Genomic DNA, 287,577 nt, shown 5'->3' with positions numbered 1-287,577 from the left:
ATTCAGATTTTTTTAGAGATATTTAACAGAACAGGGTAAAGATTTAACAAACACAATAAACACACACACATGAGGAATAAAATGGCCCAAAAATAATATCTGTACATATACTGTACATGTGTAATGGTGTATGCAACATTACAACAAAAAAACGAATAAATAAGTTAAAGAAAATACAGTGTGTGTCATGTTTCAAATTTCACATGTTATTACACGATTCCCCTTACACTTCAGATATGAAAGCAGAAGTTGAGTTCAGTGCATTGTGGTGCACCAATTTAAATGTGAACGTTTAGCACACAAGAACAATTCATATTGCATTCTTTCTTTCTGGTTATTTGATACATTACACCAATCTATTTCAATTCAATACAACAGCTCTGCCATGAGTTAAACTTTTGTTCCGTTTTTATGTTTAATGTCGTAAACGTTAACCTGCCTCCCCTCCTCCTTCAAGGCACCCTTTCACAGCCTTCAGCATCATTACCACTCTGGATATAGTTCTCCAAGTCACCTGCATGAAAACCTCAACCTCCATCCTGGATCCCATGTCCTCCACTCTTGTCAAGGCCTGCCTCCGCAAACTCACTCCTCTGATCACGTGTCACGTATCATTCAGAATTTACAGAAATGAATTCAACCACAGCGGATTTGAAAAACCACATAGGCTATGACACAAAAAGGAATTGAAACTAGAGAACAATTAACTCAATCTTTATTTAGTTTTGAATGAAGTGAAATAATGGTAAAATCAGTGTCACATGTATCGCTTATCTTCTCTGGGGATCAACATCCCGGGATCCGTGTCGAAAATACATATACAGTACAGAATACAAATACAAAGTATAGTATGTCAAACATGTAATAAAACACGACATCTTTTAGTATGTCGAAAATATTTTTTGAAAAATCGACAGTATAGTATTTAGAAAATATTGAAAAAAAACTAAATAGTATAGTATGTCGAAAATATCGGAAAAAGGGACGTTGTATTGTATCTCGAAAATATTGGGAAATTGCATACTATTGTATGTCGAAAATCTCAGAACAAATAGTATAGTATGTCGAAGATATTGGAAAAACTACATGTCGAAAAAGTTCTTTAAAAAAAATCTTATAATATGTTAAAAATATTGAAAAAAAGACTCAGGATAAAAGGACAAGTATAGTATGTGGGAAAGATTGAAGAGAAGTTGTACTATTATGCTATCTTTAGGCATAATATATTATGGGTCTCAGATATACAAATATATAAAAAACATGTCTATGATGTGTTTTGCTCAAAATACCAAACAGATCATGCATTTTAGACATCCCTCATATCCCTCTATTTCAGGCCTTTTAGAGAACTGCAGGTTCGGGGTCCTTAGCTTAAAAAAAAAAAGAGGAGGGGGAGCTAATGCCTGCTCAGAATTATACGAGAAACAGCTAAATGTTCCAAACCACATCAAGGATTATTTCTAAAACAGTATGGCGCTCAAATGCTTTTTCTCTTGCCGGTTTACCACGGGTTTATTTCCTTCCTTTTTACACATACTCTCTCCAGTACAGGTTAGCGATGGTTGCTAATGTAAACAAAGACCATATTACGTCCAAAACACGGCGGGCATTGTTTCTGATAGCAACGTTTCTGATAGTGCCGTGGGTCCACATTTCCGATATTCCGTCATATCGGACGCAAATCTAGTATAATATTACGTCTAAAATATATTTTTAAGCGACCTGGTATAGTATGTCAAAAATATTGGAAAAAACGACATAGTATTGGAACAATTGAAGAGAAATTGTACATTAAAACGTCATGTCTTTATTATCCTTATAAATATGCATAAATTGTTGCTGAAACAGAGAGCAGAAAAATATCTCCCATATGGTCTAGCGCAGTGGTTCTCAACTGGTTAGGCCTCGGGACCCACTTTTTACTTTGTCAATAAATCGCGACCCAATATTTCGAACCACAACCTATTCAACTAAAAATCGTGCTGTAGTAGGCTATATACGCTTTTCAGCATACATTATTAATTAAAGTGAAGTACAGTGCATATATCCCTTCACAGAACTAAAGTATGCTTTAAATAAAAGGTTTAATGAGATGATGGAATCAAAGCTGAACTGTGTAACATAAAAAGGCACATGTTGAAAACCCAACCCCAGAAGGGGGTCTGGGGGGATTCTCCCCCAGGAGATTTTTAGAAATACTAACATATAAACTACGCATTCTGGTACACTCTGAGAAGAAAATAAATAAATCTATTACTACCCGACATATTAATAATATGTTATGCCATTGTTTGTTTTTCACTTTGTTCTGACAGCTTGCTGCTCCTCACAGAGAGAAGAGTAAAGAGGAGAGAGTCTGTGTGAATTACTTTAAATTGTGGGTAAGGGTCGACATCAGCAAAGATGTTTTTTTGAGAGGATGATCACTACAACAGAAGTTTTCAAAACCGTTTAGGTCTCCGGTACTTCCAGTCCAACGCCTACTGCATGTACAGCGTTAGAAAATTGGGCCTTCAAAAATAAAAGTTTGACTTTTTCCCCAAAAAAGAAAAACATTTGTTTTCAATTTTCAATTTTTTTTTTATTCACTCACACATCCGCGACTTTTGGGTCGCGACCCACCAGTCGAGAACCACTGGTCTAGCGGTTAGGATTCCTGGTTTTCACCCAGGCGGCCTGGGTTCAACTCCCGGTATGGGAACAGATCTTGTATGGGCAATTACTGAGAGGGGTCTGCCTGCAGACCTCCACTCTCAGGACAGTTCCGGTGCAGACCTCCACTCTCAGGACACCTCTGTCCACTGTCCACTGTCAGGAAGTGCACGCTAAGAATTCCAAAAATAAAATCACCACTATCAGTACAGTGCCACTTTCCAAACAGGAAATGCACGCAAATACAAAATAAAATCGTACTGACACTTATTATATACATAATGTATATAGATATAAAAATAGGGACACCTTGTATTGTTTACTCTCAGTACAGCACCACTTTCCGAACAGGAAATGCACGCTAATACAACATAAAATCGCACTGACACTTATTATCTATATATATAGATATATATAGATATATTTATTTATATATAGATATATATTTATTTATATATAAATACGACATCTTGTATTTTAGTTACACCCGCTAGACCAGGGGTGGGGAACCTCCGATCTCCGGGCCGTATACGGCCCGCGAGACCATTTGGTACGGCCCTCGAGGTAATTTATAAACACACGCAAAAAAGAAAAGAAATCTAGACCGCAGAATAATTAAACAAGCGAGTACCTGTTTTTCCTGGCCAAGGTCAGGGTCCTTGAACACAACACGAGCCTAACGTGTCATCACGTGGTATATGTCTCGTCTGACAGGTGCAGTTCTGACGGAGAGCACCAGAACGCGGCTCCGGGCCGGGACTTCACAAATTACAATACCCATAAGGAGCTGTACACATGCCGCAGTTTTACGTGGCTGTGTCTTTAGTTGAAAGCCCGGTGCGATCTGCTCATCTGTCACACTGATCATACAGTCAATAACTTTGTTGTTATTAGCATCTGGTTAGCTAGCTATGCTAACGAATATAAGAAGCTTTTTCTCCAACCAGTGAGGTAAAGGCACATCTTTATATGATCATTATAGTTATAAAACAATAAGAGAATAAAGTAAACAGGTATAAAATACTATATGACAGTAAAAAAAAGTTATTATTAAACAAGAATACAGTTTAAAAGGGGAGTGATTTGTAAAATATCCATAAAGAAAAAAAATCTGCTTACAGTTCTGTGTCATCTGGGTGTTGAGAGATGTATCCATAGATCTATTAATTTTACTCTCAAAGTGCACCAGATTGATGCTTTTAACTTCAACATTTAAAAAAAATCTTCCTGGTGGTGCATGCCCCCAAACCCCACTAGATGAAGTTAGATCCCCCCCACTTAAATCATGTCCACATGGATATGAAACTAAATACATTTGCACACATCTTGTGTCCATATATTTCTGTTTTGGTGGTCATGCCACGGTGCATGCTCAAATATCTGGATTAAGAGGTTGCTTTTTCTTTGCACAGCATGAAAGAAAGGCGAAATCAATGGGCTGTGATTTTAGTTTTTTAAGCAGACGTTGAGTTCAATAATTTGTACGGCCCTCGAAGGATGTTGTAAAAATTTAAATGGCCCTTGAGAGGAAAAAGGTTCCCCACCCCTGGTTTAGATGTTATCAATAATAAGTGACAGCATGTATGTGTGGCCCGGTTATCTTGCAAATCACTAATTATATATGGTGTATACAGCACTATAGATACAGATTGGAGCTTAAAATATGCTCCTATTCTCACCACCAACATCCAGTGATGGTTCTCGTTCACAATTCCCACGATGACTGTGTGTGCCATTGGATCAACCTGAGAGTAGTTGCAAAAGCAGTGCTGGAATTGGGCCGGTACTCACCGGTACGCAGTACCGGCACTTCTGGTTCTGACCCATGGAGTACCGGCACTTCTTGCTCAGTACCGGCATGCTGGCGGTACTCCGGTACTCATGCACCGTGCCAGTACTCAACACTCTCCCGCCGTTCTTATTATACATCCATATATATATATACAGCCGCCCGGTACTCAGTAGATGCGTCATGAGGTGCCGAACGGACATTCTCATCGCTCTAACCGCTGGAGTTTCACAGCGGCTGTCAGCTGTTTACTCCTGTCATTCAAACAGAACGTGCTGGAGAGGGGGCGGGGCTTATCTTCTCCATGTAAATACTGTGGTGGAAACGACTATGTCAAAATTAACCTATTTGACCGTGATTTAATAGTAATACACGTTTCAAAATAATAATAATAATAATAATAATAATGCCGAAGTAACAACATACTGAAAACTGTTAGTAAAACCATGTTTTAATGCTTTACAATTTACATACCTAGATGCACGTGTGTTGTGTTTATGCAGTGCAACTCCCACCCAGTGGGTGGCTATGTAGAGTGATAGAACAGAGCAGGCACGCCCCCGAGAGAAGGAAAGCAAGTCACGTCACAAATGAGCATTTCTAAAATGTTAGCGTGGATTAATAAAAGTGCAAAAAGACAGCGGTTGTCGCCGGAAGAAACTTCAAATACAGAGAATGCTGTGCCTGTGTTGGAAATTGTGTCTGATGGGGAGCTTTCTTTGGTTGATCCTCCTGCTCCAAGTTCTAGTGCATTAGCATTAGCACTAGCTCCGCCGCCTCCTCCAGAGCCTCTAACGTTAGCTGCTGCTGGCTCACCTGCCACCACCAACACCGGGCAAAGCGATGCACCTGACTGCTGGACAACGGACCAGGTGCAATATTTTTGCAAGACCAATGCATGGCTCCTTCTTAAAGATAAGAAGCTAGGATGTCGGATATGCAGAGATGTCAAATCTTTGGGAATACACACTGGACAAGGACTGAAACTGTCAACTGAATGGGGTGAGTGTGCAGTGTCTCATTTCGGTGTTGACAAGGGCAAACAACAAGCTAGCCTGAGAAAAAAAAATCAATATAAAATTGGCAAACATAGCCGGCCATTCACAGACATGCCAATTGATTTGAATGTACAGAAACTGAATGGGCTGAACGTGGGCAGGGTTTTGCACTCCAATAAAACCTGTGGCGAAATCATCGACCACATAGCTCATGAGCTGAAGAAAAAAATGGCAAAAGACATTACAGAAAACCAAAGAAAACTCTGTGTTTTGGTCGATGAATCTACCACTATTAGTGGTAAAACGGTGCTTGTTGTGTGTCTACGCTCAGCATTAGCTGATGCTGAGCCCGAAACGTTTTTTTGGGAGCTGATCGAGTTGGATGGAACAACGGCTGATGACATCACAAAGGCGTTAATGGAGTGTCTTGGAAGAGATTTTAACGAGGACTTTTTAGGTCAGTGTTTTGTTTCTTTTGCATGTGATGGGGCTTCAGTCATGCTAGGGAAGAGAACAGGCGTTGCTACCCAGTTGTGTAGTAAATTCCCAAGCCTGTTTGTGTGGCACTGCTCCAATCATCGTCTAGAGCTGGCAGTTGGGGATGTGGTCAAGGAGGTCTCAGGGCTCAATCATTTCCAGATCTTTTTTGACAAACTCTATTCCTTGTTCCATGCCTCCCCCAAAAATCAGAGGCAGTTAGCGCAGTGTGCGCAAGCAGTCGGACAGCGTCTCCTGGTGATAGGGCGTGTTTTGTCCATCCGCTGGGTGGCTTCAAGTGAAAGGAGCGTCAGAGCAGTCTGGGAAAACTACCGAGTGCTTCATGATCACTTCATAAATGCTGCAAACGACACGAGCAGGGATTCCAGAGACAGAGCAAAGTACAAGGGCCTGGATGATGTGCTCACATCTGCAACGTTTGTCAGCAATCTGGGACTGATGTACGATGCGCTCACAGAGCTCAGCGACCTCTCTCGGCAACTCCAAAAAAGAGAGATGACACTGCCTACAGCAGATAGGCTCTTAACTCGAGAAATACGAGTTTTTGAATCCATGGTCACCATGCCTGGCCCACACATGACTACAGTTCATACAGCTCTAGCTGAGAAGTCCTTCAAGGGTGTTGCCCTGCGTGAGAATAGCAGGCTTGTACAGATTCATGCAGGTCAGTTTTTCCGCAGTATGGTAGAGAATCTGAGACACAGAATGACTTCCACAACCTCCTCTCATGTCAGCACAAGAGAAATCCCATTACATGGCCGGGAGGCCCGGGACAATCAGCTAATCCAGGACATGAAAGTTATCCATCCTGGAAGTTGGCCTGAAGAGGATTTAGACGTACAGTATGGGGACGTAGAGGTGCTACGTTTGTGCGAAGTGCTGAAAGTGGACAGAAGAGAGACTGTTCAGGGCTTTCGCAAATACAAGGAAACCAGGGCATCCCGTACACCTGCTGCCATGGAGCCTCTACTGAAAGCAGTCCGAACCATCGCTGTCTCCACTAGTGAGTGTGAGCGGGCATTCAGCTGCATGAACGATATCCTTACTGCAAAAAGGAATGCTCTCTCTGTCAGCCGACTGTCCAGCCTGGTTTTCATTAAATGTAATGGACCATCACTAGGACAGTTCAATCCGGAACAGTATGTGAGGTCCTGGCTGGCAAAGGGAAGGAGAAGTGCTGATGAAAGAGCCTGTCCAGCTCCAGCCCCTGATACTGATGTCCCCAAGGCCTTCTGGAGCCTTTTCTAACAATGTGAAGTATATTGCAAAGCAGCTCACCCAGTGAGAAGACTTTTGGCATAATGTGCCGATTTGTACAGATCCTGGAGATAGAAGGACTTCAGACCAACCAGGGAGTTATCTGATCAGCTTGGTGTTCAATGTAACTCTTTACCATGGCTCAGACTTTGTTACTTGCAGTTACAGTTTCTCATTTTAGATTGTGCAAATTTTGCATTTGTTTTTACATGTTCTTTGTTCATGCTCTTTATCATTTTTCTGAGTTGGAAAGTTAGATTGCATCATAGTTTACTTTATACATATTTGTATTCTTCAGTGGTGAAGTATATTGCAAAGCAGCTCAGCCATGTGAGAAGACTTTTGGCACTTTTTCGTTTTTCGTTTTCTGAGTTGGAAAGTTAGATTGCATTCAAAATGTACAGAAATACTTAATTTTGTTAAAGCTTTTTATAAAAAATGCTTCTGACCAGAGCTTTGTTTCCTTGTCATTAATGTTGAACACCACCAGAGGGGCTCTCACCTGAAAGGTCTCTGCTTCATGTGTCTTCAGCAGAAGATCTAGACTTTGATTGCTATATTTTCAGTTAATATTGACCTTACTGAGCTTTAGCCATATCCGCTGCCTATCATAAAAAATGTTAAGTACAGTGAACCTTTCTAAAATATACAGTAGTAAAGAGACAAACCCACCAGCATTATAGTAGCCAAATTCTTGTTTGTGGGCTGTATATATAAAATTGACTTGAAAAAGTTGCTGATTTTAGAGTACTGGCACCTTTTTCATTCCAATTCAAGCACTGTGCAAAAGTATTACATTCCTGTTGAAAAATGCACATTTGCAACATTTACAAATGCAAAGTCATTCCAATCATGTACATGTACGGATTCTTCCAAATTTGTGTTTCCAGATGGCGGTCATAGCGTAGCTGTCAATAACAACTGCTTGACCGTCATTGCGCTGATCACCTTTGAGAAAAATGATCACAATGTATTAAAAAGAGGCATGTTTACTGTAATACTATCAACTACATTGTTGTAACATCACTGCATTAATAAATGGAGCAAGTTTCATGAATGTCACACTTTTATTTTGTAAGATAGCAAGTGGGGGCATATTGTGATGGACAGGCCTGTCATAACATGCCCCCCCCCCCCCCCCAAAAGAGGTTTCTATGAATCCCACCCTCAAGCATTTTTCAGGGTATGGTTCTGGTACCAATAACTGGAGCAAGTTTCATGAATGTCACACTTTTATTTTGTACGCATAGCGTATATAATAATATGCTGACAAAGACTATGTAACATTTGTAAACATATATTTTGATTATTAGATGACAACTATGTAAAATTAAACAATACATGGACAGGACGTAACAATAATGATAAAAAAATGATTTAAAAAAACAAAAACTGAAAAGGAAGTGACGAATGAATTTCGACACCTCAAATACGGAGCGAAAAGTTAAACCAGAAGAATCAAGACTATGAGCAACCACTAAACAACTCACAGTCTGAAAATTAATAAAAACCCTGAACGTTTACTTTTCGTTTTAAACATCGTTTTAAGGTGTAAACCTATGGTGTAAACGTGTAATTTAGAAGTGTAAACGTGTCATTTAGAAATGCGCGTTCCCGTGACAAGAGGGGCATTTCATGACGGGGAGGCATAATGTGACACAACACCGGTGCTCTGGCGGTCGGTTTCTCCGAACTGCGGGTGATGGCCGGGAGGGTGTGCTGCGTTGGGGTGGGGGACTTCCCCCACTCTGCGTGTCTCTTCCTTCCCGGGCCGGCCGATATGAGGGGTGGAGGTTCCCAGCTGGAACCTCCCCACCTCCGCCGCGGTGCACCCGGCAAAAACGGTTGTTTCTCGAACCTTCCACTGTCTAGCGCAGGGGTGGGGACAGACCCGGTGGCAGACATACGTCTCTGGGCGGGCATTTGATTTACCAGGGCGGGCCCACCACGAAACTTACATTTCCCGGGAAATCTCGAGAAATGAAAAAAATAATCTTTCAATATAGTTTAAAACAAAAATAAATATTAGGACAAAGCCCTACAAATAACAACAATAAACATAATCAGTGGCGGCTCCAGAGTATTTTTGTTGGTTAATCTATGGTAGGGCTAACCCATACAGTGGTGGGGCTCAAGTCAGTATTTGCAATGTAATTACATACACGCTCCCCTTGACAGTGAAACGCCACGCGTGAGGTTTAGATTATTTCCCTGTCTCAACTCTCAATCCAAATTGAACTGTTTGAAATAAAAAGGCACATTTGTGTTGTAGTAAATAAAAAGGGCGACCTGGAGCCAATCCTGCAATTTCCCCACAGGTGAAAGAGTTGACATGCTGTATTTTTGAAATACTAACATAAAATACACATTCTGGTACTCTCTTGAGAAGAAAAATAAACAAATCTATTACTACACGACATATTTAAAAAAAATGAATGCCATTTTAGTTTTGTGTTACTTTGTTCTGAAAGCTGAACCTGCTGCTCCTCACAGAGAGAAGAGGCTGTGTGAATTACTTTACATTGTGGATAAGGGTGGATAGCCCCCATTGTTCTGTGTGTCCAAATGAAAGACAGCCCACACACCTATCAATCATCAAAGCGTGGGGTCTCATTTCATTATGTGTTGATTCTATCAACACGTAATGTTGTATCGATGTAGGCTAGAGATGTACTACAGCAAAAGTATTCTCCGTCGGGACTTCCTGCAACAACACCACGTCGTTATCGTGATTCTGATTGGCCAGAAGACATTATCAAAGATGTTCTATTGAGAAGATGATCACTACGTGACAAAAGTTTTCCAACCGTTTCTAGTCTTCGGTATTTACTGCTGTCTGTGCAATTTACTCCGCGCGAGTTGGCGGACTTTATTTTGATTACTTTAAAATCATTTTTCATGGTGGGGCTAAGCCATTTCTTGGTATGGCTGTAGCCTACCCCAGTATACCCTGGCGCCGCCACTGAACATAATAATAAAACAATTAAAATGTTGTATTCAGCCCTGATTAAAACAGCGGGCCCAAATCCTGGGCCCGCCCCATGGGGCCCGCCCATGACGCCGGGTCTGGGTGGGGAACCTTTTTCCTCTCAAGGGCCATTTCAATTTTTACAACATCCTTCGAGGGCCGTACAAATTATTGAACTCAACGTCTGCTTAAAAAACTAAAATCACAGCCCATTGATTTCGCCTTTCTTTCATGCTGTGCAAAGAAAAAGCAACCTCTTAATCCAGATATTTGAGCATGACCCGCGCATGCATGCACCGTGGCATGACCACCAAAACAGAAATATATGGACACAAGATGTGTGCAAATGTATTTAGTTTCATATCCATGTGGACATGATTTAAGTGGGGGGGGGATCTAACCTCATCTAGGGGGGTTTGGGGGCATGCACCACCAGGAAGATTTTTTTTAAATGTTGAAGTTAAAAGCATCAATCTGGTGCACTTTGAGAGTAAAATTAATAGATCTATGGATACATCTCTCAACACCCAGATGAAACAGAACTGTAAGCAGATTTTTTTTCTTTATGGATATTTTACAAATCACTCCCCTTTTAAACTGTATTCTTGTTTAATAATAACTTTTTTTTACTGTCATAGTATTTTATACCTGTTTACTTTATTCTCTTATTGTTTTATAACTATAATGATCATATAAAGATGTGCCTTTACCTCACTGGTTGGAGAAAAAGCTTCTTATATTCGTTAGCATAGCTAGCTAACCAGATGCTAATAACAACAAAGTTATTGACTGTATGATCAGTGTGACAGATGAGCAGATCGCCACCGGGCTTTCAACTAAAGACACAGCCACGTAAAACTGCGGCATGTGTACAGCTCCTTATGGGTATTGTAATTTGTGAAGTCCCGGCCCGGAGCCGCGTTCTGGTGCTCTCTGTCAGAACTGCACCTGTCAGACGAGACATATACCACGTGATGACACGTTAGGCTCGTGTTGTGTTCAAGGACCCTGACCTTGGCCAGGAAAAACAGGTACTCGCTTGTTTAATTATTCTGCGGTCTAGATTTCTTTTCTTTTTTGCGTGTGTTTATAAATTACCTCGAGGGCCGTACCAAATGGTCTCGCGGGCCGCATACGGCCCGGAGGCCGGAGGTTCCCCACCCCTGATCTAAACAATACCCTACATCGTACCTGCGTAATGTAGGCCTATGGTTCCTGCCTAATGCATGTTGTATTTCCATGTGAATAATAAAAGGTAATGTACCCCCATGAGAAGAAAACCCTCTTCTTGGATCCTTGGAGAAGGGAAAGGCAAAATGAGGGTGTGCCTATCTACAAGGTACATTTGATACAGTGTACTAGTTCCGGTGTTGTATGAGTTTTTTAACAATGATGTGCTGTATCTTGACACATGTACTATCTACATACTGTAGAGCCTTTATGAGGATGAAAGGCTGCAAGGTGTCAAGGTGGACATGCAGCACCCTCCCCCATAATCAACAAGACAGCACATCCTGTGGTGTCCTGGCCTTAAAAGTGAGTGTGAAATGCATTTAGCCAAACATTACTCTCAAACTCAAATTCAGTAGCAATTAGACTGAATATCTTGACTTGCTTTTATACATCTTGATCAAAGATGTATTGAATTGTGTCAAACACATATACAACATGTCATTCTTTAAATCTGTTGGGTCATTTGTCTGTATTCCATTTGAGGGTAAAATCATAGACCATGCAGTCCATATACTAATCAAGGTTCTCTTCAGTTTGCAGAGAAGATTTTACTGGGGGAGGCAATTGAGTTTGAAACATCACAGAAGACATCACATCACAAAACATTACATTGCTACTTCTCTCCTCAGAGAATCTGGTTTGTTACCTTTTCTCAACATTGTCAATGACTTCATGTAGTTACTTTTATTAATTGTATCTCATAAGTATGCATCAATAACCTAGTATATTAATAATGTGCCATGCAAATTGTTGTATTGTATCACTGCTTGGACCATTGGTACTGTTGACCAGGGACATTATCAGGGTTTTAAAAGCAACACAGTGGCTTAAGTATAGATTAGGGTAAATAGTCACTACATACAGTATATTGTGTATCTCAACTCCAAACAGATAACATATGAAGCATCGCAGGCAGGCATCTTCAACTGCAATTTCATATAGACTACACACGTCACACTCTAACACACCCTTTCAATTCTGTGGTTTATTTAAGATGTGAGATTTCCCCATCTTCCTCCTTTCAATGTGCTCATTGGTGTGTATTACTTTTAACTGATATCCTCAGTTAATTTTTACCTTGAACTTATTATAATCAAAGCTGTAAAGCTAATACATGTGATGAACAACAAAAGAACCATGAGAACCAAACTTAAATTGATGCGTACAGTGCGAAATAAGTTTTTGGATGTTTTGTAATGACATTGTGCAGGTTCCCATTCTACAGAGGGTAAGGAGAGAGTGAAAGAAGGAGCAGATGGCTCCTCTGTGCTCAGATTTAATCATTTAGAAAATCCATGTGTTTGTGTGTGTTTTGCCTTTTCTTCACACAAAATAATAAAAGACCACAACAAATGTGTCCTTATATTGACCTTTTAGTCAAAAATTGGAATGGGTCACCTTGACCCCAAATCTGCAATGTGGTTTATCTGAAGATATTGATTACGTTTTGTCTCAACAGATGATCTAAGCAGGCTTTGCTTTTACTGCAGGATGGAGGAGCAGGATGAAGAACATTGGGTAATTTCCTATTGCACATTACAAATAAAGAAAATTAGCAGAAATATGTTTCCAGACTTTATCAACATGACATTTGCGTTGGTAATTGCTACTATATTTGGCATCTTCAGCATTAACTGATAAAGGATGAATGTTTTGCTTGTTTTTCCATACATTTTTGTTGAAAATTTCTTTCTTTCTCATAACACAACATCTATGTTTTTGAAAGATTTCGATAATTGAAGGAATGGTTAGAATGTTAGTGGGAAATACATTAGAGATATTCTATTATCATTAAAAAAAATCCCATAATGCATACCTTACATAACAAGTATTTATTGTTTTCTCAGATTTGCAGTGGTACCACAATGTGTACAAAGGCCTCCAGTGGATCAACCGTACTTGTGCCCTGAATGCACATAATGCCCCGAAGGAACCATCATTAACTGTCCACTGTCATTTCAACCAATGCAACTATTGTTTGGCCTGTCATAAAATGCACCCCACCCCAAAAGATGTTTCTATGAATCCCACCGTCAAGCATTTTTCAGGGTATGGTTCTAGGACTGGTACCAATAAATGGAGCAAGTTTCATGAATGTCACACTTTTATTTTGTACGCATAGCTTATATAATAATATGCTGACAAAGACTATGTAACATTTGTAAACATATATCTGGACACAGGCCGTGGGGGGGACACCCGAGACCGGGCATTGCCCCCCGAAAAATAAAAAATAATAAAACCGGGGAAAAGTGAAAATAGGCACTCATGAGGCGGGCAGAGTCCCCTGTCAACTTCCGTTACATTCCTCCATGGTGTCATTTGAGCGAAAAACTTTTACGAGAACCAGGCTGGGGGGGTCAAAAGGGCTTGACGAAGGCCGACCCAAAGTGCACGGTGATGAGCCTCCATTGTGATTTGAAAACTTCCATCAAACGGGTCCTTCGGTGGGCGGGAAAAAAAACGTGTTCGTCAGAATCGTCACTTCCTGTACTGACAGTGGAGGTGTCCTGAGAGTGCAGCCTGCACCGGAACTGTCCTGAGAGTGGAGGTCTGCAGGCAGGCTCCCATGCAATTACTTGAGCTAATGAAGAAAACCAGATTGTTGTCAGATCATGTGGCCAAACAAAACTATGGGGGGGGGGGGGGGGAAGCATCACTACATCAATAATTAATATATATGAAAAACGTTCTGAAATGACATGGTATTATATTTTCAAACAACATAGTAAAGAAAAAACAACTATTGTGACTTGAAAATAACATTAAAAAAGGACATAGTATATTATGTCGAAAATTTTTTTGCAACGTTTATGTTGAAAACATCAGAAAACATTTGATTGTACATCATGTCATAAAATGTATCTTCATATAGTACGTCACAATATATGTCATTAAATAAAATGTCATAGAAAACGGTCGGAAAATACTCATAAAATGTTTTTGTAGTAAAGTATGTTGTAAATAACGTAATTATAAAGTGTGTAAAATAAGAGAATGGGAAATAAAAACAAACACATTTTAGAATAGGATTGAGTTTATTTCCTAAGAAACTTGATTATTGAAAGTGTTAAATGTAATGGAGTCTCGATGCACCAAAACAAACTGGCAGCATTCCCAAAAACTAAAATAAAGTTCTATACAAATGTAATCTTTACAGAAAGAGGAATTGCTTTAAATGTATACCTCTCAATAACTCTTGTAGTAACAGTGTTATTGTACCTGAAAACTGATTACCTAAAAACTACATCCTCAAATTATAATATATCTAAGCAGTCATATATTAATACACACTTCTTCAACCAGAAAAATCTCTCAATCAGTACAAAGTAACGATTATCCTTTTACATTCAGTCTCTTGATACCATACACATGAACTTATTACAACAAAATAAAAGGAAACGGCTGAAAAATATTTACTCAGAATCACAAAGATGTCTCCTGGAATATGGCAATGGTGATAACAATGAATGAATCAAATAAACATTGAATAAAATGGACAAAAAATAAACAGAAATGGTGGAAATGTAACAGAGCCGACTCCTAAATAACCCTGCTGATGCTTACATGGCAGAAGTTTATTTTAACAGTGCTCATATGTGTGTTGAGCATATTCTATTCGAGTATAATAATACTAAAATGAGCACAACCTTAAAATCTAAAGCAATACAATGCAACATACACATAATGCAGCACCGATATTGATCCAAAAGAACCTCTTTAGAACTAAAACCTTGAATATGAACATTTTACTGCATGATGAATACTTTTAATTTCAGGAATTTTAACTTGTATACGAGTATTTCTATAGTGTGGAACGTTACTTAAGTAAAGGATCTGATTATTTATTCTACCACTGCACTCATTTCCATTAATTAAAAATAATTATCGCCTTCGTGTGCGACCGTGTTCGAACAATACAAATTTAAATACAAAGTGGGTATTTTTGAGCACACATCTGAGTGTATTTCTGCCGTGAGTATTAATTGTTTCCCCAATTTTTTTACAGTGTTGTTGCAGAACAAAGGAGCCACTTTATGGCCAGTATAGACTTCCTCAACAAGGTTTGCATGTGAGTACTGCATTCAAAATATCCTTTAAAACACACATTTGAATACAGCCTACAGAGAGATTCCTCTTTACGGTAAATACATGAATGTACAAACTGGAAACACAAAGGGTTAGGTTTTTTAGAAGCCATTTCTGACATATTCTATAATTATGTTTACACTCATGCAACAATGACTGACAGAAGCTTACCATGCATGTTAGGCAAATCATCAGGATGGGTAAGGTGAAGACTGGATGCTTGCTTGCTTATGTGTACTAGTGAAATATTGTATGTCACTCACACACACAGACACACATTGATAGACAGACGGATAAAACAAACAGATGTGAACATGTACTGGAATGGTAAAGTGACCAAAACATATGATAACAAAGACAGAAGATTTAGAGAGATTAATTTAATCTCCTGCAAAGCCTGATAACTCTTCCTCTTTGTGCCATAGAGCTCCATTGTTGTCCGAAAACTATTTAAAACACACAAATAGGCCACACTGCCACACCGAGGGACATGTTTCATCATTAGCATGAACACACATTGTAGTTTATTTTTGCCTCAATCCCACATACACTGTCCTGCTGCTCCTAAAACTCACTACAGCACCGAATGTAAGAAAAAATGGCCGAAGATATTAATTTGATCGTTAAGATTATTGTTTAATTGTATGTCAATCAATTTACTGATTGGAATTCAATTCAAAATGTTTCAAACTGATACAATCAGTTGAAGACAACGACATCACTGTTGTACAATATGTAATTTGGAAAATCTACTACGTATGTAAATTGTAATTTGTAATTACCTTTTACTTATATATTTTTTGTGCATGCCCTTTATCTTATCTCTCTATCTTCACTTTGCTGTAACGATGTACATTTCCCCGAGGAATAAAGATATTCTGATTCTGAATACCTGAGTTTTGGTACAGATACCAACTGCATACTTTTATCAATACCTTACTTGAAGAAATACTTGTAAATTAACTTGCTGATTAATAATCTTTCAAATAAACTAATCGAATCACATCTTTCTACAAAACGTTGTATCCTCCCTTCACCTAAAAAGCAAACGTTTAATGTTTGACCACATGCAACTGAACACAATATGAATCCAGTGTTAACAAATGTTAATGTGGGAACTATATGCTGCCCAGACATTGGATACTGTACCAAAGAAAACACTGATGTTGGACGATTTCTTGCTTTTGCCGAGTTTGTTCGATCTATGAAATGTCTGCCCAATTTAAGACCAAAGTGACATCTTCCAATGCCTTGTGTCTTTCAAAACACAACATATTCAGCTTGTATACATAAGACAAAGAATAGCAGCATATGATATGATTGTCATATGATGACAAAGACAATTAGTTGATTAATAAAATAGTTGCCGATTCTTTTCTGAGAATGTATTCATTGTTTCAGCTCTTTTTACAACCAACATCTTCACCTGGAGGCCCTTTAGTTTCTGTTCAATTTCAGCATCGATAAAAAAATATTAGTCTTCTTTTTACTTTGGTTACATCCGTGGCCACAGTCCTTTACCCTTCACTTGACTTAATGAATATTTAAATGATAAACTAATCACTGGAAGCTGAACACACACACCTTTGTGTCTGACAGCAATGTTGTGTGAGGGTAGAAAAATGTGGACGTACCTTACAGCTTGAAAAATAGCTTAAGACTATCTACAGTGCACAACCTCAATGTGCAAATCTGCTTTGAACCAACCTGTGTTATTTCTTTTGAATGTCTCAAACGGACGGATGCACACACGGGTACAGACAACACACACACACACACACACACACACACACACACGTAGCTTTGGCACCCAGACAGTCACAAGTGAGGAATCATGGCAATGCAGAGTTTAGTACAAACCTGGAAGAAATATAGTTCAAAGTGTATGAAACAGCATCAAATAATATTGCAATGAAAATCACAAAAAAGGAATGAGATATGTGAGCAGTGGATCTACAAAACAAATAAAATCACTCTCACTCCAGTCTTGTCCAATAACTACGTTCCAGCCATAGATGAGTCATTAATAAAACAAACTAAAATCTCTACTGGGTTGGGGCAGGTCAGAACCGCATTACCCATGAGCCTCTTCTTCTGTGGAGCTCTCCTGGGCGCTACTGCCACCTGTGGAACCCGACCAATGAGAAGGAGAGTTGGGGTGAGTGAGGGATGATATCAAATGGAGAAAACACACACACAGGCGCAGACACACACATTTAAAGGTGACGGAGGACATAGAAAAGTGGGAAACATGCAAGATGGCACAAGAGAGACGAAGAAGGGCCAGAGTTAAAGATTAGTAAAAGAAGAAGTCAAAGTGAAACAAGACTTCTATTTGTTGCTCCAAATGGAAAGAAAACGAATTAAAAACCTAATTGCCCCTTTTAACAATTCCAACAAACAAAAATACATATTTTTTTAGATTGACTTTACATGTTTTTTCTTTAATTGAATTGCTGCTTATATTTTATCACCGTTATATTCTGTTACCAATTATATGTATATATTTTTTTGCATCCAACCAAAAGTATTTCATACAATTGTACTTGTATAATCGTAAACAAAGTGACAATAAACATCATGAATCTGTGAGAGGCAAACTCAAATTAAACATCTGTGTTTTCAAAGAAATTCCGTAAATATGATAGTTAATTTAAATGTTCATATCAGTCAGCTTATCATGCTTCTCTCAGAGGCTTCTTCTTCTTTTGTGCCATCTTGTCTTTTTTACTACACTTGGTGATCCAACACACCCTCAGACAGACATATTGGAGTCCTTCTGCTCCAATATCAAACTCACTTTCTGCTCAGTGGTTTGGACGGTTATTTTCTGATCCGTTTCCAACTGAGAAGTGATACTACATCAACCTGCTGACTGATTACTTCCCTCACAAAAACTCATCAATGAGTCACATTGTTGCACTGGGTGACATGTTCCTCCTTTACCATCAACACACTAGAGGTTTCTCAATATTCAAATTTCCCCTCCTCGACTCCTCGGTCCTCCGGTAGTGACCCGGAAATGAATTTTAGCGCGCCAGTTGAAGGACATCTCATTTCTCTAAATGCACTTCGAGGACCGAGGACCGAGGACCGAGCATCGAGCGTCGAGGAGGCTCTCTGGAGGAACTCTAACCGAGGAGACACTGATGCATCCTCCACGGCTCCTCCACGGATGCATTTCCGGGAACGGTGGAGGCGGACTTATGTCAGCCAATGACAGCTCTGCATGCATCCCTTGGATATTATATTAGTAACTGCTTTCATCACAACGCAATGTTTACAGTGAGAACAGCTGTGAGGTCCGTGCAGAAAGCAGAGCAGTGTGTAAAATATATATCACTCAGTATAACAGGCCTACATTACTTTCTGTATTTGTTTGCTGTAGTTTAGTAGATATCTACAAACAAAGAGTCGATATTTTTCTGAGACCATTTAGTGCTTCACATAATAAAATACACAACGGCTGTAGCCTGATTATGCTTTAGGAGCAGTAGGTGTGTGTGGTACAGTGTAGTGTGTAGGTGTGTGTGTGGTACAGTGTGTAGGTGTGTGTGGTACAGTGTGTAGGTGTGTGTGGTACAGTGCGTAGATGTGGCGGACAGACGGGTCTCAGTTGGTTTGGTGACCTATGCTTACTTTTAATACTTGTACAACTTTTGGCCCGTAATTTCAATTCCCCATTTCAGCGACCAGAGAGAGGGGGGGGGGGGGGGGGGGGGGGGGATATATCCAGTCTCTGATTGTGTTACGTTATTATGAGAGTGCTCTCATACTTGTTTGATTCTGAAATTGTATATATTTATATACATATATGTGTGTGTATATATGTCCGCATCTGTAGCCTGTTATTGTCTCATTATACCGCACTGTCAATGAATCAAAGTAAATATATAAGTCATCATGAACACATCTGTCTATCAGACAGAGGGCTGCTGTGCCTCCTGTCATCATTAATGGACGTCTCTTTAAAATTACCACTCAGAGGAGAGGAGTTCTCATTTCTCTAACCGCCTACTGCTTCCCCTCCTCTCTCCTCCGCTCGCATCTCCTGTGGGCGGCACCAAGTCTCGAGGAGGGGAGTCGAGGATAGGAGTCGAGGAGGGGAAATTTGAGTATTGAGAAACCTCTACTGTGTGTTGTGTTATTTTAAAGCAATCACACAGTCCTGCTGCATCAAATACTCAGTAGAGAACCAAATGTGGATCAATCCGCCGCTGAAAATAGTCCCAAACTAATGCACTACTTTCACCTGTTCGAGTAACATTTTGATTACAACTTTTTTCGATGATTTTAAGAGAATAGTTAATGTATTGAAATATATTAGGGTTTATAAGTGTATTGTTTTGAATAGGTTTAAAATAAATTGTTGCCAAATAGCATTACCCCTTCATTTCTTTAATATCTTAGGAGTTTAAACTTTCTTTTTTTATTAGGGTAAAAATGAACCACTTAAGATGAAAGGATCATCGATTTACTTTAAATTGAAAATAGGCTTGGTTGTACTTTTATAATGAAGAAAACTTAAAAATAAGAGCTTTCTTAAGCAAGTTCTGCAGTTATTCAGACCTGTATTTACATCTATGCACTTGTCCCTTTCACCTCAGGTAGTTTCTTTGGCTTCCTGTCGCTGAGCCTCCATTATGGATGCCAGTATACACATTTGATCCCTTTAAAGTCATTATAATATTATCTTTATTGATAGAAAATCCTGACATTTCTGTGTTAACCAGATATGACACAACATTTACATACCCAACAGAGAGAAGTGAGATGATTTCAGGGAAAAGCAGAAACTAGGAAGAAGACAGGATGGAGAAATAAAGGTTATAGAGCCTCACAAACACTTACACACACACACACGAATAAGTCTTATGAAAATAAACTGCACCCACTGGGACGGCAAATTTGAAAGGTTAAAAAGAGTCCCGTTACACTTTCAAGAGGAGTGTGCTGTATGTACAGTCTGTCTGCATTTCATTTACCTCATGCACAAATCAAACTAACAGTAGTTCTCAATGGTGTCAAAGATTGAAAAGTTTACAGGGAACGCTGCACAGCCAGAGAAGAGAGAAGAAGACATGGAGGCACGCAAGGAAGGAAAAGAAAAGAGAGAGAAAGTATTATCATCAGCTGAAAGCAAACAGGAAAAGGCAGCAAGAGTACTACAAAGACGTTTCCATTCAAATAGAACTGGGCAATATAACGATATTATATCAACATCGTGATATGAGACTATATTGTCTGAAATTTGCATATCATATATGGCGTTTTTTTATTCCTCTTCTTTTATTTGCCTTTACCGACTTAGTCCCTTTATCAATGATACTGAATATTAATAATTATAAATCGTATAGTGTAAATGTTTTGTGAAAGCTCAAATAATGACCCCCACAATATTGCCGTAATATTGATATTGAGGTATTCAGTCAAAAGTTGTGCAATATTTGATTTAGTTTGCCCAGCCCTAAATTCAAGAGTTTTAGCGATTTATCAGTAATAAAATGTTAGTTTTGAGACCAAACTGCAGCAGAGATCAGACGTGGTTCAGACGGACTCACCTTGCTGTGTGGTGTTCTTCTCGTTGAGCAGCTTGGTCTGACTGTTGGGCAGGATCTTGATCTCTGGAGGATCAGGACTCTGACCGACCCGGGACGCCATGAGAGCGTTCAGATACTGCAGACGTGTCACCTAGAAAAACAAAATTGAGCAGGTTGACTCAACATCACACTTTAATTAAAGACTGTCAGGCTGTTTAATATCGATTTGGAATGTGAATAGAAGTGTATAGAAATATATGCAGGCAGAAAATGCCTTAACCACAAACAAATTGTTTTTTTAATATATGTAATTTTGACGTCTCTATTCAACAGGTGCCATTGACAAGCAGCTAATAATGAAACACATTAAGGAGGCAAACAATATTTTAAGAGACGTGTTGCCCAAATCTTGTCTGTAAGTCTCAAACCAAGAAAGTTAAACAGGCCTAAGATTGTCATGGCAACACTTGGGTAGGGGGATAATCTTGACTGTTGGGGGGGTAATGTGAAAAAGCTACGCTATGGGTGTAAGAATGAGTATTTCACTCTTTATTGACTGCTGTTTACAATCTGTATTCCTCCCTGTGGATTTGGATGCATGTTGCTCTGGGAATTCAATATGTACAGGTATATTCATTTGTTAAACAAAGTGATACATTTATAATTATATCCATAATTATAGTCAAATAAAATAAATATGTTTGATCCCTAATCGGGTCCTTTTGCATAACAGTTCATGTTGATGGGTATTTTTGGGCTCGATCTTGGAGTCGGACATCCAGTTCATCTTGGACATCCCAAAAATGTGTGTCTTCATTTCATTTCATACCTTTATTTATGCAGGTGAATCCCATTGAGATCATTGCTCTCTTTTTCAAGGGTGACCTGCTGAGTGTGAGGGTGTCTGACTTTTTAAGTGACTGAAAACACACACACTTACGCGTATGAGCTGCAGGTCAGTGAGAGCTCGGACGGTGTAGTCGGGACAATAACTGGACGGGCTGGTGGCGTCTGCTGACTCGAACGGATCTCTGGGAGACTGACACTGGGTCGACACAGGAGACTGATGCACTACACACAACACACACACACACACAGTCAGCACAATTTCTGCAATCCTGCAACCTCATTTTTATAGTCAGGTGTCGACTCAAATAAACCTCAGTTACATAAACCATGACAACAAGTGGAAACTGCTGCATGCTTAATGTTTCAACTGCATGATAAATGCTCAAACTTGACAGAACATGTTAGAGGTGAATCTAACCTCAAATAAACTTCACCAGTACTATTTGTCATTATTGTACAAATAGGCTGCTGTGATCCCTCCCAAAAAATTGATTATAAAGTGAGTCATCTATCAGAGAAATATACAAGACGTTCTCTAGTTTCGAATGTTGTAGTTGAGGGAATTTGTTGCTATTTTAAATTTGTGTGATTGTAAATTTAATATGTTTGGGTTATAATTATTTTGGTTTTTAATTAATATACGACTATTGAATCAGGTGAATAAGTAGTTTTCCTTGGTATTTTAATAAAAGGTCACAATAAACAATGTAAAAGATAAATGAAAAGAAGCTAGTACTGAAAGTCAAAAGTTGTATGTATAAAAATTGTAACATCTGTTTTTAAAATGAAAAGAGCTGTACAGTCTAAAAGGTAGATATCCAAATAAAACTCATGGCTCTAACATCTCTGATAAATGGGTTTAATGTCAGCAAACTTTTTTCAACCGTCTCCTGATTCTCTATTCAATTAAAATACTGATGATCAAATCTTATGAACCACCTTCTGCGTTTGTAAGAAGTTTCTTCCATATAAAAAAATCGTCCAGTTGTTTTTAATCTCACCTGAAGATGGCAGCGTGAGCGCAGACACGCCGTAGTATGTAAACGCTCCGTTCTCAAACTTCAGGCCCTCTTTCCCGATCTCCACCTCCACACGACCCTGAACACAGACAGCAAGCATGTTTATGTTGAAAGATTTTCGGGTTAAATAAAGAAAAAGTATACTATAAACTCCAAAAGATGTAAAACTGTCTGCTCTTTACAAGCCGGTAATTTTTTTCTTGTGAATCTGATTTAATAGCAGTTTCTCCCCATCCTTAAGTTTACTCATAACGTTTTAAAAAAGAGATAATTCTTCTAGCTGATAATACAATGTTTCCTCATAGGTATCTATAAACACTGTTTTAAAGTATGCTGTTAAACACATTAACCTGTGTTATTTCTTACATTTTAATTTTATTTGATAGATTTATTCAATATGTATTGATCTTATCATGATTTGTTATTCTATACCACAATATTGTAGAAGCTTATATTGAAGTATCCTGATATTTAAAACTGAGATCTGCTTGAAAAACTATTTTAAAAGTCTCAAACTCATTTTAAAGGCAAGGCAAGGCAAGTTTATTTATATAGCACCTTTCAACACAAGGCAATTCAAGGTGCTTTACAAAAATGAAAGACATTCAGACAAAGGCATTTAAAAACAGTAAAAGATAATAAAAGAAACATTAAAAGAAAAAATACATGAATAAAAAGTACATGAATAAAAAGTTACAGTGCATTAAGATATGAATAGTTCACACAGAAGTTCCACTTTACTGATGAACACAACGGCTCAGTTTCAATTAAAAGCAGCGGCAAAAAGAAAAGTCTTCAGCCTGGATTTAAAAGTAGTCAGAGTTGTAGCAGACCTGCAGGTTTCTGGGAGTTTGTTCCAGATATTTGGAGCATAATAACTGAACGCTGCTTTACCATGTTTAGACTCTGGGGACAGAAGGCTGACCAGTCCCTGAAGATCTGAGAGATCTGGATGGTTCATAATTTAGCAGGAGGTCAGAAATGTATTTTGGGCCTAAACCATTCAGTGCTTTATAAACCAGCAGCAGTATTTTAAAATATATTCTTTGACACACAGGAAGCCAGTGTAAAGACTTCAGAACAGGAGTGATGTGATCCACTTTCTTAGTGTTAGTGCGGACTCGAGCAGCAGCGTTCTGAATCAGCTGCAGCTTCCTAATAGATTTTTTAGTGAGACCTGTGAAGACACCATTGCAGTAGTCGAGTCTACTGAAGATAAAAGCATGGACAAGTTTTTCCAAATCCTGCTGTGACAGTCTTTTAATCCTAGATATGTTCTTTAGGTGATAGTAGGCTGATTTAGTAACAGTTTTAATGTGACTGTTGAAACTCAGGTCAGAGTCCATGACTATACCTAGATTTCTGGCTTTATCTGTTGTTTTGAACATTGCAGGCTGAAGCTCAGCGCTAACTTTTAAACGTTCTGCCTTGGCTCCAAAAACCATTACCTCAGTTTTGTCTTTGTTTAATTGGAGAAAGTTCTGACACATCCAGTCATTGATTTGTTCAATGCACTTACTCAACCATTTCACCAGGAGACTATTCTCCAGTTAAAATACTATGTAAATGTGTGTGTCATCCGCATAGCTATGGTAACTTATTTTGTTGTTTTTCATTATCTGAGCTAGTGGTAGCATGTAGATGTTAAAGAGAAGAGGCCCCAAGATGGAGCCTTGAGGAACCCCACATGTCATATTTGTCAACTCAGATGTGTATTTACCTATAGAAACAAAGTTGTTTCTGTCCTTTAAGTAGGATTCAAACCAATTCAGAACTGTTTCCGAAAGTCCCACCCAGTTTTCCAGTCGGTCTAGTAATATGCTGTGGTCAACAGTGTCAAACGCAGCACTGAGATCTAATAGTACTAACACTGAAGTTCTGCCACTGTCTGTGTTTAAGTGGATGTCATTGAAGACCTTTACAAGAGCAGTCTCAGTGCTGTGGTTTGGACGAAAGCCTGACTGGAACACATCAAAACAGTTATTTAAATGCAAGAAATTACTCAACTGTTGAAAGACTACTTTTTCAATGATTTTACCTAGAAATGGGAGGTTTGATATGGGCCTGTAATTGTTCATTACTGAAGCGTCTAGATTATTCTTTTTTAAGAGCGGTTTAATGACTGCAGTTTTGAAGATGAAAGTAAATCAACCAATAAGTCAAAATGTCACTTTTATATCTACCTACATGTACCTCTTTTCTACAGTGACAGTTCATATATTGTGGCTTCAAAGTATTCCTATAAAGTGAGTAAAGTACATTTGACTGAAATAAATGTGTGAATACAATGTGTGTGTGTCCACCTGCAGCAGCAGGATGAAGTAGTCCACCGGGTGGTTGCGTGTGTACAGGTAGTGAGCCGCGCTCAGACGGTTGGTCGGGTCAAAGTGCACTTCCTGATTGACACTGGGGTGACGGAGCAGGTGAAACAAGATCTTCTCAGAAACACGTCCGGGGCTGAAGTGTGACACCTCTGCAGGGGTCAAAGGTAAGAGACACACGATATGGTGAACTGTCAAATATATCTATACAATTAGACGTCATATAACTTCTTTGCAGTTTCGTTGTCCTATTATCCTGAGCCTTCGGCTGAATTATAATAAGTGACAGGAGCATAATAATGACATGTGTGGGGTTAAACTGTGACTCATTTAATCAGTGTGAGGAGCGTGAGCAAACACAGCCTCACTCAGTCCGTCCCATCACACACACCACTGTGAAACCTTTGGAATCAGCTGTTATATTCATTCTTTTCTGATTTCCTTTCATATTGGCTTTTGTAAAAAAGATTTCAAAAAAACATTTTGTTGATGTTGCCACATAATTGGCAGGTGAGAAAAGTGTTGGAAAGTTGGATTTATTTCAGAGAAGTCTCGATGTTAAACTATATTTTGTCAGACTAAAGCACTATTAGCTGATATTTCTTGTTAACCCAAAATATATATTTCTTATGTGAAGTTTGCATGTTTATAAAAGCATCATTGTGCACTTGACACTGAAACCTGTTCCTATTCAAATCTCCACACATCTAAATGCTAAGCTTCCCGTTTCTTTGACCAAATACTAGGGATTTATTCTCCCCGTTTGTCTCTTTCTGCCATTTCATTTGCAAAACAAACCCCTTTTTTTTTTTTACCAAATACCATCCATTTGTAAAAAGGGCTTTCTACAATCTAAAGGCATAAAAGACCATTCAAAAATATAGACTATCCTTGAGCCTTTTGAATGTATCCATTCAAGCTTTGGTTGCAGGAGATAACTTCATACAGTAGTGTACATACTGTATACGTATGAGCGTAAGTTAAGATGGACAGACCTCTGGACAAGAAGCGGTGTGTGGCCAGCAGGAGCTGTGGGGATGTTCGGATCTTGGGTTCTCCCTCAGGAGGCTTGAAGAGAGAAAACTCCTCGTGAACGGTTCGAGGCTCCAGAGAAATCTCCAGCGGGGCGAGGGGCCGCTTCACCTTCCTGTCCACTACAGGAGGAGGAAATCTTAATGACATACATAGGATGCTAAATGAACAATCACATTTACAATCGACAAACTTACAGTAGCCGTCAGATTCATCCAGGATCTCTGATTTGATGATCTCCTCGATGACGTCCTCCAGCGTGACCAATCCCAGCACCTCGTAGAAAGGATCCCCCTCCCCCTCGTTGTTTACCTTCTGCACGATGGCCATGTGAGAGTTACCTGATAGTAGAGGAAAGATCAGAAAGGAGTTTATAAAGAGATTATTAAAAGGGTCAGTTCAACCAATTTACAAAAAATATACAATTTTCCAACAATTTGAAATTATTAACAACATTAAGATCCTGCTTTAACATTAAGAAATAACCTTTTTATATTATCTGTAACCGCATAACAGTCACAGTAGACATGTTTTTATTTTAAATGCTTAGTACATTTAGTAAAAGTATTTCATGAACAACATCTCTTCAATGTACAAAAACATTTCATAATAAACATTACAGCACATCAAAGACTTTTAATACCTGCTTAGAACTTATTTTGAAGGAACCTTGATTATAGACTTTTCAAGCTGTAAAGATATTTAGTAAATAAATCTAAATAAAAGGATGAAAAACGTTACATCAAAGACACCTCTGCTATGACACTTTGAATGTGAGCACACCTTTCTTGAATTCCTCCAGCATGGCGTCCAGTTTTGTGTCGTTGAAGACGTAGTGCAGTGGGTGATTGTAAAACTTGGTGATAGTCGTCATGGGGGTGCAGTCGTCCGGGTCCACCAGAGCCAAGTCCTTCACGTACAGGATCTCCACGATGTTGGACCTGGAAAGTCAAACACAAGTTAATGAGTGGACATGAGAATTGCCATGTGAAGAAACCAAATACCAAATCTATTGTTTGTTGGCACTGAAAGTTGTCTTTGTGTGTGTTTGCCTATGTGTACTTTTGTAATGAGTCACTAATAGGTCACTAAACCAACATTACCAAGAGAAATCAAGTGTGCTCCAGAGAAGGCTTAAAAAATAACTCTTTCATTTGGAAAAGTTTAAACCTTGAACTGATCCACATTGTTCTGCCTTATGGCTGAAGGTATCTAAATCCACAACTATATAAAAAGGAATAATCTAACATAACGTAGGGCTGTGCAATTCATCGTATTTTAATCGCAATTACGATTTTGGCCTGCCACAATTACGAAAACATAATAAAAAAACGATTATTTTGCTTTGCTAGGTTGTGACAGTGAAACATATTTGATCTAATTTATTTTAGTCTAATTTATTTTTATTTATCATATTAATATATGTTTAGTAGCTTGTGGAAGTGCGCTCCAAAATATTTGTTGATCTTGTTTATTGGTATTTATTATGTTGATATTATTTATTTAAATTGAAATATATCATTTATTTTAGTATTGGTTTTTCAGTTGAATTATAGGTTCAGGGTAATCAACAGTTAAAAAGATACTGTTCAAATTATTATTTGCATTTTGTTTTAAAGTTCAATAAATGGATGTTTTCAAAGTCAATAAATAATCGTATTTAATTATCGTGATATCAATTATTGACCAAAATAATCGTGATTATGATTTTTGCCATAATCGAGCAGCCCTAACATAACGTAAATAAATGCACCAGTAGGACATACCAGTGCACATACATTTAGAGAGTTGAGTGATAAGAGACAGAGATTTATTTTCAAATGAAGGAGCTAAGTAAAATTACTTAAATGTCTGTTCTTGCATAAAATATATATTTTGTGCAAGAATTTAAACTTTTAAGGATTTCAAGGACCTGTGGGAACTCTCTAATATTTGTAGGGATAACATTAAACTTTACATTTTTAAATATATATTCCTAGCAATATGTTTTGTATAATACTTTGAGTGCTTTAACCAAATCCATTTCTAATCCTTCCTGGTCTAGCATTTCAAAATTGTAGTTTGTAAGTACAATATTCTGGTTATTTATTATTTTCACCATCAAACTACAACTTTTGTTTCAAAGTTTTGGAGAAACCGTGTTCCTGAGCCCACCTCTCCTCCTCGTAGATGGGCACCCTGTTGTACCCGCTCTGCATGATCTCCGACATGGTGGAGAAGTCCAGGATGACGGAGCTGGGCAGCATGAAGCAGTCCTTCAGCGGGGTCAGGATGTCCTCCACCGTCTTACTGCGCAGCATCCCGCGGCTGAACTCCTCCTTCACAAACTCACTGGGACAGAACACAGAGTAGATGAGACGTGGAAAACATAAAAAGGTTTTGAATCAGAATCAGAATTCCTTTATTAGTCCCGCAGCGGGGCTATTTACAGTGATACAGCAAAAGTGGCATAGCAGGTAAAAAAATGCATGCAATAATAAAGAGTACATATATTTAATATGTGTATGTATATATATATATATATATATATATATATATATATATATATATATATATATATATACACACGACCCAAATATGTATATATGTTCATTTTAATTCATTTCTTATTTTAAAGTTACTGTACTGTAAATAACTGTATAACATTTTATTTGTATTTTTGATTTTATCTTTAAATTGTATTCATCTCTAATCTGTGTGAATCTGTGCTCATTCTTACCCTGTTGCTGTTAAACTACTGAATTTTCCCACAGGGATTAATAAAGGTCCATCTTATCTTAATCAATTGTAATCATCATACAACCTAGCCCCAATAAACTAAAATACATAGATCAAAGCATACAACAAACAAATAAAGTAATAAACATTATAATAAAACAACCACGTTTAGGGCCTGTCTAAATGTTATAGTACCCTATAATAAAGTAAACAAAGGTTTACCATCTTGACTTTAATATTTTAACTAGCTTATTTAACATTTAAAGGAAGGCAATTACAGAGATAAGGGCTCCAGAGACGCGGATTGTGATATGCGTGTCTTTATTTACCTGTAAGGGTCGTTGACACTTGTGCGGATCATCTCCATGGCCCTCTCCCTGATCCCACAGGTGGTGATGTCCCTCCTCAGCGCCAGGTCCAGGATCAGTCCCAGGGGGCAGGACAGGGGGAAGGTGAGCACCAGACAGACCTGGGCCAGCCAGGTGAGACCCGGCGCCAGCTGGAAGCCGTACCCGGAGCACAGGATGTGAGGAGCCAGCTCAGCCAGGAGGAAGATGAGGAAGCCGCTGGTGAAGACGGCGGAGAGGATGGAGCCCAGCGCCCGGTACAGGAGGACCCCGAGGACTGAGTGGCCCAGGACCGACAGGAAGAGCAGAGAGCATGCCTGGGGAGAGAGGATACAGAGAAATACATTTAGGGTGAGAAACTCAAACTCAGCTGTTATATTCTTAATCCACAATATGTTTTCATCCTTACAAAACGTTTCTTTCCATCATGCATACTGTTTTTACAGACTCAACCCTTTATAGGGCACTATTAGGTTAACCCTAACGCGTTTTAGGCCTCTGCTGATTGGTCAAATTCCCCAATGGCGTGCTCTGTGGCGTAGAGTGATCTTCGCTGATTGGCTGGGAGAAAACCACATGCTTCTCGACCTCACTGAGGGACGCCATGTTTGGTGTGTGCGGTTATGGTTCCTCGCCCGATAAAGGGTTAACTGTCTTATTTAAGTGTAGGAGAGTATTTTATTTAATGCCTAGCCACTTGCAGAGTTATGTTTTGTTGTCCTTTATTGATAAAGGTGAGACACTACAGGCAAAAACATTGTACAATTTTGAGTTTGGACAATTTTTGTTCCATAACATGTCTTTCTTTCAGTATTGTCATACTGTTATTCTGTACAAACTGTGAAGTCCACTGAGACAAATGTAACATTTGTGATATTGGGCTATATAAATAAACATTGATTGATTGACTAGCGAAAATAAAACATCCAAAACACATTTTGTTGTTTTTTTCCTCTGTCTAGTAATTCCCTCAAAATTAAACATTCTGAAATGTGTTATACAAAAAGTCTCTGTATGTATGAAATACACTAGAAAACTTCGAAAAAGGAGGAGAAGAATTTTACAAAACTATTTATAAAAAAGGTAGTATTCTCAAAATAATGTCTTTCTCATACTCTGAGCCAGAATTCTTCACATCAGTAGCACTGACAAACTTTCCAGTTTCACTCCCATCTATTTTGTCAAGGTTTTTACAAAAGGGGTTGGTAATATGTTATTAATAGCCTGAATAATGACACATTGTATCCTTAAAAAACATGGCACAAAGTATATATTGTTACGTGGCTGTTAATAGTATCTTTGATTTGGGGAATGATACAAAAAGATACCCAGGATCCCCTCTCTAAAAACCTTGATTTGTCATTTAAAAATGTCAACAAAACCAAAAACGTTTAACATTTAAAGTTTTGGATCTGGCTTGTTCAGATTATCTCTGTGTATGCAAATTATGACACATACATTTCCAATATTATTCATTATTATAACAAGATTAGTTGTATTAATGTAGGCAATAACCTTGGGAAGAGACATAGTAATACCCTAACAGCTGTCCCGACTCTGCCTGCTGATATGTGACTTTCCCACCTTGTTTTCAGAAACTTACCAGGAAGTTCCCTCTCCTCCTGATGGGCTCCAGGCGCTTGGCGGCCCGCTTCTCCTCCTCGGACCCGCAGCTGTGGAGCACATACAGCTCCACGGGGTCCAGCCACAGCAGGCTGAGGTTCACTGTCCTCAGCAGTCCGCACACCAGCAGCAACAACACCACCAGCACCGCCAGCCCCCAGGGCGGGATGTAGTCTGCGGGCAGCCCGGTGTCGGTGTTGATCCGCAGCCTGTCCGGGCCCGAAGAAGCCCATTTCCCCCCGCTCTGCACGCACAGGTGGTAGTAGGACTTCCCGCTGCCGACCCCCGCAGAGATGCTCCTTTTTCGGACCTCCACCGTTATGAGCCCGCTGTATTTCTCATCCGGGGTGAACTCCCCCGTCACCTGGAAGGCAGACTGCCCATGGCTGGACTCCTGTCCGCAGGGGTCAGGCGCATCCCCAACCGCCCCTGCCGCTCCGCCAGCTGCCCCAGCGAACGCCACCCACGGCCAGCTTCCATTCAGCTCAGTCCCGTAGAGACGGAGCTTGAACGTGGCTCCTTCTGGCGCCGAGATGATGCGGTCCTTCATGCACACCAGGCCCGCCGGGTTCTCCAGTCGCAGCCCCAGCACCAGTGGAGCCTCTTGGCTGCAGGCGCCGTACCTGATCCCGCAGAACAACAATATCTTCAACAGGAACCATAGACCTGCCAAGCTGGCCACCATATTGGAATTGGTCAGCCTGGCTCTGTGCGGATCATGTGACTCCTGCCCCACAACGGCCCCGCCCACCCGGGCTGAGCCAGCCAAACAAAACGAACACTGCAACTGATCTCCGTGGCGGCCATTTTGGCTCTACGTATACAGGCGGAGCTCTGGGAAATATGTTCATTTTGGGGCTTGGTTCTGAATGGTTTTGTTTTACAGCACCGCCTCCTCTGAAAGTCAGCTAATTGGAGTAAGTAGGCTTGTTTGAGACAAGCGAGACCGACGCAGACCTGCGCAATTGCGATCAACGTCTTGCTAGTGCGTTGCATGATGGTTAGTCATTTTGTCCGACTTGCTCTGGAGGCTCGCCTACATGAGACGTTGAAATCTCGCGGGAGAGCGAGGCTCGGCGAGGCGGCGCAGTTCCTCTCCACGGGCTGCGGAAGCGAAATGCTTGATGGGAAACGACTCGCTGGTATCTCGAGCTGAGCGCTCATTGGTGGTTTTTACCCCGTGCTGCTGATGAAACTCTCCAATTGGCTTAGCAAAAGTTTATTGTTGTTTTGTGTCAGTTTTACGTCGCCACTTCCATTCCCATTTTTCATCATTGTTCCACAATGTTTATCATCATGAAATTAATATCTGTTATACTATACTATACTTGCACTGCTTACCGTTTTCATACTTTATATATCTTAGCATATTCATACACTGTTCACACTGCTCACAGGCTGATGTGTACAGTGTATTCAGGGGTCGGCAACAGGCGGACCGCGGTCCGGATCCGGACCCAGACGCCGACCTATACGGAGCTATAATCAAGACATTAATAGGGGATTTTTCGGCACCTCCCGCTTTTTTAACGCCGATTTGGGTGACTTGTGTAATTCGAGGAGAACTGAAGAGTTTTCGTTTTGGGGGTGGGGGAGTCCGTCCGTCCGTCAGTCGGACTGACGGACGGACGGACAACTTCTCACTTCAAAAAAGAAGAAGAAATCTAAACCCCAAAAAATTAAACAAGCGAGTAGCTGTTTTTCCTGGCCATGGACAGGTTCCTTGAACACAACACGAGCGTAACGTGTCTTAACGTAACGTAACGTATGTCTCGTCTGAAAGGAGTTCTGACAGAGAGCACCGGAACGCCGCTCCAGCCCTTCAAATATTGCAGTACCCATAAGGAGCCGGACACATGCCGCAGTGTTTGCGTGGCTGTGTCTTTAGTTGTAAGCACAGTGGCGATCTGTTGTTATTAGCATCTGGTTAGCTAGCTATGCTAACAAATTTAAAGAGCTTTTCTACAATCAGGTGGAAGAGAGCTCTCTCCTGAGAGGCTCAAATAACCTCAGCTCAGTGAGGTGAAGGCACACCTTGATATGATCATTTATTAATGAGACTAAATGAAAAACAGGTATAAAATACTATATGACAGTAACAAAAAAGTTGTTAAAAACAACAAGAATAGAGTTTAACACTAGAACCGCCAGAGGTAGCTGTATACCTAAAACCGCCAACGGGTAAAATGTACCCGCTATTTATTTTCAAGGTACAATTGTGGTGACACGTTATTGGACATAATTCACCTTGCTTATTGTGTTGCCACACGGACCCTTTAGTGGGGAACACCTGTAGCTTTAGCTGCCATTCCTGCTAGCTCATCAGGCAGAGCAGTGCATGTGTTAACCTCTCTGAAAGTAATGGATAATAAAGATTGGAACTCCATTCTTAATACACCGCCTCCGACTCTCTTTTCACGGCACTACACAATGTTCTTTTATTTATCATACAGAACAGTGAGTTTTGATCGCACAGTTTTGATCGCACATATGATATAGTTTGTGCATGAAGTATACAATATCGCTACCAGTGCTGATTTAAACGCTTAGTGTTAGACTTATGTTTTGTTTAGGTACAAATCTCTCTATCTCTCTATCTATCTATAACTATCTATCGATCTATCTGTAATGTTCTGTTCTATGTACATATAATTGTCTACATAAACAGACCGACGCCGACTACTTCTCTCATTCACGAGTTCGCATCTTTAATTCACTGGCATGGCGTAACCTGCAGCATGCATTACGTCTGCAACGTGAGTTCATCATCCAAGATCTTGTATTCTCCAAGAGGTAAACATGTATCAAAGAGGCAGAACTATCGTAGAGAAAGAGAGCAGAGTGAGGAGTAGCGAGATAGAGAGGGGAGGAGATCGAGAGAGAGTCATAGATAGCTCAGCGCGATACCATGACTGCTCGAGTCGTCGCTCGCCTCATCTCATCCTCTCTCTCTCTCGCTCTCTCTCTAGCTCTCTCTCTCTCTCTCTCTCTCTCTCTCTCTCTCTCTCTCTCTCTCTCTCTCTCTCTCTCTCTCTCTCTCTCAAAATCTATAAGGAACCGCAGTAGACAAAAGGCATTGCTATAGAAACACGTCATGTTTACGCTGCATTTTTCTATGAGGTAAATATTACCCGCTGGCGGATATAGGTATAAATGGCATTTTCTTTGGCGATTTTTTCAATCTGACTTCATATTGACAATTGTTAACAACAGAGGGTGCTACATAACACACTTTCAGGAAAAGTCACGGACTGGGAGACTTTAATATGTTATTGAAAAAAAGTTACATACAATCAAAAAACAGCTGCGGGTAAAATGTACCCGTTGGCGGTTCTAGTGTTAAAAGGGGAGTGATTTGTAAAATATCCAAAAAGAAAAATCTGCTTACAGTTCTGTTTCATATGGGTGTTGAAAGATGTATCCATAGATCTCTTCACGTTGCTCTCAAAGTGCACCAGATTGATGCTTTTAACTTCAATATTTAACAATAAATCTTCCCGGGGGAGCATGCCCCCGGACCCCCCTAGAGGAGGTTAGGTTCCCCCCCCCCCCCCCCACACTTAAATCATGTTCACATGGATAGGATACTAAATACATTTGCACACATCTTGTGTCCATATCTTTCTGTTTTGGTGGTCACGCCACACCGTGCATGCATGCATGCGCGAGTCATGGTGAGATATCTGGATTGGTTTCTTTTTCTTTGCACAGCATGAAGGAAAGGCCAAATGAATGGGCTGTGATTTTAGTTTTTTTAAGCAGAGGTTGAGTTCAATAATTTGTACGACCCTCGGAGGATGTTGTAAAAATTGAAAGGAAAAAGGTTCCCCACCCCTGCTGTAAATAATAATAAAACCCCTTGATTTATAACTTAACATCTCTGTCTCCTATTGATCTGAGTATATTATTTAAAAAAAATAGCCAGTTAATTGAAGCATTATAGCACAGGCCTTTGTCAGATGGTATATTACGCTGTTTTTTTTCTGCTTCGAATAGTTCTCTCTTTTTTCACCATACCTGTGTTTGCATCACTGTAACCAATGAGCACCTGCATGTGTGTGAGAATGGCCCTGACTCCATTTCAGCCCAGATTTACAAACTCCTGGCAGGACAATAAGCTCCAGCTCAATTCTCGCACTGAATAAAACAAAGTGAGTGAGGGTCTGCAATATAAGAGGGAAAGAAAGAGAAACTTTAAAACTGTCCAATTGTTATGATGTAAAGACTGATATTGTTCTATAATCGGCTGAAACTGTTAAGTCATGATGTGAAACGGTTAACAAAGAAAAAGGGAAACTCAAGCTGCTGCTACACTTTATTTTATTTATCTAAAATTAAGCACTTTAAGATGCACATATTTTCAAAAGCTATTTTATTTATTTTATCTATTTCATTTTTAAATGCAGCCAGAGAGGAACATTACACATATCCACAGTATTTACTGTATATTTGTATAGTTCAATGTTCATTGACTATAAATATTGTTGTTTTTGAATTGTACTTTCTTTATTTGGCAGTCAGTTGTTGATTACATGCAGACGTTGATAAAGCTACAGGTCACTTCAATATATATCACATTAATTCATGAAGCAAGTTAGACATTTTTGATGTTCCTTGACCTTTGCATGGGGAGATTTTCTCTAACTGGACCTCGTTGAATTTTAGTTGAATACCCCTGGTGTATATCTAGTGTATTCATACCCCTCACTGTTTATGCATCATTCAATTAATTATATATTTTATTCTGTCTATTACGTTACTTTTCACTTTACTGCTTTGTGCACTCCTGGTTAGAAGCTAAACTGCATTTCGTTGTCTCAGTACTTGTAATATGTGCAATAACAATAAAGTTGAATCTAATCTTGAGCAGGAACAAATGTATTTACTTAGCCTACATATCTGACATTAACGATAAAACACATTTGTACATTCTTTATAAATGTAAACCGAGTCAAGCCAACTCCGGAGGTGGCGGTATGCAACTTAAAGATGTTTGCAATCCGCCAAAAAACCGAGAGAAGAAGATGAAGATGAAGAAGCCGACTCCGAGCTGTCCGACTTCAGGCGAGCTTTTTGAGACCTCCCCCGGCTGCGATCGGCTATTCTCGTCTACTTTCGAGGCGAGCCAAGGCTCGTCTCAAACAAGCCTAGTGTGAGCTCACAGCCAATTCAAGACACCGAAGCAAGAAGGAGCTAACGCCCATCTTTGTTGGATTTCATGAAAACAAGTCATTCATCACCCTGGGCCTTAGACACAGTTCACATTCATTGAATCAATGCACATGTAATCACATTAGATTTGAAGAAAAGATTGGTTTATCCCTTTCTCAAGTCTGTTTTTTATTTTCTCTCACTTGAAATGAAAAAATAGTATTATTTTAAAACAAAACATTTGAACTATCCTGTAAAGTGAGTTGCATTTAACACAATACATTTTTTGATTTGTTTAAAGTCATAAAAAACGTATTCCCTGTTGTGTAGGCTATGCATGTTCGCAGTCAGTATGAGAAGTGCAGGATTGTGAATGAGAGAAATATAATAACCAGCTTCCTTTTGATAACAAAATGTGATTATCCAGCCAAATGTCCTGTAAATATTTCTCACATCAGATAACGTTAAGTGAAAAAATCCTGCAGACCAGAACACTTAATTCCAGTAATCCATAGAAAACTTTGTATATGAATCAAACAAAGACAGATTTTCTGTAGAGAAATATATCTCAGGTTTATTAACCTCATGGTTTTCTTCAAATGCCTTACATTACTTATAAAACAGTATGTACACATTGCTTTAAAGTTACACAACCAATGTTTGGAAGTGTACCTCCATCTTTGTTCAGCCATTGCAATAACAGAAACAAACATGTAGCCATTTCTGAATATTCAAACCTGCCAAACAAGTATCGACTTTATATACCCTTGGGATATTAAAAAGGAAAATAAGTTTACCTACATATTTAAATCCATAATTCCAACACCTGGATTTATTTAAAGTTTTGTTGCAACGCTTACCTATAAATATGTGTGTCCTTTATGTGCTTGAATTATCTCAATACTGCAACTCTGAAAAAGTTGATAAATACGGCCTAGTATCTGTTTGGTACAAAGTAAGCTCCACAGAAGAATGATAATAGATGCAAAAACATGTTTTGGGGCACTTCACTCTCCTCTCCTTTGTTTCTGCATCGCTCCACATGCATGAAACCCTAAACTATTTCAACAATCCATTTGTGAATGATACACAGTGTGGAAAACTCACTGGCCTGAGAACCCTGCTCCAGAAAATATTTAACCTTCGTACAGGTCTAATCATCACACCGCTGCAGGGCTAAAAACAACACGACAGGAGTTGCTGATAAGCCCTGCTCCCCCGCTTCAATCCCATGATAGAAAAAAGGTCTGAGCAATAAAAAGCTTAGCAAATTAGACCGGTAGTGAAAGCCGCAGGAATTTCAATACTTTTGAGCGGCGGGAGACAAGTCAAGATAAGGGCCGGGAAAAATGAGAGGAGGGAAAGTCAGATGGAAGCGTGGGAGGAGAGACGAATAGACGGAGACAAAGGATGGCGAAGGATGGGAAAGCATTTTTTGCAGATAAAAAAAACCTTTGGTTATCATGGCTAATAATGAGAAAGGCTACAGAAGATAGGAGTTGTACATTAATATTTGAGGTTAACTCTGTGCAATGTTTATTGCTATTTAATGCCTTCCTAGCAAAACAATGGGGAATAAAACTTGAAATAACATCTCATCTCTCATTATAAATAGAGCTATTTTAAAAATTTCTTCCAGCATCACACAAATGCCGCTCTCTTCATGTACAGAGTATTTACAGTCATATCACACAAACAGCAATCAGGGAACTGAACACAGTGTTTCTGGGTAAATCAACCCAACAAAAGCTGCTTCTCACAGCTGGAAGCCCGTTTAAAAGAACCACACCCTCAGGTGCCTATAACAAAACAAAAAAAACCAATAAATACAATGTTTACAATAAATACAACATGAATAAGTAGAACCATTGTTTGCACATTTCCCAGTACACAAACTGGCAGTCACACAGCCAACCAGTGGCTTTACTGGAAACCAGTATAAGACCAATTGCTACATGAGACCTATATGAACCAGCAGGCAGGTCTACATTTTCATCCAATAAGGCTAAGTCCACTATATATTTTAATTTAACTAGCAGGTTTTCCCTTCAGGTAAGTACTCTATAAGGTCCTGCTGAATTAAATCTAAGGTTTTCAGAGTGCCGATTTTCTTCAGGGCCGGAGCCACCTGATAGGGGGCCCCTGGGGTAAAAATGAGCTGCTGGGACCCCATTCCTCCCCCCAATCTCTGTGCATTGCTTGAACTCAGGTTTGCTGTATGGTCATTTGGTAAAGCACAATTAAATGTATCAACATGCGAGCACATAACTGAAATAATGAGGTCTTAAGAGTCGATTTTTGACATCTTTAAGACCTCAAGGTGAGAAAATAAACTTGATTTAGGGCTTCAGAGTTGCATTTACCCATTCATTTAAAAAATAAATCAAAATACCACAGTGAATCTGGGAATATTTTGGGCGACCCCAGCGTAACTTGTAAATCCAAATTTGGAAAATCTTCCCACAAAGGAAGAAATGCTTTGGATTATCACTTTTTTCAGACTCATGTGTAAAACTGACATGTTTAAAGTGTTTTTCAAATCAGTGCTTGCTTATACAATAGTTGTTCATTGTCTTGTATTTTCTAATAAATTACTATATCAACAAAATAATTTATCTCCAGTTACTTTAAATCTTTTCAGTGTCACTGCATACATAGGAAAAAAATAGGTAGATTACATGCTAGCAGCTTTAACATCTGAGCTCAGTCTGTGAGGAGTGAGCTGCTACAGTCGTCTTCATGTTAATCTCTTATCTCCACTGGAACACAACCCAACTTCCTCCAACTCCTTGTCTGCTGCAAACACGGGTTGAATAGGTTCAGTATCATTTACACACGCAGTACAATGTACCTCACTGTACATTGTTTCAAGTGGCAAACAGAAATGAGAGTTTATCACACCACATTTAGTCCTGACAGGGTTAACATCAGTAGTGTGAAGACATGCAGTGGAATGTTTGTTGTCCATTAAATCTCATTGAGTTATTGTGCTGTGAGTGTTTTCAATATTCAAGTGTCAATCCTTAACTCAGAGCTAACGGCAAGCTCAAAGGTTAACAAACACACGTGTGAAACACAAGTCACTTATTTTCTTGCTGAGAGTTAGATGAGCACATCAATTCCACTCTCATATCTGTCCATTAAATGTGAAGAGAAAGCTTGTGTGTAGTGGGGCAGAATGTTTATGCCATGCCAAGCTAACTGTGTCTGGAAAGTAGCTTCATATTTGATGTAAAGAGTGGTATTGTTTTTCTCATCCAACTGTTGGTAAGGAAGCTAAAAAGGGTATTTCTTAAAATGTAAAACCATAAACGTAAAACAGTTTGCAGGTTGTGACTGAATCAGGGCCGGGGCTACTGTACCGTTCTGCATTTTCTTTCTATTAATTTTTTGGGTACTAGCAATATTGGGAAGAAGAAGGAATACATTAACCCAACACATTTAGTTTGCTTTGTTGGTTTTCTTGCAAAGAGTAAGACAAAAAGGTTGATTCCTCTCATATGAAGGAATCAATCCTCTCATCTAAAACCTCTCAGGCCTCTCCATTATATAGGACTAGCAGAAAACATAATTGCCGATTAATGCTTTAAAGATGAAAATACATTCTTTTTTGGGGGGTATTCAGTATTGCTAATATCCTGGCTTAAAATCCTCTGCTTACAACCATAATCTTCCAGAATATCTTATCAGACTCAAAAAAACATGTAGACATATCCTCATTAAACATGAACAGCACATACTTGCTTCTGAAAACAGATAGCATTACATTTCTCTTTGCTCTTATTTGGTCTTCATGTCACTCTGTCAGAGTTACCCAACATGTGCATGCTTACACATACAATAACAAATGAAACATTCCAGTGTAACTCCCATCCAAATGTCAGTGAACGCACAGTGTTACAACCTCTAAAGATCCAGTTTGGTCAGCGCTTGGTGTCATGGTGATTTGAGAAGCAGCTGGTTTCACTCCGAGCTCCATCACAGTGAAGAATCCATTCACAAGAAACAGTGTCTGAAGAATGCAGCTTGTCCTTCAACTGCTTTCAAGAACCAAAGAAAGCTAAAAAATAAATAAAATCTCTAAAATATAAAACAAATTAAATGTCAATATATATATGTATATATAAATATACTTTACATAAATAAATATCACTCTTGGAAATTAAATAATTTTAAACATATTGCCTTGGTCAAGAGGTAGGCCATAAACATCCACCTCACGTCACCAGATTTAGTGACTTTAAGGACCATACCGATGTTTTTGCAAGTTCTACAAGTATTTCCATGTCTAATGTATATTATATTACTATTTTATATTGCATGCATAACATCCTTTGTACTCTCTTGTTGACTCTGGGGTGTTCAGACTGCCATTGGTTTCAATACATGTTTTGTAGTGTATACAAATACATTAGCATTCATAAACTATAACAAAAGTAATAAAACATTACATTTGCCAATTCATATTTTGCTTTTTTAAACACTGTATTAATTTAACAGTGTATTATTCTAATGCAGAGTATTCAGTTTGTATTAATGGGTGAAAACATGCAAAATCACTGGTATGGCTTCCACTCAGTACTCTGACTCTGGTCTGCTGGTGCTGACATCAGTACAGACAGAAGCAGCAGACAAACTAATGTATTGGTTCTCATCCATCTTAATAAAAGCCACCCCATGGAACAAAATCAAAACTAAAGTTATACTTATCGTAAATAAAACCATAAACTTAAACCAAAAGTTTTACTCTTTGGAAAAACCAAGTCAACCAACTAAACTGCCCCCAGCCCTGATCTGGCAACACCAACCTATAATGTGAGTTTTTTGTTGATGTCTTACCAGTGATGATGTTGAGGTTCAGTTCACATTAATTACAAAAAACCCTAAAAAGTTTTAGTTTCATGTGAAGAGGTTTTGAGATATCTTCGCTTCAATACAAAGGACTTTAATGTTTGATCATTATTCTACAGGATAAAACCTTTTGTGAAAACACATCTGCTATATTTTGGTTTAAAACATTGAACAATGGTCTTTGGCTGATGTTAGGCGTCCATGTTTGTTTGGTTTCAGGCTCAAAATCGGACTTTACAAGTCATTATTTCAACTTGGCAGTTGATGTGAAGATACAAGTCAGATATGTTACTCTGACATGACATGAAAGCAGGATAAGAGGTTAGCAATTTCATTTTTTCTGATAGGCAGATAAGTATACGGGTCTATACAAGTAACATGGATATATTTTGTAGTTTATAAGCAAAAATGCATTTTAATTTATTTGAACAGCAACGTGGCTTTTCAGAATTGATGTCTACAGACCCCAGTGTGGTCATACAGATGATTCCCTCACTGTAATGCATCTCTTGTGAAAACGGTTCACAGTGGGGTCAGTAGATGATCCACAGACACTGGAACAATTGGTTTTGTAGAGGCACGTTGCTTCGGAGTTAATTTTTCACTAAAAAAGGTGGAGGCAGAAATCTCAAAACCTGGACTAAAAATAAAAACATTTGCAAGCCTTTTTGTAATCCTGGTGAACTGACCCTTTAAAAAAAAAAAACACACACAAGACCCATTCTTCATTTCCAATCGTAATCACTAGTGTTCCCTCTGCCTTCTTTGTGTCTATGCCGCATCTTTTTTTAGTGTCGGGAGGGGATCATGCAGGAAGGGATAAAAGAGGATCTCCGTTTATAAAATACACGTAAAGTGCTGATCCTCAGCATAGCCAAGAACTCTACAGAAAAGTTCAGGAGACAACGAGCAAACAGGAAACAGGAAGTAGTGCGAGAGTGTGTTGTTTGAGTGAGTGAGTGTGCAGGTAGTGTAGTTCCTACTTTAGTTAGATGGTGCTTTCAGTGTGTGTGTGACTGATGGTGTGGACGTGAGGGTTTGCCTGGGCACGTTCACAGTTCTGCTGCTCACTGAGCAGAGTGGTGGTCTCCCCCGGCCCGTTGTCCGGGCTACCAGGGGGGGGCGACGGCTGGGACTTGGAGGAGGGCAAAGTGGAGTGGGGGGTGATGGTGCACGGCGCTAAACTCATGGAGGACGGAGGGGGCAGGGAGAGCGGGATGTGGTTGCTCGGAGGGGGGGTGACTTGGGGCAGAGACTGGCTGGGTCTGCGGCGGGAGGAGGAGGGGGGGTGCTGGGGCAGAGCGGCTCGGGCGCCCGGCTGGATGTTAGACGGCGGGTGCTTTGCAGGAGGCGTGGCCAGCGGCAGCGGAGAGCGGCTCCCCGGGGGGGTGATGGGGGGCAGAGACACAGACGTGTCCAGGCGGGTGCGGCTGCCCTCTGGGGACTGAGGCATGCTGTCCAGCTTGGACGCCAGGAGGCCGTTCTGGTACTGAGCCCGAGTGACCTGAGGAATACAAGACACCAACGATAGGAGGATACAAAAATTAGGGGTGTTTCACAATATGATTTACATTCTTTGGACAATGATATTTGCTGTTTTCATGGATGATTCCATTCATCTCGAATACTGCAGAGTCATGGAATAGTTTTTTATTTCATACCAATGAGCCACACATCAAAAAAGGTAAATGATAAAGGATTGTGACCTGGTGCGGTGACCCAAACCCTAAGTTGGGACCCCTGGACTAAATCAGCTCACTCTATAGAAAGTAGTTAAAACTAGTTTGATGTGGAGCAACAAAGCACACGTGTTGCATCCTGACATCAATTAGGAAATAAAATGCTGTGGCAGGACAGTAATCATCTAATATAATCATTGTATTTGACCTGAAGCTGTGAGAATTAACAATAGCCATGTTTGATATTTATCTTCAATATAATATGTTTACGTACAGAAGAGAGAGAAGTGGCATAGGAGGGAGGACTGAAAGGACAGGTTGTCAATGTTTACAACTTAGCAACTTGTATGCAAGATGTTAGCATTTGAAGCTTGTTCTTCTAGCCCCTTTCATGTAATGGACAACACTTGGCTGGGTTTTTCAGTTTGGGAACTTAATCCTTACTGTACTCCAGCAAGCATCTCAAGACAACCAACCCTAGTTTAAAGTAGGATTGTGACTTCTTGTTATTTGCAGTATTACATTAATGAATTTGTACTTTTACACAAGTAAAGGATCTGTTACTCTCCCCCCCTGTTTACAGTCGAGTTGCCTGACCGGTACCCACCTTAACAAACTGCAGGTGTGTGAGAGCACGTACACTAAAGTCTGGTGTGTACTGGAAGGGGGTCCCCGGGATCTGAGTGACGCTCCCCCCGACGGAGCCGTTATCTGGAGCGCGCTCAGTGCAACTCAGAGACGCCGAGCGGTTCAGGTTCCCGCTGTGTGACGGAGAACGGAACTCTGGGGATTAACACAGAAGAGAGTGAGCTAGAGGACGAGGAAGGAAATACAAAAAAAACGCAGACATGTACACTTAAACATCAACAAATGCGGAAAACATTGAGTACAAACACAAGATGAGCCAAGTAACATATCACACACATGTACAGTAATGTCAACATCACATATGTGCTTGATGGTTTAATGGAGGAGATGAGTTTGTTATGCAAAGAATGCGACAAACATGCAGACTGCGATTAGTGCATCGTTTGAGCATTTTATGGCTAAAACAGGACTGTCCGAGTTCAGATGAAGCTCTGCCATTGGCTTGTTTTAGTGATGTCATGGAGGGTGGCGTTATTCTCTTATTAATGAAAGTTAAAGGAGAGCGTTGGCGATGATCAGAGGACTTGATTTCAGCGTTGTATAGATCAAGTGGGAGGCACAGGAGTGTGAGCTTAAGGAATAGTTTAACATTTTGGTATATACTCTTTAGAGTTTTGAGATGATAGGGTCAATTCTAAAAATGCCAAACTATTTCTTAAACAGAGGTCTACAGTCATGGGAGTTATTTCATATCTCAGTGGGTTAAAGGGAGGTAGTGAAAACAGAGGGCCTTGAGCCGCATCCAGTAAGTTCCTCCTAACTGATAAGACAGCTGTACTGATATTTTCTGTATACATTTCAGTATTTTAGGTCTGAAATAACAGGCAATAATTGATCAATCAACATAAAGTGAATAGAAACATATTTTAATAATTGATTAATTGTTATTTAACAGAAACAGCAGAAACTTGACTCATCCTAGTTTTAAATGTAAGAAATGCCATTATTTGTAATGTTAAGCTATGTTAAAGGTGGGGTATGTAATTCACTGCAGAAACACTTTTTGTTATATTCCATGGAATGCTCTTAACATCCCGATAGCAATGAATATCTGAAGTGCTTTGACAAAAAATCCATAAAGAAATGTCATCTGTGGAAGCTGTAGTACTGTAAAAAGCACGACCAATCATCTGAGCCGGCCCGGCTAAAATAACTGGATGGCCTACCTGCCTGTCAGCCTTCCATCTGTGCACAAAATTATCTCGTGCCCTCATTGGTCATGTGCGCGTTCGTGCGTGCTGGAGGAGGGGCTCTGTAAGGAAGTGGCAGATTTTTTCCGGTTGTGTATTTTCAAATTCTAGCGCACTCGAGCCGGTTTCTCCAAAATTACCTACCCCACCTTTAAGTTAAATATCTATAGGTATATGACTGTTGGTCGTAGGAAGCAACCAATTTGAAGACTCTGTGAACACTTATTTTCCATTGTTTATTAATTATTGGTACAGGACAAATAATTTAATTGTAACGTTTTTATTCCAAAATATAATTTACAATTTCGCAGAACTTAAATCTTACGTATGTTGTTTTTTTTAACTGGCAGTACAAAATCTAAAAATTCCGAGTCAATGCTTTAAAAGAGCTAACTTGACAATAGAATAAGGGATTTGTAAATACAGTGTAAAGGCACTTTTGTAAAGAGGCAACATTCTTGCATATGCTTGTTTAGACAACATTTAACATTTGAGAACTTTTTCCTTTTCGTCTACTTTTGAAATAAAGTTTTCACTCTTATAAACATTAGTATAGAACAGTTTCAAATAATAACCAATCAAAAAGCTCTTCCTATCATCCAGGACTTTGTTTTAAAGCGCCCCCTGCTGTTAGTGTGGGGGAACTCAAAGGAGCAACAACAAAAGGAAAATGACTTGATTATTAGTATTATGATTGTACTTGCTGGATCAGGGCTCCGAAGATGATTTAAAAAGAGGAAAAATGATGAAGAGAATAAAAAAGGACCCCCCCCCTCCCGGCCCATGCAAGTGTTTACCTGGGAAACGAGAGAACAGAGAAAACCTCTTTACTGAAAGGCGTCGTGGAGGGGGAGACGCCACTGATGGGGAGAGAGGAGGGGTGACGGCTGAGAGAGGAGGAAGAGGAGGAGGAGGACAGGAAGAAAGAGGAAGACAGAGGAGCTGGTTTATTGGTTTGGTGTATATCACATCTGCCGCTCTCTGTATTCTTTCACTTTGGGGGTTTACTCTTTTTACTTACAAGACATTTTCTTGGTTTTAGTCTTCTTCAACCAAGGAGGATAAACTGAGTCAAAGAACTTTCCAGCACCTCTGCGCCTGCCTGGTCTGCATCAAAACTATCCTGAATTCAAATGTAATTATTGTCCTTGTCTTTAAAAATAGATCCTAATTTCTAATACTATGAAAACATATTTTAAAGACCTAATTTTGCGAGATATATTAATCAATTTAATTTAAATATAAAGAAAATGAACCACATGACATAAGGCAAAACCCGAGATTCAAAAAAGTCAGCGTTTCAGTGTTTCCAGCTTGAAAGCGTGGCATCTTTCTACTAATAATTTAATAAATAAAAAAGGGAAAAGTAACCAATAACAAGTGAATAATTCGTTAATATTGATTTAAATGGAGAATTGATTCAGTAACGTTTTTAGCTTTTATGTTTATTTTCTTTGAATTTAAATCAAATTCCTTGTTTGTTGTGCACATACTCGGCCTATAATGCCAACACAACTAAGTTAACAACTGTGTAAGGAATATTTGACCTAAAATAGATCCTAAATCTCAGTTCTTTCTAGTAAAATGCAAACATGTGTAACATTTATATTTACACAACTATACACGGAACATTTTAGGATGAGAAATGGTCAAGTGTTTGACATGCTGCACACACACTGACTGGCATAATGTGCACATGAAGTACAGACAGCAGTTTATCCAGCAGACAGACACAGACCAACAGGAAGGGAAACAGAAGAAGAGGAGCAGAACATTTGATCAGCAGTAACGTCGCTGAACCACTAGGAGTCACCAGTGACACACAGAGAGAGCCAGAGTCACCTCAGGGCAGCGAGGTAGTTTATGGGATGCCAGCCTGCTGCACTGTTGATAGGCCAACATCATCCACATCCACCTCTAAAGCCAACAACCTGCATCCAGTCTGCGTCTGCATCATTCTGTCATTTCAGCTATCCTCATCACATGTCTTACTTTGACTCAATGCTGACAGACTGTACAGGACTTTCACAGAGATTCCTGCTCTGAAGCAGAAAGTCTAATACATGTTTTGAAACACTTAATAATAAAACAGTGCAAAGTTGTAAATGAACGCTGTATTGACAGTGGCAGATGTTCATTTCTAAGTGTGAAAATGTTGAAGGGGATTCTTTTTTTCTTCTTACACTTTAGAAACAAACTAAAATATCCTTTAAAGTTAAAAGAGGTGTATCTTTGACTTGACTTGCTGGGTTATATTGAATTGTCTTTACAGTACATAAAGCCACACATTGCAGAAAGACAAGGGGAACACATTGTAATCTTCTCTGCTTTCTGCCTTTTTAGTTATCATACAGGTTCTTCAACTCCAATTTCAAAGACGTCTGCACCTGCAAAGTAAAGCTCATGGTGGTTTCCTCAGCTTATTTCCTAATCTATTTCTTAATGAACGCGATTACCATTTAGATCCAACTAAATTAAATCAACTCAAGGTAACCTACAAAGTTGCAGTGAGCTGAGAAAGGCAACAGAATAAATGCAGACCTCTAAAAAAATACGAGTTCAGGTTCATGTTTAACGAATGGGCGTTTCCTGTTTGGTCCTTCACAAGCTCTCATTAATAAATTAAAAGGATACAAATATTTGATATTTGTATCCTTTTAATTTATTAATGAAATCGACCACAGAGACTAAAGTAGATATTATCTACTTTAGTCTCTGTGGTCGATTTCTCAGGCGTCACCTGCCGGCTCGGAAGAGAGAAGGGTTTTCCTATTTGGATTAAGCTTATTGACTTTTCCACTGCTCTCTTCAAACACACCGCATCATTAGCAAGTCTCTGACACAGCACTTTGTGAAGGAGCTTCAGCAAGTCGAGGAGAACAGAGGCTCAGATTACTAAGAACAATAACAGTTGTTATTTCAGTCTTTATGTGAACGGACAGCTGCCACCAATGCAGGACTTTGACTTGTAACAGAGTATTTATAGTGTGGTATTAATACTTTTCCCTGTAGTAAAGAATCTGAAAACTTCCTCCACCTCCTGTGTGTAGTTATAACAGGAAAATCAAGTCACTACAACATCCAAAATGTCTTGTTATAATGTGGAAATGACCTCATTAGGCAATATAAAACACTTCCAATCATTATGGGACACTGAACTGACACAATACTTCACATTGCACCTATCTGGGCGGATAGAGGACACCTACATCTAGAAGAGCTTCAGCAGGAGTTGTTTTACTCTGCAATATGGGCCTCGAACAATATGCCTCGCTGACACTGGGGGCTAGGATAATATTGATGTATATATGAAGTTTTTGTATTCCTTGTTCTTCTGTACTCCATGTTGCTTTCTGTACTGTATGTCTATTTGAGATGCGTTGTATCCATGTGTCTATGCGTACCAGCTGTGAAAACAAACTTTTCTCTAGTTCAATAAAACTACATCTAAAAATGTATCCTTTGTCATGTTGCAGAAAAAGCATGCTGTACAGTGCCTATTCAATCATCTTGTGTGCACAGGTGTGTACATTGTGTCTAATGTGCTGTCTCACCAAGTGACGCTGAGCTCAGAGCCATGACTCCGTAGTAAGAGAACGGGCCGGTTTCAAACTTCATGTTTTCGTGTCCGGCTTCCACCTCCACTCGCCCCTGAAACACATGTCACATTTTGATTAATAAGCACAGTATATGACAGTGTGTATTATTCGTATGTATGTGTATGTATGTGTGTGTGTGTGTGTGTGTGTGTGTGTGTGTAGGTGAATCAGTCAGGATGCTCTGTTTGTGCAAAATCCTGTGGCAGGTAACAGAAACACGTTAAGGTCCTATAAATATTACATCCTGCCAGGTTCTGCTGTGGACCAGTGTCTCTTTACCTACCACACACACACACACACACACACACACACACACACACACACACACACACACACACACCACACACATCACACACACACACACACACACACACACACCCACACACACACACACACACACACACACACACACACACACACACACACACACCACACACACACACACACACACACACCACACACACACACACACACACACACACACACACACACACACACACACACACACACACACACACACACACACACACACACACACCACACACACACACACACACACACACACACACACACCACACACACACACACACACACACACACACACACACACACACACACACACACACACACACACACACACACACACACACACACACACACACACACAGAGGTGAATGGTGAAACAGGAGCAGCTGTGCTCAGGTTGCATACTGTGTGTCTGCAGTCACTTCATCCACACCTCAGGTGTCGACAACAAAGCCTCCACGTACACACACACACACTTTCAAACACAACAACAACACACAAAGAGCATGCAAGTTAAAATGAATGATAACAATGAGCAAAAATACATTTTATATTTACATAAATATTTTAAATGTATCTTCTTGTAAAACTGAGCAACTGTTGACAAATCTAAATTCCCTCCTTTCTGATTCTAATTCTGTATTATAGACAAGATGAGAGCCTTTAAGTACAGATAAAGTCCAAAATATGACTCTGGGAGTCGGACATTGAAACTATGAATCAAGCTTGGGTTGGGGGTTTGTCACAAATAAACAATTCTATAATAAATGCAAGAACCAACAATCTGAATAACTAAATGTATCAAATAAAAGTGACTTGCCTCTAAAATAGATGAGGAATAGTTTAATTATAAAGTTGCATAACATTGAAATACACAAGTAAAGTACAATACCTTGAAATTGTACTTAAAGAGGCCCTATTATGCTTTTTGGGGATTTCCTTTTCCTGTAGCTTTGTTTACTTCCGTAACATAGTGACATCACTACAGTATGTAACACTCACTTCTATTGGCTAGCGCTGCAACACATTGAACATGATAAGCTAAGGGGTGTGACATATCTAAGCGGTTGACCAATCACAACAGAGCCGGCCAGCTAACCAATCAGAGCAGACTGGGCTCTGGTTTCAGACAGAGGGTGAAAAGAGAAAAAGGGGGGGAAATATGATTTTGATCATTAAATCATGTAAACATGTCACAGTAGAGGCAATTCATACAAACATGAACCTGAAGTGGGCATTATAGGGCCCCTTTAAGTATGCTACTTATTTTCCTTCCACCACAGGAGAAAGCTTTGAAACCGTGAAAGGATTTGCTTCTTAGTTTCTGCCCCCCCCCCTCTCTCCTCTTCATCTGTAACTCCTCTCTGCTGTTTGTCTCTCTCTCCATATGCTCTGCTGTGTCTCTTCTCAACTGCTCTTCTTATTTTCCACCATCCTTAACCCTTCAATCCCCTCTCCCTCCTCCATTTGTCTCCGTCAAACGTAAGAGGATCAATTAGTGAGGACGTGCAAAGACCAGCCCCTCTCACACACAGGAACTATTCATATGGTATTTAAATTACAAAGCATGTTAATAACAACTATAACCACCTACACATTTCATTTATTACTTAAAACACATGTTCTGCCGATAACGCTGAATATATAGGTGTCAATATTTGAAATTAAGGGAATGGTGTGGCAATACAAACATTTCAAAAATATCTTGATATACAATTACTTGAGAGGCTCTAAACAGAACATGTATTTAAAGCTCTTTAGATTTTTCATTAATCATTTTTGTGACTAAAACAACATATTGTGGGGGTTTGGATTCTGAGTTGGATATTAATATGTTGGAAAAATGTAAAAAGGATTTAACTGGCACTTTTCTACAATTTCCTGATATTGTTTACACCAAATAATTCATCAATTAATTTAGAGAATAACTGGTAGATTACTTTATAATAAAACTAATAACAAGTTCTGAATAGTAATAAAAACGATCAAATTATTATTATTTTTTTTAATATTTCTACTTTGAAACGTGTTGTTTGTTTTGACCTCATCTGAAAATGGATGTTCTACTTTGAAGAAGTTAACATAAATGTATGGACAGTTTTGTACCAAAATGTTGAGTCTCTAAACTAGTTGCTGAATGGACTTTTTGCCCATGAATTTACGTACATTTTACAGTGAATTTAGTCATCTAACAAATAAAAATACTAAATATTTGCTGCTTTTATATGTTTTCCATCACTACAAACAGGAATGAATAAAAACTACAAAAAATAAGTGTTGTTTTTCAACTGCTCCACACTTAATCTGCTTTATCCATTATTATAAAAACCTGCCATTGTAAGATTTATAAAGCATCATCAGTATTTGAATTTTCTGACGGTAAAAGCATCAAGGTTGTTTTTTTAGTGTAAACAACAAAAATCCACTTAATTAAAGGGGACCTATCATGCAAAATGCACCTTTGTACGTCTTTTATACATGAATATGTGTCCCTGGTGTTCCAGGGAACTCACCAAGTGTCAGAAGACACAACCCTCTCTCTTTTCCTCCATACCCACATCTCTAAAAACGGGGCTGCAGCGGATCTGATACAGACTGATACAGATTTGAAAATAATCTGACGCCAGTGACGAGGAGCTCCGCCTATATGGCCAACTCTCCACCAATCAGGGGAATGAGAGGTTGCAGTGGCATGGTAACAGCATGGTAACAGCATGGTAACAGCATGGTAACAGCATGGTAACATGAGGCTCGTAACTCGGCCCCCTCCTTTGCAGGGGGGCATGGTCAGCTGCAGCTCATGCAGAGACGGGGTGGAGGAGAGCAAAATAGAGCGAAATGAGGCATGGCTAAAATGCATGATCTGTTTGGTATTTTGAAAAGAAAACCTATAAATATACCTTATATAGGTATGGCCCTACAATATATTGTTCAAATATAGCATGATAGGTCTCCTTTAACTTAAGTCAGGCCTGTCTTAAGGAGTTGATGAGTTTAGCGACTGCATCGGTGCTAATACCTGCTGCAGACTGACGCAGTGACCTGGAATTACCCTCTCACTCGTCTCAAACCTGTTGTATAACCTCACTTTAACCCAGTCTTTAAGAAATCACATGTTGAATAACCATAACATCCACATATACCAGCACTCCTTGAACTGATAGATATTTACTTTCTCATGTATTTGTTAGTATTGTTTAACACTTTTAATTATACAACTTTAGTTACTTTCAGATTATTACTAATATATTAAATATAATATAATATTTTATTATTGATTAAATAACCCAGCAGTAATTGCAATGAGCTGTATATTGAGTACTTGTAATGTTGTACTAAATATATTTCATGCAAACATGATCTAGTATGAGTGTTTTTAAGTATTTCTACACTATTGTATTGATACTTTCATTTAGCCAAAGATCTGAGCACTTCTTCTAGACCCTCCAGAAAAACGCGATTCTGCGATTGCAGAATTTACCGCATAATCAGCAAAATGGCGCAGATTTTTAAAAGGCCGCATATTTATCAAAAGGCCGCATAATCCCCGCATTTTTACACACAAAGTTGAGAGAAAACACCAAGATGAACAAATCTAATCCATCTCATTTACCGACGAACATTTCTGCTAAAGACCGGGCAAAGCAGTACCCCGATGTCTTGCACGAAAGTGCGGGGAAACTATTCTGCACCCCGTGCAACTGTGTTGGAGCATAAGAGAACATCGACGGTGACGACCCACTTCGATACATTCAAAGATTCGAAAATGCTTTCCGGTGCTGCGGACAAGAAAGCCAAACAACTCACGTTCACCGAGGCATCAACCTCCAAAACCCTTTCGAGGGCTACAAGAAACGAGGTGAGTAAGCCTACAAGATTGAAGCTGGTCAGATAACGAACGAGTAAATGAAAACAGAATGAGGCGGAGAAGTAAGTAAGTGTGTGTGTGTGTGTGTGTGTGTGTGTGTGTGTGTGTGTGTGTGTGTGTGTGTGAGAGTGTGATTAAAATAGCCCAATTGCTTTTACAATAAATAAACATTGAATGTGTTTAATTGACTAGTAAAGGGGTTTAACGTTAGTGGCAGGTTGTGTGTGTGAGAGAGAATAAATAAATAAGACAGCCCAATATTTATTTGTTCCGCATATTTAGCATATTTCGCAACTTCCCGCAATTTCACCGCATAAAATCACATCCAACCCCGCATGTTTGATCGCATAATCAAGGATTTTAGCCCGCATTTTTCTGGAGGGTCTATTCTTCAACCGGTTTGCTCATTATCTCACAGACATTGCTACTTTATTTAAATATGAATGTAGTTTGAATCCTCTGATTGCAGGTGTGGCAGTGTACCAGCAGAATGAGGATGAAGAAGTGGCAGTGTACCTGCAGAATGAGGATGAAGAAGTCCACAGGTTTCCCTCTCTGGTAAAGGAAGTGCTGCGTTGAGCGTTTGTCGTTTTCGTTGAACTTGAGTTCCAGGATGACGTCGGGGTGGCTGAGGATCCTCAGTAACACTTTGTCTTTGATCTGGAACGGGCTGAACAGGCTGACCTCTGGAGGGAATCAGAACAAAGCAAAGATATCAACGCTTTGTATGAGTTCTGTGTTACAGAAAGCAGAATGTTTTTACTTCTATAAGCACAAAGACTGACTGAATGAAGGGTAAAAAAAAAACTTTCATTCTGTGGGCTCAAAATCTATTATTACTATCCAAATTTCAACATTGGTTGAAAATATCCTTATAACATTTAAAACAATAACCATAAAACAAAAAAGTTTTAAAAACAGCTTTTCCCTTTTTTTCAACAGGTCTTATCTGTTTTAACATTTCTATTATGACATCCTTCATGGAGGGTTACAGAATGTAGGAAAAGACCCGTTACATTTAGGAGCAGAGGCAGACCATGGGGTGAATATACAAATTATTTTCCACCTTGGTGTATCATAGATATCTTTCATTTGTGTTTTATTTTAGGTGTACTTTTTCAATTACAGTCCGAAAATGACTTAACCATGTAAAGCACTTTGCTTTGTATAAATGAAGAGAATTATTATTATAAAAAGGTGTCAGCTGTTACTCTCCTTTATTTATTTTCTGAACTTTTTTAGTAACTGTTCAGTTACTAAATATTGTGCTTATATATTATTAACACAGTGTATGCTGTTCAGACAGACTTGACCTCAAGGTCACTGGGTCTCTGAGTCCCTTAGAGAGCAGGTGTTAATCTCTGTGAAGAATCAGTCAGCTGAACGACAGTAAAACAAATCAGTGGCTCAGAGATTAGCGGCGCTCACCTGTAGCCAGGAAACGATGAGCCGCCAGCATGAGCTGAGGAGAGATCTTCACTTTGCTGTCGCCCTCCTGCTTGAAGGCCGAGAAGTCGGGCTTGTTTTTATTGGGGTCCACCTTTTTCCTGTTTCTGTTGTCAGCTGCAGAACGGAGTGCAGGTTAGCATCAAACCAGAAGGGGAACAATCTTAAAAGTAATATTAGACCGTATAAATACAGAATGTAGACTATGAAGTCAAGAATATGAGCGCTAGCAAGAGTCCGTATGAATACGCTTGAATATATACAATTTCCTTAGTCATGTAATTACAATACAAAGTGGACAACAAAGATATTAAATATCAATTTCACATCTGAAGGTAACATAACAAGTCTCAACTGGTGTTTTTGCAACGTTGTGATATGAATACCACTGAAATAAATAACTAGTCAATAACTAGTCCTTCACTACTTTCTTTTTCCCCGATATGATTTTTTAATAAGGCAAACCAAGAGATATAACATGTTCATTGCGTAAGCTTAAGAGATGCATGGTAGGTGCCGTGGATTATATAACGCTTGACTTGTCCCATGTCAGCACAGCCCTCCACTTTAAAATATAATACACTGTAGTTTGCCATAATACACTCATGTTTTAGTTTTTAGCTGTTAAGGTTATTTGTATAGGTTACATTGAAATCTGGTGTAAATACTTGTCTTTGGCATCCTTATTTAATGCTACATTTTTTCTTTAAAATACTCATTTTGTCTTATCCTTATATATATATATTTTTTTTTTTACCTACTTTGCAACTTATTTTTTTAGATTGTTTATGTTCGCACCACCAGATACCAAAAGAAAATTCCTTGTATGTGTAAACGTATCTGGCAGTATACTTGATTCTGATTCTTTGACTGATCCACGGCAGCCATCTCCACTGTTTCTAGTCTTTATGCTAAGCTTAAGCTAAGCATTTAGTTACCTTTGAACTGAACCAGGCTAGTGGTATCATCGATTAGTATGCTAAGCTAAGCTAAAGGCAACTTATCAAGAATCTTCTTCGTACCTTAAAGACATTTATAAATAAAACATGAATGAATGTCTCATGAAAGTTGTTTTTTTTAAATCACCTGTAAGAGCCACTTAAGAACGAATGACTTCCTTCGAGTGTTTCTTTTGCATGATGTCGACAACATATCAGTGTCTTTCAATGGTGTGTGTGTGTGTGTGTGTGTGTGTGTGTGTGTGTGTGTGTGTGTGTGTGTGTGTGTGTGTGTGTGTGTGTGTGTGTGTGTGTGTGTGTGTGTGTGTGTGTGTGAAGTGTGAAGTGTGTATCTGTGTCACAGGCAGCATACGCTGACTCACTGTAAAGGTCAGACTCATCCAGGATCTCTGACTTGATGATCTCTTCGATGACGTCCTCCAGCGTGACCAATCCCAGCACCTCGTAGAACGGATCTCCCTCTCCCTCGTTGTTCACTTTCTGGACAATGGCCAGGTGGGATTTACCTGGAGATAGAGATCACATAAAGGTTACAACTAGGATGTACGAGTGCACCTCGAAAGTGAATATAAAACATTTTGCATTCCCACAAACTGGCCTGTTAACAGCATCAAACAGGAAGTTGAAATTCTCACTGCTGCAGCTGTCTCCTAAACTTCAGCTAGAGGCCTTCAAACACATTCAGCTACATACAAATATCCTTTCTTGTTTTCTATTTTAGATCCTGCCGACTGCTGCTGGGAGGACAGATTGATGCCTTAATATAGCCCAGACTGGACTAAGAGCTTTGCAGAAAAAAAGAGCTGGAAGAACTGCCAAAACAAAGATAAAGAGGAGGGAAGATGGAAAAAAAACGGATTAATACTCTCCTCATTAAAAAAAACCTTATAGACCATTTTGCCTGCTCATGTTGGCTAACTGCATGCAGGTCTGCAGTGTGGCAACAAACAAACTGACATCACTGGGTGGCTGCCAATGACAGCTGAGTAAAGGGACTTTATCTGGAGAGAGGCTGCCAGGTCAGAAAGCTGCCACAGTCGCTCTGCATCAAGACAGAGCAGCATCTATTCCCCTCACTGCTGCGCCTGCATACATGTGAAATGTGAAAGACACCAAAAATGTATCTGTCAAAGGTTTTCAGGCTTAAAGAGTTAGTTAATTGATGACTGAACATTGTATTTATCACATATATAAAAAGGCAGTGAGATATTTTTTAAGCTTCTTTTTTGTCTCTTTTTTTTTTCAATAGGAAAGACATTAGTAGATAGAAGGGGCCGCAGCTTGGATTCAAACGGGGGCCACTGCAGTAAGGACTCATACTTTACCACATGGGGAGGGCTGCTACACCCAGCTAAGACATCACATTAGTAATCAATATTCATGGGAGAAATATCTAGAACCACCTTGACTACACACACACACAAATAATAAAAGCAGTAAGAACACTAGCGTATTTGATGCAGAACTATGCTTTGAATGGCATTGTTTAATAGTAACTAAGACATAACTTCCTGAGACACAGCAACAACCAAGGTTCGTTCAAAATACTAACATATTATTTATACTTAATATTACATCCAATTAAGTATTTAGCTGTTCCTCCAACTGCATAGCATGAGGACTTTCTGTACACAAAAAATGCCTGGTGTAAACTACTGGCTAATTAGCAAGAGCATGAGACATACTGATCGAACGCCCTCAAATGCATCACAGCTCTTACTATACGTCTAATTGTTGTCTCTCACATTCTTTCTAAATGCTGCTGCATATGAGATGTTCTCTTTGTCTGTGTTTTCATGATGTGCTTCTGATGTGCTGAGCTCTCAGGGACACCGTACGACTCAGCACAAAGCAATAGCCTCTGACATCTTCATCATCATGAGCACACTGACCTGATGCAAACTGTGTGTCCCCCTCCCCCCACAGGAAGGTCAGAGGCCACTGCAGCAGGCTCACATAGTGACTTCAGCAGGACTAATATTAGCTGGCATGTGTCCTTCAACCTTGAAGTTAAAGTACTTGTTTTGTGACGGATATGTTTTCTGTTTTCAGCCAATTATCCAGCTTATAATACTACAAGTGAGGATTTCATGTGTTTCCTTATAGGCAATGAAAATGTTTTGAAGGACACTGTTCCCTCTTCTCTTTTATTCATGGTACAGTTAATTGGAATATCAACCAGAAAATACTGTAATTGGCAAAAAATCCTATTAAAAAAAGGATAAATGTTACAGATCACATGACTTTCAAAAGAGAGTTTCTTTAAGAGCTATTTTGATGATTTATATCCCACCATCTTTCATCAAATCATGTATTTTCTAAGAATTTAAAACAAGAGGGAAACAATCATATTACTTTGGGTATACTATCTTTGCAGTCATTATTAACAAAACATATTTGAGATGTGGAAACAGAAGCTGTCAACACCTGAGGCAAGATGTATAAATGATACTCCTGCACAAAAAACCAAAGTGCTAAAAAATAGCCACTATTCATGCTGGTTTCATTCTGACAGCTGATCATGCAGTTCCTCTTTTCAAATGAAAGGCTGGAAAGATGGCAGAAGTACTGTAAAGCAAATGAGTGCACTACGGGTGTGTCTACATTCTGTCTAAAAATGAGGCTTGTGCATGTACGCAGATCAACAATGACTTCTTACACAGAATACAAGCAAATGCACAGCTTTATGAATGATGACTGATTCCAAAACGAATAATCAAGTGTGTATTTGCAGTGTTGGCTGCTTAACGAATGTGAAGGAAAGCATTTGATATCTTGAAATATAAACATTACTATCATCATCATCACACAAGCTTCAGTTCTCTGCTGGTGCTTCATTGTCACAATACCAGCTTTCAAGGTTTAAATATCAGCGCTGATATTTCCAGCACTAATCCATTGCGCCTGAACATGCACACTTTTGATCCCATCATACACATTAGCTGCACTCCCTGATTAGTTCCTGCTCTCTGGTGGCAGATGATCATTAGTGATATCCGCTGCTGCAGTGTTTACAGGAGATAAAAACCCGCTGCCAGATTAAATAAAACACTGATGCCAATTTGAGAAAAAAACACATGGTATAACATACAGAGTTTGCAGACTTCAAACGCTCCTGCAGTGCCTCTTCATCATACATGATTTGTGTTGTTTATGCATTTTGTCAACAGTTTTCCCCTTCTTGTTTACTACCTAAGACTGAGACTAAAATGATTCAGCAGTTTTTCCTGGCTGTAAAAAGTTTTCCATTTTTAAGAACAGGCACAGGTTTTAGCTTCTCGAATATGAATATTTTCTGGTTTTCTTCTTGCTTTTTTATATATTAATAAGTCAACATGTTTAGGATTTGAATAGCTTCTCTCAATTGACTTTCTTTTTGGGTTATAATTATTGATAATAAAAGAACAGAGAGGCTTGACTTGACTGATAGGCTACTGAAGTTTAGTAAAAATACACAAGGGCACAATACACTTTGATGTAGTGAAGAAAATCATGATATACACTGACGAGGAAGAAGGTGAGGATGAAGAAGAGGAATGTGTGTATCATCAGGACCACAGCTGGATGACAGGGTCTGATATGTGGATCTGTGTTGCACTTTGCATAACATTTGTTTTGTTGCATGCCAGTGCTTAAAAGTAGGCTGTGATGTTCCAGCTGTCAATAGTGCTGATCAATACAGACAGAGCATTTTGAGGGAGGGGGGGGAGGGGGGTGACACACAAAGGGTTTATGCGGATGCAGTAATGGCCGGAAACAAACCCTACAGCAGGTGATTCATCTGCAGGTTCCTCAGAGGAATCACCTGCTCCAGTGTTAAAAGAAGACACACACACACATGTTTACACACCTTTCTTGAACTCCTCCAGCATGGCGTCCAGCTTCGTGTCATGAAACACAAAGTGCACAGGGTGGTTGTAGAACTTGGTGATGGTCTTCAGGGTGGTGCAGTCATCGGGGTCCACGAACGCCAGGTCCTTCACGTACAGGATGTCCATGATGTTGCTCTTCTCGTCGTCGTACACAGGGATACGAGTGTACCCGCTCTCCATGATCTCAGACATGGTGTTGAAATCCAGCACAGCATCCGCCTGGATCATGAAGCAGTCTCCTATGGGCGTCATGACATCCTCTACAGTTTTGTTCCTGAGCTCCAGAGCGCCCTGGATCATGTTGAGCTCCTCCTTCACCAGGTCGTTGTAGGGCTCCGTCACCCTCAGCATCCCCACCAGCTTCTCCCGGTTGTACACGGTGCCGATCTCCTGACCCAGCAGGACGTCCAGCAGCTTGCTGACGGGGAAGGACACAGGGAAGGTGAGCAGCATGAAGAACTTGGTCACCATGATGGTGTTGGCTCCTACAGCCAGTCCGTGGCGGGAACACAGCGCCTGGGGGACGATCTCACCAAAGATGACAATCCCAACCGTGGAGGCCACCACAGCGCCCAAACCTGATCCGATCAGGTCATCGAGGAGGATGGTGAGGGTGGTGTTCACCAAGACGTTGCCCAGGAGCAGAGAGCAAAGAAGATAGTTCCCTTTGCTACGGATTGGCTCTATTTTTCTTGCGTATTTCTTCTCCTTCTCGGTACCACAGCTCTGGACGATGCGCAGCTCCATGGGGTCCAGAGCCATCAGCCCCAAGTTCAAGCCGCTGAACATCCCAGAGAGCACCAGCAGGAAGGAGATGAGGATGCACTGCAGCCATAAGGGCAGCAGGGACCTCTTCTCCTCCACCACAAGCAGCTTGCCATCAGTGTCCCCCAGCAGCACCCACCTGCTAGCCTCCACGCGGCTCCGGATGCACACGCCGTACTCCTTCTGCGGCTCGGTCTTGCGGAGCGGCTTAATGTTAACGGTAAGCAGCCCCGACGAGCCTCGACTGCTGACGTTCAAGAAGGTCCCGACGCTTATGTCCTTCGTGAAATCTACACAAGTCCTGTCCGGCGGCTCCATCATGCCACTGCCTCCTCCTCTCGCCGCCGCCTTTACCGCTTCATCCTCCTCCTCCTCACCTTCATCCGCGCCACCGCTTGCGACATCCGTGAGGTCCGTGAAGCGGATCTGCGTCCAAGCGCCCGAGTGGAGCTGCACCCCGTAAAACCGGAGCTGCACGGAGCTCTCCTCAGTCACCTGGATGACACCGTCGTCATTGGTGCTGGACGGCTTGTCGCTCCTCTCCAGCCGCATGCCGAGCACTTGGCTGCCGCTGACACCGGACGCTGCAGCCGCCGTCTCCGTGCGGCCACCGACTGCGCTCCACAGGAATATAATGAGAGTGAGAATATAACCCTGCTGCCCGCTCCATTCTGTCGCCATGTTTGTTTCACTGCTCGGCGACCCAGGGCCTGACGTCATTTACTCATGTCCGAGCGGCTCCGCCCCCCGCCGCCCATCACACACACCCCCGTTATCACCGCCTACCGGGCAGCGACAGGTATAGAGCTAATAAACAAACTCCCCCTTCCTCCCCTCACTAGTCATCACACACAAACACACACACATAGGCCTACACATATACACAACTCCTTTATTTTGATACTCTGTCATGAGTGAGTGATGCATTCACCCTACGTCCCCCTCTTTATTTTAACAATCTATGGTCATCCTCAACTCACCACCACCCCCCACCTCCCCACCTCTGCACGGCCTTGTTTTTGTCTCGGGGCAATGCGGCACACAGCGCATGGATGCTGCTGCTGCTGCTGCTGCTGCTGCTGCCAGCGGTTTCACATCCTCCAATTGTATCCGGAGCCAGCTGATGTTATGTAAGGCACATGGCATCTGTGCACCCCCATCACCCCCTCCTTCTCACCCCTTCCCCACCTCTCCTCATTCTCATCCTCATTCTCATCCTCATCCTCATCCTGCACCATCCTGCATCCCTCTGGCACAGAGCCCAGTCTGCTGGGTGCGGAGATGAACTATCTGCTGCTGGGATTTTGTCTGTCTAATAGTAATAGTAAACATAAAACGTATAATAATAATCTAGTGTGTTGTAATAGCTGATAGATATTGTAATCTACATTTTATTTTTATAAATATAAGGCACAAATTATTATTTGTACAAGGCACAAATTATTATTTGTATTCCTTGTTATTATTATTATTATTATTTGTATGTGGCTTTTTTCTCCCCCTTACTAATAACTCCTTAGCACTTTATTTGAGTTCCTCCTATAGGCAAGACATTAACTATTTGGCCAAATAATCCCTGAATGGAACTAATTGTTCTTATTATTGGAATATTTCTTACCCATCTTTGTTATAAGGGTCCAATATTTAGTGACAAAGTGCTACAGCCTAAAGCAGTAACCCATCTTACTGCCACCTGGTGGTCAGGCCAGTTCAAATGATTCTGGTGTAACATGCTAAACACTTGATAACATAGGACTTATCCGGATTGATTAGTGAATATTGTATTTTCAAAACATCTGCCATAAATGAGTCATAATTGACAGAAACTATATATTGCTTTGTGTTTAATATGTATTTATTATCAGGTTGTAGAAATGGTGTTATAGACTTCATTATATCGTTCACATGAATTTACAAATGATATCATACTAATGACTTCATGTTGATTATAAGGGTAGACTGAGATTTAGCAAGATCATTATCAACATCATTTATTTAAACAGATATTGACTCATGATTAATGCAATATGAGCAGCATAACGCACAATTATTGAAACATAATCATCTGAAACAGAATTTGATGAATGATGTCATTCAGTAACTTTATCTCCTTTGGTCTTCTTAGTCTGTGTGTGACGTTTGGCTTCTTCGTACACAAGGATACGGTTGATGTCACAAAGTTTTTCTGGGATGTGAAACCATTAGTAAAGAACCATCTAACGTAACCACCGCCAACCAATCTCCTCCTAGAGCACCATTGTGTTTCAACCAAACATGGTTAAAAAAAAAAACAAGTGGCATTTGGAATGGCAGCTCATTTGCATTTAAAGCTACACAGAATCAGCACTTTTGAAACAGGGCTGAAACAGAGGGGTTTATGGGATGCTACAATGCATGATCTGTTTCGGATTACAAGCTAAACACTTCAGAGACATGTTTTATATCTGAGACATACAATATATTGTTGAAAAATAGTATAATAGGGGACCTTTAAATTATGAGTTTATAATGTTAGGGATTCTGTTTTCAAATTCTGGTGAGACATGTTCTTATAAAAAAACTAATTAAACAAAGGACAATCTGTCCTGTACATATATCCCTATTAAAACTTCTACAACTGTGAAATATGTTGTCGGTAAAGTTTAAAACTTTGTTCTGAGTGATATATTTTCTAATTGGAAGATCATGGTATATTTTAGTTGTGTATGTTAAAAGTAAAGAAATGTGTGTAACCATATCTAAATGAACAGTAAACCCACACCTTAATGGATATACTGTATGACAGCAACCTAAACGTCTGGCTCTTCTGTTCTGAGGTCAAATTCTACATTCTTGTACTTTATTGTTTACATTGCAGAAATTATTTTTAAAAATGTGCTTAAAGAGTAACTTATCCTTTTGCTGCAGTAATGTAGACCTGAACTCTACAGTGTTAGAGTTCATTCGTGTTTACATCAACTGGGTAACAGCCAGTAAACTGATTTCTTAAACGTCACAGAAACTGGTGTCCGTAAATGGAAAAGATGGTATGAGAAGAAGCTCACTGTCCCTTGGTAGATTTCTTGAGTCAGTTTCTTGTCCGTAAAGACACATTTGGAAATGACTTGTACTTGAAGCAGCTATAATCAATACTGTTACAATAATCTTCCAACTTCTGAGGTAAGTCTGCTCAACTGATAAATGCTCCTCTATCTTTACCAGCTATTCTCTAACCGAGACTGTCCTCAGTTTGCTGATCATGTTTTCACAGGCTAATTACCGCCTGTGACCTTATACATACACAGTGCACAGAGGGATACATGTAATCAGTGGCCATGGCTAATGTTTTGCCCTAGGGCCCTGAAGAGGGCTAATGCTGCCCTGATGCTAAAGCATTGATTTGGCTGTGGATGAACACTCAGTGAACTCTGTCGCACGGGGATCTGAGCTCTCGATCACCGCAGCCTCCTGCCTCGTCTGCTGCAAGAACGCTGCATCCGTCCGCAGGAGGAAGCACCTCCACTTTGTAGCTCACCTTCTTGGACTGCAGGATGCTGTAGCTGTTATCAAAGCACAGCACGTCTGCACAAACAAAAGGACAAAACACTAAGTTACAACAGCGACCATTATTCAGGTTATTATATATGCATGTCTGCAAAGTAATAATCAGACTAGTTAACATGGAATATGTTGTTTGTTTATTACAGAGAAAAAAAACGACATTGTTGTTTTATGGAGGTTAAGTGCAATATTTCTTCTGTATACCATACAGTCACTGTGTCCAGCCAAGAAAAGTCTGGTATATCAGCCATAAACCCCTAGTTTTTACACTTTTGTGCAGGTTCATCAAATGAGACATAACTTGCTAATTAGGTGGGGTTTATTCAATTTGACAGAGGCAAGTTTACTGTTTCCCCATGTAGTTAGTCTTATGCCAAGTGCCTTCTGGCTGTTGCTTCATATATTCACTGTACAAGCACATTTCCCTAAATGTAAAACAGCTCGTTCAGGATTTTCATGGAAAGCATTTTTTATGATATTCAAATAATATATCAGAGACTCACAGACTCCGGCCTCGGGGCAGGTGAGGCAGCTGTCTTCAGGCACCAGGTGAGCGTTGTAGCGCTCGCTGGGCAGAACCTGCAGCATCTCAGACACTTTCTGAGCCCCGCCCTCTTTAGTCCGTCTGTACACTCCAAACCCGATGTCTGCTCCGTCACTGGTGAACTGCCACCTGGAAGAAAAACAGGGGCCAGACAGAGTGTGTAATTTATGTATGAAAACGTAATCAAAGATCAAAAAGGATCTACATTATGCAAAGCACCAAACAGAAAAATATTTGTAACTGTGTTCATTAATAGTTTAATAGTCATTTGTATTATGCATGTGCTTTTGTTTGCACATTAAATTGTTGTTGACATTTCTTTTATATTGATCCAGGTGTTACTTGGTAAGAGCCAACTTATTAATTATCCAAATTATTAATTAAATATATTTAAAAAACGGTTTCTTAGACAAAGAACTGTTAAATCCTAGAGAGTGATGTTCTTGGAAATTAAACCGAGAGGAATTAGGATTCATAATGATGAATTTTAATGAGTTTATTAATAGTTTTATTTTATTTTTTAAGTCCAAATACTAAATTCTTTCGAGGAGGGTAGTGTTGAATGAAATAATATGTCAACACAAATCTATATGTGTTTAAAAATCAGGTTTCTAATCATTTCCCGTAAAGTTAGTATCAAGTTGACCATTTTTTGAGCTGTTAAAGATCAATAAATAAAGCTTAAATGTGTCTTCTAACAGCTGCTGGTTGTCTGGTACCTCAGCAGGCTGCTGGCGGCTGTCACATCGTACTCCAGCTGGAAGGCGGAGCCCCGGCTGACGGTCACACTGCTGTCGTACTGAACATTCACCGAGTCAAGCACATAGTACGACCTGGGAACTGTGCCACCATAATTTATCTGCAAAACAACATCCACAATTTAAATTACAATCATTTAAGAGACTCACTTACTGGTCCATCGATGTTTTGAGTTTGCTTTCACCATGGTTCTGCAGCGAGGGTCTCCATCAGGGTCCGTCATGTTTCCACCGTACGCCACAGGAAGCTGGTCTGGGTCGACATGTTTACGTAACTCTTCCTGCCAGTTACCTTTACTCAGAGAAATGTGGTTAGTTAGTAGGCCTACTCAGTTTAATTAGTACTTTTAATGCAGCAAATAATCTGTATACCACCTTCACCACTGCTGAACACAGATTTAAACAATGCTTGATTTAGAATACTTAAAAGCGTGGCTTTGCATTGGCAAAGGTTTATGAGGAAGGAAATGCATACAACACATTGGTTAAGGTTCAAGGATATGGGACTCCATTATGTAGTTTACATGTAAACTATTGTTCTGTGCCATCATCAGGTCAAACATTTCAAAGTTTAGTTTATGACCCAGACCCAATTCCTGCAAAGCTAATGACATTCCCTTCAGCTGCTAACTGTTAGCATGCTGATGTTAGCCGCTTAGCCTTGTTTGTACACTTTCAGATTGAATAAAAGTGGTCTTACTTCCTAAAATGTAGATCTTGCGCCGCGTTTCCTCACACATAAAGTGTTTGATTAGATTGTAGGCCACGGGAAACATTTTGGGAGCTGCAGACAAAGACACAAACTGACAATCATGAACACTAACTAGAAGTCTGGAAAATGTAAAGTCTTCAGATCTGCCGAAGCACCTTTGATTAGAAAAAGCCTTTTCAGGCCCTCTGGGTAATTCTCTTCAAACATGGTGAGGACCTGCACACGAGAATGTTGATCATTATAATGAAATACATCAATTCAATGTGATGACATGTTGTGTTACAGTGTGGTCAAACCTCTCCATAAGTCTCTACAGCAGGTTTCCAGATGTGTTTCAGTCCGAGTCCTTCACAGTCGTAGATCAGAGAGACAGATTCAATGTGCCGCCCCAACTGAGACAGAGAGGGACGAGGGTTAGGAGAGTGGAGGGGAAACAAGGAGGAGAACAAGGAGAAGAGAGGAAACAAGAGAAGACAGAGGAAGAGAGGAGGAGAGTAGCAGAGAAGAGGAAACAAGAGAGGAAAGACAAAAGGAAACTACAGAAGGAATTGAGGAGAGGAAACCTGGCTAAGAAAAGATGATAGGAGAGGCAACAAGACAAGTGGAGGCAAGACGAAACAAGGAAAGAGAGCAGAGGAAAGGAAACAAGAGAGGAGAGGATGCAAAGAGGACACATAGAGAGGGTCGGAGAGGAGAGGTAACAATTGTAAGATGTAAGAAAAAAGTAGGAGAGAATGGGGGGCGGAAACATGTATAAGAGGAGAGGAAATTAAAGGAAACAAGAAGAGAAGAAAGGAGAAGGAGAAAAGAGGAGGGGATGAGGTAATAGGACAAATTAGAAGAGGAGAGGAGACAAAACTAAACAAGAGGACAGAAAGTAGGAAAGGAAACGAGATGAGACGAGAGGAAACAGGAGAGGAGAGGAGAGGAGAGTGTCCCCTCACCTTCTCAGACTGCCTCCTGCACTCCCTCCTCAGGATCTCTGTGTGTCTGATCTTGGTCTTCAGGAAGTCCTGCTTGGTGGCCGACATCAGGAGACCTTTAGGATCCATAGGACCAATCACATCGTACCAGATGGGACTCCCCTCCCTGTCGTACCCACACATCCCTCCAGACACATACTTCTCAATCACCTGATTAAAACAGGAAAACACACACAGTCTATATTTATTTTCATTTGTATTGCCAGCGGTGGAATTTTATTGGATGTAAGTACTTAATGCAACTCCATTTTAATCTGTCTTAGAAAGACATCTTTTTACTTTATTTGACTCAGAGCTTTGGTTATTAGTTTATTCCTGTCTAAGAAAACATGTAATTCCAGATTTGTTGATTTTGAATGTTTGTGTTAAACTAAAGGAGGAATATTCTTCTACTTCCTAATCTAGATAACCTTTTAAAAACCCTCTTGGATCAGTTAGATTGCATATTGAGCTATAATGTAAAGATATCTACTGTAAGTTGTATGAATGTATTCAAACATTCCAGACAAAGTGTATGTTAACATGCCCTGCATACCTCTGGAGGTTTCCAGTCAGAGATGATGGTGTCTACGTTCATCTTCCTCCTGAACTCCACATGCTGCAGACAGAGAGGACAGGTTTCAAACATGCTCACTAACCACATGCTGCATCCTTACAAGGTAAAACACACCACTGATCTGTGTTTAAAGTTAGAGCTCACCTTTCTGATCATGGCTTCAGATTTCTGAACATTGAAGCTACGAGCTGCAAAACAAATAAAACCATCTTCATTAGTAAAGCAGAGATATGATGCCGCAGTGGAAGTACATCCTCATATAAGTATACCTCAGGACAAATATGAGGTTCATTGGTACTGGAATATTCCACCAGCACCCTGTTTGGAATTGTAAATGAACACATCTGGATCATAAAGAAATACTTCATACAAAATGTGAACCATGGCATACCTGTTTTCTAATCATTACTCATTCCTACTGTAAGTCCTGCAACATTTCAACACCAACAATGTCTGACAATCACACAATAGAAAGCATGACACAGTTCAGTATAAATTGCCTGTTTTTTTATGCCAAGTGAAGAGAAAAGTCCAAGGTTAACAGCCAATGCAAATATTGATCAGAGTCCCTCCAATGATCTGAACCTCTCTGTACTCTGTTGAAAGCACAGAGTCCTGCATGTCCTGTCCCACAAACTACCAGCTCAATATCCGTCGAGATAACATCAGAAATGACAAGAATTCCTGGTAAGAAGACCGAGGACCTGACTTCATTTGTAAAAAGTACGTCATAGGAACCTCTTTAAGTTGTATTAAGGAAGTAAGGCTTATTTTTCAAGGAGGAGAAAGTTCATCCAGTGACATCACTGCAGTTCAACTAAGGTCGAATTTAGTTCAAACATTTACTGTAAGATAAGACGGTTGAGCTGAGGTACTTCAATGTCTCTTTGCTCAGTCAATACTACACAGTATGTTTCAGGGCCACAGGGTCAGGGGGGAGGGCGGTGTTTTAGGAAATAAATGAATGATTAAACAAAGTGAACATTTTGTAACTTTTGAAAGACAGCAATGGAAACTGTTTTGAGGGGAACCTTAAGAGGTGCTGCACATGGATTGGACACACTTATGGTTCCACTGAGAAACACACAATGTAGTTCATTTCCCAACACAACTGACGGATCGCTGACTTTTATAACTTCATAACAAACACTAAACTCTGATTAATTATGTTAATTACTTTCTGTGTGTTGAGCTCTGAGGGCCGTTATCGAACCTGGGAGGGTTGAATTGTGGTCAATGTTAGATGTAAACCAACGAAAGATATTTGTTATGCTTTAACTTATCGTGACTAAGTAAACAGTACAACGTGATGGTTATACAAAATTGACACCATCAGTGTTTAGATTTATAAGATATTAAGTACGAGATACTTTACTTAAATATGTATTTCTTGCTTGGTCCCTGTTGGTCTGGATACTACATTTTTCACTCAAAGTACGCTCTAAGTCAAATGGAAAACGCTCTTGTCTTTGCAAAGCAGCGGCTAACTATAATACCACTTGGAAACAGGATAGTTGAAACTTGTCTAACTCCTTTTTTCTAACTCCACTGAAGAGGCTACTTTATAACCCCACTGTGAACAAATAGGACTGGTTTTAGAGAACACCTGTTCCCCTTTAATACTGCTAATTATTTCATGTCTCAGTATGGTATGACCTCTAGTGATTCAATGCAGAACAATGACGTTGTTATACTGTTACTTCAAGTAACTGGAAACCCCCCCATGCCTGGGTTTAACCTCACATGATAACCCTGATCACTGACTGAGAGAACTTTCCTCTGGTGTTGTATTGGCTGCCATTCATTCTAAATGTTTCAGCTGCCTGTGGTAGTTAATGCCAGAAACTACCCTCACTCTGGTTCATCACAAACAACAGTCCCCATGTTTTCACATGTCTGCAGGGCCGGATTCAGAGCAGGACTGTGAGGGGAATAGGGCTGCAGGCTTTAGTGGCTGTCAGAGAACTGATTTGATCCTCTTCAACTCACCAATCTCTTCTATGTTGCTTTCTTTAAAACAAGACCCCCTCATTACTGCATGCCTACATTAAATGTCTAATATTTTCTACCTTTTAAATCCAATATTTTTGAACAATTTAAAAAGTATGCCAGTTGTCCTGCGTGCCAAACAGTTAAAGAATTAAAAGTAATACAAATGTGTTGATATGTCCTGTTACGGATACCTGAATACAATACAAGTGCTGTAGCCTACTCAGGGTTTCTCATACGGATTCAAGGAGTCACCTTGTATTTGGTGGCTGGTTGTGTGAAGGTTGTTTTGCCAGCATGGTACCACAGAGAAAAGGCTGATTGCTAAATGCTGCCTTTGCAGGTGTCTTACCTCGGAGGAAGCGGAGCAGGTAGTGGTCGTGCTGCGCGGGGAGGCTGGGGAGGACGTCCTGGATCCTGCCCCGAAACTACACACAGGAAACCACAAGAAACAGAACATTATCACAATATATATATAATTATATATATATATATATATATATATATATATATATATATTCATTAAGAAATAGTGAGACATTTTGGGAAATACAATTGTTCAAGAAACAAGATTAAAACAACTCTCATGTTTGTATGTACATATTAAACTATCAGTTTGCTTAGCTTAGCAGAAGACAGGTGAACACAGCTAGTCTGCGAAAAGGATGTATGTTATTGGATTATCACTACTTACACATTGAAAGGCAATTACACTTTAGATTTGGAGATAGTTTTCACTACAGTGTCAAAGTTAGATTTATTCATATGAATACAATTTCATAATATCCCATTTTTCATATGAAGATGTTCATCTGAATATTAACCAGTCATAAAAGATATAGAAACACACATGTAAAAAGCCTTTTTAACTTTTTCTTCTGCAACTTTTCTCTTTTCTTTCCCTTCTTTCATTTAATAATGCAGTTATTCATAATCTTATTATGGGTTTTTTGTGCAAAGTTTTAATCTTGAGGAAAAAAAGCTGAATAAAAACTGCAGCATTCCCTAAATGTGGTAAAGTACACCTTGGAATAAAATCTCAATACTAAAGTAAAGTACAAGCACCTCAAAAGTGTGTTTAAGTACAGTGTATGTACCACAGAGGTAAGAAAGTCACGTACAAATAAAAACAACGTCTCTAATAATAAACAGACTGTGGAGAGTTGTAGTTACCATAGAATCCCTGTGAAACCACAACAAAAGCAACCATAGAGACACAAAGCACGAAACACTCGTTCAGTATCAATGCATTAGTGAAATCATAGAAATCCTTGAATATAAATATGTTTACCTCAGTTAATATCTCAGCCTGCTTTGGGCTCAAGTCTCCAACTCGTCCACTCATGCCTGCTGTTGTTGTGTCTGTCCCAAACTGTGAATGAAATGCAGGCGAGGGAAACTGACAGGGAGAGGACAAAACACCCCACACACACACACACACACACACACACACACACACACACACACACACACACACACACACACACACACACACACACACACACACACACACACACACACACACACACACACACACACACACACACACACACACACAACACACACACACACACACACACACACACACACACACACACACACACACACACACACACACACACACACACACACACACACACACACACACAGTCCAGTTGAGAAAGTGAGGCATTAAAGAAAACTTTTTTTTAAAATTGTTGGTAGATTATTATTTAATGTCAAACCTGTTTTATCTGATTTGTATTACTGATAACTAATATATACATTAAAAGTGATGTCATGCAAAATGAGACATTGAAGTTATACATAGCTAGAACAATGTGTATTATATTAATGGATAGCAATTATTATAAGTATTATAATTATTGATTTCATTGTTGCAGTTTGTAAAAGGTGATTTAATCAATCATCATTTATTTGTTGATTACATTTTGTAAAAAAAAAAGATATTGAATAAATAATTGAATACAAAAGTAGAATAAGGAAAATCAAGATACTCAAGTAAAGTAAAAGTACCTTAACCGTTTACCTAAGTGCAGTACTTAGTACAATTAGGTTGGGTTTTGATGGCTCTATTAAGATTATCATAGACATTTTTGAAATGGAAACTTAGAAATTTGGTTTGAATTAAATTAGAGGTGCCAAAGATTCTGGGATTGAAAGATTACAAACAAATATGTTTTTTTTTAAATATAAAAGTCATTTTATTCTTTAAATACAGGAGCTATTCAGAAACTGATGATTAGGACCCAGATACCAGGTTCCCCAAATAAAAGCTGGTGTTTAGGAATAAATAGATGATTTACACAAAGCAACACAATCATAAATCACAAAGTACTACTCAAGAAGAAAGTTGTTTTGATCACCCTAAACAAGAAATAATACTAATTTAACTTGCTAAAAAATGATGTATCTGTTTGTAATGCTCAAACGTTTATATAATAATAATATCCTTTGTCAAAATCCATCAGCCGTCAGATAACATCAGGCTTGTTTTGAGGTTATTTGCACAGCAGGTGAAACACGTTGACCTTCCCACCGTTTGCTCAATGTAAAGCATCAAGACGCAGATCTCCACTCAAACCGATTTGTGTTTACTTCAAAGACTGATCAGGAAACTACCAAAATACATCTGATGGTGGGAAGGTGAGGATAGTGAAGATGGAGCTTAAGGACCCGGAAAACATATTTTAAATCAGCTTGCTATATGTGGTTTGAAAGTGGACGGGGCTAAGAGATGATGTCACAGATACATGCACCAATCAGAACTAAGCATAACATCTATCTGGTAACCACTGGTGGTGTGTTTGGTCCACTGTCAAGTTGGATTTGTACACTTATTTACATATCTCCTAATGTTGATACTAAACCTGAAATTTGGGGACCTTTTAAATATATATTTAAAAAATGATGGGGGCTTTAAGACAAATGCTTGCTGTAGGTGGAAATATACTAACCTGCATAACTACACTTGCCACTAACACTTTTTTCCGACATTGGTAACAAACAGATTGTTAAGAACCAGTTCCACATTAGAAATAAACGCCATCCAATGCATTTAAAGTGTTACTGATGCCTGTCATTTGGTGCCATTCCATTTAGGAGATGTTGACATCTTTCACCTTCGACCTGCGGGTGGCGCTAGACAAACTTCAGTAAGAATCATCCTCAGTATATATGAGTCATGGCCATTCAATGAAAAGAAGACTAATCTCTGATCATCAAGTCATTTTGAAATCAACATATATATAATAAACAAAATAAAAAGTTGTAGAAAGCTTACGGCTGGTGTAAAGCTGCTTTTATTTAGATGTGTACACCTTTACTGTACATTCTTTATGCATTGCATTTAGGGATTACACATTTTCCACCTTATAATAAAATTATATATATTTTTTCTTTATTTCTGTGATTAACTGTCTAGTGTTTTTTTTTAAATTTCTCTCAGTGCTTCAAGGATGCTACACAAACTTCAAAATGAATGTAGCCTATTGTCCTATCAAAAATATAAACTCTTTCTGTTTTATTTTTACTTTTGTACCAATGATTCCAAAAATAACTCTTCATTGTTTTAACAAGAAAACACCAAAAGAAATCTCTACGCTTACAGTTTTTCTTTTATACATTTAGACAAAAAGTGAAAAGGGGGCTTCTGGGACGAGATGAAAAAACTGAGACTTGAATTCTGCAAAGCTCCTTTAAACAGTGCGTGCTAACCAGGATGCATTTCACAGGAATAAAACCTGTGTGCGCTCTTTCATTCTGAATTTAAAGATAATACTTTTATCATAAGCCCTGCCTTTAAGCACATCACTCGTACGAGGATACTGGCATTTGAAACAAGCTTTACATTTGGCGATAAAGACAAGCTGGTGAAGCAAAAAGGGCGACGTTATCCCTGTTGTTATTGACTGATTAAAAACCTACATGTGACAGTGTTTTAACGGTTAGCCTTAAAGCTAATGGGAAATACATGAAATAAATACAAAATATATATAGCCTGCTTTGGATATTTTGATAAAACACTTTGAGTTCCTGCTCCATACAAAACACGAGAGAACTTCTACTGCCCTCAGGACACACACAAGAGATCTCTGAGCATTTGTTAAATAATTTCCGGAAATCAACGTACTTATTCTTTGCCGAGTTAAAAGATATCACTCAGGTGCTCTAGATAAGAAGCTACAGACCGAGTTTCTTTATATTTCACTAACAGATCGACTAATCTCCTCTCTTAGCAAGAAAGCCAATAACGATATTTCTAGGTGATCTTTTCATTTAAAAGTGTTCACAAAAGCCTGTACATGTAGAATTGCTTAATTTAAAAAATGCAAAAAAGTGTGAGATGACTTCAAAATGCTTACAGAGCCATATAATGTGGTGTAAAGTTCTCATCAGGTGTGCAAAATCTGATCATTTAACTCAAACCCTGAAGGAGACATCATCAAATATCTTGAAGTAAAGAAATCATTGGTATTTCAGCCGTGAAAGAGGACGCTATGCTGCTCATAAAGTAACACATGCTCCATCAGAAGTAAACATGTCTAGAAATTGTTAGCTGAAGCAGAAAATAAGAAAAGCAAAACGTAATGCTAATGTTTTAAATGAACTTGAGTTTGATCCATGACAGGATGCTCCAACACACCGGCCACATTCACTCTTAGCATGGAGAGGCAGTTCTAGATGGCTGATCACCTCTTGGATTATAAAGCCACATGTATCCTCCTGTGGAGATGAGCTGATCCGGACACACAACCTGTTACTGACACACAGCCGGCCTCGTGGAAGGATCCGGAAATCCACTTAATTTCTTCAGATCAATAACTCATTTTATAGTCAGGATCTGTTGAACAATACATGTTTAGCAGGAGAAAACATTTGTTTTGACTTAAAAATCGCGATTATGGAGGAATTTAAATACGTTACCTAAACACAAAATAAGCTCCTTTGTAAGTTAATATTCTTATCAACATATCACCATCATGTATGGCTGCAAATTTACGATGACTATTTTTCATTCCTGTTACAGCACCTGAACATGTTACAACACTGTCAAATGTTCTCGTCCACCTCCATGTCCTTCAGTCGATTTTGGTGGCCTTGATTATGCTTATCACCACATTTTGTTTCATTTATCACTTTTAAATGAGTTTGGTAATAGTTAACTGAAACAATGGTGGAAGGAAAACTTTACTAATAAAATGTCAGAAGTTTAGGACCCAAATATTTCCTGCATGAGGCCCGGAGTGTTCCTGTGCAGTCATCTTACCCCAGCATATGAGATGAGAGCATAGTACCTTGAGAGGAAATGAGATGCGATTTATTTCTATCCCTGCGGTTTTTAAGAGCGGGGCGAGCACCTGATCACACGTATCGCCTCCGAAGTACTGAAAACTACAGTCAGTAATATCCCTTGCTTTAATACCATCATTTCATTCAATAAGCCCATAAAATATAATAAATACATCCAAATGAGAGACATGTCGATAGAGCGCCTGTGGGAAACATTCACTGAGGAGCTCCGAGCTGACGGAGGCAGCAGGGAGCCTGGAAGGCAGAGCAGAAGAAACGGGCTGAAGAGCTTGGTTGTATTTGGTCATGTTGCGTAATCCTTGTTTAGTGTTAGGGTCTTGTTTTAAAGCAGCTTTGGTGAGCACGGAAAACACTTCGATAACAGAACATCAGTTTACAGCCCTCCGAAAGTACACTCCCAACCTCAGGGGGGGGGAGGGAGAGTTTTGTGCCGCTGCGACTGGCTGCATGTCCAAACTGTGCAAACATGTTGCATGGCATGTCCCGCCAACATCTACAGCTTCTCTCTGTGCTCAGCCATCTCCAATACTTGTTTTCGTGTGTCTGCATGTGCATTAGATGGTGTGTGTGATGTAGAAGATGAACTCCATGTCCATGGCAGTCTGGGGGACACTGGCGCTCCCGCCATGGATGACGGGGATCAGAGCGCTGTCCAGCTCGTTCATGTAGCGCTGAGGGAGGAGCCGGCCCCCGCAGCCCGCCTGGTACTCCACCTGAGAGGAGCACAGGGGGACATTTAACACAGCTCTCCTTAATTAGGCAGAGGACTAAATAAATTTGGATTAAATAACTAATGGCGATTATTTTGACTGATATTGTAATTTGTATATAACAGGGAATGACCATTTTTTAAAGCATTATTTTCATCATCACTGAAAAAAATATGTATACATGTTAATAGTACTTTTTTTAAGAGTTTGGAGTGTTTGGCTCCAAACTCCAAACAGATCATTGCAGCATCCCATAATCCCCTCTGTTTCAGCCCTGTTCCAAAAGTGCTGATTCTCTGTCAGTTACTTTAGATGAAAATAAGGAGCCCCTCCCCACGCCCCTCTGAGAGAGATTTGGGGGTTACCTTGGTTTGTGATTGGCTAATGGTTACACAAGCCAAACAAACTTTATGACATCACAACGTGGCCAAAATCTCTTTTTCAGACAGGTTTATAGAAACGGATCAGGACAAAAAGAGAGCAAATCTTTGTTCCTGAAACTTCCAGAATCTCTTTACACAGAGGGGACACATGTTGATGTATAACAGACATGAAAAAGTGCATTTTGCATAATAGGTGACCTTTAAAATACCATTTGTTGGCCAGGACACTTCATATACTTATTTTGCCTTTACCAAATAGTGCAGTTACAATGATTTGGATATTACAGTAGGTCATGTTGCGATCATATTTAGATTAATGGTGTAGCCCTTGTACCAAGTATTGATGTTTACCATATCAGCCTGTGTAGAGATGCGCAGAGTGAGTGAGTTGATGCCGCTGGAGGAGAGCACCGCGAGGTGAGGCGTCAGAGCGCTGCAGGCGGCCAGAGCCATCTCCTTCTGGAACACGCTGCAGGACGACAGCACCGACGAGAAGCTGCTGTCCGGGGTCTTGAGCTGGAAGAACACCTGGAGGGACATTCAGAGATTCTCACACCTGGACTGTCGGTGCATCAAATGGGTGTAAAGGATGACAGTATACAAGTTCACCTCTGTGCAACTGATGGTGCGTCCGTCAGACTCAAACTCAGTGTCCTGCTGCACCCTCACACTGCGGACCCCATCCAGAGGTCTGCCATCCACCCCGCTGGTAATGCTGCAGAGGAGCAAGAGGAAAGAAAAGAAAAGATTTCAAATACATTTAAGTCACTATAATTAGTCCCGGTCAGCTATTGCACCAACGGAGTTATGTATAAGACAAGAACGGTGCTATGGAGTTTACATGGTTATGAGTGTTTAACATTTCACCGTTTTACAACCATGCAATAATACATTTATAATTGTGTGCTTTGAATGTTTAGACATAGCTTAGGTGTATGTGACACATTCCTCCTAATGCACAAGAGTTATTTCTTGTAATTTAATTTGATATATTTCACAGCCTAAGAGATCCTTTCGGTTTATACCCTATTTTGACCAGTTACATTTTGGGAAGAAATCCTTATGTACGTCTCCTTAGCGTGTCTTCTGTGTATCGTTACACCTGTACTGTAAAGTCAAGAGAACTTTAGAAAAGGAGCAAAAACATCTAATGCTTCTACCAAAATCCGTGACACACACGGAGCCCCTCACATATGACCAGCTGAAACAGAGAGTGAGGTTTGTTCGTAATGCGGTGCAGGACAGATTGCACAACAGTGTGTAAACACTTGTGTGTGTTTGTGCCGTTACCCTCTGTTGACGGGTGAACTCAGGTCGACCCAGCGGACAGTGACGATTTCTCGGACCTCTCCTCCATCGTTCCTGCCGCAGGGAATCTGGAAGTCTGTCTGGTCCCTCAGGGCGGTGCGCAGGGACTCCATGGTCTCTGGGGGGATTTGCACCATCAACCCATCTGACGTGTAGAGAAAATTAATTCCATTTAGTGTTGGTCGCAAACACAATAGGCAAGGCAAGTTTATTTATACAGCACCTTTCAACAAAAGGCCATTCAAAGTGCTTTACAAACATGAAAAACATTAAGCAAATATTGCAGCGCAAACACATTATACAAAGGCATTTAAAAAGAGTCATTCAAAAGCAGAAAATAATAAAATGAACATTGAAGAAGCCAATATAGGATAACACAAGTATACAATACAAGTAACACTGCATTGTACGATATGAATATTTCAATTAAAAGCAGCGTCTTCAGCCAGGATTAAAAGAGTTGCAGCGGACCTGCAGGTTTCTGGGAGTTTGTTCCAGATATTTGGAGCATAATAACTGCTTCTCCATGTTTAGTTTCAACTCAAAGCATTGTAGAATAAGCGCCCAGCAATAAGTAAACCGAACGCCATAAAACATATCACTTTTGTCTTTAACTGGAAAGATTTGAATGTGCCTTAATTCCCGGGACAAATGAGTGCAGTGGTTACTGATCGTATCGGTCTCTGATAGGTGGAAACCTGACACCCAGGCTAACAGGATCCCTTTCTTTTAAAGCCCAGTGCTATGTGAGGTGAGTTGAAGTGAATATATAATAAATCAAATGAACAGGGATATGGACAAACATGTTTTATTACCAGCAGATTGTTTTCATTGCATTTGAAAGCTAAAAGATGGGTTTAACTTTACCTTCAACTATGCTGGACTTGGCAATAAATCCAGAGGAGGCTTTCAGTGCTCCGTTAAACACAACAAAACTGGCTCCAGTCACTGCAACGAAACACAGACCATCAGACGGTTAACACTTTACATAAAACAGAAACTTTATCAACACATAACTTGATTTGTTGATGTTGTTTTGCTCACTGGTCTTCTTCAGTTTGATTGGATGCAGTAGCAGGCAGGATTACTGAGCGCTCTCACCTGTGCGGGTCTTGCCAGGCTTGCTGTTGGCCTGCGTCTGATAGTTCCCTTCCTCGTTCTGGAAACACACCAGGTGAGAGTCGGCCTCCGAGCTGAACCTGGCTCCGATACTGATCACGTGCTCGTTGGATGCATTCACCACCTTCTGCATCTGGAGACACATTCACAGTGTCTCAGAGCTGCGTGTTTCCCAGTGCACATGTTTTATGTTTTGTGGAAAGGCTCTTTCAATTTCAATCTAATCTTGGACTTCACCAGACAAAGAGGAACTTTGTTATTTGGCTGAGTTGGAAGGAGTATTCAAATCCTTTACTTAAGTACGATTTTCTAAACCACACTCTGAAAAAACCATACACGTACTACTACGAGCAAAGTATTGCATTAAAAACCTTACAAATTATTATTATTATTATTATACTGTTACAAAGTGCTTTACATACAATTAAAATACAAGTAAAACATTAATTGTGCAGCTAAATGTTCTCTGTCAATGTTTTACTATTATACTATTGTGTTTGGATTCATATGTATTAATTGCCCAAGATGTCATGGTATTCCTTTACAGCTCTCTTACCTCATTGAAGCTGTTTTTGGGGATCTCGATGTAGCTGTGGCCCATCTCCATGTGGATCCTCAGGCCCTCCACCACCGACAGACTGTACTGGTAGTTCCTCAGGTCCTGTGGAGTATTTACAGTTTAGGAATACTGAACCAAAGGATGTACTAAGTATTATTGGACTGATTATTCACACAATTAAATGGTGGCTTAGAAAGTGCCATTTGTAATTGATGATGTGTAAAACTTGTCACGTAGAACAAAACACACAGAGTATATCTGATAAATGCCAAGCCGAAGGGACTATTCGGTGGACATTTACATTTCCCAGCATCTGTAATAAACATGAACAGCTAGAACATCTCCTCCTTGAGTCCAATATTGACTGTTTGGGAATATCGGAATCTTGGCTAAAACAGTCGTCACCATCCACTCTTGTATCTATGTCAGGATATAATGTGTTTAGGAAGGACAGACTGAAGGGAAAATTAGGGGGGGGGGGTGTTGCTTTATGTGAGGGATACCATTACCTGTAGGGAGATTGCACTCCCAGCTAATATTGAGTTTGATTGTGTTGGTGTGGAAATCACACTTTGAGGAAATGTCCCTCACCATGATTTGCCTATATCGACAACCCACCGCTAAGGTGGGTGTCTATGATCAGGTAAAACTCATGTGACTCCAACAAAGAGCTAATCATTTTAGTAGACTTTAACATAAACTGGAATGACAAACAAAATAGAAAGAACTTCAAACGGATCACGGATAAACACAACTTAATACAACTAATGGATCAACCGACTAGAATAACCAAAACCTCCAAGACTATGATAGCTTTGTTAGTAAATAATAAACCTGACAGAATAGTTAAAACCTACAACTTCCTGACTGGTCTTTCTGACCATAATCTTGATCTTTTTGCCAGGAAACTCACAAAAAAAAGGTTCATGGCCACACCTAGAACCCCTGCCTTGGGTTCTCGCTTCATCCCCAAAAATCTGCAACAACGTTTTATGAATGCAGTGAAAATGATTGATTGGGGAGACACTCTGTCCTCTGAAGACATTGGTGAAAACAGTCATCTGTTCATATCTAAAATGAATGATACAATGTCTTCCTTCTCAAGAAGAGGGTGCCTTAGGGACAGGAAGGAACATCATCTTCCCTGGCTGAATCTACAATGCAGGAATCTAATGCAATCTAGAGACCAACTATTAAGGCAGAGCTTGAAATCCGGACTATCCACTGATAGACAGAAATGCACTCATGCTCGTAACAAGGTAACACAAACAATAAGACAGGCCAAAGCTAACTTTTTCATCAATATCATTGAAGGTGCGAAAGGTAACGGTAAAAACGTTTGGCACATTTTAAATAAACTATTAGGTAAACAAACCAAACAGGAAAATAATGTTCTAGAATAAAAAATCAATGATGCCCTGATAAAAGACCCTGCAGTCTTGGCCAGCTCTCTCAATGAGTATTTCATAAATAGTGCTCTGGACATTACAAAGCTCTTCCCGCCATCTGAGGTCTCACCCAGCCCCGACTGTGGATACACACCCCGTTTTTGACCTGCAGGAAATCACAGAGGTTGAGGTAAAACATATAATCTCAGGGTTAAGAGGTTCTAAGGCCAGGGATGCAGATGATTTAGACACCAACTTGATAAAGAAAAATATCGACGGTCTAATAAAACTAATTACTATGCTAGTGAATCAATCTATCAGCACGAGGGAAGTTCCATCATCCTGGAAGGTGGCCACGGTGACACCGATCTTTAAATCTGGGGATAAGGCAATGATGTCCAATTATAGACCAATAAGCATCCTCCCCTGTGTCTCTAAGGTAGCTGAGAAAAGGGTGTCAAAACTAATCACCTAACATTTAGACAAAGGTTTCGCTCCACTCCACCCAATGCAGTTTGGGTTTCGTGCTCACCACTCCACTGAGACAGCTAACTGTGTCTTTGTGGAAAAGGTTAAATGTATGTTGGACACATATGTAGGTGCTGTCTTCCTTGATCTCAGGAAGGCTTTTGACACTGTTGACCACCAAGTGCTCCTTACAAAGCTGACTCATTTACATTTTTCGGCAGTTTCAATACATTGGTTTAAGTCTTACTTATCGAACAGAAAACAGTGTGTTTTGGTCAACAGTGCCAAATCCCCCTACCTTGTCAACCCTGTTGGGGTTCCACAAGGTTCCATTCTTGGACCGTTACTTTTTTCACTGTACATTAATGACTTGCCTAATGTCAATCAATTAATCAATGTTTATTTATATAGCTTAATATCACAAATGTTACATTTGTCTCAGTGGACTTCACAGTTTGTACAGAATATTATTATGACAATACGACACCCTCTGTCCTTAGACCCTCGCATCGTACAAGGAAAAACTTCCACAGAAACCCCACAGTTTAAAGGGGAACATGAGAGAAACCTCAGGGAGAGCAACAGAGGAGGGATCCCTCTCCCAGGACGGACAGACGTGCAATAGATGCCGTGTGTAAATCGAAAAGATAATACATTTACAACATAATGTATGTCCTGAGTTGAATGTATGCCGATGATTCGGTCATCTTTATACACGGGAAAAACACTGAAATGATCTCATCTTGTCTCTAATGCTTTGGGCAAGGTTCAACACTGGCTGAACAACATTTGCTTACAGTTAAACGTACAAAAAAACAGTATGCATGATGTTCAGTAAATGACCAGTCAAAATCGAAGGATCCAACGTGTTTTTAAACGGAGCAGAAATAGAACTAGTCTCCCACTTCAAGTATCTTGGAGTCATACTGGACTCGAACTTGAATTTTAAAAAACATATCAAGAAAGTATCCAATACTATTAAATTCAACTTGCAACATTTTAAACAAATTAGACCTTTCTTAACTGTCAATGCTGCAGAGTCATACCTCCACTGTATGATTCTCCCACATTGAATACTGTTTCACAGACTGGTCGTTTGCTTGTGCCACAAACCTGAAACCGATAGAACAGCTGTACAAGAGCTATCAAGGTGTTTGACAGAAAGCCATATTCATACCACCATCCTAGACAAACACAATTTCTTGAGCTTTGACAATTTTAAGTCTTTTAAAAGTATGTGCTTTATTTATAAATGTTTACATGGACTGCCCCTCCCTCCCCCCCTCCCTAAGGGGAATTCATCCACAAAAAACACACTGGACGCTGCACTAGGTCAGAAACCAGAGGAGACTGTGAAGTCCACCGCAGACGGATCACTTTTGGACAAAATGTCCTCTCCATTAAAGGCAGCTCATCGTGGAATAGCCTCCCAACTGAGATACGGGATTGTCCCACTCTCAATAGCTTCAAAGGTCAACTCAAAGAATGGTTGAGAAACAAACATCCGTGCAATCACCGCTAAATGCACTTTAATACAGCTGGTATCTCCTCTTGCACTTTATGTAGCTCTTGTATCTTCTCTTGCACTTTATATGTCGTTGCTGCTATATTGTATTACCATGTCATAAATACTTGTATATGCTGCTCTTGCTCTTTTGCACCTTTTGCATATCATGTATTTTGTTTTTGCTATGTATGTAAAATGTAAACTTCTTAAATGTTTTATGTGAGGGACTGCAGATGGAAATCAGCTCAAAGCTAAATCTGGCACTGTTACGCTTGACACATTTGAATGTTTTAAGTGTTCATTACTGTGCATTGTCCCTGCCAAATAAACGATTAAATAAAATAAAATAAAAGGTCTTTCTGTCAGACTTTGCAGTCATGCCTCCAAATGAAATCAATAAGGCCGTGCATTCTAGGAACTCAAAAACTGACCCTCGAGGCAAACGTAGAAAATGTCAAACTCCTTTCATCTGAGAGCAAAGACAGAGTGTTTCCCTGATACTGAAGACATGGAGCCTGCTGATACAGCTGACACGTCTTTAGCTCTTTCCAAGAATCCTGTGATCAACTGCGTCAAATGTTCTCAGGTCACAAGAGAAGATGTTTTTATAGCATTGGGGTTCACTGCTGTCTTATTAAACACTGCAACGGCATCTGTATTAAAGCTGTTTTTTTGTTGTAGTAGTAGATTAAAGCTACAAAACTGTAGTAACTACACAGTAAAGATAGTCTAAATTCCTTTTCTTTTAACTCTCTAAACATCAACACTTTTACAGTGTGATTTGGGAATTGTAGGGAATGATTAACAGCAGACAGGAGTTCCTCTGCTACTTAATTAAAAGTAGTCTATAATCAGGGGTGCACATAACTTGTTTGCCCTGGTTCTCAAAGGAGCACCTGGAGATGTTGCTTGGTGCTCATCCTTAAAATGAAATAAATAAACCGGTCTTTATTTGCCAGACACACGGCACAGAACACACAGAGGTGAACACAGAACACACATGCAGAGGTGAACACAGAACAACATTAGCACGACCAGTAATCCTACAAGCTGTCATCACTACCCTCCTGACTGTTCTCCTCACTGTCTTCCTCTCTGTCAGACATGGTAGCTGATGATGTAGGCCTACTACTTCCTCTCTGGTTGAGTCTGTGATTAGCTGCTTGCATCCACAAGTCAACAGCTGGGTTTGGGTCGAAAGTCCAGTTTTAAAAGGATATGTTTGTTTACTGTCCTATAGTATACATTGGAATGATTTCAAACCTGTTTATCCCAATCATTATAAAGGAGTGCCTTGGAAATATGTGTTTACATAAATTGTGACCAAACCGTTTGAACTTAGTCTAAAGTGAACTATCTAAACACTCAAGAGTCCTTTACCTCACTGAGCTGTAGTTATCAGCCTCTCAGTCTGACTGGAGAGGACTCTCCCTCCACATTATTGTAGAAACATCTTCTTCTTCCGTTAGAGCAGCTAGCACCAGATTCTAATAACAACAGCGCTGGTACCGGTGCACCCTCCCTATCTCTCTCGCTCACTCGCACTTTGGCTGTGAGCTGCGGGCGCCAGATAAGCCAACATCCCCCATTTTCATCACTTACAGCGCCCATCGTACAGGGCAAATGAAACGTGTAACCGGGGTGAAAAGGGTGTTACATTTACTTAATTATGAATGTTGTTACATCAAGACCGAAAATTAGGATGAGCCCCAACGGTCAAAAATGTTTTTTTCCCTCCCAGAACTGCCAGCGCAGCACCTCCCCAGATCTGGCGCCCTAGGCGAACATCTATAACCATGAGTTCATATGCAACTCGCAAATATATTTATCTCTCTCTCTCTCTCTCAATGTTGGTACGCAAATGCGCCTTTTTTCAAATGACCCGGTGCTCTTTTTTTGGCCGAGGTGCGCATGCGCACCTGCGCACCAGTTATGTGCAGCCCTGCCTATAATCATAGTTTCAATGGGATTAAGTTTTAAAGTACTTGGCTTTAATTCTGACAACACTTTGTAAGACTGAAGACAAGTAAGGCATCATTTAGCTTGTGTTAGTACTTACAGCCAGTAAATTCATTATGGTGTGTCCCGTCTCTCGATACACAGAGTCCCGAAAACGGACACTTGTCAATGTAGTGGGATACACTGAAAACAAAAGCAAGATGTAGTTGTTATCACTAAATACAGTAAAAGCATAAAAGTACTGGTTGTGACACTATCATTAATCATCCTAAAATGTACCTGTATGGAATATATATGAAAAAGTATATTTCATTAGGGGATAAGAATTCTGCTCAAATATATTTGGATTAAATCACATTTTCAGTTTCAACCAAAAATACTTTTTTCTTAGTCATTTGTTCAACAAATGTGAGAGAAAAAAATAAAATGTCAATGTTTTACATCTAAATTTGACTTATTTAAATGTCTTATTTTGTCCGACCGTCCAAATAAATAAATGAAAATCAGTAACTACCACATGAGATGGAGGAAAACAGTACTTTTTTACGAATTAGAAGATGGAATCAGATCATTCTGAGCATATCAAATATTTTCAGTTTAATAAAATATTGTCTTATCTCTAATAATAAAGAAACAATTCATAGCAAAACTGTAATACATGACTTTTTGAAATGATTTGAGCTCAAAACAGTATTAAACTAACCCGGTAACACAACAGTAACGTTCAGAAAACCACACACCATTGTATTCAGCTCCAAGCCGCAGTAGCAGCCTGAGAGGAAAGACTTTGGCCCAGGGAACCTCCAGCTTCTGCACCAGCAGGCCGAACAGGAAGGGCTGCAGCGGGAGAGTGAGGTCATCGAGAGGCTGACAGGTGGGGGCGAAGAACAGCATCCCAGCGTGGTCCTTGCTGCCCAGGAAACTGCTGGTGAACGTCACATTATCCAGCTCCTCCAAGAACTTCCCTGTAGCAGCAGATAATAAAGATTCTCTGGTGATCGTGTTGCTAAACACAAAGGCAAACAGATGGCCTGTGTGTGATGTATCTACCTTTTTGGGCTTCTTGGTAAATGTTGAGATAGAGTGTGAAAAGGTCTTTTGGAAGGGATTTTTCCTCGGGCAAACACTCCAACAAAAACACCAACTCCCTCTGTCCCAGAGCCTGCATCCCGTTAGAGCCGAAACACCAGCACTGCCGCCCGGAGTCTGAGAGAGGAAACCAAAACACAGAATTACAGGTAGTCCATCTTTGGGAGAAACATCCATGATAGTCATTTGCCAGCATATGCAGTATGTATGTTTGAGATGTGTTCTACTCACAGGTAACCAGTTTGACATTGACCAGCAGGTTGGCGTTCAGAACAAAGGTCAGAGGTCGGGGTCCTCCCTCCTCTAATAAGTGCCGAATCTGGCAGGGGGCAGGACTTTCCTCAACCAAAGCATCTGAAAGGAAAACACAGCAGAGCACATGTCAAGCTACATGAATGGTATGTAGCAAAAGTGTGATTGCATTTGTCAGTGAGATATAGATGACTTTTACAGCTTTTCTTAAAGACAGGACAGCATCGTTTTGTTTGCATCTGGTTCATGAAGGAGCGATAATACTACTAAGTAAGATCATTGTTTTCATTTGTCTTAAAACATGTATATCCTGCTCCCTAAAATGTGTCTTTAATTAAAAATTCCATTTATTTAATATTATAATTCTGCTGCTTACTTTTTTACATTTGACAAAATGACAGGATGAAGATGTGGAGTTGGCAAATAACATTTTTTTTATTAGATATTCAAAGAAAATACTATAAGAGTATTCATACTCATATACTGTATACAGTTTATTCATCACTGTATGGAAACACCTGGACTAAATACTGCTGTTTTTAACCTATTTTTCCACACCTTGATTTTTATGTTTCTGTTCCGACATGAACAACAATAGGCTCACAATGTTTCATTATGTGGTATTTCCTTTAGGCAGAGGAAGTGCTACTGATTTGAGACGTGTTTTACGGCGACTCTAATCAGAAAAACAATGGGCATTTAATCCCTCTGTGTATTTAACCTTGTGCTGCTGCAGCCTCTACATTCATCTAAGAGGTATTTAGATCAGATCGTGCAGCGTTGAAAGTTTTATGGCAGAATTAAAGGTCATTGCTATATGACTTTTACGTAAAAGCAACCTGGCATAGATCCAAATAGTAAAGCTGCCAACACATTTACATAAATTGGTCTGAAGAGCGCTATAAAACTGTCAGAACCATTCAAATATACTAAAATAAACACCTACCTCCCGCTTCATCCTCTCCGGTGGAGATGAGCAGAGGAGGGAGCTCATCCTCATTATCCGGCAGCAGACTGGGAACCCTCTGCACGCAGGAACCAATTCCAGAGAGCAGGGCGTAGTCCCAGGGCCCGGACACCGGGGGTCGGAACACCTCCACAGCACCGGAGGCTTCGGGGGAGCAGGGTCCACCGACTCCGACCTCTGACCCGGGCTGAAAATATGAGAGGGTCAGTCACTGAGGTACCAATAAACAATACATTTGGTCTGAACGTAAATGTCTCTTTCCAGAAATCGTGATCACTCAAGATAACACCTTGTTTTGAGCAGTTTTATGTAGAAACTATTTTCATTCTACTGATCAACAACCCCCAATGAGTAAGCACCACACTCTCGTCCATGAGTAGATGCATTCTTCTGTGCAGTTACATGGTAGAAAGAAAGTAGTTCCCTCGTTAAAAACTGCTCACAACGAGGTCTGAGGATTATCTTGAGCAACCAGGTCATGTTTTCTGGAAAGAGACATGGCTGTTGGGTTTTTCAAATACATGTTTTTGGAACTTTTTCTTTTAGCACTACAAGCCGAGGGCCATCTAGTTCACTATATTCAAGACAAGGCATACATCTCTACAGCAAAAATCCCCAAGAAACTACAGCCCAACAGATAAGAAGGAAGAAATTGTATTTTCAATTTTGTTGTGAACCATTCCATTAAATATGTATAATCTATTTGTACAGCAGCCGTATTTCTTAGAAAAAGTGTGAAAATGTGCTGAAAACAAAAAATCATGAATCATAAAACAGTCGTAAAAATGAAGGATTGAGTGTTTCCCTGTAGCTAGACTGCGATGATGTATCTTACTGTAGTTTGGTCCGGAGAGGACGGACTGAACTCCTGCGAGCTCCTGCGGCTCGTCACCGACAGCTTTGTGGTGTCTGCCACCTCTCCGTTGGGCAAGATGCCATCAGCGAACCACACACGCTTCTGTTCACGAGGACAACCTGGTAACACACAGGAAACACACGTCTTTTAAATGGGTACAGTTCAGGAAAACAACACCCACAGTTAAACACAGAGAGTGCACAGTAGTTAAGAGTGAGCGTACTGTCGTTGTTTGGGTTTTTGAGAACGGACACAGGCACCATGACGGTCGGTGGAGGGGAGTTCAGAGTGCCGGCGGCTCGAGCCTGCTGCAGGGGGGGGGATGGTGCTGCAGTACTCAGATGGGACGTTGGGGTTCGGACTGGGACCAGCAGGACTCATCATCCGCTCCAGCGCCTGGGCTACAAGGGGAAAGACGTCATCACCGCGGGTTCATTTGAGCACAAATGACAAGGTAATTAACTAATTTTGATCTCCTGTCAACTCTGAAACGGTTATTGGATGGATTGTCACGATTGTTTACAGACATTCTTGGTCCCCTCAGGATGAACCATACAGACTTTGGTCAACCCGAGGGAAACCGTTGTGCCGCATCTGCAGTACAAAATAGGAAAGAGTGCAAAAATATGCTATAAATAACCAATAATCTGCAAATAAAAAAGTAAAGATATCAAATAAACACAAAAATAAAACGTGTATCTATTATGATATTAAGAAGTTTAATCTCTACCTTCTACCTAGTTTAGCTTAATGCAGCATACAAGTACCGTAGCAGAAGTACTTGAGGTCGGTTCATTTGGACCAGCAACATTTATGTCAGCTACAGGACCAGATCATACATTTTTTGTATTCCTTTATTGAATTCAGTTCAGTCCTCAAGTCTCTTCTCTTTACTATTTGTGTGGTGTCAAGGTTCAAAGGGTCTTTAGACACCAAAAGTAGCGTCATGATTTGTCACAGTATGCGGGTGCAGTAGCAGGGAATAGCAGGTAAGGTTGTGTTTTCCAGTTTAATACTATAAATCAACGCGGACACAAGGATAGGCCTGTCACTATAATTACTTTATCGACTTATTGTACAATTTATGGACATGACCGTGGTCTTTTTCACGCTTTTGACTTATTGTCCCCAGCTGCTGTCGTATTATTCTGGTTTTCAGCTGAGTTGAAGAGGAGGGTTGTTGTTGCGGTGACTTATATCTAACCTATAGCTAATTTATTGATACCATTTTTTTTGTGGCCGTTTAGTTTTATTTTTATTTAAGTCTAATTATCACAATAATACACATTTTTTTCAGTTATAATTATCATTACAATTGCTCTTTAAAAAGGGTGCATTATTAATAATATGAATTTGTATAGCGCTTTTCCTAACGCTCAAAGATGCTTAAAATGCTATTATGTCATTGGCATAAAATGGTCTTAAAATGATATAATTTATCGCAAGTATTTTGGGGATAATACAACATCTAAAAATACTTATTATTAAAGGCCTTGACCCAGATGAAAATATGTATTTGATATTGGAGGATTTTTGTAAAAGCAACTCTGAAAAATGAAGGTGTGCCTGAAGCAACTTATAAATGATCCTGTGTGTGATCAGATATCAAAGTGTGATAGATAAGAAGCAGAATGGAAGCATGAGTACGACTGGACGGACTCAGAGGACATGCAGCTGTACAGGAAACCTTGGAAAAGCAGCCCGCAGAGCAAAAGCCATGTTGCAATGACCATAAGGCAGTGACGGTGATTTGTGATTACTGTAATGAGTCATTTGCTCTTGGGAACAGCTTATGTGTCTAACACAGTGCAATACTGCAGCACATTCCAGTTTTCCTTTTTTGGATTGGAAAATATAGTTTGTGTGCTTTTACTGTTTTCCTGGAAGAATCAGAGATATTTAACATCAAATGACAGCTTTCTTCCCCCTACAGTGCAGTATGTAGTGCAGAGTGAATGAAGGTTATTGAAAACAGGACAGACATGAGTTGTTGCTCCCAGGAAAGCATGCAGTGACTGCGAGGCTTTCTGAATGCCTTCTGGTTGCAGCCTTTCAGAAAATGCTGATGTAGCACTCGTCTACATTATATTGATTAAGCATCATAGATCTTTATCAATCCGTTGTGTACTGACAACCACTACAGTGTGCCTTACAAAAGCACAGGAACCACACAGCAAATACATTACATTAATTCAGACCCTGGAAAATAAACTCTGCTGTCACACGGCAGATGAGTTGCAAGGAAAGGGTGACAACGCACAAAAAAGTCATCAAGGATTTCCTTTAAATTACTTCAAGTAAGTAAAAAAACATTTTAAGTTAAGTAGCAAAATAAACATAAATCCCTCGGCAGCACAGATTATAAACTCACCAACAAAACACAGAAGCAGTAAACAATAATCGACTTTTTTAAGAAGTCATATGCATCTTACCTCATCCTCATCCTGCCCTCTGCTAAAACTCAACCAGTCCAAATCACTGCAAGCCTATTCCTCAGTGTGACTTCAGACTCTCCCATCACAGCTGGCCTGAAGCCGCTGCTCTCTTTATTCTGTCTGTTGTTAGCCGTATTAGCCTTTTAGCTGGAGGCTGGTGTGAGTGCAGTATGCCTCACATGCAAGCTCCCCACACTGTTATGAGAGATGGAGAGCAGCAAAAGGAGGAAAAAACAAGAGAGAGAAAGAGAGGGGGGGGGGGGGTGACGGAGAGGAGAGAGGGATCACGTCACACCCCCGAGCATCCACCCGCCACAGAAGTGGATCACCTCTTTCTTCTTAATTTAGACGCCATGTGTTAGCATCACATGTCCGCTGCGTTAGGCGGGTCCTGTAGCTCACACAATCAAGGACAAATGCCAGTGTCCTGCTATAACTCTCCTCCTCCTGTCCTGCCCTCTCCATCCATCTTCCCCGTCTCTCCCTCTCCTCCCCCCTCTCTCTTTCCATGCTGCAGTCTTTAACTATAAAAAGCCTCTCTGCCTTTTATCATCAAAGCAGACATGACCGAAGCAAAATCATTTTTCTTTGTTTGTTTTGTGTGCATTGAGACAGACATATTGTTTACTTACATAAAAAGACATGATTCTAGATATGAATGTTTGCATTTTTAATGGATGTGCAGACTAAAGTGAAAGAAAGCCCCTGGGCCGCGTCGTACGGGACATTTTTTGTGTTCTGCGGGTTAAATATTCATCTGCTGCATAATGAAATGTTACTGTGATGTTATTACATATTAATGTCAACTTGTGAATTCAGTCTATTTAAAAATAACTCCTGGGGTTAGTCTGTTCCTCTGAGGGGGGGGGGTACTCAACTCTATCCCCCCTGACCTGACTCCATACAGATGCAGTAAGATATCTGATCTGAATATTAAAGCTGATTTCTCTGGTCACTTGTAGGCAGAAAATCATGCTGTAAACATACACATCACCTGGGGAAGCTGTTATGGCAAACTATTTCTACCTGATCTTCCAAATATAAGTAACTTCAAAAGTAAAAAAAAGACAATTTAGATCACTATATTTCAAAACAATCCCTACAAAAACCAGTCTTTTCCAGCTACAGGACGTCTTCCTACAGGAGATGCACACACATAAATCACAGCTTCTTCCTGTTCCAGAGGACAACAATTCACAACTACTGCATTCTAAGCCATCCAACAAGTCATGAATAACTCTGCATTTCTGCTAACACTCTGGGATCAGGAACTTTGTTCACGTCTGTGGAAAACAATGTGGAAGTGAGTCTCTGATCAGACAGAACCAGGGCCTTACCTCTGTGTATGGTATCAAAGCAGACGACACACACGCGCGCCTCCTTCTCCAGGTACTTCAGCTTGCACTTCCTGTTGCAGCACACCGCACAGTAAACCTGTCACAAAGGAGAAATGGGATTAAAGTCATGTACTATAAAGCACCTTGCAGATAAAAAAACCCTACAACAACCCACATATGTGGCTCTCTAGTTCCTGGAGCGGCAGCACTCATGGCGTGAACAACAACAAACAGACCCCTTTAAGTCCATGTAATCACCGGCCTTTGAAGGACTTAGCCCCCTCTTTAGGATACTCGGCTCAGTAGAGGAGCTAAAAAAAGAAATGCTGACTCATGCTCTCTGCGTCCGTGAATCCACCGTGCTATTTTTGGTCTCGGTTCGTAATCCCTTTCATTGAATTATATCAGGACACGCACGTTGCATTATTACTGTTTCATATCAGTGCTGAAAATGCATCTAGAGTCTGAAGCAACAAAAGTAAAATAAACAGAAAAGTAAGGATTACTAGACATATATGAAATATTTGATAAATGATTTATAGACAACATGAAGGCTCTTAACCCAAACCATTACCCAGGACGAAATGAAACCTGGAACAACAAAAAAGGCTGCGGAGCACTTTAACAGAGCTGAACCTTTCAACTCCTCTCACATGATGCATATATTTAATATTCTGTGGTTTTGGGCTCTTGCTGACACAACTTCTGATAACGTCTCCGTTGGCTCTAGGAAGTGTGATGGCCTGAGGGTTATGTCAGTTAATGAATTAGTTGATGAAAAAAAAGCAACAATTCTGGTAATTACTAAATTGCTTCAGGAGTCTTTAAAGCCAAATGCCGGACAAATATATTCTTTGATAATAAATTGAATATGTTTGGGATAGTGGGCAGTATATCAGAGAAAACAGCTATTTGAACATGTCACTTTAAGCTTTGATTTCCTTCTTTGTTTTAAAATGTGTTCACTTTTTACATATTACAAAATGATTATTTGTATATTTAAGGGGAAATGGTTATGTAAGGTTATTATAGTATTAACAGCTGGCTAGAAGTGTGAAACCTGCTGTAAACATAATGAAGAAAATAAAGTTAAAGTATATGAATACAAGATAATTATACATATATTTATTTACATTCATATACTACATGATGATATTATTATATTTTTCAAGCTGAGCAACATACCTTCCCACAGGCTCGACAGTGATGCCGCCTCTTGGTGAAGGTGAACCTCTGGTAGCAGTTCATACAGTTGGGAGCTTCAGAGTCTGGCACCCAGGCCGGCTGTCTGCTGCCCAGCTCCTCCCCCCCCTCTCTCTTCCAGTTCACCGCCCTGGCCCCTTCAGTGGGCGACTCCCCGGGGTACGGAGGGGGCTCTGAGAGTTCCTCATACCCCATACTGTACTCCTGATGCTCCTGGGAGGCACACATAGGGCTCAGATCCCTGATGTTGCAATGCTCCTCTGTAAGACTGGTTGGTGAGCTGTCTTCATCCTCTGCTGCATTCAGATCTGTTGTAGAACCAGTGAGTGTCTGAGAATGCTCCTCTCCTTCTTCCCCTGCTGGTGGAGATCTAGCAGTTTGGCAGTGTAGCTGTTTAGGTCTCGCACCTCCATAGGAGGGCTGCTGATCGGGGCTACTGCTGTGCTGGGACTGGAAAGTGTTGCTGGTCAAAGATAGGCTTAATCCGGAGGAGAGTTCTGGTTCTTCTTGGCAAGGTCTGTTTGAGTCCTGTGATGGAGCACTGGGGTTCAAACTTTCCTCTGCAGACACATACATTGTTCTGTCGCTCTCTGGAGAAGCCAGACCCTCTAAATCATCCCGTCTCCCTCGACTACAGCTCCTCAGCTCCTCTCCCACCAGCCTGCCCTCCAGATCTCCGTTTGACCCTGAGAGACTCTCAGGGTGAGAGTAATCTCCAGAGCTGCCGCAGTAAGAGACGCCTCCACCCTGCTCTGCTTCAGCGTGCGCCTGCAGGAAAGCATCCAACTCCTCGTCTGTAACCAGCAGCTCGGCCTGGTCGCTCTCAGGCAGGTATTCAAAGCCAAACTCTGGAGGATCCACTGGGCTGGGTTCTGGGAGATCGTAGGAGGCGAGGTCTGCAGAGGGGACAGCAGGAGGAGCAGGTTCAGGAGCGAGATGCTGCCCCTCTGGCGACACCCGGCCCTCTGAAACCTGCACGAACACAGGCGAGTTAACAGCTTCTTCTAAACGTGACCGGTTCTCTCTGGCCTCCAAGGCTGACTGGGAGTCTGCCTCGGTGCTTTCAGAGGTGATCGCTGCCTCCTCACACAGCTCTGCAGCTTCCCCCGACTCATCTTCTTCAGTGCTGATGTTCACGAGAGCTCCACACATGGACACAGCTAAAGGCAGGCATGATAAGCTCCCCGGTTCAATTTCTTCTGAATTTACATCGACAGAGGACTCGTTTTCACCCAAGTCTTCTTGTGAGGCTTCCTCTTCATTCACTGAGGTTGTTGTTGGTTCTTGAATGCAATCACCAGGCAGAGTGGGCTCCGGTTCACAATGGTCTAAGGAGTTATCCACGGCTTGGTTTGTGCACGGCTCCTCCTCACCATGCCTCTCCTCTTTCTCTGCTGACTCAGTGGGCCTTGGAGAATCCTCCGTGGACTCACAGCTCCTCTCGACTGCAGCAGGAAGAATGACATCCAGCAGGCTGAGCGAGGCTGAGTATCCACCGCTCTGCTGCTCCTGGGAATCCAAACCCAGCTCTTCCATCCCTCCAGAGGCTTGTTTTGCTTCCGATGTGTCTGAACACTCTGCACTTAGGCTTGAATGTCCTTGATCCTCTTTATGTACATTCACCACAGGGCTTTCAAAGTCTACAAGCAGCGTCTCCTCTTCCTCCATTTGCTTTTCCACCATGTCCAGCTCACTGAAAGCATCGTGGCTGTTGGCCCTGACCGGGATGGCTGAGCTTGTGTCGTTCACAAGGTCACACACTGGCTTCAGAGCTCTGTCCGGGCAGGGAGGTGCGGAGCTTTTAGGCGGCCTGCAATCCACAGAGGAAAGGAGGTCCACCCCTGTGAGAGGCTGACCTTTTACCTCCCTGTCATCAGCACTGCGGTTCTGACTGCTGGGGCGGTCAGGACAGCTGGTGGCAGAACCATAATGAAGAGAGTTAAGGTCGGGGAGGTTTGGAGGGACAGTGGACGCCTCGGAGGATAAACACTGAGAGCCCAGTGAGGAGAAGGGGTACACAGAAGGCTTCAGGAAAACAGACTTGCATTCATGTTCCTCTGTAATACAAAAAACAACAAATCATGTTAAACTCAGATAAATACACATTTATGTAGATTATATATGTAAATACACACCATTTTTTTTTATTCTGAATATTATCACAGATGAATTTCTAAAATAGAAATGCAAGCATGCTGTATATACAGTCATATCCACCTACCTGATTTATATAAAGCAACGTCATGCAATACATGTTACATATTTACTCGAGCATTATTTATTGACTATTTCATTTCGTCATTTCTTTTTTAGGCAAAGAAGGTGAAATGTATGCTTTTCTATGTTCTGTATTATTATGTATTCAATGTCATCATTTTTTTTTTTAAACTGATGGGACAAAATAATTCATGTCAAATTGGACTTTATCCCTCTTGGTTTGGCATTCAACAGAAGGACATTATGAATGGAGAAATCAGTAAACAGTTTAATCATAATTTCTAAATATGAAATGTACAGCCTACTTTGAATCTTACCAGTGTTGAGCTCAAAGTCATCAAGCAGTTTGTCTAGATCACATACAGCCGCCTTGAAGAAGCTGTCCATGCTGGGCTAAATCAAAGGGCCTTCAACCCCCTCCAATTCCTGTAGGGATAAAGAAGACTTGTTGCAATACTGGGAAAAAGCTAAACACTTTGTTTTTAATCCTATTTATGGTTTATTTGGTGGTAGCGAAAAAATTCTCCTTCAAAGCAAGTGTATCATTTTGTGATTCTAAATTGAAAAGCTGACCAAATTAAAACTAATGAAATAACACCATCTTAGCTATAAGTATGTTATACAACCTGAATTAAAAAGGAACTGTTGCCATTATCCTCACACAGACCAGTTGCACAGCAAACATGTTATGTGTGAGTAATAGAGATTACTGCAACCCCAACTGATTCACTTCCTCTGGGTTTAACAGTATTTATACTCTGATTATTAAAGTGTATTATCTTTCCACTTTTCTCATTGTATGCAGTGAAAACAACTTCTATTGATTCCCTTTTTTAAAAGGTTGAGGCTTGATCACTACCACCTGAGGATGATGTCATGATTTTCCCTCTCCATGTCGCACAGTCATATTGTTTAGTTTCCGATGGCCAGCAGTATGCATGTGTTTTTGTCGCCTAATGAGAGGAAAACAACGTGATACAATACTTTCAATTGCCCTAATCTCAACTTCAGTGAAAAAAAACTCTTAATTGTAGTGCAAAACAATCTAGATGTATTAATAGCCTTACAGGTAAGAGGATAAATGTGCATGTTTGATGTAATGGTTGTTCTGAGGGAAGATACCTGCAAGATTGTTTTCACAGGAAGAGAGAAATGTGTAGGCCTAATGATAATGTGCTTTGGGGCACAGCGGGCTAACTCCCTGATGCACTGTCAGGCAGCTAACTGCATGCAATAACAACAAAAACTGCTAACACAACAACACCCTTGGCACTTTACTGGGAGTCTCTGACAATACAGACCCATAATACAGGCACACCCACAAAGTACAGACTGAATCGCACTATCGATAATAAACAATGGAGTCTGCTTGATACTGATCACTTAGAGGTAAAGGGAAAAAGCTAATTCTCCTACCTGTGAGTTCCACTCATGGATCAAATAGACTTTAACGCCTTTATAACATTACTATCAGAACTCAATAAATATCACTGTGAATGGAAATGGGTCATATTTTAGAAAAGCAAATCTGTAGAATGTTTAAAAATAACTTCCAACTGAAAGCAACTTCAAAAAACAAAAACAATAGCAGGTGCTTAATAAAATGAGTCCACTTCTTTTCCAAAAATAACAAGCAGGTGCCTTAAAAAGAACCTTTGAATCCATATTATACACAGATGTAGCCCTAAGGCTATATTTGGCAGCTCAGTAGAAAATAAGTATTGTTTTCCATAGAAATCCACAGATGTAGATTCTTAAACTTTGTTTATAAAGAGAGAACTGGCTGTACTGACTCCACAACACAGACAATACTAAAGTCTGCAAAAAGTGTAATTGTGTTGGTTGGTGTCGCAAACAACATTTTTGACTACTTTATACTTCAGCAACTCTCTTTGTATTGCTGTGTCACAGTGTTAACAATGGATGCTAAATATAGATGGGAATGAGGAAGTCAGCCTTACTAAATACACATCTTAGGTTAATAATCACAGAAAAAATGTGCACCTCCATACATTTGGAGTTACTAATTGTTAACAACAGTCATCTTTAATAACGATGACAGTAATATGTGTTTATGTTAAAGTTGCTGGCAATCTCAGGGGCAAATACTGTATAATTTACGAGTCTACATTTGTCTGACAGCATTAGTGTCATTACAGATTACAGTGTTATCACTCTCATCCTTATTGCACTTTCATTCTTACACGTATCTTTATTTAAGTGAGGTATTAGTGCTTCTATTAAGGTATAGTATTACATCTTAATACATCTTCTAACTCAGGTAACCTGGTAGATGTGTACAGATGCATAACTGCTGACATCCCTGATTTGGTCATAGATACCGTGGTAACAGTGATGGCAACCGGTGTCCAGCTATATATCATGAATACAACGTTTACCTGTCATTTAAAGAGCATTCAGTATCACGCACACACTCAGCTTAAACCATATAGCAAAAAAAAGCTAACATGAAGGCTAACAGTTGCCTACTTTGTACACCTTTTGCTAAACATTTAGCAAACAGGCTAACTAACCCGAACAACACAACAGTTAGCTCACAAAACATATGAAACAACTGACGTTAGCAGGTAACATTAGCAACTAGCAGTTCACCACATCAAACACAAACACACTTAGCTTGAGTGTTAATAATAGGGCTGTCTGTAGCTAATTGTTAATGACTTTTTAACGTGAGGCATCCTTAACCAGCCTGTTGTATGTCATCTAGAATTAACGTGATTAAAGCAGGTGTTACGTTAGCCAAAGCTAGCCTGTTAGTATTATTATTGAAAGCGTTAGCTGGCTAAAGTAGCTAGCTTACTGTGTGTTAACATGATTGTTTCTGAATTCCTTACCAGCACTGTTTTTACTCCATAACTCCGACGTCGTCCTCAACAATTATTCTCACATTTCGTTTTAAAATAGGAACACACGTCGCCCGTATCGTTGTCCCATTATCAGTTAGAGAAAATAAAGTTGTGTGGAAAGCTAGCTGTTGGATTAGTTTTATTGGAGATGTGTAAATTCTCCACTCAAGCGGCCATCTTGAACAGACTGTGGGGGGAGGTCACAGGATCTGCTCAGCCCAGTGTTAGGAAGACTGCCATGTAATTTCCCTGTATGCAAAACTGAAATTATTTGGGATGATAGTGCAGATAAGGGATAGTAATTTAGTTTTTTATGGCAGCTATATCCATATTTACACACGTATTATATAGTATTTGAAGAAATTATTTTACATTTAAGATGTAGTATCATACTATGGACATGGACATGGCAGTAACTAACTAGATTTACTCAGTAGGCCTACTGTATTTGAGTACAATTTTGGGGAACTTATACTTTAATTGAGTTACATTTTGTGTTACTTTGTACTTCTACCCCACTACCATTCAGAGGTAAATAGTGTTCTTTTACTCCACTACCTTTATTTAATACCTGAAGTTACTTTGTAGATGTGGGTTAATGATGTGAACTATAAACAACCATTTCAAGAAGTCACATTAACAAGCTACCCTGCAGTATACAAAGTCATTAGACATGTTTGCACCTTTACCTGCATAATGATTACTTTTTATTTTGATATTAAAACTTGGATGCTAATACTTTTTTACTTTTACTTGAGTAACATTCTAAATGCGAGACTTTCACTATATGAACATTTGAAACCTTTAACTAATTTGACCAATTTATCATACAGGGATTACCGACTAAAGTGAAATAATAAACTATTCTAAAATCCACCATCATAGCAAAATAACTTAATTCTTCTTTAAAAAAGTATGTATCATGCCAATTAAGTAACGCTTAAATAACATTATTATTATTTAAGGAAAGTTATTGTTTGTACCCGGCATTCAGAATTAAAAAGAGCAAGCTAAAAACCTTACATTTTCACAGTAAAGAAAAGCAAAGACAAACAAATAAAAGTGGCAAGAACAAAAAAAAGAACAAACTTTTTTTCTAGTCAAAGGAGGAGATATCAATAACCTTTCATTTCTGAAATAAAACAATTTCAACTCAGTGTATCAGAATAAGGTCTGAAGAGGTAAAACCACCAGACACCCCAAACAAAACCCTTCTCACCTGAAGGGACCTGTAACCTACCACAAGAGGGTGCTACGTCCAAAGAGGCTCCACAGCAGTCTGCTGCATCTGATAATCATATCAGTCCTCTGCAACAAGATGGTCCACAGAAGGTTGCTTCATTGACAGACGCCCAACACATTTTTCTAAGAACATTTTATTTGAAACTAAAAATACGTTTTCCACTACATGGCGTGTAGATGCTTTTATTGTTTTTGTATTGTTGCTATTTTGTTGTTGTAAATAAATAAAGTTTTGGGGTAAAAAAGTAAATATTGGTTAGGTATTTGGCGAGGATCTACAAATTAAAGGTTACGCTATCCAGTAGGAAAGTTATCCAAATAAACCCCACATTTACCAAGGCAAGGCAAGGCAAGTTTATTTGTATAGCACCTTTCAACACAAGGCAATTCAAGGTGCTTTACAAAAATGAAAGACATTCAGACGAAGGCATTTAAAAACAGTAAAAGATAATAAAAGAAACATTAAAAGAAAAAATACATGAATAAAAAGTTACAGTGCAGTTTAAGATATGAATAGTTCACACAGAAGTTCCACTTTACTGATGAACACAATGGCTCAGTTTCAATTAAAAGCAGCGGCAAAAAGATAAGTCTTCAGCCTGGATTTAAAAGTAGTCAGAGTTATAGCGGACCTTCAGGTTTCTGGGAGTTTGTTCCAGATATTTGGAGCATAATAACTGAACGCTGCTTTACCATGTTTAGTTCTGACTCTGGGGACAGAAAGCTGACCAGTCCCTGAAGACCTGAGAGATCTGGATGGTTCATAATTTAGTAGGAGGTCAGAAATGTATTTTGGGCCTAAACCATTCAAAGCTTTATAAACCAGCAGCAGTATTTTGAAATCTATTCTTTGACACACAGGAAGCCAGTGTAAAGACTTCAGAACTGGAGTGATGTGATCCACTTTCTTAGTGTTAGTGAGGACTCGAGCAGCAGCGTTCTGAATCAGCTGCAGCTTTCTAATAGATTTTTTAGTGAGACCTGTGAAGACACCATTGCAGTAGTCGAGTCTACTAAAGATAAAAGCATGGACAAGTTTTTCCAAATCCTGCTGTGACATTAGTCTTTTAATCCTAGATATATTCTTTAGGTGATAGTAGGCTGATTTAGTAACTGTTTTAATGTGACTGTTGAAACTCAGGTCAGAGTCCATGACTACACCTAGATTTCTGGCTTTATCTGTTGTTTTGAACATTGCAGGCTGAAGCTCAGCGCTAACTTTTATACGTTCTGCCTTGGCTCCAAAGACCATTACCTCAGTTTTATCTTTGTTTAATTGGAGAAAGTTCTGACACATCCAGTCAAGTGCACATTACAACACATTAATTAATTAATAATTATTATACCATTATAAAAAATATCTGGTGCTTAAATTGCCCATTCTGCAACATTTGTATTTTTACTTTTTGACCTTTAAGTATATCTTGATAATAATACTTTTGTTATTTTTCTTTAGTAACATTTTGAATTTCACTTGTGTCTGAGTATTTTTACACTGTATTGCTACTTTTAATTAAGTAACTAATCTGAGTACTTTATCTGTCTCTGTTTAAATCTGTGTAAAAGAAGAAACTTTGCCCTCATCTGATTCTAACACGTTGCCCTCCAAGCCGGTAGGTGGCGCTAACTCACCGGCCGCAGGCTGTGCGCCAACTTAAACCCAAATGTAAAGAAGTCGATCAGGAACGGAAAGAAACAGGAAGAAGGAGAAGAAGACAACATCGGTACCACAATGAATAGGAGACTACTGAAGGTAAATTAAAATATCTATAATTATTGATTTTACGCTGCTAGCGAGGGTTTAAATAACTTGTCTCGGCTTTATGAATATACATACAACACTGTCGACCAAGAGAAAGTTAATTTAACGTTATACTTTAGCGTTTATCTGTCCGACAAAAATGAGAGGATAACGACGTCCGACACACGGTGACTGAGAGGTAACTAGTTGTAAGTTTGAGACGCCGGTGTGGCGTGACACAGCACACACAGGGACATTTGTCAGATAAAGCTTGAGGACGTGCAATATATTTGATATAAATATTGAATCGGGGGAGCTTATTAAACAGCTTCACGGTGAGAAGTGAGGCGGCTCTTTTTTACGCGCTGTCACTGTCTGAAGGCTGAAGAGAAAACATGGAGACTTTGGGGTTGGGACCTGACGTCAAGCCTCCTCTAGGCAAAATATCTCACAGAAAATGATTGTATTGTGAAATAAAACCGGATTTAATTTATTTTACCTTGATGAACGTTGGAATCTCTTTTTTTTTTTTCAAACAATAGTGGAATGTAACTACGTACATTTATTCACAGCTATTGTTATTCAGAATACATTTGAGGTATTATGTGACTATTTACAATTTTTTTGGGCTACTTTATACTTTTACATTTCAGAGGTACTTGTTTCTTTTTACAGCTTTAGTTGCTTTAATGATACAAGTTGATCATCTCTTTGTTAAATACATGTATCTCCAGACGTGTTAACATCATTTTGATATGGATAACCATAGTGACCACACAGCCATTTAATACAATGAAGGTCTGGGAGATTATAAGGCCTATTTTAAGTAGATTGTTCTCATAATGTTTTACTCTTATTTAAGTGGTAACTTGATTCAGGACCTACTTGTAAAATAGGATTTTCACAGTTTGGTATTGGTTGTTTCACTTCTACCTTTGTGTTGTGACAAATATCTAAATCTGATTTTTTTTAAATTATTATTTCATTTTAGTTTATTTTTGACTTTCTCATTGGCTGTCCCTAGATTACTTCCACTTTCACTGCGACACACCAGCAGTTTTGGTTTTGATTTAGCTGTGTGCATGATACTGTCAGGATATCCCCCTGTGTCACGAGAGACTTCTTGTTAATACTTTCTGAAATCCCCTGATATTCCAGTTTTACATTACAGGTATATAACAGGGAAGTGTCTCCTGACAGGAAGAGGAGCAGAGATATATATTTTTAAATAATTCACAAACATTGTAATAATAAAAAAGGGAAACATTAACTGATGCTGTATTGGTAAAGATCATAACCCTTACCACGTCTGGTTGGTGAAAGAGGTTTTGATCAGAAGATTTTACTGGGGCGGCTGGAATGTTTGAGGTTACAAACATATATTCCAAACATATTTGTTAATGATCTGGCTTCTGGATTACTTAAAGGTGGAGTAGGTAATTTGAGAAACCAGCTGGAGTGTGCCAGAATTTTAAAATACACAACCGGAAAAAATCTGCCACTTCCTTACAGAGCCCCTCCTCCAACACACACGAATGCGCACATGACCAATGAGGGCAAGAGATAAGTTTGTGCACAGATGGAAGGCTGACAGGCAGGTAGGCCATCCAGTTATTTTAGCCGGGCTGGCTCAGATGATTGGTCGTGCTTTTTACAGTACTACGGCTTCCAGATGACATTTTTTGTCAAAGCACTTCAGATATTCATTGCTATCGGGATGTTAAGAGCATTCCATGGAATATAACAAAAAGTGTATCTCGAGCCGGTTTCTCAAACTTACCTACCCCACCTTTAAGAGAGTTTAAAAAGATACTTTGGTTATTCATTGAAAAATCCCTGTTTTTTTGCCATAGATTTTAAATTAGCAGGGAGGAAAGACTGTGTCTATGATGATCCGGACCAAAGATCAAATTATCTGTTTTATTGCTACTGAATTATAGGAAGTTAGAGGCATCCAATGTTTGATGTTTGATAAACAGGAATGCAATCGGGTGAGACTGTTCAGTTTATGTTTAAACTTTTAAGTGACACTACAGAAAGGGACAGTTTACCCAGATATTAAAACATATTTTCTCCTTAACTTTTAGTGCTAGCCGGGCTTATTCATCAATGTAGATTGTTTTGGTGTGAAATAAACCTCGAATGCAATAACTCAAAATGTATGGTTACAAAAGTACACATTATTGCATCAGACTGTACACTCGCCGCTGGTGCACATATACAAGCATAATCATTATGAGTCAGTGGGGTCCTGGTAATCCTATGATTTTATGCCATTATAAAATCAATTGTTTTGTTTCAGGAGCTTGATGAAATGCGCAATGTCGGAGCGAAGCATTTCCGCAATATTCAAGTGGATGAAACAAATCTTTTGAACTGGCAAGGGCTCCTTGTTCCTGTAAGTATCGACTTGATATCTTTTGTAGCTAGTAGTTGTTCTATCTTTAATGTTTTTATTAACTTTTTTTCTGTCTCCCCCCCCCATCTACAAATTCTTGTTTTCTTCAAGGATTCTGCTCCATATGACAAAGGAGCATTTAGGATTGAGCTCATCTTTCCCGCGGAGTACCCCTTTAAGCCACCTAAGGTCACTTTCAAGACAAAAATCTACCACCCCAACATTGATGAGAAGGGTCAGGTCTGTCTGCCCATCATCAGTGTGGAGAACTGGAAGCCAGCCACCAAAACTGATCAAGGTGAGCATGATGATTGGATAACCACATCTCAAAGAAGCTCATTCATCATGTTTAAGCTGATCATGTATGTGAGATGAGCTACTATACAGAGATGTGTTGGAACAAAAAAAGCGTTTTCTTGGCTCGGAAAGATTGTTTGGTTTTGACTTCTTGCCTGAATATATATTTTGCCTCAGTTATGTTTAAAACCCTTTAACATAGTTCTTGTCTTAACACATGAAAGCAAAAGTTATGGATTGAAGGCTTCATTTGAATTTGTACATGTTTGGACTATCAGGGCTTGTCAAAAATGTTACCAAATGTTATATTAAGAAGCCCACTCGTTACCAAACATTTGAGGAGTCGTTTAAAAAAAGCATACCGAAAACAACAGATGGAACCTCTAGTACAAACAAAGACACATTACATCGAAATGATTTCCACTGAACAGAAAATGAAAGCCAGAAATCCCCCTGGCATACCACCAAGAAATTGTGACAAACACCTGCTGTTACCGCTTGTAACCACAGGTGGCGCCAAATGAACCAGGAATTCAGGGGGAAAGTAACTTTAAGCACATGTACTCATGTTAACTGTAGTATTATTATACTTTCTCCACCACTGAAAGACGCAAGAAGAGTTTCCTCCCTGCAGTTTGAGCTATCTAATCAAAGACTGTTGTGTATAACTTATGTATATTATGTTTCCCTCTCTCCTCCAGTGATTCTCAATCTCGTCGGCCTGGTGAACAGCCCCCAGCCGGAGCATCCGCTGAGGGCCGACCTGGCAGAGGAGTACAGTAAAGACCGTGCTAAATTCATGAAGAATGCCGAGGAGTTTACAAAGAAACACAGTGAAAAGCGGCCCGTTGACTGACGGCCCCTCACTGACGACCTCCTCTCCGTGTCCCGTCAAAGAGCCCTGTTCTAACCCTTAATCTACACAGAGATGCCATGTTCTAGCATACCTGCTCTTATTAGCACTTCAATCACTCCTTAATAGAGGCTTGTGTTTCCGTTTCACTTTGGCAAAAAAAATAAAATCTGGAGTCTTAGGTGATGGGCAGGCGCTGGCCTCTAGGCGTCACCTTTTGCTTGTTTTGACTTCTTTCTACTGATTTCTTTTTAGATAAAAACAAGAAAAATTGTCAGAGGTGGCATCCTGGAAAGTTAAATATCAGAGAAGGATAAAAAGTGCTGTTCTGCCTACGTAGATGTTGAATGTTTTTTTTCTTTCGATTATTAATTAGTTATTGCAGACCTGTTTACAGATTTTAAACTTTGTTTTCAACAACACAAATACCCAGTTAATCTAAAGCTGTTGTTTATATCTGTTTTTCTTTATTTGTTTATACTTTCCCTTACGATACACTGTACTTTGTGAAATCACCTGTTGCAGTACATAAAAATTAAAGTTTGTTACTGATGCAGAATTCCTCATTCAATCTTTGTGAACATGCAACAACATCCATGAGTCCCTTGATACGTTTTTGTACTTTGAAATGTTGGGGGAAAGTCTCTTATAATTAAAACTCCTTCATTTTGGAAGTTGGCATCCAATTCAATAGCAATTTGTATTTTGAATGTAAGACGATGATACCCTCTCCAATTATGACCAACCCCTGCTTACCTCACTCATCAAAATGCTGGCAATATTAATATATAAAGAAAAGGCCTGATTGGTTCTAGCATTGCAATTTAGTGTTCAACCTGCAGTATCGCTGTGTGCAGCAGTTAAACAGATCTAATTTACTTTTCTCCATCCATAAGCAAAATATAATTATAGCCAGACAACAGACTGACAGCTGACCATGCAGAGCACACCAGCAGACTCATGCTGTTACACATGAGAAGGCAATGGATCCAACTGCAGATGGAGAACACAAAGGACATGAATGAATAAAGATTTAACATTATTTACAGGCACTGGGACACGGGTAATATGGCAACATAATAATGATCATTGTGATAATCATAAAATACTTCTTGGAACTACAGTTCCCATAATGCTTTGGGAGGTGTATGAAGGATTAAAATGTTGCCATGCTAGATTGTACATTTACATTTGTATTATTAATCTGAATATGCAGAGTTACATGTATCCAAAGTTATCAAAAAAATGTACTGCAGTAAAAAATAGCTAAAATATTTGTATAAATATAAAGTAGTAGAAAATAAAATCACTTGAGTAAAGTATCTAAGAACAGTACTTGAGTAGATATTACTTACTTTCCAACTCTGTATTGAAATGTGTTTGGCTCTCAAGGCCACCATAGATGAGTCAAATAAATCACAGAAAAGTCAAAGTGTTTATTATTGTTTTTATTGAAGTCAGGAATAGTGATGACCTGGAACTTGAGGTAGAATCCCCCCTAACTGCAGTCCATGACTAAAATTAGGTTATCATAAAGATTTGCAATCAGACGTCTCTGAGGTTTGGGGGGAGCTCGGAGCAGAGAGCCCCCCCACTAACACCGGTGCTGTGATGAGTTGAGCTTTTTACTTCCTGAACTGGGTGACGGGAGACGGGACTTTGATGTCCTGTCCCTTCTCCATCTTCTTCTCACATTCAATCAGGTAGTTGACGCCATCCACCAACATCTGGACAAGCTCCACCTAAAAACACACAGCAAAGTTCATTTCCACAACAAAATATTGGCTCTATATATTTTTTAAATGCAATATGATTTACTGTTCCTGACCTCAGATTTGCCCAGACGGTCGTTGTTGGAAATGTCAAAGGTGTCTCCAGTGGCAGCTGTGTCCACTCCACCTGTGCCTCTTTTCTGCAGCCGCAGGTTGTCGAGGATCTTGGAGAAACGTGTGTCCTGCAGAATAATTTCGGTCAAAACTACAGTCAAATGCCACTTAATTTCAAGACCACAGATGCAACATTCAATTTGTATTGATCTGTGAAAGCTGTGGCATAAGTGAAGGTTGGAAGTTAATCATTGATCTTGCAGAAACAAGAATTGGACAAATCAATCCCACCACAAGATCCCATCTGCATTTCTTCTGAAAAAATCTGTTATTATACACAAGAACATGGAGTGTGTGTGTGTGGGGGCGTGTGTGTGTGTGTGTGTGTGTGTGTGTGTGTGTGTGTGTGTGTGTGTGTGTGTGTGTGTGTGTGTGTGTGTGTGTGTGTGTGTGTGTGTGTGTGTGTGTGTGTGTGTGTGTGTGTGTGTGTGTGTGTGTGTGTGTTAGGGTAATACCTTGCTGAGATTTGGCAGGCGCACGTGCACGCCAGCCCTGAGTCCAGTGCCCAGGTTGGAGGGACATGTGAGGATGTATCCCAGACGCTCGTTCCACATGAACTCCCAGCCTCTCTCCTGGATCAGCTGTTCCACCTATGAGACATCCCATAATAAGAGTTGAGTTATACTGTTGCTGTATGGTGACGCCCTAGATTTTTGGAAATGTATTTAGCTTCTTTACTTAATAAATATATATTTCCCTATAATCTTATCACGCAATTACACTCACTACATTCATGTTAACATTACAGTTCCTTCAATTTCCAATTACAAATACAAACATAGTTTATTATACTATATGTATCTTTCATTTTATCCTTAGATTTTAACTTCTGCACTATGTTATGTATCTTCTTATTGCTTGCATCTTTTTTACAAACAAAATAATTAGCATTGTTTCGACAGAGCCTCAGCTCTATTATTTTTATTAGCTGAAACTAATGGGAATATCATTAGTTTTACAGTATTTGGTTAAAAAAAACTATTATTTGACAAGTTATACCGTTGACTTAATGATGATAATATCCAATATGTGTCTAAATATTTTACTATAAACTAAAAATCTTAACCTTATAGCCTACTAGAGGAAAAATCAGAGGATCAAGTGTGTAGGATTCATCCATGTGTACACACTTTCATAGCAACCCCTCCAAAAGTTGTTTAGACTTTTCTGTTAGACCATCATTCTGGGCAGACAAACCCCACCATCCCTAAAGTAAGATGGCTGCTCCGTTGCTACATCATGTCTGTGTTTGTTTCACAGGCTCCACTCTACCTGTTTGAGTCCTCTGCAGAATCTCTCAAACACTCTCTTCATGTTGCCTCCCTTCTCCATGGAGATGACTCTGGTGTGGTCCTCCTCATTCACCCAGATCAGGAAGGTCTTCTCATTGTTGTGCCTGAAGAGAAACAGCTAAAGAGTCTCACTAAAGGGCTCTCAAGGTAGAATACTCCTTTCATTACAGGAGACGACTCATGGTCATAAAGGACCTGAATATAAAGAACATTTTATAATCATGCTGCCTGTCTGCATTAATATGTGAGAGACATGCATTTATAGCAGCATAATAAATATAAAACACAAAAACGATGTCCTGTTGGTATATTTGTCCAGCAACATGCATCAAAAGCAGGGCAATATCTTAACACTTATTGAGCGTCACAGCATTTAACTGCTGAGATGTTTTAGGTTGTGTAAAACCTTTTTATTTTTCACACGTTCAGAAAAAAAGGCCTGTTTTCAGATTAGTTGTTATACATTTTCCTGCTGATCCGAGATCTTTTTTAATTGTTTATTTAGCTTAAGAAGTTTGAGTTTTCTCGACCCATTAAGGAACACTTCTATTAATCACAAATATTCACATTTGAAGCACCAAAACAGGAGATACATGGTTTTCATTGAACAGGAAGTGGATAAAGAATTGTATATCTAAAGGTAACAAAGCTGCCAGTATAAGAAGGTGTACTAAGTGACTTTCCAACACCAAGTTTATCACTGCATGGGTCAGGAGGTGGAGGTCTCTAGAGTCACACAGCAGACATGCAGGAGAGCTGAATAAACCCTACCAGATGCCCCTGGCGTCAGGCCAGTCTCTGGCCATAAAGGCACATGTCAACAGAGGAGAGACAGGCTTGTCAAACAGGAAGTGGTCCTGAAGGTGGGAAAGGTGGGTAAAGGGAGGTAGAAAACAGAGGGAGGAGGACGTTAAAGTTAATTACTTCTAAAACTAACTGTGTTCCAGAGGAGAGAATAGAATAAGGGTTAGGGAGGACTTCTCAGACCGGGAGAGGGTGAGGCTCGATGCATTGCAAAGCATTTCCTCTCATTACTGGCAGCACTAACAGCATTGGGATGGGAGGTCTTACCAGATTCCCCTGGAATCGGGCCAATCTCTGGCCATGAAGGCCGAAGTGAGTAACGGAGAGACTGGCTTGTCAAACAGGAAATGATCCTTTTGTGGCGCAGCGTGAAATAATCAGAACAGGAAGGTCAATAAAAACGTTTGAAGGTTAAAGAGAGCTAGTCTAAGATGACTAGATGATACATTTTCAGGGTCATTTTGTTAGACTTAAAGTGTTTTTACATTTTAGAAAAAGACAAGTTAGAAGAACAGTACAATTACTGTGCTAGATGTGGAGTATATATGAAGCTGGAGCCTGCAGATATCTAGCTTAGCTTAGCATAAAGACTGGAAACACAGGGTAACCTTTTTAATTATTCAACTACTATCGCCTCTTCATGCTTGTAAAATTCTTAAAAATGATACTAATCAAGAGGGGGAAAAAGTTTGAACTTCTCACAAATGATGTCCACAGTATAAAACCAAGACTATACAAACTGTGATAAGTGGTCAGGTTTTCCTAAAGCATATTACCTAAAAAAGCTGCTCTGTGAATATAAAACTGGGACAAATCTTTAAATATTCAGAAGAAAATGATGACCAATTATGACTTTGGGTATTGTAATCACAATATGTGTATAGTTTCTGTGTCTAACAAAGATGAAACTCACGTCAATGAGCTGCTGCTGCTCCTTGTCTGTCAGGTCTTGCAGGCCGTAGTAGCGTCCGGCCAGGTCTCCCTTCAGGCCGGCCAGGGCCATCACCACCACCCGCTCCACCTCACGGCGCTCCGCCCTGGAGCAGGCGGGGGGGAGGCTCAGCCCGCGGATACTGCGCCCAGTGCGGACACGGGACGACAGGACGTATTTGTCGTCAAACACGCCATTGGTTATCTGGAGGTTGGAGAAAGAGGCGAGAAAGAAAAATAGTTTTAATACATTAAAGAACAGCAGGTGGATGCAGGGCTCATGCAGTGGTGTAAACACCTTGGAGGCGTCCAGGTCAGTGGGGTGAGTCATGGTGGTGGGGTCGTAGCCGTTGTGCCTGTCTTTGATGATGGGGTCAAAGAGTTCAGAGAACACCTGGGGGGAACAGAGGACAGAGTCAAGTGTCTTTTTTCTTCTTCAAACAATATAAAATTCTAGATTCAAAATCCAAAAATAACTTTGAACCTTTAATTCAAATCATGTTAAGTGTCCTTGATGAAGGTAAATACTCTTTTCAAGGAATATATCCGGTAAATCAAATATTGACATTTGTTTCAAATTTTAGTCCAACAGAGGAGGTGAAGGGACTTCAATGTAGCCTTCCTTGAATGTTTAAAAAAATAATATATTCGCTTATATATACAAAGAAAACCACAACCACTATAAAGAAAGACAATAAAATATGAATAGTCATACCTTAAAAAAGTAATAAAATAATAATTAATCAAAGTTTCAAAACTAAGTGGTAATATAAAATTCTCAAATGTACCACAAAATCTATAATACCAAGTTGAGAACCATTACAATAAAACCATTACGTTTTTTCAGATGGTATTTTAATGGATATTGAAAGCCTTCAGCCTCAATGACCTCCATCAAAGCACTAGATGCATGGCTAGCTGCTGCTCATTAAAGGGATAGTGGAAATGGAACCTCAAATATTTCGTTTTAACTTATATACAAGCATAATTACGTACCAAAACAATCACACCTGATTAAAAAAATATAATAATTGCCTTACGCATGTTAGAAGCACTTTATTGCAGCTTCCCCGAAGTTTTTTAGAAACGAAATGTTCGACTCAGCCAAACCGGAAGTGACGAAAACTTAGGAAGACGATACGATAACAAACCATGGCGTCTATGCAGAATGAACGTGGAAGGGCAAATATACCAGACAAAGAAGAAGGATTGTACGAGGTATCCAGTGATGATAGCGAGTCAGAAACATCCTCTCGGCTTTCCTACGAAAATGTCGTTTTAGGAACTGAATCTGAATCCGGTTCAGTAAGCGACGATGGTGACAATATTGAGCCAGACGATGGACCATTACGTCCTTATTTGTTCGAGCCCGAGCCCGAGGTGATGGTTCACGGCATGGGCAATGGCGAGGATGACCAGGACCAGGCGCCAGATGATGCACCCCTACGCACAAATAATCTTGACTGGTAGGTCCCTAAGCATAGCTCACGCATCTTAAGATCACCTGTAGCCTTTACAAATATTAATCATTGTTAACCAGTTAAGCCCGAAGGTCCCCCCAGTGGACCCCTCCCACAGTTTTTTTTCTCTCACATGTCTCAGGGCTTCTTAACATTTATGAAACTATTAATGTTTCATACCCTTTTAAAGGTAAGAAACTCCGCTAACTGACAATAAGAACAATTGTTAGCTACAAAAAACACAAGAGTAATACCAAGCCTTTGAATTAGCATTGAGCGAAACAATGCTAACTAATGCTAACGCTTTTTTACACACAACACACGGTAGAAATCCCCTTATTACTATCTTAACTGCACAAGCAAGATATACGATTTAAAGCTGAGACTCCACAGATTCCACAGATGTAATGTCATCACTGTAAGACCTCGAATTCCTGGAGCTATCAGCCAGAAAAGAGAAAGTAAACAACATCAACATCAACGGAATAAAAACGCATCTCAAAGTTAATCCAATGTCGTTGTGTCACGTAGAATTTTTTACTGATAATCAATCATCATATTTATGGCAATATACTCGGTACCATAATAAAGGTCGGCTATTCACATGCAAATACTATTGAATGTCCGCCATTGTTTGTGCCCGTCTTCCTATGCTCTCGTCATCACCCGAAGATTCCCGACGATTCCCGAAGTATTTCGTTTCATTGAGAGGGCGCAGTAAAATTGAAAATAAAATGAAACTAGGCGCATGAAATAAAAAAAAATTGTTTATTATGCTTATTTTTAATAAAAATACATAAGTTAAACCCAAAATTCGCGGATTTCCACTATCCCTTTAAGCTCATTACTCAGCGAATTAACATTTTTATGAACTCATATATTCTCTCATCTGGATTTGGTGCAGCTGGTCAGTCAGAGGACATGGTTAAAAGAAAGGTAATTACAATGTGACCTTTGACCTCTCATACCTCGTAGCTCTCCTCATCACCAGCCACACAGCCCACGGTCTTGATGAAAGGGTGTCCGGGGTTGTCCACTCCGGTTTGGATGCACTGGTCCAGGGTCCAGTTGTTGGGGGTGATCTTGTCCCTCAGTCTGCCGTAAATGGCCGGAGTCAGAGCCTTGGCCATGCAGTTGTTGTGTTTTCTCAGGTCGGGGAAATCAGAGCTGCAGGAAACGAAGAAGTGGAAAGAAAGAAATTGTAGGGTAAAAACAAGCTGTACTCAGTCTATTAATGATCCTAAACGATGGTTACATCATGCTTTTTCAACAAGTTATGTTTCAAAATGCCCTGAAGAAATCTTTTGTGAAATATAATCTGCCTTAAACAAGAACAAGTGTCCACATTGAAGTCTGCATTTACCTGTTTTTTGCCATTTGGGGGAATAACAACTAGCTGTACTCAGTCACAACATCAACATATTATACCCTTCATAAGTTGATTATATATATATATTTACACCCAGACACAGAGACACCCTGTCATCGATTTAAGGTTGTGTTTGTTCAGTTGTGTCCAACTGATTAATGTCGGACAAATATGAACTCTTTTAGCTCCATTTTTGGTCCCTACCAACTCCTGAGGGAAATAGATGGTGCTTTAGCTGCTGAATGCTTAACAGAACTCAGGACTACTTTAGACTAAGGGTTTATTGTCTCTGTATCAACAACATTTGTTGCATTACATACATTCTTAGTTAATAAATTGAAACTTTACAATTGCAAAGGAGACATCCTATTTCGACCAGAAATGTACCACATTAAGAGAGAAAAATGCTTTAAAATGTTTTCTTTGATACAAACATATATAGTCTATTTATAAGTAAAGGTAGTGTAACTAAATTTAAAGCGATTTAAAAGCAATTAACAACAGTGTGCGTGTTTGTCATTACTCTGCTCATGTATCAATTACGATTTACGCAGTGATGTTAAAGATGAGAAGGTGAGAGGGGGAACAGTTCTGTGAAAGAGCTGGACAGAGGGAGGGAGTGAGTCAAAGGTAACATAGATGAAACTCGAGAGCGTCAGAGATCAGGGCAGATGATTCCAGAATCACGCTGTATGACCTCTGCTATTTAATACTCTCAGTTTTCCACTTACGCAGTCCACACTCAAAATGTTTTGATGACATACCGTTTTTTATATAACACTTTTACTATATAAATGAATTAACACTTCTGATGTCAACTTTTAGCAGTAGTGGAAAAGGTATTCATATCCTTAAACAGACTCACAAAATAGTAGAGTATTATGGACAAGAGGTGGTTAAAGTATGCATTTTTTACTTTAATTATCTCAGAAAAAACACCTGCTTTCAGCTTTGTGACATTGCATTCTCCAGCTAATTCAAGGGGTATATTGAGCTTTAGAAGAAGGAGAATTTAAAGGAACACTTTATCCTTCAATTATAATGAGATAAATGTAGTGTAGTAAAGAATACATATTGTTTCCTCTTAGCTGTTTTGGAGTTAAAGCATAAAGTTTCATAAATGTGAACACTCAAAGATCAAATAACAGACATTTGTACTTAAAGGTAGGGTAGGTGAGAATGGAGAAACCAGCTCGAGTGTGCTAGAATTTGAAAGTACACAACCGAAAAGTACAGCGCCACGGCTTCCACAGATGACATTTTTTTATTTGTCAAAGCATTTAATGTATTCATTGCTATCGGGATGTTAAGAGTATTCCATGGAATATAACAAAAAGTGTTTCTGAAGTGAATTACCTACCCCACCTTTAAGTATTGTACTCGTCTATACAGTATGTGTATATATAAATACGTTTCATTCTACTAATTCCCCTTAGTTGTTTCTGTTGTGGTAACACAAAGCAATGAGTCATTGTTCTGAAATGAACAAGTGATGTTGCAAATCACGTAGTCAGTTTTTAAAATATCTGCCTTAACAGGTTGATAATTATAGAGCTTGAAGTATTCACTGACAAGTCAAGGTCACCCCTCTATCTGTGTGTTTCTATCAGCCCTATGGTGTTGGTCTTACCTGGGGGGGTAGAGCTTTGTCCTGACCTCAGCAGCTAGGGGGTTATCACTCATCAGGAAACCAGTCGCCATGGTTCCCGCGCCCAGGCTGGCCAACAGCACAGCCCCGTTGCGTCCGGCGATCATACGTGTGAAAGAGCCAGCCATCTTTCTGATAGTAGGTAACTCTTTAAAAGAAACAAATGAGCTGTCGAAAAAGAAAGACATAAATTAAAAAAAGAACCCACTAAATATAAATTCCTATTATTCAAGTTCATTATTTGGCATTGATGAACAATCTGTTGCTCATTCATACCCCTGCAGAAATAATATTGTCCGATCATATTCAGGTTGGATATCCAGTGTACAGTGCTGCCGTAACCCCACACTTCTCACGGTTATGGCTAGACATGCTAGCATTTAAGCATTTCAAAACATTACACAGCAAAAATCTATCAATTTTATTTTATTTTAGCTTCAAATTCAACTTTTGTGAACTTTGACCCGTAAATCGTAACCTTACCAATATCAAACTGTCTTCAGTAATGATGAGTAAAGAATAGGCAGAAGCTGGCAAAGCTAATTAGCTTTGGCGTACTAGCTACTTTTATTTGAAATATTCTGTGGTAGTATAAACTGCTCATCAGTTATTATTGATTAGATCCAAAGGATGTAAAAACCTGTGAGCAAAATGTCTGAGAGGAGTTTTACAACCAAGAACTGGAAATAAAAAAGCTCAATGAAAAACGGAGAGGTATGCCCACTAGCGCCAACATGTACCTGTATGGCTATCATACCAAGGATAGACTCTTTCATTAGCACATGTAAGGTAAATCACACCGGCTGGGATTAAGACCCCTGGGTTTTTCCTTTTGAACAGTAACAAGCTTAGAGTGGGTGGCAGGTGGGATAGCTCTTAGCTTCTTAGCATTAGCAGTCTCCCACCTGCAGCTCTCATACATCCACCATAGACTGACATCCACTAAGGCTTAGCCAATGAACAGACGTCTGTCTAAAGCTGAAAGGAAAAAGTGGGACTTGAGACAGCTCAGGAAGAAATCCGTCTGTAGTAGTCAGTAAGGAAAAAAGTATATTTTCAGTATTGTTAATATTGTCTATATGTCCATCAAGATGGATTTCAAATGTTAAATGCAATAGGCCTACTTGAATTAAAAGTTCCTAGCCTGTCCTTCACAGAGGGTAGGTAGTGTCCACGAGACTGTGTCTTAATATAGAAGGAAGCTGGAAGGACATCATTACTCCTGTTAATCCTGTCAAAGTAAAGATGGCTGATCTGAACCGCACTAGTAACTGAGGAATAAAGCATTCCCCCAATACACCACAGGACTTTTTATACTGAATTTATCCCAGTGACTCTCCTCTCAATGATTAGAGGCGAATGACAATGGACTCTTTGGGTCAGTGGTAATATTATTTATAGATCACTGGAGAAAAGTTATGCTGCCAGGATACAGTGCCAATAAACATTCATCCCTGGCTGACAACATAGTGACATTATGATCTGGTCACAAGACGGGACCCTCATGAGAGAAAAATCAGGTGAGAGGTGACGCAACAAACATAGACATGGAAATGCAAGAATTTTAGACCTTCATGCCAATCTGCAATCTCATCCTGTCAAGCCTTCCCTGCAAACTGACCCTGTGGCTCTAGGGTCTTAAGGTAAGGATTACTCCAAATCACTGACCACTGTGACCTTTTAACTCTGCTGGAGTCTGTTTAGGACGTCAGAGCAGCTTCGTCCTCTGCAGAGGACACAGCAGAGTTAATATCAACTCTGAATTTAGTCAAAGAACCCAAAAGGATGTCAAAAATATATATTTTCAAGCAAAGTGCAACAACAAACTGCTTGGAGGTTTCTGAACCATATGCATAAATCAAGTTCTGCATCTTTGCAGGACTTTTTCTGTTACACATCAGCTTGAATTTGTCATCTCATCATTACTTTGGCTTCAATCCGCCATCCCTATTTAAAACATAACTTTTAAATCATGCACTCAATTGGTAGGCCTGCGTATGTAAACTAAAAATGTCAAAAGCATGCCAAAAGATCAAAGTCAAGATGGTGCAGAGCCTGTATATTCTCTGAAACAGATTTACAAAATTACAAATTAATCCACTAACAGTTTGCGATGCATGGAGCTAGTCGAGCTGTTCTGCAAGAGAAATAAGAAAGAAGGTACATACCTGTAGGAAAGCTTCTGTGCCTTCTTGCTGAAGATGTCTTGTTAAAGAGCTTTTCACTCTCCTCTCTCAGGGGACTCCGCCCCCTCATGCAGGATTAAAAAGTGGAGGCCAATCATAAGTTCAGGAACAAACCAATGAAGGGCCACCAACATGAGCTACACCGGCACAGACCGATCAAGTTGAGCTACGATTAAGCATGACCGCAGAGGGTCCGATATCACCGTCCTGTCTGACCTTGATTTTTTCCACGTTTATTCACATACACACACAATTAATTAATGGCTCATGTAGTGAGGATGGCATCCCATCAGTATTGAAATGAAATGTAACATTCTGGTTGTAAAACATTAGATACCGCAGATATTTGCCAGTCCTCATTTCCCAACAAAATGTACAGATATAGACTTAACTCAAGGAGTCAGACCATTGCATGGTTGTTTCTAAACGCTAACGTTGGGTTCAGGAACTTTAGTGAAATGGTTCAATTTAAGTCAGGTCATTGGGTAGCGTGTTAGAAAATGTGAGAGTTTTACAGTTTCTGCGAATCAAAGATGACCATCTAGATATGTTGGCAGGTTTTTTGCTTGGTTTGTAACTTTTGAGTCATTTGCAACTAGCAAGGTTTCTTTAGCACTGCTTGTATGCTTTTTTTGTTTGCACTTTTCAGTTGGGTATTCTATATTTGCAGTGCATTTCTGTGTTTGGTTGTTTAGCTTGTTTTCTAGTGGGGCATTGAGTCCTCAGCGCCAACCATATCTCCCTCTAATCACCATAACAAAACATTTGTAACAACATAATTCACTTTTTTTGCTTTTATTGTGTGTAAATATCTGTACATCAAACTGAGAAATGCATGGAAATATACAACAGCAAAGTTTGAATTTAAAGTATACAGTAATGTAAGAAAGCAATACTAACGCAGCGAATATTTTGAAGATTCCTGACATCAGAAAATAGCCAAAATAAATGAATAAATCTAAAACTCAGTAAAAGTCAACAATAAGGATAACAGTAATCCCAAGGACACAAAGGACATCGTGCTATAATCATGCTATAAACAAGTTTAGAGTCTATTGACATTCATAAGAAATCCATAGTGCAAAGCTATAACTATTTTACTAAAACAGTCCACAAGGTTTAAAATATGAATATGATTTAAAGATCACATTGGAAATGGAATTATAAAAAGAAAATGGTACACATAAAATAAAAATGTAGCTGTAGGGGCTTTGTATCATGTAAGAAACCTTTCAGGCTGATACTGGTGACAAGAGCAGGAATGTGATTATTCAAAATCAGAAAGATTTGTGCACAAAATCACTATATTACAAAACTGAAGAAATATGATTTGAAACAGGTTTTGATTGTCAAACATATGAATAAATATGACATTTGCAGTACATTTGCAGATTTGGAATGTGTGTAAACTACAAAGAGTTTTGCTGTAACATGCAAATGCAATAAAGTGGCAACTGCATCAATATAAACCTTAACGGATGAGCAATGATAAGAAAATGCTCCGTCATCCCCTGTGAGCTCAACGTCACCAAGATACAGGCGAGACAGTACGTTTAAGATACACATATTTCAACTGTACTCCAGCTGTTTAGGAAACCACGTGGGACCCAGACATATGCAGAAAGCTGACCTACCAACCAGGTCAAGTGGAAATTCCCCAGAGCGGTGCACCTCGAGCCTCTAATAACTGAGGTTTACGGGGGGTTTTGGTCTCTGGCAATTTAATTACTAATCATTTTGGTATACGCAATATTAAAGCTTAATATAAACTGACATGATACAGTGGGGGCCTTGATCTGAAATCAGCTCTCACTGTGATCAGATCTGGCCTGAGAGGCAAATATCACAGAGGTGGCCACAGTTGGTACTGCAGGTAGTGTGACACCCACAGAGACCCCCGGTAGTATTTTATCCCCACATGCAAGCTGCCTTAAAACACTATACTTTTGTGAGTTACAAATGATTCTTTGTACTCAATTATAGCTTTCTGCTAACTTTGTTGGTCTGTTGTTTGGTGCTGACTAGATAGTGTACAGTGTGTGCATCAGAGAAATATTGCATTATTAATATTAACATATTGATAAGGGCAATTCTCAGCAAATACAAACTATATACTATATTAACAATGGTTTAATGACTGTGTAATGTGAAAGGGGTTACACCTCATTGTTTTGATTTTAGACCTACATCCCGCAACTTCACAAATATGGTTGAGTCTTACAGCTCTCATAGACCTTGCTTCTTGCAGGAGAGGGCAACTGTTTTTTGGTTAATCTCTATATAAAAACACTGTGTAGCAAACACACACATTTAAAGAAAAGCTTGTTGGGAAAGTGAAGCTTTTTAACTGATATTCCTTTAAAGAGTTGGCGGAGACCAAAACAGAGCTCGAAGTAAAAATTCATAATCATGTTTCCAGCTTGTTCTGCTGCCCCAAGTGGCCAAAGAAGGGACTGTTTGCTCCCAGTGAGCAACGTGTCTTTGAACACATCATCAAGTTACTTTTATGTATTCTGTGTAAATGCTGCACAAAATGATACCCAGGGACTGAGCAGATTAATCTGGCCATTATCATACAAATCATCTAAAAATCATCTAACAATGTTTATGTGCAAGACTACAGAGGCAGGTTGTTTAGTATTTACAATGTGATAGCAGCAACATGTTAATTTCTAGTGCCATGTTTAAGTAGTTGTTTCTACCGTCATAACAGTACGATTGTATGGCAGAGTTGTGTATGTTATACAGTTCATTCTGTTTACGAAATATACACATCAGATATTTACACAACAAGGCACATTTTCTCCCGAGTTTCCTTAGCACAATAACTCGGGGTGTTTTATGAAACGACCCCTGCCATTAAGAAAGAAACTCAAGTTGTGTTTAATTATAGTTAATATTGTAAAGATGGATGTATATTTTGTCTAAGTGAATATGTTTGTGTGTAATGAAGTTAGCCAGGGGGTACTCGGGGTTCGATCTTCAGCGAGAGATCATAGAGGGTATCTTCATCCATCACTAGTGTCTTATCCAGGAGGAACTGAGTCACCTGGAGGACGTCATAAAAGACAAAATATTTTGTATTATTAGTTCAAAAAACACAAATGTTATGTTTCATAAGTAATGCATTTTATTAAACTCACCTTGAGCTGGTGCTCTATCCTGTAAGGTGCTTGCTGAAACTGACGAATCTCCCGGATAATATGAGAAATCTGAAAGAGTAGAGAGTTAATACTTAGACAACTGAAATTGACTGTTTGTTAAGCCCTTAGTTGCTTTTGCTATGCCTGTCAAGATCACAGTGTATAACTGCGACTGATTTAACATCGTAATGCCTTTTAATTGACTAAATTGTAAAATTGAGCGTTATATCTTTAAGCAGTGGTACACAAAAGCAGCTCCTTATTTCTAGCACACAACCTTTCATTTTGCAGTTGTTGCAGCAGACAGATTTAATCAACTTTAGCCAGCTAGCTTTTAAGCTAATTTAAGCGTCACCGAGTTGCCTCAAAATGCCACTGTCTGTTTTATAAGAAGAACCCTTTAAATTGATCCAAAATATATTTTTCAAACAATAAGTCTCTGCTCCCAGAGGGAGATAAGCAATGTGTACAACAAAGTATTTAAATGTGACCCCGCAAACTAATACTAAAACTAAAAATACTTAGTTAATGCTGTGCTCATTGGCCTACTGTATGTAAGCTTGTTAGCCTCACAAGCTAACGATTACTGATTATAAAACACAGTTTGTAAAGCCTTTTGTTCTGGGTAAGGCTTGAATAATGATTATAAAAGAAGAGGAGCAAGGAAATAATTGCATTCCTTACCATCCTCATTTTGGAGAAGTTAACCAGGCCTTCCTCTGTGAAGTTGGGTGTTCCCTCCTCAATGAAAGCCAGGTCAGTGAGGTACATGCCCAGGTACGGGACACATGGAGGGTTACAGCTACACACACATCGCAAACATGAACAAGTTATTAAAAAAGGGACTGTATTAAGACACTAATATGTCTGGTTAATAAGCAATGTTTACTTTTTCAGTGTCTCTCTGAGATTCTTGAACCGTCCTTCCGTTGACACAGTCTTCTGCAGCCTGTCCATGAGCGCCTTTGTCTAAAAACACAAATAAATCATAAAGGTTTTGTGCAGAGAGAGTAGGTTTATTTTTAAACAACAATGAAATAGTTCCAACCTGTTTGCAGACTTTGGCCCAGGTCTTCTTCAGCCTGTAGATGGGGCTGCGGTTCAGAGCCGAGGTGATCTCCAGCACGCCGTTGTAGTTGTTGAGGCAGCGGCAGATATCGGCCACTGCCAGCCACTTCTCTATGGAGTTAGCTCGGGAGCCAACGTCAGTGTGGGCCATGATCTGAGACGCCACCAGGTTACTCATCTGAGGACAGAGGGTGAGAGGAACACTTCTATTTCACTGACAAAAAGAAGACAACAATTGTTCAATTTCTGCATTACAATAAAGAAAAAACCCAAAATGAATTGTCCTTTAATATGCCGATTATTATTTCACTAAACCTTTTAAGAATTTGGCTTTAAAATCTCAGCAAACCTTCTAAATGGCTGTGACAATGTCCTCAAATCAAAGTTGACACATGCAACAGTGAGATCCACCAACATATTCAAATGTCATGATATATAACAAACAAAAACATCAAATACTCACATTTGAAAAAGTGGAACCAATTTAAAAAGATCATTTTTTGCTGAAAAATATTAAAATGCTAAATAAAATATCAACATAGCTGCTTTAATTTTGTGTCAATATACCTTTGGTTATTTTGCAGAATTTAAAGGAAAAAACCCTGTTTAGTCTTACATCATTAAAATGCTGGCTGGTCTTCATGATGTACGGCGTCCTCTCGGTTTTGTCGACCTTCATCCAGCCCTGACCGAGGAACTCCCTGCAGATCACAGTACAGTCAGACACACTGTATTTTTTGTTTGACATATGTTAACTCTACACATCATCATGCAAATATTCCGTAATCTTGTACACTATTTAAAGTAGTTCAAATGATGTCCAACTCAACCAAGTACAGCAATAAAATTATGCTTTTATTACATTTCTTATGTAATTAGTCATTACATTTGATTTACTATTGGAAAAAGTATTCTCTGTATGTATCTAATCGGATTATCATGTTCAGATGACCTGATGTGATCTGGCTAATATAGTATACTACCAACTGAGCCCATTATTGCAGTATCAAATAACAGTTATTTCTAGATAACCCTAGAGGATATGATTTGAAAAAATTACAGACCTGTAAAATACAAACATACCAAATTATCCTTGTGAAATGTGTTGTTTTAAGCAACGTTTGTACCGTCTGTATGATGTACTCACTCGTAGGGAATACTCCTGAACACGATGTGGTCCAGCATTGTGATCTGCTCTGCAAGCTCCATGGCTGAGAGGGACTCAAAACACTCCGCTTTAGGACTCTCGGCCTGGAACACACACAAACTATTTGTAGTCCAGACCTAATAGTAGTTTGGAATAACTAGATGTACTAGTACACTACGTTACCTCCACATACTGGGAATGCACCTATAACTCAATTCACCACGAGGCACAGAAACTACACTACAGCTACCTGTATGATTATCAGAGGTGGGAGTAAGTCATACATGTGCAAGTCATGAGCAAGTCTCAAGTCACTGTGGTGAGAGTCAAGCAAGTCAAGTCATTGCTCAGGTCAAGCAAGTCACAAGTCAAGTCATACGAAATTCTGATGAATAACCCCAGTTTCCGCATTTAAATCAGTTAAAATATTGTGGTTATGAAAAGTTTAGTTTTATTTTCAACATAAACAGCAATGGAGAGTGGGGCGCTGAAATGATAAGCCTATACATTCTAAAAGGGCTCTGAAGTGATAACAGGAGTACAACACAAATATTTTACATGTGTGTAAACTACTGTTCACGGTAATTTGAAAACAAATGCCGTTGTCGGACACACACAAACACACCGAACACACACATACAGAGCAGAGCTGAGCAGAGCACAAACACACACACACATCATGCGCCTTAGTGACCGGACATCTCCTTCATAAAACGAGTAATAGGGGGACTAATCGGGCAGTTCGATGTGTGTAGAGGTGTGTGTGGTTAAAACGTAGCAGCCTGCGGTCGCTTTTTAGCTGTTTAGCCTCCTGGTGCTGTAGCGATTTCATTAAAGTGAATGAGAGTCCGAGTTCGAAATACATCTAAAATAATGTATGCACTGCCATTTCCCAACATAAACATTACAGTCTGCAATGAAACGGCTGTCTCCTGTGTGCTCCACTTCCTACTTGGCGCTCCGGTAACTTTCTCAAGCCTCAAGTCCAAAAATATGCGACTCGAGTCCCCCACCTCTGATGATTATACATTATCATTATTCTTACCGCAATGAAGTGTAGTAGGGGACAGCTTTTCTGGAGATAAATTATTTCAAAAATTACCTTAAAATGCACTTATGATTAAGTATATTAATACATTGTGCTCCTAATAGGTGTTCATACTGACCATCTGTAATATGTCCTCTATCTTCAGCTGAGCATCATCTTGTTCTTCTTGAGAAAGTGCACTGAAGAACAAAACAGACACTGTTATGCACAGTGACACATCGCATCAACTGCAGATGTACTGCACTACATTTTCTTCAGTTTTAATATATGTTCTTTTCATTATGCTGGCATTATATGTAGATAGATAATACGTGAATCAGAAAAAAGCCATTTTTTCAATTTTATAACACCTTGCTGACTTTGTACCTTAAAATGTTTGATGTTGCTTTCCTCTCCTGAGGCAGCAGGTCAGGGTCTCGCAGCACCTCCTCCAGCAGATTGATCACCCCCATCTTCAGCTCAATGTTCATTTCAAAGTCCTGATGGAGAACACATTTATACATATTTAGTACTAAATTACAGCTACAGATAATATTTGGGTATTGCATGTTTGCAGAAAGACTGACTTGAGGAGATTCAGGTCAACAATGTCAAATGATGTCTATGATATCCATGTTATGATTATTCAAAGACATTTTGCTTGAATTTTAACCATATCTGCGTTATAATCAACACTAAGAGTATATTTTTGTGAACAGTTTAATATTTTAACCATAAAAGTCCCATTGACATATAATATCTCCTCTGCCAGGGAGTCCTGCAAAACTCAAATGTACACTGTATACAAGAACCAGAGAAAAAACAACAACGAACTAACAAACAAATATAGTAACCAGAGTCTCAAAGAATCAAGGAAAATCATGGCACTTTTGAAAAGCACATCAAACTGATTTAATTGTATTAAAGTGCATTCAAATCCATCCCAACTGCCTCTTAATGTAGCTGCAGACATGAGAAGGATGCCCTCTAGAGGGAAATGTACATATATTGGTGTATTTTTACTTAATCCCAGACAGAAAAGAAAAAAGGAAAAAAAAGAAATCACAAACAGTCTTAAAATCATGTTCACACTTATTTGGCAAGGGAAAGAGCTGCGTTAAAAACGTTCCTGTCAACAGCAACCACAGATCTAAAGCATTCAAATATATATTTGTAATTTACTTTAGTATTTTCTTAAACACATCAATCCTTCGAAATAAGGTTGATAAAAAATGAAGTTACGTTTTTCCTAAGTAAATGGTTTTGCTTCTTTACAAAGTGATGTTCTGTGGTGAAACTTAATGTCATAGCACACAGACTAATATTGCCCACATGGACCCAGAACTGTGTTTATTAAAAGGACCACTTAATACATTATAAATGTTCACTTTTCAGGCTACAAACATGCAGGTACGAAAATAGCATCTTATATAATCTTGAAAGAAAGTGATAGTTGTTTTAGTGTCCCAGGAGAGGAGGTTGACCTTTCTGCTCGCCTCATGGGTGGGAGGAGGACACGCAGAGCAAAGAGCACCTCCATCGGGGAAAACACACACACACACAGAGGGGGGTAGGCGTGATGGCAATGATAACAGACACAACAACAGAGTCTTTCAGGTGGGCTGGCTCAAAGTGTTTGGATCTTTTGGACGCATGTAAAGACTTTTTGTGGACTCACCTGAGAGTGCTTGGAAATCCAGTGTCGCAGCACGTTGAGAACTCTGTTGGTCGCAGCTCTCCGGATGATGAATTCCTTGTCACAGACTTTGTCAGAATTACTAAAACCTACGAGGGGTAAAGATAAGGGCAACAATTTTAAAAGTCTGAGGTCAGTATTGCTATTTAGCTTCCTGTTAACAGACTTCATTGTGATATGTGGAGTTTCAGATCTAAAGAAAAGTGGTGCAATTAGTACTCCTAAAGTGATAGTAAAAAAACGTACACATAAGTAAAAGTAGCTATACAACAGTATAGAAAAATAGAAAGTCCTGCATTCAATAGTTACATAATAAAAGTATAGCAATATCAAAATATGATAAAGGTACCAAAAGTACTCACTATGCAAAATGGCTCATTTCAGAAAATATATGTTAAACTATTGGATTCAAATTGTTGTTGCATTGTGTTCATCCCTTACATTTTATTTCTGGCAAAGTTGGAGCTACTCTAAATGCTTGTGAATTTGATCCTAACCTGTTATAATACTTCATAATTTAATTATTGGTTGCATTTGTATTATCAATGTGAATCTGCATCGTAACCAAAGTTATCGAATACATTTAGTGGAGTAAAAAGTACAATATGTGAGATATAGTGGAGTGGAAGTTTAAAGTAGCAGAACGTGGAAATTGTCAAGTATCTCAAATTGCATTTCTAAACAACGTGCAGTTCTAAATAAATTAACTTAGTCACTTTCCAACACAGACGACCTTCCTCTGTTGTGTCTCTTTTGACCTTAATGACTTGCCGTACTCACTCTGGGTGCTGCTATGCCCCGCAGCAGCTGTGGCGATTGCAAATGCTGAAGCTGGCGACAACGGGCAGCGCGAGTTATCCCCGGGTGTGACTGCAGGGAATAACAGACATTAGAAACACAAGGGAATACAATAAGTGTGTGTCTGTGTGTGTTTGTACTGGTCGTACCTCCTGACTGTCTGAAGCGGAGGTGTCTCGGTGTTGAAGGCGAGCGGCAGGGAGACATGTCGCCCGGCTCGCTGCTTGCCGGTGTTTCAGGGAGAAACTTGTCCATAGAAACTGACTCCAGAACAACTTTTACGGTAAAGGAAAGAGAGAGCTCAAACATTTGCAACATGATATTACAATACTTCATTCTTATTCTAAACATGGTTTGGTAAAATTCAGAAAATGTGAGAAATTACAGTAGAGTGGATACAAAAAACAATTCAACAATATAACTTTAAACAGGCTCTGGCTCATGTCTATTTTTGGCTTACTTGGTCCTAATCTGAGGTATTTTGGGTTTTGTTGGAGGGCTCATCCATTCAATACGTCATTTTCCTCTTAGGAGACACTCCAGCTGCCACGTAAGAGCTAAGTTTATCTCTTCATTTCTTTCTCTCCTCCTAATTTGTTGTCAGACATTTTCTGACCTGGTGCTCTGCCGCTGCTTTTATAGTGAATAAGCTGTCTGCTGGAGCCAGATGGTGATCCAAGAGCACGATTATTCCTCCGTTGGGTAACAGTGACCCATTTCTGTGTCTCTCTATTTGGGTTGGCGGGCCACTATCAGAGCTTTGTCAGATTTAAGTGTAAAATATCTTATAAAGAAGTTGTATTAACGCAGACTTTGAAGTCACTTAGCTTTGCACTAGATCGCAGAGCCACCTAAACTCTGCTTTTACCTGTTTCTAAACCATATTTCTGGAACAGTTGTGTGCCTGATATTCACATGAGACTGCAGAGTGTGAATCATATGCTCTGTGCTCCAGCTACACACCCCTGCGGATGCTGCGCCTCAGCTTCCCACAGAAGGCGTCTAAGCGAGGCAGCTCTCCGCTGACGTCCTCCCCGACAGCTGGGCTCGGCTCTGGGGACCCGGGACCGCGGCTGAAGTCCATGGGGGCCTTGGTGGAGGTGGGGGGCGGGGAGGAAACTCCGGAGGCATGGGGGAGGCTGGGAGAGTGCGGGGTGGTGGGCAGAGAGGAGAAAAAGCCAGAGGTAGGCCTGGGTGAGTTGGGAGGAGGGGAGGAGATGGAGGGGCAGTGACTGAAGGTGGGGGAGTTGGCTGCAGAAGAGGTGGGGGACACATCCAAGACTCCTGGTTTTCCACTGATGGGGCAATTGAGGGAGAGCTTGCGGCAGTGGACGGGGGAGGAGGTGCGGGAGGAGAGGATGAGGGGCGGAGGAGAGGAAAACTTGCGGATCAGCCTCGGGGATTTGTTGTTCAGAGGGTCCGTCCCCCATGAGCCCTGGTTGGTGGCGAAGAAGAGCTCCAGAGACCTGAGAGACAAAGAGAGAGGATCTGTAGATGTGTCCCTGAAAAACGCCGACTGAGCTCTCTCTCTACTAGTGCTGTAGCGACGCGTCGACGACGTCGACTTCAAAATATCGTGGACGACATATTTCCGCGTCGACGCGTCGCCACCATAGACTGTATATATGGTCGCCACCCACACGTGGGTCACCCAAAGCAACAAGCAGTTCGCAATCGCACTTCTAACACAATGGAGACTGAAACGGCTATCACCTCCTCCTCACAGGATTGCGCACGAAGCCCTCAAACGAAAACATCTCGCCCTAGGTCTTCAAAAGCATGGGAATATTTTAAAGTTAGTCCAAAACGCAAAGATATTTATATATTTATATCTCACTGAGACTGCTGCTTGACCGGAAGCAGCAGCTAGCTGTGGTGGCAACCATTAGCAGCTAGCATTTGCTCTCCGATTTTTACATAAAAATGGAATTATGGATTATAAATTCAATAATTTTTGTATACATAGACGTTAAAAACCTATGGATTAACCGATTCAGCCGCGTTTTTTCTCATTTTAATGCCATTGAACACGTATTTTGATCAGATTGATAGCTACGGTGGTGAGACGATCTCCCTAGAAGCTCTGTGAAGGTACGTGTTGTGATGACTGTATTTGCTTCCCCTGTCGCGAGTCCGGATCACTCAGTGATGACACTATGTACCTACATAATCTGTGGAGTCTCAGCTTTAATCGGATATCTTGTATGTGCAGCTACGATAAGTAATAAGGGTACTTTTATCTTGAGTTCTGTGCCAATGTTCGTTAGCATTTTTCGCTCAGGGGTCATTTAGATAGCATTTTAGTTTGCTTCTTATTAGACTTGTGTTTTGTTTTGTGTTGGTAAACATGGTTTGTATCGTTAGTTAGCTGAGATTATTTCCGTTAATCTGGTATAACACATTAATAGGTTCTTAAATATTAAGATCCCCTGAGACACAGTATCGTGAACATTTTTTTTTTTACATTACGTTTTTTATGAATTGAACAACAGAAAAATAATCGTTCGATTAGTCAACTAATCGATCAAATAATCGCCCGATTAATCGTTTTCAAAATAATCGTTTCCCCCCAGCACTACTCTCTACTGATGGGCATTACTTGGACTGGTCCAGGGCCAGCTGTGTGATCTTCAGACTGTAGTCAGGACAGAGGGACATGATGGACAGACGGTCACATGAAAGCCGCTCGATCCTGGGACAGTGACAGGAAGAGGAGGAGTATGGCAGAGAGATAGATGAAGAAAGGAGGTGAATAATGAGGAGGATGAAGAACAACATGGAGATGGAGTGAATGCACTGCAGGATGAGTCCGTTACATGAGAGGAGAGGGAAGGACAATGAGGATGGATGAATGTGTGCAAACAAATTAACACAGTGATGCTGCGGTGGAGGAAGTATTTAAAATTGTTTAACTTAATTTAAAGTACTATTAACAGTTTACAGCAAGCAAAAGTCCAGCATTAAAAATACTTCTTGAGAAAAAGCATGTACTGATTTCCTAGATTAATAAAGGTTTATCTTAAATTATCTTTATTTCAATATGGATGCTGCTTATTTTCTCAATTAATCAATTTACCATTTGGTTTGTGAAAAGATGAGCAATTCTGTCAATGTGACACCGTGAAAATGTTTCTTAATAAACCTCAATGTTATTATAAATACAGTACAATTACTAAAACGAAATGAAGGATTTATTTGCATTTGTAAATCTGGAACCATGAAACAATTAGATTTTTTTCCATGAACAAACTTTGTTGCATGGTGTACTGGTTCATTAGTTTAGTAATTTAGTACAGTACTTAAGTAAATGTTATGGTAGCCTACAGTATGTGCAGGTGTTACAGCTTGACACAGTGTTATGTACCTGACGGGAATGGAGGTGAACGGCTTCCTGTAGATGTCGGCCAGCTTGTCGATGACGACGGCCGCCGTGGTGAAGATCCTGTAGGTGTGGAGGAAGGTGTTCAGGAAGTCGATGGAGAGGAAGCGCAGGTCAGTGAGTCGCTCCAGCAGCCGCTCCACACTGGCATACCGGATCTGAGGGACCTTACAGGAGTTCAGGGTCTTACTGAAGCAGATGTCGATGTCGTCTTTATGCAGACGGGCATCGGATCTTGGCAAAAAAAAAGTAAAGGATGAGGAAATTCTTAAAATCAGCTCTACTTTAAACTCAACTCTACTTGAAAGATAACTCATACAAATGGGTTTTAATTTTTTTTTACATAAAACAGCTTTTTAGCACATTTTAAACAAAAAGGAAGGTATAATGCAATCTGCAGTGGATTCATCCACATTTGGAACCTTAGTGAGCCATATATTTGTAATGTAAACTTTTGAAGGGGCTCAAATACATAGAGATTATTGAGCTGTGTAATTGTCACTGCTGCTAATTGTAAGCCTCTTCATGTTCTATATGTTTCTTAGACCATCAGAATTCCCTTTTTTCTTACTTGATCATGTGCGGCACGGATACTTTGGAGTTCTCCTCAAAGACGCTGGTCATCAGGCCGTTACATCGGATATTATCGATACACTGAAACAAAGGTTAGTAGACACTTTGGTCCTCTTTTATCTAGCATTTGAGAGATGGCTACCAGCTTTAAAACAGTCAGACATACCTGGCTGATATCACTGGTCCAGGCGGCCTTTTCTTGGCGTGAAGGAGCCAAGAGGACGACAGAGAAGGCCTGACCGTCAGGAGGCTCCACCACGACCTTAAACTCCAGGTGGTTGAAGCCTTGACCTGCTGCATTGTCTGCATCCAAAGGTCCAAGCCTCAGTTAACAACAAATAACGTTAAAAAAAGAAACAACAAATGGTTTGGTATGAAGGATACTCACAGTCCTCATCATTGGCCTCTAGTTCTTCAATTAGGGTGCACTCTATCAGAGACAACGTGCCTCCTTGCTGTTGGGGGAGAGAAGATGTTACAAGGCAAATTCATTATTTGATTTGCATTGAAATACAATCTCACCAGGAAGTGGTTTCACTAGTTTTAGAAGAAAATTAAAGTGATTTCAAAGTAGTAAACTATAACTTCAACCATGTTTGGATAAATATATCCAGACAGATGAGGCTGACCTTCAGCAGGTGAAGCTTTCCTCCAGATGTTCGTGTACAGATGAGGAAGTGTTTGGTGAAGAGGAAACACTGGCGCTCTCCTTCCTTCCTCAGAGAGAGGGAGCCCAGGCGGACTTTACTGAGCATCCCCCGCTCGCTGCTGGACGGCAGCTGGATGAGAGAGCCTGTTCATGGAGACAGACGGGAGTGAGAGGAAGGTGGTGGAATAAAATGTTGTTTTTTTACAACAGGTGCTGTAGAAGAAGCTCACCTTGTCTGACAAAAGTCTGACTGGTGTCTAAAAGGATGTCACAGCCCTCTACAATCATCCTCTCTATGGCCAGATTCTTCCTGATGTTCTCAGTGTCGCTCACCTCATCGTGCATCATCCTGACAACACAAATCATCTTCATCATCATCACCACCAATTACCATCCATCACTATTGTTATCTGCATGATGTTCTGACACTCACTTCGACAGCTCCTCCAGTTTGGATTTGGCAAACTCCAGACTCTTTCGCTCCACATGCTCATGAGGTGTGTGAGCCAGCAGCTCATGAAGAGTGATGATGTACCGTGGAATCTGAAATACACACAACAATTGTCTTCGTCAGCTTTGTCTCAATTGACGACGATAAAAAGTGCGAGCTGCTTTTTGAACATCGTATATAAGAGGGTATTTGAATCAGTGAAAGGTAATGTAATGTGTTAATATTTAACAGAAAGTATATACAGCACGAAAAGTAAAAGAAGGCAATCATATGTTGCCTGTCATTGTTTCAGGTCTTTATATTTTATGTTTTAGGATTAATGTTACTGTTACATTAATGTGTACGTTGTCGTGATAGTTAAGAAAAAAACACCAGGTTTTCAGCTTTGCGGGGATGTATTTGCCAGCTGATTAAAAAAGTTAATTTAAATTAGAAGTAGTCATTTTCATGCCATTCAAAATCCACACATTTGAAGAGACGCTGTGTTATCCGGACAGAAAAATAGAAATCTGAAATTATCTAAAGCTGTAGTTGACTCAAAAGTACTTAAATTAAGAATACATTAATTCAAAAGTGATGTAAAAGTATAAAGATGCATGAATTACTCAAGTAAAAGAACCTCAATGTGTACTTGCGTATTGTACATGAGTAAACGTACTATGTAGTGTGCACTAGCTCACCTGGAACATGGGGTAGGTGAGGAAGGTCTCCAGCATGCGGCCCTCACAGGCAGCGTTGGACTCGTACTGTTTGAGCAGCTTGTCGAAGTCTCTGTTCTGCTTACAGTTAGCCAGAACCTGCAGGCTGTACTGGTGGTTACGCACAAACTCCTGGTAGATGTTCAGCATTGGCAGCAGGATGTCAAACAGGTCCGCTGCGCGTGAAAAACAAACAACTCAAATATTAACTTTGAGATCAAAAATCATAATAATCATAAAGTAAGCAGCTTTTAACAGGACATAATGGTTTAAACTGATTTTCTTCGTTACTTTATCCACCCCAGAAAACAGTAAAGTTTTTATCATTTCTGTTTTTTTTTCACATGTGAGATGATATCTAAATGTGATAAATATGTCAAATGTTTTTCAAATGTATTTTTGTTCATACTGCAGGGAATTTGATACAGCAAGTTTGGAAATCAGTGATGTCAAAAGGGTTTGCAGGGATGTAACCCATATGCAAATTGTAATTAAATCAGCCAAAAGTGTAGCGCAGGACTCACCAAGAACTAGAGTGGGCCAGTTGGCGATCCGAGCATTCAGACCTTGATGGAAGATCTCGTGCAAAAACATGATGGTCTCACTACAGAGGGAGAGATGCTTATTGTAACTATCAACTATTAGAGATAGTATTCACTTCAAATGAACAGTCAATTATAATAAGATACCTGTTTAGGAAGATGGTGCTGACGTTATCGTGGTTGATGGGAGGTTTCTTGGAGCTGGCCGCCATGCGGAGCGGCCGCAGGAAACAGTTGACGAGGATGGAGAGCTGGTGGACGTACTCTGTCTCTGCCTCCACCATGTTGAAGACGATCTGGTTCCTCTTCCTCATGCTCTCAGCGTGAGGGGAGGAGATGTAGTCCTGGACGATGATCTTCCACTTCCTCCGACACAGCCAGCCTCGCATGAAGCTCTGAACCTGCACAGCCACAGCACAATAAGATCGTTATTTTGTGAAGTAAACAAAGCTGGCAGAAGTATTTAGATCCTTTGCTTTAGTGGAGGACATAAAATCACACTGTTAAAATTCTCCACTACAATTAAAAGTATTGCATTCAAAACCTTACTTAAGTAAAGTATGTGTAAGCAAGATGTACATAAAGGGGCAATTGTGCAGTATTTAACTATCGTTATAATATGTTTGGATAGATATTACTTCTGCACTTGTGTGTATGTTATATTTTAATGCTTAAAATTGTAAAGGTTGTGCTATTTTGAATGCCTTTCTATACTTATAGATGGTTAAATCTATGGCAATTCATCATATTCTATACAATCATCATATGTTTGTGGTGTTGCTGTCTTGTGAGAACGACCTTTAAAGTAACATTTCTTTATGAGATCATAACAGAGCTGATTTTTTAAATAGGTTTTCAAATTGTTTATTTATTGTTTAAGTAGAAGAATTAAGGAATATTGAGTTCTTCAGAATATTGCAACAAAGATCAACACATCTGCAGATACATGGTTAACACTGGACAGGAAGGGTATACAACATTATTAACTATCTAAAGCTCAGATAATGAAGTAGAGTAAAACTCAAAATATGTCTCTCTGTTGTATTACAAGGAAATATACAAGCAAACTACCTTGAATATAAACTCAAGTACAGTAGTTGAGGAAAGGCATTGTGGAAACTGCATTCCAGCACTAGAAACCATCAATATACCTTTTTGATCTTTTTAATATCTGGGTCTTCCTCCTCTTGGTTGTTGTGGTAAGGCAGCATCCTCTCCTTGGTTTTGTTCATCATAACAATCTGGCAACAACAGTCTCCATGTGAATACACGGGCCCAGAGGTTAAAACATTCATGAAACAGCTTTAGAGGCTGAAAACAACAAATATGTTGATGCATGATCAGGAAGTAATGTTCTGGGAATCACTGGAGCCCTGCTGTGTTTACATTTAAGAGACACATGTGCTCCAAACTCAAGTGTTTTCCCATCATGCATGATGCATTGCATGCTTTGATCTGCATCCGTGTGTGTGTGTGTGTGTGTGTGTGTGTGTGTGTGTGTGTGTGTGTGTGTGTGTGCGTGTGTGTGTGTGTGTGTGTGTGTGTGTGTGTGTTTTATGTATGCATGCACACGCAGATGTGGATGCACTCATGCATACCTCAGCTTTGAGCCTCTCGATCTCCGTGTCCTGGTCCTCCAGCTGAGTGCGGAGCTGATTGGCTGCGATCTTCTCCGTCTCCATGATCTGCACCAGGTGGATGTACTTCTGCATCAGGATCTCACGCTCGATGATGATGTCAGAGTAACTACAGCAAGCAAGTGGGGAAACGAGATGTGTGTGAGATAAATAAAACAAACCAAGAGATTCATCTGACATGTTTATCACAAACTGGAATTGTATTTACATTTTCTTTTACCCAATACTCTTACTCCAATCAAATTCAGAGGGAATGATTGAACTCTTTACTACTCTAAATGTACTTAACACTTAGTTATTTAAAAGAAATATATGTATATATATATATATATAATATGCCTCAAATTGGCTCTTAACATATTATAATATTTTATAATAACAAAAAGGCCAAAGGACACATTCTGCATTATGAGTACTTTTGATTTGATGAAGTGTATTTTGCTGATTATACTAAGATATGAATAAAAACACTTACTTATTCAAGTACTGTACTTTGAATGCATGTTTGTATATGTTATATAGTATTTTTTACCTAAATACTGTACTTAAGCAAGTACAATTTGACCTAAGTGTACTTTACTTGAGTGTTTTTATAAATGTAAGAAACGTTATACTTCTACTCAAGGTGTTAGTAAAAAAAAACGGAATATTATTCTATGATAATGATATACTATGAAAGGAGCAATTCTGAGCAATGAGTACTTTTACTTCTGATAGGCTACCATAAGTTCATTAGACTTTTATGTTGAGTATTTTTAGACAAGAGTTTAATGCCTTTATTTATATTTTTTATTTACTTTTAGGTATCTGAGAACTTCTTCTCTCTGTCAACAAGTGAACACCTGACATTATGTGTGATATGTCTTCCTGAAATATGAAATAAAGCTGGTTTGCTTTATATTTTCTCCTGAATGTTCACATAGAGAAATAAACAGAGTGAAAAGAGAGGACTAGAGGTCGAGTGGCTAGATCAGGTCTGTGATGTAACCGGTGTAGCCATACAGCACCAGTGTGACCTAAATGTGAACCGCTGCGAGCAGAACACGTCCACGTTCACACACACACCACACACACTCTTAGATGTTAAACAACTATGGAATAACACGTGGTCGTTATGTCAAACGTGCATCAGCACAAAAGCCAAGCAGAGAGTAGAAAAACAGAGTTATTCAACACCTTATGTCATGAAAGATAAAGAATAACTGTGTGTTGTGTATGAAAAACACTTCATTTGTAAGGAGATGACCATGGTGGATGAAGTATTCAGATCCTTTACCTTAGTAAAAGTATTAATATCACAACATAACATACTCCATTACAGGTAAAGTACTGGTTCTGCATTAAAATGTTGCCAGTTACTGATGTCTGATTCTTTTATTATTAGTTTGTTAGTACTGGAACTTTAAGCTGTTTACTGTTGTTGCATCTTGAGGTAGAAATATAATATGTTGTACAAAATCAAGTACACTACTGAATAAAAGTACACCACTATAAAATTAAACCTTAGAGAAATTCTTTATTTAGTGTTTTACCTGGCCTGCTGCACAGACTCCACCCACTCGTTGCAGTCGGACTCTTCCTCCGTCCGCAGCTCCAGAGGTTTCTGTCCATCGTGGCCAAAAACCACCAGGAAGTAGTGCTGCAGAAGAGACACAAATACAACATAGTTACATTATTTTATTTTTATAAAAAATGTGCAGGAGAATGATTCAATTTCTCATATGTATTTCTTGTAAGATTCATATTGACATGAGGTGAGAATGAGAAAAGGTGCTGTTGATATAAAGTACACACAACACCATTAATGTTTTTAAACTTTTGGATATAATTTGACTTAATCAGGATCAACCTTTTTTTGCCAGGAAGACAAGAGCTATAATACACTCACTGGCTGCTTTATTGGGTACACATGTTCAATCGCCCATTAATGCAAATATCTAAATCAGCCAATCACATGGCAGCAACTCAATGCATTTAGACATGGTCAAGACGACCTGATGAAGTTCAAACAGAGCATCAGAATTGGTAAGAAAAGGTGATTTAAGGGCCAGACGGGCTGGTCTGTTTCAGAAACTGCTGATCTACTGGGATTATCACACACAAGCATCTCTAAGGTTTACAGAGAATGGTCCGAAAAAGGGAAAATATCCAGTGTGCGGCAGTTCTCTGGGAGAAAATGCCTTGTTGATGCCAGAGGTCAGAGGAGAATGGACTGGTTTAAGATGATAGAAAGGCAACAGTAACTCAAATAACCACTAGTTTCAACCAAGGTATGCAGAAGACCCTCTCTGAATGCACAACATAGGAAACCTTGAAGCAGATGGGCTACAGCAGCAGAAGACCACACCGGGTGCAAATTCTGTCAGCTAAGAACAGGAAACTGAGGCTACAATTCACACGGGCTCCCCAAGACTAGAAGATTGAAAAAATGTTGCCTGGTATGATGAGTCTCGATTTCTGCTGCTACATTCGGACGGTAGGGTCAGAATTCGGCGCAAACAACATGAAAGCATGATGGATCCATCCAACGGTTCAGGCTGGTGTAAAGGTGTGGGCCGGGGGATATTTTCTTGGCATACTTTGGGCCAATAGTACCAATTGAGCATGGTTTAAACCAGTGGTTCTCAACCTGTGGTACGCGTACCACTGGTGGAACGCCAGCTCCCGCTAGTGGTACGTGGAGGAATCTGACATATACAAAATATTAAAATAAAAAATAAAACATTTTTTTAATTTAAAGGTGGAGTAGGTAATTTTGGAGAAAGCAGCTCGAGTGCGCTAGAATTTGAAAACACACAACCGGAAAAAATCTGCCACTTCCTTACAGAGCCCCTCCTCCAACACACACGAACGTGCACATGACCAATGAGGGCACGAGATAAGTTTGTGCACAGATGGAAGGCTGACTGGCAGGTAGGCTATCCAGTTATTTTAGCCGGACCGGCTCAGATGATTGGTCGTGCTTTTTACAGCGCTACGGCTTCCACAGATGACATTTTTTTATGGATTTTTTGTCAAAGCACTTAAGATATTCATTGCTATCGGGATGTTAAGAGCATTCCGTGGAATATAACAAAAAGTGTATCTCGAGCCGGTTTCTCAAACTTACCTACCCCACCTTTAACCTTTACACATAACACAGACATATAAAATACAGGAAACACAACTAAGTAAACAAAAAGACGAAAAGCAGTCACTACATTGTGCACATTTGGGACATTAAGGTACACTACTTATTACTGCAAGAGCAGCTGATGGTAAGGACCTCAGACAACTTCAATTTAAAACAGGCTATAGGGACAACAACGACGCCGGGATCCGGAGTCGAGGCTGATCCTCTTGCTGTAGTCCTGTGTCTTGGATCCTCTATCCTGAGTTCTGGATTAAGTCGTGGACTTCGGGTCGTGGCTGAACCTGTCTCTGCGGTCCTGCCTTGGATCTCGTCATGCTGCTTCCCTGATGGCTTCCTCAGGATTGTAGCTGACATCCTCGTGGATTCATCTTCTTATTACAGACACATGCATTTCCTAACATTCGGTCTATATGCTGTAAAATGTATTATCTCTTCGATTTACACACGGCATCTATTGCACGTCTGTCCGTCCTGGGAGAGGGATCCCTCCTCTGTTGCTCTCCCTGAGGTTTCTCCATGTTTTCCCCTTAAACTGTGGGTTTTCTCTGGAAGTTTTTCCTTGTACGATGTGAGGGTCTAAGGATAGAGGGTGTCGTTTTTCTCATACTGATATTCTGAACAATCTGTGCTGTTGTATTTTCTGTAAAGTGTCTCTACTGTAGGCTATTTTTATTATATGTACAGCACTTTGGCTCGACCAAAAATCGTCTATAAATGTGCTATATAAATAAAACTTGATTTGATTTGACATCAGTTTGAGGCTTGATTGAATAACATTAATTACAAAATAAATCATTCTATCAAAATACTACAACGAATGAAAATAAGCTTGAGATAATTGAAAATGTGGTTTAAATTAGTTCTAATAGGCTATTGTTGTTTTTAGATTTATAAACGAAACATTTTTTTAAATGTATTTCTGGCGTTGCTAATTACGACCTTACTACCCGCGAACGATTAGCGAACGTTGCAAGCAAGCTAAAGAAAGAAGAAAGCTGAATGATGTTAAAAAACGTGGCTCAAAACGGGAGGTATTCGGAAGAGAGGTACAGAGGAGAATATTACCAGCGAAAGTGAACAAGTGAATGAGGAGGAGGACAGTCATCAATCGAGCACAAGCGCAGGCTCCGCCAGCAACACAAAAGTGATATGCACAGCCACAACGCTGTGATGGCGGAGAGAAGTGACTCAGGAAGAAGGCATTTGCGCAAAGAATGGAGAGAAGGCTGTGACCGAGGTCAAAAGCTGAAAAAGCACACACTTGTCCTTAATTGTTATCTTTTTTCTTTTCTTTTTTACTTTGCCACCACAGAAATGGCAATAGCAAACATCAGCAGACTGAAGATGAGCTATTAGCCCTTAGGCTCATCTGCTCCTGGAGGCTTCATTGTTATTGTGGAACTGAATTCCCAATAGGACATTTTCTGTTACAATGTGGGTTGTTGCAGGAGGCCTACATTCACACTTTGGTATAGGTCCAGGAAATGACATGTGTGTACAGTTGACATTTGTTGTATGAGAATACGTTTTTATTTTGTTCTTTATATTCTCCCTTGTGGTGTGTGAGTGTGAGAGAGAGAGAGAGAGCACAATACATAATGTTATTATGAATACATTTGCCACATACATTACAGTCCTGCATGAACTGTGCATAGACTGTATTTTTTTATTTTTTTTATTTTCATTGGTCATATGGTGGCACTTGGAGAGCCAACTATTTTCTCAGGTGGTACTTGGTGTAAAAAGGTTGAGAACCACTGGTTTAAACAACACAGCCGACCTGAGTGTTGTTGCTGACCATGTCCATCCCTTTATGAACACAGTGTACCACTCGCTAACAAATCCAGTGTTAAACCACCAATAAAAAGTTGGGTTCTACTTCTTTATACACACCATTTATTGTGTTTATTGTATTGTTATTGAGTTCTACATTTTACACTATTACCTCTTGGGTAAGGACTTACTCAGCAGTCTTGTTCATTATAAGTGAAAACCAGTGAGAGAGTAGGTTATTGTCTTCCAGTGTCTTTTATCCATCATCGCTTTAACTTCCAGTAAAGACACTAACTGTATTCTCCTCCATCACTCAGTGTTTCCCATTTTACATTCAACAAAACTCCATCCGTCATTTTAATTTGATCAAGAGAAGCTTAAAAATCACCAACATCAATATCAACAATGCATCAAACAGTGACTCACAGCAAACATGGGAGATTAACTTAAATAGTGCTTATAATATCATGTGTGGAGCCACAGCACTCTGATAGTAAAAATGCTTAATATACCAGAGCTAAGTGCAATGTCATCACTACAACGTTGGTGTTATTGTGATTACTGTGAGGATCGATGCTTCCTGCTGCAACATTAATGTCTATTGCATTAAAATGATACAGTAACCTGATCCTCGTAGATCAACACATCCATACCTTTGGTGCCTTGTTGTTCAAAGAATCAACAAACAATGCAGTTTTGTTTAGCAGACAGCCCTCACTTCCTGATCATGAAACCTGACAGATATTGTTTCAAGGTAGAAAGCAGAAGTCCAAATTTCAAAGCAGCGATTGGCAGCGTTACCTGGTATACTTTTGTCGAGTCTCAACAACAAGATATGCGCACATAGCAATGACTCAAAGATTAAGGAGACATTAAAGCTACATTTGTAATGACCAAGTCATTCATTAATAACATGTTATACAATTCAAAAAGTACTCATGTCATACTCATGTTTTATTATGAGAGCAAACCTTTTACCAGCTGCTTCACTTTCCTCAACGTAAAAAGAACAAATGATAAATGTGACTTGCTGCAATATTTAGGCTCAACAGGGACTTTGTTTCAATCATTAATTCATCCATTTACCAACTTGTGTTTGAATCATGGTATGCACAATTTAAAAAGTACAAATTTGGGTATGTTATTCTTCTACACATGCTGACTTTTGTTTATGCATGAGTACATAGGCTGCAGTGACAACAAATAACACGTTTTAGGCTGTAGAGTGTGGTTTTTGACGGACTTTATCTTTACCTGGGGAATGTCTAGTTTAGTAGCCACACACACACACACACACACACACACACACACACACACACACACACACCAAAAGCAGAAGTTTCTATTTTTGTAATAAATGTATGATATGCTTCAGAAGACGGGTGTTTGTTTTGGAACATCCAGCCTGAATGCACAAACAGATGTTGCTTAAGAAGACTGTGAGTGTGTGTGTGTGGTGTGTGTGTGTGGTGTGTGTGTGTGTGTGTGTGTGTGTGTGTGTGTGTGTGTGTGTGTGTGTGTGTGTGTGTGTGTGTGTGTGTGTGTGTGTGTGTGTGTGTCTACTAAACCAGACATTCCCCAGGTCTAGTTGTGAAGAGACATTGTTTTACGTTGCTTCCCCTTTCTCCTACAGAGCTGGTTGTAACACCAAATATATGTTCTCCAGAATCAGCAGAATCTGAACAGACAAGTCAACAACTGAGATATTGTGAGCATCAAAAAGAGCCACCACAAAAATTGTATAATCCTTTTTCCTAATACACTGCACACAGATGAGCATGCATAGCATGAACAGCAGATTTCAAAGTATAAATACTTGCTTTGTTAGTTATAAAAGTTAAATGGAAAAAGCATACAATAAAAAAATAAATAATTGTATGCATTTTGGTAGATTCGCCTATTGAAAAGTAAGCCATGCATTTAAGGCAGTAACTTGCTGCACATATATTTTTTGCATTGCATTTAACATCTGACAGTATACTTTACACTGAGGCTGCTGCATGGAGAAAGTAGGCTTGTATAGTAATGATGTAACGATAAGCGGGTGAGAGACACTTGCTAGCGTGTGCCTGCTACGGACCAGAGAGGCTTAAGGGCTTGTTTGTTTGTGTGTGTGCGTGCATGAATGCATGTGTGTTTGTGTGTGTGTTGGCGGGAGGGGAGGGGTTACATAACCATCAGGGCTCGTACAGCTCCTCGCATTGATAATGCAGCTTGCCCGGCCACAAGCCTGCTCTAAGCTAGAGGATAACAATGAGAGGGACGGACAGACAGACACAGGGAGCTTTAAGCTGAGCATCGCCCTGCACTCAGCCTCACTACGCCCCGTCACAAAAATCATCATCTCATCTGTCTGCCGTGCACAGACACTGATGTACGAGCTCCTGCTTGGTTTCAGCTCACAATGTTTGAGACTCACTTACAACACGACCCGCAGCCGCAGGACATTGGTTTTGTGTTTGAATTATTTCGCTTCACTTACAGAGAGAGCATAAGACAAAAACTCATGAAGAACATGCATCAAAGCCCGATATCTCTTCCCTCTGTGCCATAGAGTTCCACCGTGTCCAAGAACTATAAAAAAACACATCTCACTGGTTGACATGTTCCTGAATGACCATGAACTCACACACACTGTACTTTGAAAATAGTCCTCATCACATTTCCTTCTGTCTGCTATGATACAAGACTGCAGTGACCAGCTGTTTTAGGAAGGCACTGAGCCTTTTTAAGGCCCCGGCGACACGAGGACGAAAACGGTCGTTTGCGTTACAGTGTCATATAGACCGTTCGGCCACACGAGGACGACCGAATACGGCACTAAACGACTGCGGAAACGATAACGGGTCCCAAGGTGGATAGAACGGCATACGCAACGCTCTGGGGGGTCCAACGGCTCCGTGTGTACGCCCTATACGATCATTTTCTGATAATGATGAGGCAATAGCCCCGCCTCTCCCCACCTCTGCTGCTCACCCCCGCGTCAAAGTAAACTGCACACTGAATTCAGATTATTTATCTTTCTCTCGATATGGACATAAACGCGAGTGAAGTCTAATCTGACAGGACGGAGACACCTCTCAAACTACCTAAACTAGTTATAAATATGTTTATTTTTACTGTCGGCCGGGTCACTCATTACTGGATCAGCTGCTGCATGAGACAGACACTGACGCTGTCAGAAGAGAGGGAGGGAAAAGAGAGGCTCCGTGTATTTTATTATTATATTATATAGATTCGTTATTCATTTGTTTTAAAGCTCAATAAATAACAAAGAAGACCTTTGACCGGCACTTTTATAATTTTGTCGGAAGATTTAAACTTTAATACACGTTGACTGGCGAAAAACTCTGCCCGGTTCCCTCGGCCCCCACCGCGGAGAATAAACAGAAGGGCAACCATGACAACCATGCTTCGTCGCTGCTTTTGTGGAGGAAGTTACAGCGCCACGTACAGGCTCCTGCATATGTACTGCAGCTTCTCCAGCGGTTGGAGCTAAACGGAGCGGTCTCGTGTGGACAGACACTATCCGGATGACTATTGCGTGTGGACGGAAGCTTTTTTGCAATTGCGTTTGAGTTAATCCTATGCGTTTAGCCGTTTTCGTCCTCGTGTGGCCGGGGCCTAAGTGTTCTTGTTTGAAGTTTATTAAGATGTATGTCTTAAGTATGTACCAGTGGGTTTGGATCTGAAAAGCCACAACATTGAAAGTATTGAGAGACTTTCCAACTCACTGTAGAAACATGGTATCCTAAATGGCACCTGGGTCGGTATAGATGAGACCAGACTTAACTCTTTAATTTATGCTTTTTTAGTTAATTTCAATGTTCAATTTTTTTTTATGAAAGAATTATGGAATTGATTTCCTCTCATTTTCTTTTTATTCAAGAAGCAAGTGTGTTTAAGTAGTACAGTGAAAACTAGTATCAAGACTAGAGGCCACTTTGTAGACTAACAGGTATCTAAATAAAGAATCAAAAGTACTTTAAATAAGTGTTGCATCATCAAATGTATTCCTATCGACAAGAGAGTCAGTTCATTTTTTCTCAGCTTATATTCATTAAGAATGTAAATGTATTAATTGTCTCAATCTTTATAAAACTTGAACACACACACACACACACACACACACACACACACACACACACACACACACACACACACACACACCATGTATACATCACTTCAGGGGACATTACATTGACTTACATGCATTTCCTGGAGACTTATCCTAACCTTAACCATAACCACCACATGCCTAACCCCTAACCCTTACCCTTACCCTAAACCTAACCAAGTCTTCACCCTAAATTAATGATCCCCCTCATGGGGACCTCCAATTTGTCCCCATAAGGGAGGCGAGTCCCCACACGTGACTGTGTAAACAGATTTAGGTCCCCACAAGTATAGTAATGCTAGGCCACACACACACACACACACACACACACACACACACACACACACGATTTGGCCCGTTTTTTGGAGGGATGAACACAAGTATTGCTCCCAGATAGACAGACATATCCACTCTGAGTACAGTTAAAGGTGGGCTACAAATAGCACAGGGACCAGCAGGGTATAGTGGAGTCTGTGTGCAGTGGTGTTGGCTCTGTATTCAGACAGTGACTGCAGGCAAAAGGACCAGAAAGGAGGCTATTCTTAGTCGAGCACAGCAGCCTCCCAGAGCCACGCCACACGTTAGCTACAAACTCAGACAGGACTGCATGTTCAGACAGAATCCTGCTTTAGTATTCATTTAAATGCAACTTCTAACAATAAAATAATTGTTTTTATTTGAAAACACTCAACTGTTCTCATATATCAGAATCAAGTTTATTGCCAGGTACGTTTACACATACTGTACAAGGAATTTGCTTTGGTGTATGATGGAGCAAACAAAAACAACATGAGGAAATAAGGTGTAAGAGAAGGTCAAAAATATAACGATTATACAAAATAAATATTTTTTAAACACTATTAAGCATTAAGAAAATGCAAGTATTAACACCAAATGTAAATATACAAAATAAACAAAAAAACTAAGTACATTACAATGAATAAATGAGCAAATGCAGTATATTGTATCTTAAAATGGAGGGCTGTTCAGATTATATATTTCTATAACTGTAAGAGTAAAGCTGTCAAACCCAAAGAATTGCAAACAATATTTTAAAAGTCTAACTTAGCACACACTTATAATTGTATCCCCTCATGTTGTCCATCACAGATCGCCTCTATCGTTTATATTACTGCATAATTCTCCTCTTACTAAAATGTGTCCAGCGCTGTGTTTATTCAACTTGCTGTATAGTGCAAAAGTACATTAGCCACTCCAACTATCAACCCTTGTTGCCATGGAAACACATCAGTCAGATAGCCTATCAGCAGCATTAGCATAAAGCTAAAACAGTGGGCAGGAGGAAGAACATTTTTTACAAAATATTTCAAATGTGGTCAGACCTTACAAAATAAAATAAAAACAATTCAGTTTATTTAAAGGGGCCCTATTATGCTCAGTTTCAGGTTCATATTTGTATTTTGTGCCCCAACTCTGACATGCTTTAATGTTCAAAAAGGTTTCTCATACTGCCTGTGCTGCAGCAACTCTTTTCACCCTCTGTCTGAAACCAGAGCCCAGTCTACGATTGGTTAGCTGGCCGGCTCTGTTTGATTGGTCAACCACTTAGAGATGTCCCACCCCTTAGCCTTTCATGTACCATTTTTTGCTTGCCAATAGTAGCGCAAGTGTTACGTAGTGATGTCATTGTGTTACTCAAGTTTACAAAGGAGTCCAATAGAGGCGTTTCAGACAGGGGGCGGGGTGTGTGGGAGAGAAACTCCCTCTGGAGGGAACACAGGGATGTTAGCCTTTGCAGACCATTTCAATCAATCAATCAATAGAATACGGCTGTAATAGGCCTAAGGCCTTTTAGTCGCTCATAAATAAATGAGTAGATCACTGATTCTTTATTTACTATGGATGCTGGCAACAGTCACATAGTCCAAAGTGAAGGTGATGTTTGACCAGTAGTGGTCGAGGCGGGATTTGAGACAGTTAACCGTCTTGGATGATGAACGCTTTCTGGCAGATCATTCCACAAGTCAACCACACGCAGGCTGAAAAAGTTGCGGCGGATAGCCAGTCTTGAGTACTGTTTCTTCAACTTGAGGCAGTGTCCACGAGTCCTGGTGTTATAATCCCGTTGTAGTGGGCATGATGTTTTGTAGATGTTGTGGAGATATTTGAAAACTTCGATCATATCTCCCCTCGCCCTTCTATAATACATACTCGGGATTTTAAGACTTTGCAGTCGTTCTTGATATGGTAGGTCCTTTAGTTCTGGAACCAGCTTCGTTGCCCTTCTCTGTATTTTCTCGATGAGCTCAGCATCCTTTTTGTACATGGGGGACCAAGCGACATTCCCATACTCGAGGAGTGGCCGTACAAGAGAGATGTATAAACGACGTACTACGTCAGAGTCCAAATAAGTGTATGATCTGCGGATCATTGCTAGGATACCATTCGCTTTGTTACTTGCCCGACGGATATGGTCACTAAATGTCAGGGTATTGTCAACATTCACACCAAGGTCCTTTTCATTCTGAGTCTCGGATAGGTTTAGTGTTTGAATTATCACCCATATTATACTCATATTTTTGATTCAGAAAACCTAAGTGCATTACTTTGCACTTTGCTGCATTGAATTTGAGCTGCCAACACTCGGACCATCTTTGTATTTCTCTGAGAACTGTCTGGAGTTTTTCTGCATCCTCTTTACACTTAATTTCCTTGAAGACTTTAGTATCATCTGCAAACATCTGGACCCTGGAGCTCACATTATCGGGTAGGTCGTTGATATAGAGGACAAACAGTGCAGGACCCAGGACACTACCTTGTGGAATTCCACTGAGAACTGGGCACCATCCAGATGGTTTCCCGTTAACAAAGACTCTCTGTCGCCTGTTTTTGAGAAAGTCTGAGATCCAGGTGAGTATGTCTCCACGGATACCATACCCATAGAGCTTATTCAGTAATCTTTTGTGAGGTACAGTATCAAATGCTTTCTGGAAATCCAAATAAATGGCATCGAGACTTCCTCTTTCGTCAAGGGTACGAGACCATATGTCAAGGCAGGCCAGGAGTTGGGTTGAACAGGATCTTCCCTGGACGAAGCCGTGTTGGCGGTCTGATAATAGGTTGTTTGAGTCAAGATGTTCTATGACGGCATCACGCACCAAGGATTCAAGGAGTTTGCATACTACTGCTGTAAGGCTGACAGGCCTATAGTTTCCAGGATTGCTTCGGTCACCTTTTTTGAATATAGCAGTTACATGACCATCCTTCCATGGCTGTGGTACCACACCTTCATCAAGCAATTTTTTAAATATAGTAAGTGTAAGAGAATATTTTAATCTGATCTTGATTATAGAGTTTCTTATTGTTTCTTAGAATCTGTGATACTGCAAACATCTGTTTGTAGTATCAGTCAAAAACTCCTCTGTAGGTTGAGGTCACAGGTCAAACGCTTCTCCTATATCCTGTGGGGGAAGGGTCCAGGCCTGCCTGCATTTCCTTGAGACAAGCAGATTATTGTCTCACATCTGCTATTGATTAGGTAAACGCGGGCTTCTGAGAGCCCGCCTCTCCTCATGTTGCTCCATGCTGTGGTTCCTTTGGGTTCAGAGATGATTTGGTGGTTGCACAGGACAGTGTGAAACTAAGTGACCTCCCGGCTGTATTAATGTACTGTGTTCAATAAACTCTCTTTGGCTAACGACGTTCCAGACTCCTTTATTCCACCTCAACATTGCAACAACAGAAGTTTTAACTTCACAGTAAGTAAGGGTTTATCTAGTTCGTCACACAGTTCTTTGAGAATCCTGGGATAGATGCCATCCGGTCCTGATGCTTTTGAGGCATCTAAGTTCGATAGTTTGTTATGGATGTCCTTAGATGTGAAGTCCAATTTATTTAGTGTAGTATTAAATGGTCTGTCCTGGAAGTCTGGTATTGATGAGGTATCCTCCTTTGTGAACACACTAGCAAAGAAGGAATTTAGTGTATTGGCTTTGTCCTTGTCATTTTGAGCCAGGCTGCCATTGGCCTTTTTCAGATCTCCGACTGTGGCATTGACTTTTAGCTTGCTTCTGGCATATTTATAAAAAGCTTTCGGATTCTCTTTGGCTTCCTTTGCAATTTACATGTACAAAGACCTATAACACACTACAGGAAAGGGAAACCTCCCAAAAGCATAATAGGGCCCCTTTAACTTTAGATAAAAAGACGTCCCAACTTGCCTAACCCAGAACAGACTGAAAAAAACGGAGATGTTTTATGTTTTTAAGCTTTTTATTGTCTTTCAGCGCATTGTTTTGGTATTTGCAAAATGCTAATTCATTGTTTTAGTTTGGGTTAAAAGGCAATATGAAATGATCTGATATAGATCGCAGGCCCTGAAATTGTGATATGCTTTGTATTTAAATCAGCAAATGTCGTATTATTTCTAAATAATCGATATTTTGTATTGAGAAGTATCTTCTAATTTTGATCCATAGTGGCATCGTGTGATTGTTTCATCTTATTCATTGAAGCAAATGGTTGAAGACGCACATATATCATATTTATACAGGAAGTAAACAGATTAATGCTTGAATTGATCATAATTCAGGGTCTTACATAGATCACTGCCTTATTGTCTGTATATGTTCTGACATGATGTAAGAAAATGCTCAGAAACAACCATAGGTTTCACTGAGTTGCTTGAATTTTGAGCCTGGATTATAATGTTTGCAGTGAATTAAGCACCAACTCGCAGCAGAGAGTTATATTGTCACTAATCCAATTAAGAGGGATGTCGCATCAGGTTCAGTGAGTAAACACTACTGTAGCTTTCCAGAACAACATTGAAACTGATGTAAACAACTCCATGTGGATTAATACTTTTTTATGGTATTTGTGGGTTTAAGTCGTTTATTTGGTCTCGTATATCCACAAGCACTAATAAGAAACCAATAATGCAGCGGCAGAGATGAAACATTTCACAGACAAGAAAAATATACTGCCTTTATACTGTATAACATCACAGTGAAAACAAAGAATGGCAGCTCTCCCTTTCACCGGCTTTACAAATAAGATTTGCCACAAAAAGATGGTACCTTGCGTATAACACAACTGAAGTCTTGTACAATCATCTACCCAGAAGAACTCATAACAAAAATGTGCCTTTACGCTTCATATAATGAACAATAAAAGAAGTACGTTTATCTTAACAAAACGATGAAAGCTAATAATAGCCATAATAATTTAAAATGACATCCTCCTTGCTGTGGTGGAATGTGAGTAAGTACATATACTGAGGTACGTGTCCTTTAATTATACATCCAATTTATACTTCAGCTCCACTACTATATTGGAGGATACTATTGTACTTTTAACTGAACTATATTTATTGAAATTTTAGTCGCTTTGATTTTAGATACAACACATTACCACATATAATTTTCCACTGAGTGGTAATGATAATTGTATTTTAGTTAAGCAATATACAATAATATGAATATATCATGAAATATTTTACTTTGAATATCAATCAGCAACTATTCAAATAGACAACTTATTTTGCATAGTTTAATCTAATTCTTTGAATTTGTAAACCTCATAATATACTTCGATTTACGTTTTTGAATTTGCAAAGCCGAATCGGAAGATTTAACTTCACAAAGATGAGCATAAATAAAAATATTGAAGTGTTCTAAATGTAACCATTGTGAAGTTTTTAACTCACTGTTAGGTGGAGCGTTTCCTATTATATTTGTATTTGTATGGCTTTTATTTGCTAAAATAAATAATTCCTCATTAAAGTCACTCACTCTCAGTAGTTCAAATCTAGGACGAGAGGAACACTGAAGACATCACAGACCTGATCACAGGCATGTTAATGAACAGCATTATTATGACCAGCCACAGAAACAGGACACTGAATATTTCATATCTGTGCAGAGACTGGACATCAAATGAGCCGAGTTACAAATTTCACAAGAGTACTTTGATGCTCTCTGATGTTTTATCCGACTTTAATGTCGCTGCATTAGAAACCGGCTTTAGATTGAGCTCACACTGGCCTCCATCAGCCGGAGATCAAACAATGAGTGTGTCTGTGTCGTGAATCTAGAGAGGCTGCTGTTAGTCTGGATGTTAGATGAGTTTCTTCTGACACAGAACTGCATCTCTATGCATAAAAACTATGGTAAAATGTCAATTAAAAGTTAATTAAAGTATTCATGTTCTTACAGCTGTAGCTCCTACAGTTAGTTGATCCAAAAATGAATCTGCAACTACTTTGATAATGGATGTATCGTAAAAATGCCAAACATTTGATTGTTCCTCAGTGGCTTTTGCTGCATTATGCCTTATAGATATTTTATTTTCCTTTTGCTTGGACAAAACAAGACATTTGATGAAGTCATCTGGAGTTTAGGAATAATTGTGATGTGAATTTTCAGATTTCTGATTGTTAAGGAATAAACAATGCATTAAGAAAGAATCAGAACCAACTCCGGTTTACACATACAAGGAATTTGATTAATTAGGATGAAAACTAAGAGCAGATGTTATATACATATAATAAAATGTATTTAAAAAATCATTAAAACATGTTAACAGGAAATGGAAATATACAAAAATGGAAATACAATAACAATGTCAAAGTACTGTGAAAAATGTTTGCATTAGATTTAGTGTGGAAGGGCTGTGCTGTTTCATAAGTGGTAGTATTGTGCATGAACTACTATCACTTTTCATGTGTACAAACTTGTATCAATCCTTCTCTTTTTGGTTATAGCTCATGAAAACTTCTTTCCTAAACTGTAAGTCCGTCTTTGAATTATCTTAAAACAAGGATTTGCAACTCCAAATGCAAATCAAATTGTTGTCTGAAGTCTACATTCATATCATGTGTTTCTAGTGACTGTGTTCTTTATTTTCAGTAGTACATTCTCTAAGTGAGTTTAATTATTTTGAAAATCGTTTAGGCAGTCTTATTGCATTAACAGAGGAATTGTTTCTTTAAGATACCAATACAAATGACTTTATATGAGGAGATTTTGTACATGGCCTAACAAAAAAGGAACCCTGAAATCTACCTGAAGAAACAGGAAGAACTTCTACTCGTAATGGTTCATGATCTCTATGTTGCATTATGAAACATGACATCACACACAATCTGCTCTGTACAAGTGTTTAAAATGATACTGACAGATTTCACTCTTCTTCGTCTGCCTCCTGCTAACGATACCTATCTGGTAACAGGTTTTACATGTGAGCTGCAAACGTCCAACAACGCAAAACACTCTACTCTGGGAACATGTTCTTTTAAAAAGGCCTGTAATGAAACAAATGAACAATGACAATGTGCAAAAAAAACAACCAGAGGCAAACTGGGTATTTGGAGTAAAAACTGCCCTCCTTGTTCTTTCCCGGCCAAGGACAATTACTGAAAACTCCTTTATCTCCAGAGATGCAGTTATGAGTGTTTCTCTGCAGGAGAAGGACCAGGTGTTGCTGCAGGGAAACTACAATGGACACATACTGGCTCTGCTGAGAATACAGTGATTGCTCTCAAGTGGGGATGAAAAGATGCACAGACGATCAACCCAGACTGAATTTCTATGGGGATTTTTAGGTGTTGAAAAAGGTTTCCCCAAAGTGTGCCTTTTCGTTTTGTACGAACATATTTGGGTGGGGGGGAGAATTTAACTTCTTATGTTTCTTTCTAAAGAAGCAGGACTCTCCCAACTGTTATTAGTTCCTTTGAACACTCCCTTTGACTAAACAACATGTTGGAGCTCTGCAAGTAAAGTGTTTTCCAGGGTATAATGCAAATGTGGGAAAAATGTCTGTTGTATGAAGCCTTTTGTGTCTGATTGTCTTTGCCAAGTTTCATGTCGATTTATCCAATAGTTGGTAAGGACCACCAAAGTCATCTCAATTCGTTTTCTGGGGAATATGAGTGTCTTTACAAAATGATGTGCCAATCTATCCAATAGTTATGAGATTTTCACTCTATATTGCAATGATGAGAAGCATCCCTGTTGGACAGTGTTTACCAATTTAAAGTAAACATTTAATTTCAGCAGAGACATTGATTTTGGGCATGAGGGAAATTAGCAGTATGTCAATGTTACAGAGAAATATTGTCAGAGGTGCTAACTTCTCTGTAACAGCAGCTTTGCTTTCTGATGTGATGCAGACTACATTTTAGCACACATCCAAATCACCTAGTTGAGCCTTTGTACCTTAGTCTCCACATATCATATAAAGCCCCCAACACATTTGAAATATGTATAAAAGGGAATTTAAAAAAGGGATGCACTCTTTGCTAAAGACAGTGATAAATCCCCAACAGTAATCCATGTACTGACATATTGGACTCATTACCTCATGTTGGATTGTGATGAGGAAAACAAAGCTCCGATACAGAGACAGGAATATCTTTCTTTATAGACAAAAACCTTTATAACCCGTAGTGCACACAAAAAGATGTAATCTCTTTTATATAAACAGGTCTCACAGGGGGAAGCCTGAAATGAAATAAAACTATGAGGTATGAATACAATTAAAGAAACTCCCTTGTCAGACTCTTCAATAACAATAAAAAAGGACATTTTTAAAACAATATTCATTACATAACTGCAATATGTTTTGTAGTGATTGGCTGAGTCTTATTTGTCATTAATAAGGTAGGAACGTATTTGTGTTCTCATCACGATCTCTCACAGTTTAAAATGTCAATAAAATGACATACATAGACTTGAGAACAGACTTATTAGGGCAGTTTCAATGACAAATGTATCACCCCAAAAATGGGAACAAAGTGTAGGCGGACAATGTCCAAAAAGTATATATAGTATGGTTTTATTCTGCCTCTAAATAATGTGAAGTCATGACTGAGTCGGGGTGTCATAAGCAGCATTTCTCCAAAGAGGCATGACAGATAACCTGCATTTTGATGAGAAAATTAGATTCAACCCATATAATCTAAGTGCTATTATAGTTTTCAAAATAAACCCTCGTCTATATCACACCTGCTGCTGAGGAGATGAACCACATCAGCAGCACAATATGGGTCATTTAAAATTAGCTCTCAGAGAACAGATATTTTCATAGGGGCTAACTGTGTTGACAACTCAAGTGTATCAATAGTATCAGGCCCTGTATGTGTACAGACAATCTTTATATAGGACGTGTTACTTTGCACACGATACAGAGTACAGGATCTCACAGCAATACAAGAGACTGGTGTGATGTGTTCAGGAACGTATTATGTAAATGACTACATGAAGTTGTACATAAGAGAAGTCTGTATAAACTCAATAGAGGAGGATCAAGTGAACCTTGGAGCTCAAATGTTTTTTCAAATAATCAGTGGACCGAAACTGAAACAGCACCGGTTTAGATAGAAGTAATTTGTAGGAAAAATCCACTCAGATGTGAATATTTTCTTTAACTTAATAGTTTAGGGTTTTAGACTTTAAGCCAAACATAACATGAAACTAAAACACAGAGTTTTTAATCAGGTAGACACTAGCTGAGAACATATCTTATTGAAGTCTGTAGACCGTAACACTTTTTGGTATTGTAAATAATTCATATTTGTAGTGATTACAAATGTAAAACTCTAGGCTTTTAAAGACAAAGGCGTATAAACAAACTGTATGATACTTTAATTTCTTACATTATTATTCTATTTGTACCTATGTATTATAGTGAAACTAACCTTTAACTGTTCTCTAATAATATTTTTGAATAATTGTCACAGAAGATATATACATGTTATAGTCCTTTTCTTGTATGTTGGGTTCCTGGCTGCTTTGCACTTAAATGAATTTGTCAGAATCACAGAAGTGCTGAAAATGTGCATTCTGAATGTAGAGGAAATACTGAAGTGGAAACAAACACAGATCAATGCATACAAAGTTGGCCGAAAGGAAGCAAAATGAGGCTCAAGAGGAAACATTTATCTAAAAATAAAAAGAAATAACTTAATTACCTAAATCACAAAGAAATACAACAGCACCCTTATTTAACTTTTAACTGCGTGCTCCATCTCGACTGCCCCCTGTTTCCCGCTCTCTTTAGTGGGGCTCACCTGCTGTTTCTCCACCGGCTCCTTGCTGATGGCGGAGACTTTGGGTGCAGGTCCCCGCTCGCACGTGCATCCCTCCAGCAGGTATATGCCCGAGGGTCTCGAGCTCTGGTCGTTCTCGAAGTAGAAGAGCACGTTCTGGTAGAGGGCGAAGTACTTCTCGGTCCAGCGGCTGTTCTCCGTGGTCTTCTTGCTCAAGAAGCCGCGCTTTGAGCCCTCTTTACGGGCAACCACAGACAGAAACAGAGCGTGGCCCTCGTTGTACCGCACGCCCTTCTGCATTTTATGTCCACCCGGATTTTGGTTTTTATTTTAGGTGCCAACTTTCAAACAGTAACCCGAGGCATCACATCACATCCCCACTAGGCGCTCACTGCCGTGGGTAGAACGCGCTTCAAAACTCCGTTAGCAGGGAAAGGTAATCCAGGTTTACCATGGTACAGAAAAGTTAGTCCGCGGTGCAGCTCACATCACACTCAGTAGCTCACTGCCAGATTACAGCTCGAATGTCGGCTTTCCCAGAAAAAGCAGAGCCTGCAGGAAACACTTCAGCATGCTACAAAGTTTGCAGGAGTTACCGGGTGCTGCGAAAATGTATCAAAACGAGAAAGCTTATCGTCCCGGCAGCGACGCAAAACAGAAATAGATTGAGGGAACAGACGGTGAAAACAGAATCACGATGGAGATCAGCGGTAATCGGCTTTGACACCAATTTAAAGAGACAGGTCGCTGCAGCCTGCCGCCGCGCGCTGCGCCTCACAGGAGCGCACAAGCCCAGCAACGCCTCGAGGTGCAGGTGCGCAGGGGCGCGTGAAGGGGCCAAAAGTATACACTGTAGTACAGTGAGGCGTTTTGGCTGACATCCATGTTGGATTAAAGGAGCGATACACATATTTTCTTTAGCTTTTTGTTTGTTCAATTGTTTTTTGTCTGTTGCATTCATCACTCTCGTCCAAACTGGACAGAAACTAATCTCTTTTTAAAGCAGTTTCAGTCCAAATGTTTTTCTAAAGCAGTTTCAGTCCAAATCTCTTTTTAAAGCAGTTTCAGTCCAAATCTCTTTTTAAAGCAGTTTCAGTCCAAATGTTTTTCTAAAGCAGTCTCAGTCCAAATGTCTTTTTGAAGAAGTTTAAGTGATGGGGACAAAATTCACTAAAGCTTATTTGAGGTTTTAGCAGTCTGAGCTGGACAAATCAAATAAAGGTTACAGTGATTTAAGTGCATTACTTTTTCGTTTTTTGTCTCAGAAGTATCTCAAAACAACGTATGATGACATTCACTTGTTTTTTCTATCTCCAACTTAACCTTCATATTAACTTTGACTAAAATTGAAATTGCTTTCATGCACAGTTTGACTTTCAGCCATCTGATACCCCCTAATTTTCTTTTCCTTCTAACTTTGTGTTCATAGGCTTACCTTAAGTAACTTTGCCTTTCTTTTCATTTGTAAAATATATTATGGCTTAACACAATGTACAAGATAGATAAAAACATACATTGAAATCATTTAATAAACATATTAGGCTACTCGAGGACCATGATGAACAAAATAAATGATTACAGCAACTCTACCATCTCTTATATCATATAGACGTGAGTTGTGTTTTAGGACAAAACATGTGAATATCCTTTAATCCACATTAACTGTTGGGTCACCGACTTCACAAAAATTCCAACTATGACAATTTCACACAAATGTCTAGTTTAAATTGAGGACATTTTTGGAAATACAGTAATTTAAACTGCAATACACACAATATCCCTGCGTACCAGAGGTCTTTGCATCTTTCTCAGTCTTCACACACACACACACACACACACACACACACACACACACACACACACACACACACACACACACACACACACACACACACACACACACACACACACACACACACACACACAGAGAGAACAAAAGCAGAAGTTTCTATTTTTGTAAATGTATGATATGCTTCAGAAGACGGGTGTTTGTTTTGAAACTGCCTTTGAAGCATCCAGCCTGAATGCATAAACAGATGTTGCTTAAGACGGTGTGTGTGTGTGTGTGTGTGTGTGTGTGTGTGTGTGTGTGTGGTGTGTGTGTGTGTGTGTGTGTGTGTGTGTGTGTGTGTGTGTGTGTGTGTGTGTGTGTGTGTGTGTGTGTGTGAGTGTGTGTGTGTGTGTGTGTGTGTGTGTGTGTGTGTGTGTGTGTGTGTGTGTGTAAATGCATGGAGACAGATGTTAAATGTGCATACATTCGTGTTTTTTTTTTTACTAAGCTTCCACAGAGCTGTTTGCATTGCACTTCTGTTCACTATGCATGATGTGGTGGTTGATTGGAGGGATGGAGGAGTATTAACCCCCCCCCCCCCCCCTCCAGCCCTCAACCCTCCAGTTGCAGAGGTCAGGGTCTGGCTGAGGTCGGGTAAATGCAACTGGGGTGGACCTGGTGTAACAGATAACACATGTATCACACCATCAAAAGACACAATGTCACGCACAGACGATGCCAGTCTAATCTGTTAGGCAGCTTAGTATCAGTTTACTGTGATGAAGTCTAACCCGACTCTACGCTGACCTGCTTACAGTGCTGGGATGTAACTGAGTACATTTACTCGAGTATTGCACTCAGGTTCAAATTGGTGTCAACGCCACTTCATACTTTACTGCGTCTGGAAGCTTTAGGCACGTTACGGATTCAGATTTTTTAACACAAAACATACAGATGTTGTGTTTCTCTGCAGGAGAAACTACAAATGTTATATGAGTATGGCTTATCAAATGTAAAGCTTTACTGCTTTTCTTAAAAGTGATCTAAATTAATATTCCATAATTTTTAGGTCTGCACTACAAACGTTAAGAAATTGTAAATATTTTTATATTTTTTTAACAATCTTAACTGACATTAAATGAAATAGTGAAATCAGCCCCATTAACCACGAACAATAGTAAAATGCAGCAACAAAATGATGCTAAACTAAGTCAAAAAATATGAGATGGGGCTTTGATAATAGCACTAACATTTGAATAATATAATGATATTATATATCATAGAATAAAAGTCAAAGGGGACATTTAGTTCTGCATTGAGTACTCTGAATATACTCACAATATGTGTCATTTTCACTGAAGGAATTTTAACAGAAACATTTCAGTATCCTACTTTTACCAAAGTAAAGGGTCAGAATATTTCCTCCACAACTGCAGACCACAACTTTCATTTCATAGAGAGCAAATGTCACAGAGTATATCTTTCAGCAGATATATATTTCAAAAAATTATAAAATCATTTTTAGAATATTTGTAATTTAATCTAAAATGCTAATTAAAATGTTTTGATTTGAGGATAAATGATTACATAATGTATTGTTCCAGCGCTCAATAAAATAATGTCTTAGATTGTTCATTTTTTCTAGTAAAAGGAAAAGATTTAAATGTGGATGTATCAATCAAGGGTTTATAGGTAAACAGGCACCTATAAAGTCTTTGTGAGCAAACACATTAACCACTGAGGTAGATTAACCTCATCCTGTCGCGTCTTATCAGATCCAAAGCTTTACAGACAGACATCCAGTGTCCACAGGCAAACATTGGGAATGCTGACAAATGAAAAAGTCTCATTGCAGCTTAATATCATGAGCGGAGCCGCAGGGAGATAGAAACAATCCCCTGAGGTTAAAGGAGAGGGCAAGGACATGTTGCATCACTGCTGCACCAGACCGATGCTCAGTTTACACTCATTTCAGCCTGAAGGGGAGACAGTTCGACAAATCAAATCAAGTTTTATTTATAGAGCACATTTAAAAACGATTTTTGGTCGAGCCTAAGTGCTGTACATGTATTAAAAGCACACTACAATAACATGAGAAAGAAAAGACAAGAATTTGCAACAGAAAATCAAGTGTGAAGAAGCACTCAGATCTGTCACTTCAGCAAGTTCAGGCCCCTCCCAAGGGTCCCCAAATTAATCTGAGGACTTTTGAGATGATTCATGGGAAAGGAAATAAGAAGAAACTAAGTTTGCATACACACATTTTTATTAATTAATTCAAAAAGGTGATAATGAAACGTCCAAACTATTCATTGGAAATGTTATATTTAGATTTTAAATCTTAATTTGAAAAGTAACTACAGTTATCAGAAATATATAAAAGTAAGGAGTTTAATATTTCCCTCCCTAGTTAAAACTGAAAATATATATTATGTGCAAATTTAAATATGAAATATTTGTTATGTGCCAGTCCAATAAATACACTACGTAAAATAATATGAACAGGTTGATGATCAGAAAAATAACTCACAAAAAGTTATGTGGGAAATGTGTTTGCAAACCGTGACATAGCCTGAAGGAAACAATGCTGATAAGAAAGGCGATACTAAAGCAAAACAGTAAAGTTATATAAAGAAACCAAAACAACCCGCTGAAAGAGGATAAAAAGGCTTTTCAGAGCTGAGCGGAACTGCAAATTCTGCATATTTTCAATGTGAGCGACACTTTTACCATAAAACATTGTTATTTCGATCATTGATTATATACTAAAAATCAATTGGTTAAGCTTTCAAGTAAAATAAGTGTTGAAGTCAAGTCATTTGCAAAGCCACAAAGTCCTTATTAGAATTTGAAATCTATTCTTACAGTGTAACAAGATAACAATCTGATGGAGTGATGACATGAACAGTTTTTTTTTTATCGTGAGTGATAAGTCACACTGGGTGGTCTCGTGTATAGGGACATAAGGGGCTTTAATAACAGCACTCTCATCTGTAGATATAGCCAGCAAAGGATTATGGGGGATTACTAAAACTGTGTGTCTGCCACTATGACCGCTGCACATAAATCACCAAACATTACTGATCTGCATTGTTTCTGTTGCACAACGTGGATCAGCTGATCTATTTACAAGCTGCTGCTGCATTTCTTCTGTTTATGCCTTGAAACACTTTAAATTCAAAGATGCTCTTACACAACACTGCAGTCCTTTAGTCGAACTATATGCATGCTGTGTAATATATCTGTGCTTTGAACTACAAAACATAACAGAAATATACTTTGAACAAAGCTCCCTTTGTCTCTGTGGTTAGCTTTTTTCACCAAAATAGAACCTGTTTGTCGGTCAAAGCAGCAGGGGGAGAAAAGCTCCCACCTTGAGATGTATTCAGGTGAGTGTAGATGCTGACAGTTCAGGTCTATTATACTCCAGGGATGTCTGATGACGTTGACAAGATGGGCTGAGGTTCATCTTAACATACGGGATCATCCCCTATGGGAGACACATGTCCAGATAAATGATTTTGGAGCTGAGTCAGACGTGGATAGATCAGTGATTTAAGTGGAGGTACATACTGTATATTCTTACTATAGGCAGGCAGGTAGGCAGAGGATCACAAGTCAGGCAGTCCAAACGTATCCAAAGGAGTTGTGAAAAAAGCGTTAGTCTGTGGGTCTGACCGGTAAAGGGCTTTATGTGTCAGAGTATTGAAAGCCAAAGACAGAAAGGAATAAGAAACATTGCAACTACTGTATGATAAACTGTCCAGGAGTCAGTGGCAATATAGACTGATTCAATGTCTGCAGGACTAATGAGGAAAGTGAAAGGTGGGGCTGGAAAATCCAGAGATGAGGGAAAAAAAGAAGTGCAAGGGAATCTGGTTGATGGAGAGAAAATGACAATGCAAAGCGATAAAGGGAACGGAGTGTGGTTGTAAAAGATACAGAAATAAGATTAAACTGAAAACAATATTTAGTATTCAATGTCACTTCATGTGACATGTTCCAAATAGTTTTGTTCAGTAGCTTTGATGGCAATCTAACACATGCTACTCATCTCAATGCGATATCATGAGAATGTTCACGTTTAAATGCACTGTCTGTCTGCATGAATATTTAAATGAATAACGTAAAAATTACTACAATACAATACTTTAGAAAGATTATTTGTAAACGGATAAAACTATACTGAAGGTACCAAAAGTACAATTCCTCATCATGATGAATAGTTCATTTCAGAATATAATATATTATACAGTTTGATTTGAATAAGTGATGCATTTATGTGTACATTACAGCATGATGTATTCCTGCATACTATTTTGTATTAATAATCTAAATCTGAATTTGTTAGTAGAAATTAAAACTTTAAAATAAATGTTGTGTTTAAAGAGTTACATGTACTTTTAGTACAATGTAAGTGTGAAGTTGCAGAAAATGGAAATACTCAAGTAAAAGTACAAGTACCTAAAAATTCGCAACTGGTTAAAAGACACTTTAAGGTTTGTCAGCTGTTTTAAGGAACACTGTAGGTATCCCAAACTGTTTTGGGAAAACTTAGAGATTGTGCAGGATCAGTGACAGGCATGGTGGATGTGTATGAAACAAATCTCCCTAAGAGGACCATCAAGCAGGTGCCTCTGGTTAGTCATGGAGGCTAAACATACCGTCCCGTGGGTGTCTCTGTTCCTGGCTGAGGGTATTTGTTCACCGTGCTGATTTCCATCAGGGCAGAGGGGGAGCAGAACGCCTGTGTCCCTGAGCAAGACACCCAGAGAGGATCCTCCCCTGCCTGGAACAAACACCATACATCATTAACAGAAGTTATTCTACAATGTTACAAAGAAAAGCCAACTAGCTTCGCAATGTCAAGCTATCTGTTCTTTATTTAAGGATTTGCTTTTTCTGCTACTGTACATTTTTACTGCATTAAAGACACAATTGTCCTGCTTTTAACATTGCAGATTAATATTCGTACATCAATATTGGAGCAGTGCCTCAGGTTTGAGCTCAGCAAATGGATAACAGCATGAAAACAACAAGCACTAAACTTATCTGAAAGCTTACGTCCTCCTTTAAATACAAATTAAGAGTTATTCAGATGTTTTCTTCTTTTTTTAGAAAAGCAATTGTAAACAACAACTGACACTTTAAATGTTGTGCAAACTGTCCATTTAGCTCTTTTGAAAAAATGTCTCAATGGGTTTAAATAATTATTTTCAAGTGTTTTGTCCAACTTGCTCCTGCTTGTTTTTTTCTCCAACACAATGATAAAAATAACATTTATTAAGAGTGCTTTTTTATTATGCCCTTAAAAGTATTTTCTTTTACAAAAACAACTTGCTTCCCCATTTTTCAGCTAAATAAATTACACTATTCATAAATCAAACATGCAATCTCTTTTATCTTAATTCGTTTGTTTTCTTATCTTTGAACTGTTTCTTGTTGTTCTGAAGTAATCTGCAACATGTGTACTTCCTTAGGTCTATTGTTGTTATTGTTGTTCCTATGCATGTAGATTCAAACCAATGCAGTCTGAAAGTAAAGGTTAGTCCACGAATGTGATCTTGTGAGATGCTGACATCTTGTGTAGGGTTAACAAACTGCACCGTGAAGTCACAGTGTTTCTATGGCTACGGGTCTGCACAATTAACAGCTGGCTTAGTAATAGTCTGCAAAGGATGCAAAGAACAGTGTTGTTTCATTTTTTTTAAATCATGCAGCAGATTTTTTTAAATCATGCAGCAGATCATTTTGTTTATCACGATGCCAATAGTGGTTTCACTCACTCCTGCAGTCTCTCCAGGACTCTAGACAATGATCTTCCATATTCAATGCATACATGATATAATGTTAATGCAATAACAAAGTGCAAACTGTCATTGTACTCATTCTGTCTTATGTTTCAATATGTTACAATTCAAATCAAGTACTCAATTAAAGAGTCACTCAAATGTTTCTTTTGATCACACAATAATTAAATCATGTTCATGCAAAGTCTATGCAGAAGATCTTATCCACACACAGGTGCATGCACACTCCCACACAGACACAAAGAAACAGTTCCTCTAGCACAATCACAGCATGTGCCGTCATTCGGCCTCCTTGATGGTTGTCATGGAGATGTCATTGATAAGGTGGACAAAACAATTTCTCTTTTCTGCGTGCAACTAAAGAAATAAAAAAGTCCGGTGAGGCAGATTCAAATCTAACAGGCCTGTATCTGAATCAGAGCGCCCTGTAAGGAAAATACAGATCAGACATGGTGTGGCAGTGCCGGGCCGGTTGCTATAGTGCTTCACCTTCAACGCGTTCATTTCTGTCAACCTCTCCTGTTTGCCTCTGTTAACCCTGCAGAGCTGCTGCTGCTGCTGCGGGGATGGATTAACCATTTCTTAGACCTGCCTGACGACAAGCCTGTAACACTCTACTTTGTCTGAGGAGCAAACACAAGCTGGAAAACCTTGACTGCTGCAGCTCCCGTCTTCTCTGACTCTCTCTCTCTCACTCTCACACACACACACACACACACACACACACACACACACACACACACACACAACACACACACACACACACACACACACACACACACACACACACACACACACACACACCTCAGCACTGCCTGGGCACAGTCAGTAGCAGCTCTGCAACAGGAGAGTAAATGTCTGCCAGAGAAGACTAACCCTACTGAAGATTGGTAAGTAGTTCACACACTCTACAGGACATTTAGTATTCACTTATTGCTGTCTTCTTGTGACCTTTTGACATGATGTGGTAGGGAACTCAGAAGGAATCTGAATGTATGGATGATTTTACGCGTTGTGGTATTTAACAAGATGCTTTATATATTTATTTTCTCGATTTGAAAGCGCGTTCGGACATGTGCACAAGTAATAAACACCAGCAATTAGCATATGTGCACTCACACACACACGGACACACACAGTGATGTGAGTGGGCTCTTATGGAAGATGAGTGTTGAGCGAGGCTTGTTCAGGTGAAGTGGAGTTTTCTATTCTCAATCTGAAGGCAGGGTGGAAACAAACCACTGCAACATACTGTGCAATATTTGCATATAGTGGGCAGTGCTACTGAGTATTAAGACATGAACATATAAAAGAGACTTTCAGCCTCAATTTCAAGGTGTTCACCTCCATGTCAGGTGAACATTGGGGGAAATGTAGCCCTTTTTTACACACACTGTATCGTCATTTTAGGAGATCCACCTGTAATAAAGCTGATTCTAGGCGTGACATTTGTATTATAGTCTGTTGTTATTTCACATCTAAAGAAATGTGAAAACCAGTGTCTTAAAATTAATGGTAGAATGTGTTGTTGTACTTCACTTAAGTATTTACATTGTATGCAAACTATTTAATATCATTGAGAAATATTATACTTTGTACTGCTCTGTTTTTCTATAGAGTTATATTTAAAATCTATATAAGCATATTAAACATGATGCAGTGTTTTTCAGTAAATGAAACCAACCAATATAAAATAACTCAGGGTATACAAGGGTAAAAGAAGAGGATGACATTTTGTGTAAATTATAGGGTCACAGAAATATAATAATGAAGAAATACAATCTCTCTTAGATGAAGTGAAGTATAGTTATGTGCAGTAGGAGGCCAGGGCACATTAAAAACTGCAGAGTTCTGTTAAAGGGTTGACTCAATGATTGATATTTTGAACAGTAATTCGGCGAAAGTACCAACCAAAAAAGAAAGAGCATGATCAAATGCGCACCACCTCCATCTCATCTGTCAGGCATGCAGGTGGTGTTTGTGTTGGACGTGTGGCTGCCAGCGGAAAGAGCTCAGTTGTTTTCAGTGATGATGTAATTGCTGACGGCAGCAACAGGATAAGGGAGAAAAAGACGATGACAGAAAACATGACGTAGGCTTTTATGAGTGTACTTTTATAAGGTGACTAGCAGTGGAACTCATTGGACTGTCCAAGTACAGTGTAAAAAAAAGTGTATGTTGGATGGGAAGTCCAGCATTCAAACTCTTGAGCAAAATTACAAAAGTGTTAGCATCAGAATTTACCTAAAGCAGTTAAGGTATCATTGGGTTGGTCCAGAGCCATATATGGCTCTGGGTTGGTCCTTTTCCCAATACTATTATAAAACTGGATTATAGTTATTGATGCATTATTGTGAATATCACTTGCATTTTGAAGCTGCTAAAGGTGGAGCTAATTCAAATTACTTTTATATGTGCTGGTTAGCACATACCTACCTCATTTATTAGTTGAATTATATTTAGTTTTATTATTTTGAATCTACATAGTGCCTCATTTTGTCAAATTAATGTGGTAAAAAGTACATTATTTTCCCTTAAAAATAGTTTTCCACACACAATACTTGTTAGTATACATATTACATAGTTGGTTTTGGGCCTTTCATTCAATTTACTAAATATATTGAATGTTACAGATTTGTAAATCATTCCCTTTACTTAAACATATAGCAGTGTATTCTTGGTGTATTAATATAGGACATGTCGGGAAATGCTAATAGCAACACATGCTAATCATCATTCTGGATGATGAAGGTCAGCTTGTATGTGATTTCTCCTACACAGGGCAGAACGTACGAACATATGGAGACACAGTATGACGCAGAAGTGCAACATTATGCAGACATTTATATTCTCCTGTCTGAGACATTGTAACTGCCATCTTATCTGGTCTAATGGAGAGAAGCAAGGACAAACAGCACAAAGAGTGATAGAAAGTGTCTGCCTCTGCTGGTGCTGTGGAGGAGGAGCGCATGAAAAGGAGCTGTTGAATGGACCCTATATGCAAGAAGAAAAGACAAAAACTGTAAATGTTCAGCTTTTCCAAAGCCTTTCACACGCAAGTAAAGAGGATCAAAGATGAGAACCGGCCTAAAAAACTGAATGATAAATAAACTAAATGAAAGAGGGATTTTGCCGTTGTGTAATGTGTGAGACCTGGGAATGCATGATCCCAAAGTCACAACATGGGAATTAAAAATGTATCTGTGGCTTGTGAATGAAAATAGCTTTACTTTAGCATCATTTCCTAAAAGTGTTTTTTTTCCTTTCCACAGAAACCCATCTTACTACATCTCTGAAAGCCAGCAGCTTGGACCCAGAGGGATGGAGGCAGAAGGCAGTAATCCTGCGGTGGCGCTGGATTCAGGAAACCCCTTGTTAAGAGCGGTGTTCCTCCGTCGCCTGCGTCTCACACGGCTGCTCCTGGAGGGGGGGGCTTACATCAACGAGAGCGACAGCCAGGGCCAGACCCCCCTGATGGTGGCCTGCAGGACCCAGCATACTGACGCCCAGAGCGCCAGCCGGGTCAAGCTGCTCCAGTTCCTCCTGGAGAAAGGAGCGGACCCCAACATCCAGGACAAGGAGGGTCGCTCTGCGCTGATGCACGCCTGCCGGGAGCAGGCCGGCCCCGAGATGGTGTCTCTGCTGCTGGCTAGTGGAGCGGACATCAGCCTGGAGGACCAGTCCGGGACGTCAGCGCTGGTGTACGCAGTCATGGCTGGAGACTTAAAGGTTTTGAAGGTGTTGCTGGACACATGCAAAGCCAAGGGGAAGGAGGTGATCATCATAACCACTGATCATTTCCCATGTGGGAACTTACAAGCCAAACAGTACCTCAGCATGCCTTCTGTTGGTCCTCTTGATCAGATGGACAAAACGGCATCAGCAGCTCCTGCTTCTCCGTCTGAAATCCAGCTCATCACCTCACCCCAATGTAATTCCTCCTCTTCCTTATGTCCCCCTAAGAATGTCTTCTCGTTTAAAGAAGGCGTAAGCTCCCATCCTGGTTCCCCTTCTCGGTTTCAAAGGCTGGGCCACGTGGCGGGGTACGGCCTGCAGCAGCCCCTCATGAGGTTGAACTCTGAGCCCTGGCTAAAGATCCCAACGTCTCTGCTCCACCAGCATCATCATCCCGCCTCTTCTACAGAAAACAGCAAAGACCTCAACCAAATGGAGGACTTGCCTTTCAGAATTCACAAACTGGACAGCATAAATTCATCAGCAGAGACCTTCAGATGGTATGAAGAACGATTGGCAAGGGACAAAGGAGTAGAAGGAAAGAATGAATGTGACAAACATGTGGGACTAAATATATCCGTACCAGGTCTCCAGTCCTCCCACTCTGCCTCCCACCCTAACCTCCACTCTGTAAACCTTGGAACAGATTCCCTCGCCTCCTCTTCCTCCTTCTCTGGTGGCAAAAACCTCAGCACTCCACTTCACAACATGGCCTCTTCAAGCCTTCAAAGCATTATCCAAAGGCGCAAGCTTGGGGAGGACATCTACAGCTCCGACCCGCAGCTAGCTAGAGACATCCACTGTCTGCCTGAGGAGTCCCAGCAGAGAACAAGAGACCTTTTAGATGGCAAGAAGCTGGCTCCCTTACACTGCTCCGGCACAATGGGCTCCAGGGAGTCACTATCGAGTTTGGGTCCAAACAGGAGGGTGTTGTCTGGGTATGAGCGCAGAGGATCTGGGGCCTTCTTGTTGGACCACACCTCCCAAGCCAGGCCTAGATCGCTGCCCCCTCTGGCTCCCATCCTTAATGTGTATAACCTCGGCTCCAGCGCTGGGGGTGCAATCTGTGAGAAAGAGTCTGGCCTAAAGAGTTTCCTTCCCTCCGCTCCTCCGGGCCATCCCAAGGAGATGACCAGGAGGATGCTGCTGAGGAGACACTCGATGCAGACTGAACAGTTCAAAACCACTGCCTGAAATTCAGCCAGGAGGGAAGAGAAGTTTGTGTCTTAATGTGAAATATGGTGTCATGTGATTAAGTGTCTCTGTGGTGTAATTCAATGAGGAAACCAAAGAAGATATGAGAAAACAAAGCATCCTTATCGACTAAAGCCACAAACTTAAGGTACTTTCCTCTGCTTCAGCGTGCCGTCACTGTGTATATGGCGTCAGTGTTTGTAACACTTCCCTAAAGCCGTGTTAAGAGTTTCTTGCCTTGTATTGCAGAGCGAGCTAAAAACATAGGATCTGATATTGTCACCTTATGAAGCTGTTAAAGCTAGCATGTTAGCAAGAAGTTAAGACATCCATCAGACTTTGCTAAACACGAGCTTTAATCTGAAGTTGTGTTTCTAGCCACGAGAGATAAATTCAATATGTACACACCTTTCAGCTGACAGGCTTTGGTCTCCACCAGCTCCATGGGGAAATATGTGTCTCTTTAGTTGCTAAATGTTCCACTATGTTCACCAGCTAATTAATAACAGTGTCTGTCTTCTGTTTGTGCTGGACAGGTTGTGTATAATATGTTTATCACAACTTTTTTTGCCCGGTTGCTGAGCAGAATATGCAGGTTCAAAATCAAAACAATGCTAAAAGAAGCTAACAAGATGCAACGCGCTGAAGGGAACTTCATAGTCAGGTGATCATTCTCTGTGGTTTTGTCCCTACAAGCTATACTTTTCACATTAGAGTAAGGGTTGATGGGAGCATTATTTATTTATTCAACCCAACCTCAAGTTGAGATTGGTTCTTAACACGTTTCCCATAAATACTTACCATGTTCTTCGAAAATAGCTTGTAGTCTTAAAAATGTCTGAGAAGCCATTGTGTAAAAATACAGCATAAGAAAAGTTCAATAAAATGTATTTATTATAATAAAAAAGAGTCATCAAATCATTTTAGAAGTACATCAGTATGCATTAAACATACATTTAAAAGTGTCTGTTTGTTCTACCATCCATAAAGTAACACACATTGCTAAAATCATTACAAATCGCAGCGTTTCCCACATATTTACATCGATATCGCAAGAAATGAGAATAAAAAGGCTCTTGAAAAGGAATCTCATAATAAATCAACGTAAAAAGAGTTATTTAAAAACAAACCGTTTTGTTTTGTGTTCCCTCCACTATGTAGTAGCTTAACCTCCTCTTATAGATCATTTCACATAACATGAGGAAAAATAAATACATATAACAGTATCTACGGCAGGTGATACTCGTAATACAAACAGTAATAACACAAGAGGGAATCTTTGTTTTCTGTGTCTCAAAAGTAGAAAACAACCTTTGCCATGTTTCACCAGCTACAGCTCAGACACTGTTGTGTTCGACATCAGTGTACCTCCTCCTCTGTTGTCTGAAATCCTCAAACATTTCACCCCAAAATAATTTAGTGCCATCTTTTCATCTCCGACATGCGTAAGATCCTCAAGTAGTTGTTCAGGCTCTGCGGTCGAAATCACTGACCATCTTCTTGATGTGGCTCAGTTTGGACTTCAGATATTTACACCTGCGCTTCTTCACCAGATAGTCTGGAGACTGCAGATATGATTGGAAAAAAAAGACGAGACATAATGAGTATGAGTTTTATATAAAAGCTTCATCAATTGTAAAAAGCAGAAGCTATTATGACCATGATAAATCTGTATTCTGATTGTACTGTAAATCAACAACAATAACACATACCTTCTTAATGTTCTTTATCCTGTTGTACCCATCCAAAGCATCCTGTTAAAGAGTGAATCAACAATGCATCACATTTCAAAATGTCACGATTTCTCTAACAGTCTTTCTTTATCTTCATTACTTTATCCGTCTTAAATTAAAAGCCACTTGTCGGTTGAAAGAACAAGTAAACACGCAACTGAAATATTGTAAATTACAAGGTTGAACTTGTTAGCTAACAGTATCTTCTTAACATTAGCTTTTATAACTCTAATAATTCATATCTGTTAGCTCTGTTTTTGGTCTTCACCAAAGGGAAATCGCTGGCTTTTTGTGGCTAAGCACTTCCCTATAATCACTCTGTAGCCTCCAACTGTTTCTGTCAGCTAGACAAAAAGTTGATAAGTGGTGAAACTTGACTGTGCTGTAAAATCACAATGAAAGACACTTAAAATACACTGAAACGGCATAGTTGGTGCACATTTTCTGTAAAAGCTCCTTTAATGGCACAAACATTTTGACTACGCAGCTTCACTGCTATGAATTTGAAAGCAAACTACATTTCTGAGCTCATGCTGTCAGTTACTGCTGTGTCTTTGCACAGATACATCTCGTTTTCAAATTGGGAATATCCTTCAACATAATTGAAATGAAAACAGAACTATTGGTTATATTCAATAAATCAATATTGAACTGTTAATTTAAACTAAGTCTCACCAGGAACTGTGGGCTGCCCTCCTGCAGGTCGTCCAGCTCTCTGTCGAGGTCTGACAGATCCTTATTGAGGGCGTCCAGCTCCGCCTGCAGGTCTTTGTACTCCTGGTGTTCGCGATCAAAATCACGTTTGTAGTCATTGCGCTCCGCCTCGTTTCTTATGGGAGGGTATTCACTAAAGCAGAAAATAAGAGAGGGAACACTTCAGTTAGAGAAGAACAACAAAACAAGTCAACAAAAACAGAAGGAAACTTAGCTGACCACAGTATCAGTTGGAAAAGGTAGGTGAAAATACTGCAAGGACGATGTTGCTATACTCCCACTTGTTATTCAACATATTATTTTCCGTCAGAAAACCAGTAATCTTGATTTTATTTTATTTGGTGAAAAAAGACTTGCAATAACTAATTCTTATTTTTTGCAGTGCAAACACAATCATCATTTCACATAGTTAAATTCAGCTCCACATAAATAAACTGACATTAAAATGCTGCCAAACTGTGTTAATGCACATGTATGGTATTACATAATTTGTTACATGTTTAAAAAAGACATTCTGCATATTTTTGTAATTCAATTAGACATTGTCAATTACACTTCCTTTACTTAAGACTTTACACTTTAGAGGGGAGAGAGGTGGGTCTTTAGTTTCTTCCTACCTGTCGAAGTCGTTGTCGTCCAGCTCGTCTCCGGAGGAGTTGTAGTCCGTTTCGTACTCCTGTCCGTCGGCCCGGCGCGGCCGCCCTGCTCGTCTCTTTTTGGGCTTTCCACGAGAGCTGGCCACCTCTGAGACACTGCTGTAGGGAGCTCCATTTTGCAGAGGCATGTTCTCTTCTGCAGGCCTGTGGAACAAGGAAGAGTATTCATATTGTTAGAGTATACAGAAATGTATATATAAAAATGACAGAGCATACGTTTTTCGCCTTACACCTGCGTAATAATGTGTAACGTTGCTGCCTTCTTGGCCAGGTCAGCATTGTAAATGAGATGTTATCTCAAAGCTTTTATCTGGTTAAATAAAAAACAAACCTGCAATTCATGTTAAAGATGGAGATGGTTTACCTGGCAAAATAGCGTCTGTAATCCAATAAACTGCTTTAAGTATCATTAGTTAAAATGTTTTAATCTTTCTACTAGTCACCTTTCTATGCTGCAGGAGGAAGTAAAACATAGCATGATGATCTATCAGTTCATCTTGAATAAGTAAATATGTCAACAATGACTTCCTGTTTCCCGTATTCATACTTCACGTTCCCTGATCAGCACAAAAGTATTTGACGTAGTTTCAGTGTGATGTAATTCATGCCGACTTCTGACTTTCCTTAAAGTAAAAAACAGACTGGTTCACATTTTTGCGGAATAACAAGTTCCAGCAAGTTTTTTATGACCGCAGCCACCTGAAAACTGTTCTAAAAGCTGTGCCCAATCTCATATCCTATATACTCATAATATTAAAATACTACATGTTTATACTTGATGACATGCAGTATTAATAAAAAGATATAGAGCAAATTATTTCAATTTTTGGCTATTATTAGAATCTCAGAGACTACAATCTATTTTCTTATAGTAACAATTATTAAATAGCAATGTTAAAGTTGATGAACATGTTGATAACATGTAAAATACACAAGTTCAACATAAAAGCTGAAAAGAAAATGAGGCTCCAATATGAATAACAAGGATACAATTAAATGTCCATCCAGATGCTAATAATATTACACGGCTTTATCACTTTAGTGGTCTTGTTTCAGTCCAATTTAGGTTAAAATTTCGTCCAGCTCCGAGCAACTTTTCTGTGTTGCATTCTAGGACAAAGTTGAACTTTTAAAACATTGCTGAGGATTCAGGATATTCAAAGCATATTCAAAGTTTGCAGCATGAGTGCTCAAACGCTGTGGTTTTGTGGTGAAAACTCACTGTGTAACTGCAACATCCACGATTTTGGTTACACCTGGGTAACTTGCTTTCTCCACCTACAATTAATCTCACTCTACCAGTTACTTTTTAAACCATTTAAAATGTCATTAGGGCACAGAGTGTTTTTACGCTGCAGTGTGCTAGTGCACGGTACATACTGTGCAACATCACACACGTCCTCCTCCTTATCATACTCACTGAGGGGTGTAGATGTAGGGGGGTTTGTCATAGTTGGTGCTCTCGTCATCCAGGTGACTCCTGGAGTCTGTCAGCTTCTCGGGGTAGTCCGACATTGGGAGCACTCCTGTGCTTCCAGACACATTGTTCACCTAGGTGAGGAAAAAAACATATTAGCAAAATAATATTTTTTTAAAATATGTCTAAATGACTATTTTCACAAATCAAATAATCCTTTAAATGATCTTTTAAGCATAAATATTGTGCTACACAAATGGGACAGCTTGATGCTTCCTTAATATACTGTATGATATCAAACTGACTATTTGGGGGTTCTGGTCGGACAAAAGAAGACATTAGACTTGAGCTTGGACTAAAGTAAATCATCACAAAAAACTGTGAAAGGAAATCTTTGCCGCAGTAAAAGGCGTGATTTCCAAGGTTTGTTGTTAAAAATATAGCTTTACCCAAATGATCTACAGTGTGCTGTGCAGTAAACAGTGCTTTCAACCATGATAAAAATACAGGCGTTTCCTTGAACAGAAACACTGGATCTCTGACAACTCTGGTATGATCCGCCTGCATGTACTCTGAAAGTGTGGGACATATGGGAGCTCCACCCTGCTGCACACCTCCAAAACAACACCTGCATGTTCTGCAGGTCGCCTCAGCACTTTTCACATGAGTTTCCACTGAGTACACTAAAGGTAAATGCCTCTAGCTCCCAGTATCATGCTACCGGTGTTATGTCTCTGCCAACTGGTGGGATTTGAGGTTTAAGAGGACCAGTCCGACCTGTTCTTCCTCTTCATTGCTCTGCAGTGAACTCAGAGTCAGGACTTCACTGTGCTGATTGTCATCATTACAAAAATGACTCACCTACTCATTGCTACACTGGAGTAGTTCAGATGTGACAGTTGTTGCCAAACACTTCTAAAATAACTTCAGAAAGAATGATTCACCGTGAAATGTAAATAATATTTGAAGAAATAGGCAATAAAAAGTCCAGGTTTTTATTGCTGCGAGTTCTTCCTACCAGGGACATGCCTGTGTAACATTGAAACACTCATCCAGTGTAAACACCACACCTTGAAACCAGGAACAGTTCCCCTCCCCCGCTGAGCAACAGGTGACTGCCACTAAACTGGTTTTACTGCTTTGGCTGTTACACTCAACTGCTGCTTCATCGGAGAGACAATTTAAAGACAGGCCTTAAAAATCTGCCATGATAGCTTCTTCTGATTTTAACTTCAAACATTTTTAAGAGCTGGTTGAGTCAATCAATTAACAATTAAATGAACTTGTTCTATAATTACTTAACTTTTTAGGCCTGCAGTTTTTGTAATAGTGGATTTATCTGCTGCAGTCTCTCATTTCTATGTCTTAAAAAACAACAACACTGAAAATGGGAATGAGATGGGACTCCTTGTCTTGATTTATCCAAAACCCTAAACAGGTTACGGTCATGGGTGATTGAGAATAACATTGAAACATCACAGTTTGATTATTCAATTTAAAAAAAGTGGCCAATTCATTTTCTGTCAAGCAACTAATAAACCAATTGTTTTATCCCTTTACCGGTCATTTAAATAATAAAGCAAAAATGCCAAATCTTTCATAGCGCAAGCTTCACACACGTAATGATTTTACATGCAACTCAGTTTACAGTTTATTTTATTGGTCGAGGAAACAACTAGAATATTAAATACAATTAAAAAAACACTCCTCGAAATTGCCCATATCAGTTTTAAAAAAGGTACTGTCTTCAAATGTTTTGTTTTCATCCAACCAAAACCCAAACAACATTCAGCTAAAATAACAAAAAGCATATACAACATTAAAAGCAGCGAATCCTCATATTGGAGCAACTGGAGGCATAGTATGTTCATCATTTTTTATTACTATTTTTGCTGTAAATACGGCACAAACAATGATTGAAGTTGTTTCCGTTAAATTGTCTATCGACTGTACGGACTTCTAGTTTCAGCTCTTGTCCGTGAAGGAAACTTCTGAAGCAATTGGAAACAGGACCAGAGCTGGAGCTTTGATGGCAAACACTGACGGTTTATTTGGAGCTTCGGCCGGAGAATTCGCAAGACATGTCACGGGCCACGAGTTGACCACAGGGTACAGATGCCAAATTAATTCTGAAGAACTCTTCTGTAGTTTGAGGCTTTAACTAGTTTGGAGTGTAATAATCAACATTCTTTATCAGCGAGACAAATATGGACCCTAAATCTAACTAGAGCTGTCGTCCATAGAAAATAATGTGCGCCAGGGAACCTACGTCCCAGAAAATAAGGGCATCTAGATGTCCCTGAACAATAAACTATCTCATGTCAGCTTGTGCTCGGTCATAAGCTGACAACAACAATGCGCCCAGCTGCCCCTCCTTAAGAGAGATATCAGCAATGCCGTAGACTTATGCCATGGGAAAAGAGACAGTGAAAGGGGAAAATGATTAACTGTGTCAAAGATTGAATACCTAAGCAAATTATTCCCCAACAGTCAGGTTGAATAATTAACTCAAAACAAATGGCTTAAACAGCTTGAACACTGTAGGGCTCCCGTGCTGTGTGTGCAAGCTATTTATTTGACATAATTGTGTGCTCCCCTTCAGCTCAACACCTGTTTAATTAGGGTTGGATGTGCATGTACACTAGTTTTTGAACAATTAACTCACCCATGCCTCTACATCTTGAGGTGGCTCCATCTCCTCGATAACCTTCACCCTCTTCCATAGGATGCTGCTCTTGCCGTGGTTTTGGATTTTCTTGCGAGTCTTCAGAGCGAAGACGAGCATGATGATGAGAGCGATGGCGACCAGGAAGCCGAACACTACCGCGATGGCCTGAGAGGAGAAAAAAACTGAGTTACAAACACAACAAATAAGGGCTGGACCATACGGATTATATCCAAAGAATCTAAATATTTTTGACCAAATACCTCAAAATCGATATTGTGAAAAAATGTTTAGGGTTAATGTTTACCCAAGGAGATGTTTGATAAATAAACAACAGTAATTGGATTATAAGTAGTTATATTTATATAAGTGGGTAAATAGAATTAATACAAATTTGAAAATGACAACACTTTACTTCGGTGCATCCATTAAAATTGGGAAAACTTACAATTTTACCATATTACGATATCAAAAATCTAAAAGAAATCTAGTCTGATATCACCATATCAATTTAACATTGATACATGGCCACACCCTACAACAAATCCCCCTTTAAAGACAACAAACAAATTCAAGTGTGTGTTCACCTCTTGTGGCTCCACCACGCAGTAGTGGTACAGATACTGATTGACAAACACTCCAGTGGGCTGTGTGTGTTTGTACGGAGCACATAGTGCAGCGATCTGGCTGCCGAAGGCCGATCCCGAGGACTGAGAGGCCGGGTTCACTGCCACCAGGTACACTATAGCTGCTATTAGCATTAGCAGTGCTAAGATAGCGCTGATGATCACGACTGCTAGGTAGAACCTCCTGCTTGTTGATAGGCTCTGGTGAGAAACGACGATGATGAAGATGGCCAGGCAGGCGATGAAGGTGATGGCTGCCATGGCGATGATGAACCCTTTGCCCTTGCGGGGGTCATTGTAGTTTCCTCCGAGCCCACCGTAGCCATAGCTGTTTCCAGCTCCATATCCACCGCCTCCAAAGCTGCTATACCCACCGCCACCATACCCACCGCCACCATACCCACCGCCACCATACCCAGTTCCCCCGTAGGACCCTCCCATGCCACTCATCGCTCCCTGACTGTCCCAGGCCAGCGTGGAGGCAACACAGGCAAATATGGCCACGCACATCACGAGGGAGATGATGGACATGATTTTGAGGATGCCTGGTGGAGACGTCCAGCGGTAGAAATGCTGGAACTCATCGTCTGGGTAGTAGGAATAGGCTGGTTGGGGGGGCACATTACTGAGAAGAGAGTAACAAAGAAATCAGCTGAATGTGTAGAATTGAAACACCCCTGAAATATTTTTTTGTAAAACCGTAAATCTGAATTTACGAGGTTTTACATTTGTGACGAAGAATTTGTGTGATTTTTAAAATCTTGATTTCAGAGGTTTTCTTCATGTCAGTTACAGGTTCAAATAAAGTCAAATGTGTTATTTATACATCTAAAAGTTAAAAACAATCAATTGCTTTAATCCGAAATGTCAAATAGGGAATAGGAATTTTAAATGATTTTTTTCAAACTTAGATGACCGACTGAAAACCCAACACTTATATAGTTGCTTTGAATTTGTGAACCCATAATTAAATAAAAATGTTTTTCAGAAAAAGGAATATTCAAATTGCCTCCTAGAAACCCCTAGTTTAATTTCCAAAGCAAACATATTTTTCATTCTGCATGAAACATAAAGAATTCAGTAACATTTTCCAACATTTCAACCAAACTCAAATTATTGTGGCCTTTCTTTGCTTCCATAGAGTATCCATAAACAGTCTGTATTAAGCTTTATCTTTAGGTGAACATTTGAAAGCATTTAAAATAAATCAAAAATATTCAACAACAGTAAGGTTTACTGTATATTCATTGAAAGAGACTCACTATCCAGTATCTGATTCGTAGGGAGGTGGACTCCCATTCGGCCTCGAGGACATCACTGCTGGATCCGCTGGTTAAAATCTCTGTTAAAAATAATCTGAAAGAATATTTATGTTGTTAGGCCATCATTTAATAAAACCTATTTAAAATAGAGCTGCAACAATTGATTCATTTTTTGAATGATCATTAAGCCTGAACATTTTTAAAATAAATTATGAAAATTACCCTGAGGTTATTGAAGACCATAACATATCAATTAAGACGAGTCTACTATGAGATAGGGACTACATTCACTAAGAGAAGGCCAAAACAAGGCAGTGATTTCTCACATTAAATAATTCAGGACTGGGGACACTTTTTGCTTGATAAATTCCATAGTAAAAACATATTCTGTAGTTTAAAAAACCGATTAATAATATCAGGGCTGTTTCATGTTATAACATATCGATTTTAAATGGCCATTTTTAATATCAGGTTAGGCGGCGGCTGGAACATCTCTGGCCTCTGGTCATGTTAATATAAACTACTGAAGTACCACATTTCTTGTTAAATCCGAAATAAATTGTCAGACAACAAACTCAACCACTTTCCACGGATAAACTCACAGTATTTACGCACTTTTAAGACAATTCAACACATTCATTTGACAACACGTCGAGGTGCCGCGCTAAGGAGATAAGTGATTTAAAGTATCTAACAACACACCTGTTTGTTGTCGCAACAGGTGTCCAATTATTAAGGATTTAGCAAATAACCACAAGTAGACCAAGTAGACTGTGATGCTAATCTCACAAACTGATGTGCACACACACTCACCGGTCGTCCTGTCTCTCTGCTCCACCTGAAATGTTTCAACTGAAACTGACTGCTGTTAAAAACAATGCAGGCCACACCTAGCCGCTCTCGGTCATTTTAGCCCCGCCCGCAACACCGGAAGTCCTCACCTAGTCTTCATAGAAATACCTGTGGAAAATACTATGCTTCAGTAAACGTAACAGTGCAAACACAATATTGTAGGCTATTTTTTTGGTTGTTAAAATGTAGCATCAATTAAATCTAACTGGATAAACAACCAGAGAAATTGACAAAAAAAAGTGAACATATAGTACCCTACACATATTTTACACTTATGAAAGTCTTATGATTAAGAAGGGCCTATAATGCATCGTTATTGAATCCTCAGATTATTCTTCATAATTATTATAAAAATAAAGGAGATAAAATAATAATAATAATAATTGATGTTTACATTTTTAAATAAGTGCCATTGGGATATTATTGAGTAATTACTGCTACAACAGATTAGTGTAAATAACCAAATGCCTGTGGTGTAGCTATTTTTTACCCCGGTGCAAGTATACACTCACACAATTTTTGTATTATTAAAGTATTAAGATGGCAGTTTTCTCAATGAATTCAATATTCAAGTAATGACTTAGTGAATGTCATTGATTTGATTAAAAAAAATCTAAAACGACTAGAACAAGTAAACCTAATTGACCTATTTCATCTCTGTAGTTTCTAATAAATTCATTCAGCTTATTCTAACAGAGCACTGTTTTTTTATTTGTTCCTTTTTACAATCAAAAAGGAACTGTACCTGCCAGCTGATCAAACAAAAAAACCCACAGACCGTAAGTAGAGAAGCAAAATTGTATTCTTGCAACAAAAAGCACCAAATGATCACTTTAAATTATGAAAGAATATGGACATTTACAGCAACATATTTACAAATTCTCTTAAAAACATTAGGCAAACACAGACCCTATGATAATATTCCCACTGAATCAAGAGGTCACATGTGTACAGAATAAAGAGGATAAAATGAAGATATTCAGGGAGCTACGTGGCTATAAAGTACAAAATGTTTAATCAGTGAAATGGTAGAACATAATTTTACAACACACAGAACAAACAACATTTTAAATTATACTATCAGACATGGATATTTCCAGATTTAGAAAAACAGATACGCGTTAAAAAAACAAACAGTGTGCAATTAAAACAATCCTTTACATAAAGCAGCTAGATGGGATATGTCCGGATAAGCAGTGGTTTTCATTTCAGGCTTTAAAGTTGTGAAATTAATGTAAACAGGCAAACAAGTGGACTAATAGAAAGATAATCATGTGACGTACAGCAGAGAAATAATGCAGTGTCTTTCCTTTTAACTTTCCCTTGCTTCTTCCATCTCTCACTAATTAAACTAGGGATACCAGTGTCATAACATATAGTGGTGTGTCTCGGCTACAATCATAGTCACAGTATTAAACATAAATATCTTGTATATTCATATCCAGTTATTTGCATATTCAAACCATTTAAAATAAAAGGAATAGCTTTACATGTTTGGCAAACATGCTTATTCGCTTTCAGGCAAAGACTTAGAGGAGTCTTATCTTTTTAACATAAAACTATAGCCAATCACAGATAGCTTAGCGCAAAGGAACCGAAATCCACCAGCCAGCACTTTCAAAGCCTTGAATTAACTGATTTGTAAAATTATGAGTAAAAATATCATCCATATCTGTTTTATTTATGTGCTTAGCCTCTATTTCTAAGAAAATAGTCCCGCCCATAACTCCATTTTACACTGGAATAAGAAATAACGTGTACATGAGTGAAATGATTGTGTTCATAGGCTGACTTTGTTTTATTTTTGTTACTTACAAGCTTTTTGCTAATCTGGCTTCTTGATGTGTATTTATAGTTACCTCACAAATATTAGAGCTATTTCTATTTCCTCATCTAACTCCACACCAGAAAGCGATCAAACATATTTCCCAAAATGTCAAGACATTTCTTTGAATATAAAACTGTCACATTTGGTTCTACTTCTTAATGAACACAGTTATACAAAGCTGCTGATAGATGGAAACAGCTGTACAGATTTACATGCCTCATGTTCGCTCTCCAGTTCAAATGTCACTTTCCCCACCAGTAGCCCAGCTGTCAGCATTAGTTCTGTATTAGTGTTCAGAGGTGTGCCAGGGTACAGATATTTGCTAGAGGGTTAGCTGTATCCGTCGTTCCACTCCATCACCTTATCGTATTCTTGGATCTTCTGTTTGATGTGCGACAGTTTGCTCTTCAGGTACTCGCAGCGCTCCTTCTTCTCGAGGAAAGTCGGGTCCTGATTTGATAAAGCAGAAACACCGATGAGAATAAAAAATTTATGTTTGAGATACCCACTTTTTACTGTATAATTCAGCTGTTCAAGGGCCGTTTGTTAACTATTATAATGAATGAGTAACGCTGGTGATATTCTCAATTTTTCTCCCAGTCAACAAATCCAATGAAAAGATGGAAACCAACACTGAATAAATATCTACTAACAAGTATTGTGTGTGCACCACAACCTGTTATATATTTTCCTCAGTTCCATTGATTAAACAAAACATAAATGAGCCACACTGTCCAACTGGGTGACATGTTCCTGTATTCCTATGAACACACACTGTCATTACATTTGACTTAACTCTGCATATGTGACCTGCTCTATTGAAATCAATCGCATTGACCCGAAGACACATTTTGAGTTGTATACACTGTTGGAAAGAGGAGATTCCTAGCGTTCTAATGATATCACGATTGTTTTTGTACTCCAAATATTAAGCAAAATATGTCACATTATATAATGACTGTCACCGAGTCATCATTTTGAGAAAAAGGCCTTCAAAGTTTTCTCTTCTCTGGAATCCATCGATCTGATTGATTAGTGGAGCAAATGATCAAAATACTACGGAGGGAAAATATTTTCGTTTGGATTACTGGTCTGGGGGAAGCTCGCGAGTGTGTGTGTGTGTGTGTGTCTGTGTGTATTTTTGCGTTTGTGTGTATTGTGTTTGTTTCCCGGGGAAAACACTCACGAGAAACACCGGCTGTTGTTATGCCTGCTGTGACGTCAAGTTACTCCGTTCTCCGCTTGTAATTATGCCGAAGCTTCAAAGCTGTATTTATCATCTGAATTTGCCGAAACAAGTTTAATATTCTGAAAGCCAAGACTTTGTTTATTTGAAATCATATGAAAACAAACTGTAACGGACCCTGCCGTGTTATCTATGATTACTATGCCTTACATTCATAATGTCAGCGGAGGGAGGGGGGCTGCGCTGCGGAAGAGCAGAGTGCGAGGGAGAGCTGTCTTCTTCCCTTTACAAGCTTCAAAAATGTATTTATCGTGTGATTTTGGAAATAAAAGTTTCATATTCTGAAAGCTAAGACTTTGTTTATTTAAAATCAAACAAAACACCCGAACCCCGAAAAACCATTTTTTTACGTAAATCCACGTTTATTTTGAAATGAGCCGTTGCGACTTCCGACTGATTTCGATAGAGCGGGTCACATAATGTCCTGCTGCCACACAACTCACAAAAGCACCAAATGTGGATTAATCCATGACTGAAAGCAGTGCCGAAACATGCACCTAGTTCTGTCTGATAAAAAACTAAAGTGAACAGCTGTTTTAAGAAATTACTGAGATCTAAAAAAATAATCTAAATACATATTTGTGTTTTGAGAGATTTAAGTATCTATTAAGAACATATCAACATGGGCAGCAGAACAACACTGTATACAAAACAGCGAAAAAAGAGAATCAGCTCACATTTTTCTTCTTCTGGTAATCCTGAAGGATTCTGTTAATGCGATCAACCTCCTGCAAGCAGAGACAAGAGACTGAATTCAATTAAAGATCATCCATAAAGATTGAAATACATGAAGTAGTACAGTTAGGTAATACAACTAGGTGCTTGTGGATGGTGCAGAGAAGGAATGTTAGGGTGGAGGGGAAGTACAGCAGGAACAGGAAGGGCAAACAGAGGAAGTTATGAGAAGGGGAAATGAGGCACATTTTAGCAACAAAAAGACTGGGTGCATATTCCAGACACACAATCATTCTCTGACAGAAATGGTTTTCCCAGCACTGTCATAATACCAAACCCTGATGGTATCAGTCCAGCAGGGTTCATGTTAACTTGTGTTCATCCATGCAAAGTAGGTCCAGTGTGATGATGCACTAAGTGTGTGTGTCATTTGTTAAGGCATGGCTACCAGGAGCACACATGAGAACTGGGTGAGATTAAAAGTCCTCAATATCAATCAAATGTGTATTTGTTGGCCGATTTTAAATGTTTGCAAAGACATTGTTAAAAATGATCTACACTTAAGGGTTTCCAAACTCAGAAACCTCTTTGAGATCATTTCTGGGCAGTGTTGTTTGTTTGAAACTTTCTGCAGAATGTAAAATATTGAAATATAAATACACTGTACAAAACAAGGAAGGCATCTTCTGATATAAGAGTAAAACATATTTTACCAAAAAAATAACTAAAGAAAACTGTATCTTAGCTTAGATTTTTTTTTAAACTTTATTTTGTACAACAATGTGTGATCAGCATCTCTAATGTCTTTATGGTTAGTTCAATTCATTGGAAAATGTACCTCTAAATAGCATTTCTATCTGAAAACAAAAAGACCAATACATGACTGCAGATAGAATAAATGCACAAACAGTCCCATGCGATTAAAAAAATGGCATCTACATTTTGGAAGATAGAGTACAGATAGAATCTGATAAAGGAGTTCTGATTGACTATTGAGTGAAAAACACGATTGTATTCTGAGTGAGTAAACACTCACCATCTGGGTGGAAGGGTTCTGGGGCAGACTGCGCATCATGGCGTCCATCTCGTCAAACTTCTTGGCGGTGACCTGCACCTCCGCGTGGAGCTCCTTGTACTCTGCGTACTGGTCGTTGAACACGGCTCGGTACTGGTCCTTCTCCTCCTCTGAGCGGATCGTCGGGTACTTACTGCAGGACGGAAGAAGAGAACAAGTCTTTATTAACATTGGTAAACTGTATGTATGTTAGGCAAAGCTGGACATACAGTTGTTATTTAACCAACATAGCAACACATTATTGCACCTACTTGTCCTTGCTTTTTTTTTATAGCAGAACTTACCCGATGTAGTCAGGCACGATGACAGGTTTTGGGATGTGTCCTGATGGTATAGCTCCCTGCAGAATGTGAGGTGGGATGGCTTTAGGAGCGGCGTGGATGGGAACCACTGAGGAGCCTCGCACCTGCTCTGGAGCTTTGGGAATGGGAGCTGAATCTGGAACCATCTGCAGAGACAAAACAGGACAAACACAGCTATGACAAAAGGATTGGAAAGATTGAAGCAACTTTCACGTTTCAATAAACGCAAACGTGAGTATGTTTCTTTACAGTAAAACAAAATACAGGAGGCTTACCAATGAGTGTGTAGCTCTTATGTCGGAGGGACGCATCTGTGTGTAAAACATACAAAAATAGAATCCAGTTAACATTAGGCTTTTAATGATGTCTTACCATTTAAAGGGATAGTAGAGGGGGAAATACCCTTTGTGTTGCTCTCTTGCAGAGCTTGATAAAAAATAAGATATTTCTCTCGTCTGCCACATAGGAAGCTATAGTCAGAAGACGCTAAGTATAAAGCAGGGAAAACAGCTAGCCTGGTTCTGTCCACCCTACAACATCTTTAAAGCTCATTGACACACATGTTATTGTTTGTATATGTGGAAGAAAACAACATTTAAAAACATCATCCTGTGGTTTTACAAGAGGATATGTGGTGGACTGTTGCCTGGCCAAGAGCAGTGAGCTTCAATTGACAGATTGTTTTACTTTTAGACAGAGCAAGGTAAGCTTGTACCCCTTACTTCAGTCTAGCTAACAATGTCCTGGCTAAAGTATATTAGTGACACAGGAGAGATATCAATCTTCTCATCTTACTTTCTGCAATAAATCAAATAGATATTCTTTTAACAGATCAAAACACAACAAATAACAAGTAACCCAAAAGAAGAGTTTTATATGTGGATCTCAAACCTAGTGTTGTTGAATCAGAATGTGTGTGTGCAGTGTTTTACCCTCCAATAAACAGGTAGGACTCACTGACTCCGCCTACTCCTTCCTCCACAGCTGTAGCCCTGTATGCAAATGATATGGTGTGTTGTTGTAATGCAGTGTGTGTGTGTGTGTGTGCGCGTGTGTGTGAGAACATGTTTGCAGCCTGTCTGTTAACTCATTAAAGTGAGTGGTAGATAGTGTTGGATTAATCATTAACTGTCAGACGAAACCCATGTCCCAACCCTTCAAACAGAATAACTAAAGTGTCAGAGCTCTCACCTCCTCCTCGCCGTATTTCTCCCGGTATCTGCGTGCAGCTTCATGTCTCCACAGCTTGAGACACACCATGGCTCCGATCAGATAAACAACCAGGGTGACAAACAGGAAGATAATGGCTGCCGTCTGGCCTGCCTCTGTTCTGCAGAACGCCCCGTTGATGCCATTGTTGAAGATCGGCAAGGAGCAAAGCCCTCCGCGAGTCGTGTCTCGAACATAGACAATGGCTGGTAAACAGAAAGCAAACATGCTATGAAGAGGCAGTCCATGCATGAAAGTAAAATGTCTTGCTTTCCAAGTGGTATCTAGCAGTTTTAAGATATTAAGATTTCTGATGCTATATCTCCAAAAAGAACATATTTAACATTAGTGTTATACTATAATAGACTATGTTACATTACTGGAAATATATTACAGATGTATTAATGTGTACACATAATTGAATTGCTAAAATAGTTCACTAATTAGAACTTTTAACAAATCATTATATTTTAAAAGCTGTAGTTATCCTTAAAATAACTCCTCAATTTCACATAAAGAAACATGCCAAATACTAGTAAAAGCAATCTTATGAATTGCTATGATCCTTAAAAAAACATTTTAAGTCTTCTAAAAAGGTAACCAACTCTGTACCAACAATCTATCTGTTTTGATGACACTAGCTTTAATCTGGTACACTATGTCAAGTGGCAATCGTATTTTTTAAATATTGAACATGGTCCCTTACAAGTGACTGAAATGCATACAAAAGCAACGGTAACATTAAAACTATCTGTAGGATACATCAAGGTGAAAACCCATTTGTAATATGAGTGTTCAGCTGTTGCCGACCTGCAGTCATGTAAAGCAAAGCCAGCGCCAGGTTGATGGTGAACTCGGTCAGAGGCCACCAGTTGGAGTCCAGCAGGATGGTGCGGTAGTACATGGTCATCCCCAGCACCAACATGATCACAGTCACCAGCCAGGCCAGCCCTGCCACCACCAACACAAAGGGGGTCTTGGGGCCCGAGTAGTAGGACCCCCCTGTGCCTCCGCCATATAACCCTCCTCCTCCGTACGCTGCTCCAGGAGACGAGTATCCAAACATGTTGAACCACTCGTTGTCTTTGTGGATGTAAGCGCAGACGCAGGCGAACACAGCGGCCCCCAGCAGGAGCTCCACACATCCCAGAATCCTCAGCAGCCCTGACCAGGACTTCATGTAGTCGTAGCGCTGATGGTACTCCTCCACCCGCTCGCTGTAGGTCAGACCTGTGCGGTGGGTGCGCCCCGACAAGGACTCATTGCCATCCCGTAGTTCCAGAAGCTCCTTGCGTGAGTTGTAGCTGCCTCCCGAGCCCCCAAAAGGATCTCGGTAGGACCCAGGGACCGGGGACTGTGGAGGAGAGCAGCGCACCCCGTCACTGGTGCTGTTGTTGTTGTTACATGACGAGTCAGGCATTGACCACGCCTGCTTACTGCTGCGGTCACTTGCTCTGAAGAAGTTCTTCCAGGAGTCTGGGATGAAGCGGTGGACGGGTTTGATATCTAAGGCGGGGTCGTCCGGGTCTCCGTTGTCCTCACTGCCGCTGGGATTTAACTCTGGGCCCACGGGGGGGTGGTCAGGGAGAGGCGGAGGAGGGAGGGGGTCGGCGCTCTGAGCGAGGCGAGTGTCTCTCTGCTCTCTCAGTGGAAGTGGATCGTAGGAGTCTGCTCGTGGTAAGGAGCCCAGTGGCACCTGGTCGTAGTACGGCGACTGGCGGACACGCTCAGTGCGTCCATAAAAGCCTCCTCCATTGGACATGAGGATGGTAGTGGTCCCTGAGAGCACACACACATTTATTTAGAATAGTTTTAATGCGTTTCAATTTGACCTACAGGTCTTTTTATCCTTATTTTAAAGCTGAAATAATAAGTTGCTCGACAACTCATTATTTCATTATTGTCTAATGTTTTTATAGTTGATTCATCCTTTTTCAAGCAGAAACATGAGCTGCTTATAGCTACTCAAATAAAAGGATTTGTTGCCTTTTTTCTGTTTATCACATTGTTCACTTATATCTCTGGGTTTTAAAAAAAACGGGATATTTAAAGATATCATCTTGAGCTCTAGGTCATTGAAATGGCTATTTGTTGTTATCCTTTGCTAATGCTTAATAGGCCAGATGAATAAGTGATTAAAGAAAACTGTTAATGTTTTCAAAGCTTAATTTTAAGGTGATGTCTTGCTTTGCCAACTTAAAGTCAAAAAGTCAAACATACTCAATTTATAATCTTATAAGACATAGAAAAAGCAGGAAATCCTTGAATAATGTGCCCGGAGACAGGAACTTGCTTGAAAATGTATTGTATGTTTTTGTCAATAAAATAATAATTTCAGCCCTAGATATACATTTCCATCCATTCAAATCATTACCTGAACCAGGAAAGCAAAGAAAGAATAAACACGTAAGAAGGAAAAGGCCAGAAGATAAAAAAATGTCCCAAACTGTTGAAAAATTTGAATTAGACATTCAAGAATATCATTCATGCAAAATCTGTTTGCCCCACATACCTACAAGCTGCAGCTAACCCCCAAGTACCTGAGGTCACCAGAGAAAAGCCCTCATGAGTGGAGATGTTATCCCAGCATCCTCCATGCAAGCCGAGTCAAGAATATATTTTTGTGCTGCCATCCAATATGAAGTAAGAATTCTCCCGTTGTTGTTGTTGTAATAAGCTCTCATGTGTCCTACCCAGGAATCTAAACTTATGATTAGTTGTTGCAGGCAGCATAAAAATGTATTCTTGACATTTAAATCAGCCCTTAAAAGCCCATTTCTTTAATGATCTCGAGAGGTAAAAAATGATATTAACTGAGCTTCAATACCTCTTTCACACGCAGTCACTCAACACGACTTACATTGGCCTGCAGGTCAGAATGCAAACCTTGTATGAACAGACAGTGTGTCGTTGGATGGTTCACCTGCAGAGACACAACAAGATGAGATGATGGTCGACTTCTTTAACGCTGCATCTAATGAGAATAAAAACTAACAATTTCCCAAATAACTGTCTTCAATGTGTGTTTTGTCCAGCCAACATTAAAAAACATATATTACATTTACAGTGCAGTACAATTGAGAAAAGCAACACAAAATGTAAGGTGGAAACAAAGAATGTTTCCCTTAATCAAAAATGTATACATTAATATTATAAAATTGATAGCATCACATCAAGAAACTACATCTCAAGTAGTGTGTACTATATACTTTACTAAGTAACGTAGTTTCACTTGTAATTGTACTTACAGGTATTACATTATTACAGTGTGGTTTTAGTACTTTGTAAATAAAGCATTTGAATAATTTCTCCACCACTGATGAATTCACTCATCCTGTTCTTCAAAAACATTTCAAACATATACATTTAGTTACCCAGCAGTATATAACGCTATCAAAACTAGCTCACATATATAATACATACCCATTATAATAATCCAATTCTATGATATATTCTGAAAGGGGCAACTCTACATGGTGAGTACGTTTTGTCTTTTTAATATTTGCATGTAAAGTACACTTCCTGATTACATCCTAAGTAACATACCTTTAATGCAGTACTTGTATTTGTGCTAAATAGTATGGTATTAGTACTTTTATCCTAAGATAACGGCTCACATGGGGAAGTACTTTTGTGTACACCTACAGTAATAATGTCAGAGACTCCTGTTATGAGGAATCTGCTTTATAATAATACAGAGGTCTATAAACATCTCGGCTCTGATATAATTACATGACACTAAAGTACTGACAACAAAGGCTACATTTAAAACTCAGTCCACAGCAGGTATGTAATACATGTGTGCAGTGAAGGAGGCCTAATAACATTGCAACAAGTGTTGGCTCGCATCCAGAGGGCTCGGTCAGGGAGAAAATTAAATTAACGCAATAACTTGACTCTGTTTAAAGGTAACTATCATGCTTCAGGTTATATTATAAAAGAAAAACACACAGTAGCTTGCTTAAATGTCGCTTTAGACAGCTGTTTAAAAAAAAGTTTCGTTACGACAACGGGGGTTAACTTCACTCGAGGTGGTGAACAAAACGCTACGTTTACTGACGTTTCTTCGTTAAAAGGTTTCCGTTTAAAACTATAAAAGACTCCATATTGATGTCTAACTAACCGCATTGATAAATACTTTTGAAATGAGGATATACATGCAGTTATTATTCTGCCTAACCTACCTTGTTCGCCTCCTTCCTTATCCACCTCCTCCTTTTCTTCTTCTCTCCCATTTCAGTAACTTTACACCAACAGGTCTCCTATGACCGGACCACGTGACCTGCCCATCCCCATGACGTCACCCAGTCGGAGGGGGAAATGTACCTGTTGATAAGAATACCTGACAGACAGTCATACAGTGATACTCACCTGAGTAACCTCTCATTTATAGGACGTAGTGGAACATACTCACTATGTGTTAGTTATGATAAGTTATTGCATAATCTTGCCTGCAGTTAAATGCAGTACTTAAGTAATTACACTTACAATTCACCACTATAGGACACAATATTATAGGTGGAATCGTTTCTCATTCATGCAGAAATGCATGAAAAAATACAACAGCAAAATTTGACATTAAATTATACAGTAATGTAAGAAAGCAATTCTAACGCATTGAATATTTGGAAGATTCCTGGCATCAGCAATGGGCCAAAAATAAATGAATAAATCAAATAAAACTCAGTAAAAGTCAACAATAAGGATAACAGTAATCCCAAGGACACAAAGGACAGGGCTACAATCATGCTATAAACAAGAGTCTATTGACATTCATAAGAAATCCATTGCACAAAACTATCTTACTAAAACAGTCCACAAGGTTATTATTATGAATATGCTTGCCATTCCATGTGTTTGCATTCTTTATACACTTTTTTTATATATATGCTTAGATAAATGGCTTTTATATTTAGCATACAAACATGAAAGTGGTAATAGTCACACTGGTAATTCTGGACTTTGAACTAAATTCACCCTTATCATGGTCTTCAGTTCTATACTTATTTGTCTGATGGACAGCTGTCCATATATAATAGTTATTCACCATCACGTTTTTTTTTCATGTCGTTGTATACATAGGCTGAATAGAAAAAACTAAATGCTGAATCAGACACATTTCTCATTTTTCTGTAAGAGCAGCAGCTGACCCATGTCCTCCTCAGAACATCTGAGTTTGAAAGTGTTTTCTGAGCACTAGATGGAGCTCTGAAGTTAGGGTACACATACAAATCATGATCAAACAATGCTGTCTAACATAAGAGAGTCTGAGGGAGCATTTTGTGGTTCAGTGATTCGAGGATGACTGTGTCAGAGATTGTGAAATAAAATGTTTATCAAGTCCTTTTCATAAACAAATGTTTAATATATTTACTAAACTATCACAAATGTCATATGTGAGCACACATGTCAAAAGTCAAATGTTTATATTTAGTTCTTAAGACAAAATGTGTGGTCATAGTTCTGAGATATTTAAAGTCCATCAAGCTGCGAACTGTGTTTTTTTCAGGATCTCTGCAGTAGAGTTGCACAAACCAACAATTCATTGTGACTCAAAGAAGGAGTCCCCTTACTATGAGCAGTTTCTCCAAGCTTGGCCAGTTAGGAGCTATTTTTTGTTTTAGAATTTGTTGTGAAAATGTCCCCAGGGGCCCATGCCCTATACAGCTCAGTGACAATAAAGAGGAGGGGGGGGGGTCAGGGGTCCTTTGTGCACAAGCCAAGATTTCACTCCCACCGCCATCTTTGCCTTTGTGTTACTGGCATACATTTCTCTCTTCGGTAGGCATCTTGTTGGTTCACAAATATTTTTTTTAATTATCGATAGTTTGTAGAAGACCAAACTTGAAACATATTTGAATCCTTTTTGTTAACTTCTCTACATCAGATTTTTCTTAATGAACTCACATTATTCTGCATCCTATCAGACATATGACGGGGCCCTCTGGTGTGAAATGGGCCCCTTCTCTTGTGTCCCAGGTCAGAGTTCAACACAACTGGCTGCATTCTCGTTAAACTCTCCTCTCTTTGTTTGTCTCCGTTCACAGCTTCCAGGCTCAGACAACAGAATATGATAAGTAGAGTTTCAGCTGCTCTGCTATCCTTAGAAAGTGGATTATTTTGTGTATAACCAAACAATACATGCATAGAAACTATCAGGGAGAAGCTATAGGATCTTCATATCTTTTCAGATTCATTAAAAGCATTTATTCTTTCTCCAATTCATTATTCTGGTCTGAATTATGCGAGTAAAAATAACTACATTTGATTTACAGGCTGAAAAATATAATCTTTAACTATAGTGGAAGTTATTGATCATTTATCATTTGAAGGGGCATTTAGGAAAATCCTAATTTATTTATTCTTAATATATACAATAAAATATAATTATTATCTCCATTAACTCTGGGGTTTCTTTGGGAGTTTTTCTTTGTCCGATGTGAGGGACAGAGGGGGTTGTATTCTGTACAAACTGTAAAGCCCCCCCTGAGACAAATGTAACGTTTGTGATATATGAATAAACTTTGATTGATTGATTTATCATTTTAATTTTCATACCTTTTAATTATCTAAGATACAATTAAATGTGATTGAAACGTGATACATACCAGATTGCCTTAAAAACAAAAAACATTTTATTTATATATTTAGCGTTTAGTTCCTTTATGGGTTGAAAAAGGAACCCAACTTCTTAAAAACCCCTCTAATCCGCTGTGGAAGTTATTTTGAGCTCATGCCAACAAGGCAGAGAACAAAGGAGTAACACACATCAGTGATTTGAAATGTTTACACATTTAATCTGGAAAGAAGACATTTTCACATATCAGAACAACAGAGGTGATTCATCTGAACCGTCAATGATGTCGCCACAAACTGAGCAAATACAAACAAAAAAATGCACACATTTATATATTACATATCTGATTGAGATACGGGATGACTAACTCATTTAAAATACAGCAACTCAAGAAAAAAATCCACTACATTGAAATGGCTTCATAAAGAGTTGATCACAGCAGCCTCTTTAACTCTTTTACAAGCCATTAAACAAGTACTTGCGTTTACGTCGATTCTGCAACGACACTAAGACAGACAGAGAAACACTTCTCACGATGGAAGGAATTATAGCGAGTTCATTTGTTGAGCATATAACACACAAGTACAGCATCAATATACATCAATATATTGCATAAGGTTAGGGTTTTCGTCAAGTATTACTACAGTTGTGTTTCTACCTTAGGTATAGGAGAAATGGCTTTTAAGGTATAATCATCGTCTGCAGCGGTAAAAGCAAGATCATCCAACAAAACTCCAAACCCAAGTGATTCAATATAACTCAGATACACAAAGGAGTTACATGTTAGGAAAATCTTTCTGACATAAATGTGATTAGCAGTCAGTGGGTTCCTGGTCTGCCGTCAGCTAGCTAATCTGCCGAATATATAAGATTCATCGATTAATTGTTTGGTCTATAAAATGTCAGAAATTCGTTTTTCATCCCAGTTTCTCAGTTTTTCCAGATATTCAGTTTAATATGAGATAAAACTGAGAAAAAAAGGGAACGGCTTCATATTTGAGAAGCTGGAAACAGCATTTTCTGACTTTTCTATAGGACAAATGACTTCAACAATTAATAGATTTTGAAAATAGTAGACATTTACTTTTAATTTGATTGACAAATGTACTGTTGCAGCTTTACTCTATCCTCATGTCCTTTTCCACAACAGGAACTTAACATGAAGCCATTGTCACAGGGTCTGGTTTCCTCTTCTGTTCTCTACACTTGTCCTTCATTTTAGCGCTGCTTAGAAACAGAGCATTTGAAATGTATTTTTTAAGAGGTATACCCATAACAACCCAGTTTAAAAAACACTGTGGAAACAAAAAGCAGAACCTTGCACCAAAGCCGTACAGGTTCCTCAAACTGCAGGTCGTCAGTCATCAGATTCATGTAGTGGAAAATAAACAATCTCTACATAATTGAAACAAAGCAAAAGCTAACATGTTGATGTGAGACACGACTGGCTTTGAGGGTCATCTTCAAAGCAGCACAGCTATTATAATCTTCTGATTAATAAGTTCTTCACATATAACTCTACAAGTTCCACATAAATCACAGAAAACTAGCTGCGATGTTGATTTGATCTACAGTAAATATTCTACAGTACGTACTACAGCATAATTACATTTGATTCTCTAAATACCAATTATATTCCTAAAAACGAGTAATTCTGGATCTGTCTACCAGCTTTAGTATTCTACTAAATCAAAAATAATGTGATTACAGAATCAGTTGATTAAAATGCAGATTGCTTTGTCTCTAATTTATAATCTCTATTTAAGCTTGTGATCATAGGCAGGAGAAGCCGATGAAATACTGGGATTTATAAAGTGCATAAAAGTGGATAACAGCATAGTAACAATTGATCACAATGATGATTAACGCTGCTTTGACAAAAACGATAAATATGACTCTCTTAGCGGCCATCTTCTTCCTCCAGTGTGACAGTTAGTGTTAGAAACAAACAACAGCATCAAGAAGAAAATACTTAAAGGGTGGTTTAAATACCTGTTTTGGTAAAAGTTGTTCATTGTTCTTTAGTCTCAAGTTGAATGAAGACGTACTTTAAAACACAGAAGTACAATATAAAATCCGACAACTTACAGTTTGCTGAATAAAATCAGAGCTTTAGGATCAAAGTGCCATATTGTTGTCTCGGAGTGGAAAATGCATCGCACGGCCTTTTTAAAATCAACCCAAAGAAGGTTTGCATTGCTTGTGTAGAGACGTTTGTATCGGACGTACAGTGGAGGTCCGGCAGAAGTCTTTCAGTAAGGAATTTGGTTCTGGTAGTACTGCAGCATGTCGTACGTTTTGCTCCTGATAAAAGAAAAGACAATGGAAATATGTAAGTCATAACATGTTTCAAATAAAACAGCCAGTTTAATGTCTTGTTTTGTTGGTGTTTTGCATAATGTTGATAACATTTGAGTCTTTTTCTTACCTGCTGCTGAGGAAACAGCTTTGGATGACTTTAATGATGAAGGCTGCCGCTTCTTTCTCACTCATTTGAGGGTTAAACCGTCCTCTGATTATAATAAAATAAAATACACATTAATGTTCATTGATTTTCTGACCACTAAGGGGCAGCAAAACCCGCCGTAAACATAATTCTGGCATGTGCGAGGCGTCAAAATAAAAAAATGAAAGATGAAAACCAAGGTTTCAGCAAAAAACAAGTTTTGTTCTATTGTTTGTAACACCTTTGATTCTCTGTATCTTGTTGGTCCCAATCCCATTGAAATAAATGGTTAACGCTGCACATATACAGTGCAGTAACAATTATTTATAACTGCAGTATTATCCCTCCGCTTTCCCACTATTTACTGCACAAAAATGTAATGTAAAATAGGAAAGAAGTGGAATTTGCACAATTAGGTCCATTTAATAAAGTGATGTGTGCAACGTTAATAAGTATATAAGTCACCAAGTATAGCCCCTATTTTACACACATTTCCCGACATCATACTGTTGGACTCACTTGAGTAATTTGATGGTCTGTCCTCTGAAACATGGCAGTCCAGTGTCCAGCATGAGAGTCACTAGGGAAACCACTGCATCCATGTAGGGTCTTTATGTTCAGAGAAGACACACATAACATCAGATATATTGAAATGTAAACAAAGTATCATGTTGAACAACAATATCAAAGTTATCTTATTAGTAAAACACTGTTTCCCTTCTTTAACGTAAAAGAAATACAGCTCTTTTGTCCCATAACAAAGCATATGGAGGACACACTTTTCTTTCCTTACCGTACAGCCAGGTATCCTCTGACACACATCTCCATGAACCATTTGAACGGCGTGGCCTCCATCTTTCCTCCCATGATCATCACCATCTCGTCGGTCAGCTTGATGTCGGGCTCCCAGCCCAGGTTACCTCCAGGAGAGCTCTCAAACATGAAGCCAAAGTCTAAAAAAACAAGGAAGAATCGTGTTTGGAAGAATCTGAAAAGGATGTAACCCCCACAACAACTTAGTCCAGACCTCCATGTCTAAATATCTAAACACTATACCTATGTGGATGAGGTGGCCCTTGCTGTCCAGCATGATGTTGCCGTTGTGTCTGTCTTTGATCTGCAGCAGGAACAGCAGCAGGCTGTAGGCGGCCATGCTGCGGATGAAGTTATACCGAGCCTGTGGAAAGAGAAGAGAGACGTTTTTTGTCTTAATACTTAAGACTTGATATGATTAGACAGGGCTGACAGTCGTTCATTAACAGTGAGTAAAAGCGTGACTTTGAAAGGTTAAACTCTTTGCACCTTCTGGAAAGCGAGGGTGGATTCATCTCCGTACTGGTTGCGGAAGTAGTCGTACATCCCAAAGTCAGTCTGTCTGCCCAGCTGGTCTCTGGACTTGCAGTCTGGGATGCACTCGATCACACCACACTGAGGGAAAAGAGTTCAGTGAATAAACAAGTACATATCTACAGTTACAACGTTTTAGCCCTCCTTCCTTCCAATTATAATATGTGTAACAGTATAATTGTTGAGATATGGGGTTGCAATGACCTGACGGCTTTTTTAACATCTAGTTTAAGCCATATATCTTTTAACTGCCGACATCCATTTATTATCAAAATGCTGTCAATTTTAACTTACAGTACTTTTAGTTTTACTATGCAAGAATGATTAGGACATTTTGAGTATTTTCACATTTTGTGATTAGCCAGATTGGTCTTAAGCTGTGTGTAGCAGTGCTGTCATGTTTACGTCATCAAAATGAAAAAGAAAAGCTACAAAAATAAGTTACAGACTGCAAAAAAATGTAATAGGAAATACAGAGAAGAGAATAATTTGTTCTGGAGGATGATTGAACATGAAGTCTTACCCCTGGTGCAGTGGCCACCACTCTGTAGGGGAAAACAAACAGATCCAGGCCCACCAACTGGAAAATATTCTTAAAAAGCCCAATGATCTGCAGAGCGAGCATATCCTGGAGACAGAGGAACGCAGCAGGGTTACACAAAAGTCAAAGTTTTCTTTATTGAAATATCCCAGGGAATAAGCTCAGCGGGCTACCTGTCTGCAGTCGTCTCCCACTTTAAAGATGGCCGCCTGCCAGCAGATCCTGCGTGATCCGTCTGGATTCTCCTCTCCTTCCTCTGTAGAGTCTGTGGGGCAGCGGAGACCCTCCTTCTCCAGCTCACTCACTCCACAGCGCTTCACCTTGAACTTGGCCAGATAGGGCGCCTTGGCAGCACTGTGGCGATAGAGAATATATTCCCATGAGATAACAACAATATAGGTCCTGATAAAGTATCATGCCGATTTCAGCTGAGGTTAAAGATGCTAAATCTCCTTTACCTCTGCATGGGTGTTCCTGACTTGTAGTCGATGTCCAGCACTATGGCTTCAGGGTTACTTGGTAGGTAACAGCCTAGAAAACATGCATACAAAATAAAACACAACACAGAGACAGTACCACAATGAAAACATGTGAAGAGAAAATATATTTGATATAGTTGAGAAATGAGTACAAGCTGATTTATATTAAGATATACAAACATACATTTACCTAATTTGGAGAAACTTGAAAGAATTTGCTGAGGTCTTAGTTTGTTTACATTTGTTTTTCTTTCTATTTTTAAATATCTATGAATTATTACACTACAAGACTGTGAGCATTAAATATTGTAAAAATGACTACTTAAAACAACTTCTGTTAGCAATGTTTACTGATCCATCCAGACAGACTGAGGAGGAGTATGTTACCTGGCTGGACTTTGATATCGGACAGAGCTTTGAGGCAGGCCCGTTTCCTCTCCTCTCCCTTAGGAACAGGCCTGAAAAAAAAAAAAGATTTCAAGTTAAATATACACCAAAACATCCCGTTGTTTGCTAGTGATTTGCAGAGTAATGGTGATGAATTTACTTGAGGATGGCAGATACGTTGGTGATCTTGTTGAAGAAGTCGAACTCTCTTTGGTAGAAGTCTTTGGCCGGACCCGACAGCGAACCTGTGATCTCCTCCACCATCTGCTCCAACAGCTCCCCGATGTCAGCTGCACATGTTAATGAGGCGGGAATGAATGACATTACACCTACACTTTCACCTTCATTGGATTTAATTATGCCTGATAATGGATTTCTGTTATTACACATAAAAAGAAAAAAAAATTGTTGGAAGGTAAAACATTTATAGTTCAGAGTGTATATTAAAGGTCCCATGTCATGGCCATTTCTACTGATCATAATTCCATTGTTGAGGTCTACTAGAATAGATTTAAATTGTTCAATGTTCCAAAATCACATTGGTTTCTCATACAGCATCTCTGTATAGTATGTGTATTCACTCTCTGTCCTAAACGCCTTAATGGGACCTTTAAAGATTAACAGACACATAGAATTAGGACATATTGACATTTTAGATCTCAATAACATGACTATCACTCTTTATTGATGTATAATGAAGTGAAGTCTGAGTAAAGAAATGAAGGCCTGCAACACTGCCATTTTAGTGTGTAAAGTAACTGGATGAAATCACAACTAAAAGGGTATCAAGTTAAATTACTGTAATAAAGGTCAGAGTTAATAAGGTTTTTTTCAGAACAAACAGACATGAGGTGCCCAATATATATATATTTTTTTAAATAGCTTGAAGTAACTGAAAATTCCCAAGAAATACTAAGATCTACATTTCTGGTATTCAACCTTAGTTCTGCACTTAAATCTGGCACTCTGAGATCTCACTATTGTCAGTGCTGCTGTAAATCACAGTCGAAGCATTACAGGTCTTTGTGATTTGAACTCTCTACTCACGGTCTTTCTGGTGCGCCTCCTCGTCCATGAAGATGTTGGTCTTCATGTTCCAGATGAACTGATGGGCGAGAAGTTGAGACTTTTGGGCCGCCCACAGGATGTACTCTCTCACATAGCCCATCTGAGCAGGACAGAGCATCAGAGTGTATTACTACTGCTTCATGAAGTATAACGGTTGTTGATTCATTTCAGTCGGCTAACCATTTTAGCTATAGCAGATCATGTTTACCTTGTCATAACGGAGAGCCTGAACAATCTGAGGGATGTAGAACAAAATGGCATCCTAAAAAGAGAAATAAACAAACGTTATATCTGTGAATACCCTCAAGTTGTATGTCTCTACAGCAGGAATCCACTAGTGTGTGACTTACTGGAGGAAAGGAGCGCAGCACCTTCACCCCGTACTGAGCGGTGAGAGGATGAGGAGGGTACATGCTGCTGAAGTACGACAGACCAGTGGGCGGGTCTGTTGGAGCCCAACACAGGATGTGGCTCAGCTCAGGAGAGTCTGCATCGATAGTGTGCCACGTCACCAGGAACTAGGAGGTAAGGATAGTGAACGAAAATATTAAATTAAAACATAAAAGACACAATTTCAGAAGCTTAGCATCTGAGCTATACTGGACTACGTGCTGTTACCTTGACAGCCTCAGGGACATCACTGACGGCTCCGGGGTCCAGTCTCACCAGCCGGGTCACTTCAGCAACAATAGCGTCATTCTTAAACCTGGGAACCAAGCAAACAAGTAAATCATCTGGATGATTGACCTTTTTTCAGTGGTTGTAATTAAAAAAACGATGTAAAGGTCCCATGTCATGCTTTCCCGGTTATTACCCATCCCCTTGTGTGTTATGAAGGTTTTTATGCATGTAAACGGTCTGCAGAGTCAAAAACCCTCAAAGTACACCCTAAACTCTAACACAACTCCCCAAAACGCCTCGTTGGAGATTTCTCATTTTCTTCCTGGGTATCGCTACGTAGGGATACCCAGTAGCCACGCCCAGAGCTATGGCCGCACCCTCTGCCAGCTTTTCACGAAACAAAGCTTCACAAACCTTTCAGCGATTCATGCCGGATATGTACAGCGTAGGGCACTGAAGAACGATGCTGTTCCTACTTTGTTTGGACCAGCGGGAGATTCGGGTACACAACCTGTAAGTATTCATTGTTGTTTGTGTATTTATGATGTTTAAAACAAACAAGGTATCTACCTCGACTGTTTAAAAGGGTAAACGTTTTTGGGACAACGTTGGGATCACGGAGAAATGCTCTCCGCGGACCAATGCTCACAGCGTTATAAACCTTTTTCTTACTCAATATCAAGCCACACTTATTAGCCGCTTTCACACCGCAGGACTTGCCGTACTTTAGTGCCGGTACTAAAGTACCACGGCACTGAATCCGCCATGGGGCTAGTGCCAATCGCATTCACACCGCAGTACTTTCCCTGAGGCAAGATTACGCTGACTTCACTTCGTCTTCTTCTTCTCTGGGTTTACTGGCAGGCCGCAAAACCACTTCACGGCGAGTACAAAAAAAAACGAGAGAAGAAGAACTACACGGGGGAGGAGGTATAAAGCCCACCCGCTGTATGAGGCGTTTGTTTACTTTCCGACCTCAGACATGATGGAGTTCATAAGGGTAATTTACAAATAAAATACCCCATTATAACAATGGACTTTATCTTTATGTATTTATTATATATTACCCCCTCAGGCTGATTTTGGAAAAGGACATTAACCCTTGTTTGGTGTTTTTCCCTTATTTATCTAAAACAAATGACATGATAAATGACTTGTGTTTATGTGTGTAAGACTTGTGTTTCTGCCCCTGCCATTGCTGCACAAGGTTGCAACATTGTAGATAAACTCAACCACCGACACCTGTCTGCTCTCACATTCTTCTATTCTGCAAATTTGGGGTGGGACACAATAAATAAAGCTTCGCCAGTTTGTTTGTTTTATTGCACAGTCAAGACATAACAATAACGGCATCACGCTGTTCCAGGTGTGTCGTATGCATGTGAATTGAAGTTAAATAAAAGTGTGAAATGTAAAATAAAGTGTAAGTAGTTTCAAAACAATGTAACAGTGGCAATATATATAGCAGCAGACACACCGTAGTGCAAGTTAGGTGTCAGTATTAAAAAACAGTGGCAATATATATATATATATATAATAACAATAGAAAATCGTTACCACTCTTATTATTGTGGTCTTTAATTTTTTTATAGTCCTGCCTGAGTTTCTTTATTTTTACCCGGCATCCGTGTGCACTGTGCACGATTCCCAGCTCAAGTAGCTTTTGCGAACATCGCTCAAAACATTTGGAGTTGGGAACTGCTTTCTGTAGAAGCTGCTGCATCCCGTCCTCAGAGTAAATTGCCAGAAGCGCCGACACTTCCTCATCATTCCACCGCTCCGGTGTTGTAGTACGTGTGGTCATAACTGCTTTAAAAGTACAAAAAAACTACTCGCTCAGGTGTGGATGTGGTTTTGTAGCGAGGAAAAAAATGGCTGCCTAACAAAAAAAATTCAGAATCTAACGGGGCGTGGTTTGCAATTCGCCCAGCCAATAGAAATAGAATATTTGGCACTCTTTTATCACCAGGTTCGTACCACCTCTCTAGCAGGGACTGAAAATGGCCAAAAGAGTTCCCGGCACTGAGTAGTCCCGGCGGTGTGAACGCGACATTATTGGTACTAACGGAACTAAAGAACCAAAGTACCAGGGAAAGTCCTGCGGTGTGAATGTGGCTATTGTTTTTACTTCGGCTGTGAAAAAAAAACCAAACTCATCCTGAGTGAGTTTCGCTTGTTCTCGCTGTATCGCCAAGCCTGTCTGCTCCTGCTGAAGCCCGTATTTTAAGTAAGGCTGCAGCTGCAAAACTCCTAAATGTATTGAAGAAACAAATACATCTATCAAATTTAGTTTTAAAAGGGGAGGAAGAGTTTTTTCTTTATCGTGTTAAAAAGTTTCACATTAAGAATGATTTCATTCTGTTTTGGTAAATGAACTATATTAAAGGTCTCCTACTATGCTATCTTTAGGCATATATTATGGGTCTCAGATATATACAAATATATAAAAAACATGTCTATGATGTGTTTTGCTCAAAATACCAAACGGATCATGCATTTGAGACATCCCTCTATTCCAGCCCTGTTCGGGGTCCTTACCTTGAAAGAAAGAAAAGAGGAGGGGGAGCTAATGCCTGCTCAGAATTATACCGGAGATACAGCTCAATGCTGCCGTGATGAAACGCCATATCATGTTCCAAACCACATCAAGGATTATTTCTGAAACAGTATGGAGCTCAAATGCTTTTTCTCTTGCCGGTTTACCACAAGGTGAGTTCCTTTTTTAATTTCCTGCTTCTTTACACATACTCTCTCCAGTACAGGTTAGCTCTGAGTGTTAGCGATGGGTCCCCTTATAATAAACAGAGGGAGAGTGAGAACCTTGTTGGTAGCTGCATGGCCAGGTAAGGTGCGATGCCCCAGGCCAGGTTCACGTTGTCCTTCCACTGTTTCTCCGTCAGACTGATGTATTTGGACCTCCAGTTGGCGATGCTGGTCTCCACAGATTGCTCCGTTGCGATGGCCAGCTCCTGAGCGGAGAGGGGGTTGTACCACGTGGTCAAACGTTCGATCTCACTGGCCTGGAAACACAGAAAGGGGAACGAGAAAGAGAGCATGAAGAGTGGGTGATAATGAGAAGAGGAGTTAAAAACAATGAATGACATTTATTTTTTCCCCCTCACCAGCAGGGCCAGCAACAGAGTCCTGCGTTTCATGTAGTATTTGTGAAGCTGCGTCCCTCTGTTACTCTTCTTAGACGTGCCTAGGGAACAGAGAACAGATAGACCATAATGTATTTGTGTTCTCATGGAATGGGGAAATGTCTTTAGTCTTAATCCGGACTCTGTTCCTATCGGAGGTCTAAAGGTTCAATTATCTTTTATTATGTCAATATATCAGTCAATGTTGTTCATCCCTTTGTTTACTTTTGGGTCAAAATAAATAAATAAATAAATAAATAAAAACAGTTGCAGTATTTTTCCAATTAATTGTATGTATTGTTATATTTGGTACTATACAGTTAAGATAACCAGTCTATTTTACAGTTTCCATCGTTAATGCAGAAACCTCTCAAAAAGCTTGTTAAGCTTTATAGTTGAAATCATACAGTATTTATGTTGAAGTGTTACCACCTGAAAGTGACAATTGCATATCCAGCATATTGCATGCTCCCAGTTTTGAGAGTTAAATGACCAACTTCATCTTATTTATTTAGTTCATATTAAGAGTCTCCACATATTTGTAACACTACAGGTTAAGATAAAACATCTGATACTATGAAATCTTACATATAAATCCATACAGGCATAACCTCAAACAAACAAATAAGACTGTTTACAAAACAGCAGAACTGAGGTAAGAAAATTGGAAACACCAGGACGGGAGTTTGTAACTCATTTTTGGTATCTCTTTCTCTGTAAACATATTGTTCCCATGCTGATCCTAAGCAGTACCTGATTTCTTGGATGCGGTGGACATGCCACTGGACAGCGGGTAGGTGTTGATCCAGCCCTGGCTGCTCTGCTGGGAGCGAGCGCTGGAGTCCATGCTGCTCCGGAGGTCGGCTGCGTTCATCACCGACAGACTGTTCAGGGACGGGTCCTGGTTATCTGTTTTACACACAAACAGATTTAGTTTGGTCCAGACACAAGCACACGTAGACTCATGTAGTAATTCTCAACAGTGAAAAACGATCATTATATGAGGATAGATGAGCGAGATGAGTTATCAGTTAGTCCTCTGCTGTTGTGATGGTCATGCGTTTGAAAGCATGTAGGTAGAGCTTCCTTTAAACCACTGATACTGGGTCAGATATTTTTTTGTCTTGTTAATGTGCAGGGGGGCTGGCAGCAAATTACTCTGACCCAGGATCAGCGGTTAGAGGACCCGTCTACCTGAAGCGCTACAATGTGTATGAGAATGAGACCATGTCTTATCTCTGGGTCATCGGTAATGAAGAGGAGAGGATTTTATGGGTTGGAAGAAAAAAGCATTTTTATAGCTTGTAATTAATTATTTGGAAGTTGATCAAATCGAGGATTGGGGCAGACGGATGGGGCTGAGATGATGAATAATCATGCATCTTAACGCAGTTGACAAATTTGAGCTTTTCCTCACAGCTGCTTATTATTCAGGAAAGATTGTAAATACAAATTTAAAAAAGGCACTAAAAAAAGAAGTGTAAAACCAACACTGAGGAAAAAAACGTTAAAAACTGAAACAGCTAGGTTGGTAATATAAACCGATAGATACCAGGATCTATCAGCAGCTTTGTGAGGACAAACAGCGTCAAATTTGTCACGCGCCATAAGCATGCCCCTGCTGCAGTGCAGTCTGAGCTGCACCGCTTTAGGCTTACTTAAGAGGGAAATCGGAGAAGTGCTGGACACGATAAGCGATCCAAATATCCCGGCAGAGAGCGTGCTCGGGGCCGGGGTAGTACCAAGCTCACCAGGTGGGACCAAGTGGCATGCTGCCAGGTACTTCTTGTCAGACAGGATGCTGGCGTAGAAACGGATTATGATGCAGATGTCCTCGCGGAGATGCTTGTCACCTTGGGTTGGAAACTTCGGAGGGGCGCTGGAGAGTTAGATCACCAATAGTTTATTGAGTGGGATTTTGATTTGCAATTCAATTCTTTTTGAGGCTCTACTTAGGCAAATCAGTGCTTTTAGTTATTAGCTAATGTCAGCAGGCTAACATACACCCAATCAATATGCTTACATGTCATTGTTTAGCAGGTAAAACAACATTCACCATCTTAGTTTAGCATGTTAGCAAAAAACATTCTTCTTTCTATAATTGATTCTTTTGGGATTTGGACTTTTTGGAAACAAGCACTATAAAGAAATCTTCTCAAGCTACTGTGGTATTTGTACTATTCTTTTTAGGTTTTATAGAATATATTATTGTAATTGAAAAAGCCATTACACATGTATTGCATGAAAATGTTTGTTGCACCATATATTTTGAGTGTGTAGGTACCTGAAGTAATCAAAGGCTGTAGAATAGATCTTCTCTCGGAGCACATTTCTTACAGTTGAATTTGTGAGGACATCAGAGTGGAGCAGAGCCAGTCCCAGAGTCAGCAGCCTGAAGTACAAAGACATATATAAACAAATCTGCAACACAAAATTCTACACTTTCCATGCAATTAGCACATTTTCTTAAAAAAACAAGCTTGCTTTGAAGACCCTTGAAGAATCAACAGACGTCAAATGACAGGTAGGTAAAGTAAAGGGATCAGAAAACATACCGGACATTATCTTTTAGCTTTAATAGTGTTAATGTACCTGAAACGAGGCCCAATGGCAGCTACGTGGCGGTTGAGGCTACTCTTCGGCCCACCGACATTGAGAGACAGGGAGCGTTGTAGCAGACTGCCAAAGATCTCGACCTGATCTGCGCTGGAATACTTTGCAATCTCAAACCTCTGGACTAGAAACTGGAGAAGAATAAAAAAGGTAGGCATGAGAGACAATAAGTAGTGGGGAAGGTCATTTATAAAAGCATGTTATAGTAACCAAAGTGGAATTGCTTTTGTCTGACCTCGATCCATATTTGGTGAGGGTTAACGTCTGGAGGGCAGGGGATAGGCTGACTCTCCTCGGAAGCAGCCAGAGGATCAGCCTCTACCTGAGCGTCGGAGAACAAGCCCATCTTAAGCTCCACCGTCATCTGCCACGCTCCTGCCATCTCCCGCATAAACTGTGTAGAAAAGTGATTTTTACTGTATAAAAGCACTATAGCAATGCACTGTCCCAAAGGACACAAAAATGATTTAGAGACAAAAGATATGTACCGGTACTTCCACTCCAACACGAGCTGCCAACAGCCACTCCCAGCAGGCGATAGCTGTTTCCATGCCGTGTGATGTGAACATCTTGAGAGGAGACCAGCAGAGGTGGTGCAGGAGCTGAGGATCGCATTCTTAAGAAAAATCAGGAGAAAGTAGAAGTCAGACAACAAGTCCAGAGCATTTCAAAGAAGAACAAAGCTGTGCATTTCAAATAAAACATATTAATTTAAGTGAAAAAGTAAAACCTTTGGAGCTAATGAGCAAAGCAGCCAGTTTGAACATGGACTCAGTGAAGGCTTTAGGTTGTGCAGATTCTAAAGCCTCTCCCATCTGCTTGATCATCATCTGGCTCAGATCAGATTGTCCTCGAACTGCCTCGGAGAAGTTGATCATACCAGATACCTACAGACAAAAGAGAAAGAAAAGAAGATAGAGAAGAAGTGAGCATGTGAAGCGACATTTAAAAGTGTTTGATCAAATAACATAATATAATTTGGTGGTTTTAAGACACAGAAAGCAGAGTAGTTAGTTATGAGAAATTGTATGTATGATTTGTTGGTTTTACCTCTCCAGCGTATCTGTTCCTGAGGTTGAGGGAGGCCATGAAGTTAGAGTAGTCCTTCTTCACACAGGCTGGTCTCTCAGTCAGCTGAGTGGTCTACAGGTGAAGCATAAGAAATAAGCATATCAATTGTAATTTATAATGTAAAAAGAAGGTTAACTTGCAATCACATTTAAGTGACACATTTATTTCTCAAATACATTGTTCTCTTGCTCTAAGTATTCTGGATCTATTTCACTTTATTTTGAGTTAAGTCAGGTACACATATAATAACTACAAGCCCCCATTAGTGAATAAACAGTGAATTAAGCAAATATTGTTAATGGTGTCCCACAAAGCTCCATTCTTGAGCCTTTTTCATTTCTGAAATAAATGATCAATTTGCAGCATTAACAAGTATAAGTACAAGTAAGTTTTATGACTTACCCCCAGTGTGCTGCTCTGTCTGTTGTAACCAGCAAAGTGCAGGATGCTCTCTGTGGCCATGGCCAGGCCCGTGTGCTGGGACAGACCCGACACCCAGTTCTGATGTTTATTCAGATACTCCTGAAAAAAACACATAAAGTACAAAGGTGAAAGAATGTTTTGGGCCGCAATGTGAACTTTATTTAATATGAGGCTCGACATGTAGAGATTTCTAGTATTATAGGAGTACTTTTTTCAGAAATAAATGTTACCTGGAGGTGGGATTTGGTCACAGATGGCGCCCACTTCATCGCCTCTTTAAGGATCTCTCCACAACGAGCAGCAAAATCCTTCACTATGCTCTACAGTTTAAGATACAAAAGCATTAGATAATTTTAGCAAATTGCACATAGAGATGTAGAACATAAGTAAATGCTGAGTTCTTTATAAGTGGAAATCAAGAATAAAGTGTAATTACCTCTCTGGCTTCGTATGTGTCTGGGACGGTGATTCTGTGTGGAGTGTCTGGGATGTCGTAATAAGGTTGGTCCTTGTGAATATCCTGAAATGCAGCACACACACCCTTAAGTATAGAGAGAGACTGATTGATGACTGTTGAATAATCCACTTTTAACATCCCTTACTGCACTGAGTGAAAGGGAAAGCGTCTGCAGGATGTCTAACATGGTTCTCAGCACACGGCCACTCCACAGCAAGTGGGGGAAACTGAGGAGAGAAAATAGTGTTGACACTAATGTATATTAAACAGTATTCTGGATATATAGGCACTAAATATATATATATTATATATATATATATATGTCACTCTCACGTTTCAGCCAGGCCGGACAGATATTTGTCAGCCACTCTGCGGATCCTCTTGTGGATGTGGTTGAAGTTGACCAAGAGGAACTGAGCATGTCGTTCCAGCTCCTCCTCGTGGGCTTTGGTTTTTGGCTGAAAACATAGCATAAATATTAGATAAGTTTGGCTATTTTCTCATTAATTAATTCTTTATTTGTTCTAGAAATGTCATAATAAGTCTTAATAATAAGCACAATTTTGCTAGAAAATCCAACATTTTCAAACAAGCTCTAGATAAATAGATACATGTTCTGTCAATTAACTCCTTAGTTAAGATTTACAAGCTTTTATTTTTTACTTTCTAAACTGTTAAGACTTTTTTTTATTGTTTTCTTTCTCTCTCATTAAAAAAATCTGCTTTCCCAGACGTTAAAACCTTATACACAGTTTATTTTAAAGCCACAATAAATCAGGTGCAGCTGCAGAAACTTGAATTCATTTTCATTCAGCCCTCCTATATTTGTGCCTCTACGCAGGCAGCGCTTAAAATGCCTTATATGAGCAGCAGCGTTTTTTTAATGCCAATGGAACAAACCATATAATCTTAGAAATCCTTAAGTGACAAGTACAAATGCAATTTGACTGTTTGATGACTAAAGATTAAAAAAAAATTCTAATCCTCCAATGTGTAATAAAAACACATTCCTCACAGGATACAAGTTTATTTTCGTTGAAAAAACATCTCCCTTACTTTTTCAGCCATCATATGCAGGAAGACCTCAAACACCTTGTCGCTCACAGCAATGACACACTGCATCATGCCTGGAAGGAATATTTTAAATGTTAATGATTATAATAAGCATGTAAAAGCACCGGTTTATGTTTGTTTTTTTGCCTACCAGATTTATCCTTCTGTATTGCTCTGTCTTCAAAGTATCGAAACATGACCTGAAAGCGTTCAGAGTCCAGAGCACGCAGCATCCTAAAAAGAGAAAACATCACTTATAGAAATAATATACTGCATACTAGAATAATCCCCGAACACCGTGAAGCACATAACCCAATACATATTATAGACATGTTGGCATACCTCATGTATTCCAATCTGTACACAGACAGTAAATATGTGGACATGGCAAAGTCCAGCTTGTTGATGAGAGCAGAAACCTCAGGAGGAGGATCCAGCAGGTTGATGATGGTGCTCCGCAGATCATTCAGTTCCGCCTGAAAAACAACAACCAACCACAAACGTATGAGCCCTTGTGTGATATGATGTGTGAGCATATCTGTGCATGATTGTGCTCTCATACCGGAGTGACAGTGTCATTCTTCAGTGCAGAGTTGTACTGCAGCTCTGAGCGTAAAGGTTCCCCGCTTGGAAAAGTGAGCAGCGGTGATTTGGTTGCAATCTCACAAACTCCCTCATACCATTCCTCCGGCCACAGACCTGAAGATTTCAACAGAAGCAACACGTGATGCTGAAGTAAGATATAGTAGATTATTATTAATGTATATAATGTATTTTATTGTACCTGAGCCCTCAACAGCAAATCCCATGACAACAGAGTAGAGCCAGAAGTCCCTGAAGAGCTTCTGCAGGCGCGGCTTTGCTTCCTTAATTGGTTGCAACCTCTTAGTCAGCTAACAGCAGAGGAAGAGAGAGAATGGATCTGAGTGGTTGTTAAGGTACAGTATATTCAAAGCTGAAGGGCATTGCTGGTAGGGTATTATATAAGTTACAAAAAAAGTGGAACAAGTTGACTTTTTTGGGGCTTTTTGCCTTAATTGATAGTAAAAGATTAAGCGGAAATAGGTTGAGGGGGGACTACATGCAGCAAAGGGGGAAGGATCCAATTCAACTTAAAAAGGGAATATTTAACATGCTTAATAAAACAGTGTGATTAAAGCTGAACATTTTAGACATTTTATCCAGAACACTTACCACTGCAATAACTGGAACCAAGACACCAAGGTTTCCAGCACTGCTTGATGCCTAAAGAGAAAAGGAAGGAATCTAAGTGTCAGTATGATTCAAAGAAAAGTACTTTCTACAACAAAATCATGCTTACTTTACACAAGCCTCAAGGGGCATGCAATCCTACTTCTCTCCCTGCAATCTCTGTCTTTATAATAAATGTCACTATTCATATATAAAGATGAGACGATGTAATTGCCTCGTTATCATGGCAGTTAAATCATTGTTTATATTCTTGTTCAGTTGATCACTTTATTGATAATTGACGGCAGAGGCTTGACAGGAAATGGCATGCAACAAAAGGTCCCCAGCTGGAGACGAACCAGAGATGCTGATGTTAATGGTTGGCTCATTAAACCCTTATAAACCAAACATTTAATTTTGGAAATGTATGTTTGGTAATGTTCTAGCTGGAATAAATGTTTACATGCTCTCGACCGGCTGCAAAGGTTATGTTAAGATCATCTTTTCTCCTGGACTATTACCGCCCTGAGCCAACACTGCAGTCTCATTGCTGCAGTGTGTGTAGATGTGAGTGTGCTTTACCTTCAGAGCCGGGCCTTTGTCTGGCGCTCTCTCGCTGGCTCTCTTCCCCTCTAAGCCCAGTTGGACAAAGAGCTCCAGTAGGTTGACAAGAAGCTCGTCCACCATCTGCTCCGCCTGCAGGTTCGCTGCTATGTTACCCAGAGCGTTTATCACAGCCAAGGAACAGTGTCTGCAAACAAGAAAAGGAACATGACATTTACTAGACTTTCATGACAAACTGTGAATAATGCTCGACTTTATGAGGATGAGAATATTCTCCCACTTTACATTCCCCTACTTTATACAAACCACATTTTAGTAATGGTTAGAATATAGATATATCTATAAGTGCCAAATCATCAAAATTGAATAAAAAGTAGACAATGTTTGCTGTTTTTGCTAGAAAACAATACATTTTCGAATAATTTGCAGATTAACGTTTTGTCAATAACTTTAGTTCCACTAGTGTTATTTATTTTCTGACTTTTTTTTACTGAGTTTCTTTCTCTCTAATGAAACAGTGCTGCTTTTCCCAGAAGTAAAATATTGAAAAACAGTTGCCTCTGCTGCAGCAGCTACTTTACTGTGTGCACACAGCAACATTCACTTACAAGAATCTCAACAAATGTGATTAATACTCAACTATGAGGATTACAATATGCTCCACTTGTGCATCACTTGCTTATGTAATCAGAAGGATAACAATTGTGTCAGTTAAGATTTGAGGTCACCTGTATCCATGGTCCTTGTAGTCTTTGTTAGAGTAAACCATGGAGCTGGCTTTCACACTGATCTGCTGGAACAGATTCCACACTTCCTGGTAGATGTATTGCTAAGATGAAAAATTACGTTATGAGGTTAGAAACATTTAACGTTAGAAGGTATAGAACAGAGTTCCCGTTAGAATATGTTTTCGCCGGTCAACATGTCCGTTAAAGTTTAAATCTTCCGGACAAAATGAGAAAAGTGCCGGTCAAAAGGTCTTCTTTGTTATTTATTGTGCTTTAAAACAAATTAATATGATTCGATATTAAACAAACTAATTATAGTAGATTAACTACATTATTCAAAAGTGTACAGTAACTTACAATAACACGGGAATAATAAACGGAGCGCTCTCCCTCTCCTGACAGCCCGTCAGTATCATGCAGCTCGCGGATCAGTAATGAGTGATCCGACAGTGAAACTAAACATATCTATAACTAGTTACGGTAGTTTGAGAGGTAATTAAAATAGCTACGTGTGATATTCTAACCTGAAGTGTGTGTTTTGTTCCGCTCACCGCTGCAGGTGATCATGCAGAGCTGCGTGTCGACTCGTCAGCAGCAGCTGATCTCTCTCCCGTCAGATTAGACTTCACTCGCGTTTATGTCCATATCGATCAGATCCAGCTAGTTCTAGCTAATGATATGACTACCTGCTTATTAAAAGACACCTAAACAATAAGTGTCGCTATGCAACTGGGTGAGGCCACAAAGTATAGCGCAGCATTATGCATTTGTTTACATGCCCACCGGAATCCCGAGGCATTACCAACAGATCAACGCACAATCAACCCATACAGGACATCTCTTTCTCCACATTAAGTGTTAGACATTAGAATGGACTATTCTTGTCTGTCACATACTCTTTTGTCTGTCACATAAGTGGCGCAAGTTGCGCAACTGATGTGGTATTGCTAAGGGGAAATTATTTTGAACGGACACTTTGACCGGAGAGATTTAGATTTGCCGGTCTTCTGCATATTTTACCGGTCGTAGTCCGGTAATCACCGGCTAACGGGAACTCTGGTATAGAATCAGCTGTTAGCTATATCAATGTTTTATCTTCAGGGTAAGGTCTGTTTTAAAATAATTAATAAAGAAATAACTCCTTACATTGCCAGTGATGACCATGCAGCCTAGCTGGTCTACGATGAGGACGTCGAGCTGTGAGGGAGGCTGACAGAACTTCTGCTGCAGGATCTGGAGGATGGGCTCCATTACTCTGGGGGTGTCCCGTAAAGCCACAGCGATGTGACCCAGAGCCCTGATGGTGTGGTCTGGGATCAGGTGAGCATCCCTGAGGAAGGGAGGGGAACATCTGTAAATACACTCTCAAAGTTAGGCTTTTCATCCTCTTCAAAGTCAGTATGATATGACTTACTTATCATTCTCCTGATAGATGTAGAGACGGTTAGACAGACTGGCGAGAAAAGCTTCTACGATGACATTATCCATAGTGAGTCCGGCTTTCAGGCACCTGAGAACAGAGAGAGAGATAGGTAACATCCGTGTGGATACGAGTGTGTGTGTATATGCTGTAAAAGTGTGTGTGAGTGAATTCACCTGCAGATGTTATCGATGGAGATATCCCGTAGCTGCTCGTACATAGAGGGCTGGCTCTTCTTGCTCGAATTTGTACTGAGGGTTGACTGGGAATGTTCGTTGGTCACATGGATCTTTATCTCACCAGTCCCTTCAAAAATGTTAGGATTTGGTGAGTAAACGTTGCAATGGAGATAAAACTGCAAGTGATTGATGGAGCTGTGAGTGTATTGTGTTACCTGGAGCGCACTGGGTGTGGTATTTGTACAGCTTCACCAGGACAGGAGAGGGTACCACCAAGAAGTCTCTCAGGGACATGGTGACAGAGTGGGCCACCACCGGAAAGCGCTCACACAGACGACCCAGGCCCTGAAGACACAGACATTTGTGTCAATGTGTAAACGAATGAACAACTATGGTTGCACTGCATCCAGGCTTTGAAAAAAACAATATACCTGGAGAAGGTTGCAGCAACATTTTGTAAGTTTGAACTTTTAAAGCTTAGTTTTACCCAATATTTAAAAAGTAGATTACTTGTTTCTTTACATTTACACCCAATTACTGCCGTATGTTAAAAAAGGTTGTGTAGCTAACTAAAGCAACTGTGTAAACTCATTTAAAAAATATCTGGTGATATATCATGCAATGTGTGATCCATGGATACAGGATGTGTAATAACCAAGACTAGATTAGAATGACAGAAACCTTTTTGTTTAACAAGCAGTTCATTGTTACCTGTAAGCAGCAGATGAGGAGTGGCATGTGAGCGATGATGACTTTACTCGACGTCTTGGACTGCAGCTTCTCTGATAGTTTGGTGCAAAGGTTCTCAGCTCCTATTGATATGAAATATATAGACAGAAAACAGATGAAAATTGCTGAAATGACTTCTTTGACGGTTACATTCGGTCTGAAAAGGAGATATTTGACCTTGCTCTTCAGTCACTGCCCACACCATGAGGTCCACACAGGCAGCGTTGGCCTGGCAGCGCAGTTTGAGAGGGCTCAGTTCACTCTGGAGATACTCAACATCATGCAGGATCCTCTGCAGCTCCGACTGGCTGCTGCTGAACTGCTCCAGCACAAAGTCATGAACCTCCTTCACATAGTCTGTCTGTAGGTCTGGGAACACAACACATAAAACATGATTGCCTATGGACCCATTTAAACGAGAAATATGTCGCTAAATGTTCAAAAGGTTTGAAGAAAGAGGAAAAAAACTGGATTCTTTACCTTTTAAATTGTAAAGCGTGTCTCTTAGCATTTTGAAAATGGCTACATACAGAGGATCACTGAAGGTTTTGTAGTACAGATGAAAGCCAGGATTCAACTGCCAAGAAATGAGCAGAAATGTATTAATGAACCAAATGTATCAAGAAAAAAATAAGTGCAAGTGATTTAAGAATCATACCTCTATAACTTCTGCCAAGGCGTCATCCAGTGTTTTTAAAAATTTCTCAGAGACAAAATGTTCAACCTATTATAGAGAGAGACAAGTTAATGAAATTCCACTTTTTATACATTACTTGGGACTGCATTTTATTTGAATCAATTGCATATTTTCTGCTGCTAACCATGTGAAGGGTCTGTTTGAGCATATCCAGAGGGACATGAAACTCTCCGGAGCTGCTTCCAGTGAAAAGAGGGGAGACGGAGAAGCTGGAGCTGATGGTGGAGAAGTAGTAGTCAGGGTCCACTGCGCTGCCATCAGGGAGGTATGAACCTGAAGAGGGAAGCAGAAGTTTTTAAAGCAGCTTCCTCAGAGAGTCACTGATGGTTCCTGAAAGCCCAACGGCCTCAAACGCTTCTGCTCAGGTACTGACCTTCAAAGTACTGTGCAGAGGGGTCAGAGGGGGAGATGGGGGTCAGACAGGCTCTCTCTGGACTGGCCTGAAAACACACAAAAAACAGTATGTAATCAAAGTGGGGGGGAAAAATGGTATGTGACAATATCAGATATTTTATCCTTTTAGCCATATTTATTTTTAACGTTGTTTATTGTATGTTTTGTTAATTTATTTGCATATAAATTGCATATACATTTAATTAGAAGGAGGAAGAGAAAGTCTTGATTTTCAAAACCTTTCAAATACACTAATGGATAGTGAATAGGCATTCAGATGAACCAATAAACAAAACCATCCAACAGCCTAACATCTGCCACAAGGGTATTGTCATATGTGTATTTGTATCATTATATGAAAATTCATATATTCATTCATTAAATTCATATTATTTTTTAAATAATATCGTCATCATCAATTTTGGTATATTCTGACACTATAATTGGAAAACATATAGCTTTTTAGGGGTTCGGTAGAGTTTGTTCCTTTACTGTTTCCAAATGATTTCTACCTGCTGACTGGAGCCTTTGTGTCTCAGAGTGTCTCCCTGACACACCGACAGTAAAGAGCTCGGCATGATGGAGCGGAAGTCATTGAAGGAGCGCCGGTGCGGTGCATCACTTTCATCCGCCGTAGCCGGGAGAGGAGCAACCGGTCGGGGGAACAGCTTGGACAGTAACGGCTCGTCAGTGTTGCTGTAGCGGCCAAAAGCTCGAGCAACACCCAGCAGGGTGGGCACACTGTACCTGCACAGGTATTCTGTACAGAAAAGAGTCATGGAGGTTAGAACATTAGAAATGATAAGTAGAATACAAAGAAGGCAGGATGTGTGGTACCTTTATCGTGAACTTCTGGATTCTTGCAGATATCTTGCAGGATCTGCATGATGTCCATGATCGCCTCCAGGATCTGTCAAAGATGATACAAAGATATCATATACTCTGCCTCAACCATGCATATCAACATTTAAAGTTTTCGATGTCTATATTGAAATCCCTTTTTTTGACAAAGCCAATATTAGGCTCAGCAAAAAGCTCTTTTGGTACAAAATGTTTTTCTCTATGTCCCAAAGAGAGTCTATCCTTGGTGGCTACAGTAAAGGAGAGTTACACACAGAAGAATTGTTGAACTCCATCCACTGCAAAGCTGATAGAAAGTACCAAGGTTGTTTATCTTAAAGAAGTACAAGATTACTTTTTTGCAGAGATTTGCAAGGAGATGTTCCCATGAATTACTCCTTCACAGACAGCATGAACAGGATGAACAATGCCAGCAGCAAGAAACACACACACACACCTGTCCTCGTAAGGTTTCATCACGTTGGGCAACATCTGACAGTAGTGTTACCAGACCAAAGGTGAAGTTCTCCGCGACAGGAAGGGTCTCTGCAAGACAGGAAGAGCACCAAATATTTAAAAAAACAACGCCCTTAAATTGTATTCAGTCATCCATATCTCAAGTATATTGAATAACACACAATTAAAGTGAACGTTATGTGCTTTATATTTAATAATGTTGCAAAATCAGAGGCGTATCGTTACCCCTTCCTTTGCGTTCTGAGCTCTCTTCAATCCACTGAACTTTAGGAAGCCCTTTAAGCAACCCAAGAAGGTAGGGGACAATAGCATCTTTGTGCTGCAACAGAAGTATTACATAGGAAGTTATACAGAGATACTAGAACATCAATTGATCAATAGCAATACAGTAGTAGAGAGGTAAGTAGGAACTAGGTTTACCTGCAGGTTTGACTCAACCAGAAAGATGCCCAGAGCAATGACAGCATCTCTCCTCCTCTCATCCAGCTGGAAGACTCCTCTGTAGTCTGTGGGGCACATGCAATGTAGCTTCTGTACCTGTGAGAGGAATACATTACAATTATTCAAATGAGCTGTAAGCATCAGCTATGGACAACACACTCTTTGAAAATGGCAGTGCATCATTTATCTCAGCTTAATGAATTGCACACTGCTAGGTGCCATTAGTGATAATGATTTTTGATTCCCTGAATATGCAGCAGGAACTGAGCCAAGTCTGCCTCTGGCGTTAATTAACCTAATGCCAAAGGGCTGGAGCTATGAGAGGGATTTATACACCTTCAAACACAGAATAGGATCTCTAGGTCTTGAATGTTTTATTCAGTATGCAATGCAGAGTAGGGCAGCTCGATTATGGCAAAAATCATAATCTCGATTATTTGGGTCAATAATTGTAATTGCGATTATTAAATGCGATTATTCACTGACTTTGAAAACATCCATTTATTGGAGAAAAAAAATGTGAACAGTATGTTTTTAACAGTTGATTAATAATAATAAAAAAATAATCGTTTTATTTCGATTACGTTGTTTTCGTAATCGTTGCAAGCCATAATCGTAATCGCGATTAAAATACGATTAATTGAGCAGCCCTAATGCAGAGTATATTTCATTAATGCTGTTAAAGGATGAGACGCCATGAAGGGACATTTGTGGAGAATTTGCATTTGACTCAAAAGCTACATCTCAAAACGGTTGTTTTTCAGTCCTAAAACAGTAATAAAATGCTATGTGTTTTGACAGCAGCTAAGATCTTTACTGAGCCAGGAAAACGGTGCTTAATGAAAGTAGTGTATAGTCAAATACAACATGTTCTTAAGTACCAAAGGGCATTCTCGCGCCCACTGAAAGAAGGGTATTGTTCAGACAATCTGGTCTATGTGCTGAAGCAGACCCCTGCGGTTTACCACTTATAACATTCAGAAACTTTACATTCCACACAAGCATTGGACTCAAACAGTCAATATATTAACTAAGTTAAGACAAATTAAGGATTTGCTGCAATTAATTGTCATATTTGATGGGAGGATTTAGACTAGAAAAACAAGCAGTCTTTAGATTATGGGTAATTATTAACTTTTACGCTTTTCTAATATATTATAGAATAAACCCATGAGTGATTTATGGCAAATAAAATTGTATTTTAATCAACTACTTAAATTATTATTGCAGCAAAACATACTGTAAGTCTGATTAATGGTGGATGCTTTAAACTACTCCTGTAAGTGTGCTTCTGCAGATCACTAGAACAAGCACATTTCAAAAGACCTTACATAGACAGAAAAATCAGAAAGGCAAAGTCCACTTACACAATAATTCACTAAACTGCCTGTGCTGTATTACTGCTACCACAGCTTTTTCATTAGAAGATAGACTTCCTCTTAAGCTCAAAACATTTCCCCATTTTAAATCTCAGTGGGTGTGTGGTCAAATCACTCCAATTCCTGTCTGCTCTTTTGTTGTGAAATATTTCCCAGGCTCATCATAATCCCTGAATACAAATCCTAACCGCCTGACTGAGTTCCATGGTTGCCCTATTATTCCAAATAACTTGAGTTTCAACAGTACTTCCAATACACAGCAATACATCTAATTTACTTTTAAACCCTTCATCTAAAATATGTTGTGAGAAGAAATTATTACATCTTCTGGGTGGGACTTCAAGTTGGTTGCCTCCCTTTTGTGATTCCTTAGTCTGCATGTCATGACTTCATAATACATCTTCCGTTATGTCTTTAAATGATGACAGTAATATAGAGGTGATACTTCCTCTTTGTCATTGCCAGATGAACCTGTTTGGGTGGGGTCTCTGCTGTCGCTAGAGATCACAGCATTATTTGTATTTCATGTTAATTGAAGTTTACATAGAAATGCAGGAAAAGGTTGATATTGTACATTAATGTTGACATTCCCAGACCAATATGAAAGTACTTAAATTACCAAAAATAAAGTGACACAGTGTTCTGGGACTTGTAGTTCCCCCGGGCAGCTGTCTGATTGGTGGTCCTCTGGTTAGAACTGTTCTCATCTACTATTGATGTGAAAACACATCGACAGCTTCACTTTGTCAGCGAAAATGCTGCAATTAGTTGAATGGATACATTGATTCACCCTATAGCGATAAGCAATACTTTAGCACTGATTGCTTCTTTGTTTGGAGACAAAAAAACGTGTTTGACACCTGAAGTAAACACTGCTCTTGCTTTTGAACCTAAGGACATCACCACAACTGAATGATTTGGTTTTACAATAAGTAATATTGGACACCATACTGAATGACAGTATGTTTGTAGACTCAAAATAGTAATGAAAATTACCCTCAGCCTACAATCGAATATTAGATTCATACTTGTTTTTTCCAACATGGAATAATCTCATAATTTTGATGATAAGTAATTTGACTGTTTGGCATTAGAAAATAGTGAAACCACGCTATCCTAAGACACATTTATTTGTTTCTATACATTACTGTGTTAATGACACTTTGTTATATTAGTATCTTAACTCTGTGCATGACATACAATACAATTCAATGTTATCTAATAACCTCCTTACAAACATTTTAACTTTATCTATCTTTTATTTAATGATGAATTGGTCTTTCAAGTCATTTTCTAATGGGTTATTAGTTTCTTGATGTTATGCAGAAAGAATAAAAACATTATGAAGATCTGTGTTTTACAACTTGTGTTGACAGCTTAATGAATATTAACTATTACATATAATTACAAAGGAATAAGTGTACACCTTGTGGAAATTTGAGCTTTCCTTCCTGTTAAGGATCGTACACATCAAGTCTTAAACCTAAGAGAAGATTAGCTACAGGTTCAAAACAGCTAACAGTTAGCCGACGTTAGCCACCTCTGAAGTCAGTTATAAGTGCTACTGTGTCGTCTTAAATCAGAAAATGGCAACGTAATACATACACTAGGAAACTGCTAGACATGTTAACTGTGGGTTTTAAATCAAAAATCACATAACCCCATTAGAGAAGCGAAGTTAAGAACAGGCCTTTCATGTCAAAGACTCTTGACAGGTATTAGCTTGAAACTGTCGTTAGCTACCGGGCCACGTATAACGTTACCTTTTCTAGCGGGGCCTGCCTGTGAGCTGCCAACGACCGAGCCAAAGACAAGACGGTGTTGAAGTAAAATCCTCTGCTTCCCCCTCCATTGAGAGCCATGTTTAAAGATGCCTTAATACCGCCGCCACATGAAAACAAACATCTTCTTTCATTCGTCCGATTCAAGGAGGAGAACGCTGCACTGACAACTACGGCAAGCGCAAGGTGCTAAAAAGCGCAAAGCAAGGTCACAGAGCCAAAATACAAGGAGCTAGTGATGGAGAGCATGGCTACGAGAAGAAAACAGTGACAATTAAAGTATTATGCTACATTTACTGGACACAAATACCTAAGTGTAATTTGTAGTGACTTATAATTCCAACTAGGTATTTCTATTTTAAGTTACTTTATATTTCTCCTTCACTACATTTCAGAGGCAAATAGTGTACCTTTTACACCATTACATTAATTTTAAAACTTGTCTTAAATAGATTGATATTATAAATACAACACATCAAGAAATACATTTAAATGTATTATTAGATTAAGCTACCTTAAAGTCTGTGATGGACTTAAAATGAGCTCCACCTTTACCAGCTGCAACATTAGGCAAGGCAAAGCAGCTTTATTTGAATAAAACATTTCATACGCTGGGTCATTTAAATCGCTTTCAAGCATAATAAAAAATATAAGATTTACAGTAAAAAATACAGTTCCATTAAACTAAATCTACATTATTCTAAAATAGAGTATTATTGCTAATATAGTATTGTTTTTTGAGTAGTATTTGTTCTTGTATTTTGGTAGGATTTTAAATGATGGCATTTTATTTATATATTTGTAACAGTCGTTTTACACTGTAGTATTGCTACTCCTTAAGTTAAATATCTGAGTACATTTTCCACCCCTGCTAGGAATAAATTCTGTAAATGATGATAAGATGACCAGAAAGAAATGAACACGACAAAATGAACAGTCTGATCCAATGTTTATTTGTGCGCATACATGTTAGAATGAATTAGACTGAAGGCACAATACTTGGTTTTAACTACTGGATGTGGATGTGGATGTGTTTCATGTCTAAATATGAAAACTCCAAAGATATTTAAATAGCTATGGCATTATGTCTACATGTATGCAAGCTGGAGCTGAAAAATATAGCTGAAAGTAAACATTTGTAAAAACAATTATTAGCATTGCATGTAAACAAGCTACTCCAGTCTTTAGGTGACTTCATATACATATATATATATATATATATATATATATATATATATATTGATAAGAGCAGCAGTTGGCACATTGGGTCATCAATTGGTGAAAAAATTTAAAGGCAATTAATAAAGTTAGAAATTCAAAACGTAATCTGCAATAAAATCTATAGCACTCCCTGGAATGAGATGGAAGGCACTATTAATGGCACTTCTCAAACTGTCTATGAAATCAAAGGAAATATACCTCAAAATACAAACAGGATGAATTTAGAAGATATGAACATCTCAGGAATACCTCAGAAACAGACTGGAATTAAACATCTGGCACCACCGCAGCACATTATTAAAAATCTGTCGTTTCTTAAGTACATAAAACATTCAATCATTCTTAATCTCAAAAGATCTTAAAATGAATCATATAATGCATAGGCACTTTTTATAGCATTGATCTACTTAGTTAGTTGATTAAAAACATCTCGGCAACTTAAAATAACCCTCTTGTCATCAATCACTATTATGTGGAAATGTGCATTGCTACTGAAGTTGTCTACTGTACATGCAACATATTAAAAAAAACTGCATCTATGGATCCCACCAGCTTGATTAATCTGACAATTATAATTGAAGGCATTTAGTTCTTAACGTACCTGATGCCTCTGCAGCAGGTGACATCTGAATATAAATGATTGGTCAGACACTGAATTAAATACTGGTTTTGAAAGTCTTGTAAAAAAAAAAGTCTAAATAGTTTCTTTTAAAGAGGGCTTTAAATGTTTGTATCTGTTATAATCTCTCATTTCAAGTAAAACGTTTTAGTCTACAGTTTTCTAAATCACATTTTGTTGGGTTGGCAATTGGTTTCTCTTTGATTAAGTACATACAGCGTTAGCATAAGTGAACTCAAAGCGCTGTAGTTGTTTGTGCTGACAGCTTTCCCATTGCTCAAGTCAATCAGATATAAATGCCTGCCCATGTTCCTTTCCCTGAGATTTGAAGGAACTGCCCCCCTCTGGAATTTTAAGGAATAAAACTAAGTGTAAGCACTGACTCTGCAGTCTGGAGCTTTCTTCATGCAGAAAATGCTTACGCTTTTAGTCGCTTTGTCATAAATAAATCCAAGAACATACCAATCCCTTTCTTTCTCTCTGAAAATCACTAAGAGGTAGATATTAGAACCTAAAAGCAGGGTTTAAGGAGATTGGTTTGGGACTTGGCCTGGTTAATAATATGAATGGCCTGTTGTAACACTCCTGCTTGTTGTGTAGCACCGGTGGGGGTCCATCTTAGTCCGTCTTCCAAACATTGTTCAGGACCTTCACGACTTCCTCGTAAATAATAAAGACTATGGCCACGTCCATGCACACCCGACCCAGCCGGGGAACAGTACCTTTGTAGAACCTGAAGGGCACACAAGGACAGAGTGAATATCGTACTTTAGGGCATTCAAAAATGCATCTAAAATGTTTTAAATACATTTACTACTACACTTACAAAAATGCATTATCGCCCTTCTAGAAAAAATGCTTCCCCAATAATAATAATAATAATAATATCTTTATCATTTAGTGATTTCAGTGTTGGAAAAGCCCAAAAATAGTTCTATGTCTTAAAAATGTGTTTTTTTATGTGCATTCTTTTTTCGAAAATGTGTTAATAGGGACCATGATAAATTACTATTATTTTGTAACCTTGAGATAGAGCTAGGCAGTAGCTGACATGTTGATAATTAAAATGATTGCTGAATAATTGAGGTGAAAAGAGTGTGAATCCTTTAAAGATATGATGTCTTACCCTCCATAAAAGACAACTTATACAAAATATGCAAAGTCTTTCTATTGCCAGTCATTCTCTATAAATATAAAATCAACTCTCCCTATAAACTTACGCCTTTGGTCCCTCGTGCTTCATGATCTTGACGGCACAGTCCAGTGTGCTTTTGTACTTTTTTGCTTCGAGACCCTGATAAATAAGAGTTGTACATGTTAGTCAATCTGCTCAGGGTTTAATGAATTTATGTTTTTCTTTGGAGGAGACCATGATAATCAACCAACCTGCATTCTGGTCTTAATGACATCCAGCGGAGTGTTTCCAAACACACTCACAGCACCAGCCACAGCTCCAAACATACCAGTTATCAGAGGGTTAATGGCCTTGTCGGGGTCATCACCTTCGTGTTTCACAAAAACAAACGGAAAAAAAACGGAAATGTTTGGGCTGTTTATAACAAAACAAAGCGGATATAAAAGAAGTGGAAGTTATTCAATATCACACACCTTTGTACCAGTTCCTCAGGGAAGTCATGACATAGAAGCGGATGGCCTGGTTGGAGCCTTGCTTCAACACGGTGGCTGTGAGGCCTTGGTAAGTCCCCTTGAGACCTGCAGATAGAAACATCAGCATCATCAGAACTTCATCAAAAGCAGGGCTAATGAGGCAGAGAAAGAAATGTAACCTCAATAACAGGTGTGATGACTCAAATACAGAAGTAGAATTTTTTGCAGGGCGATATCATTATGAGATTGAACAGCAGGTGGCACTAAAGATGAAGAAACCTTCAATACCTTCAACTCGGATAATCTCCCTCACTCCGTGGTAAAATCCCTTGTACTTTGGGTTTGCTGATGACTGATCATGGATGAATTTGACCTTAAATGACATCATAACAATGATAAATATATTTGTCAAGCCAAAGTGTAAAATAATCAAAACAGAAACTTTACAGTGCAGCACTTAAATAGGAAGAATGGTTCTGCAAGGTTGATGGATTCAGTGCTGTGTTAAAAACTGCTAATGCTGCCCCCAGTGGCTAAATAATGAATTAATACAGGATTAATTATGTATTTTCATTTATTTATTTTGTACCTTTACTGTCTCCATAGGACAGACTACGACCACTGCCTCAGCCACTCCGGCCCCGAGGCCGCAGAGTAAACCTTGTGTGCTGCTGAGTTTCCCATTTTCGTCGCGCATCTTATTACTGATGAATTCAAACACTCCAAACCTGCGGCCAAAGGAAAAACATATGAGTTACTTTTCTACGTGGCTTGCAGTGGCCTTGCTAAACAGTCATTTAACATTTAACAGTCATTTAACAGTCATTTTGTTTGGACAAATCAGGCAATCTGAGTCACCTGTAGTTTTATAGCTCAAATAATGAATTGATTATTGAGAGAATAATCTGCAGAATAATAATTGACTTAAAAATGTATAAAAACATTGGTGGTACATAATAAAACCAGTAGATACAAATAATTATTTATTTGCAATTAACAATGATCATTATTATGTTTGATGGATCCGTTCAAATGAATAGCCCTTTTTAAAATTGCCCAAAGATATTCACTTCACAATGATATGAAACAGAGAAAAACAGCAAATCCTCACATCTGAGAAGCTGGTGGAACCAATATGTGTTATGGAGGTTTATTGGAATGAAGCTGTTGTACATTAATGTGTGTGTGTGTGTGTGTGTGTGTGTGTGTGTGTGTGTGTGTGTGTGTGTGTGTGTGTGTGTGTGTGTGTGTGTGTGTGTGTGTGTGTGTGTGTGTGTGTGTGTGTGTGTAGCATTACTATACTTGTGGGGACCTACATCTGTCATGTGTGGGGACTCACCTCCCTTATGGGGACAAATTGGAGGTCCCCATGAGGGGAATCATTAATTTTAGGGTGAAGACTTGGTTAGGGTTAGGTTTAGGATTATGGTAAGGGTAAGGTTAAGGGTTAGGGTTAGGGTTAGGCATGTGTTGGTTATGGTTAAGGTTAGGATAAGTCTCCAGGAAATGCATATAAGTCAATGTAATGTCCCCTGAAGTGATGTATACATGGTGTGTGTGTGTGTGTGTGTGTGTGTGTAAGTGTATGTGTATGTGTATGTGTGTGTGTGTGTGTGTGTGTGTGTGTGTGTGTGTGTGTGTGTGTGTGCAGAAGGTACCTGACAGCTGCTTTAGGTATAGAGCCGTACAGCAGAGAGCTTAGACCTCTGTACAGACCCCTCACCCCATGACCGTTCACTGTCTGCTTCACACAGTCAGCTGTAGGAGAGGAGGAAAAAGAGAGCAGCCTACTAAACAATCATTTCTTGCACCATTTTCATAAATGTAAACCCTACTGCCAAGAACAGCTATCTCTTGATCAGCAGCTGCTTTGTTTGGAGTATCTCACTGTAACAGTAAAGTAGTTTAAAGACAAGCATATTGAGTTTCTGGGTTCTGGTTGGTTGCAGCCTGGAACAACAGTCCTTCATACTGAGTTATTACAGACAAACATTGTCTATGCCAAAGTTCACAAGCTCTCCTCTAACAGATAACAAACACTAACTTACTACGCAAATACACATCTGTGTTGTAGTTTGCTCTAAAATCTGCAACAACAAGATGTCTTAACTTCATCAAAAGAACACTGAGAACTTGTTGGACCGGTTATTTTAATGCAGATTGTTTGGTTTAGTGGAATATATTGTACCATGTACAGAAAAGGCCACTTTATTAGGTATACCTGTAAAATGTAATGCAGTCTTTTTATTAACTACTGTATATTTGTGTTATGAAGGTTTACAGGTGCAAGTAATAGTGCCCACAGAGTGAGATAGCATTATTATCACATGTGATTATAGCAATTCATTGAAAATGAAAGGCTAATTTCAGACGGTGGAAAATAACTCACAGATGCCTCTGTATTTGGGAGGATTGGCCTTCTCGTCGAGCTGAAGCTGTGTTTTAACATACTCCGTGGGGAAGGTGATGCAGATCTCTATGCCTCCTGCTATCCCACCTGAAATAACAGTAAAACACAACTTTAAGCATGACTCATTTTAACAGGAGATTTGAAAAACATTAACAGTTTTTATGTCAACACCACACAAGTGCATTTCAGCAATACAGCAATCACCTTGACTATATAATGAAGATATTGAAAATAAAACGTTATGCGTTAACACTCAAATACTTTTTCGTTTCACAGACCACAGGTTTGGTTTTAACAGCCCATAACAATCCCACCGTTTAACATTTAAGGTACTTCCACACAATTTGTCATGATCTATAATGATAATAATGAAATTAATGTATTTATACACTACTTTATAAACACTAAGATGCAAAACAACATGCTTCACAATGAACTAAAAGTTACAAATAAAAACAGATGCACCAAATTAGTAGAACTTATAGAAATAAATAATTGTAAAAATAATGAATGGTAAATAAAATTACTAATAAAGGCAAGACAAGTTTGTGGGATTTTTTTTTAAATAAAAGTTGTTAGCTGGGTAAACATTAGTAATTATCAAAGGTAGTCTATGGATGTTTCATGCATGTGAGCCTTGAACCGTTACACTCGTACAGTATGAAGCAGCTCCACCTTAAATGCTGGCTGTCACCACACATCTGCCGTTCAGCAGCTAACATGCAGCCTGCAGCTGATTGGCTCAGCTGATCTCAGAGCACGCCTCCTACAGACACTTCCCCCTGGCCTGACTCCAACCATGGGGGTGTGTACTGTGTAGCCTTCAGAGCACACACTGTTAACCCCTCACACAGAGCAGCCGCCTGATAGTGGTCTGATTCCTCCTAAAAGCTTAGGAGTGACACGTTTCCATGAAGTTAAATGAAGGAAAGATATCCTACTACTCTTCTATTCAAATGGCTCACAAAGACCTTAAAGTAACTATTACATTTTTTTTTAAAACATCATTTTGCAGAAGAGAGGTAGAGAAACTGAAGGCTAAATCAGAAATAAAACCCTTACTGTTTAGTAAAGTAGATGGCACATGATTGACTTTTAAACAAGCTTGAAATCCTCCTCACATATTTAAAAAGGACCCTTTGTTGATGCTTTACCATGCATTAGTTCTCCCAAAATGTCATGCAGCGAGAAACAAAACACTACTTGTGCAATCACAAGATTACAGTTTTCCTCTAAAGCATGAAGTGTATTTTGGCTACAGACTCAGTTAAGCATTCCTTTGGTTAGAGATGTTTGGCTTTAGAGCTGAAGTTGTACCTACACATTACACCAGAAAAAAGTGCACAACATCACCATCTACAAACAGCTTGCATGTTGTACCTGCATTTTGTCCCAGTATTCAAGCTGGAAAAAGATATGGAACCAGTTTATCGAGTCGGAGGTGTACAGATAGTTAAACAGGTACATTAAAAGTCAGTGCAGGCAGATGTCCACATACTACTTCTACTTTAAAATACTGGCAACACTTGCACTAAGTATCCTTTAGTTTTCTAGTCAGGACTCAATTTACCTATTCAACATTCAAGACAGAACTCATGACTACTGTGTAATACATGCCATTTGATGTGCTGATAATGAGGCTAGAGTGGTGTATGATTATAGTTATCACAGGATAGGAAGTCATGCTAATTGTCATGGATTAGATAAGGTTTGTGTGAAAGTTACTCATAATTCAACTGAAGGAATACTTCAACATGTTAGGACATTTAGTTTTTCCCCATACTCACGTTTTTTCCTTTATTATGAAGCTACACACTCGAGTTGATTTGCTTATCTTAGCATAAAGAATCATGTTTATGTGTCTGACAAATATAAAATAAAACATACAAATGTCAATTTTGTTTAAGCCACAGTTTACACAGTGTTAAAAAAAGATGCCGTCTGTTTAAGTGGGGATTAGTGCTTTTGTAAAGCCTTGGCATGTGAGCTAATTATTCTCTTGTGACTTGCTGATTTGGGCCTATTCATCCCTGATTTTGGGCTGGCATTACATTTATGCTTAGACAGTGGTTCAATAAGTACTCAGATCTCTGTTACAAGGGAAAGGTCTGCATAACACATCTTTACTCAAGTAAAATTGCAAAGTATCCCCATACAAATATTTTTTTAATAACCAAAAGTAAAGGTAATCATTATGGAGAAAGGTCCATTTTCAAATAGTTACTGCATTGTAATGATAGATGCATAGAGTATGTGTTCGTCACTCTAATGGTGTAGCTGGTTTAAGTTAAGCTTATTAAATTACTTTATATACTATAGTTTATGATGGTTAGTGCTTAATACATGAAGTTGAAATTACAATATGGCCTCTGATATGTAGTTGTATTACAAAGAATCAGAAGATAAGATAAGTACAATTACCTCAATATAGTACCGTACTTGAATATATGCACATTCCACAACTGACTGATAATACACATCACCATAGGCGGCTTATGATGTTATCTAACAAAGAAAACTTGACAGCAGCTTTTTGGGCGGCGGACGTGGCCATGTCTTGACCTTTCACGCCTCTCTGCTGAAGCCCCTGGGCACAGCGTGTGACAGGCATGTTGTAACCAGGTGAATGTGTGCAGCGACTGACAGAGAAATGTGCTTTGTCATCGTGGGTCATGAATCTGAACATGTGGACCCAGAGGCCTCTGAGCACACAGTAAAAGGCCAGTAGTTCAACAGAAAACAGCCACCACTGCTGACAGTCAGGTACAGTTACATGAGCAAACAAATGCTCTTTAGAACTTATAGGTTGATGGATTCAGCAGGAGTGTGTCTGTCAGCTTCTTTACAACCTATTGATGTTGCAATGACATCAATAATGATTGCCCTGTAGTACACTAACGTTTGTATGTCACTGATTGACTAGACAGGCAGGCAATCGGAGTTCATTGTGTGGACCCCAGGAATAGCAGCTAATACCTTGGTAGTGACTAATCAAAAACATGAATTAAAAGTTAGGTTTCTTTCAACATGATGACATTTAAAGGTCCTAGGACATTGAGAACTGTCAAACCTCCAGCCATTAAGACCAGTAACAACAAGTAATGCTGATGTGTCCACTCCAGAGGCTGATGTATCTGCAAAGTTTAACCATGACTCTAGTGGTGCAATATTAATCATAAAAATGTACTTTTTGTTGTTTTTCACCTAACGTTTCTGCCTTTAATGCACAATGCACCTGTTATTTGCATTTAAAATAAGTGCAATAGTAGTAAACATAGCTCCAGCAGAGCCTCTGATCAGATCTGCACACACACGTTCAGTGCGAAAACTTGTAAACAACTCCGGAGCTCAGGAGTGCCTGAGGAGAAACTTTCTTACCTGCCATGATAGCCTTCCCGGGGTGCGTTAGTTTGGCTTTCCCCGCCGGAGCTGCAGCAGCCAGGCACCGGGGTCTGTAGAACGGGCTCACAAATCTAGGTTGTCCGGACATTATGACTGCGATACCCCGGCCTAACTTTTATATTTGGGTGTCAAATGCGGACTTAATCGGTGGCTTCAAACCCGCTCGGCAGCCTTCAAGCCCTCATGCAGTCCGGGAGCTGTGTGCAGGAGTCCCGTTGCAAATATTGACCATTGGACTTTTGGTGCAGATCTAGAGTTGATAATCTCTGTGTACTTTCAACAGTGAAGTTCCCTCCGTGGCCCTGAGATGTTGATAGCGTCGAGTCAGTGTTCACTCAGGGCGGGGCACGAAAAGACACTGTCCCCCATGAAACGGAGGAACGCCATGTTTGTCACAAACATTTAAGGAGGACCGGAGAGATTCACTGCGAAGAGCCGGAGGCTGCGCTTTGTCCCGGGCACAATGGCCCTGTAGACGGCGCTGTTTCTCACATTATCCCTGTACAGAAACCAATAGCTGAATATAAGGACGTCATTCACGTTGTCTGTGCACTAGCAATCCACTTATAGCCTTTTCTGTCATGTTTTTATCTTCAAACAGTTGGACAATGTTGGTGTTCAGATTGGTAATACAACATTAAAATCCTCTTGTAAATAAAGATGTATAGATTAAGCTACAGTTTATAAAAGGTCAACCAAACAAAATTCACCCTAACTAGCTGTGGCATTGAAACTATGAACACATGAACTCATGAATAATTATAGTCCTGTAATATTTATGATTCTGAGTGTCTTTCTGTTGGTATTTAGGGTTATTATGATGCTTACATCTTTGTACTTTAGTTAAGTGAATTATTTGAGTACTACTTACATCGCTCAGTATTAATAAATCAAAGGTTAACAAAATGATGAAGTTTTTGTATTTTCTTAAGTATTTCCCTGGTCTTCCACTAAGAACTGTACTCAACTAGGGATAATGTATTTTTACTGCACTACACCTCAGTGTGGAACACATTGTACTTTTTACTCTACAACATTTCAATAATAATAACTGCATTGCACAATTCATATTAACACAAAATATAAATCAACCAAGGAATTATGATTGGGAAGTATAGATAAAGCTACCCAGCAGTAGGCCTGAATAAGGTAATTACAATTATCCCCTCCCTTATAAGCAGCAAAAAGAAAAGTGGCGACAAAAAAAATGCATCCATGGTTATAAGCAAGTAATAAAATATACATAGTACTAAAACTGGCTACGCATTACAAGTTCTCTCTTTTTGCACACTTAGGCCTAAAGTATATCATGGTATTATTTTTCTATGCAGTTCTTTCACTTGCCAGTTTGTTTTACAGTTCATTTCTACTTTTACCAACAATTATCTATTTTATTCTTATTTCACCACTTTATTTGTAATAAATGTAATTGGATTTGTTCTCTTACAAAAACGTTTATGATTATATTATATTTCATAAGCGTAAAGAGTTCCAGCCTCCTATGGTCAGCCACAAGGTCAAAGAGCCCTGCGGTCTGTCCCAATGACCCAGGGATTCATGACAATACATAAATATAGTGGTTCATTTAAAAATAAGCAGAGGTGGGAGAAGTACTCAGATCTTGTACTTACAGTAAGCAAAAGTAGAAGAACCAGAGTGTAGGAATACTCTGTTACAAGTCCTGCATTCAAAATGTTACTCAAGTAAAAGTAGAACAATTTTAGCATCAACATTGTCCTCATTACTCATTATGCAAATAGGCCCATTTCAGAATGATATATTATATGTTTTGATTATAATTATTGATGCATTAATGTGTTATCAAAGCTGGTAAAGGTGCAGCTAGTTGTAATGACTGTGTATACTGCAGGAGAGCTTGTGAAATTGAATACAGGTATAAGGTGTTGGTCTTATTTAAGTATTGTCTATATTTAACATTATTAATCCAAATCTGCAAAGTAACTAAAGGTATTATTTATTGTATCGAAAATGTACACCATTAACCTCATGAATCGTAGTGGGGGTAGAAGTACAAAGTAGCACACATGTGAAATACTCAATTAAAGTACAAGTCCCTCAAAATTGAAGTTAAGTATAGTAATTGAATACATCTACTAATTAAATACATTTTCTAATTTCAATACACAAACACATTCAATATTTATTTTGTACAATCAGGTGAACCTGCTCGGATGATGCAGTGCGCTGTGGGATTAACTCTTGCTTCGACATTGACTCTTTGATCGCTCTTCTCTCTCTCTCTCTCTCTCTCTCTCTCGCTCTCTCTCTCTCTCTGGTACTGCGCATGCGCTATATGTCTCCTTCATTATGCCCTGTCCCCAGTTTTAGACATTGCTAAACTAAGCTAGCTGTCAATCCACTCAGCAGCATCACACCAGGGAACTCTGCAAACCCCCCTTCCAAACACACAACCAACGGTAAGGAGACAAAAAAAGAGTACAAATTAATATTAAACATTGGGTTCAGCTGTATAATACCTGTGTAATAATTAACGGTACTAATGGCTGCTGTGATAACGGTTCTCTCCAAGGTTAGTATAGCATGTTAGGCGATTTAGCTAGCGGTGGCTCAGTTATGTAATGATGTTGAGTCTTGCAGTGCACAGTTTAATGCTTGATGTTAGGTTAAACAGTATTATGGTGCAGAGATTCAGGTTTGCATTTTTCAACTTTATTTGCTAGGTTTATGGCTAGCTACTAGACCTGAAGGTAGGTGTGTGTGTGCGTGCGTGTGTGTGTGTGTGTGTGTGTGTGTGTTATGCGGTGCATGCAGACTATAATATAGCCTATTAACTAACTAGCTATAACAATGAAGTGATGCATATCTTTCGTATCCTATAATTGCAAGTACAGTAAGCTAGCTTGTTACTGCAGCTAACATAGTAGTTAGCTAGCTAGCTAGCTAGCTAGCTAGCTAGCTAGCTGTAAAACACCCCCACACCTCTTTCTCAGGCCCATCTGCTGTCCTTTGTCCCGAATCAGAGATGCAGCACCAAGGGGCTTTACATGCAGCAAATAAAGCATTGTTCACATTGGGATTTATTTAAAACAGATGTGCATGCAGTAGAAACATCTCCAAAAGCAGCATCCCCAGGATGAGGGCCCTTTTTACAACCTTGAGATGTGTAGAGAGAGCCTTTTGGTCGGATGCTTCAACAGGATCAAACCAAATACATCTTTAATAAAATAGTTTATAATAAGATGTGTAAAACATTAAAATAGGTATACGATGCAAACAAGAGAGACAAAAGTGACAGTAGTGTGATAAATGATGCACAAATCAGTGTTCAAATAGTTATAACATATAACAAAATGGTTAACTATAATAAAGTATGGGATACTAGTTATAGTAGGAGTTGTATGGTATTCATAATATATTGTATTGTACAGCAGTATGACAGAACAGAATATCACATATAATACCTGCTAGATGAGTTATTTCATGTTATTTTATGTTCATTTGAACTCATATTCCAGGTTAAATGTATATGTCATGGTGCTGGGCTCGTAAGGTGCCCCAGTAGCTCCTTGGTTCAGCCAGATGCAGAGCTCCTCGGTTGTTAGCCTCCCAGCTGCTCTAAAAGAACATTTTGTTCCCTTTTTCTGGAGCAAACCTGTAGACATGGTGACTTAATTAAGTGATGGCTACTGCATTGTGTTGGTATATGAAAAACCCTATTTGTTTTTGTTAACTGCTAACTGCCTTCAGTCAGGATGAGCTTCACTAGTGTTGCACCATCATGGAAGACTCACATGTGACGGAGGATCAGGGCCTTTACGTTAGCACTAAACCAAGAGAAGAAAACCTGCTTCAAACTGCTCTTTTCTTTTTTGTAATGCATTTTTTTTACAGTATCATATTAATAAAACATTTTAAAAAACATTTTAATTGATTTATTATTATTACTTTATGCATTTACTACTTTCCTGTTTACATTAGAGTTCATTCACTTTGCAATGACTGTATACCACAGAAAATATTGTATTTTATATACTTGTGTTTTATCCCTCTATATCAACTTTTGCATTATGTTATGTATTATATATTTTTATTAAGTTAAATATAAGTTATTTTTCCTTTTTATCTGTATGTGTTTGAGCATTGTTGGAGGGAGCCAACACGATTCATTGTTGTTCATATGACAATAAATAAGTTGATAACAATAAATACATTGTAATATATATATATTATATTAAAATGAGTCAGCGACACTAATGACATACTGACTTTCTCTCCTCCAGCACAATGGCTGTCCCTCCTTCATACACAGACCTGGGCAAATCTGCCAAGGATATATTCAGCAAGGGATATGGTGAGTACTATTTTAGCCTAAAGGGTCAATTATTATCCGTGAGGAATTTCTAAAATACAGAGACTGTTCAAACCTGGTGTTTAGTGAGTCTACCTCTTAGACTCCTCTCTGTTGCGCAGATAATATAAATATATTGATGATTATAGCTATGACGATTTAAAGTAGTTCTGTAATGTTTGAACTAGGAGAAGGCCAAAAGGAATACACTTTCTATCACATTATTATATAAACTTAATTGTAAGTGATGTGTGTTTCAAACCAAATCGATCAAATCAAATTCCAAACAGTGGTACATTGCACACATTTAATTATATTTAAATCAATATATATATTCACATGATTTTTTTTTATTTTGCTAAATGTGAAGATGCAGGAGACTGTTAGCTTAGCTTAGCAATAAGACTGGTCACTGGGGGAAAGAGCTTACCAGGCTTTGTCCAAATATTTAAAAACAAATTCCAACCCCTCTTAAACTCGATAATTAACATATCATGCATTCCTGGCATTTTTTAGCACTGACATGTTAAAACGCCACTAGGTTTTATGTGCCTTTATGCTAAGCTAAGGTAAATGCCTCCGTGCTCCAGGTTTATATTATTGAACAAACAGATATGAGTAGTTTTTCCCGGATATACATATTTTCCAAAATGTCCACCTATTTCTTTAAATCTTGTTTATTGGAATTATTTGTTCATTGCATTGCTAACACATAATTCTGTCCTTTACAATCTTCCAGGCTTTGGAGTTGTGAAGCTCGACCTCAAGACCAAATCACAGAGTGGAGTGGTGAGGACACTTTTCTTATATTGCTTTTTTTTTACCAGTTGTCATTTTCTAGTGTCTTTCTGCCCAGTCCATCTCTGTTATAGCCTAATTTACTGTTGGAATAACCAGAAAAAGTTTTGATCTGAGTGTCGTTGTGATAATACTTTGTGAACAGATATTTAAGAAAGAACCCCATAGTTGTCCTCAGAGCCCGGCGGACAGGCAAAGTGTTTTTAAGCTCTGGAAGCTGATACCAATGCAACAAACAGGAAATGGTAGCACATGATAGGTAAACAACTAGTGGAGCACGTCAGCAAGCTCTTTACAGAGTTGGACATCTCAGAAGCTTAATACACTGATCTCCTATTACAACCTTCCTGCTCTCCATTACTTCTGCACTCTCTAACCCTCCTCCAAAATAAAAGCCTCAGCACACCTTCTACCTGAACTCCACCCCCTGCTGTGACCTGTAGCGGGACGCCTCCAGGTATCTGAGCGGTGCTGATGCAGACCTGCTTTGCTAAACTTGTTCTCTAAAGAAACAGGACAGACATGTTTGTACTGTGGCCTGTCTGTCTCTCTACCTGTCTCCCCCTGCCTCCCCTAACCGCTGCTCTGTCTCCATGCTGCTGCCTTCTGTGCCGGACCATAATGTAGATGGTAAGATCGGAGTCAGCGCTGACAGCTGCTATTCATATACCGTTCACCTCCATCATGCCTCAGTGTCTGTCTTCTTTTGTCTTTGTGAGCATCATTCACACAGCACGAATATCAATGTGTTTTTATAACGATTATTTGCTTTTAATGTCCTGTCACTTCGCTCTTAATAACATCTAACTTTTCATTTCTTAAGGGCTTGATTTCCATCGTCAGTCAATTATCTTAATTAATCAATTAACTGTTTGTTCTAGGGATGTCATTAGTCAACCACTGACATTATGTCACTACTTACGAATGTCAGTCTATGGGCTACTGTATCTAATTTAAAACAGTTTAACATGATAGCTGTGTTGTGTTGGCGAAAAAGAAGAAAAATAATCGTTTGAAAAGTTTCAATTCACAATCCATGCTCCATGGAAGCTGCTTTCCTCATACATTATGTACTATACTAATCAATCAGGCAATTTATACAACTCATTCAATTGTAAAAGGTACAACTCTAGTGAAATGCAATCCGGTCAGCTCCTTTTAATCGATACATCCGTTACCATGAAACACACACCTCCTCCTTTTTCCCTCCAGAGTTCTGTCAGATTGTTACAAAAAGATTCAGCTGGTTGAATGGCTCTTAATGCCACCACACGACATCACTGCTACCCTCCGATTGCTACCACCTTTCTGCCCTAAACGCTCTGTTTCCAACGACACACTCACTGAGCACAACCACTCTGCTCCTTTGAGCAACAATCAAATGCATCAGTGTTGATGGAAAATAGATCAGAAATACTAATGGACTTACTTAGGAACATTTCCTAACTGAAAGAGTCGTTATGCTGCCTGTAACGGCTGTTCAAGAGGAGATAAGAGTCAACAGCCAACAACGCTATAACATTCAATAAGTAGCTTTTCATAAATCATGAACCACCGCACCCACAAGAGCTGCTTGAGCATACAGTCATAAATTAGCTCAATAAATATTAGGCTGATGGGTCACAGTATATGAGATAAGCCGTGGAAACACTGACCCATGCACAACCAAACACTTCATCTACATTATGAAAGGAAAGACAACAGCAGCCATATGAAACAAGGTTTAAAATGTTAAATACTACATTATAAGCCAATATGGTCACTTTTTAACACCCTTGTCTATGTTTTCTAACCATACACTCTGCAACATGTTTTTCTGTCCATTACATGTGCTACTGGTGTCCTGCATGGATTCATGTTGAGGCTGTCTGTCAAGTGTATTGTCTAATGTTAACAATGCCTCTGATATGATTTATTTCTGTACAGTTTAATCATAATTACATTTAGTTTCAGTTGTAGTCTACACAGCTTTTACTCTTTTTTCCCCACGCTTGTCTTTAAGGTCTCTTTCTATGTGTTGCTAATGCGTTGGACATTGTCTGATTATCCGAGTGTGATTGACTTGTGTATACTAAAGACTGAATGTCCTCCTTTCAGGAGTTCAACACATCTGGCTCCAGTAACACGGACACAGGGAAGGCTGCAGGGAGCCTGGAGACCAAATACAAGATGAAGGAGCTGGGCCTCACCTTCAACCAGAAGTGGAACACAGACAACACGCTGGCCACCGAGGTCACCGTGGAGGACCAGGTGTGTGCCAACATCAGGGTTCAGATTTGGTTTTGCTAAACGTTAAATTGCATTTCTAACACTGTTATTTTGTTACTTTACCTCCAGCTGACTCAAGGACTGAAGGTCGCCTTGGATACATCTTTTGTACCAAACACAGGGTAAGTGGACATTTGGATGAATCAGTTATAGCATTCCTTTGGGTTTGAGTTGAAACATAATGTAATACAGTGAGTATAAACTTTGGATAAGGCCTGGTAGTACCGTAAAGTCAGAGCACAGTGAGAAAAGATCTAATTATATACACTAAGGTTTCTTTTATTTTGTCAACAATTATCTGTTGTTTTCACACATTTTCAAACCTACATTGAAAGATTAGTTTAACTTGAACCTAATTAAAAAAACGACTCGCAAATATATCGTTTTTGATATTAAAACTGTCTCAGTAATTTAAGAAAAACAGCTACTCCTTGTAGTTTTTATCAAACAAACAGGGCCATAATAGTAATTGTTGGGGACTACTTTCAGGGGCGTATTAATCCCCATTTGGTACTCTAGTCAGTATTTGGGGAGAGGATGGTGTATGTGGGATCATAAACCACAGTGTCTATGGAGAACATGTATTACATATACAATGGATATTAGAGATAAACATTTAACCCTATGATTGCCTGTTTCAGTAAGAAGAGTGGAAAGCTGAAGACGGCCTACAAGCGTGAGTTTGTGAACATGGGCTGTGACGTGGACTTCGAGGGTCCCATCATCCACGCCGCAGCGGTGCTCGGCTACGAGGGCTGGCTGGCCGGCTACCAGATGGCCTTCGACACGGCCAAGTCCAAACTGGCCCAGAACAACTTCGCCCTGGGATACAAGGCCGGAGACTTCCAGCTGCACACCAACGTGTGAGTACTCCAGGAGGCTACACCTCAAATTCATCCTCATCTGTTCTTTAGCTTAGGAGACACACCTTTGCAGAAAGCATTCATGACAAACATTTTTGAAAGACTTATAATAAGTTACGTTGTAGGAAATGTAGGATGAAGTATTTTGGATGCTGCCTCAATTGTGAACAATATATTTTAAGTAGTAATAGTTAGTATTTTTTCTCCCTTTTTTATGGTTAAAACAAATCGATGTCTAACAATTGTAAAAAGGTCAAGGCAACCAAAGACGAGCGGATTTAATCACTATGAAAATAAAGTAAATGATCCTTCACAAAAAGGAAATCAAGAACTTCTTTAAAAAACGAATAATAGTTTGTAGAAATATGTTCCAGCTCCTTCTAGTAGATGAGTGCAATATCAGTGCTCATTTAAAATTCTGCACCACTGTATGACATATGATGGCCAAGATTACAAACTCTAACATTCCAGATGAGTTAGAGGTCTGCAGGATTACACTCTGAACAAATGTCACTATCCGTCTCTGGATCTCGTCTCTCAGTAACGACGGGACGGAGTTCGGCGGCTCCATCTTCCAGAAGGTGAACGACGACCTGGAGACAGCGGTCACTCTGGCCTGGACCGCCGGCAGCAACAACACTCGCTTCGGCATCGCCGCCAAATACAAGCTGGACAAAGACGCCTCTCTGTCTGTGAGTGCTGGGTCACAGCTCTGTTGTGAAAGATAAATGATCCCAAACAAATGTGCTGTTCTGTTTCATGACTCATCATGTTTCACCCCGCAGGCCAAAGTCAACAATGCCAGTCTGATCGGAGTGGGCTACACCCAGAGCCTTCGGCCAGGTAACACACTTCAATATTTACCTAAAATATCTGAGATCATCTCCTGAGATAAGAGAAGGGTTGACCCTGTAGCTTTGTAGGGCTGTCTCTATATTTCATGATATATTTGATTACTTTCCAAACTATTTTACAAGTTATTCTCTTTGCTCTATAAAAAAGGGTCAGAAAGTAGTGTCAAATGTCATCCTAGTTTTCCATGGTGATGTCTTTGAATAGCTCATTTTACACATACTTTGTATTTGATGGAAATACATTTAAATAAATGATTCAAGTACAATGTTCCACTACATTTCAGAGGGTACTAATTAATAGTTCATTAACTTAAATGACTTTCCATATACTGATAAACAATACAATTATTCTCAACAGATACATTATGATATTATTCATTGATATTAAAAGGCTTTATTAATGTTAAAATGTAATTGATATATATTCTTAAGATACCCAGCAGGATGAAAGTAATCAATACATTCACTATCTGATGCATAAAAGTGCTGTACGTATAAATTCATATAAATAATCCAATAATAAAATATAGTAAACTATCATGAAAAGGACTATTCTGCAAGATCAGTACTTCAAATATATGTTGATGCTAATACTTTTGTACTTTTACTTTTAAAAGTGTGGTATTGCTACTTTTACTAAAGTTAAAGATCTGAGTACTTTGACAGTAAAACCCAGTAGGCAAACAGATATTATACTGCATCGTAATTGTTCGTAAAACCATCTTAAAGTCTTACGTTTGTGTGTGTGCAGGTGTGAAGGTCACCCTCTCCGCACTGATCGACGGGAAGAACTTCAACGCCGGCGGACACAAAGTGGGGATGGGCTTCGAGCTGGAGGCATAGAGGGGAGAACAGAGAAGGAAACAAATCCCCGAACCTCAACACTACACACACCCCCCCCCCCCCCCTTCACAGTCCACCACTGTCATGTAGCTTCTCTCTGGGCTCTCCCTCACGCTTCCTCCCCCCCCCCCCGTATCTGACAGTAATAGTGGAGCCTCAGCATCATGCTTAAACACCCTGAGAGGAGCTGTGAGGTTGTTGTTCCTGAAACTGACGGCGTACAGTTTTACGGTCATTGAAGTGACACTATTTATTTCCCTTTAGGTCTCTGGGAGGAGTAACTGTTGGTGTTAATGTTTAGCTTCTGTATTCAGTTGTTTCCTTCCCTCCTGAAAGCATGTAAGAATGAAAAACGTGGATGCAGAGCTGAAAGCTTATTCGCTTGGTCAAAAAAAGGGTGCTGAGTGTCTGTTTATTTTTATTTGAAGCACCTTTGGCTGTGTTGTCTGTGGACTATTATCCATATAAATGTTAAACACATTTCATGAACATATGACTGAAATATTATTGAGAGGTAATGAAGGATATTAAAAACTAAAACAAGGAAAGGTGCTCATGAATTATCTTTCAAATCCTTTGTGACTTTTGGTAGGTGAAATCAATGTAGTGGAATCTTATAGTAGCGTACGTAGTTAGTTTGCATTTCTACAATATTGTTTTCATCTATCTGTCTCAGCCGTTCACAAAGAGGGAGGATATTTTGCATCTGCTGGTAACTACTCGTCTTAACTCCACTTCCAGCTGTTTCCTCATGTTGCTCGAGGACTGCACCCATTGCTGTCAGTGCTCTCTCCTCGAAAACACTCCTCAGATCTGTACATAAAATACAGCTGATTGTCCTCAGCGGGACCGCGGTCAAAACACTGCATAGGATTATTCAAGAGGTTGTCCTAAATGACTTTCCTTCTATCCTTTTTTCTGCAACCAAAATGTGTGTTTTTTTGTTTCCATCTTGTGTTGTCATAAGGCTTACTTTTCTTTGTGACTTAGACATAGTACCTCATTTTTTTCCAATGTCAATTAAAGGAATTCTAATAATGAAAAAACACTATCTGAAAGTTGTTGTAATTATTGCTTCATCAATAAGGGTAGACTATTATTTTGCTGTTGTTTTTAACTCGTAATCTTTCATTATTTAAGATTTAAGAGCCATGTTTTGCTTGTAAAGAACAATCTCACAGCTGTTTAAATGGTGTCTTTTTAATTTTAAACGCAATTAAGTTTACATTTCGACTGTAAGATACCTGAATACAGGATATTAACATACTCTTGACTCGATCACTTTCATTAGGTCAATAAAACATAATCCTAGTGCAAGTCTGAGTTGACCCTATGTCAATATCTCTAGATGTGAACATGTAGCATACCCATGCAAAACTATCTTGAATAAATAAATGTGTCAGGTATTCTAAAACAAAGAGGAGATATTCTTCTTCTGCAGGTCTAAGCCAGAATGAGTTACTTAAATTCACATTATAAGTAAATCTACAATGTGGACTAAATAAGACTATCTACAGACTTGCACTAGCATTAATAAAAGTCATGCTGCATCACGTAAGACATTTCTGACAAAAAAGCAACTTCTTATTGACAATGTGTGTTAGTAACTGCATTATAAATATCTGAACTTCACTATTACATGAATGCATATTGCTTGTGTCCAACGTCGGTCTGAGCTGCCTAACATGTAGTTGTGACATACGCAAAGGGTCAGTTCCCACATAATAAATAAGTCATTTTCAATTACCTCTAGGGAAATGTTTGTTTCAGGTTTTTGAAAATGCTTCTCTTAGATGTCTGCCTTAACTTTATTATACTGGAAATGAGTGAAACTTCATTTGCGGTGATCATTTTGAATATTGGAAGTAAGACCACCAAGTAGGAGTTGCTCTGATGGAAACGTCAATACATTTGCAAAAATATTTGGCCACAGAATTATGTGTAAACTTTGTATCTGATGATGGCATTAGAAGAAAAGTAAGGGAGCATAAAAGTTATAAAGATTAATTCTAAGGGGTATATTAATGTCCGAACTACATGTGAGAGCTGACGTTCATTCAGTCAAAACCAGCTTTTTCTCACGGTGAACTGACCCTCTGAGGACTGTTTACTGTATGTGACCGGGCGTTTTCAAACCTCTTCACATGATTCACGCCACATTTCCCACAACAGAGGGGACCATCTTCAACACCCTTTGCGATTTTCTCACTCTGCTATTTTCTCGAAAGCTGTGGATTCAAGTTTCATAACCCTTACCCCCAAAACACACCAGGAGCGTCTGCGCCGCGTTACGTTGCGGCTGCGCCACGCTGCGACCTCCTCCTGCGACAACACACACCAGACGCGTTTCAAAACGTTGCGGAAGCGGAGCGTCGTGTGTGCAGCCTCGCAGTTGTTGTTGATTTTGGAATATTTCCTGGACATTTGTACTTCTACAAGTAAGTAGGCTATATTTAAATGGTTTATGTTTGTGTCTGTTTAAATCTTGTTTATTGTTGTTATTTCCTATTTTGTTGTGTTGTAGACTACAGACACAGTTAATAATAATTGTAATATTCCTACAAGTATGAATTAACTTTAAAACATTAATATGTAGTTGTTACCTTCCACTCCACAAACTGCAGCGACTAAAAACCAGGCCTTGTCCTTTCTGATGTTGTCCTTGTAAAAAGCATTGGTTACATCATATAAAATTGTGTGTTTCTCCACTTCCATTATGAACACCTCGTCGTCCATGGTGCGTTTCGTAGTGGAGGTGTTGTGGGGTCTGCTAAATTAGTATATGTGGGGGATGGGCCTGGCCCGGATGCCAGGCCAGACTACCTATGTTGCAAATGTATTATCTTTTCAATTTACACACGGCATCTATTGCACGTCTGTCCGTCCTGGGAGAGGGATCCCTCCTCTGTTGCTCTCCCTGAGGTTTCTCCCATTTTTCCCTTTAAACTGTGGGTTTTCTCCGGAAGTTTTTCCTTGTACGATGTGAGGGTCTAAGGACAGAGGGTGTCGTATTGTCATACTGATATTTTGTACAAACTGTAAAGTCCACTGAGACAAATGTAACATTTGTGATATTGGGCTATATAAATAAACATTGATTGATTGATTGATTGATGCTCACCTTTCCACTTCCTGCGAGGGGGGGGGGGGGCTGCCTGCCCGACTTTACCTTACGGCTGCGCCGCGGCAAAAATAGGATTCATCCTAATTTTAGAGAAGCGCTGCGCCGAGGGCGCTGAGCCGCAGACGCTCCTGGTGTGTTTTGGGGGTCACACCAGGAGCGTCTGCGTCGCGTTACGGCCGCGCCGCGGCGGTCGTAAGGATCGCAGCCACTCTAGTCAATGGGTGCTATTACACCACACGCGCCGTGTTACGGCTCAGACGCGTCCCAGAAGCGGCTCGGCGCAGCGCTTCTCTAAAATTAGGATGAATCCTATTTTTGCCGCGGCGCAGCCGTAAGGTAAAGTCGGGCAGGCAGCCCCCCCCTCGCAGGAAGTGGAAAGGTGAGCATCCGGGCCAGGCCCATCCCCCACATATACTAATTTAGCAGACCCCACAACACCTCCACTACGAAACGCACCATGGACGACGAGGTGTTCATAATGGATGATGATGAATGCATATTTTTTTACCACTAAAATACAGCAACACATCTTTGATTCATGTCGTTTATAACTGGAATATTACAATTATTATTAACTGTGTCTGTAGTCTACAACACAACAAAATAGGAAATAACAACAATAAACACGATTTAAACACACAAACATAAACCATTTAACTACGTATAGCCTACTTACTTGTAGAAGTACAAATGTCCAGGAAATATTCCAAAATCAACAACAATTGCGAGGCTGCACACACGACGCTCCGCTTCCGCAATGTTTTGAAACGCGTCTGGTGTGTGTTGTCGCAGGAGGAGGTCGCAGCCGCAACGTAACGCGGCGCAGACGCTCCTGGTGTGTTTTGGGGGTTAGGCCTCACCCACATATCATGCGAATTGTCTTCATGCTTTCAAGAATGTGAAACATCCAAGACTTCCTGCAGAGCATTTCACAGCAGGTTGACCTTTGCCACCACTTGCTTGCATCCTGTCTGGGAGTACTCATGTCCCCCTACCTCGGGGTAGTATTCAATCTCCCCCGCTAGGCGCTCTATGTTGGTATGATCCGGGTAGAAGCCCTCTCGAGTCATTTCATCCAGGAAGCACTCCATCACTTGACCTTTCTCCAAAAGGCCCAAAGGTAAGATGTCCGCCTCTGTCCACAGCACGTGAAGCTTCTCCAGAGTGTTGCGTAAAATCGGAGTCAGCTCTTTTACAAAGTGACTATAATGATCGGACTTCGCCATAGAAGTACTGGAAGAGTTGTGCAGCATATGTTTGGTGATGTGTGAGTGCCCCAGGTTGCTCAGGAACAGGTAAATAGCGTTCAGATACTCATTGGATTGTTTTGACGACACGAGTTGCAGCAGCGCATCCAGGATCTCTCCGTGCATGTGCTCGGCCTCGTCGAAGATGAAGAGCGGGATCTTCTCCTCCTCCTCGGCTCGTTCCACAATCTCCGAGATTAGAGCGGAGAGGTCTCGGGCGCACTGCAGGGCGTCTGCCTCCTGGGGGCAGTGGTGGAGGACGTAGTACTGAAGCACCAGTGTCTCCCCCACCACTGAGCGGAAATGTCCCGCCAGGAGGCGTCCCAGGTGGCTTTTTCCCACTCCGCTGGGGCCGTGCAGGGACACCACCAGGGGCTTGTTGTGGACGTAGGTGGACAGGTATTCCTTCAGGTGGGACAGCAGACCCTCCACCGCTCCCTGTTGCCCGAACACCTCCCTCCTCAGCGTCTTGTCCAGCCCCTCCAGGTCGTACCTGAGAAGGTGGTCGTCGAGGTTCTCTATAGCGTTGTACACCTGGATAAAAACGAGATGTTAATATTACATTACTGATAATAGGTCCCCCTTAAAGGTCCCATATTTTACTATATCTGAACAATATATTATAGTCAGGGGTGCACATAACTTTTTTGCCCTGGTTCTCAAAGGAGCACCTGGAGATGTTGCTTGGTGCTCATCCTTAAAATGAAATAAACCGTAACTTTTGAGGGGGTCTGGACTTTATTTGCCGGACACACGGCACTGAACACACATGCAGAGGTGAACACAGAACACACATGCAGAGGTGAACACAAGACAACATTAGCACGACCAGTAATCCTACAAGCTGTCATCACTACCCTCCTGACTGTTCTCCTCACTGTCTTCCTCTCTGTCAGACATGGTAGCTGATGATGTAGGCCTACTTCTTTCTCTCTGGTTGAGTCTGTGATTAGCTGCTTGCATCCACAAGTCAACAGCTGGGTTTGGAAATTACATTCCATCTTATTCAAGCTGGTTTTGGGTCGAAAGTCTCTGTTGTCATCTTAGACAAGTGGATGTAATCAAATAAGTATGTGAACATAACCAATAACCTACCATAGCCAATAACAAATTAATGTAACTTATTTTATTTATGTTGTTCATTCATATCTTATTTTACCTTAATATTTTAAGACATCTCTCTTGAAAATAGCCATATATTTAAGCAGCTAATATGAGTTTGTAAACTTAACTCTAAAAACTTAACTTTGGGACACCCCTTTAAAGTTGCTTCATAGTGATACACTCAACTCAGATTGTTTACAAGAACATATCCAACTACCCTTTTATCTGCAAAAACTGAATTTCCCCCTAGGGGAGTTAATAAAGGTTCATCTTCTTTTAAGTGTTTGTAAAATATAACTGAGGCAGAATTTCCTTTAGTCCTCCATTATGGTGATATAATCTTCAGGAATGACTTCCATGAACAAATAAATTAGAAATTACATTCCATTGTATTCAAGCTGGTTTTGGGTCGAAAGTCTCTGTTGTCATCTTATGGCGCATTTCCACTGCAACGGGGTAGCCCCGTTTAAGCGTCCCTAAGCGTCCTCGCTCAGGCCGCCCTGGCTGCCTCGCTGGCTGTCCGAGGCCGTGGCGCATTTCCATTACAGTTTAGGACCTGGGGTAGCAACGCAGTGTAGGCGGGGCGATCGGCTTTGTTTTTGTTCACATTTCGAGTTGTTCCGTCGAGCTCCCGCTGGATTTGATCATCCCCAATGAGATGTAGGAACGTCGTCACCTCCTCGGTCGACCACGGTGTGCTTTTCTTATTAGACGTAGCCATTTTTGTAGCTCATCCGTTTACAAAATGCTGTTTATAAAAATGCTGCAAGCTTGCTTCTAAATATAGCCTATATGCGACGCTAGGGATGAACTCGCGCGCGATCTTGTGACGATTCTCTCTGGCCAATCAGCAGTCGAGAGTGTTGACGTCACTAGTTCAGCCCTGGCCCTGGTCTGATAGAACCACGATTTTATGGGGCCGGAAAAAGAGGGAAAAAGTACCCGCTAGCCGGTACTAGGCTATATGGAAAGGCCACCAAAAACTGGCCTGGCCGCTTGAGGACGGTTAAGGACGCTTAAACGGGGCTACGCGCTGCAGTGGAAATGCGCCATTAGACAAGTGGATGTAGTCAAATAAGTATGTGAACATAACCAATAACCTACCATAGCCAATAACAAATTAATGTAACTTATTTTATTTATGTTGTTCATTCATATCTTATTTTACCTTAAAGGTGGGGTAGGTAAGTTTCAGAAACCGGCTCGAGTGCACTAACATTTGAAAGTACACAGCTGAAAAGAATCCGCCCCTTCCTTCAGACTTCCTTACAGAGCACCTCCTCCAACACACATGAACGCGCAATGCACGCCCAATTACGGCACGCCCAATGAGGGCACGAGATACATTTGTGCGTGCACGAGATGGAAGGCTGACAGACAGGGCGGCAATCCAATCCAATTTTTTACAGCTTTTTACAGTATTACGGCTTCCACAGATGACATTTTTTAATGGATTTTTTGTCAAAGCACTTAAGATATTCATTGCTATCGGAATGTTAAGAGCATTCCATGGAATAAAACAAAAAGTGTATCTCGAGCCGGTTTCTCAAACTTACCTACCCCACCTTTAACATTTATTTATTTATGCATTTTTTTTATCTCCAGATTTAAAGGATATTTTTGGTTACTGTCCTATAGTATACATTGGAATTATTTCAAACCTGTTTATCCCAATAATTATAAAGGAGAGCCTTGGAAATATGTGTTTACATAAATTGTGACCAAACCGTTTGAACTTAGACTAAAGTTAACTATCTAAACACTCAGAGTCCTTTACCTCACTGAGCTGTAGTATCAGCCTCTCAGTCTGACTGGAGAGGACTCTCCCTCCACATTATTGTAGAAACATGTTCTTCTTATATCCGTAAAAGCAGCTAGCACCAGATTCTAATAACAACAGCGCCGGTACCGGTGCACCCTCCCTATCTCTCTCGCTCACTCGCATTTTGGCTGTGAGCTGCGGGCGCCAGATAAGCCAACATCCCCCATTTTCATCACTTACAGCGCCCATCGTACAGGGCAAATGAAACGTGTAACCGGGGTGAAAAGGGTGTACATTTACTTAATTGTGAATATTGTTACATCAAGGCCGAAAATTAGGATGAGCCCCAACGGTCAAAAATGTTTTTTTCCCTCCCAGAGCTGCCAGCGCAGCGCCTCCACAGATCTGGCGCCCTAGGCGAACATCTATTACGCCAGAGCTACGGGCCGGCCCTGAGTTCATATCATAGGTTAATATGCAACTCGCAAATATATTTCTCTCTCTCTTCTCTTTTCTCTCTTCTCTTTTCTCTCTTCTCTCTCCTCTCTTCTCTCTCTCCCTCTCTCTCTCTCAATGTTGGTACGCAAATGCGCCTTTTTTCAAATGACACGGTGCTCTTTTTTTGGCGGAGGTGCGCATGCGCACCTGCGCACCAGTTATGTGCAGCCCTGATTATAGTGCCATATCTATACAAAACATGTCTCTGAATCCTTTTGCTCAAAATACCAAACAGATCACACATTGTAGCATGCCTCATACACCTCTATTTCAGCCCTGTTACAAAAGTGCTGATTCTGGGTCTGTCCCTTTAAATGTAACCGAGCTGCGCATGCAAGCGGTGAGCTCTGTGAAGAGAAGGCTGTCTACCGGCAGAAACTCAGCTAAACGCTGCCGTGATTTTCTCCAGTACAGCGTTAGCACTGAGTGTTAGCGATGCTTGCTAATGTAAACACGGACCATATTACTTCTAAAAAACGTCACGCATTTCAGATATGACGTCAAGTCCGCAGCAAATCTGGATCAGCTCCGTTGTACCCCCGTTTTTATAGATTTGGGTAAGGAGGAAAAGAGAGAGGGTTGCATTTTCTGACACTTGGTGAGTCTCCTTACACACCGGGGACACATATTTATGTATACAATACATAAAAAAGAGCATTGTGCATAATAGGTGACCTTCAGTGGCGGCCGGCCCATAGGGGCGCTAGAGGCTCCGCCCCCCCTCTTCCCACATTAAAAAAAATATATATATATATATATATATAAATTATATTTTTTGTTGGGCGCTATGCACAGCGCCCAGACGAGAGTGCAGAAAGTGCAGCAGAAGCCAACTGTTTCTATCTTTAAACTATGCCGCCGAAACATAATTTCAGCGTTGTCAAATCTGATGGTCACAGGGCGCCTACGTCAGCGCCCGGTGCAGTCTGTGAGTTGTTTGGACTCGTATCCAAGGAGACAAAACAGGAAGCTGTCATACACTCTGGAAGCTATCATTAGCAGCTAATGTGAAAACTCAGTTTTTGACATAAAAATGGAATTATGGATTATCAATAATTGTTTCAAAGTGACAGACACATTGGATTAACCTATGGATTAACCTTCAGCCGCGTTTCTCTCGTTTTTGATCAGAATAACAGCAAAAGGTGAGCATATCTCCGTGTTTTGCTACCTAAAGTAACGTCGTGTGATTTCTGTATTTGCTTCCCCTGTCGCGAGTTCTGATCGCTCAGTGATGATACTTATATTTCTAGAATCTGTGGAATCTCAGCTTGTTAGCTAAACTTGTTTGTGCATATCCGATAAGTATATCGATTGATTTATACGTGCGTTAGCATTTTTTCGCTCAGGGCTCATTTAGACGCTTCTTGTGAGACTTTTTGTTTCGGTAAAGATGGTTCATATAATCAGTTAGCTGAGTTTCTTCCTGTTAAATGAGTAGAACACATGAATAGTTTATTACATTTTAAGAAGCCCTGAGACACAGTTTTGTGAGAAAAAGCCCCTTAACAGGTTAAATGGGAATTAAATCATTTTATCAATCATTCAAGTAATTTTGAGTGTTGCCAAAGCCCCGGTGTTCTGCCGTTTGTGTGGGCCTACTGTACTGTTGCATAGTTTATACTGTAGAATTATGTCCAGGACAAGGTGTTTGGATGTTTTGGAAGATTCATAGCTAACCACACTGAAGATTATGGAGGTATTGATCAGTCTTCTCATATTTTTAAGCCTCAATTTGTCCCCCCCCCCCCCCCCCCCCCCCCTCTAACATCACCAGAAGTCATAATTTAAGGGGTCTTTTCTCAATTTGTTTTATAGGGGGAGCAACCCCCCGGACGCCCCTAGTATTGTTTGGTCACCATTTCCACAGCCCCACCTAAAATATTTTCCGCCAGCCGCCACTGGTGACCTTTAATATCACACAATGGACTTTTAACCATTACATATTAAGACCAAAAGATGCAATACTTGGATGACATTCAAACTGCAACTTTTTAAACTGAAAATGTAAATTCAGGCAGTAGAGAGGTCATTTAGGATGCTCATCTAATGATAAGCCAGTCCACTTGTTTACCTTTTTACAAATCAGCCCTTGTCATCTGTTCCGGTCGTTTCTAAAAGCTACAGCTAAGTTTGTTTCCGCTCAGCTGACATGAGCAACAGGAAACACACAAATTCTAAATGTTTGTGTTGGATACTGCAAAATAAACTATTAGTAATGGTAGATACACAGGATGAAAAAACAGTCGGAAACCGTCACGGCAGGATGACTCACAAAGGAATGAATGCGCTGTGTGAAATCACTTCAGAGGGACCGCAAGATAGGTAACGATGCATGAGTCACGTTTGACCTGATATTGTAGTGAGAATGAACGCTGACACGACGGAGCATGTAAACAGCTCAGTCTATTTTTACACCCAGTTTTGCATTTCTTTGTCTCTTTTTTAGTTGTTCTACGTGTCTTTGTAGTTTAATATGTTATTTTGGTCGTTTTTTACATGTTTGCTATTGTTTTGTGTGTCCTTCTAGTCATTATGCAAATTGTTGTGGTATTTTTCATGTGTTTGTAATCTTTTGCACCCCTTTGTAGTTATGTTGTGTGTCTTCATAGTTATTTTGTGTCCCTTTGTAGTCTTTTGTGGTCATTATGAGTGTCTCTCTGGTCTGTTTGTGTCTCTGAGTGACTTTTTGTTGGCCCCTAACCCTGTGCCAATTAGGAATGTAAAGTAATAATTACATTGTTGATTATTATACAAGCCCCCTATTTTTGCTATTTAAATGAGGTCTGTACTAAGCTCCTTTACCTGGACGAAGACGATGGCGAAGAGCAGGTAGAGGCAGTATTTGGCTCGGCTGCGTGCCGGTTTGGGGGGGGCCCGGCGCTTCCCTCTGTTGGGATACATCACCCGTCTCCTCCTTTTCCTCTTCTTCTTCTGAGGGACGGACAAGGCGATAGGGGTTGTTCCGTCGAAGGTGAAGATTTTGGGGCTGGTCCTCCCTGTGGCCCCTGTGAGGGCCCCGCCCCCCTCCACCTCCTGACGCCTCTTCTTCAGGGCATGGTACTTCTGTTTGATCCGAATGACGGCACGCAGAGTGGAGGAGAAGCTGGATATTTGGAGAGGCGGACTGTCCCTGTGTTTTGAATCGTTTTCTCCTTCACCCTCCATCTCTGTGTCCACCTCTTCATCCAGCTCTCCCTCCACCTCTCCCTCCGTCTGAGAGGTGGATGTGCTGCTCTCTTGGTCGCTCATCTGCAGAGAAAAGACGACATAAAGCAGCTGTAAATAACTAGGCATTTGAGTGTCTTTAAGCGCATTGTTTTGGTTAAATTATGTACAATTACTATTTAATTTTCTTGTTGTTGCTGGAATACTTTTCTAATATTAATATGATAGAAAAGTAGTTGGATATTTTTGGGTAAGGTGCTTTATTTGTGAAGTGCTTTCAATCTTTTCCTTTAACTGAAACAAGTAAGCACAGTGTTTCCCCTATATTCAAATAGTGGCGCCGATTTTTGGCATAGGCGGCCAGATCTGGGGGCGCTACGCTGGAAGCTCTGGGAGGGGAAAAACATTTTTGACCATTGGCGCTCATCCTAATTTTCGGCGAAAAGAGAGAGGGTTGTATTTTCTGATACTTTGTGAGTCACCTATTTACATATTTATGTATAAAAGACATCAAAAAGGGCATTTTGCAAAATAGGGGACCTTTAATTTAAGGTCCAGTGTGTGGGATTTAACGGCATCTAGTGGTAAGTTTACAGATTGCAACCACTTAAAGGTTGGGTAGGTAATTTTGGAGAAACCAGCTCGAGATCGCTAGAATTTGAAAATACACAGGCCCCGTCTCAGGTCGACTATTTTCATTTCCTCGCTCCTCGGTCTTACTGGAAGTTGATTTGTCTGCGCCATCTTGAGTACCGTCCCATGGCTCTTATTTCTGCCAGAGGACCGAGGACCGAGGAGCGATAACCGAGGAACCACCAGACCATCCTCCGATGAATGTGTATCGCTCACTGATTGTACGATGCAGCGCATGCACTGATCTGATGCTTCTTGACATGAGAGCCGTTTCCCAGCGGAGTGAAGAAAATACATGAAACTCACGAGTCACTTCTCAGTCTATACTGTGTTTTGTTTCAATTCATGTATCATTTAGTTATAAATATGTGATATATCTGAACAACAAAGTGGTCAAAAATCATTTTATTCATTTATTGGAAACATTTTCATGATCGCTTTTTTCGTTTTACATTTTCATTTATTGTCATTTCCATTCAGTCAGTCATTAAGTGCTATTAAAATGTTAATGTGCTTCATATCCACACAAACAAACAAAGTGTGCAATCCAATGAATGTTAATCTAACTGGGTTTTGATAGATAACATATCTATTTTTCTTCTCTCAATTATTTTATTTCTATTGTGCACTCGAATCAATATTAATCAAGCTATTGATTGATTGATAATCTAGACGCTTCAGTAATGAACAATTACAGGCCCATATCAAACCTCCCATTTCTAGGTAAAATCATTGAAAAAGTAGTCTTTCAACAGTTGAGTAATTTCTTGCATTTAAATAACTGTTTGGATGTGTTCCAGTCAGGATTTCGTCCAAACCACAGCACTGAGACTGCTCTTGTAAAGGTCTTCAATGACATCCACTTAAACACAGACAGTGGCAGAACTTCAGTGTTAGTACTATTAGATCTCAGTGCTGCGTTTTACACTGTTGACCACAGCATATTACTAGACCGACTGGAAAACTGGGTGGGACTTTCGGAAACAGTTCTAAATTGGTTTGAATCCTACTTAAAGGACAGAAACAACTTTGTTTCTATAGGTAAATACAAATCTGAGTTGACAAATATGACATGTGGGGTTCCTCAAGGCTCCATCTTGGGGCCTCTTCTCTTTAACATCTACATGCTACCACTAGCTCAGATAATGAAAAACAACCAAATAAGTTACCATAGCTATGCGGATGACACACACATTTACATAACCATTTCACCAGGAGACTATTCTCCAGTTAAAACACTGAGTAAATGCATTGAACAAATCAATGACTGGATGTGTCAGAACTTTCTCCAATTAAACAAAGACAAAACTGAGGTAATGGTTTTTGGAGCCAAAGCAGAACGTATAAAAGTTAGCACTGAGCTTCAGCCTGCAATGTTCAAAACAACAGATAAAGCCAGAAATCTAGGTGTAGTCATGGACTCTGACCTGAGTTTCAACAGTCACATTAAAACAGTTACTAAATCAGCCTACTATCACCTAAAGAACATATCTAGGATTAAAAGACTAATGTCACAGCAGGATTTGGAAAAACTTGTCCATGCTTTTATCTTCAGTAGACTGGACTACTGTAATGGTGTCTTCACAGGTCTCACTAAAAAATCTATTAGGAAGCTGCAGCTGATTCAGAACGCCGCTGCTCGAGTCCTCACTAACACTAAGAAAGTGGATCACATCACTCCTGTTCTGAAGTCTTTACACTGGCTTCCTGTGTGTCAAAGAATAGATTTCAAAAATACTGCTGCTGGTTTATAAAGCACTGAATGGTTTAGGCCCAAAATACATTTCTGACCTCCTGCTAAATTATGAACCATCCAGATCTCTCAGGTCTTCAGGGACTGGTCAGCTTTCTGTCCCCAGAGTCAGAACATGGTAAAGCAGCGTTCAGTTATTATGCTCCAAATATCTGGAACAAACTCCCAGAAACCTGCAGGTCTGCTACAACTCTGACTACTTTTAAATCCAGGCTGAAGACTTTTCTTTTTGTCGCTGCTTTTAATTGAAACTGAGCCGTTGTGTTCATCAGTAAAGTGGAACTTCTGTGTGAACTATTCATATCTTAAACTGCACTGTAACTTTTTATTCATGTATTTTTTCTTTTAATGTTTCTTTTATTATCTTTTACTGTTTTTAAATGCCTTTGTCTGAATGTCTTTCATTTTTGTAAAGCACCTTGAATTGCCTTGTGTTGAAAGGTGCTATATAAATAAACTTGCCTTGCCTTGCCTATTCTTTCACACACAGTGACGTCACGAGCTACCCACAATGCAACGCGCGCCATATAACTCTATAGAAAAACGCCATTTTCCTGGAGGTGCTAATATAAACAGCTAGGTAATTACTAGGTTTTTTTTCTGAATTAACGACCGAAGAAATCGCTGCATGTCTTCGGATTACATCTCTGGACTTGAGGGGTGTGCTCTAGGTCGTTACCAGCGTAAACTAGAGCTGTGTGGGTTGTCCGATTGCCCTTACAGACTGCCTGCAGATGTATGGAAAAACGACTCTCGAAAGTGGCCTTCGGTCGATTTTGGCAGCATCTACGTCTATCTTCTGGAAACACCAGGTGAATACCCCACTTGTCACAATAATATTATCATGCCAATGCATATATGTGGTATTTTAGAGTTGACTAGATATTGATTAAGGCAATAGACTATGATATTCTGCTTGCACCTCGTGTGAAATGGTGGATACCGGAAGTACGGTGTCGCCCTCGGCCCAAAACCCGTATGTGTGTGTGAAAGAATTGTTCGTTTATACAGTTTAAGAATGGCGTTTATCTTTTTTGAGAATGAGTTCTTATTTTATTTTATTTATTGGGGTCTACAACAGATGATACAAATGTTTGTGTCAGTAAATGTGTGGCGGGGGGTGTGTGTGGAAATAACGGGGACAGAGCTGGCTGCTGTCAGACGAACAGCTGTGCGGCGTCATCACAAACGGACGTCGCTTCACGTGACGCTCCGGAGGAAAGGACGTCCCATTGCTCTTAAAACTAATTTCCCTGCTTCTCGTGGTTTCCTTGCGTCCCTCCATGCTTCCCTGGTGGGAGGGACTAGAGGCAGGGGAAACGACGCAAGTGAGGGACGCAAGGAATCCATTTAACCGACAGCCGGAACAAATCTGCCACTTCCTTATAGAGCCCCTCCTCCAACACACACGAACGCGCACATGACCAATGAGGGCACAGATGGAAGGCTGACAGGCAGGTAGGCCATCCAGTTATTTTAGCCGGGCCGGCTAAAATGATTGGTCGTGCTTTTTACAATACTACGGCTTCCACAGATGACATTTTTTAATGGATTTTTGGTCAAAGCAATTAAGATATTCATTGCTATCGGGATGTTAAGAGCATTCCATGCAATATAACAAAAAGTGTATCTCGAGCCGGTTTCTCAAACTTACCTACCCCACCTTTAAATACACCTTCACTCACCCCTGTGGTGAATATACAGTGGCAGTCAGGTATAATTATCATTCAAAAGGCCTCTTCTTGGGGGTATTTGTACATTTTGGGCTACTGTAGAAACAAGGTGGTGCAACGTAGTGGACTTACTAAATAGGAACTGCTGCCTATGCATATAAGAAAAGCAAATTGTTAGCATACACAAATGCACACTACCTAGTTTAAGGTGATTTTACAGTAATGAGAACGTAGTTATGAATATAATGTTGCTTTTCTGTCAATAGTAAAGTAAAGGATCTGAAATCTTCTACCACTGCAAACAATCTGCCTTCCTTTTTCTGTTATCTATCTCAGCTCTATCACAGACAGATGTTAGTGCTTAGTCATGCTATCAGTTACAGCTGCATCAGATACAGAGCATGGACGCTGCAACAGTTTGCTTCATTTCTCAGTTACTTCCTCTTTTCTGACGGGGAAAACAAACTTTGTAGAAGAGTAAAATAACAGTGACTAATCGAAATTGAAGGCAAATAATAGCTTAATTCCTGATTTTTTATACACATTAATTAACCACAATGTAATGGATGATGCAGCTTGAGTTGAAAATGTTTGGTTTTGAAATGACTGCAGTCATAGCCAAATACCTAAGCAGAGTTTCTGATAATATATCCTTGTAGATCAGAACTCACTTACCAGTCATCGGTTCTGTCACATGTTTCTTCTTTATCAGACGTATGCATCTTTCGCGTAGAGATGTAACGTGTTAATATCAAACAGGTAGCCTACAGAGCTACAGAGCTGCTGTTCTCTTTCAAACATGATATTCAAAACAAGTAATAATACTTTGGAGATGTTCCTGCAAAAAGAAGGAAGTGCAATCCATTCAGGAAGGCTGCTGGCCTGCACTGCAAAATAACTCCTTGTGCAACTGCACCCAATTGAGGATTGTTTTCTACACTCAGTTGAAGTTTTGCAATCTTAAAATCTTTTATTACATCTGCTTTGACATAAAGTTGCTGTGGCCGCATTCTGAATCACCAAATAATTCACATACTTTCACTCCCTATTTATTTCACAATCTGTTGGCAAATAAATAAATGATAGACAAATGTGAGATCGTGCTGGTTTCACACTACTCTTGGTTTAGCATGTAGTGTAAGTTACAGAGAAAAGGGAACTACCAGTTACACACCCTGAGGGACACAATGTGCCATATGCAACCGTTGTAGCAGTCAAACTGGAAAATGTATTTATATTCCTGCCGTAGAAAATAGGGAAAAACAGCTCCAATCCCAAAGAAAACGAGTGAATGTGTCGGATATTATTGTTGGCACAGAGCAGCATCATTTCTGGTAAACGTATCAAACTCCTGTGTCCAAGCCCCTTTACTTCAGAACAAAATAATTCAGCAAACTCACAGGGGAGAGAGAGACAGTATCAGGTTCAGTATCTGCTGTCCTTTCACATGCATGGACCTGAGAGGACCGGCTGCATACCAAACATTTTAGAGGAGGTTTGCTGGGTAAAAAAATAAATGTTTCTTGTGAGCTTATACTTCCCCCAGCCCTGTGTGAGTTATGGCTGCTAAAGGGTGCAGGTACTTAAAGATGAAACACACACACACACATGTTTAAAAGTGAGTTTTTGTGTGGAGTCACACTGAACAGAGACAGGTTCTGAATTACACTCAGCTGCACACACATACTTATCATGCAAAGCACAAAGAAGGGAAATGAGACACTGAAAATAAGGAGTTGAAGTGAAAACATGCAAGAAACAAGAATTGTCTTACCTTCAAATGTTCCTCCAGAGAGATCAGCGTAGGTTTAGTCCATAGCTTGGGAGTGGAGAAGCAGAGAGCAAACAGCCACACTCAGGAAGAGCCCTCCTATCTGTCTGTCGTACCTTCACACACTGCCAGCTCCTCCTTTTTCTTCTCATTCTCTCCACTTTATGCTCCGACATGTTACACCCCCATTGGTTCGTTAAACAGCTATAAACCTTCACTACTGTATGTGCCTTTTCAAACAGCTAACAGTGCTTTCTTGCTTTAAATTATATTACATGTGGGAATCAAATTCTTACTTCAAAATCCAAGTCTAAACTTTATTAATCAGACACTAGTCCATTTCTAAGATCTGGTGTTCAAAGTAGATACTTCTATCATCTGTGCAAATACCACATGTAACAGGCTGCTTGCTTAATGGTTATGTTGTGGCTCTTCTGTCTGTTTTATGTATTAAACAGGAAATGTGAATAATTATAACTTCCTCATCTCTATCTGCACTTTCTATTCATTCAGTTGTGGAAAGTCACTAAGTACATCTACTCAATCGAGTCACATTTTAAGTTACTTGAAGTTTATTTGAGTACTTAAAACTCGTCCACAAACTACTTTACATTTCAGAGGGGGGAAAGGTGTTGGGGTAGAATTGTATGGCTACTTATATCATTTCACCAACGCTGTATGAATGATGAAATCCAAGTAAATACATTGGAACATCGGCAGCTACAAATTCAAACATGCCAGAAGTGAACAGTAATGGGTCAAAAAGTAGATTTTTAACATCAAATGCTAGTTTTTTCTAAATTGTGCACAAGATTTCAAGTGTCGCTTGTCGACCTGCTGTTTTGATCAATTTCTTCAGTCACTACTTATACAAATATTTGCCAAATATTTGTTTCTTCCAGCTTCTCAAATGTGAGGATTTGTTGTTCTAAGTAAATGGGTTCTAAGATAAAAACAAGCAATTTAAATAATGTCACTTTTGATCATTTTGTAACAAAAAGATGAATCAATAAGGGGGAGTGAATGAGAGCTGTACTGCTGTTGGAGTGGGAGCACAGACTTTGTAAGGCCGGATCAAACTATAGAACCAACAGGAGTGACAGCTTTTTGCATACTGTATATCATTTGCCTACGAATTCATGTGTACAAATAAAGCTCGTCGCTAGCTACAAAGAAAACCAGGCGTTCTAGCATTTGCTTTGAACTCTGACATTCATAAAAGCTGACTGTAATTTGTAGATGAGAAATGCTCAGACAAAGCTCGAGTGTGAGGATGATTGTACAGAAGGTGTGAAAAAGGGAGCTGCAGAAGGAAGCTCATGAAGTCTGAGCATTAATCATGTCTCAGTGTCTCAGCTTCATTCAGCCTGTGTACACAGCTTACTCCAACAAGCTGCTGGAAGTAAACTGTTAATGTTGTAGTAGGAAGAGGAGGATTAGTCATGCGTGACAGCATTTGTGACTGACAGCTGCAGATCTTTCTATTTTAAGCTCAACATATAAAAAGGTGTTAGTGCAGATTCTCACGGGTTTTGCAGGACGTTACTTCAACTGAACAGCATGCGGTTCACCTCGGAACAACGTGGAAGACTTTAGAAAACCATTTATTGAACTTTGGAGCATGATTTCAGAGCCAACATGAAAGAAAAACACATTTGAAAAGATATTTCCATATGTACTGAAATTGTCCTGTCCAGGTTTATTGTTTTTGTAGCTTGTGCACATACACTAAGAAAACGATCAAAACAAACCTACATATAAAGTGACAGTTACTCTCGGGCACATCAGATATACCAAGTAGAATAATTCAGCATTTTGGGAAATACTTATTTGTTTTTGGAAAAGATAAATGAGAATATTGATATGTGGTATCAATGTCCTCATTGTGCTCTTTGTTAGAAAGCAAAGAAGTGTATTTCTCAGAATATTGAATTATTTTTATCAGAGTTCTCAGGTTGAAGAATATTGTTTTTCTTGAGGTTGAGTTTAAACAACTTTCTTAGCGAATGAAAAGTTTGTCATTGCTACACCGAAGTTCAGATTTAAGGCCTTTTGGGTCAATCTAACGCTTTTACAGGAATAGTCTGCAAGTTTAAATGTTTAACTAAGTAATGAATGTCACAAGAACAAGCAGAAATCCTTTAAAATTGTGAAAGCAGACCCTTCTCCTAATCTCTGACATCTTGCTCAGCGTCATAGTTAAGGTCATGGACCACTCCAATGTTTCCAAAATAGATTGTGTTCGGTGCTTTGTATACAGGCTCACATAACACATGGCCTAGATCTGCAGTTTCCAAACCTGAAGCTCACATGTGCCGAGAGGATTAGTTTGTCCGCAACACAAGCCAAAGTGGGAATAAAAAGCTGTCATTCCTGCACTTAGAATCTTACTTTAATTTGAAAATATTTGCAGCAAAATATACTTAATTTAAGGAAGTATTAAAAGCAAAGTGCCACTACTGCGTGTCCTTTTACATTAGTGGAGTGTTATTTCCGATGCATTATCAGTAAAGAGCTTTTAAATGATGAGCTAGTTTACTCCTTTTAAACCACGTTCATATAAACATTTATAGCTAGGGCTGCCAAATATGGCTCATTATCGATTCATCTGCAGATTAGTTTCTTGTCTAACTGCTTGCCCCGAGGTCCTACTGCATTTATCAGGAAGTCACTGGTAGCTAAACATACACCCGTTTAGGAATCATTGACCTAGGTTGATAGAGGGGAAACATGATTCCTGCTCTTTCAGAGAGCTTCCTGTTAGTGGGAACGCTCTGGCTCTGTCCCCGGACTTTCCAGCAGCCATCAACCTGACGCATCAGAGAAAGCATATCGACGTTCCTCCTGTTTATCTTCGTCATCCTGAGTAGTGTTCACTGTTAGTTTTGGAAGCTTTTTAGAAATCATTTTGAAGACCGAATCGTGTGCATTTGACCGAATGGACAAGAAAAGCGTACACATTTAGGAAAAGATCATTTTGTTTAAACACAAAGCAAACATTCATCCATCTGCTTCACTTTGACAACATTCGCTGATGTGAAAGAAAACAAAAAATATATAAAAGCCGTCTATGACAAGAAGTACTACAACAGGGTATTAACCGGGAACAAATGAAAGTAGCTCTCTTTAGATTTGGGTACAGCAGAATATATTTGCATCACACGGATGTTTAATATATGTGGAAAGCACGCAGCAGTCTCTTTAATGAGCGTGTCATCCGTCCACATTCTCTTTCTGTGGAAGCTACATTGAGTTTAGATGGGGAGTGGGGAGTGGGGAGTGGGGAAGGTAAATGTGAATATTTAATCTTTCTTCCAGGAGATAAGTCATTTTCCCTCTTTCAAGGGAACACCAATGATGAAGCAGACGTTCACAAAAGGACAAAGCTCAGCCATGTGTCCACTCTGAGAGGCGGCGATATATTCTAGCATGTTCCAGTAGATTTAACTGCCGCCTACTTCCTCTTCCTGCCCCGGCCCCTCCTGCCCCGGCTCGAGGGGGGCTCTGCTCCGGCCCCTTCTGACGGGCCGGCCCCGATGTTGATCTGTCCCTCCTGGATCTCGCTGCGGGCCTCTGGGGGAAGGTGCTCGATCTGCTGCTGCGCCTCCAGATAGAACATCACGTCCCTCAGCTGCTCCTGCAGCTCTGATATCGCCACGTCCTTACATCCAACTGCAGGGAACACCAGATAAAAGACAGATGATAAACATACATTAAATAAGAAAACATTAACTATAACAAGATAAAACTGGAACTCATTTATTGAAAACAAAATGTCTTAACCCTGTAAGGCTCACTGTTGTAACTTTACTGCAGAAGCCATAAAGTTGAGGGCCACATGAGTTGTAGGGCGATAAATCTCATAGTCACCGTATTTAAAAATGACCATTTGAAATATATATTGAAATAAAAAATATATATTAAAGGTCACATGTCATGGCCATTTCCACTGATCATAATTCCATTGTTGAGGTCTACTAGAATAGATTTACATTATTCAATGTTCCAAAATCACATTGGTTTCGCATACAGCACTCTGTATAGTACGTGTATTCAGCAGTATTCACTCTCTCCACTAAACGGCTCATTGCAGCTCTTGCCCCCCCCCCCTCCCTGTGAGCCCAGTGTGCTCCGATTGGTCGGGACCAGTCGGGACCAGTCGGGACGTTGTGAATCGCGCTGAGCTCCGTGGAGGTGTTATTTCCTTGTTTAGCGATACACAGCGAAACACAGCCAAACTCACCCTGAGCACACACAAAGTCACAGCCGAAGTAAAAACAATAAGTGTGGCTTGATATTGAGTAAGAAAAAGGTTGATAAACGCTGTGAGAATGGGTCTGCAGAGAGAATTTCGCCGCGATCCCAACTGTCTGTTATCAGCCTGCAGCCAGGGAGGAGAGATCAGCAGAGCTGCCTGCACTGAGTGTGTGAGGAAGTCCGTGGACCAATCAGCGGGGGCTTAACGTAACGGCTCCGCGGACGTAACGTAACGACTCCACGGATTGGTCCATTTCGTTCCGGGGACGACATGACATCATGATGTACCCGGAAGAATCAAATGGACAGTGACGTATCTCCAACGAGGCGTTTTGGGGAGGTATTTTCTGTGTTAGAGTTTTACTCCCTACATGGTGTACTTTGAGGGCTTTGACTCTGCACACCATTTACATGCATAACAACAGCTGTGTGCACTTCCTGTCTGAAATAAACATCAGGAGAGTGGTGCAAAGAATGAAGAAACCCCCACAAGATATACTATAATCATCTTAACAATCATAAACAATAAATAAATATGGGATAAATCTAAATGTATCCTTCTGAAACTTTTCAACACCCAGTGGACCTGACAGATGTTACAGTGAAACAGAGCAGAGAGTGTCATGTAGCCCTTAGAGGAGTTATACTTACATCCTGCTGCTGCGCTAACCAAGGTGGTGAAACACTCCGAGTGGCGCAAACAAACACAAAGTGGAAGCTGCTGAGGCAACAACTCGCAGCGTTACAGACTCCATCCATGTAGCCGGCTGATCATATTTGAAGTGGCAGCTTATTTCAAATGTATTGTGTAAAATTCAGCTTCACTGTAGAGATAGCAATGCTTGTCTGTCCACCACTTCGGTCCGGACTGATATTACTCAACATCTGACATCAGATGGATTGCCAAGAAATTGTCAAAATTCTTCAAAAAGACATCTTAATAAAAAAATGAAATCAATCCTCATCCTATTTTTTTTACTGTCAAATATCAATATTTTAAATTGGCCTCAAAAATCCAGTTTGTTGGGCTCTTATCGAAACTAACTAACTTAATCAAAGACTGCATTCAAGGATACGAAGTGTTAGCCAAAGTTAAGCTTTCAAAAATGTTAATAAAGAATTTCTAATTACCAAAGGTCATCTCAGTAGATGGGAACGTCTCAATGTCTTCAGAAATACGGCATGGATTTGTTTAGTTGATTTAGCTTGAGTCAACCTAACCAAGCAAGCTAGCACATATCTAATGCATGAGTGTAACTAATCAATGAACACATGTTCAAGTTTCTACAAGTGAACAGGAACCTTGTGGTAGTTTTAGAAATGCCTTTTTTATATATATATATATATATATATATATATATATATATATATATATAAAAAATCACTAGTGGTTATGTTGTATTGGTGTAACATCATTGCAAAGGGTATGAATTGAACTCAACTCAAAACCCACTCATCATCAAAACAAGCGAATAAGCCGGTTGTTAATTCAGGCGATTAGCCATTAAGCATTTTCCATTAGCCGATGGAAGTGTTTCTTTAACTTTGTCCTCCTCATGAATATCATTTCAGCATCAATTTGCTTAGTATTTGCAAATATTAACTTAGAAATGAGGAAGTACTCTGTACCTTCAGACACATATGACCTCTGCGCTATGGGAGTACTGCCATCAATTCAACTCAAACTGAACCAGCATCTCACACATTCCTGTTGATCTGGATTGAGCAGTCTGACTTTAATTATGGTTATTCAAATCTTGTAAATATTTGGAAGCAACTGACACAATAATGTCTGTAGAGATTTCATGTTCTGTGTATTTACTCATATAAAATAGAAATGACATAAAAAAAACAATATTTGCTACTGATTTAATTGTCCTGCTCTAAAATGTTTATATTGGTAGACTGAGGTATCAAACCTTTTTTTAATCCCCACCATGTTCCACAGTGATACATGTGTGTATCAGCGACGTGCAGTCAGGGGAGGCAGAGCCTCACCTGTCATCAGGGGCGGATCTACCGGGGTGGCATGGGGTGGCAACTGCCACCCTAAACAATAGCCTTGCCACCCCAGCTGCCACCCCAGTTGGCATCTTTGTTTTGAAAGAAAAGTTGTGGCTCATCGGACATTTCTGAGAGAAAATCTCTAATGTCCGAGTGCAAGTGAATGCAGCACAAGACGCGTGTCTTGTAACCCCTCCCCCGGCCCTGGCGCGAGACTGGAAATATGATTGATGGCGAATTCAGTTGAACGGTGGACGGCGCAAAACGAGAAGCATTTCGGACCCAAGCACTGAAGGAATGAGGGTAGTTGCGATCTACACAGAGAAGAGAATGTCAAGTTTGGCTGTACTCAGCATTGAATCAAAACGCACTAAAGCTTTGGATCTTAATACGTTTGTGAGGCGTTTTGCTGAACAAAATGGTAATCACCGCATTCAGCTGTAATATGCCAACTTGATGCTCTGCTCACGGATGACTCGATGAGAATAACGAACTGTTAAGATGATGACCTTGTATGCGTGTATATATTTTTTTCTTTGAGGGGGTCTGCCACCAAAAAACAGTTTTAAGTCCTGAGGAAGTAAAATCAGACGGTGTGTAAAACTACACTGCCCAGCCAACAGAAAGTAACCACTTTGATTTAACTAGGCCAGTAGGTATGTTTTAGCTGAATACACGTTTTTTTAACCCTAACTGATGCAGTTAGTCACTTCTTTAATGTTTGTTCTTTCTGATGTAAAGTCAAGGTTGTAACTGTATATCAATAATGATATAATTACTTGTTTTTCAAATTTGAAGGAGGGTGAGCAAGCATCTTGATGAACATTCATCATTGACTCCTCCAAAAAATATATAGTTTATTCAATAATAAATGAATATGTGAATCATAACAGTTCTTCACTATATCTGTAAAGCGTCTTTGAGCACCTGTAAAAACGCTAACAAATTAAATCTATTATTATTATTATTATTTATTAACAGTGATTGACAGCTGATAGGAATAATATGATTGTTAATAGTATCATATTCATTCAGACAAACATCGATGAGACAGTTAATGAATGTACTTATTGCAGCAGTGCATAGATTTGGTTCCCCTGCTGGTCTAAGAGTGAAACAAACTCATTCAGTTATTGTTCAGTTAAAATTCATTAAATTACGTCTGCCACCTTACATATGTATATGTAAGGCTTTACTGATGTGCCACAATAATATCACCTAATGTCATTGAGTTAAAATATTAATATTGTGGCTTTCCAAGTTAACATTGATTGTAGGGGTGTAACGGTTCACAAACATTTCGGTTCGGTTCGTACCTCGGTTTTTAGGTCACGGTTTGGTTCGGTACGTTTTCGGTACAGCAGAAAAAAATATCACAACATTAATTTTTTTTTACATTTTTTTAAATTATTATTAAACTGTGAATATTCACTCAAATAAATACAAAATATAATAAAATAAACATTAAGGTGCAGCATGTCAATGAACTGAAATGATCTGTATTTGAACTGTACTGTACCTAAGCAGCCAGGTTGACATTAGGACTTGCTTTTCATTGTATTTTCATGTTGTTTAAAGAAAGATGAACTTGTCCACATTGCTTGCCGAAAGGGCAGATCTGCTGGCACTAACAATGTCTCCTGCTGTGGAGAACACCCTCTCTAGGGACAGAGGTAGCAGACACAGCCAGGTAGCGCTTTGCTAACATGGCAACATAAGGCTATTTGGCGTTTGTAATAGCTTTGGTTCGGTCTGAACTCTCTGCGAGTGGTGGAGGCTTACATGCTAGCGGGAGTTGGGTTTGCACTTCAGTCTTTTTTCTTTTGGTACCGGTGATATTCACGTTCATGCCTTTTCAAATGAGTGTGCAAGTTTGATGTATTGCCAGCCGCGTAACCAATGTTAGTTGAACAATGCCGACAAACAGCTTTGGTTCGGTCCAGCTGTCTTTGTCCGTCATCCTTGTTCGTAACTGCGAAACCAAAATGTTCCCAAACCGGAGACTTCAATGTTGCTGGAGGATTTTCGAGCTCAACTTTATCTGCGTTCACCATTTCGATAGTTCCTCAAATTACTGACTACATTTGAACGCATCCCTGTGACCAGCTCTCATAGTATGCCTCTCGTCCAATGAAATTACTTGGTCGCTCTATGATATATACCTAAGATTACTTCCAGAAAGTTGTTCATGTTCTCAATTTTTTACATTTAACGTTATATTCGTTCGGTACCCTTCGGTTCACACGTGTACCGAACCGAAGGGCCCGTACCGAATAATTTCAGTACGTGTACCGTTACACTGCGATTTAAATCAGCATATACTTCTGCCAGGGGATGCCACCCCTCAAAATCTCCTGCCACCCTCTTGCCACCCCATGAATATTTGTCTAGATCCGCCCCTGCCTGTCATACTCCAATGTAACGGAAAAACAACTAAAGAAAAACTAAATAATAATAACATGTCTCCACTGATCTGTGTTGTAAATGTGATTTCTGTTTGATTCCAATCGCTTTTTTTAGTCAAAATCAGCAAATTGGCCGAGCTCCGCTGCAACTACGGGTAGCGATGAGAAGTGAGGCAGGGACGAGCTCTGCCTCTCGTAAGCCCACAGTAAATGGCTGGAGCGCGGGCACTAATTTAGCGCGGGCACTTATTTTGTGAGCGCGCTCAAGCCAGTTACTGTGGGGTGCAGTGCTGGAATCAGTGCTTGAATTGGAATGAAAAAGGTGCCAGTACTCTAAAATCAGCAACTTTTTCAAGTCAATTTTATATATACAGCCCACAAACAAGAATTTGGCTACTATAATGCTGGTGGGTTTGTCTCTTTACTACTGTATATTTTAGAAAGGTTCACTGTACTTAACATTTTTTATGATAGGCAGCGGATATGGCTAAAGCTCAGTAAGGTCAATATTAACTGAAAATATAGCAATCAAAGTCTAGATCTTCTGCTGAAGACACATGAAGCAGAGACCTTTCAGATGAGAGCCCCTCTGGTGGTGTTCAACATTAATGACAAGGAAACAAAGCTCTGGTCAGAAGCATTTTTTTATAAAAAGCTTTAACAAAATTAAGTATTTCTGTACATTTTGAATGCAATCTAACTTTCCAACTCAGAAAACGAAAAACGAAAAAGTGCCAAAAGTCTTCTCACATGGCTGAGCTGCTTTGCAATATACTTCACCACTGAAGAATACAAATATGTATAAAGTAAACTATGATGCAATCTAACTTTCCAACTCAGAAAAATGATAAAGAGCATGAACAAAGAACATGTAAAAACAAATGCAAAATTTGCACAATCTAAAATGAGAAACTGTAACTGCAAGTAACAAAGTCTGAGCCATGGTAAAGAGTTACATTGAACACCAAGCTGATCAGATAACTCCCTGGTTGGTCTGAAGTCCTTCTATCTCCAGGATCTGTACAAATCGGCACATTATGCCAAAAGTCTTCTCACTGGGTGAGCTGCTTTGCAATATACTTCACATTGTTAGAAAAGGCTCCAGAAGGCCTTGGGGACATCAGTATCAGGGGCTGGAGCTGGACAGGCTCTTTCATCAGCACTTCTCCTTCCCTTTGCCAGCCAGGACCTCACATACTGTTCCGGATTGAACTGTCCTAGTGATGGTCCATTACATTTAATGAAAACCAGGCTGAACAGTCGGCTGACAGAGAGAGCATTCCTTTTTGCAGTAAGGATATCGTTCATGCAGCTGAATGCCCGCTCACACTCACTAATGGAGACAGCGATGGTTCGGACTGCTTTCAGTAGAGGCTCCATGGCAGCAGGTGTACGGGATGCCCTGGTTTCCTTGTATTCACGAAAGCCCTGAACAGTCTCTCTTCTGTCCACTTTCAGCACTTCGCACAAACGTAGCACCTCTACGTCCCCATACTGTACGTCTAACTCCTCTTCAGGCCAACTTCCAGGATGGATAACTTTCATGTCCTGGATTAGCTGATTGTCCCGGGCCTCCCGGCCATGTAATGGGATTTCTCTTGTGCTGACATGAGAGGAGGTTGTGGAAGTCATTCTGTGTCTCAGATTCTCTACCATACTGCGGAAAAACTGACCTGCATGAATCTGTACAAGCCTGCCATTCTCACGCAGGGCAACACCCTTGAAGGACTTCTCAGCTAGAGCTGTATGAACTGTAGTCATGTGTGGGCCAGGCATGGTGACCATGGATTCAAAAACTCGTATTTCTCGAGTTAAGAGCCTATCTGCTGTAGGCAGTGTCATCTCTCTTTTTTGGAGTTGCCGAGAGAGGTCGCTGAGCTCTGTGAGCGCATCGTACATCAGTCCCAGATTGCTGACAAACGTTGCAGATGTGAGCACATCATCCAGGCCCTTGTACTTTGCTCTGTCTCTGGAATCCCTGCTCGTGTCGTTTGCAGCATTTGTGAAGTGATCATGAAGCACTCGGTAGTTTTCCCAGACTGCTCTGACGCTCCTTTCACTTGAAGCCACCCAGCGGATGGACAAAACACGCCCTATCACCAGGAGACGCTGTCCGACTGCTTGCGCACACTGCGCTAACTGCCTCTGATTTTTGGGGGAGGCATGGAACAAGGAATAGAGTTTGTCAAAAAGATCTGGAAATGATTGAGCCCTGAGACCTCCTTGACCACATCCCCAACTGCCAGCTCTAGACGATGATTGGAGCAGTGCCACACAAACAGGCTTGGGAATTTACTACACAACTGGGTAGCAACGCCTGTTCTCTTCCCTAGCATGACTGAAGCCCCATCACATGCAAAAAAATTATTATTATTTTGAAACGTGTATTTTGACATAGTCGTTTCCACCACAGTATTTACATGGAGAAGATAAGCCCCGCCCCCTCTCCAGCACGTTCTGTTTGAATGACAGGAGTAAACAGCTGACAGCCGCTGTGAAACTCCAGCGGTTAGAGCGATGAGAATGTCCGTTCGGCACCTCATGACGCATCTACTGAGTACCGGGCGGCTGTATATATATATATGGATGTATAATAAGAACGGCGGGAGAGTGTTGAGTACTGGCACGGTGCATGAGTACCGGAGTACCGCCAGCATGCCGGTACTGAGCAAGAAGTGCCGGTACTCCATGGGTCAGAACCAGAAGTGCCGGTACTGCGTACCGGTGAGTACCGGCCCAATTCCAGCACTGGCTGGAATTGGGCCGGTACTCACCGGTACCGGAAACGACTGTCAAAATACACGTTTCAAAATAATAATAATAATAATAATGCCGAAGTAACAACATACTGAAAACTGTTAGTAAAACCATGTTTTAATGCTTTACAATTTACATACCTAGATGCACGTGTGTTGTGTTTATGCAGTGCAACTCCCACCCAGTGGGTGGCTATGTAGAGTGATAGAACAGAGCAGGCACGCCCCCGAGAGAAGGAAAGCAAGTCACGTCACAAATTAGCATTTCTAAAATGTTAGCGTGGATTAATAAAAGTGCAAAAAGACAGCGGTTGTCGCCGGAAGAAAACTTCAAATACAGAGAATGCTGTGCCTGTGTTGGAAATTGTGTCTGATGGGGAGCTTTCTTTGGTTGATCCTCCTGCTCCAAGTTCTAGTGCATTAGCATTAGCACTAGCTCCGCCGCCTCCTCCAGAGCCTCTAACGTTAGCTGCTGCTGGCGCAACTGCCACCACCAACACCGGGCAAAGCGATGCACCTGACTGCTGGACAACGGACCAGGTGCAATATTTTTGCAAGACCAATGCATGGCTCCTTCTTAAAGATAAGAAGCTAGGATGTCGGATATGCAGAGATGTCAAATCTTTGGGAATACACACTGGACAAGGACTGAAACTGTCAACTGAATGGGGTGAGTGCAGTGTCTCATTTCGGTGTTGACAAGGGCAAACAACAAGCTAGCCTGAGAAAAAAAATCAAAGAACATAAAGAATCACAAGCCCATGTAAAAGCTGCTGACATCCTTACATCTGCTTCACGTGAAACTATTCAACATCAAGTGCAGTCTATGCATAAATCTGAATTAGACACCACTATCAGAGTTTTTCGAACGGCATATAAAATTGGCAAACATAGCCGGCCATTCACAGACATGCCAATTGATTTGAATGTACAGAAACTGAATGGGCTGAACGTGGGCAGGGTTTTGCACTCCAATAAAACCTGTGGCGAAATCATCGACCACATAGCTCATGAGCTGAAGAAAAAAATGGCAAAAGACATTACAGAAAACCAAAGAAAACTCTGTGTTTTGGTCGATGAATCTACCACTATTAGTGGTAAAACGGTGCTTGTTGTGTGTCTACGCTCAGCATTAGCTGATGCTGAGCCCGAAACGTTTTTTTGGGAGCTGATCGAGTTGGATGGAACAACGGCTGATGACATCACAAAGGCGTTAATGGAGTGTCTTGGAAGAGATTTTAACGAGGACTTTTTAGGTCAGTGTTTCGTTTCTTTTGCATGTGATGGGGCTTCAGTCATGCTAGGGAAGAGAACAGGCGTTGCTACCCAGTTGTGTAGTAAATTCCCAAGCCTGTTTGTGTGGCACTGCTCCAATCATCGTCTAGAGCTGGCAGTTGGGGATGTGGTCAAGGAGGTCTCAGGGCTCAATCATTTCCAGATCTTTTTTGACAAACTCTATTCCTTGTTCCATGCCTCCCCCAAAAATCAGAGGCAGTTAGCGCAGTGTGCGCAAGCAGTCGGACAGCGTCTCCTGGTGATAGGGCGTGTTTTGTCCATCCGCTGGGTGGCTTCAAGTGAAAGGAGCGTCAGAGCAGTCTGGGAAAACTACCGAGTGCTTCATGATCACTTCACAAATGCTGCAAACGACACGAGCAGGGATTCCAGAGACAGAGCAAAGTACAAGGGCCTGGATGATGTGCTCACATCTGCAACGTTTGTCAGCAATCTGGGACTGATGTACGATGCGCTCACAGAGCTCAGCGACCTCTCTCGGCAACTCCAAAAAGAGAGATGACACTGCCTACAGCAGATAGGCTCTTAACTCGAGAAATACGAGTTTTTGAATCCATGGTCACCATGCCTGGCCCACACATGACTACAGTTCATACAGCTCTAGCTGAGAAGTCCTTCAAGGGTGTTGCCCTGCGTGAGAATGGCAGGCTTGTACAGATTCATGCAGGTCAGTTTTTCCGCAGTATGGTAGAGAATCTGAGACACAGAATGACTTCCACAACCTCCTCTCATGTCAGCACAAGAGAAATCCCATTACATGGCCGGGAGGCCCGGGACAATCAGCTAATCCAGGACATGAAAGTTATCCATCCTGGAAGTTGGCCTGAAGAGGAGTTAGACGTACAGTATGGGGACGTAGAGGTGCTACGTTTGTGCGAAGTGCTGAAAGTGGACAGAAGAGAGACTGTTCAGGGCTTTCGTGAATACAAGGAAACCAGGGCATCCCGTACACCTGCTGCCATGGAGCCTCTACTGAAAGCAGTCCGAACCATCGCTGTCTCCATTAGTGAGTGTGAGCGGGCATTCAGCTGCATGAACGATATCCTTACTGCAAAAAGGAATGCTCTCTCTGTCAGCCGACTGTTCAGCCTGGTTTTCATTAAATGTAATGGACCATCACTAGGACAGTTCAATCCGGAACAGTATGTGAGGTCCTGGCTGGCAAAGGGAAGGAGAAGTGCTGATGAAAGAGCCTGTCCAGCTCCAGCCCCTGATACTGATGTCCCCAAGGCCTTCTGGAGCCTTTTCTAACAATGTGAAGTATATTGCAAAGCAGCTCACCCAGTGAGAAGACTTTTGGCATAATGTGCCGATTTGTACAGATCCTGGAGATAGAAGGACTTCAGACCAACCAGGGAGTTATCTGATCAGCTTGGTGTTCAATGTAACTCTTTACCATGGCTCAGACTTTGTTACTTGCAGTTACAGTTTCTCATTTTAGATTGTGCAAATTTTGCATTGTTTTTACATGTTCTTTGTTCATGCTCTTTATCATTTTTCTGAGTTGGAAAGTTAGATTGCATCATAGTTTACTTTATACATATTTGTATTCTTCAGTGGTGAAGTATATTGCAAAGCAGCTCAGCCATGTGAGAAGACTTTTGGCACTTTTTCGTTTTTCGTTTTCTGAGTTGGAAAGTTAGATTGCATTCAAAATGTACAGAAATACTTAATTTTGTTAAAGCTTTTTATAAAAAATGCTTCTGACCAGAGCTTTGTTTCCTTGTCATTAATGTTGAACACCACCAGAGGGGCTCTCACCTGAAAGGTCTCTGCTTCATGTGTCTTCAGCAGAAGATCTAGACTTTGATTGCTATATTTTCAGTTAATATTGACCTTACTGAGCTTTAGCCATATCCGCTGCCTATCATAAAAAATGTTAAGTACAGTGAACCTTTCTAAAATATACAGTAGTAAAGAGACAAACCCACCAGCATTATAGTAGCCAAATTCTTGTTTGTGGGCTGTATATATAAAATTGACTTGAAAAAGTTGCTGATTTTAGAGTACTGGCACCTTTTTCATTCCAATTCAAGCACTGGGGGTGAGGTGAGGCACAGATGAGCTCTGCCTCACCTCAAAATGCGTCACCCCACAGAAACTGGCTGGAAAGCGGGCCCTAAGCGCATGCCTGCACCATCTCACTGTATGTCACCAATGTAATGTTTGTAGATCCCTTTATTACATTTATCCTCGCCATCCATAGTCTCTAAATAACTTATTTCACGTATATATGATATTTAGGCTCGCTGGTCTCATCATACAACGGCAATGAAAAAAGCAGCAGGGGAGGCAGCCATAACCTCTGCCGCACTGAAGGGGGCGCAAGTGAGCCCACAGGTTCTTGTTGCTACTGTTATTCTATGCAGACGCAAACAACAAGCTAGACTTTTGAAACTAGAGGAAGATAAGGAGGACTTTTACAAAAAAGTAATAGAGATTGTTGTCCAGAAGGATAGCATGGACTTCAACCTCAAGTCAAGGTAAGACCACAATTGTAATGCAAATGGAATCTTACTAAGAAAGAACAATCCAATATTTAGATTGTGGGTATCCTTTTGTTGAACGGTCTGTTTAAAATTAACTAAAGACTAAAAAAGCTTTTGAAAATAACCGAATATTTCGATTAAGGTCAAAATATAATATTTGTAAATCTGACTCTGAAAGAGTCAGTGCCTCACCATCCATGAACCTCACCGCACGTCACTGGTGTGTATGTATATACATGTGTGTATACCAGCATGCTGCAGTCCAGTTTGGTGTGGGAGGCCACGCCCCTTTGTGTGGGGATGTTGATTAGCAACACAGATAAAAACCAGGGCCATCATTACATTACATTTCACTTGTTAGACGCTTTTATCCAAAGCGACTTACATACATTCAATACTGTGGACAATCCCCACAGGAGCAATTTGGGGTGAAGTGTCTTCCCCAGGGACACAACGACATGCTGACTGCAGTGGGACTCGAACTTGCTATCCCCTGATTCAAAGTTCAGCGCACTAAATTCAGCGCCCAAATCTCACTGAGCCACAGCCTCCCCATCAGAGGATACAGCCCTCTGCTACGGCCAAATGCCACATCTTGTGTTATGTTAACTAAAACAATAAATATGTGTGTGCAGGCTCCATGATTCAGATTCAGATGTGTTGTTCCTTTGGCCCATGATACACCCTTCTATAGTGTCATGGTAATTGGGCCTGCAGTTTCCCCCTGACACTTCAGACTCAGGAACCCTCCTACCTTCTCAGAGGTATTTGGATGCTTCCGACATGATCATTGTTGACTTCTGAAATCGACGCCTCCTCACTCACCGCTCTCCTTCGCTTTGTGCACCTCCTCAGCCAGCGTGGCCTGCAGCTCCGTCTGATTGGCTCGCAGGCAGCGGTTCATCTCCTGCTCCTCCATCAGCTCCTGGCTCAGCTTCACCACCCGGCTGTTCAGCTGAGAGCACCTGAGCAGGCAGACACAGAATCAGCTGCACGTTCTCTACACAAACGTCTCAAGAGTTGTTTTTAAACAATGGTTCATTCTTTTAGCTTGGCCATTATTTTTCTTGGTCTTGCTATAGTTTTTATTTAATCTAACCACAGGCCTTTTTATTTGTCAAAACAGTAAAACCACTAATGGAAGTCATATGTTTATGATTCCCTGGAAATGACGCATGCTTGTTCAGTTTTGACATGTCGAACTGTCTCTCCCCGGGGGGGAAACTGCTGCACTTGTGCTCAGAAATACATAATTATTACAGGTTATACGACCTTGATTCTATTTCCCAACCAGACTCCACGTTAAGCGCAATGAAACAAAGTGCTGAGTCAGGCTTTACTTACTTTTTATCGATGCTCTGCTTCTCTTTGCCCATTTCTCCAAAGCGTCGCTCTAAGTTATCGCAACGCTCCAGGGTCTCCTTAAATTTAACCTTCATGTTGGTTATCTGAAAGACACAGAGTGATCAGAAATGGACAGATCTCAGCAATATAACAGCATTAAACCTTTTCAGAGCCTGTCCGTACCTCCTCTGTTGTCTCCTTCTCCAGATGAACGATCTTATTCTCCCAGTAGATCCTCTGAGACTCCAGTTGACTCGTCAGCAGGTACGAGTACTGCAGACACAGAGGACGAGTTAGAACCTTTCTGTGCTCATTAAGCAAACAAGCAACACAAACAATATGTGTACCTCTAGTTGAAGGGCATCAATCTTCTCAGCGTGGCAGGTGTCTCCCTCACACTCGTACTGCACCATCTTCCCGTCTGTCTTACTGGCCACCAGCCGATGCACGTAGTTATCTAAAACCACAAAGGTCCCCACAGGAAGTGAGGTAAAGTAGCAAAATCTACAAACATCAATTTAATCAAGTAAAATGTTTGATATCATTGTAAACCAATTCGCTTTGCAATCTGAGTACATCACATTTTGCTTTTGGAAATTAGAATGGTAATTTGTCACTTATTAAAGACTTTTTATAGACATATTTTAAAAGGAAAAAAATAATCAATTGTCCAAAAGAAAACACCCTGCCATCTGGAAGTTATGTTATACCAACGATTGAAGTGAAAAATTATGTTAAAAGTAAAAGAATGTGTTCAGGACAAGTCCGAGTACTTTTTAACCATCGCATTTCTACTTTTAATTAAGTAAACAATCAGAGCACTTCTTCCACCATGGCATACTCCCCATGAGAACATTATAAAGTTATGACTAACAGGGAATGTCCCTCAACTTGTTTTAGAATAATGCTGAACTCTAGTGGTCAATATGTATTAAAGCAGCTCTGATAGACATACAAGATTGAATCCAGTAGTTTACTATGACCACACTCAAGAAGCAACATGAGCCAAATTCAGAGACACACACACAAATCTATTACCTCCTGCGTAGTCCCAGACCCGGTGGTTGGTGAGCTGCATAGCGTAGGTATGCTGTGTTTCCTCAAAGTGCTTGTAAGCATGCATGCTGACGTAGCGACCGCAGCCAATGTGCCCGCAGATCAAACAAATCCACAGGTTCTACAGAGAAGAGAGAAATATGGGTTATAAAACGGGCGAATCAAAAACAAAACTGAAAGAAGATCCAATAGAAAGCTACAATATTCATATCAGTTACCTCCTGCACTCCACACTCAAAGCACTTGTTCTCTTCCACTGGTTCTGGTGTTTGACAGTACCTACACACAGGACACCTGGAAACAGAGCACACAGACATTCATCTATTGTGCACAGCAGTTCTTTGTGAAACATGAGAATACATGTAAAGAGGAGGACAAAAACCAACATCACATGACATGAAGCCTGGAGAAATAACCAGTGGACTAAGAATCAGGTGAGAGTGAGAGCATGTGATCCTAGTTCCTGTATTTACGGGGTTTTACATCAGTACTATAATTACACTAAATCCAATGAACTGTAGAATACACTCAGTAGGAGTGTAACCAACAACGATAAACCTAAAGCAGATGGACAGCAGCACTTTTGTCAAATTCCTTGTAGAAAAGGTAATATAATTTAAGGAACAGTGTGTTTTTGAGTGTGTGTGTGTGTGTGTGTGTGTGTGTGTGTGTCTATACAACTTACGAGGCATCTTCCCACCGCTGGAGACACTGGCTGTGAAAGCTGTGGTTGCAGAGAGTGGTGAGGATGCCGTTGACCGACTCGTCCATCCTCTCCAGGCACACGGTGCACTTAGGCAGCTCCGTCAGCTCCATCACTGGCAGACTGGCTCCCTGAGGAGAGGAGGGGGGGGGGGAGTCAGAGGACATGGGGGTGGAGGTTAGACAAAGGAAACTGCGGTATTTGGGATCAAGTATTTGTAGAATCGATTTCACACATTTCTTCCCATCATCAATTAAACGGCCTGCAGCTGTGTTAGTTACTATGGTTACAACAGACCAGAACTGTACCACCAGATAATACTGCGTGCATACAAGAAAGAGCTGCAACTAATTCTTATTTTCCCTATTGATTATTTTGAGGCTCACTTTCTCAATGAATCAATTTGTCTTGTTTTGGACGACCCATACTCAAAACTCCTAAAGATTTACAATAACAACAAAACTGATCAAATCCTCTCAGTGATTCATCGGTCTGCTTGAAAAAATACTTCAATTATCAAAATAGTTGCTGATTATTGTTTTTGCTTAATGTATTGTTCAAATGATTAATAGTTAGTGATAGTTTAGAGAATAAATGATGGGTATGTTTACCTCTTCAGACTTTATAACGTCGGCCCGCTCCACGTAGACCAGTTGGCACACTGCGTCCTCTATAGAGTTGAACTGTCGGCCATTACACGCTGTGTAAAAACTGTCTGCATCGGCCTGAAAAAAAGCAGCATTAAGTCAGATGTGTAAAGTCATAAATATAGATGTGCAAAACTTCCACATATTACAACGAGTCCAAAGTCTTAAGCAAACTAACAGTGTGTATGATTTATAAATAGACCATACATGTAAAGCTATTCATCAGACAACAGAAAGGTTACAGGGCTTGAAGAGTTATTATGGCTGACACTGAAAACCCAGCTGATCTTTAGGAAAACACGGGAAGAGAAACAAGATCCTCAAAAATATCTTTAATCATGATTATGCCGAGATGTTCTTACCTGTGTACAGAACTTAATCAGAACCATGTACTGGTTAGGGGTAGAGTCCCGTATGATCTTCATATGCTCCATGACGTCGTTATAAGGAGCTAAAAGCTTCATGAGGTCGTGGCTGGTCATGGTGGCGGGGACTGTCAGGATGCACACCATCGCACTGCGCCTCACATCCTCTCTCAGTGATGTCATTTTGCTGCAACAAGACACAAAACACTCAAGAAAGGGAAAGGGCTTTCTCATCTCCATGACAATTCAATTGCATTGCATTATCATCGCTGTTGGGGAATAATTCTCCTAGATATCCACCTTTTGCCCTTTGACGTTTATGACCAAACCTGACGTCTGTTATCTCCCTTAAGGAAAGGGGCTGCTTCAGCCATATGTTGTTGTTACCAGTTTATGACCGGGCAACTCTCGGTCACAAATGGTTTATTGTTGTGGGTACACTGGAACACTTCCTTCTTGGGGTTTGTGGACTCCAAGGTGGGAAATCTTCGAGGCCATAGGCGTCGGACGCAAGTGATTCAGTGTTCCCAGCTGTTTAGTCTATCTCCCCAAATATGTTTATTACTCTCTCTGAACTAGTTAAAAGGTCAATCGAGAGAGAGGCTTTTCAGAATTGACGTGGCAACTGTACCGTGAAGTCAGAACCTCTGTTTAGTGAATTCTCCGGCCGAAGCTCCTAAATAAACCATCAGTGTTTGACGTCAAAGCTCCAGCTCTCCCACTGCATTGCTACACAGAAGTTACCCCCACAATCGCTGCTTGCTAGTTTTATAATGTTTCATTGGAAGAGAGTCCCTCTACCTATATATAGGTAGTGATGTTACCGTGGAATTTGAAGAAGGTCATTTAGTAAGTGCGTTAATCAGATGTCATGACTTTTCAAGCATTCAGATTCCTGTATACTTGCGACGGAATAAACTCTTTACATATTGAGACTTTTTGTACTGTATATACTTTAGCTTTTCATACCTGTGATATGTATATTAAACATAATCACTAAACTACACTTTACTGCTTTTCTTGCACTTCTCAGTAGATGCTGACTGCATTTCGTTGTCCCAGTGCTTGTTCTAATCTAATTGAATCTAATCTAAATGATAAGGATGTCAGGTGTGACTCACTTTGTCTTGTAGAGGTGCATGATACCGTGGACGATCTCCACTGACGGGTTGCCGCTGAAGAAGGAGATCTGGTCCGGCAGCTGTTTGGAGGGGGAGTCAGGAGTGGCCCCCGTCGCCTTAGTGTCCTCAGAACCCTCAGAACCCTCCAGACTCTCTGCTTCAGCCTGAGCAGCCTTAGCTTCACTGTCCTGCTCCGCTGCACCGCTGGAGTCTTCTCCTCCTCCTTTATCTGGTGATGATTCAGTGGTTTGTAAACATTATTTCATGTTTTAAAAAAAGGTAAAGCTGCTGTTTATCTATATTTCAATGCTTTCTGACTTATCTAACCTGCCCGTGGCTCTCAGCTTAGAGCCCTACTTAAGATAACTTCAAAAACACCTCACAAATATATATGTTTATTTGAATACTATAGGGCTCTTTGTTGTCGTTTTTAGTAAGGCTTTGCTTTATTGAAAGATATTCAATTTACAGTGCAAATGCAATATGTATTACACATTAAACATTTGTACGTGAGAAAATAGATTCAAAAGAAAGAAAAAATATACATGTGAACAGATACACTAGCAAATGTACTTCAAAGTCTATTATATTTAGATTTTGACAACAATGGAGCTCTATGGGACAGAGAAAGAAGGTATATAAGGCTTTGATACACAGGTAATAGAAAGAATAGACTCTAATCCGATAATGTACTATGACTGGAACCAGCTAGATGTTATGATTAAGAGAACTCTGCTTACCTTGACTGGGTTCAAATGTTTCTATAACCATGTCCCCCATGGCTCTACTGCCGATGTGCTGTTGCAGTACAGCGGTTCTTTCCAGATCCGTCTTTCCACTCAGAGTGTGTTTGGCTACACCCAAAGCTTTCTCCTGCAGCTCCTTCTCTGACATGCCTTCTGTTGAAGATAAGAGAAACAGGACAGGGTTACTGTGAGCTCTAATAGAACAACTAGAACACAGTGTTAAAATATGTATTTAGATATTTTAGTGAAGCACTTGTACTTTGAGTAACTGATTGATTTCTTTACTTTCCATGCCCACACATTGCCATGATCAAACAGTTGATCAAACAATGCAATATTATGGACAGCAAAAGATTGAAAAATGGTCATCTGAAAAGTATCTAAAGCTTCTTGACCATTGAAATAAGAATATTTCCCTGTGAAATGTAGTGAAGTCAAAGTATGATGTAGCTAGCAGTTGATAAAAGGATATTCAGCCTCTATGTTGTCTCTCTCTTGTCACTGCTTGTTAGCTTCCTGGCTAACTTGACACAAAAACAATGACTTCAACGTTTAGCTATGTTATCAGTCACTTTACTCACCAGCTGAGTACTGGAAACCTTGTGGAGAAGGAGACTGGTCGGCTATTTCCAGACGGATTACTACCATAGACACACTCATGTGTAATAAAAGAAGTGGCCACTTTTACAAAGAACAATAACAAACCGGTGACAGCTCGCAAGCGAAACCTGCTACACGTCCAGCTAGCTAGATGACTGTCAAGCTAATTAGCTAACAGCTAAACACAAAGCCGTTTAAATGCAGTTAAAACAAAACGTCTTTAAGTCAAGTCAAAACATTACGTTAGTTATACTGCCTTTACCTTCGCCGAACGCAAACATTACATTAGTTTTATTAGCTCATACGCAGTAGCTGTCTAAAGACCTCAGCTAGCTTCTCTTTCTGTTTATGCACAGCTGGTAACATGCTGCTCTTCTTCGTGTATCAAATAAAACCAGCCGTAATGTGTTGCTGCCTCCTGCAGGGACTGAGTGTGTACTTCACCTGTACAGTGTACATTGCGAATGTGTCGTTTATTTTCAAAATATGAATTTTTTTTAATTTAAATTTCCAATTGTGTATATATACAATTTCAATTCACATCAACATTTGGATTGGTAAAGTTCACACCAAAGAAACAAATACAAAGAGATGAAGACAGTGCACAAGCAATTTCTCACATTAACTTTTTTTAATTAAAAAAGCTTTGACATTCCAGTGTTTCTGTTTTCCATTTTCTAACAAAAGAGGGTGGTGAGATGACACTCCGGATTGTCAACCATTTTTCAGAACCTCATCAACAACATGTAGTCCGATTACAAACATCTTCTCTCAAGTTGCGGATCCATTCAAACACATGGGGCTCGAGTGTAAAAGAAAAAAAGCCATTTACTAGCAGGCGTGTTTGTGATTGAATTTGGATACAAGACTAACGGGAAGGGGAGGATTCAACATGTACTCACTCTATCACATCACTCTGCCAAAGTCTTAAAGTACTAAAACAAATCCAACAAATAGACCTGCAGTCCACTGTCAGTGCTCCTGGGTTATATTTGTAAACTATGTCTCTCTTTATCTCCCATTGGTTAATAATATTAGCAGAAGATGCTTATTTTTCTGAGAAGATGCTGAAGCTGATGTAATGGTTTTTTGGGGGAAAGGTGTTGGGTGTCTTAAACAGGAATGACAACAAATGTTAACACAAGAGAAATCTTAGTATCTACTGCAGCTGATTTGAAAAAAACACACCAAAGTCCTTTCACACTTCACCCGAAAAAAAGGCTGCCTTAACTTTATATTTACAATTAGGTCCAATATGTGTCTGTCAAACACATCCGTCTGCATTTATGCAAGTTATGACAGTATGACAATTATACTGTTCTACAGAGCTGCAACTTGACTGAATATTACTATCTGTATTTTTCGATGTGGACAAAGTCCTCTTAATGTTCAGGGCTGGATCGCACTACAGCACACACTGAATGCCAGAAACATGCATTCTAGCTAATTATATTCATTTCTGCACTTTTCATTTTTCACTAAATCATGGATATCCATGAAGAGGTTGTACATATTTAACTTCTAGTGGTTGCATTTAGCTAGATATGCCATGCCTGCAGTGATACATCCTGGATGATGAGAATCATAAAGTGACCAATATTCATATAAAGATAAATGCATGTGGCCTCTTCTGTAATATTAACCAGACCAGTCTTAAAGGAGTGTGATTTGTTTTGTGCTGGAACAACCCAATTCCAAAGTAGACATGTTTAAAAGCACAACTTCTACTGGTATTACAAAAATAAAAAATTGAGGCTTTTAAAAAATGTAATTTAACTCATCCCACCATTTCTCTTTATAATACTGTAACTAGAGGTGGTTCCACTTTAAAGAAACACACAAAGCAAAAAGAAAGAAAAAAAAAACATATTTTGAATGGGAAACTTCCGTCTGTAGTAACCAGGTGTCCATATTTCAATAATGCGTGACAGTTCAATGCAACATTGTGCCTGCTAGTTCATGATGGAGAGAAACGGATGGGAAAGCAGCTCATTGAAGTAACTTTCCTCCTTAGTGTCTGTGTGTGTTTCTTTGATTGTTCTCACCAGAAAAACAAAGGGAAACATAACTGACAAACCGAGACAATAGTGGTTTATTGTGTCTTATATTCTCATTTAGTCAAGGAGGGTTGTGGTAGTTGCTCTTCACTATGTACAATAATTAATGAGATTATTTCATCTAAAACGGCTTATTTATTCTAATTTGCTCTACGTTTGTTTAAAAAAAAAAAGGTGTCCTTTTTTCCTCGTTTTCACTTATAATTGCTGTATAAATTACAAGCTAGTGTGCTATAAGAGTTGCAAATGCCCCAGAGATGTGTGCGTTGAAGAAATGGAAAAGTAAAATCCAGATTGAGAGTTCACAAACGATGAGTGGAGAAATATGCGAGGAGAGGAAGGAGGTCCGAGACGACTGTGTTGTGGGACTCCTATGTTAGCTGGTGAGACGGTGGTGTAGGGGGGGTTATGAGGGGGTGGGGGGTAAAGTCTTCTTTCTCTGGGTGGGTGTGATGGTGTTCAGATCTTGAGGTTCTTAATAGTTTCCGCTCTCTTCTTGAGCAGATCTCCCACTTCCTGTAGCGAGCGCAGGTAACTGCTCTGCACCTTGTCCATAGCAGCCTTCGCAAACGACACTTCCTCCTGAAACACAAACATTGAGGGTATATCAGAGAGCCATCAGCTCATTGTGGACTACATAACATTTCTTTCATTTAAGCAAGGATATCGGCTGATCATGCTTTCACATCCAATGTCCTTTCAAGGTGGCCAAGGGATGAAAAACATCAAGATCAAAGATGTTCCTTGTTGATCGTTATCATTTATCTGCAGCTTCTGCACACATTTTATTCTGGTATAGACTCTTAAAAGGTCCGCTATTATACTGTTTTTCATCAATATATTATAAGTCTCAGATATATACATGTCTCTGAAGTGTTTGGCTCCAAATACCAAACAGATCTTTGCAGCATCCCATAATCCCCTCTGTTTGAGCCCTGTTTCCAAAGTGCTGATTCTCTGTCTGTTACTTTAGATCAAAATAAGGAGCCCCTCCCCACGCCCCTCTGAGAGATATTTAGTTAAAAAGAACACAATAGCCGCGTTCATACCGTAGTACTTTTCCCACTTTAGTTCCGATAGTTCCGAAATGTCGCGTTTACACCAAAAAGAGCCGGAACTAAAATGAGTTCATCAGAACCCTTTTACACCCTTTTCCGTCCCTGCTAGAGAGCAGGGACTTTCGTGGGAGAAAAAGGTTTCTATTTCTGATTGGCTGGGCGGAATGCAAACTACACCCCGTAAAACTTCCAAAAAGTTTTGTGAAACCGCCATTCCCCAACTCCGGGGACTTCCGGCCGGGGACTTTGGGCGGCAGTATACGCCGTGAAGTTATTTGCGGCCTGCCAGTAAACCCAAAGCAGAAGAAGAAGAAGTGACGTCAGCGGCTTCATTTGCCTAATCCACCCCCAGGGACTTATTCCAGTGTGAACGCGATCTGTACTTAGTTCATGAGAACTAAAGAGTTCTCATGAACTAAGTTCTGATGCACCTTTGTGGGAAAAGTACTGCGGTGTGAATGCGCCTATAGGTGCTCTAGGAGGAGATTTAGGTGATAAGGTGGGGGTGGGTTACCTTGGTTGCCGATTGGCTAATAGTTACACAAGACAACAAATCGTTATGACATCACAAAGTGGCTAAAAGGTTTTTATATAAATGGATCACAAAAAGAGAGAGAATCTTTTTTCCTGAAACTTTCAGAATCTCTTTACACAGAGGGGAGACATGTTTATGCATAAAAGACATGAACAAGTGGATTTTGCATAATAGGTGACATTAAATATTATCAAGCACCGGACTCACAGGTTACATAATCCCTTGATTTTTTTTTTTTAAATATAGAAAAGTCAATTTAACAAACTGGACAGTGTCTTCCAAACCCTGACCCTTTATTACATTAAAACAGAATGAAAATATATTGTTGTTTGAATTGAAAACGCTCTCACGAGTCTCTTTTCCAAGTAGATTTTGTTAAATCCTGAATTGGGAAATTCTTGAGTTACAGAACCCGCAGGTTATAAAGGCATTGTACAACTAGCTAAAGGAGACGAATGAATCTCAATGTTTGTGGAACTGCACATTTGTATCGGTGAAGGCTTGTTTTAAAAAAAAAAGTTTAATGGTGTTTATTGAAATCCAGAGAAGGAAAATATAAACCTTGGTGTCTGCTCTCTCACCTCTGTGGGTCCTTCCAAGCTTAAACCGGACAGTTTAATGGCCGTGATTTCAGTCTCTTGGTTCTTTATATAGTCCAACGCCTGAGTGATCAGCTCCTGCACGCTTCCTGTCAGCTCCTGGAACCCACACACCACCGCCGGCTGCAACACACACAAATCATCAGCTTAGAATCACTTTTAAAGCCAACTACAGGATAATGAGTTACTAACATATTAGTTAATGAGGAAGATTTCAAGGTGAACCTGTACCAGAGCAGTGCTTGTATCCTTTTTCTTCTTCTTTTTCTTCTGTAGACTAGTCTTGAGTGGTCGGAGAATCTTGGCACAGTGACTAGCCATCCACAGGACTATGCACACCGTCTGTACAAAAAATGAACATGTTGAAAAATGAAATGCATCAGATCCAGTAGAAAGCAGGTAGGAAAAGTATGGAAGAAAAGATGTCTCACCTCAACAAAGAAGATAAGGTTTTCTAATAAGGAGGGTTGCGTTTTCAATTTGCTGTCTTTCATTTCCAATACATCCCCTTTGCATTTATTCAGTATTTCTGTGCGAAGAAAGAAGAATGAAGCACAACGGACAAATAATACACCTTTGCAATTTATTGAGCTGAAAACGTAGAAATTCAGCTGCTAACTCACCTTGAAGTTGAACTACTAATGATTTGAAACCATTACAGATCTGGGTTTGAAGCTCTGACGACTCATCTAAGAGAGGAAAAATAAATGGGGTTGTGAGAATGAAAGCATTCACCCAGCATTGATCTGCGTGATGTTACTGTCATCTCTTCTTACCAAGTCCAGCAGTCTCCAGGTTCTGCAGGTGGACAGACAGCTGGAGCGCTGCAGCCTGGCACTGACAACTCCCAGTGGACAGAGCAGCGGCCAGGCGGGTGGAGGGGGGGCCCAGGAATGGATACTGCAGTACAACAAGGCATCATTACAGCAATGAACTCACACAACTCTTACATTATGTAACCCAAATGTACTGCAAAGAGGTTCATTCTTCCACAACAAAAAGGTTGATAATGCAAAGATGTTCGTTTACAGACACATGTAACTTGAATTGTGCTCCGAGGTAGGATAAAGTTTTAAAAAGAGACAGAACAAAGATAAGAATGGTTTAAGCCACCAGGACAGCTAATAGAAGAGGGCAGCCGATATCTTAATGTTGGTGGATAAATAACGATAAAGAAATGGCTTGTAATCTATTACTCCCCAGTGTTCTAGCCTGTGCCCTGCTGCCACTGAGCAAGCTATCTGTCCTGATGTTTGTGGTACTCTTAAGATTCGGGGCGAGTTCAGGTGGAACATTTTCTTTACTAATTTCAAAGTTGGTCAAATCAATGTAAACGTGATAAACACAACAGTTACATGATACGTTTTTCCTCTCCCTCTTTTTTCAGTTCCTTATATTTCGCTTAATATTATTGGCAATGTACGTATGAGACAGATTTAGGGCTGTTGTTATGTGAATCAGAGGGATTTCTTTGCTTCCTAAAACCCTTGCTTCACCTCTCACGTACCTGTGTGGGTTTCTCTGCTATCTGAGCGGCTGTCTGCAGGGTCTGGTTGAGCTGAGACAGCAGGCTGCTGAGGATCGAGCCCTTGTCTCCCACTCCGTTTTCGTTGACCTTCTCAGAGTTTTGTTGCGATGGCGTGTGTCCCAGATCGGCCAAGGAGGCGAGGATGCGAAGTGTTAGAGAGCGCAACCTGAGCCACACTGACTCTTCCTCTAGAGAGCGACGCCGGTGCTCCTCAGTTAACATTCTGTGGAGGGAACAAGGAACACGGGTTGAAACGATGAGGAAAATGTTTTGTTGAGGACCTTTATTCCACAATAAATAAAAAGGCAAAACCAAACATGTACAAATGTTAATGTAATGTGATATGGAGAGTGGACATGTTAATAAATCAATGTGCTCTTATTCAACAATCTATCTTCATCTGTGGTATTGCACATTGTTTGCTTAGGACTGGAAAATAGTCTATTCTGCCAACTTAAATAAATCTTTGCTTCCAAAGAATTGCGACACTTGCAAACAGTAAGAAACTAACCCATTGCCATTTAGCTTGGCTACCATAGACTTACCCCAAAGATCCTGCATGGAGCAATGCAGACTTTGCAGAAGAACGTGTAAATATGGCTTAACATCCTGATAAGGACAGGTAAACAATGCCTTTTCTGCTAACTTTGCAACTACAAAAGAGTCAGACTATACCTACAACTAAATTGGTGCAATTACTTTAGATACTTCTTATTTTCTCCCAAAAATGTAGACATTAACATACCTGTCTTTAGGGTCCCAGCTGGTGAAAACGGTAAGGTCTCTGTTGTCCCTCATGGTGTCCCAGGGGATGTCATCCTCCTCTGGAGACAAAGACATGGCCTTCACGCTCTCCTCCAGACTCAACACACTGGAAGACAAGACAACAATCGAAATGAAGAACTTTCCTGCACAAGTCGCTGTAACTCAGTGCTTGATGTTCCAATATATTCTCACATATCGGCCTCGAGGAACAGATCCAGCAGCATCCTCTCAGTGCGACACTGGGCGAAGTGCAGCGATTGGTTCAACCTGTTCCTGAGAGCGATGAACTCTGGGATTTTCTCGAACGCTCCGTATTTATACGCCTGGATGATATACTCTGAGGTCTGGAAGAAAGAAAGAGGGAAGGAGAGATAAAGAAAAGACAAAAAAGGTATAAGAAAACATGTACCCCAGCTTTAAAAGAGTCAGAAATCACTAACGGGTGGACTTACATCTTTCTGGTTAGAGTGGAAAAACCTGAGGGAGAAATTACAGGTCTGGGAGGCTGCAGCAAACTGACCCAATGACTCAGCATAACGTGTTAACAGAAACCTGGAAGAGAGAACAAGAAAATACATTTTTGTGCTCAAATCTCTTGCTAAATCATTAACATTACAGAAAAGGAAAGATATCAGTCTTAAGCTGGCCAAAAATGGTTCTTTTAGCACTGAAGTCAAATCATGTTATCACCTTTCTCCTTTTTATATCATTATCTAGCACTCCTAACTGTCAAAAAAAAACTAACAGGTAAGTGTGTATACCTCTTTGTCATCCTTTTCCCCCTGATAAATACAAGCACAGATGCAGTTGTGTATTTGTACTGACCCTATGGTGTCGTGCTGTACATGCTTGGCATCCAGGCTGGAGTAAAGGTCCACCACAGGCTCAAAGGCTCCCAGCTGACAGTAGACGAGCAGCAGCAGCAGCTTGAACTGGGCGTTGGAGGGGCTGAGAGTCAGACCCTCGTGGAGGACCCCCAAACTCTGCCACACATAGTTGTCATTGCCTGCAACAACAGAGTGTAACACATTTAGAGATGATGTCACTGAGACCGAGAAAAGATCTGGAAGAAGAGAAAGAAAAACTCACCCGTCTCCTTCCATAAGTCAATGTATACATGAGCTGCCATGAGACAATACATATCAGAAAACTGCAGCTCCGTCTTCACAGCGTTCTTCCCTGTGAAACACAGATATCAACCAATCAGAACAAACTACTGTATGGCAGTAACTGTTGACAGGAAAACATGATTTTGAAATGTATGAAAATCTTCTCAAATGCATCAGTGTTTAATTTTACCTTATGGTAAAAAAGTTACAAGTACTTGGCTCATAAGAATATTTAAAATAGTTGAATGAAAGATAGAGAGTCTCCTGTACCATAACTACAACATTCCTAACCCTAACCCAACAATAAACTTATTGCAGCTTTTTGTCCCAAGTGGGAGGTTAAGTCCTCTGATTATTAGAGGCATTCAAGTCTAATATGAGTGAGTGAAAACTGATTTTGTTCCCACAAATGAGATACAAACACACACATGTTCTGACAATGTTTGACAAGAGTGTTGTTGGTTGAACTCAAATCAGAGTTGCATAAAACTTGAACAAAGTTTAAAATCGCATGTCAATGCTAATGCTGCCATTTGTTCATTGATCAGAAATACACAAACGTCCTTCTCACAGCTCTTTCCATATGCAAAAAAGTACATGCAAATTTGCTTTGCATGTGAATGGCTTACTGACGATTGAAATCATTATGCCTTTGGATTCTAGGAGGATTAGTTCAAGCATGGTCATGTCTTTTCAAACAGGTGTAAATCTGAAAACACGGTTCAAGCAAGTTACGAGAAATGGTGTTAAAAAAAGAGCTGCAACTGTTAGTCAATCAACAGAAAAATTATAGCCAACGATTTTTCAAACCGATTAAATCAGCTTATTTGAAACATTCTGACTTATTTTCCATCTCTTCATATGTCCTCACTGAGATCCATTGAAGCATCAGAGTCATTCAACAGCAAAGAACAAAAAGCAACGTGTTGTAGGGCTGCGCAATCAATCGTATTTTAATCGCGATTACGATTATGGTTTGAGACGATTATGAAAACAGCATAATTGACAAAATACGATTATTTTTGCTGGGTGCGCTTTCGCCCCTCCCTAAAAGCCCACTCGGCCACGTGGGAGTGACAGGTGTTGTGAGTGTTCAGCGCGAGCGAAGATGTCAGAACAAGAGCAGCAACTCGTTAAAAAGAAGGGTCAAACTATTTCCACTATTTGGAAGTACTTTGGCTTTCAGGAGTCCGACGTGGAGCAAAACAAAGTACAGTGCCGGATTTGTTACCAGGTTGTGTTGGCACCACACGTTAACACAACCAATCTCTTTAATCATCTGAAATACAACCACAAAGTGCAATACGACCAGGCAATAATACAACAAAAAGCAGATGCCGCTCGACTTCATCCACCACATCATCACAGTCATCGATTCAGGACGCATTGTACAGAGCGACGGCCTACGCGACGAGCTCGCAGAGACACAGAGATATTACAGGTGCCATTACATTTCACATCGCTAAAGATATGTGCCCAGTTAGCACTGTTAGCAACCAGGGCTTTAAGCAACTTGTCAACACGTTGGACAAGCGTTACGCGATGCCGTCTCGGTATTATTTCAGCAGGTCTGCGCTGCCTGCGCTATATGACAAATGCCGTGGGGAAGTTGAGAGAGATGTGGCTTCAGCTGACTACTTTGCTACCACAACAGACCTATGGTCTAGCCCAGGGGTGCCCAACCAGTCGATCGCGAGATGTGTCTAAAAATAGAACAACAATATTCTGTTTTATCGTTAATGTCCTGTAACATAATCTTCCTGTGCCAGAATAATGCACTTGAACGCATCAAAGCTTTGTGATTGGCCGGCGTCACCCCATGTGTCGGGGCGTGGCTGAGGGTCTTCAGTACAGGTGGCAATATTGTCACCTGCCTGCGCTCATCTCTGAAACCAGACCATGTAAACAGGCTGGTGTTTCTAGCGAACAATCTTTAAGAGATGACATGAGCAGCCCTACCAGCATTTGCCATGGTGGCCAACACATTTTTATTTGGTCTTAAATTGTAGTTCAACATTTATTTCCTGTTACTTCTGGACCATGACGGTGGGCCAGCCTTCAACGTTTAACTGAGTGGAATATGTTGAATATGTTTTACCAAAATGTTGGCTATATGTTGAGGAGTTTTCAGTAGGTTGTGACAGTGCTCTGCAACATGTTTGATTTCATTTATTTTGGTCTAATTTATTTTTATGTATCATATTAATAATATATGTTTAGTATGGTTTTGGAAGTGCGCTCCAACATATTTGTTGATCTTGTTTATTGGTAAAATATTATTTGTTTTAAAGTTCAATAAATGGTCAATGAATAATCGTCAAAATAATCGTGATATCAATTATTGACCCAAATAATCGTGATTATGATTTTTGCCATAATCGCACAGCCCTAACGTGTTGACCTTGTTTCTTCTCCGTCAGTATAATTTGCAAACACTTCACAGTTCTCCAGATGCTGTGTGAACGCAACAACAAAGAACAAGAACTGATGTACTGCCATGGTGACAAATCACTGCCGTTACCAGAACAATTGAGCTAATGAAAAAGAGCTTCCATTTTCCAGTCACTGAGTATATCTGTCTGATTTTGGTAATTACAAGAAGTCATGTCTCTTTGCTCCATGTACAAAATAATTGTTTGAAAAAATTTAAAAACGAGTATAAAAAGTGAATAAAAGTGATGTTCTTACCAAACTTGAGTCCATAGCGATAGTGAGCTTTGAGCTCGGTGATTAGCCGCAGTTTCCCGTCCACATCCAGAGCGTGATGCAGCCCGATTGCTCGACTCAGCTGACACACACATAAATGCCTCTGCATCGCTTTGGTGTCATCCGGAAAAGCAAACCCCTCCTCTCCCTGCTCCCCCAGAGGGACCGCTTCACTCAGAAGGTTAATGAACTGAAAGGTTGACGAGAGAAGAGATGCATTTCACATCACAACTCATACAATAAATTCACAAATGTCATGTCCATGATGATGCTGTTACTCACCTGCACGTGTTGATCAGGAGCGAGCAGATGGAGGTATATTTTTAGGTCTGTGATGCAGCAAGGTTTGTCTCCAAACTTCCCAAAGAACTGCACCATGAGCTCTAAAGGCTCACCTGTTCAAAGCCACATAAAGTCACATTGGGCTAAAAAACCGGGAAAGGGTGAAACTCAAAAAAAAGAGATACTGTTTTTACAGTCCATGTGTTTTACCTAACAGGCTTTCTTCAGGACAGCCCCTTTCTCTCAGTCTGTGAATTAATTCAAGACGAGCTAAATAGGGTCCCCTGAGTGAACGAGAGTCTTTGCCGTCCTCCCCTTTAACCCTGTCCACCACGAACCTCACCACTTCAGTCACAGTGTGATGCACCGGACCCTCCGGACAGCTGCAGACAGACAGGCACAGATCAATGCTGGACAATATTACACTGTTTCCCCTACATTGATTTATTTCGAAAGGCCTGTCAAAATATCAACATTGACCACCATATTTTCTTTTATGCTTTACAATTGTTAATGTATAAATTAATAAACCCTGTCATATCTAAATGGGCCTCTGCATTAAAAACACATCAGATAGAAATCCTTTATACTCACTGATCTCCTTCTTCTGGAGGACTCCATGACTGATCGATCAGGTAGAAGAGAGAGTCAAAATAGCAGGAGTAGAACTGCCAATCATCAGGACTAGAAACAGAAACACAGGTTTGTAAATTATGTTTGTCAGTGATCAGTAGTTTCTCTCATGTTCACAGAAAAGTCTTGAAGAGTATTTTCTCACTTTTTGAGTAGCAGCTTGTGGGCCAGCGAGTTGCACTCCGGCCAGCGCTTGAGTCTCTGGTAGAGCATCATACACTTGTTTTCTCGACTTTGCAGCTCACTGGTAAGCTTCTCTGTTGGAGGAAAAAACAAATTAAAAAAAGCTCAGCTGGTCTCTAAATCCGATGTATTATTACCATTTAACTAACTTCAAACAACAAGTTCAAGTAACACATCATAATCAGGATTATTAATTGTTTTCATTGTGTATTACTGGATTTGATCAATGCTGTTTGATGCTCTGCATGATTGGTGTACTACTTTGAAAATGCTATTGTTGTCATAATAAAATAAGCCAACTGAATGCCACTGAGGAGTGACTGCAACTGACATGCACAGAGATAAAGATGAGTGTGTCCATTGTCTTTATAAATAAATACGATGATCTCTCAGGCTTTACAAGAACAGAGGCACATACACCTACCCCCAAGTGGGCCCCGGATTACTTCGAGAGCCTCCACACACTTTCCCAAGCGCTCCAGGATCATGAAATACAGCTGGACCTAAAAGGCACACAAAACAAGCCAGACATTACATTACATTACATGTCACTTGTTAGATGCTTTTATCCAAAGCGACTTACACACTCAATACTGTGGGCAATCCCCACAGAAGCAATTTGGGGTGAAGTGCCTTGCCCAGGGACACAACGACATGCTGACTGCAGTGGGGTTTGAACCTGTGACCACCTGACCTGAACACCAATGGACAACCCACTCCAGACACAATTGTAAATAGAACGAGCAACTCTGGAACAATTATCTGTATTGTGTGTTTTTATCTGTAAATTAATGGAAAAAAGTGGGTGCTGTAACATATTTGAGGACCCAACATGCAAGTGTTAACATGCATCTTTAAGGCCAGATATGTTGGAATAACAATCCTTCACTCACCTCTGCTTCTGCTTCAATCTTCTCCTCCTTGACCATTTTCTCCACCATGCGTTCAGCCAGAGGCAGGAACATGGTTTGGGACAGTTTTTCATCCTGTGCTGAGATGGCCTACACAACATATAACATGATAGTTTCACAATTTTTTTAATAATTAGGAAATGAGAGTGTCTGTGTTTAACAACAAAAAAGCCCGCCAGTACCTGCATCACCAGACTCATGACCGACCAGAAGTAATAAGGATTCTTGGGGACGATTTTATACAAGGCCATCCCTGCCTGTAAAGTGCCAAGATGAAGTCATCAACATCCTCTTCATTATTCTGATTATATGTCCATCTTTTTAATTAGCAATGAAGCACAAAAGCCACAGCTGTTAGTACTGTGCGTTTGCATGTTTATATGCAGAGGGTGGACCTGAGTTTTCTCACCTGCTGCATCTTCTTGTACTCTCCCACGCGAGCATAAGCCATGAAGAGGTGAGAGTGATACTCCTCACTGAGGGGAACCTTCTTCACCGCAGCTTCATACAGCTTGGTGACCAACTCCGCTGTGAACAACAACAACATTCAAAATTCAGTCACTTTAGTATTATAAGTAGCCTTGGTGTGTGTATGTGTGTGTGTGTATGTGTGTGTGTGTGTGTGTGTGTGTGTGTGTGTGTGTGTGTGTGTACTCACGACGATGCATCTCTCTGTACAGAATAGTCAGAGCTTGTAGCGAGTTGTCATCAGTCGGCTCGAGAGTGGCCACTTCCTGGGCCAAAGTAAAAGCCTCATCCTGCTTTCCAGTCCTCTGAAGGCCAATAGCCTTTAGTACCTATAAGGTCAAAAATATAATGTTCTACAAATTGTTTTCTTTTCAGACTTCATAAAACATTATGTTGAGGTAAAATCAATCTTTTGAGTTACATTTTCAGAGCTCAGGCATGCAACATGTATGCAGCAAGTGAAAAATGGTGGGAAATGGTGAATAAGGACTCTTGATAAAGTAAAACAAAAAAGGAAAGGCTTCATCCAATCGATCTTACTAAGAATGCCAACGGTAGAAATAAAAACCCACAATTCAACACTTCTGGTGATAATTACTTAGTCACCCACCTTGGCACAGTGCAGGTCCTTGTGTTTCTTCAGCAGTTTATCTGCCTGCTGTATAGCCATTTTATTGTTACCATTATCAAGGTAATCTGGGAAAATACAAAAAACAACATTATTACATTAATGATAAAAAATAGACAAAAGTAAGAATGCAATGGGCAATAGAGACTTGGCATTATACTGTATGTATTACTATGTTAATCTTGAAGATTACTCAATAAATCGATTGGGTGGATCAGGAACTACAGAAATCAATTCATTGATTTAAGTGAAAGGATCCAGATTCTTGCTTGTGAGGATTTTCTTTTCCTTGTTTTATGTGTCAATAAAATGGTTATTTGTTAACATTGAATTGGGGATTAAATATATGTAATTTTAAGAACAAAACATGATCCTATTACTTGAGAAAATATTTGGAAAAAAATAAACAAAACATCATTGTTAGCTGAAGATCAAGTGTCACCATAACTTGAAATGCTTTTCTGAATGTTGAAGTATGTGACACACAAACAGAGACACCTCAATTCAACTCCTTCAGGACAGCTGGCTGCCAAAATTAACTGTGCCAGACAGCACAGAGATTATGTCATGTCTATTCTCTGTGTTCAAACTGTGATCAGAGAAGCACCAAAAGTTGATGAAAGCCTACATAAATGTGAGGAACGTGGACTTATCAGTTAGATCCAGGGTTGATAAATGCATGCTCTACTGCCAAACTTAGCAGCCCTGAAGCTCCAGCCATACATGCAAATACAGAGACACAAGCTAACTTATTTATGGGTTTCAACTTTCAAACTACATTTTAATGTCACTGCAGCTGAAGAGTTAAGAGTTAAAAACGTCACAACTGTTTCAACATCATTTACAGTGCAGTAACATGCTTCAAATTGAATTAAAGAAAGTATAAATAAATCACTCAAAAGGGTGATGAAAAGTCCAATTGCGTGGTTTTTAAAACGACACTACAAACATACATTGTTTTTTATAGAATATGATCAATGTCATCCAGATTAAACTACCCAACAGTATATACAGATTGTAAACCAGCACAACCTTAAACATCTACAGCACGAAGAAATGCAACATAATCATTAATGCAGCAGAAATAAACTAAACACATTATATACATTCTAAAAACACTGACGGGGGAGATTGTTGCACAATGAATACGTGAAGTACATTTAGCAGATAATACTTTTACTTTAAAATGGGGTTTGAATGCAGAGCTTTTACTCACAGTAGAGTATTTCAGTGTGATAGTAGTACGTTCACAAAAGTAAAATATCTGAATACTTCCAACACTGTTCACTCACTCAAAACACAGTAATATCTGTTATTCCTGTCATTTATCAGCCTTTTCCTTCTGTTCTGCAAGAGGACCGTGAGCTGTGACAGCTCCATGCTAACAAGCTAGCCGGAGTTAGCTTGAAGCATTGTCCTTCTACTATTATGAACCTGATGCTCTGCTAGCTAAACGTTTGAGCTTTGGATAGCTACAAAGCAGCTACACATTCAGAATGGACGCAGACAGCTAATCACAACGGAACTTGTTGTCAACACAGAGCACATAACACGCATACAATCATAACTTTTATTTGTAACATACATACAGTTTCAGTATATCTATGGGGTACCCTGCTAGCTGACATATTAGCATGCTAGCTAGCTGTCAAATAGCGACCGTTAGCAAAAAAGGAGTTCGACTTTGAGAATGTGCAAAACCACACAACAGACATTTCTGCACCATTCATTGTTTTTACACCACCAAGTATATCTACTGCTTTAACCTGGAGGGAACGGTTTCAACTGGAGACTCTTGCCATACAAGGGCTTGGTTTCAGACCGGGTAAGGTGCACTGTCATTGGGCGCTGCAGGCACCAGAGTCCGTGGTCTGAGCTGGTGGGGCCGCATTGCTGCCTTCTGGCCCAAAAACCTTCCACTTTAATACACATACACCCGTATACAACCCAAGGATGTTTCTGGAACATCAAATTACGCGTATTTTTATAACTCCCCATTGAGTCCTTACCGTATATGGGTCTGAGTCTCCTGTCGTTGGGATCCTGCACATGGCCTCTCGCCGCCATGGTGGAGTTTACCTGCTGGGTAAATGTTCGCGCATGCGTACTGCGCGCTGCCACAGTGAGCGAAGGATTTCTCTCGCTGTCATTGTTTTCTGAGCACAGCCAGGTTTAAATGTATGTATGTATACATCTGTACAACTATCAGAATAAAAATACGCAGTTCTTGTAGTTTAGTCAAATTGCTAACACTGATTGTAAAATATTCTACTTTATTATGTACTACTTTTATTATTATCTAACCCGAACAAACGTATTCGTATTTAACTACCAACACAAGCAGTCTACTCATTCATTGTGCAGAATGGCCCGTTTTAGAATCATATATATTATATTATTGTTATCATGGCTTTAATGAAGCTGGTAAAGGTAGATACTTTACATTTACTTTAGATACTGCTCGGTAGCTTAAACGATGATAATACATCATCATATATTACAATACAACATGAATCAGTGTTGAAGATCCTCTTCATGCATATTTAGTTAACTTAAAGTATAAATAAATTAGCACCAAACTATACTTAAAGTACAAATAGTAAAATTATTTAAAGGTGGGGTAGGTAAGTTTGAGAAACCGGCTCGAAATACACTTTTTGTTATATTCCATGGAATGCTCTTAACATCCCGATAGCAATGAATATCTTAAGTGCTTTGACAAAAAATCCATTAAAAAATGTCATCTGTGGAAGCCGTAGTACTGTAAAAAGCACGACCAATCATTTTACATCTGTGCACAAACTTATCTCGTGCCCTCATTGGTCCTGTGCGCGTTCATGTGTGTTGGAGGAGAGGCTCTGTAATGCTACGTTCACACCGGACGCGATGCGACGTTTGGGGGCGGCGCGATTACATGTAAAGTCAATGCAGAGACGTGGACAGATGCGAATTCGCTCCGACAGCGAGCATGAAGCGAATCACGCGATTGAGCTGTGCCGCGTCAAACGCGAGAGTTCAATTTTTTCAACTCGAGCGTCAAATTCACGTGATGCGTTCTCGCGGAAGCCAATCAGCGGTGAGGATCTCAGCCTGCCGTTACTGACGTTCAACCAGAAAACATCAGCCATTAGCTGTTAGCAGTTAGCACACAGAGATCACAGCTCCTCATATCTGTTCAGAAACTGTACAAAAGTTAAACAAGTACAAACCACAGACTGTCTGTGTCATGGCGAATACAGTCGCTGGTTTATGTATGTCTGTAGGCCGTTGTTATGAGTGAGCATATACAACGTTAGCTTAGCCTGGTCGACCCAATTTCCATTCAGAAAACAAGCATTTAAAAAGGTTTTTCGCCTGCCGTCTTGTCTGCAGACTTGTCAAGCATTAATTCATGGTTTTTACTAACCGGCATCAGTATGTTGTTACGTCGGCATCATTTAGAAACGTGTATTACAATTTAATCACAGTAAAATATGTTCATTGTGTTGTAGTTAGCTCTCGAGCCAGCGCGTCTTGAATGATGCGAGTAAACACAGCTGGCAGCCGCGGTGAAACCTGGGTGAAACTCGAGCGGAATCAGACTAGAGCGAAGCGAATATTCGCATCGCGTCCGATGTGAACGTAGCATTAGGAAGTGGCAGATTGTGTATTTTCAAATTCTAGCGCACTTGAGCTGGTTTCTACCCAACCTTTAAAGTGTATGTAACGTATGTTGTTTATAATTATTGATTGATTAATCAGAATCGGGATCAGAATAACTTTAATCATATGCATTCATATTTATTATATATTGCAGTTGGTAAAGGGTGCATCATTCAATGTAAATTACTTTTTATTGCCTGGTAGCTTGTAGATTTCAGATGAGAGTAACACATGCGTCACGTCCGGGCAAAAATGACGGCTCCGCCGACTTTTGGGGGGAAACAAAGCTGTCATTTGAATGGCGGTCCACACAAATTCTGAAGTTTTTGCCAATCCGATCAGAAATGTAAGAAAACCGTGGATTTTTTGATCTTCAAAGAGCCCGATTACAATGGCCAGACAGGCAAACAATTACATTAAGCCATTGGAAATCGACGGTCGGCCTCGATATATGGTTAAATATAGCAGTATGGCGATCGACGATGAGAGTAACATCTACGTCACTTGAACTTCCGGGCGAAAATTACGGCCCCGCCCACTTTTGTGGGAAACAACACTGGCTGCGGCCGTGTCTCAATTAGAGATGGCAAATCCGGATCATTTTATGGACTCGGAGTCTTCTGAGTCAATCATTGAAGAGATCCGGATCATACGAGTCATTTGAGTCATTTGAGTCATATGAGTCAGCATGACC

The 287,577-nt window shown here is 39.8% G+C and overlaps 16 protein-coding genes and 1 long non-coding RNA gene across 31 annotated transcripts; 4 read left to right on the top strand and 13 right to left on the bottom strand.

Annotated features, from left to right (window-relative positions):
• The first annotated feature begins 11,367 nt into the window (after positions 1-11,367).
• Positions 11,368-14,006, top strand: LOC117551279. Of its 2 annotated transcripts, XR_004569765.1 has the most exons (5): positions 11,416-11,501; positions 11,596-11,698; positions 11,929-12,032; positions 12,855-12,913; positions 13,243-14,006. It is a non-coding gene; the product is annotated as an uncharacterized LOC117551279 (long non-coding RNA). The 2 variants fall into 2 exon arrangements; XR_004569764.1 differs by having other exon boundaries at positions 11,368-11,698.
• A 408-nt stretch (positions 14,007-14,414) lies between these two features.
• On the bottom strand, positions 14,415-31,654 carry LOC117551275 (metal transporter CNNM3). The gene is made up of 11 exons (XM_034224087.1): positions 30,914-31,654; positions 29,293-29,627; positions 28,400-28,576; positions 27,029-27,186; positions 26,443-26,586; positions 26,209-26,367; positions 25,196-25,365; positions 22,875-22,971; positions 21,965-22,095; positions 21,046-21,175; positions 14,415-17,608 (listed from the first exon to the last, which is right to left on the bottom strand). The coding sequence occupies exons 1-11, from the start codon at positions 31,616-31,618 to the stop codon at positions 17,559-17,561; spliced, it is 2,256 nt and encodes a 751-aa protein (XP_034079978.1). The 5' UTR covers positions 31,619-31,654; the 3' UTR covers positions 14,415-17,558.
• A 4,977-nt stretch (positions 31,655-36,631) lies between these two features.
• Positions 36,632-60,144, bottom strand: LOC117551274 (metal transporter CNNM4). 2 transcript variants are annotated; one of them, XM_034224085.1, is made up of 8 exons: positions 58,481-60,144; positions 54,993-55,136; positions 53,654-53,788; positions 52,742-52,911; positions 48,007-48,103; positions 45,250-45,339; positions 43,222-43,397; positions 36,632-42,439 (listed from the first exon to the last, which is right to left on the bottom strand). In XM_034224085.1, the coding sequence occupies exons 1-8, from the start codon at positions 59,985-59,987 to the stop codon at positions 41,924-41,926; spliced, it is 2,835 nt and encodes a 944-aa protein (XP_034079976.1). In that variant the 5' UTR covers positions 59,988-60,144; the 3' UTR covers positions 36,632-41,923. The 2 variants fall into 2 exon arrangements, with proteins under 2 accessions (XP_034079976.1, XP_034079977.1); XM_034224086.1 differs by lacking the exon at positions 45,250-45,339 and having other exon boundaries at positions 58,481-60,143.
• A 956-nt stretch (positions 60,145-61,100) lies between these two features.
• On the bottom strand, positions 61,101-69,765 carry sec14l7 (SEC14-like lipid binding 7). The gene is made up of 12 exons (XM_034224178.1): positions 69,641-69,765; positions 68,702-68,777; positions 66,505-66,548; positions 66,340-66,402; positions 65,766-65,954; positions 65,118-65,213; positions 64,977-65,037; positions 64,810-64,893; positions 64,295-64,401; positions 64,071-64,210; positions 63,311-63,480; positions 61,101-62,828 (listed from the first exon to the last, which is right to left on the bottom strand). Exons 1-12 carry the CDS (start codon positions 69,692-69,694, stop codon positions 62,665-62,667), a joined length of 1,248 nt encoding a protein of 415 aa, XP_034080069.1. The 5' UTR covers positions 69,695-69,765; the 3' UTR covers positions 61,101-62,664.
• Positions 69,766-71,633: 1,868 nt separating this feature from the next.
• Positions 71,634-96,474, bottom strand: zfyve16 (zinc finger, FYVE domain containing 16). The gene is given in 19 exon segments (XM_034224136.1): positions 71,634-74,375; positions 75,107-75,283; positions 75,365-75,470; positions 76,046-76,208; positions 76,931-77,011; positions 77,165-77,315; positions 77,739-77,843; positions 83,164-83,246; positions 83,804-84,028; positions 84,114-84,269; positions 84,384-84,506; positions 85,351-85,558; positions 86,207-86,346; positions 86,451-86,547; positions 86,549-86,628; positions 90,000-90,096; positions 91,185-93,259; positions 93,737-93,845; positions 96,275-96,474. Coding segments are annotated over 18 exon segments (4,296 nt in total). The 5' UTR covers positions 93,807-93,845; positions 96,275-96,474; the 3' UTR covers positions 71,634-74,216.
• A 2,701-nt stretch (positions 96,475-99,175) lies between these two features.
• Positions 99,176-103,376, top strand: LOC117551336 (ubiquitin-conjugating enzyme E2 L3-like). The gene is made up of 4 exons (XM_034224179.1): positions 99,176-99,281; positions 101,572-101,667; positions 101,779-101,965; positions 102,666-103,376. Exons 1-4 carry the CDS (start codon positions 99,261-99,263, stop codon positions 102,818-102,820), a joined length of 459 nt encoding a protein of 152 aa, XP_034080070.1. The 5' UTR covers positions 99,176-99,260; the 3' UTR covers positions 102,821-103,376.
• Positions 103,377-104,250: 874 nt separating this feature from the next.
• On the bottom strand, positions 104,251-112,334 carry ckmt2a (creatine kinase, mitochondrial 2a (sarcomeric)). 2 transcript variants are annotated; one of them, XM_034224108.1, is made up of 9 exons: positions 112,189-112,334; positions 110,158-110,356; positions 108,028-108,123; positions 107,713-107,934; positions 106,767-106,852; positions 105,976-106,099; positions 105,159-105,293; positions 104,646-104,771; positions 104,251-104,559 (listed from the first exon to the last, which is right to left on the bottom strand). In XM_034224108.1, exons 1-9 carry the CDS (start codon positions 112,332-112,334, stop codon positions 104,443-104,445), a joined length of 1,251 nt encoding a protein of 416 aa, XP_034079999.1. In that variant the 3' UTR covers positions 104,251-104,442. The 2 variants fall into 2 exon arrangements, with proteins under 2 accessions (XP_034079999.1, XP_034079998.1); XM_034224107.1 differs by having other exon boundaries at positions 107,713-108,123.
• A 2,837-nt stretch (positions 112,335-115,171) lies between these two features.
• rasgrf2a (Ras protein-specific guanine nucleotide-releasing factor 2a) lies at positions 115,172-150,953 on the bottom strand. 5 transcript variants are annotated; one of them, XM_034224102.1, is made up of 29 exons: positions 150,254-150,953; positions 132,733-132,839; positions 131,162-131,309; positions 130,715-130,804; positions 129,711-129,964; positions 129,546-129,625; positions 129,004-129,197; positions 128,306-128,415; positions 128,103-128,221; positions 127,853-128,016; positions 127,612-127,678; positions 127,390-127,526; positions 127,222-127,304; positions 126,636-126,884; positions 125,871-125,963; positions 124,235-124,737; positions 123,421-123,546; positions 123,254-123,343; positions 122,456-122,562; positions 121,165-121,277; positions 120,917-120,977; positions 120,796-120,825; positions 119,751-119,854; positions 119,220-119,304; positions 118,584-118,781; positions 118,425-118,504; positions 118,220-118,337; positions 117,536-117,604; positions 115,172-117,441 (listed from the first exon to the last, which is right to left on the bottom strand). In XM_034224102.1, the coding sequence occupies exons 1-29, from the start codon at positions 150,530-150,532 to the stop codon at positions 117,346-117,348; spliced, it is 3,954 nt and encodes a 1,317-aa protein (XP_034079993.1). In that variant the 5' UTR covers positions 150,533-150,953; the 3' UTR covers positions 115,172-117,345. The 5 variants fall into 5 exon arrangements, with proteins under 5 accessions (XP_034079993.1, XP_034079994.1, XP_034079995.1 ...); XM_034224103.1 differs by lacking the exon at positions 120,796-120,825 and having other exon boundaries at positions 150,254-150,532; XM_034224104.1 differs by lacking the exon at positions 125,871-125,963 and having other exon boundaries at positions 150,254-150,532.
• Positions 150,954-158,586: 7,633 nt separating this feature from the next.
• ankrd34ba (ankyrin repeat domain 34Ba) lies at positions 158,587-163,603 on the top strand. Its single transcript, XM_034224174.1, has 2 exons — positions 158,587-158,703; positions 161,086-163,603. The coding sequence occupies exon 2, from the start codon at positions 161,135-161,137 to the stop codon at positions 162,740-162,742; it is 1,608 nt and encodes a 535-aa protein (XP_034080065.1). The 5' UTR covers positions 158,587-158,703; positions 161,086-161,134; the 3' UTR covers positions 162,743-163,603.
• A 10-nt stretch (positions 163,604-163,613) lies between these two features.
• Positions 163,614-172,691, bottom strand: oclna (occludin a). 2 transcript variants are annotated; one of them, XM_034224175.1, is made up of 9 exons: positions 172,629-172,691; positions 171,816-171,909; positions 170,515-171,178; positions 169,928-170,095; positions 167,266-167,396; positions 165,807-165,989; positions 165,151-165,322; positions 164,455-164,496; positions 163,614-164,307 (listed from the first exon to the last, which is right to left on the bottom strand). In XM_034224175.1, the coding sequence occupies exons 2-9, from the start codon at positions 171,866-171,868 to the stop codon at positions 164,209-164,211; spliced, it is 1,512 nt and encodes a 503-aa protein (XP_034080066.1). In that variant the 5' UTR covers positions 171,869-171,909; positions 172,629-172,691; the 3' UTR covers positions 163,614-164,208. The 2 variants fall into 2 exon arrangements, with proteins under 2 accessions (XP_034080066.1, XP_034080067.1); XM_034224176.1 differs by having other exon boundaries at positions 172,518-172,651.
• A 760-nt stretch (positions 172,692-173,451) lies between these two features.
• marveld2a (MARVEL domain containing 2a) lies at positions 173,452-183,246 on the bottom strand. 2 transcript variants are annotated; one of them, XM_034224169.1, is made up of 9 exons: positions 183,187-183,246; positions 181,830-181,925; positions 179,813-180,781; positions 178,985-179,208; positions 178,069-178,104; positions 177,776-177,939; positions 177,453-177,624; positions 176,419-176,469; positions 173,452-174,945 (listed from the first exon to the last, which is right to left on the bottom strand). In XM_034224169.1, exons 3-9 carry the CDS (start codon positions 180,762-180,764, stop codon positions 174,826-174,828), a joined length of 1,719 nt encoding a protein of 572 aa, XP_034080060.1. In that variant the 5' UTR covers positions 180,765-180,781; positions 181,830-181,925; positions 183,187-183,246; the 3' UTR covers positions 173,452-174,825. The 2 variants fall into 2 exon arrangements, with proteins under 2 accessions (XP_034080060.1, XP_034080061.1); XM_034224170.1 differs by having other exon boundaries at positions 181,863-181,925.
• Positions 183,247-185,775: 2,529 nt separating this feature from the next.
• On the bottom strand, positions 185,776-212,243 carry pi4kaa (phosphatidylinositol 4-kinase, catalytic, alpha a). Of its 2 annotated transcripts, none has more exons than XM_034224124.1 (54): positions 212,027-212,243; positions 208,864-208,980; positions 208,669-208,762; positions 208,424-208,512; positions 207,964-208,036; positions 207,639-207,886; positions 207,107-207,173; positions 206,858-207,006; positions 206,695-206,760; positions 206,517-206,613; positions 206,214-206,405; positions 206,019-206,119; positions 205,523-205,652; positions 205,305-205,434; positions 205,123-205,218; positions 204,855-205,038; positions 203,709-203,809; positions 202,999-203,167; positions 202,420-202,470; positions 202,010-202,118; positions 201,788-201,924; positions 201,568-201,701; positions 201,377-201,459; positions 201,229-201,299; positions 200,506-200,630; positions 200,318-200,399; positions 200,152-200,235; positions 199,946-200,035; positions 199,695-199,814; positions 199,272-199,364; positions 198,952-199,108; positions 198,710-198,837; positions 198,457-198,615; positions 198,201-198,352; positions 197,893-198,000; positions 197,267-197,487; positions 196,362-196,517; positions 195,591-195,670; positions 195,289-195,488; positions 192,466-192,553; positions 192,198-192,365; positions 192,056-192,109; positions 191,827-191,947; positions 190,940-191,069; positions 190,780-190,850; positions 190,372-190,444; positions 190,087-190,267; positions 189,896-190,000; positions 189,328-189,453; positions 189,082-189,202; positions 188,819-188,978; positions 188,545-188,634; positions 188,008-188,091; positions 185,776-187,883 (listed from the first exon to the last, which is right to left on the bottom strand). In XM_034224124.1, the coding sequence occupies exons 1-54, from the start codon at positions 212,123-212,125 to the stop codon at positions 187,832-187,834; spliced, it is 6,366 nt and encodes a 2,121-aa protein (XP_034080015.1). In that variant the 5' UTR covers positions 212,126-212,243; the 3' UTR covers positions 185,776-187,831. The 2 variants fall into 2 exon arrangements, with proteins under 2 accessions (XP_034080015.1, XP_034080016.1); XM_034224125.1 differs by having other exon boundaries at positions 197,360-197,487.
• A 733-nt stretch (positions 212,244-212,976) lies between these two features.
• slc25a1b (slc25a1 solute carrier family 25 member 1b) lies at positions 212,977-221,657 on the bottom strand. Its single transcript, XM_034224123.1, has 9 exons — positions 221,281-221,657; positions 217,882-217,989; positions 217,151-217,250; positions 216,082-216,220; positions 215,781-215,865; positions 215,493-215,597; positions 215,271-215,386; positions 215,105-215,178; positions 212,977-214,617 (listed from the first exon to the last, which is right to left on the bottom strand). Exons 1-9 carry the CDS (start codon positions 221,390-221,392, stop codon positions 214,503-214,505), a joined length of 954 nt encoding a protein of 317 aa, XP_034080014.1. The 5' UTR covers positions 221,393-221,657; the 3' UTR covers positions 212,977-214,502.
• A 1,929-nt stretch (positions 221,658-223,586) lies between these two features.
• On the top strand, positions 223,587-232,311 carry zgc:56235 (uncharacterized protein LOC393186 homolog). 2 transcript variants are annotated; one of them, XM_034224121.1, is made up of 10 exons: positions 223,587-223,742; positions 225,567-225,637; positions 226,374-226,423; positions 227,060-227,062; positions 228,530-228,682; positions 228,770-228,822; positions 229,342-229,563; positions 230,105-230,255; positions 230,349-230,406; positions 231,169-232,311. In XM_034224121.1, the coding sequence occupies exons 2-10, from the start codon at positions 225,571-225,573 to the stop codon at positions 231,258-231,260; spliced, it is 849 nt and encodes a 282-aa protein (XP_034080012.1). In that variant the 5' UTR covers positions 223,587-223,742; positions 225,567-225,570; the 3' UTR covers positions 231,261-232,311. The 2 variants fall into 2 exon arrangements, with proteins under 2 accessions (XP_034080012.1, XP_034080013.1); XM_034224122.1 differs by lacking the exon at positions 227,060-227,062.
• A 129-nt stretch (positions 232,312-232,440) lies between these two features.
• On the bottom strand, positions 232,441-248,148 carry tor4aa (torsin family 4, member Aa). Of its 3 annotated transcripts, XR_004569766.1 has the most exons (4): positions 247,997-248,148; positions 241,801-242,247; positions 235,239-236,165; positions 232,441-233,533 (listed from the first exon to the last, which is right to left on the bottom strand). XR_004569766.1 is itself a non-coding variant. In XM_034224119.1 (3 exons), exons 2-3 carry the CDS (start codon positions 242,245-242,247, stop codon positions 235,314-235,316), a joined length of 1,299 nt encoding a protein of 432 aa, XP_034080010.1. In that variant the 5' UTR covers positions 246,898-247,062; the 3' UTR covers positions 235,099-235,313. The 3 variants fall into 3 exon arrangements, 2 of the variants coding, with proteins under 2 accessions (XP_034080010.1, XP_034080009.1); XM_034224119.1 differs by lacking the exons at positions 232,441-233,533; positions 247,997-248,148 and adding an exon at positions 246,898-247,062 and having other exon boundaries at positions 235,099-236,165; XM_034224118.1 differs by lacking the exon at positions 232,441-233,533 and having other exon boundaries at positions 235,100-236,165.
• Positions 248,149-249,580: 1,432 nt separating this feature from the next.
• brap (BRCA1 associated protein) lies at positions 249,581-270,154 on the bottom strand. Its single transcript, XM_034224167.1, has 13 exons — positions 269,761-270,154; positions 269,174-269,332; positions 268,434-268,662; positions 267,310-267,499; positions 266,912-267,025; positions 266,283-266,431; positions 265,816-265,891; positions 265,580-265,718; positions 264,889-264,998; positions 264,725-264,814; positions 264,542-264,645; positions 264,023-264,162; positions 249,581-251,665 (listed from the first exon to the last, which is right to left on the bottom strand). Exons 1-13 carry the CDS (start codon positions 269,837-269,839, stop codon positions 251,448-251,450), a joined length of 1,797 nt encoding a protein of 598 aa, XP_034080058.1. The 5' UTR covers positions 269,840-270,154; the 3' UTR covers positions 249,581-251,447.
• A 237-nt stretch (positions 270,155-270,391) lies between these two features.
• Positions 270,392-285,375, bottom strand: naa25 (N-alpha-acetyltransferase 25, NatB auxiliary subunit). 2 transcript variants are annotated; one of them, XM_034224171.1, is made up of 24 exons: positions 285,251-285,375; positions 283,224-283,309; positions 282,804-282,942; positions 282,555-282,673; positions 282,328-282,402; positions 282,128-282,235; positions 281,659-281,737; positions 281,197-281,308; positions 281,013-281,102; positions 280,629-280,801; positions 280,419-280,531; positions 280,119-280,326; positions 277,411-277,500; positions 277,147-277,327; positions 276,774-276,873; positions 276,514-276,665; positions 276,302-276,427; positions 275,536-275,779; positions 274,805-274,928; positions 274,652-274,717; positions 274,460-274,557; positions 274,260-274,370; positions 274,011-274,151; positions 270,392-272,418 (listed from the first exon to the last, which is right to left on the bottom strand). In XM_034224171.1, exons 1-24 carry the CDS (start codon positions 285,306-285,308, stop codon positions 272,296-272,298), a joined length of 2,916 nt encoding a protein of 971 aa, XP_034080062.1. In that variant the 5' UTR covers positions 285,309-285,375; the 3' UTR covers positions 270,392-272,295. The 2 variants fall into 2 exon arrangements, with proteins under 2 accessions (XP_034080062.1, XP_034080063.1); XM_034224172.1 differs by lacking the exons at positions 283,224-283,309; positions 285,251-285,375 and having other exon boundaries at positions 282,328-282,462.
• Between the last annotated feature and the right edge of the window lie 2,202 nt (positions 285,376-287,577).

This window comes from Gymnodraco acuticeps, unplaced genomic scaffold, assembly GCF_902827175.1.
Source record: "Gymnodraco acuticeps unplaced genomic scaffold, fGymAcu1.1, whole genome shotgun sequence".
NCBI lineage: Eukaryota > Metazoa > Chordata > Actinopteri > Perciformes > Bathydraconidae > Gymnodraco > Gymnodraco acuticeps.
The sequence above is the reverse complement of the archived record's forward strand: the minus strand, read 5'-3'. Positions and strand labels throughout refer to the sequence as shown.

What these genes read in the sequence shown, in the direction of transcription:
- marveld2a (XM_034224169.1), bottom strand. Translation starts at nt 180,764, where the DNA reads ATGTCCAATGGAGGAGGCTTTTATGGACGCACTGAGCGTGTCCGCCAG. An exon ending in ATCGTGCCTGACTACATCGG is followed by an intron (nt 177,625 to 177,775) that starts GTAAGTTCTGCT and finishes TCCGTCCTGCAG; the next exon opens with TAAGTACCCGACGATCCGCT. An exon ending in ATTACCAGAAGAAGAAAAAT is followed by an intron (nt 174,946 to 176,418) that starts GTGAGCTGATTC and finishes TTATCAAATCAG; the next exon opens with GACCCGACTTTCCTCGAGAA.
- LOC117551275 (XM_034224087.1), bottom strand. Translation starts at nt 31,618, where the DNA reads ATGGTGGCCAGCTTGGCAGGTCTATGGTTCCTGTTGAAGATATTGTTG. An exon ending in GCTGGAGGAATTCAAGAAAG is followed by an intron (nt 26,587 to 27,028) that starts GTGTGCTCACAT and finishes CTCTACTATCAG; the next exon opens with GTAACTCTCACATGGCCATC. An exon ending in GGATGAATCTGACGGCTACT is followed by an intron (nt 26,368 to 26,442) that starts GTAAGTTTGTCG and finishes CTCCTCCTGTAG; the next exon opens with TGGACAGGAAGGTGAAGCGG.
- brap (XM_034224167.1), bottom strand. Translation starts at nt 269,839, where the DNA reads ATGAGTGTGTCTATGGTAGTAATCCGTCTGGAAATAGCCGACCAGTCT. An exon ending in AACATTTGAACCCAGTCAAG is followed by an intron (nt 268,663 to 269,173) that starts GTAAGCAGAGTT and finishes AATCATCACCAG; the next exon opens with ATAAAGGAGGAGGAGAAGAC. An exon ending in GGTCTGGGACTACGCAGGAG is followed by an intron (nt 264,999 to 265,579) that starts GTAATAGATTTG and finishes TTGTGGTTTTAG; the next exon opens with ATAACTACGTGCATCGGCTG.
- ckmt2a (XM_034224107.1), bottom strand. Translation starts at nt 112,334, where the DNA reads ATGGCTGGCTCTTTCACACGTATGATCGCCGGACGCAACGGGGCTGTG. An exon ending in GTGATGAGGAGAGCTACGAG is followed by an intron (nt 108,124 to 110,157) that starts GTATGAGAGGTC and finishes TGTTCCCCCCAG; the next exon opens with GTGTTCTCTGAACTCTTTGA. An exon ending in CCTGACGCCAGGGGCATCTG is followed by an intron (nt 106,100 to 106,766) that starts GTAGGGTTTATT and finishes GTTTCTCTTCAG; the next exon opens with GCACAACAATGAGAAGACCT.
- slc25a1b (XM_034224123.1), bottom strand. Translation starts at nt 221,392, where the DNA reads ATGTCCGGACAACCTAGATTTGTGAGCCCGTTCTACAGACCCCGGTGC. An exon ending in TCCCAAATACAGAGGCATCT is followed by an intron (nt 217,251 to 217,881) that starts GTGAGTTATTTT and finishes CCTCTCCTACAG; the next exon opens with CTGACTGTGTGAAGCAGACA. An exon ending in GTCCTATGGAGACAGTAAAG is followed by an intron (nt 215,866 to 216,081) that starts GTACAAAATAAA and finishes ATGTCATTTAAG; the next exon opens with GTCAAATTCATCCATGATCA.
- LOC117551336 (XM_034224179.1), top strand. Translation starts at nt 99,261, where the DNA reads ATGAATAGGAGACTACTGAAG. An exon ending in GGCAAGGGCTCCTTGTTCCT is followed by an intron (nt 101,668 to 101,778) that starts GTAAGTATCGAC and finishes GTTTTCTTCAAG; the next exon opens with GATTCTGCTCCATATGACAA. An exon ending in AGCCACCAAAACTGATCAAG is followed by an intron (nt 101,966 to 102,665) that starts GTGAGCATGATG and finishes TCTCTCCTCCAG; the next exon opens with TGATTCTCAATCTCGTCGGC.
- sec14l7 (XM_034224178.1), bottom strand. Translation starts at nt 69,694, where the DNA reads ATGAGTGGACGAGTTGGAGACTTGAGCCCAAAGCAGGCTGAGATATTA. An exon ending in ACCCTCGCTGCAGAACCATG is followed by an intron (nt 64,211 to 64,294) that starts GTGAAAGCAAAC and finishes GTTGTTTTGCAG; the next exon opens with ATAAATTATGGTGGCACAGT. An exon ending in GCCGCCAGCAGCCTGCTGAG is followed by an intron (nt 63,481 to 64,070) that starts GTACCAGACAAC and finishes TTTTTCTTCCAG; the next exon opens with GTGGCAGTTCACCAGTGACG.
- zgc:56235 (XM_034224121.1), top strand. Translation starts at nt 225,571, where the DNA reads ATGGCTGTCCCTCCTTCATACACAGACCTGGGCAAATCTGCCAAGGAT. An exon ending in AGGTCACCGTGGAGGACCAG is followed by an intron (nt 228,683 to 228,769) that starts GTGTGTGCCAAC and finishes CTTTACCTCCAG; the next exon opens with CTGACTCAAGGACTGAAGGT. An exon ending in CACCCAGAGCCTTCGGCCAG is followed by an intron (nt 230,407 to 231,168) that starts GTAACACACTTC and finishes GTGTGTGTGCAG; the next exon opens with GTGTGAAGGTCACCCTCTCC.
- pi4kaa (XM_034224124.1), bottom strand. Translation starts at nt 212,125, where the DNA reads ATGGCTCTCAATGGAGGGGGAAGCAGAGGATTTTACTTCAACACCGTC. An exon ending in CTCTGCACAGTACTTTGAAG is followed by an intron (nt 207,007 to 207,106) that starts GTCAGTACCTGA and finishes TTCCCTCTTCAG; the next exon opens with GTTCATACCTCCCTGATGGC. An exon ending in TGGTGGCCACTGCACCAGGG is followed by an intron (nt 189,454 to 189,895) that starts GTAAGACTTCAT and finishes CTTTTCCCTCAG; the next exon opens with TGTGGTGTGATCGAGTGCAT.
- tor4aa (XM_034224118.1), bottom strand. Translation starts at nt 242,247, where the DNA reads ATGAGCGACCAAGAGAGCAGCACATCCACCTCTCAGACGGAGGGAGAG. An exon ending in TCGCCATCGTCTTCGTCCAG is followed by an intron (nt 236,166 to 241,800) that starts GTAAAGGAGCTT and finishes GTTTTTATCCAG; the next exon opens with GTGTACAACGCTATAGAGAA.
- LOC117551274 (XM_034224085.1), bottom strand. Translation starts at nt 59,987, where the DNA reads ATGACGTCAGGCCCTGGGTCGCCGAGCAGTGAAACAAACATGGCGACA. An exon ending in TCTGTTCTCTCGTTTCCCAG is followed by an intron (nt 43,398 to 45,249) that starts GTAAACACTTGC and finishes GTTAATCCCCAG; the next exon opens with AGTTCCGTTCTCCGTCACAC. An exon ending in CACACCTGCAGTTTGTTAAG is followed by an intron (nt 42,440 to 43,221) that starts GTGGGTACCGGT and finishes TGTATTCCTCAG; the next exon opens with GTCACTCGGGCTCAGTACCA.
- rasgrf2a (XM_034224102.1), bottom strand. Translation starts at nt 150,532, where the DNA reads ATGCAGAAGGGCGTGCGGTACAACGAGGGCCACGCTCTGTTTCTGTCT. An exon ending in GAGTCTGTGCAGCAGGCCAG is followed by an intron (nt 131,310 to 132,732) that starts GTAAAACACTAA and finishes TGCTTGCTGTAG; the next exon opens with TTACTCTGACATCATCATCG. An exon ending in TCCGTGCCGCACATGATCAA is followed by an intron (nt 126,885 to 127,221) that starts GTAAGAAAAAAG and finishes TTTTTTGCCAAG; the next exon opens with ATCCGATGCCCGTCTGCATA.
- ankrd34ba (XM_034224174.1), top strand. Translation starts at nt 161,135, where the DNA reads ATGGAGGCAGAAGGCAGTAATCCTGCGGTGGCGCTGGATTCAGGAAAC.
- naa25 (XM_034224171.1), bottom strand. Translation starts at nt 285,308, where the DNA reads ATGGCGGCGAGAGGCCATGTGCAGGATCCCAACGACAGGAGACTCAGA. An exon ending in GTACAGCACGACACCATAGG is followed by an intron (nt 276,874 to 277,146) that starts GTCAGTACAAAT and finishes TCTCTCTTCCAG; the next exon opens with GTTTCTGTTAACACGTTATG. An exon ending in CTGTTCCTCGAGGCCGATAT is followed by an intron (nt 276,428 to 276,513) that starts GTGAGAATATAT and finishes CTTGTCTTCCAG; the next exon opens with TGTGTTGAGTCTGGAGGAGA.
- oclna (XM_034224175.1), bottom strand. Translation starts at nt 171,868, where the DNA reads ATGTCCTCGAGGCCGAATGGGAGTCCACCTCCCTACGAATCAGATACT. An exon ending in CTCAAGATGTAGAGGCATGG is followed by an intron (nt 167,397 to 169,927) that starts GTGAGTTAATTG and finishes TTCCTCACCTAG; the next exon opens with GTGAACAATGTGTCTGGAAG. An exon ending in GGATAAAGAACATTAAGAAG is followed by an intron (nt 164,308 to 164,454) that starts GTATGTGTTATT and finishes TCATATCTGCAG; the next exon opens with TCTCCAGACTATCTGGTGAA.